General features: G+C 50.4%; 4 protein-coding genes and 1 long non-coding RNA gene across 10 annotated transcripts; 3 read left to right on the forward strand and 2 right to left on the reverse strand.

Moving 5' to 3' along the window:
- Positions 1–15,562: 15,562 nt before the first annotated feature.
- On the reverse strand, positions 15,563–92,129 carry OTOG (otogelin; the record flags this gene model as incomplete). Its single annotated transcript, XM_080816287.1, has 56 exons — positions 15,563–15,763; positions 15,847–15,926; positions 18,260–18,305; positions 19,504–19,623; positions 19,802–19,906; positions 20,653–20,831; positions 20,943–21,018; positions 22,346–22,386; positions 23,565–23,663; positions 26,995–27,096; positions 27,526–27,633; positions 27,797–27,901; positions 28,508–28,720; positions 28,933–29,127; positions 30,663–30,801; positions 31,010–31,230; positions 33,559–33,742; positions 34,927–35,016; positions 35,621–35,766; positions 36,070–36,238; positions 37,076–38,871; positions 39,388–39,467; positions 40,134–40,251; positions 41,851–42,129; positions 44,633–44,800; positions 47,325–47,351; positions 50,122–50,278; positions 50,986–51,102; positions 52,576–52,695; positions 52,989–53,135; positions 53,383–53,517; positions 55,154–55,292; positions 55,659–55,766; positions 63,602–63,755; positions 65,166–65,209; positions 65,407–65,481; positions 66,797–66,989; positions 68,560–68,772; positions 69,780–69,904; positions 71,490–71,667; positions 72,802–72,934; positions 78,468–78,613; positions 79,099–79,145; positions 79,438–79,546; positions 80,372–80,500; positions 80,881–80,990; positions 81,418–81,524; positions 81,774–81,904; positions 82,714–82,919; positions 84,207–84,325; positions 86,546–86,700; positions 86,869–86,961; positions 87,863–87,938; positions 89,069–89,135; positions 91,527–91,590; positions 92,018–92,129. 56 exons carry the CDS (start codon positions 92,127–92,129, stop codon positions 15,563–15,565), a joined length of 8,796 nt encoding a protein of 2,931 aa, XP_080672413.1.
- Positions 92,130–94,695: 2,566 nt separating this feature from the next.
- USH1C (USH1 protein network component harmonin) lies at positions 94,696–140,708 on the forward strand. 3 transcript variants are annotated; one of them, XM_080816435.1, is made up of 23 exons: positions 94,696–94,826; positions 102,143–102,210; positions 103,655–103,798; positions 103,932–104,070; positions 108,291–108,399; positions 108,534–108,558; positions 108,759–108,816; positions 109,133–109,227; positions 110,930–111,014; positions 112,122–112,181; positions 112,344–112,400; positions 112,712–112,854; positions 113,887–113,952; positions 114,311–114,435; positions 117,459–117,532; positions 128,484–128,603; positions 129,587–129,637; positions 132,260–132,301; positions 132,813–132,866; positions 133,407–133,506; positions 136,115–136,221; positions 137,574–137,629; positions 139,957–140,708. In XM_080816435.1, the coding sequence occupies exons 1-23, from the start codon at positions 94,791–94,793 to the stop codon at positions 139,967–139,969; spliced, it is 1,827 nt and encodes a 608-aa protein (XP_080672561.1). In that variant the 5' UTR covers positions 94,696–94,790; the 3' UTR covers positions 139,970–140,708. The 3 variants fall into 3 exon arrangements, with proteins under 3 accessions (XP_080672561.1, XP_080672563.1, XP_080672562.1); XM_080816436.1 differs by lacking the exons at positions 94,696–94,826; positions 129,587–129,637 and adding an exon at positions 101,532–101,757 and having other exon boundaries at positions 139,957–140,704; XM_080816437.1 differs by lacking the exons at positions 128,484–128,603; positions 129,587–129,637 and having other exon boundaries at positions 139,957–140,704.
- A 17,036-nt stretch (positions 140,709–157,744) lies between these two features.
- ABCC8 (ATP binding cassette subfamily C member 8) lies at positions 157,745–230,970 on the forward strand. 4 transcript variants are annotated; one of them, XM_080815601.1, is made up of 39 exons: positions 157,745–157,973; positions 159,196–159,337; positions 163,943–164,064; positions 168,311–168,477; positions 170,148–170,390; positions 171,276–171,464; positions 178,460–178,624; positions 181,674–181,829; positions 186,364–186,498; positions 186,869–187,031; positions 195,817–195,857; positions 197,135–197,280; positions 198,954–199,059; positions 199,235–199,351; positions 199,739–199,814; positions 200,542–200,647; positions 208,403–208,435; positions 210,214–210,249; positions 210,888–210,986; positions 212,061–212,145; positions 212,793–212,873; positions 214,498–214,635; positions 216,287–216,412; positions 217,312–217,411; positions 217,639–217,880; positions 217,975–218,141; positions 219,215–219,284; positions 219,778–219,935; positions 221,703–221,795; positions 225,565–225,667; positions 226,235–226,348; positions 226,658–226,778; positions 226,878–227,008; positions 227,852–227,930; positions 228,150–228,258; positions 228,606–228,709; positions 229,505–229,638; positions 230,131–230,193; positions 230,725–230,970. In XM_080815601.1, the coding sequence occupies exons 1-39, from the start codon at positions 157,826–157,828 to the stop codon at positions 230,860–230,862; spliced, it is 4,746 nt and encodes a 1,581-aa protein (XP_080671727.1). In that variant the 5' UTR covers positions 157,745–157,825; the 3' UTR covers positions 230,863–230,970. The 4 variants fall into 4 exon arrangements, with proteins under 4 accessions (XP_080671727.1, XP_080671729.1, XP_080671730.1 ...); XM_080815603.1 differs by lacking the exons at positions 157,745–157,973; positions 159,196–159,337; positions 163,943–164,064; ... (24 more) ...; positions 219,778–219,935; positions 221,703–221,795 and adding an exon at positions 224,736–224,896; XM_080815604.1 differs by lacking the exons at positions 157,745–157,973; positions 159,196–159,337; positions 163,943–164,064; ... (24 more) ...; positions 219,778–219,935; positions 221,703–221,795 and adding an exon at positions 224,803–224,935.
- LOC308350395 lies at positions 224,595–227,988 on the reverse strand. Its single transcript, XR_013967519.1, has 3 exons — positions 227,829–227,988; positions 226,670–226,741; positions 224,595–225,333 (listed from the first exon to the last, which is right to left on the reverse strand). It is a non-coding gene; the product is annotated as an uncharacterized lncRNA (long non-coding RNA).
- A 4,240-nt stretch (positions 230,971–235,210) lies between the features above and the next one.
- On the forward strand, positions 235,211–238,473 carry KCNJ11 (potassium inwardly rectifying channel subfamily J member 11). The gene has a single exon (XM_080815605.1). The coding sequence runs from the start codon at positions 235,671–235,673 to the stop codon at positions 236,841–236,843; it is 1,173 nt and encodes a 390-aa protein (XP_080671731.1). The 5' UTR covers positions 235,211–235,670; the 3' UTR covers positions 236,844–238,473.
- Positions 238,474–268,600: the final 30,127 nt, after the last annotated feature.

The raw sequence follows: 268,600 nt of genomic DNA on the forward strand, positions 1-268,600 counted from the left end.
TGTAGGCATTATAATTGGTTCATTTAAAAAAAAAGTCATTAAAAAGTTCATTAAAAAAAAGTCTCCTTGGGGTGCCTGGGTGGCTCAGTGGGTTAAGCCTCTGCCTTCGGCTCCAGTCATGATCTCAGGGTCCTGGGATTGAGCCCCACATCGGGCTCTCTGCTCAGCAGGGAGCCTGCTTCCCCCTCTGTCTCTGTCTGCCTACTCGTGACCCCTCTCTCTGTCAAATAAATAAATAAATAAAATCTTAAAAAAAAAAGTCTCCTCAATCTGTTATTAGATTGTTGAGATCATTTTTAATATTATGCAATAATTTGATGTAATAATATAGTAACAGAGTTTTAATCTATTATCTACTTATTTGTTTTGTATTTATTCTATTACCCTATCTCTTTTTTCTTACTTTTCTTGTTTCTTGTCCTTTTTTTGATTAATTGTATTTTTTTTAAAAGATTTTATTTATTTATTTGACAGACAGAGATCACAAGTAGGCAGAGAGGCAGGCAGAGAGAGAGGGAGAAGCAGGCTCCCTGCGGAGCAGAGAGCCTGATGCGGGGCTCGATCCCAGGACCCTGGGAATCATGACCTGAGCCGAAGGCAGAGGTTTTAACCCACTGAGCCACCCAGGTGCCCTGATTAATCGTATTTTTAATTTCAGTGTATCTCCACCATTGTTATATTAGCTATAGCTTTTGTTTTAGTTATTTTAAAATGATTTAGAATGAACATACTTAATTTATCTTTTTTTTAAAAGATTTTATTTATTTATTTGACAGGCAGAGATCCCAAGTAGGCAGAGAGGCAGGCAGAGAGAGAGAGGAGGAAGCAGGCTCCCTGCTGAGCAGAGAGCCCGATTCGGGGCTCGATCCCAGGACCCTGAGATCATGACCCGAGCAGAAGGCAGATGCTTTAACCCACTGAGCCACCTAGGTGCCCCTACTTAATTTATCTTTAGCACATGACATTCTGCCTTCATATAATGTTATACCATTTTGTGTATAATGGACAGCAGTATATTATGCAGCCTTACAAGTTAACTTCCATTCTATTGTGGTATTTATCATACATTATACTTTTATTTATGTAATTTACCATTAAAAACATAGTTATTTTTTGCTTTAGACAGTGAGTTTAAGAAGAAAATTTTTACTGAAGTATAATTTACATAATATAAAACTTACCCATTGTAAGTTTCCATGAATTTTAGTAAGTTTATATAGTTATATAATCAGTTTTAAAATAATTTCACTACCTTAAAAGTCCCCCTTGTGTATTTACAGTCAACCCCACTCCCATTCCAAGTATGGTTAACCACTGATCTGATTTCTGTCTCTATATTTTTGGCTTTTCTAGAAAGTTCATATAAATGGAATTATACAATATATAGTTTTATGGATTTGGCATTTCATACTTTGCACATTTTTTTGAGGTTCACCCATATTTTTGTATGTATCAATAGTTCATTTCCTTTTTTTATTCTTGGGCAGTCCATTATATGTGGATGCCATATTTGTTTGTTAATTCATCCATTGAACATTTGTGTTATTTCAAGTTTGGAGCCATTATGCATGATGCTGTTATGAACTTTTGCATACAGTCTTAGGGTACACAAATTTTCATTTGTCTTGTGTATCTACGTAAGGGTAGACTTTCTGGGCCCTGGAACTTTATACTCAACTTTTTAAGTAACTCACACTGATTCCTAAACTGACTGTACTGTTTTACATTCTCACCAGTAATGTATGAGGATCTCCTTTATCTACATTCTCAAAACCTGATGCATCAGTCTTTTAGTATGTAGATATTCTAGAGAGTATAATAGTGTTATCTTATTATGGTTTTAATTTAGATTTCCCTAATGACTAATGATATTGGGAATCTCTTTATATACTTATTTGCCATCATGTATCTTATTTGGTGAAGTGTCAGCTCAAATTTTGCTCAGGTTCTTATTGTTTTTATTGGGTTTTTTTGACTTCTTACTATTGTGTGAATATATTTCTGGACTCCCTATTGTAGTCTATATGTATATCCATAGACCCATATCACATTGTCTTGATTACTGTAGCTTTACAATAAGTTATGAATAAAGGCAGTATAATTCCTCCAGTTTTGTGTTTTTCCAAATTATTTTGGCTATTCTAGGTCCTTTCCATTTCCATATGCATTTTAGGACCAGTTTGTTACTTTCTACAAAATGAGCTTGCTAAGATTCTGATGAGGATTTCAATGAATATATGGATTAATAGGGGAAATTGCCATCTTAACAATTCTGAGTCTTCCAATCCATGAAGAAGGCATATCCCTTTATTAGTTCACATCTTCTTTAAATTCTTGCTGCTATATTTTGTAGTTTTCAGTACATAGGTTTGCATGTTTGTTAAGTATATTCCAAATGTATTCCATTTTATTCTTTTGAATACTATTATTATGAGCATTCTTTTCATAATTTTGTTTTCAGATTGTTACTATTATACAGAAATACAATTGATTTTTGTAATACAATTGATTTTTGTGTATTGAATCTGTATCGCATTGCCTTGGTTAGTAGTTATAGTAGCTTTCTTGTTAGTTTCCTTAGGATTTTACATATAAATATCATGAATATGTGAATGAAGACAGTTTTACTTTTGCATTTCCACTTTGTATGCTTTTGATTTCTTTTACTTACTTTATTACATGGGTAGAATCTCCAAAACATGATTTCATAGAAGAGGTAAGGCCAGAAATCCTACTAAGTTTATAATGTTAGTGGGAAAACCTTTAGTCTTTGGGCATTAAGTATGACATTTGTTGTAAATTTTTAATAAATACCATTATCTAGTTGAGGAAGCTTCTTTGTATTCCTACTTTTTAAAGAGTTGTTAAAAATCATGACTAGGTGTTGGATTTTATCAAATCCTTTTTCTGTGCCTATTGAGATGGTCATGTGGAAATTTATTAATATGGTATATTACATTACTTGATTTACTTGATTTTTGGATGTTAAACCAACCTTGCCTTCCTGGGATAAAGCCCACTTGATCAGAACGTGTACTTCTTTTTGGATATTGCTGGATTTATTTGCTAATATTTCCTTAAAGAGTTTTACACCCATGTTTGTGGCAGATATTGGAATGTTGTTTGGTGTCTTGTTGTGTCTTTGTCTGGCTTTGGTATCAGGGTGATACCTGCTTTGTAAAATAGAGAAGTGTTCCCTATTTTTCTCTTTTCTGGAGTTTGTGTAGGATTTGTGTCATTTATTCCTTAAATGTGTGGTAGAATTCACGTGTGAAGGCATATGGGTCCTAGGGCTTCCTTGTGGGATGAATCTTAATTTTCAATTCAGTGTTTTACTTGATATATGTCTTTATATATTTTCTATTCTTAAGTCAGTTTCAGTACTTTATACCTTCCTCAAAATTTTTTCACTTCATTTGTCTAAGTTGTTGACATGAGGTTATTCGTAATACTTCCTTATAATTCTGTAGGAACTTTATGATGTCCACTCTTTCATTCATTCCTGATTTTGGTAATTTGTGCCTTCTCACCTATTCTTGGTCAGTCTAGCTGGAAGTTTGTTAATTTTGTTGATATCTTCAAAGAATTATTATCTGGTTTTATTTATCTTTGCTATTGCTTTCTTTTTTTCTTTTCCACTGGTTTATGCTCTGATTTTTGCTCTTAACAGCCTTCTGCTTAATTAGAGTTGTATTCAGCCTTTATTTTATGGCCTTCTGAGGCAAAAACTTAAGATCATTGATTTTGAATTTTTGTTCTTTTTTAATATGCATTTCAAACTATATATTTTCTTTTAAGGACTTTAGCTGCATCCCATAATTTCTAATATGTTTTGTTTACATTTTCATTCAGTTCAAGGTATTTCCAATTTCACTTGAGATTTTTCTGTATTTTATGTAGAAGTATATTGTTTAATTTCCAAATATTTGGAGATTTCCTTCTTTGTTGATTTCTGACTTAATTCCATGGTGATTGGGGAACACATTTTGTATGATTACATTCCTTTTAAATTTATTTATTTTTATTTTATTTATTTATTTATTATTACATTCCTTTTAAATTTATTTATTTATTTATTATTACATTCCTTTTAAATTTACTGAGACTCATTTAATAATATAACATATAGTCTATTCTGGGGAATGGTCCATTTGAGCTTGAAAAGTGTTTATTTTGTTGTTGACTGGAGTGATATGTTGTTGAGTGGAGTGATATATATATATATATAGATATATATATATCTATATATATCTATATATCTATGATATATATAGATAGATATATATATATAGATATATATATCTATATATATAGATATATATATAGATATATATATATCTATAATAGCCATTCTAGTGGATATAAAGTGGTATCTCATTGACTATTTTATTAGCATTTTCCTGATGGCTAATGATTTTGATCATGTTTTCATGGGCTTATTGAACATTTGTACATTTTTTTGGAGAAATATCTATTCAAATCCTCTGTTTGTTTTAAAAACTGTATTGTTTGGGTTTATTTGTTGTTGTTTACTATTGATTTGTAAGAGTTCTTTATATATTATGGATACAAGTCTCTTATTAGACATTGGACTTGCAAATATTTTTTTCCAATCTGTGAGTTGTCTTTTTATTTTTTCCATGTTCCCCTTTGAGACACAAAAGTTTTCATTTTGATGAAGTTCAAAGTAACTTTTTTTTTAATCACTTGAACTCTTGATGTCATATCAGAGAATTTATTTAACTCAAGGTCATGGAATTTTACTCCTGTATTTTCTTCTGAGAGTTTTCTTGTTTTACCTCTTAAAATATTTAGAGTTATATCTTACAGTTTAGTTATTTGCATATCAACATAGTCAATTTCAAACTTGTTTCAAAACTTAATTTGAGGAGGTTTGGCATAAGATTTACTCTGGGTTAGTTTAGTCCTATGTCTAAAGCATGGCTCTTTCTGGAGGCTCAGTTAAATGCCCTGGACATTCAGTGAGGTCTCTCCACTCTGGCTAGTGAGACCTTTAATGTCTCCTATCCTTGCATAAGCTCCAGGAATTGCTCAGGTCTGTAATCCATTTGGAGTTAATTTTTGCATATGGTATAAGCACAGGTCCAGCTTCATTGTTTTGCATATAGATAAACAGTTATCCCAGCGCCATTTGTTTGAAACTATTCTATCCCCTTTGAACTGTCTTGGCACCCTTGCCAAAAATTAATTGACCATATATGTATGGGCTTATTTCTGAGATTTCAATTTTATTCTGTTGATTAATGTGTTATCCTATGTCAGTACCATGACTGCAAATTTAAGTGTACTCATCAACCTACTAGAGATTGATAGGCAGAGTAAAGAGTCTTGTAGGTTTTGACATGTTTAAGCATAACCCTTGTGCAATTCATTGACTGACCATTAGACTAAGCTATTCTAAGTATCTCATATAAGTGGAATCGTACAGTATTTTTTGTTGTTTTGTGATCAGATTATTTCACTTAGTATTATGTCTTTGAAGTTCATTCACATGGCAGCTGTACTGGAATTTTCTCCCTTTTTTAAGGCTGAATAATATTCCATTGTGTGTAAAACATTGTTTATCCATTCATCCATCAGTAGACACTTGGGTTGTTCCTGCATTTTAGTTATTGTAAATAATTCTCCTATAAACATGGGTATACAAATCTCTGTTTATGCCCCTGCTTTCAAGTCTTTGGAATATATATATATATATCTAGAAATAGAATTTCTAAATCATATGGTAATTCTATTTTTTATTTTTTTAGAAACTGTCATTTTCTTCCCCCATGGTGGTTGTGTTATTTTACATGCCCACCAGCAACGCACAAGGGTTCAAGTTCTCTACATCCTCACCAATGCTTGCCACCTTTTTTTAAAATAATAACCATCCTAATGAGTGTGAAGTATGTCTCATTGTGCTTTTGATTTTTTCCCTAATGATTAATTCATGCATTTTTTTCTTATACTTATTGGCTATTTGTGTATCTTCTTTGGAGAAATGCCTTGGTTATTTGCCCTTTTAAAAAGTGAGTTGTTTGTTTCTTTGTTGTTGAGTTGAGGAATTCTCCATATACTCTGGATTCAACCATTATTTTGCAAGATTTTTTCCTTTTCTTCTCTCCTTCTGGTCCTTAAATTACATGTATTTTACATCTCTTTATATTATTTTACAGGCCACTGAGGCTCTGTTTATTTTTTCAGCCTTTTTTTTTTCACTCTGTAATTCCTTTTGGACAGTTTTTCTTATGTCTTCAAGTTTGTTGATGTTTTCTTCTGAAGTCTCTAATCTCTTAATCCTGTTTTCATTGAAAATTTTGTGTTTTCATCTCTAGACGTTCCATTTCCTTCTTTAAAATATCCTCCACTTCTTTTCTTATTATGTTAATATTTTTCTCTACATTCTTGAGCATATTTGTAATAGTTATTTTAAAGTCCTTGTCTGCTAGTATCATCTTTGTCATTTCTATGTCTGTTTCTATTGACTGATTTTTCTCCTAGTTTTAAGTCACAGTTGCCAGGTTCCTTGCATGTCTGGTAATTTTTTTAAATTGGTTGAATGAACATTATTATCATATTGTTGAGCATCTGGATTTTGTTTCTTCGAGAGAATATCTAGAGTTATATCTTACAGTTAAGTTATTTGCATATCAACATGGTCAATTTTACACTTGTTTCAAAACATAATTAGAGCAGGTCCTCCATAGGATTTACTCTGGGCTAGTTTAGTTCTATTTCTATGGCAAGACCCTCTGGAGGCTCAATTAAATGCCCCAGACATTCAATGAGGTCTCTCCACTGTGGCTGGTAAGAACCTGAATGTCTCCTATTCTTGTATAAGCTCCAGGAATTGCTCAGTTTACAACTGGTCAATAGTTCTTTCCTCAGTCTTATAGTTTCTGCCTTGTACGTGTGTCCTTTAGTATTCATCAACAGATAATCTATGCAGATTTCTGGAACTCTTTTCCTACATAACTCCCTCTACTTTGATGCTCTGCTACACAATTTCCAGTTACCTCAGATTTCCTGCTGTGATCTCTGTCTTTTCAAGTCATTGAGACCACCACCCTCTGCTGGGGCTTCCCCATCTCTGTGTTTTTTTCCAGAAAATGCCTGTAGGCAGAAGGTTGGAGCTTTCTAGTAAGACTCATTGCACTTATTTTCTTTCCTCTTAGGGATCCTAGCCCTGCATTGCCTGTTGTCCAATGTCTGAAAACACAGATCTCATGTATTTTGTCCAATTTTCTAATTGTTTATAATTGCATGGTGGGTGTGCAATTGCAGGATACTCTGTTGTAAGGTCATGTTGTAAGGTCAAAACAAAACTCTTGTTTTCTAATTGTGTTTTTGTATATTAGCTCCCTATTTTATAGATACTTAAATATCCTCACAAATCATCCCGGGGATGTTTATTAGAATACTGTGCATGTCTTTCATGTTTCTTGAATTGATGGTATTTCACTGATGGAAATTACCCCCGCCATCTCAGCTTGGCTATCATTTTGGGGTAGTCCATCATTTTCAAGTAGCTAGTGAATTTTAATTGACTGGTAATATTTATAATAAAGGTCTACATTAATCTGAATTGATATTATGTGGGAGTTTCTCAGCATTTGTGTAGGTGGGTGATGGGGGGAGACACACCATAGCCATTCATTCACTGGCTAACGCTGGTTCCTTTGATGGTGGGATCACAAGGATGTTCCCACACATGACCTCTTCTAATCTTTACATGATTCTCACCACTATTATAATGATTATTCCAATTTCACAGTTGAGGAAATTGAAGTTCAGAGATGTTCAGTAACTTTCCCAGGTCACAGAACTGCTGAGTGAAATAATCAGGATTAGAACCCAGTCAGAAGTTCTGTCCAACCTATGTACTGTGCTATCTCCCATTTGCTTCATAGCTTCCAGAAATTTTGTGTATTTGGCCTATTAATGGAACTATTCCATGTTTTTCATTATAGGTACAGATATTTTCTAGTTTTAAATTTTCTTTGTCATATCATATAGCTTTTTTGAGTATTTTGAGAGTATCTGTGGTATTAGTCTTTTTATCTTGAAACTATAGCCCACAACATTTTTTTAAAAGATTTTATTTATTTATTTATTTGGGAAAGAGAGAGCAGAAGGAGGAGCAGGGGAAGCAGAAGAAGCAGACTGACCACTGAGCAGGGAGTCCAATGTGGGGCCCAATGCAGGGCTCAATCCTGGGACCCTAGGATCATGACCTGAGCTGAAGGCAGATGCTTAACCAACTGAGCCACCCAGGATCCCTATAGCCCACAACATTTTTTTCCATATTATCAACTATTTACATCAAATTCATCTTAAGTTCAAGTTCTCAGTGGAATGACTGAGACAAAGGAAGACATTTTTAAAAAGTAGGCTCCGTGCCTAACGTGGGCCTTGAACTCACACTCCTGAGATGAAGACATGAGACCACGACACCAATGCTCCACCAACTTAGCCACCCAGGCGCCCCAAGGAATAGACATTTTTGAGGGACTTCATACATGCTTTGTAAAGGTAAAATAAAATTCTAGTCAATTTTACCAAGAGAATCTCATCAAGTGGTGCATAAGAATACCAGCTGTTCCAGGAAGTGTAATTTTTAATTGGTGTCTTTGAAAGACCTGAAGATTCTAAGATGTCTAATGGTAGAATTTGAGGCCCAATGACATATGTGCAGAGGAGGTATTTTCGGGAGCAGTCCCTTCCCTGTACCTCCCAAATCCCTTACAGACCCCCTTTCTCATTGGGCGGCCCCTCCTGCGCATGTTGGGGGCAGGGCCTGTGCTGGGGACACCTCTGCCAGGACCCTGCTGATCTATGTTCTCGCCTGACACTCAGCAGCTGTCGTGGAGGCGTGGGCTGCAGGCGCTGTTCCCCATGGGCCGTGTGCAGGCTGCAGGCCGGGATCCTTTCCCGCCTAATCCGAGGGGCACTGGTGGTGGGGAGGGAGACAGCTGGGTGTAACTGATCTGCAAAGGAATGGAGTGGTGCAGGCCTCCCAGTGCTGGGCTGGGCTGTCTGTAGGCTGCCCTCTCCAGCTGCCTCATTTTAACCCTTCCCTCTCTTACTTCTGTCTCCCCTCTCCATCCTGGGACTCCATCCCGGAACATTCCCAGACCCCTAGGAACATCTCTGACTGGGTCTGAACACCTTGCAGAGGACCCAGCCTTCTAATAGCTACTGTTGGGGAGGCCAGGGCAGGAGCAAGAGGCACCTATCTTAGATGGAGACAGAACTCTTGGAAGGCCCAGCAGGTGACTCAGGCAGGGAAGGCTGTGAGGTTCGAGCAAGGAGACCCTGCGTGGGTTGGAAGTCGGAGGAAACTCCCTGGAGGATGGAATGGAAGGAGCACTGGGTTTGGAGTCTGGTGTTGGCTCTGCTCACTTTGCAGTGAGCCTTGGGTAAATCACTGTCTCTCTCTAGGGTCAGTTTCTGCTCCTGGAGATGTGGAGTTTGAAGGAGTTGACCTTAAATGTTCTGTCCACAGTAGCAACAATAGCTCCGTTCATTAAATTCCTATGATAAGTCACGGGCTTTACCTGTAAACATTCTTACTCACTTTGCCAGATTCTCATTTCCATTTTAGTGATGAAACTGAGATTTGGAGAGGATAAATCATGTAGCTGTTCAGAGAAAGAGCCAGACCCCATCATCTGCGCTCTTCCCCTAAGCATGCTGCTCGCTCAGCTCCAACCATGTATAACCAGTGCCTGAGCTCAGGGGGAACTGGGACAGGAAACACAACTTTCTGGGCACAGCACACTCAAAGGCTCGGTCGTGAGCCCGAGAGCTCCTGCAGGAATGGTGGGCTGGGGTCTGTCAGGCCCTGTGCTTCAGCTTTTCTCCTGCTCTGTGGTCCACTCCGGCTGGGATCGCCTGGCTCAGCCAGGCAGCTTCCCACAGGGCGGCAGACTCTGCAGTTGTCCGGCCCGTTCCCATCCATGATCTCACTTGACATTCATGCCAGCCCTAGCATGTAGAACCTGTCACCCCTCCTCACAAAGGGGGACTGAGGCCTGACGTTTGCCAACATCCTATAATTGGGAACTGGACAAAGAGAGACTAGAATATTCTTTCCACTATCCTATCCGGCTTCTGGGAGGAAGGGGCCTGAATGGTAGCTATTAGCCACCCGGCATTCTGCTTCTTGCTTTTCCCAGTGAGAAGGAAAGTCTGGGTGTGGACTCTGGAATGAGACAAGTACGGGCTCATGTCCTGAGTTCCCCCACTCTCCAGCTGTGCAGTTGCTTAACCTCTCTGAGCCTTAGCGTCCTTCTCTGTTGTAATGAAACATGGGTGAAGAATGAATGAAGGTGAAAGCAAGGTCTGTGTCCCCCTTTCTTAAGCAGAGCATCGAGCTGCACTGGCATGTGACACCGCAGGCAAGCAGAACCAAGGGCCAGGGGGGCGCCGTGACCAAAAAGAAGGAGGCTGTGGGTGGGGGTTTTGCAGCTCAAGGTTGGACTGAAGACTAGGCAGGAGCTGCCCAGAGAGAGGAAGGAAAAGGGCATCCCAGATGAGGCAAGAGCCGAAGGCAAAAACACAGACGCAGGAATGGATGTGGTGTGTGGGGGGTGGGGGGCAGGGACACACTATCTTTCGCTGGCTGGAGAGGACCCTGTCCCAGAGGGAGGTCAGTCTTCACGGCAAGTTGGGGCTGAGTAGCAAACCTCCAGAACAGCTCAACTCTGAAGAATGAGTTCTCCAAGTGTGCAGGGGCTGGACTTTCACCCACCATGTTGCCCACCTTTCTCCTCCCCTTCCCTCTGCCCCGGGCTGCCAGGACCTCTGGGCAAAGAGCCGGCTGGGTATGCAGTTCCAGCTTGGGAGAGACAGCTGTGCAGGCCTCCTGCCTGCTGCAAGGGATTAACTGGCACTGCCGCAGTATGTTGGGGGGCACCTGGCTCCCTGGATCTGCCCACCGCTATCCTCTTTAACTTCTTGCTGCCCGGCTCCTCACTTGCATGTTTAAAGGTATGTTCATACTCAGTTTCCAGTGGCCTGTGTTAGACACTGGGGACCCAGGATGAATAAAGATGGAAAGCAGGGTCCACCGAGCCAGAAGGTACTTACCTGCCACTGCTCTTCCTCATGCCAGCCAAGGGCCCTCGGAGATCCTGATCTCTCCCCCAGCGAAACCCGTCTCTCTCCACTGGCTCCTCTCAGCGTATATGGTCAATCACTGTCTTCCTCAAACCTTCAAACAAATAAATCTTCCCTTGACCTCATGCCCTCTCTTCGGTCCTACTCAGCCAAACTCCTAAGCTTTGTCCCCACTATCTCCACCTCCTCGCTAGGAAGACATATTCCAGACCCAGGTCCCTTCTTCCTGGGCACACAGCTGGACTACAAATCGCAGCCTCCCCTGCAGTTAATTGTGGCCACATGCACAGGTTCTGGCTGTTGAGATGTGAGCGGAAGAGAGCAAGCCACTTGCTTTCCTATTTCCCCAGCCTCCAGTGCGAGCTGGCTTGATGCAGGTGAGCCTGTGCTGAAGATGGTAGTCCCTCAAGACAGAGGAGCCAGGGTCTCTGAATCATTTTGGATGGAAGGTTCCTGATACTCAGAAACACCTGTGTTTTTCTTTGTTTGTTTGTCTGTTTTTTTTATAGGAGGGAGACATAAACCTCTATCATGTTTGAGCCACAGAAAAGGTCTGACTTGCTGTTCATTTAAAAAAATGAGGAACTTCGTCCCCCTTCTCCTCCACCTCCTCAGGTGGGACAGTCCAGGATAGCAGGCAAGAGGGGACCTTGAGCTCAGAAAAGAGGGTTGGAAGTGGGGAAAGCTTTGCTTCAGGGAGGGCGATTTCCTGGTGCAGAATGTGACCAATGTTCTTATACAAGTAGCATCTGACCTTTAGCTTGAAATCGTTCCTGTTTGGTCCAGGGTTGTGATTGCCATCTGCCTTCCCCAAATCACCAGGAGCCATGTGAGGCTCCAAGGCCATGTGGTCAGAGCCTTGGGGAGATATAAAAGGCAGGGCCACCGCAGGGCGAAGGGGCTGGGGGAAGAGGCTGGGCTGGGCAGGTGCTGACCCAGTGTTGGGAGTGGTGAGGAAAGGGTTAAAGGGTCTGTGAGCAGGATTGGCTCTCCACTCCATGAGGGCGGTAAAATCAGCATGTCGCCTCCAATTTGCTCTGGCCTGACCTTGAACGTGAATCATTCCATCACAATGTCCTTATTGATTTCCACAGGAAGAAGATTAAGCCCAGAAAATCAGGGCGGGAACTTGAGCCTGAAGCAGGGAAAATGGGATGGTTCTGGGGCTCAAAATCCCTCGTGTTTGCAAAGACGTCACAGGGGGCCACAGGCTGTGCAGCCGCCAACTCAGCTACCAGGTCTTGGAGGGGCTGGGTCCTGGGTTTGTTTCCTTACCTGGCCAGTGTGTGGCCTGGGGGGTTCCCTCAAGCTGTAAATTACAGGAAGAGAATGGGGATGGGGAGATGCCATAGATACTCCTTGAGCCTTGAGTCTGTCCTGGGGTGATCATTTCATCCTTCTGTACACAGTGACAGTCTTTGGGACCCTCAGAACCAAACAGGATGTTCTGGGACCAATGTTGCCATTGAACCAGCTGGCCCAAACAGCCAGGAAGGGCCCTCCTCAGTCCTGAAAACCCTTCAAGGGAATGAGCCTGGTGTGTGTGTGTGTGTGTGCATGCACGCACACATATGTTTTTCCCTGCGTAGATGCATAAAGGTGGGTCGTTCTGTGGGAACTGACACACAATTTCCTTTCTTTGTTTGAGGTATCCTTGAGAGCCTGCTGTGTCAGTATAAGAAACAGCTCTATAATCCTCACGGTGTGTCTGTACTGGGCGATCTAATCATTCCCTATCGGAAGGCATGTCAAGTTGTTACTACTTATAAAAAAATTAAGATAATGCTATAATAAACAATTGGCACTTGCCTCCTTGTATGAATTACTTCTTTAGATGGCGTATTAGTTTTCTATAGCTGCGGTAACAAATTACCACGCACTTAATGGCTTAAAGTAACACAAATGTATTCTCTTAGAGTTTCAGAGGTCAGAAATCTTAAATCGGTTTCACTGGTTAAAATCAAGGCGTGGGCAGTCCTGCGTTCTTTCTGGAGGCTCCAGGGGAGAATCCATTCCTTGTCCCTCCCAGCTTCTAGAAGTCGCCCGCATCCTCTGGCCAGTGGCCCCTTCCTCCAACCTCAAAGTGCATCATTTCAACCTCAGCATCTGTCATCCCATGTCCTCTGACTCCGACTCTCCTGCCTCCCTCTTACAAGGACTCTTGGGATTATACTGGGCCCACGTGGATAAGCCAGGATCACCTCCCCACCTCAAGGGTCTTATTCACACCTGCAGAGTCCTTTTTACTATGTCAAGTCACTTATTCCGAGGTTCCTGGCATGAATATGTCCTTTTTACTATGTCAAGTCACTTATTCCGAGGTTCCTGGCATGAATATGTGGAAGACCATCCTTCAGCCTGTCACAGCTGTCTAGAAATTCAAGAGTTTCACCAAAGGGTATAGGTATTTTTGATGTGAATCACCATCTCCAAATTGTTTTAATGAACACTGACATCAGCATTGGGCAATTGGGCAACACTGATCAAGGTTTAAGTTCCTCCTTGTCTCCTGTCTTCTCCGCAGCACAGAGCACAGTATCATGCTGGGCGATGATTTGCTTCTTCCTAATCTTTCACTGGAGTGTCTGAGCGTAAAGGAGTTGGTTTCTCAGGAGGAAGCTGAGGGAACAGGACTGGGATGTTTGGCCAGAGGGCTGGGGTGCGAGGTTGGCTTCCAGGAGGAACAGGCAGGAGGGGATGCCTGGCTGGAAGGGCAGGTGAGGAGGGAAGAAAAGGCAGGAATACTGTGATTCCAGTGATGGGTGTGATCAGCGGAAGCCAGGCACCTTGGTGGGGATGGGGCAGGTGCTGGGGCGCTGCCTCCAGCTAGAGCCCAGGAGGGCCAAGTCAGCAAAGCTGCGTCGTCGGTGACGGGTAGATGAACAGTCATCTGAAAGCCTGAGGTTGCCTTTCCAAACCGAGGTCCCCACTGGGACGCTAGCTCCCCAGCTCCCCATGTCCTCATCCTTCCTCCCATCCTTCCCTTGGGAGCCAATCTCCTGTCAGCTCAGTTCCAACAAGCTGGGAGCAGGCGCTGGGGGTCGGGGGGAAGTGCTGGGGGCAGGTGGGGAAGGAGAAGTTGGAGTGACCTTCAGGGCCATGAAATAGGGTCTTCTCTTCACAGCTGAAATTCCTTCAGAGTCAAAGCAGACCAGACACCTTCAGAGACGCTCAGAGGCCTGGTGTCTTTCCGTGGTTTATTAGATACAGAACCAGAATGTAGATACGAGAACAAAGAGGCTGCAGGAACAGCTGGGGCCCAACCTGGCACAGGCTACTAACCCCAACCCTAGGGCAGCCCCACGGCTCCAGGCACATCAGGGTAGTGCTGGGGCGTGAACCACCTCGTGTCCATGCCCTTTGCACCAACGGAACAAAGGGGCATGTGGAGGTGACTTGTAGAGTGGGGTGTGAAAGGGACCTTGGCCCTGGCTTTAAGAAGGACACTCTGGTTCAGAGACAAGGCTCTGACAAAACGCTGAAAGACCAGTTGTATGTGTGGAGCGCCTGCATTTCCCACTGACAGATGCTCTCCTGCAAAACAGTCCCACAAAGCAGAGAGCTAGGAATTGGCTGAGCCACAAAACTCACCTCGGGCCCCTCCAGAGCCCAACTCTGCTATGTCCTTGGAGAAGAGGCACATGGCAAAGCCAGGCATGCCCTTCCAGGCTGAAGGTACCCCAAAATAACCAATGGCCCTTGGGGGCTCCTGCCACCACCTCACAAGAACCAGCTCATGTGTCAGGGAGGCTGGGAGTGGGGGCTACATAGGGAGCAGGCATGGGTCTGTTCTTCTAAATCCTTTCCTGAACCCCAGGTAACAACAGGATGCCAGGGCATCCCTCTTGGGTCTACAGGGGACTCAAAGGTCACTGAGCCCATTCCCCTGTCTCTGGGCCTGACCTTGCAGACATTGGTGGGAGGACCTGGGAACCCACCCTCTTCACTTCTGGGAAATCCCCCTGTGTAGCCCCATGCAGGCCTGTGTATTGCAATTAAAGCCTCCTTGTCCTTTTACTGTGTCTATGGTTCTCCCAGGGTAGAAAGGGTCCATCACATCCCAGCCCTGCACATGGTCTTGAGTCTAGTTTGGGGCCTGGCTTCCCAGGAAATCTCTCCCCCTCCTCCCCCCTGCAGCCAGAGTCAGGCCTCAGGCCCATTCCGGACCTCAGCCAAGGACAGAGTCGAGTTCCCTGAGCCCTCAGGTATAGTGCTTTTTGGTGTATGCAAGAGAGGGAGGCCAGAGAAGAAGCCAGGATGGGCAGCTGTGGCCCTTTCTAGTCACTCTCTGAGCCTCTGCCCGTCACTCCGTGCTCAGCGCCTACCCGCTCTTCACACCAGTAGCACCCCTCAGGCCCACCCCCCCGACACCCTGGGCCCGCTGGAAGCAGAAGGTGGGGGTGGCAGAGGTGGTCCAGCCAGCCCTGGCCCCCAGGCCTCAGGACCACTGGCAGGCACAGTCGGTGGGCTCCTGCACCGTGTAGGGCACCCAGGTGGCATTGGTGGCACAGAAGAGCTGCACGGAGCGCCGCTGCAGGCCCACCTCCCGGCAGCACTTGCAAAAGCGGGCGTAGGTGTTGATGTTGTAGTTGTAGATGCTGGCGGACGGGCACCTCCCATCACAGGACACTAGGTTCACCTGGAGGTGGGTGGACTGGTGAGGCCAAGGGTGCAGCGCACCCCGCGAAGCCGCCTCTCCCACCGCCAGGGGGCGCCACTCACAGGGGTGTTGCTCCTGCATTCGTTCTTTCGGATGGTCATGCGGATGGTGACCTTCTTGCAGGAGCGCCCGTCCTCTTTACCTGGGGGGACAGGGAGGGGGCAGTTGTGGCTGAGAAGTGCTTGCAGGGGACAGTAGGATGGGCTGGACTGGGGCAGTTAGTGTCATGCTTGAGGGTCTCTCTACTGGCGTTAGTGCCCATGCATTAGAGCCCCTCCCCAGCAAAGAGAAAGCCTTTCACTCAGTGCCCTGGAGAGACAGACAGGAGGTGAAGGCAGGGGAGACAGGGAATGAGGTCTGGATGGCCTGGGGGGGGCGGTGCTCTGGGCTAGGGAAGAGGAGGATCTGGAGACAAGCCAGGCTGCCTCCCCACCCCAGCCCCAGTGCCTGTCTCTAACCCCTGTTGGTGACCCTGGCCCTGTCTCCACCCTTCTCTCAGCTTCAGCGTTCTGACTCTGAGAGGGCTTCTAGGATAAAGAATCAGCAATTTCCTGAGTGTATGGAAACCCACTACCCTGTGCCAGAAGCTGGCACACAGCAGGCTCACTGGGTTTCCGGATCCATCGGACAGGGTCAGGGGTTCGCCCGCCTCACGCAGTCCTCACAGGCATGGAAGATGACTGGCAGCAGCTTCCTCTGCCTGGGCTGCACCTCCCACAGACAAGCCATCTTAGGGCCGCTTAGGCCCTCACAGACGCAAATATCTCCGCCCCGGGCCTTTCCTGGGCCCCGCCTGAAACTACAACTCCCTCCCTCCACCCTCTGCTCCCTTCCCGACCCCTCCCTTGCCTTATTTCTAGCCTGGGCACCATCACCATCTCATCAGAGACACAAGGGTAGTTATGCTGGGGAAACGGAAGCTTCAGACCTTCTTTTGAACAGCCCCTCCCTCAACGTGCTGTGAGCTCTTTTCCATTCTAAATAAACACTCAACTTCACACCCTGATATGGGACTTGTAAGTTTGTATTCTTCTTCTTAATGAGGCTCCCCCAAATTGTGTAAGTCTCAATCCCCCTAAAACCAGATGTATCCGTCTTATATATTTTACTTATTATTCTGTCTCTCCCACTAAAACATCAGCTGTGTCTACGGTGCCTAAAACAGGGCCTGGCATGTCGATGCTCAGTAAATATTTGCCTGATGCACGGATTCCCTCTGTCACCCCAGGGAACCTGCCAGAAATGGTGGGGGGGGGGGAATTCTGGCCTCTGGGCCTCACCACAGTGGGTTTCCCACCATACCAGCTGGAGGACTCTTGGCCAGAGCTAAGTTCACTTTTTCCTCCCCCTCTGTTTGTAGCAGGCAAGAGGCCCAAGGGCTCTCCTGGCCATGGCCCTTGGGGTCCTGCACCGAGACCAGCTGACTGACCAGCGGGAGCAAAGCGGTGGCAGCATTGGGCGCTGATGGGCTCTGGGAGAGTGGGCACCGCTGAAGCATTCCCACACAAGCCCAGGGGGTGAGGCTCGCTATCCAGCATGCACTGTTGGCTGAAAGGCCCTTGCCAGAGGCAGGGAGCAGGGGCCCTGCCCTCCCCTCCCCCACCCCCAGAGCTGGGGCCATCTAGCAGAAGGGACATTGTTGGGAACAGCAACATGGCTGCACGCCTGCAATCCTTCTAAGAGGAGTACCTGGGTGGCAGTGGACACTAACCCGTGGAGGAGAGGCGGGGCTAACGGGGACCACAGGAAACAGGGTCCCCGGGGAACCTGGGAAGAGGGACATGGGTCACAGGTCACATGGGAGCACATGGAATATTCAGCGAACGTGAGTTGCGGGTCAGAGATCGGCCAAGGAGGCACTGAGCCCAGCTTTCCTGCTGTCTGTGACGTAGACACAAAAGGGTCCCAAATTCTGTCCTCCAAAGGCCAGTCTGAGGACCGTAGGGGGAGGGGAGGCACGTAGGCAAAGGTCCTACAGCTGACTGGAACGTGCCTGCATATGTGGCTGGGGCTGCGGGTTCTAGGGGCCGGATGTGAGGAGATGCCCAGAGCTCTCACTCAGACTGAGTCAGGGACCCCGCAGGCCTGAATCCCATCCGGGGGGCACTCTAAGACTGGGCTCCCGGCCACAGGGAGAATTCACCTGGGGGGTTTCTGGCTGGGGGTCGTGGCAGGTACAGGAGGAGGGAGAACAGCCAGGGAATTACTGACCTCCTGGACGTCCCCGTCTCCATCAAGAAGCCGAGGACTTTTGCTGGGATAGGGACATGAGTATGGTGTATGCCCATTTGCATATCTCTGCCAGTGCCATGAGCCCCATGGGAGGGGTGTTATTCCTTCATTTAATAACCCCTGATGAACCACCACTGGGGTGCCAGGCCAGGAACCTGGCCCTCTGAACCCTGGCATGATACCCTGTTCCCTGACCTGAAAGGTGTCCCCCTTCACCCCTGGGCCTCAGCCGTGCTCACTCACATGTCCTGCAGCATCCTTCTAAGGAAGGTACCACTGAGCCCCCAACCTAGAAGGAGAGGAGAGGAGGTGAGTGGGAGAGCCTGTCCCAGATCTGGAGCCAAGATCCCAGCAAGAGGCAGTGAGAGTGACTCCTTTTCTCCCATGATGCTCCAGGAGAGGAGCACCAGGTCTTTCCGTCCATCAGGCCCAGGCCAGTGGGAGAAGGGGCCCCTGGGCTGGCCATGGGAGAGCCACAGAGGCTAACCTGACTGGCTGGGACAGTGGTACTAAGGTGGCCTGTGGCCCCAGTGTGACTGCAGGCTGGATAAGAGGGTGTGGGCCCCCCATCCTTCCAGGGGGCAGCTTCCGCCATGCCCCAACCTGTTCTCTCAGTGCTTCCTGCACAGAGGGTCAGGGAGGGGAGGGGTGCAGGGGCTGACCCATTTGGGCCAGTGACCTGGGCTCTATCTCAGCCCTGGATAAGTCACCCCTTTCCTCTGGGCTTAGTTTTCCCACCTTGAAAATGGGGGCCCAGCCCTCCTCCTTGCTTATGAAATCAGCCAAACAATGATGTGAGAGAGCTTTGTGAATTAGGGAGTATATGCATGTAATTTTATGCGCATGTACGTGTGTGTACATGTGTGATTTTGTATTGTGAGGGTGAGTATGACTGGGAGGGTGTGTATTTGTTTTCTAGGTAAGATCAGAAATCTTTCAATGTCTGATATTAATCTCAGGAACTTCAATAATGCAACAATAACCCAGCCCTCCAGAAATCCTTTCCCTTGAGGTCTGCCCAGAGTGACAGCTGTCCCTTCTGGCGTTGGTTTGGTCAGTGGCAGTGCCATCAAGCCATCCCAGGACTGGACTGGGCATCTGCACGCTGTGTGTGGCCTGTGTGCCCTGTTGTGTGATGGTCCATGGCATGTGTTCTGGCAAGCGGAGGGGTTCACAGCCCCATGAGGTGTGCGGTGTGTGTGAGGGACTGACTGTCCGTGTTGGTGTGTGTGTAAGGATGGATATTTGCGTACACCTGGGCGCTGCCCTGTGATGCCTGGGGACGTTGGCTGTGATGTGGTCAGAGCGGGACCACATGGAGGGATGTGGAGCTGGGGTGGCAGGGTGCGTACAGACTCCAGTGGACCCCTCCTCCCTCACCTCAGCACACAGGAACCCCCCCCCCCAGCCCCCACGCCCCCTGCCAGTCAGACGGCCGGTATCCCTGGCTTCAGGCCACGCCATGCAGGGAGGAAGTTGGCACTGACCTTGGCACACTCAGTCTCGTTGAGTGGGGGACAGCTGATGGGTGAGCGGACGAGCACGGCGCCCAGGGGAGTGCTGCTGCAGTGATAGCGGGCACAGTCTGCGATCCAGGACGCCCCAGGCTGGAGGGCACAGAGGTGGCCAGATGGCCCGTGGGAACTGCTAGGGCACAACTCCGAACACAGGTGTGGCCCAGGACCCAGCACTGCCCAGGATCCCGTCTGCACCTCTCCCTGAGCCCTGGCCTACCCCTAACCCCCAGCACACCTTCCCCAGGTGGGTAGCTGGGTGGCCGCCTACCAAGAACAGGGAGGTGGTGCCGTTGGGGAAAGTGAAGAGGCAGGACACGTTCCTGCAGGAGCCGCAGCAGGCCGCCAGGTCCCGTGGGTGCTCGTACTCCTGGTTCTGCAGGATGGGGCAGGACGAGAGGGGCCTCAGCCCTGTGCCCACCTCCACGCTCCTGCTTTTCCTACTGATCCCGAAGCCCAGAGCAGGCCGTCCTCAGAAAGGGAGCTCCCAGCCTCTCATGTCAGGCAGGAAGGTCTTCCCTCCGTCCTCCTCAAGCCTCCCTCACAGCAATTCCTAGACCCCAGCCCCGTGGATGAAGAGCATTTCCACCCATTTCAGAGACAGCACTGCTGGTGATTAAGGGTGCTCCTTCTGGCTGCGCGTAGACCTCAGTTTGAGTCCTAGTCCCTGCGGGAATTTGGACAAATGACTGGACCTCCCTCAGCCTCTGTTTTCTCATTTGACAAATGGGGCTATTTCCACCCCCAACCCTCGTTAGCTTTTACAAGACCAGTCGCTATCCTAGCTACTGGGCATGCAGAAGTGCTCAACAAAGGATAGCAGCACAGACACCCACACAGAGCATCAAGGAGTGGGCCAGTCATAAGTAGGTGCCTCCATTTGTGTTCTCTCCATCAGATACCTGCCCTGGCCAGACCCGCATTCTTGCTGTTCCCCTCCTGGAGTCTCCCAACCCGGCCCGAGCTCAGCATCTTCCACAGGGATCTCTGAAGGGCCCCTCCCACCAGCACTACTCTTCAGACATGTCTAGAAAGCTTGAGGATCCTCTGATTCCTGGAGCACCCAAGATCACCCAGGCTGGTGCCTTGACCCTGCCCATCCCCCTCCCGCCCCACACCTACCGCCTCACAGTGGACGTCACACAGCACAGAGGTGGTGTTGATTTGGTAGAAGCTGGTAAGAGGGTCAAGCACGTCAGTGCAGCGTGAGGTGTGGCACACGCCGTCTGCCGAGAGCTCCACCACAGTCTGGCCTGGCAGCATCACCCCCAGCTCGCGGCTCAGGCACACAGGGGCCTTCACTGGGTAGGTGTGTGGGATGACCGCAGTCACCAAGAGCCCAGCAGGCACATCCAGTGCCCCCTGGCCAGCCCAGCCTGGCCCTACCCAATGGGCTTCCCTTCCCCGCTCACCACACTCATATTTGGCGCAGCCGCACACATTCTCCACGCTGTGCAGGAACTCCTCGTCCAGCTGGGACTTCTCCCACTGGGTGGGGCAGAGGCAGTGAGCACCCCAGGGTGCAGAAGCCCAGGCCCGCCCTCGGGAGCAGTCTGCCACCGGGGCCCTTGTCTTTGTCAGTTGGCTCCTTGCTGTGGGTGGGGAGGGGGCTGGCGGGCCTGGGGCCCTTGGCTCCCAGGGAGCTCAATCCCTCCCCAGCCAAGGGAAAAATTCCCAGTGTGGCTCCCCACTGAGGAACACTCCCCAGTGTCCTCTCCCAGGGCTAAGGGCTCTCCTTTCACCCCAAGCACCCACTGGCCACCTCAGCCAGGGACCATTGCCTGGCTGTCAGCCAAGAACCCCGCATGGCTAATACCATTTACCCTCCTCATTCACCAGTTGAAGGGAGAAGAGGAGGGATGGGGAGGGGGAGAAAATGAGAGAAAGTGTGTGTTGTGGGACATGGGGTGAGGAGAATATATATAATCAGAAAGTGGTGAAAAAACCCCTTTAAACATAACTTCACATTTCTTAAAGTATTTTCCCTTCCCTCAGGGGCCGTGCAGCCTGGAGGCGAAGGGCATGGCCTCTGGAGTCAGATTTCCTGGGTTCTAATCCTGACTATGACTTACTAGTTTCATGACCTTAACCTTAGTCTCCTTATCTGTATAACTGAGATCATCATGGAATCAAGCTCATTGGGCTGTCATGAGAATTAATCGGACAATATACATAAAAAGGCCTAGGAACGTCCCTGACATATAGTTAACTCTCAGTAAACATCAGCTGCCGTTATGAGTTTCATCACCATCATCATCATCTTCACCACCCCCCCACCATCATCACCATCACTATCATCACCATCACTGTCATCTCCATCATCACTGTCATCTCCACCATCCCCACCACCACTGTCATTGCTATCACCATCATCACCATCATAGTCACCATCATCTTCGCCATCCCCCCCACCATCATCACCATCATTATCATCACCATCACTGTCATCTCCACCATCCCCACTACCACCATCATCACCATCACCATCATCATCACCATCATCTTCACCATCCCCACTACCACCATCATCACTATCACCAATATTGTCATCTTCACCATCCCCATCCCCACCATCCCCACCACCACCGTCATTGCTGTCCCCAACAGCATTGTACTTGCTCACCATGATGCTGAAGCATGAGCATGCCCACTTTATCAATGTGGGCACTGTACTCAGAAAGCAGAGCTTAGGACAAGGAAGCTGATGAGGAAGCCAAGGCTTTCTGCACTACATTAAAGGAATAGGGTCTCCAGGGGGTGGGACAGAAAGGGGATGGCAGATCTCAGAGAGTGGGGAGAAACAGGGTCTCCATACCAGGTGGCACCGGGGCACTGGAATTGTGTCACAGTCACACTCTGAAAAACAGGAGAGGGCCGGGACCCATCTCACTGGGAGGTGTCCGGGTGGAAGTCACCCTGGGTCCCTATACTGCTCCCTCCCTTGCAGCCCCTCCTCTGGCCCAGCCTCAGCCCCAGTCAGGGTGGGGGTTGGGGGGAAGAAGCCAAAATCTTAGCCTCCCTTCAGCCTCCTGGGACACAGGGGCTGTGGCTTCTCGGGTAGGCCTGTGGGGAGGCAGGAGTGGGTCCTGGTTCTAAGCTCCACTCCAGAGGCGGGTGAGGCTAAACAGACAGACAGGCCAATCACAGGTTCCATTTGTCATCTGGGCTTCATCCTGCCCCATCCTCCTGAGAGCCCTTTCTAGAGCAGATGTGGGGCCTCTCCAGAAGTGAACATGGCAGGCGTGGAACTTCTGACCGTCTGTCTTTCCCAAATATGTATTCTAGCAAGTTCGGCTTTACTAGTCCAAGTGTCCGGCCTTGGGCAGGGACTGCTCAGGGAGAGCCTGCTGCCCGGGCAGCGCCAGCAAACCCAACAGACACGCAGGCTCTAGCTTCCCGGGAGGAGAGCGCAAGGTCAAAGCGCCTGTGAAAACACTCTCCTGGGTCCCTCACTCTTGCAGCAAATAGTTTTAAGCGCCTACTCTGTGCAGAGCTTTTCCTGTGCTCTGGGGACAAAGCTATGAATAAAACAGACCAAACTCTCTGGCCTCCTGACGTTAACATTGGAGGCCTGGAAAAAAGACGAGTGAAATAAATGCATAATAAAAAAAGACGAGTGAAATCAATGCGTAACTCTTTCTAAAATCAACTCTTTCTAAGTCACATTTTTACATAAAGCTCAATGGTGTTCGTTATTGATCATGGAGGCTCCCAAAGGGGTTTGAGGCAAATTTTAACGAAGATTTTTTTTTTTAACTAACAGCTGCAATAAAGACTTTTTTTTTTTTTTTTTAGATGGAAAAACCTTTGGGGAACAGGGAACTCGATTTTTTCCTTCTTTCATCCTGGGGAGAAAAAGGTGTAGGAATGCTAAGTGCCCAGCATTCAGATGCAGGGGGAGCAAGGCAGTGTTGGTGGTTCCGAGGGCTAGAACGTGAGCAGGTGGACCGTGGGGGCCGACCGTGGGGGCCGTTCCTCCCCTGCCTCCCTCTCTGTGGAGCTGTGGGGAGGGGCGTCTCCACGCAGGGACTCACCGCAGGACTTGTAGGGGCAGCAGCGGTCCGGGCTCCACACCTCCACCAGGGCAGTGCCCATGCCACACTGCACGTGGGGACAGCGGAAGCTCTCGCACACTGTAAAGAAAGGGAGGCAGCGGACACGTCAGATGCAGACACCTTGGAGCAGAAACCCCCAGAAATGCAACATCGGCTCCTCCTTGGTTGCCCCCACCCCCGCCCAATGTCCTTAGATACCCTCCAGGGCTAGAGCCCAGGGAAGAAGTCTGGGCTCCTGGAGTCTCCCCCTAGAACTACTTCTGGAAGCCTTAGTTCCACTCTGAGGAGGTATTAGCAATAGGACAGTGTCAAAACCTTAAAGTCACTCAACGGAGCCTTCCTTCCCCCTGGATTCTGTGTCACCCTGAGAGTAGGGTCAGATGGACGCCAGGGACCAGTGCAAGCTCCACTGCTGGGAATGAACCTTCCCTCTAGAGGAGAAAGCCATGCTATGCGCCCTGTGGGAACCATACCCACGGAGCCCACCTTGAGCCCGCTCTGCTTCAGGGATGCTACATTCCAGGGTGCACACTTCCCTTTTTCCTAGTCTTCAGGCAACCCCTCTTAGTCTGGGGTTCCTCAGCCATTCTCATTTATTGGGAAGACAAGGCAAGGATTGAGGGACTCCTGGGCACAACTTTGGGGTGGGGAGGGGAGGTGTTTGGGGCAGCACTTTGAAAACTGTAAGATTGATCTGATTTACTAAAAAAAAAAGTGTATTGGCACAGGTAAGGATTATCGATTGATGTCTCAAAAAATTATGAGGTGGAAGGGGAGAAGGACCTTTGTATAGGGTGAAAGTAACGGGTCCCTTGAAAACTATAAATGCAAGATGGCGACATGGGACAATCACCGCCCTCGGCCAGGGCCCACGTTAGCCTCAGTGACACTGTCTCGACCACGTGGTCTGTGTCGCATGATGTGACGTACAGCGAAGCTCGCGTCTGTGGAGCCCCACACTTGTGACTTGAGTCCACCGAGTCTTAGATCCGAATTCTGGTTTGCGGGAAGCGCAGAGGATGGGGGAGCAAGGTAAACAGTTCCAAGAGGGAGCAACAGATGAATCCGGAAGGTGGGACTTTTCTGCAGGACCCCAGCCCAAACTCTATAATTTTGTGTCGTGCAGAAAAAGACATCGATGCTAGGTCTAAAGATATTTAAGGGACAAAACAGGAATGTATGGTCCTGGACTGGACAAACCAGGGAAGCCCTGGATGGGGCATGATATAACTTGAAAATGTATCAACATGAGCTGAAAATAGTGGGTTAAAAAAAAGCAAGTAGGGGCGCCTGGGTGGCTCAGTCGGTTAAGCGGCTGCCTTCGGCTCGGGTCATGATCCCAGGATCCTGGGATCGAGCCCCGCATCAGGCTCTCTGCTCAGTGGAGAGCCTGCTTCTCCCTCTCCCTCTGCCTGCCGCTCTGCCTACTTACTTATGCTCTCTCTATCTCTCTGTAAAGTAAATAAATAAAATCTTAAAAAAAAGAGCAGGTATACATTTGTGATGACGTGGTTGGGCCCAGAGGGCATCATGCTAAGTCAGACAGAGAAAGACAAACACCATATGATTTCACTTATAGGAGGAGTCTGAAAAGCAGAACAAATGGGCAAACAAACAAACAAACAAAAAACAGACGTTTAAATACAGGGAACAAACTGGTGGTTGCTGGCGGGGGGAATAGGGGAAATAGGTAAAGGGGAGGGTACAAGCTTACAGTTATAAAATAAATAAGTAATGGAGAAGAAAAGTACAGCACAAGGAACAGGGTCAACAATATTATAATGACATGGTGTGGTGACAGATGGTGACGACATTCTTTAAGATGAGCCCAAAGGAATGTGCACATTTGTTGAAATGCTATGTTGTATACTTGAAACTAATTAACATTGTATATTAATTATACTCTAATAAAAACAATAAAACAAATAAGAAAATCTAAAAAATCATGTACAGTATGAGCTTATTTTGATTAAAAACACACACACGTATAAAGGCCTGGTGAGTATGTGGAAGGATGTATTCCAACCCCAACTGTGCTGGCAGTGGGGTATCTAGGAAGCCAGAAGAAAGTACTCTCACTTGCTTGCATTTACTTGGATTCTGTACCTTTTATAAAGCAGATACAGTGCTTCTATAACAAAAGTACAAGGAGGATTGGAAGAAGTAATGATACCAATATCCTCCCTTTATTGAGCACCTACTGTATGCCAAGGACCATAAGTTACTTCACATATATTATCTCCCATCTTCACGAGAGGCCCTCAAGGTACGTACTGTTAGCATCTTTGGACCCATGAGGAACCTTGGCTCAGAGAGTTAGTGACTTGCCCCAGGCCACACGGCTAGTAAATGGCAGAACCGGGACACGAAACCATGACGGACTGGCTGCACCTGTCCTTACTCCCCATGACCAGACTTCCTCCTGAGAACCCCACAGAGACACATGAACAAGAGAGGGAGGCCGAGAAGGACAGAAGAAGAGACACACAGAAAGAGAGGAAAGACAAGGGGAAGGACGGCAGCCCTCCGCTCAGATCAGCTTTGTGAACACTTGGTGACGAGAGGCCTGGAGACCCCAGTAGGGCTGATCTGTGCATTGTGGTCAGCTCATCTGGGCATGCTCCGTGGAAGTCTACACTGCTCCAAAGTTGGTTTCTGACACTGAAGCCGTCGGAGTTGCCCCTGGGGTCTCCTGGCAGACAGTCCCCACCTACACCACTCTGGGCAGGCAAGGTTCACTCACCTTTTCCCTATAATCAGTGTGTGGTTTTTGCAAATGGAGTCATCTCGAAATTCAACCAGTTTGTTAACTCTCATCCGTTAGGTTTTCTTAATGTCCCTGATGCTGCTTCTACTAGGCTTAAGGGGTACTATTAAGGTACTAGGTATACAGTACACATTATATTAAGGTACTACGTCCTGTGAAGACATCAGAAAGGGTCCACTTCTATTTACGGTCGCAACAAAAAGATCTTCCCAAGCTTCGAGATGCAGGGTCTTCTGGGATGCAGGCTGCATGTGCAATGCCAGGGTGACACAGGGCAAGAGGGGCCCTGAAGCAGGGGCCTTGGCTCAGAGAATGAGGACTGTAAATCAGTGCTGGGAGGGTTGGGGTGGTCTCACCCTAGGCCTTCTCCTGGGCCTGGGGACCCCACGGGAGGGGACAGGGAACCTCCTCCTGAAGCCTCAGAGCCATCTACATCCCTGTCTGGACCCCGCACCATCCGGCTCCCATGGCCTGGCCCAGCGTCCTCTCATAGGTTTGGCTCCTCCTCACCCTGGGGCTCCCTGTGGCTCCCTACTGAACTCCCATCGGTTCCAAGGGAGGACCCTGTGAAGGGGTCCCTGTGGCACATAAATGTCCCTGGAGCCCCTTGAGGTTGCATGCCCACCTCCAGCTGGGACTCACCACACTGGTACAGAGGACAGCAGAGCTCTGTGGTGTTCCTGTCCACGGTGAGCGCCTCTCCTTCCTGACACTCAGGGATCGGATCTGGACAGTCGCCACAGGCTGAGGGGGGGAGAGGAACCACGGCCGTCACAGGAAGTCCCCCTCACAGGGTCTTGGTACAGGGCAGGTTACTGGGTTGGTGGGGGGGGGTACCTAAAACCCAGCTGTGACAGCAGCTGGACTCAGGTAGCCTTTCGTGGCCTCATGGGGCCTGTCCTGGAGCAAGAATCTAGATCCTCCTTGTCTACCTAAAGTTTTACACCGAACAAACACCAATTTCCTCCTGCTAGTAATGGATGGGGTGAAGCCAGGCTTGGTTTCCTCTTCCTCCTTCCCTTTGTTCTGAACAGGAATCTCACCCTTGTCCTGTGCCCAGTCCATCTGGTGAGCCCCACACTTTCCTTCCCAGCCGCCCCCGGGAAATGTGTGAGGAAAAGGATGTCTGGGATCCAGCTGTGCACGCTGACATCTGCCAGCATGTCTACCCACCGCAGAAGTAGGAAGGGCAGCATGAGTCCCCCAGGCGACCCACAATCAGGATCTGGTCCTGGCGGCAGCTGGGGACCAGCTCTGCCTCACACAGGTCTGGGTCACACTCTGCAGAAAAGATAGAACTTAAATGCTGGGAGCAGACCCTGTCTGGCCATGCCTGGGCCCCCAGCCCGGCTCTGCCCCAGTCCCTAACCAGAACCCAGTCCCCAGAGCTCCCCCTCCCCAGCTGCAGGGTTCCCCCTGCGCTCCCCGCCTCAGAACCTCTCACCACAGCTGTAGCTGGGGCAGCAGGAGTCCTCCTGGAAGTGGGTGAGGAGTCGGTGGCCTGGGCGGCAGGTAGGGGCGAGGCCCTCACACAGAGTCTGGTTACACACTGGGCCAGGGGCCACAGAGCATGTCAGCTGGAGGCTAGGGACCCCCCACCCCCAACTCCTGGCCTCCAGTACTCCCCAGCACCTAGATAGCTTGTCCTCATTTCTCCCTCAATCCCCCCAGGACCTACGTTCTAGGAAGGGGCCTCTGAGGGTCACACAGAAGGTCCAGGGCTCGACAGAAGAGCATTAATTGTTAATATTCATCGAGATGGGCCAAGTGCCAGCTGCTGTCCTAGATCAGTATCAACTTCTAGAGTCTCACAACCACCCAGAATGCGGGGACTATGATCAGTCTCATGCTATAGCAGAACCAGCTAAGGCACAGAAGACATTAAATGATCGCTGAGGTCATGAGGCTGCAAAATGGCAGAAGAGTTGTCCAGGCTGCTCAGGTCCACAGCCTGTGCCTTCAAACCCTACCTCACGCTGCTTCATGAGGGGGGCTCCTCTCCCCCAGGCGGGGTTCTCCCTGCTTACAGCACACCCCCCACATGCCCCTTTCATTTTCCCAAGCCTTGTCCTATCCATCAAGGTCTGCAGGGGGAGCCAGTGCCCTTTAACCATCTTAAGCGTTGAGGTTGAGGGAAGTGAATGGCTGGACTTACCACAAACCGTCCCCAGGCAGCAGGGATCCTCAGTGGGCAGGAGCAAGGCCACCTCCCCAAAACGTGGGCAGGTCTCAGGGCGGGGCCCTGGGCAGCCCAAGTCCACTGGGACAATGGTGTTGGGAGCCTGGCACTGGTGCTGGCAGCATCCACTGAGGGAGCTGTTCCAGGTCTCCCCCAGGGCCCGAGGCACCCCCGTGCTGTCAGTGCAGGCTGCAGTGGGGGACAGGGTGGGGTACAAGGGACTGAGGCGGGTGGGAGGACCCAGACCATCCCAGGCTTGACCCTCCCTGGGACACTGACCATCCCCAAAGCAGACCTGGAACAGGGCAGGTGGGCCTCGGCCATGGGTGGCATGTGGGATGAGGAGACCCTGGGGTGAGGTCAGCTATGGAGGGCCCCACCCTGGCCGGGAAGGTACCTACCACACTTCTCCTCGGGGATGCAGAGCGCTGAGTGGCGCCGGTGCAAGAGGGTGCCCTCGGAGCAGACACAGCCCTCGCCCAGCACCTGGCACTGCTCTGGGTCCAGCGGGCCCAGCAGCCCATCTTGGCACGTCTCGGGGGGCTCGCAGGCTGCCACACATGCCTGGTAAATGGAGTCACTGGAGCACAGGAAGGCTGCAGGGGCACAGTGGGCAGCAGGCCGGGCTCAAACCCCAGGCAGAGTGAGGAGGGGCCTCAGAGTGTCATCTGGGCCTCGGGAGAGAGTACAAAGGGGCTCGGTGTCCCTGCCTCCCTTGTCTAGATCAGAAGGCAGCAAAGCACAACCCATGGCCAAACCAAGCCTCCTACGGACGTTTGCAAATAAAGTTTTATTGAAACACAGCCACGCCCAGGCACCTGCCTATTGTATCTGGCTGCTTTTGCACTCCAAGGGCAGAATTGAGTAATTGTGACAGAGACAGTAAAGCCTGACAAGCCTCAGTTATTTGCCATCTGGCCCTTCGCAGGAAACATTTGTCAAATCCTTGCTTTGGATCAGTGTTTTCAAATTTTCTCACCTTAGAAAGTACATTTTACACTGTGGTCCGATACACACGGGCATGCAGAACAGTGGTCCTTAAACCTCAAACAGTGGTCCTTACAGAGGACTCATTTGGGAGCTTTGGAAATCCCCTTACCAGGATTCCCCCAAGAGCAACTGAATTAGAATCTCTTATTGTGGGGCCCAGCATTCATACTTTTTGGAGTTCCCTAGGGATTTTAAAGGGTGGCTTGGGATTGAGAATTATTGATATATATATATTTTTTGAACCTTTTTTTAGAGCATTACTGATATATTGAAACAAACTTGTTCACAAAACAATATTTACTCAAAAATATAAAACAAAAAAACAATATTTACTCTTTCTAGGTAGAGTACACACTAGCATTTTCTATTCTGTTGCATATTTTTAACATGGTGTTGACCCCCAAAGTTGGTTTCATACCCACAGTGTGGAAAACACTACTCTAGATGACTTTGTCTTTTCATCTTTTATTTGTCATCTTATTCTAGGCGTGGTCTTCCTGTGAGCTCCTTCCAGCCTATCTGGATGTGTCCACATTTATAAATCAGAGTGCCCTAGGCTGGTCCACCCCTGTCTACACCACCAGTGCAAACCTAACAGGATGGGGAGGGGTGGCTCTCACTTCCCTTCTCAGGCAAGGAAGGGAGAGACTGAAGGAAGAGAAAGATGACCAAGAAATTAAAAGAAAGGCAATACATCCTGGATGGTAACCATGTGGTGGGCCTGCAGGAGACACTCGGCACACATTACCTCATATCACCTTCAAACCGACCCCAGGGGGAGCCGTTATTACTTTCTTCATTTTACAGAGAAGGAGAAGAGATTCAGATAAGTTAAATAATAAGCAGATAATATTCACTGGACTTATTAATTTAAATTATAATAAAAATAAATGTGTTAAATTATTCATAGATCGATTTATATTTATTATATATTATATTAAACATGTTTATATTATATCTTATATTAAATATAAATACACTTATTTATGTATTTATCATAGATGTATTGGTAAAATATTTCTTGAATTACAGAGTAATATCAATGAACGAATGAATAAATCAATGACTAACAGGGGTGGGAGCGTCAGAAGCCACAGAGGAGTCGCCCGTCCTCCCCACTCCCGCTCAGGCCCTGACTCACGGCAGTAGTCAGAACGTCGCCACTCGATGCACACGTGGAATTTGTGGCACATGGCCACGTACACCGTCAGTGCCACGCAGGGCTGCTGCACGTACTTGGTGTCCCGGATCCACAGCTCACAGAACGACTCTGGTGGCACCTGGGCACGCCAGACAGCGCTGCTCTCCCCGATTCCCCACATCCCGGGGCCCGGCTCCTTCCAGCCCCGCCCAGGCACAACAACCAGCTTCTGGAGACTGGTGATCTGGCCCCAGGTTCAAAACCTCTGGGGAGCTGCCCTCTGCAGGTAGGGACTGCCCTTCCTAGCCTGGGAGGTCCCCCGACGCCAGGCCCCAGCGGGTACCTACAAAGCGGTGGCAGGCGCTGAAGGTGCGGTTGGATACCATGCGAAGGCAGGGAGAGCAGTCCGCTGTGGCACAACTGTCTGGGCGGAAGCGGGTCTGGCCTACCGAGGTCAGGGAGCTGGGCACCTGCCAGCTGTCCAGAAAGGGAGCGGGGTCCTCAGCCTCACCCACCACAGAGCCGTCCTCCAGGGTGAGGTCGTTGGCTGCATCCCCATCACAGATGCCTGGAAAGGGAAGGACGATCCCAATAGCCATAATGATCACCACCACTCCCAGGACCCTGGATGTCATTTTGCATATTTCTTACAACAATTCTTTGAGGCTGGTATTACTATTATCCCCCTTTTACAGATGAGAGAAATGAGGCACAGAGAAGCTAAGAAACCCGCTATGTAGGAAGATATCATCATTCTTAGGAGACAGACACCAAGGTATTTAGAGATAGAGGGATACAATGTCTCCGATATATTTTCAAATCACTCAGAAAAATGCATTTATGTAAAAACGGCATAACATAGAAAAGTGCACATATAAAAATCATATATGTGTGCATGCATATATATACACATATGTATACCTATATGTGGTCTTTATACACATCTAAACACATTTTATACACCTCTGTGTACACACAGAGGCAGGAAAAGCAAATGTGGCAAAATGTGAACCCTTGGTAAAACTGAGCAAAAAGTACATGGGAGTTCTTTATAGTAGCTCTGACCTTATATGAAAATTAAAAATGACTCCAAGAAAATCTGCCTTAGTCGAGATTGCTAGCTAAGTGTAACTCCTCTTTCCTCTTCTTCCCAGACAGTTCTCTAGCCTGTTTTTCCCAGGCTCTCCTGGGGCCAGGGGAGCCCATGCTGAGTCCCAGCCAACAGGACGAGAGTGAGGAGGAGGGTGAGGGGTACCATGGCCGGGCCCAGGCCCGGTCCATAAACATTCTTTGACTCTTAGACTCTTTTTCCTGCAGTGGAGTTGGAAGCGTGTGTTGAGAATGGCAGAGTCACAAGATGGAGGGGGTCTCCACTTGGGAATTTTTCTGTGCCCGAAATAGACTTCTGTCAGGTCATAAGGCACTGAAATGGGGGTGGGGGCTGAAGTTTCTCTGTCACAGCTTCTAACGCGACCTTAACTTTCAGCTTCCTCTCTCACGCTCTAGGCTCCCCACACACACTTCCCTGCCCTTGACCTTCTTATGCTGCTCCCTCTGTTTGCAACACTTTCTCAGAAGTCCTTCTTCCAAGAGCCCTTCGGAGGCACCTGTCCACGACCTCCCAGTTCTGTAGAACGGATCTTGGTGTGGCTGGGCTGTCTCGCTCTGAAAGCAAGGGTTCATTTTCCTTTAGATAAATTTTCTCACTCTCCCAGTAGTCCCCCCTGGTCCCCCAGCAGGGTGCCCAGGACACAGAGTGTTAGTTTGGATAAAAATTGGCTGACTTCTGCTCTCACGCCTCCAGCCACCAGTTTCATGAATGTAAAGCACGATTTACTCAAAACCTTCAGATTTTATGGTCCCAGTGGTTGCATTTTTGGTCTTGACATTGAGTCACCGAAGGGTGTCCTGAGTATCCTAGGGAGGAGATTACTGCTGAGGCCAGCACTCCCTGCCAGGCATAAACGGTGGAAGCAAGACATGGTGAGAAAAAGATGATGGAGTGGTGGCAGCGCTCTGTGTGTGTGTGTGTGTGTGTGTGTGTAAAGAGATACGCTTGTATCAGTAAGTCAATAAGAACACAGGTTTCATAAAACAGTGATTTCTTCTGTTTTGCCTACTATCTCTCCTGTGACTGGCACATGGTAAGTAATGAAAGAATGAGCAGAGAGCAGACTTACACATGTTAATTCACGTGAAGAGGGCATTTTGAATACAGGGGTATGAGCATCAATGATAAAACGGTGCAGATTTAGGGACGCACATTTATGTGTTTATGGAACATGGAAGTGCTCCTCTGTCCTCTGGCAACATAATGTCCTGTCACAGAATGTCCCGTGGGGGAGCAGCTGTCCACACTCAGACTCCCCCTGTACCCCTTCTCTTTATCAAAACACATCCGGTCCCTAAGGGCACACTCCTGCAGTCATGCTGGTGTCTGAAGAGCCCCAGTGTTGTGGCAGCTCTGCTGTGTGCGTTGGGGCAAGGTGCTTAACCTCTCTGAGCCCCCTTTCTTTTTTAGTTCAATGGTCATCTCTTAGGGTTGTTAGGTCGGTGACCCGCAATAAGTGAGATCAGAGTGTGGAAGTGCTTTGTGAAGTGCCCAGGCCTATGTAGACAGGAAGGATTATCTGGTATTAGGAAGCTATCCGGGAAGCCGACAGACAATCCCAGTTAAAGTGACAACTGGCCGAGGCCAGAGCCCTGAGCCGTCTCCCTGCTGGCAGCTTCAGCCTCAGAACACCAGACAACACGTCTCTGCCCTGGCAGCCATGCTGCTTCCACCTTTGGCCTGGCCTCTGTCCCAGCTTTCCCTGGGTTCACACAGGGGAGCCTGTGTTGGGGCAGAGGTGGACCCAAGAACCATCCCCTCTCCCCCAGCTGGGTCCCACCTCACCGCATAGGCCGCGGCCCCGGGCCTCGCTGGCTTTGCTAGCCTCCAGGACCATGAGTCCTGAGCTGTGCAGCCACTGGATCTGGATGTGTGACGGGGTCCGGATCACGTACATGTGGCCTGTGTCCTCAATTCTGAATCCGTGTCTGCTCACAGGGGGCCAGACGGGCTGTGAGTCCACAGTCACCTTGTGGGGGGAGAGTGTTCAATGTGAGCACAGCTTGTCTGTCCGTCCATCCACCCATCCACCCACCCATCCATCCATCCCTCCACCCACCCACCCATCCATCCACACGTCTATCCAAAAAACAGTATCAAGCTATGTAACAGGCTCTGTTTCAGGCACATGTGGCCAAGACACTGTCCAAGTGGCATCAAAGAATTCTGAAACCGTTTTTATGAGAAAATGATAAAACAAAAAGACACAACAATGGGAGACAGGTTGCATCTCTGTGCCCAAACGAACATGCACTTTGAGGCTTTGTAATCACTCTCCTTCTTTCCTGATTCTGCTCAGGTCATTTCTTCCGGGGGATTTTCCCCAAGTTTCTAGCCTCTAGCTTGGGCACCCCTTCTCTGGGGCCTCCTCCTCTCTGTGCTGACCTCTGCTTGTTCCCTCATTGAGGCACCAGATCCACCTTTGAATCCCCAGCATCTGCCTTTGGGCCCGACATAAACTGGTGTCTCAATGTTTGTTAAGTATGCAACACACTCTAATTCTCTCCACCACTTTACAGTCACAGCTACAACCTCTGCTACATATTGACAAGGTTAAATTTGTATGTACTATGGATTAGTAGTTTTACTTTGTAGAAATGGGAGATTAAAAGATTAGAATCTTAAAATATTTATAATGACTTTATATCTCCCTCTCTTAGAGGAATCACTGTTTTATTAATCACTTTGCAAATTATCCAGGACAGGAACTTCGGTGTTGGGAAACTTTGACCTTGGGAAATCCCCGGTGCTCTCAGCCTGAGCCTTCCTAGTTGTGCAGAGAGGGGATGGGGCTCCATGGACCTGGTGGCCTCCCAGATCTGGGAATGAACACTCACATCTAAGGACTTGGGCTTTAGCTTCTGACCAAGATGGAGTAATAAGGACTAGATATACCTTCTTACCTTAAACAACCAAAAAAACCCTGACAAATTATATGAAACAATAGTTTTCAGACATTGAACAGTTGGCAGCCCAGGAGAATGATTGCTGAGAAAGGGGAAACAAATGAGGTGAGCCTTTTGCATTATTTTTCATTGAAAGGGTCCCTCTCCGCCCTTGCCCCCCAGGCATGAGAAAGACCCCTCCACCGCTGGATGCCCTGCGCCTTGCCTGATCACAGCCCTAGGAAGACTTGCTCTCTGATGCACTCACCTTCCGGCTGAAACGGTCAATGGTGACCTGATGGGTCAGGTGAGTCACATTCAGCATCACCAGGCAGAACGGGGGCCAGTTCAGGTGCCCCTGCAGAGAGAGCCCAACCCTCATCAGCTTGGAGCCCAGTCCTTGTTGCCTCCTCCTCCTCCTGCTGGGGAGCCACTGTGAGCATACTTTCCCTGCCACCCCCTCTCAGTCTGCCAGGGGCACTGGTCGGGGCTATGCAGATGGTGCACAGAATCCCAGGGAGCATTTCTGGTTCTACCTGACCTCCCGTAAACCCAGCCAAAACAAAAAGCCAAAACAAACAGAAAACCCTGCCTCCTTCCACCCGGCTCATGAGGGTACCCTTGTAGGTGATTCTCTGCGGCCAGCATCCTTGGCCACAGGCCACCTGGCTGGAGTGGCATCCCAGCTCCTCTGCACTTGGGTGCCTCCCACCTGGGTTTAGGCAGCGGGGATGAGCTGGGAATGGTGCAGGCCCCAGAAAGGGCCACGAGGTGGTACACTCCACAAACCCCTTCTCTATAGGGCCATTCCAGGAGACCCCCGACAAACAGAGCTACTGTAGGGGTTTCTGTGTCTGTCCTTGCCTCTGGCACCCCTTAAAAACCAATTCACCGCTCAATCACCCCTCCAAATCTAGTCAAATCCCGAGGCCCCAGCAGCAAATGCAGCCAGGGACAGTCACCAGGTTGGCACTTTTGCAGTCAAGGACATGGACGGTGACCATTTCTTTGGGGCTCTGGGTGAGGATGTAGATGGCCTCCTTGAACAGGGCTGCGTGGCTCCCATCAAAGGTCACAAAGCTTAGATCAGGGAAGATTGAGCATCGGCCTGGGGGAGGGGCAAGGATGAGAAGATTAACAGATGTTTCTGGGACCAAGGCCACCCAGGTATATAACGCAGGCACCTTGGCCTTTTCTCAAGTGATTCAGAGGCCCTGGGGGCTGGAGAGTCGCTCAGAGCAGGCGTCACAGAGATGAGGCTGCAAGAGTAGGGGATCTGCCAGTTCAGGGGTCATAATGAGACAAGATGTCCCACAGGAGAACGCATTCAGGTCAGAGTTACTCTAAGGCCAAGGAACACACAGGGAAGGCGCCGAGGTCACATTTCGGGAGGATGGACCCCAGAACTCACAGGCACATTCCCACAGGGGGCAGCAGCGGTCCCCGCCCACCCTCACTGCGAGGCCCAGGACCCCACAGCGAGGGCGTGTGGCACCCTGGGGACAGTGCTGAGACTGGTTCACTCGGATCAGCTGGCCCTCCAGGCAGATGTGGCGGACGCAGTCCTGCTCAGCGATTGGCTGGGGCACAGGGTGGAGAGACAGTGTGAGTGCCCAGCCTAGTACTGAGCCACTCACTACCCACCCCTCCCCCCACTCCCACCCGAGGCTAAGGGCATAAGACCCTTTCCAATGTCAATTGTAGCAGGGCAGGGGACCCAGAGGTATAACTACTAGGGAATGGTGTTGTCACCCTCTACCCACCCAACATGCCCCTCAGGGGCCTGGGGACGAGCTGAGCATGAGATTGGGGATCAGGGACTGAATCCCTGGGATTTCTGCGTATCTGTCCAGCCCTGGGAGAGAGGTCCAGGTACACAGATGTGCAGACATGCAAGCTCAGACTCAGAGAAACCTGAGCATACCCACGTATGCACAAGCATGCGCACAGGCACATGCACACGCAACCTCTCTTTCTTACAAACATAGAACTACACTGTCTCGTGACACCATAAAGCACACACACACAGAGATATGATTGCTCGCCCTGAGTCTCACACATATAAACTATGCACACACAGTCCCATGTGACTCTACGGATACAAACATACACCCCCTAGCACACTCAGGTTTCCACGCTCTGGTGTCACACTAAGTCATCCAATCAGCCCTAGGGGAATGGTGAGACTCCGCCATGACATCAGGGACCCAGGAGAGCCTGCAGAATTTGTCAGGCTCCAGAGTGTGGGCCAAGCCTGAGGGCGGTGACTGAAATGCCATCTTGCAGCCTGGTGGCTGGTGAAGGAGAAGCTGCCACAGGCCATGAGGAATGTGACGCCATGATGGTGTCCCAGCCAACTGGCCCAGGAGAGAGGTGCATGAGGGGACCACACTGGGGTGGCCTGACAGGTCACTCACGACACAGGTGGGAGATGTGCTTTCCTCAGTGGTGGTTGTTAAGGTCTCAGCCGAACTTGCTGCGATGCTCTGGGCGGGGGCTGAGCGCCCAGACTGCTTGGTGGTGGCCTCTGCCCCCGGTTCTGCTGGAAGATGTGGTCCAGCTGGGGTTCCATGGGCCTGGGCCAGCTGAGGGAGCAGAATGAGTGAGCTCTCTTGGGAGGCAGTCCTGGCCGAGACACGACTCAGGGGATAGGATGTGGGCACCAGTGGCACTGTGACGGCCCAGGGGCCGTCAGCCTCCGGCGCCAAGGTAGCCAAAGTATGGGCCACAGCAGGCGTGAGTTCTGTGGGCACCCCTTGGGCAGGGCCATATATCCAGGGGGGCAAAGACACTTGCTTGGACAGGATGGCCATCTTCTCTGTTGTGCTCTTGTGTGGGGCAGCAGAGAGCGTGGAGGATCCCCCCTCAGCCACGGCCACGAGTCCGGAGGCTGGCAACGTGGCTCCCAGAAGCAGGCCGGGCGCCGTGCCTGCTGCCTGAGGGGCTGTATGGCTGGGTAGGCCTACCTGGGCCACGACAGCAGGGGTGAGAGGCGGTGCTAAGCTGAGGGTCTGCGTAGGTGGTGTTGTGGCCATAGTGGGAGATGTGGCCTGCTGCCGGAGTGGAAGGGTGACGACAGAACCCTTGGACCTGGGCGTGGCCACTGGGGCAGATGTGCCCACCTTGGCCAAGGGCAGGCTGGTATCAAGAGGCAGGCCAGAGAGGAGCTGGGGTGGCCGAGTCAAATCCACAGACATGAAGGGAGTGACCCCCAGCCCGTGAGCGAGTGTGGACGGGCTGGCGGCAGCCGGGGGCTCGGGGGGCAGAGATGGAGGCCCGGTGGCTATGGTAGTTTGCTGGGTGGGGTGGAGTGGGGCAGTAGGGATGGGTCTTGGAAGTGAGGGTGCTGGGGTGCCTGCGGGCTGGCTGGGCCCAGGCTGCTTCTCCGTGGGTGGTGCCGTCTCCACTCTCTTGGTAGCCAGAGAACTGACAGGAACCTGCTGTGCTGTGGTCCTAGACTTGGCTGGGAGGCTGCTGGGCCTTGAAATGCTCTGGGCCTTTGTGGGCTGGGGCATCCCTGTCTTGTTCATGACCTTTGTGATTGCAGGTGTCAGCAAAGCCTTGTGGGATCCCAAGGAAGTAGGAGGCCTGGAGGTCACTGCAGGGGAAGCCACAGGCCTGGAGGAGGAACTCGTAGGCAACGCCAAGCTTGGGAAAGGCTGGAGCGGAGTGGTCCTAATAGGCAAAGAGCCGGGGCCTGGGACTGTCGCGGCTTTGGTCATGAGTGGGAAGCGAGGTGCCGGGGGTGACCGGGCGGACTCTGTGATATTGGGGCTCCCTGCAAAGGTCACAGTCACCCTTGTCGTCTTCACAGCCCCTGACCCTATGCTAGGTGTGGGTGTCTGCTGCGGAAAGGAGAGGGATGAGGATTCTGGGGTAAGGGTGGTGGCCAGGTGGCTGGCAGTCGCTCCCATGCTGGCTGGGGCCTCTGTGGCAGGGGCAGGGAGGTTAGATGAAGTGACCCCCGGCGGCAGCTGCAGAGTGGCCTGCGTGGGGCCTGGAGTCAGCTCTGGCCCCTCAGTAACTGTCATGGGTGGATTCAGAGCTGCGGTGAGTGGGGCAGCGGGAGTATGCATTGGCTTGTGGGAGGGGGCCCCGGGGGCTTCCTGTGGAAACTGCAGCTCCTTGCCACTGAGAGTGGGCAGCTCCTGACCGGGAGGCAGGGTCTGGTGGCCAGGAGACTCTGTGGGGACCAAAACCATGGGCTCCACACCTGAGAGAAGCAAAGAGAGAAGCAGCTCAGACAATGGGACGCCTGCTGCCTGCCCCAGGGGGGTCTTCACTGGGCAGGGCTGTGAGGTAGGGTTCCTGAGCCAGCGGCCTAGGTGAGCATGGGGGAGGGCAGCTTCCAGCCGCCAGTCAGGCAGCCTGATCAACCCAGGGGCCTCTGCCGTGTGGGATTGGAGGACTCTGCAGGTCTGGACTCTGCTCCATACCTCAAAGCCCGAGCTCAGAGCCAATGGACCTCTGGCCTGCCTTTGCCTGTACTGCATTCCTACCACCTGATCCCAAGCCAGTCCCCTCTCCACTCTGGGCCTCATTTTTCTCTCTGTTTAGTGGGAAGAAGGGACTGGATGGGGTCCCTGCCTACTCTAAAGGTCTCTTCCAGAGGCTCCTATGCTGACCCTGCTTCTCCAGGGACCTGGGGACTCTGGGCATGGTTGGTCAAAGCAGACGCTGGAGATTTAGAGGAAATCTGAGGGAGGGATGAGAAATCTGGGCCACTCACAGTCCTCCAAGTAGACACATCTCTGTGTGACTTCATCCAGGACCTTGGGAGTGGAACAGGCAGGCACACAGCCTTCCACCCTGAGGACAGAGCAGGGATCCAGTTAGTAGCTGGAGACATGGGGGACAATCATCTCTTTCACATAGAGCGAGCACAGCTTCATCCCTCCTTATGACATACGTCACATGAACCCCCAGAGACACGTGTACAGAAGCACATACACCTGAACAAGCATGTTGCACACTTTTGCAAACTCATACTCCTCAGACCAAGAGAGAAACATGAACAAGGTCTGCTTATGCACACACCTGTGCACACACTCACACACGCTCCCACGTGTTTGCATTTAGGCACACTGTCCCACCCGCAAGACTTGAAAACATTCACACAGACACCTGTAGAGTCATACAGACTATCAAAACCTTCATGCACACACAGCTGCACCAGCCCCCAGATGCATACAGCTCACACACGTGTACATATGCACAGCTGTGTGTGGCCCACGGACACCAGTATACCCACACGAATACACACAGGGCCCAGCTGTATGCACATCAATACTCACACATGCCCATGTAAGTCAGCTTCACTCTAGTACACACACACACATGCAATCACAAGTACCTGTGAGCACACACATACATCTCAGGACATGCTCATGCCTCTGCCCACAGACTACACACCCATTTGCACATGCGCATGCTCAAATACACTGACATACACACCTGGACCCCATGCTCCCTCACCTTGGCACATCCCGGCAGCCAGCTGCCTGTGGGTCCCGGCAGGTTTGGAAGCAGGGGCTGGCACAAGCATCATAGCGCCACTCACAGAGGGGGTAGGCAGCCCCTGAGGGCTTGGCATCTGGAAAGGTGAGCCACCCCAGAGTCCCAGCACTGAGTGAGACTGGGTACCAGCTCAGGGTCAGGAGACAGACACAGAGTAATCCTAGCTCCGCCTATCCCCACCCTGCTCCATGGAAGAGACAAATGGACACATGTAGAAAAGCAAAGAAAAGTAAAATAAAATATAAAATAAAATAAAAACCAACCTAAGGGGAAACTATTCCTGTGAGCAAAGGTTGGTGCCTGGGGGATCCTTGGGATGGGGCTGTGGGAACTTGGAGTAGGGGCTCAGAACCCTGTGGCAGGGAGGTACAGAGCAGGCAGGTACAGCTGGGCTTTGAGGGTTAGCCAAAGAGAAGGTTGGGACCCCTGATCCCCTCCATAAGGTTGCCCTGTCACCCTGCTCCTCTGGGACCTTGATGGCCAGGCTTGCCCTGCACCCTTGGTGACTAAGAATAATAATAATGACAACAAAACAATAGCCAACTCTTCAACAGCACCAAACACGACATTTAATGTCTCATAAGTTTTCCTTATTAATGCTCACAGTAATCCTATGATGTAGCACTATTATTATCCCCATTTTATAGCTAAGGAAACTGAGGTACAGAAGATGACAGGAAAATTACTCTCCCAGGAGAGATTTCCTCAAAAAAAGGTCCTGTGGCCAGTGCCTTGACAGATGAGGACTCCCCAGAGAAAGCAGGCAATGGGGGACATGGAGGCAGATGAGACCCCAGGCCATCTTAACACATGCAACCTGTCTCTGAAACCACGGCCTGACTGGAGAGACATGGGTGGGCTCTGAAGAAACCTGCTTTTCTAGGATCCTGGAGGCCAGAACTGAGATCTTACAGTTGGGGAGCACCAACTATGAACCAGGCCCAGAGCAAGGCCCATGATCAGTGGGGGGGCTGGTTGGAGATATGTTTGTGAACATATATAACGGACCCATTCATGCAGCTCAAGGCGCCTGCACAGGCACAAACATGAATGTGCTCATGCAGGACAGAGAGGCCTGCCTGCAGTGGTAGAGAAATTATGCTCACTTCCTCCAGGGTATAAGCAGAGAGCAAGCCCTTGGGGGCAGACCCACCTGCCAGGGGGATGGCAGAGCCCTCGAACCCCCCGGCCTTAGCTGGAAAGGGTATGGAGCTGCCCCATCACTGCCCAGGGTCCTGGGCCTCCCACGGGGGACAGAGGGAGGCTGCTGGCCCATCACCCTGGTGCCCAGGGGGAGGTCTTTGAGCTCACAGGGCAGGCATGTGTCCCCATCAGCAAGAAACCTGAGCCAGTGGGTTCTGCAAGCTGCAGCCAGGAACACTTCTTACCTCGTGTCCACAAAGGCTGCCCTATTTTTAGACCACGTAATTGGCCTATGGGTGTAGGCAGGACCCAGGAAGCTGGCTGGGTCCCAGGCCCCACTGCCCACGGCTCCCCAGGCCACCAACATGGAGGTCAGGCCACCTCCCATCTTAGGGGCAGCACACAAGTGTGGCATCCCCTTGCCAGGAGAGTGGGAATTCTGCCTCTTGAGGGCAGCTGGGAGGGTACGGTGGGAGAGGGCAGGAGGGGCAGTGTGAGGAGGGGCTGAGGCGATGGCCGGGCGGACACCTACCCAGAAGGCGGAAGAATGTGCCACGGCGGAACACCTCTGTGTGCTCGTACAGCCGCAGGACCAGCGTGGGGCCCGACCCATAAAGGAAGGAGCCAGGCTCTGCCAGTGACTCCAGGGCCACGAGGCCGGCCTGCCACGTCCCCCGGTGCAGGGAGAAGGAGGCACGGCGGTGGAAGGTAGCGCTGCCCTGCCACTTGGCCAGCTCCAGAGACCCGTTGGCTGTGACATGGAGGAAGAAGTTGGGTCTGTCTGCTGCCTCCAGGGACACCACATCCGGGTCTGTAAAGAGCCAGGTGCGTGAGGTGAGCGCAGGGAGGGGCCCAGATGAGGGGCCGAGCGTGGCGTGCATCTGCACTCAGTGACTCAAGACAGCCACCTGCCTGTGGAGTGGCTGGGCCCTGCTCCTCCACGCCTGCCTGCCCACTTCTGCCTGCAGGCTGGCCCTCTGCACACACCACCCCTGTCTGAGGGAAGTGGAAGGTTATAGAAGCTGCCAGCTGCCAAACCTTGGGAGGTGTCTTCCTCCCACCTCCTTTCTCTCTTCCTCCTTCTCTCCCTCCCTCCCTCCCTTTCTCCCTCCCTCCCTTCCTTGCTCTGTAAACATTTAGAGGATGCTCTGAAGATGCTGGGGAGACAGCAGCGAGCAGACCAACAGACACGGCCACCCTAGAAGAGTCACATTCAACTGGACACTCTGGACAGGCTGGCGGGTGCTGATCTGACAGGTGTCAGTGACCCCAGCTTGGTCCTGCTCCACACAGAATCCCACAGGGTCCGAGCTGGCAGACTGAGGGAATGTGGAGTCCAACCCACAGATGGGAAAACTGACTCTGAGAGGAGAAGGGGCTTGCCCTGAGCCCCACGACTGGTCTCTGCTGTCTTCTCTCCTGTGCCCACAAAGGCCCAGTTCTAGAAAGCAGAGTTTGTTGCTGGGTGGATAACCCCCAAATCCGCACAAGGAGGGGTCCAGGAGTCCCGGCCTGCCACAGCTGGCTATGACAGGGGTGAATGACTTAACATGCCTGGGCCCTGGTGAGGGGCAAAAAACATGGCACAGGTGAAAGGCCTAGTATGGGGCTCTATGTGTCTTCCCTCCCCGCCCATGTAGCCCTGTCACACCCCGTCACAGCTGTGAGGAGACAGGAAGCAACCAGAGGAAGGATTCATTATTGGTGGAAAAACACTAAGTGGTATCTGTCAAGGATTTACTATGTGCCAGGCACGATGCTAAGCAAGGCCTCTACCTGCTGGGTTATTAAATTCCAAGAGAGCCTAGTAGGTGACAAATTCATTCCTTCTGCAGCTCATGTTTTCTGAGGGCCCACTATGTGCCAGGTGCTGTTGTAGGCACAATGGAAACAAAAGGACCAAAATCCCTGCCCTGATGGAACTTACATTTAAGTGGAAGGAGGATAAACATCATAAACAAGTAAAATCTGTAACAGGTTAGCAGGGGATGCTCTTGTTATTCCCATTTTACAGATGAGGGAAGTGAGACTCAAAGTCAAAAAGTGCCGGTGGAAGAGGGAGGCAGGATTAGGAGACCAGGTAGGTTAAGGCCAGATCCCAGGATCTTCACCTCCACACAGTCGGCCGCAGGGATGGGACCCAGGAGCAGGCACGATCATATCATGCTCATATTGTGTCTGTGTCCTGGATGGGACTGTGGATTTCCGGTGGGCAGGGAAGTGTCTCTTCCATCCCTGATGCCCCAGTGCCCAGCTCTGTGCCTGGCCTGGAAATAGGGCTCAATGAACAGGAGGGAGGGGTAAAGGCAGGGAGGGAGGGACGAGGGGGTGGGGCGAGGTCATCATAACCAGGTAAGCTGCAGACCCTCAGAATCTGAGAACTGAATTTCTGAGACTGGGGTGAACCCTGTGAGAAGTGTCTTGGGTCACAGTTCCAGCGGATGCTGGGATGGGCCGCATCCCTGTGGTTGGGGGACACTGACTAGATGGGGCCAGCAGGCGTGGGGGTAGAAATGCTGATCACAGTGGTCACACACACTGGGACACACACAAATGGACAGGAAAGACGTCCCAGCACTGGCTGAACTGAGGCCTTGGCTGGCCCAGGGCCCAGCAAAAATACCATCCAGGTTTCCCTCTGTGCCAGGCAAGGTTCCTGCCACCCATTCAGCACTAATGAACTCTGAAGGGAGGACAGTGCCCACTAAAGTGAAGCCAGTCAGGTCTACGGACCATCTGTGACCCAGGAGGCCATGGCTGGTTCTAGACGTGTCCCAGAATTCAGGATAATGACCTGAGCCCGTTAAGAGCTGCTCCTCCATTCACAGAAACAAGGCCCCCAGGAGTCAGTCCATCAGCCAGTGCCCCTCTGGACTTACAGTCTATCCAGTCTCCAAAATGGAGGGGAGGGGAGGAGGCCAAAGAGAGGGAGAAGCAGGAAGAGATGGAAGACGGTGGGGAAAGGGGAGAGGCGGCGGGTGGCGGCGGAGGAGAGGGGAAAGAGGATTAAGGGCAGGAAGGAGGGAAGGGAGAGGAAGGAGCAGCTGTTGCCCCCAAGCCTGACCAGAACACAGCAATGGTATAAAGTAAGGTCTAGAGCTACATCTGGACCTTGACCTCCCTGCTTTTTCCAGGGAGAAAATGGAAGGTGTCCATGTGAAGAGACTAACAGGCTGACCCAGAGGCCTGTCTCAGCTGGGAAAGGGGTACCTGTTGGAGCCCCACATTTCTCCAGAGACTACAGACTGCTTAGGGTCTCAGCGCCCTCCCCTCCCTCCATCAAGGGCTGCAGTGGGGCTGGAGGTAGGCCTTACCATGTGCCTTGGCCTTGTATAGTGCAGCTGTCAGCAGGAAGTCCACAATGTCTCCTGGAGCCGCATCCTCCGCGCTCATGAGGACCACGGCACCGCCCACTGCCTTGCTGGTTACCAGGACACTGCCAGCGGCCAAGCTGGCCAGTTGGTACGGACCCTTACCTAGTGCTGGAGAGAAGGGGTCCAGTCGTGAGCCCTGCCTCCCTGGGCCTCGGCCCACCTCCCATCCTGCCAGAGCTGGGGAAGAGAGAGGGTACGGGAGAGCTACTTTCAGTCGCTTCCCCTACCCCAGGCCCCAGGGAGCTCAGATCCCCAAGAAGGAAAGGGCATGAGCTCTAGGCAGTCAGTCCCTAATGGGAAGTGACCCTCTGCACACCACCTGAACAATTTCACAGGGAACCTGGGAACAGGGCCACCCATGGGAGACCTCTGCCCCACCCCCATGCCTGCAGATGTCTCTCCGTGGGCTTGTCCTGCAGCCACCACTCTAGTCAGGATTGCCTCTGGGACTCAACATCAGAGCTGGTCTCAGTTCACCCAACGCCTGAGGGATGAATGTCAGTGGGTCTCAGGCTCAACATCAGTGTTTACCTACTTATCTCAAATGTGTCGTTTTTGTGGCTCTTGGGTTCCTACCATTGTTGGTATAGGTTAGAGAGGGCCAGGCGTTTCCTAGACAGTTGCCTTAAAACCAACCTCCCTGCCTCTGGTGTCGGAGGCACCCCGCCCCAGACTCCAGGGCTTCCTCCCCACAGGTGCCCCAGTCCCCTTTCTAGACACACTCCCTGCTGGGATTAATGGCTCCCCATTACCCTTAGGATGGACTCCAAGGGCCCAGCTTGAATTCAAGGACCCTTCATGCCCCACACCCCACCTACCTCCCCACACCCTTGGCCCGCCACCTTGAACTTCTCTAGCGCTTCCTTGAAAGAGCCATGCTGTGCTCTACCTCATGCCTGTCCTCATGCTGTCCACCCACTCAGAGTAGTCCTCTGTGTTTTGTGCCTGGCAAACGCCTACTCAACCTTTGGGGCCCAGCTCAAATGTCACCTCCTTGGAGAAGCTCTCCTTGCACCCTCTCCCGCCACACACAAACGTCATCCCTCCTCCTCAGCACTCCACCAGCCCCTGGAGCACAGCCTGCCCTGATCACGGCTCTTACGAGGGGGACCTTGGGGGTGGATGCACGTGTGCCTCCTGGACCACATGGGAAACAGGCAGCACTGTGCTAGTAAACGCACAACAGTAAACTCTCAAACAAACAAACAAACAAAACCCCACTTTGCAGTGACTGCTGATTTCCTGATTCCCTGCTCATGGCAGGGGTCAGTTTCAAACCACCGACCGGATGTCTGAGTGTAGGCACCCCCCATGGCTTTCTAGGGCCCATATCAGTCAGCTCCAGCTCCAGCTCCTGCACACCACCGGGACAGGCCTCTTTGACCACTGATTCCCCAGCACCCAGCAAAGGGCCTGGACTGGAGAACATGTTGGTAGAAGAGCAGAGCAAGGAATGGATGGGTAGGAGGATGAGTAGGAGGACAATGCTAGAAACAGCTTGTCCTTTGCCAGTTACTGCCACCCAAAATGCCACAGAAGGGAGAAAACTCTTCTCAGAGCTGTCTCACTGAAATGTCTTGCCTGATGTCAGACAGACCTTGCCGGTCCCAGGGACTGCAATTCTCTACAGACTCATTCCTATTCATTATTCATTCTTATAAGGAAAGCTTCCTCATAGCCAGGAGGGAGCCCTTGGCCCTCAGAAGTCCCTGGGGGCTAACATTTTGGAGGGTCTGTAGTCCCTGAATTATTCTTCACGCTGGTCCAGCTCTTATCTCGCAGGCCCCCTCACTGGTCTTCTGGTCTCTAGTCTGTCCCTCTCCATTTCGCCTGCTATGCTCTGCTGGTGGGACATGTCTTAACCCCATATCTGATAATGCATGTAACTGAGGACAAAGCTTGGGATTAGGCTCATATAGGCCTGTTCCTGGCGTGGTACCCGGAAGGGGAGGGAGCGGGGCTCAGAAGTCAAAGGTGAGTGGTACCAAGGACCTGACAAGCATCTAACTCTGCCAGGATCTGAATTTCCACCCTATTGCCCGTCACCTTGGTGACTAAACTGAATAATGAGCTCTCACACTGGACATTAGCCTCCCTTGGGTCTTTAGTTGCAACCAGTGTTTTCACCCTACCTACTACAGAAGTTGGAGCAATTCCTGGCACCCTGTGACCTTGGCTAAATTGGAAGAGGAATCTGACAGGCTGGACCAAGCAGTAGGTTTTGCCCCAGCCATCCTCAGAAAGAGCAGTTTGCAGTTGACTTCGCCTCTCAAACCTTCAGGAGACCCAAGACAATATTCCCATGAGCCTGATGAGCAAGTTTGTGATGGCCCTAGCGTGGCATACTGGTGGGAATGGGGTTTTTACTCCCTGATGAAGCTGCCCTGGGTGAGAACAGCTCCCAGGAAGGTGGCCTGGCCTGGCCTTGAGAGAGGGACCGCAGGAGCTTCTAGAGACAGAGTTCTGGGGCACCCAGCCTCTGCACTGTCTGGTTCTCTCCACTCGTTGTGGTCCCTCCTTGCACCATGTCACAGCTCTTCCAGGGTCAGCAGATGCTGTCATGGCAGCAGGGCGGGGCTGGTAGTACTCAGCACCCCCCCACCCCGGCTCCACTTGGGGCAGATGGGCTTACCTTTGTTAAAGAAGTCACAATCATATGCTGAAAGAGAGAACAAGACTTCTTGAGAAGCCTGGAACAGATGGGTAGAGTCACGGCCTCTAGCATCCCAGCTGTCTTAGATCTGGCCTGCCTCCCAAACTCCAAGATCTCTAGGCATGGTCCTTGGACTCAGATATCTTAAGGTATAAAAAATACCACAACTCCTTGTGTGCCCGGCGCAGAGCTCAAAGCCTGGCCTAGAGGAGGCACTCAGCATGTATTGAATGAAAGAATGAGCGAATGGGTGAATGAGTGAATGAGTGTTGGACAGAAGGGGGCATTTTGTGAGACCCCCAAAGGGCAAGGTTAGAAGCAAGGAGTGGGAACTCCAATCAAAAATGTTGTGGCAGGTCCTGGAGGAATGCGAGCACAAGATAGAAGTTGATATTTCAAGAACCTTCCATGGAAGGGAATCAGGGGCTTCCAGGAGCCAAGGCTTTTTCAGGCCCCCCAGTGTAGCGTCGGTCAGGCTACAAAAAGCTCCTCCAAGTGTGTGCTCGGCGCACCCTCTAGTGGCCCAGCTCAGCACCACAGCCTGTTGTCCAGGCGTCTCAGCCTTGGATTCTGTAGTCTACTGAAGCAAGCTGGGGGCCCTTGCAGGGGCACCTAAAGCCAGAAGCAAGGCCATGAGGGGCCAGTTGGGTAGACCTGGGGTAAAGGCAGAGGAGGACCCTCCCTCACTCATAGGCATGGTCTAAAGAGAGCCACCAGCTCCACCCCTTACCCCCAATGCCATGATCAACACTCTCTCTTTGGATTTGGCTCTGACCTCTAGAAAGAGCACTAGCCATGAGATTGACCCACAGTGTGGCTATGGGAAAGGACTCCCTTTCCTTCATTTGTTGACTCAGAAGTCTGAACTAGAAATTTAGATGTTGGAGTCTCTGGTCAGTGGGAGGTAGCCCGGAAGAGTCAGACCTGAGTTCAAATTCCATCTCTCTCACTCTTCAGCTGTGCATACTGGGACAAGCTACTCAACCTCTCTGAAATTTAGCCCCCTGCTCTATAATATGGGACCACCAGGGGTAGCTGCCCCACAGATTTGTGAGTTCTGGACTAGAGCAAAACCGGTGCTCACCTTGCATCCAAAAGGGAAGGGGGCATCAAACACCTCAGTAATTAAGACACATAATTTCTTAATGCACTGTTTTAAAATTTTTTAAATTAATGCAAAATACCCATGATGAACCAAATACCAAAAATTTAAAACAAGGGCAGGATCAATGATAGCGCCTAGCCAAGCCACATGAGATACGGAGGCAGAAGGGAAAATCAATACCATCGACCCTGTCATTACTTAAAACTTTGCTATTTTGTTCATCAAAGCCACAGATATTTTTACATTGAGTTTGATTTTTTTAAAAAAAATATTTCCTTAAAATGCGATTTATCTCCATTACTGAGTTTTGTGTGCCTCCTTAAATCTTGTGTCCTAGGTAAGGTGTCCCTAGTCCCGATTATCAATGAGCTAATGCGCAGAAGGCCCAGGGCCAGGCACACAGCGGATCCTGGGTAAATCTGGGCTCCCTTCTCCTTCATGAAGGATTTTTACTGAGAAATAGAGGGAGGGCCACCGAGCACAGCCACAGAGCCTCTGCAGTGGAAGGGTCTCAGAGGAAACCGGTCGGAGAAGAGGGAGGCCAGAGGCAGATTCTTCTCCATCTTTTTCCCAGAGTCATCCTTTCTGGAGCTCTCAGGGCTCAGGACAGGACAGCACCCACGTCCCCGTGAGAAATGACAGCAACCTCAGCGATAGCACAGAGCGCGTGCCCCCTGCCTCACGTGTGCCAGCTCCCTGAAATCTCACAGTGCCCTGGAAGGGAGGGCTCTTAGCCCTCAAGCAGGAGTCTGAGTGTGGAGATCGGGCCCCAGGTCACCCTGCTGGGTGGGGCTTGGGCCTGAATGCAGACAGTCTGGTCCCAGAGCCTGTGGGATAACCACTGCTCCCCAAAGTGAGGCGTCCTGGAGCCAGGAAGACCACTGGCATGCAGGAACAAATAATAAAAAAAAATAATAGGTCCATGAATAATGTAATGTTCTATATATTTTATTTCATTTTTTAAATATTTACTCTTGTATCTGTTTGATGATGCACATGTATAATACCAATAGTGTGTGTGTGTGTGTGTGTGTGTGTGTGTGTGTATCTGTGTATGTGTAGGAACGCATACTTGAAATATCTTTACTGGATGGAGTGTGCAGCCCAATGCATTTACAGACCACCATTGCTCTGAATAATCCTAGGTCCTGTGTTGCCTCTGATGGGGCCTGTGTGTCTTAGCTGACAAAGGCTTTTTAAGTCCCGTTTGATCCTCACAACAAACCTGGTGGGGCAGGTTTTCTCATCCTACTTTTCAGATGAGAAAGTTGACCCCTAGAGAGGTTGGGTGACTTGCTGGAGGCCACACAGCTTGCAAATGGCTGGTGTGGGTCTGAAACTCAGGGCTCCTGACTCCCCTGGTAAAGTGGTTAAGAGCACAGATTTGCAGCCAGACCACCTGAAGACAAGCCCTGGCTCCACCACTAACCCATGTGACCTTGAGCGTGACACTTCATCTCTCTCGCTGTCTAACCTGTTTCTCAGCTGTGAAACAGGAATGAACTCCTACTTGATAGGGATTTTACGAATTTGGTGAAAGATACGGGCACACTAGTTGGTTCCTAGCTGGTACCAAGTACTTCAGAATCCCAGCCAGAGTGATGGCGGCCTCTGGGCCTCCCCACAGAGGGCCCCCACCCCCCACATGGGGTGATCGCTCTGGATACTCACGGCAGAGGCGTGGGGTCCGCCAGTCCACAGCCACCCCATGCTGGCAGCACTGGTGGGCATAGGCGGACACGCTGGCACAGAGACACTCACAGTCACCACCCTGGCTGCACCCACAGGTGTCTGTCAGGCAGTTTGAGTAAAACCAAGTGACGTCGACCTGGAGAAGGTCAGAAGTCAGAGGTCAGAGGACAGCTCCCAAAGGGTAGCCCTTTGGCTTCTCAGCTGATACCTCCAGTGGCAGGGCGCTGTGTCCACACGAAGGGACTGCAGGCTGGGGTGAGCTACTCAGTGGGCTGAGGGCACACAGGGAGCCAGCTCAGAGGGGAAAATTCCACGGCCCAGGCAGACCCCACTTTTGAGAATTAAGCTCCCACCTTCCCCAGGCCTATGCTCTTGGATCTAGAGGCTAACAGTGAGGCTGAGAAACAGACATGGGCTATGGATACCCAGCCAAGACCAGAGAGAGCCAAGGCCGGGCCAACAGCAGCCTTCGAGGCCCTGGGAGAGGGGGGTGCTATGCTCCATCTCCACGGAGGGCAGAAGAGGCAACAGGCTGACACACCAGGGCACACAAGGGTTTGTGTCCACTGTGCAGAGAAACTTCCTCACTGGAAGGAAGAGCCAGATCGAGACAGGTTTGAAAAAGGCATGGAAGCTGTTTGTCTGGCTGTCTGTCCTGGGTCACCTGGGGAAATAGGACAGGCTCATCGGAGCAGGCTGGAGGCAGGGGACTGGCAGAGGTGGGTCTCCTTTCTAGACCTGCGGTGCCTCTCCCGAGGCATGGGATTGGGGGGTTCTGAGAGCAGAAGGGACCATGGGAAGGTGGGGAGGGGCTCGGGAGAACTGGGGCTGGGGTCCACTCACCACGGGGTGACAGATCTCAAACACCTCGCTGAGCAGGATGCTGCACTCCTTTCTGGCAAATGGTTCTCGGAGAGGATTCAGGACACATGTGTCCCAGGGGTCAAGGGTGTCTGGGCACTGCGAGGCAAAGGCAGGGCTGTTGATCTCCCTACCCCCACAACACCTGGTGCCTTGTGTGGTGGACAGACTCTTAGAGTAGCCCCTTGATCCCCTGACTCCTGAGGTTTAAGTCCTTGTATAATCCCCTCCCCTTGAGTGTGGGAAAGACCCATGACTTGCTTCAAACAGACAAAAGAAGGCAGAGGTGGTGGGATGGACGCAGTTATGTGCATGTGACTGCATTTTCATGTTACATAAGATGGTAGATCCCATCTCCCTGGAGTCTCCCCCTTAATGGCTGGGAGGAAGCAAGCAGCCATGGAGGGGACTCTCACATGGTGGGAATGGTGGGTGCTCCCTAGGAGCTGAGGATCCCCTCTGGCCATCAGCTAGCAAAAACGCTGAAGCTCTCCTCTCTGCTTCTCTAAAATGGTGGTCGGTAGAGCACACTCTCCTGAGGCTGCAAGAACAGCATTGTCCCACCTCAGGATTACACCAGGCTCCAAGCCATGACCGTTCCCTGATCCCGGTCTATATAAGCTCATCTTCATCTACTCCCCAAAAGAGAATTAGGCACCTAGGATGACTCTGTCAAAGGCACATATGTAACACTCATATCACCACTCTCTACTGACGGACCCACGGCAGACAAAACTAATCAATCACAGATCTTCTTCTAGCTGAACCTGTTGTGAGTCTTAAGTATTTCTCAACACAGCTTCCCAGGCCACCTCTTCTGACTGATCAGAGATGTCACAAGCGATTAAATCCAGTTTCCATCCCTCTCCTGGCACAGTTCCTTCAGAGGACCACGGAGAAGATGGAACCTAGTCAAGCTCACCCAGCAAGTCACTGTTTGGCCCAAGACAAGAACCTAGGTCTCTCACTCTCGGTTCAGTGCTGTTTTCCCCCATAGCTCACAACTCGGGGCCCTCAGCCATCTCCCAAACCCCAGGGATATCCTCCACATTTCCGCCTCTGCTAAACTTGTCCTCCCTCTCAGAGGCCTTCTCTCTGATACATGCATCTTTCCAAATACGGCCTTTAAGTACCAGTCTACTCCCACCTCCTTCGGGAAGCCTGCTCTGACTGCCTCAGTCCACATGGGTCTCCCGTGGACTCTCCTCTAAACCGACCTAGTGTCAGGCACTGGAGGCACAGAGATGGCTGAGATGGTCTTATTCAAACAAACCTCATCTTCCCTAGTAAGTAAGTGGCCATCTCTCCTCGGACAAAGACTTTTTCTCCTTCTTAGCCCCCCAACCTCCCAGGAGGGCTTAATCCAAGCCACAGGTGCAGCCTGATTTGTGAGACAGGTGGTACATGCCCTTGGGCCATAGAACAGAGTCGAAAGCCTCTGGGTCAGAGGCCGGGAGAGCCGTTGCATGAGCAGTCCCACTCACACCAGTGTCCCTGACCTGGGGCCAGGTCCCCTCAGTCCAGCCGGGGCCCATCTGAGAAAGGGAGGAAGCCAGCCTAGGGATGCTTTACCTCAACTGCAGCCCAACTGCTGCCAAACTCCTGGGGGCTAGTTAACTCTAAATTCTCTGGAGTCCTCATCTCATTGATGGTTTTTAAGTCGAAGTTCCCACACAGTCCCGCCAACTGGCCCTGAAAGAAGAGAGGACACTGCAGTCACCTGCAGGAACATGAGGGATGAGCAGTTGTCATGAGCCCAGGAGTCCATCACAAGCCCGAAGCAACTTCTGGGGCCACGATGTAAAGAGGGATAGGAGAAGAGTCAGAGGAGACGGGCACAGAGTGGGGTGGGGGCAGACAGGGAGGGAGGCATGATACTCCTGGCTCCTCAGTGAGTGGACAGCTCGTGCAAGGATGCCCGGTGGCCTGGGTCAGCCCCAGGTAGGAGCAGAGGGCCCTGGGGAGGTCACTGCTCATGCAAGTACCTGCCACTGTGGCCCGGCCTGGATGTGCACTGTGGTTCTCTGGTCCCATAAGAGGGTGATGTGCTCCCTTGGGAAATGCACCAGTGTGAAAAACCCTGCTTGCCATGTGTGGACCTCCTGCTTCTCATCCAGGAAGCTCTCAGGACTCTAGAGGGACAGAGAAGGTCATTCCTGAGGCTGAGTGTCCCCCAACACCTTGGTAAGGTTCCCAGCTCCAGAAACACGCCTCCCTCACACCCTGACATTGACCGCTCTGTTTGTGACTCTGACCAAGGAGTTCAGTCGGGGCTGCTGACTTACCAGCCCCAAGGAACTGGGTCCCCGGCCCTCTTCTGCCCCAGCCCCTACTAACATACAGAGTGTCTGTGCAACCTGAACCCACACTGGGCCTTACAGGACTTCCAGAGTCATCATCAAAGATAAGGAGAGAGTTCCCAACATTGATGGAAATAAATTTCCTGCAGATGAAGCCAGAGCTGTAGCAGTCTACGTTCTCAACAATCACGGAGAAACTGAGGTCCGACGTGCTCTGGGGAGAAGATAAGGGAGTTCAGTAAAGCCAGGGAGACACAAGAGCCTGCGGATAGGCCCAGAGGTAGTGGGACATGGACTCTGATGTGGTTTCCAGTCCACTTACAGCTCTTACTAACTGTGTGACTTTGGGCAATTTACTCCAGTTCTCCGAAACTCAGTTTCACTGTTGGGTGCCTAGTGATGTGCTTAGCATGTACTCATCTCCAAAAAGTATCTGACGGAGGGAGGGAGGGAGGAAGGGAGGGATGGATGGATGGACGGACGGACATACAGATGGATGGATGGCTATATAATGGGGATGGCTGGTGCTGACAGGGGTATAGGGCAGGGGTACTGTCTTATATACACGAGGATAATATTGTAAGCCTTTTTGCAGGGCAAATTGCAAGCACCAAATAACATCTTATATGTATGCAGCTTTTTATGGCAATTCCACTTCTAAGATTCTAGAGATACATGCACAAAAGTATTCATTTAAATTATCAGCAACAATCTAAATGTCTGTCAATGGGGGGATAATAAGACAAACTAGAGCGTGCCCTCTCTGTAGAATTTTACAGAAAGAAGAAAGAAAGATGTACTGGTAGTACAATGACTAAGGTATCTAGGATAAAGTGAATAAAGCAAATTGCAGAATCCTATCCATATGAACAAAGTACATGTGTGCTTGTGTGTCTGTCTGTCTCATGGAACAAAATCTTGCAGGATTCACACCTAAGCAGGGAATGGGAACAAAAGAGCTGTGAAGGGAAACATTTATTTTTAATATATGATTCTATATTATTTTAAATATTGGTGCAGAGCATGCATTATCTTTGAAATTTAAAAATTAAAATAGGTTCAATTATCTGTCTTTCGGGGTTACAGAAATTATGTAAAAGACTGCCATACTGTGCCTTCCACATAGCTAGGACTCATTCCATAAAAGGTCTGTCATTATTCTTACTCTCACTATTATATAATGAGACAGGCCCTTAGCAAAATTAGGGTCCCCTGGGTGTGTCTCTCCCATCTGCCTTGTTGGTACCCCTTTTCTAGAGGATCCTGCCTCTACTGTGCCCCCCACCCCAAATCACTGTCCCTTTTCCTTTGCCAGGAGCTGACAGATTTTGCACACCGAACCTCCCGTCAGATTTCTTGGTTCAAACCTGACACTGGCTCTGCCACCGCCTGGTGGGGTGACCTCAGGCAAGACACCCAACTCCCCTAAGCCTAAGTTGCTGCCTCTATAACATGAGGTCAGAAATTCTACTTCATAGGGTTGCTGTGAGAATTAAGTAAAGGAATCCATGAGATTGGCTCAGGAGACCACCAGGCATACAATAAAAGTTCAAAAAACATGAGATCCTATTATAGACAGGAAAAGCCTTGGAACCCAGTGGGGCAAGGCTATAATGGTGAGCAGTCAAGCAGTGGGGGATTACAGACTGGTAGGCTCTGTCTAGCCCTGAGCCTGCCCCTCAACACTTCCTTCAGTCTCTAGGTAGCCCCACCCCCAGGCTTAGATCCCTCCATCCACCCCATTAGGCATCAGACTGGAGTCTAGAACATCATCCTCCTGGACAGGTCCTCGGCTTCGGCTGCCCTGGGTCCCCACACAGCCTGCTGGGCAGACACATCCAGGAGCTCACCTTGACCAGGTGCACTTTGCATGCCCCCACGAAGTCGAACGGGAGCCCATCGAACGTGCGGTAGTGCCGGTCTCCATAGGCCGTGCAGGTGGATGCGCAGGGGTGGAGCGTACACAGGAACGAGCCCCGCTGGCACACACTGAAACACAAGGGCCCAGACCAGCTCACAGGGCCCATGCCACACATACTCGGAATATCCACACCAGAGCCCTTGTCTATATGTCCACTCTGTGCCTCTGGGCTGGGGGGTCACAAACACCATCGACCTCCAACAGAGGCGGGAGGTCACAAAATCACATTCATGTAAACATTTACAAAACACCCCCCAGATTTCTGTCTATGCATACCCTTGTATATATACACACATCCCTGTACGGCACACAAACACACAATGTGGGTATGAACATGGGGGAAGAGGGAACGCTGGATGGAGCTCACCATCATGCTCCTTGTATCCATCCTCATCCCCAGCAAAAAGCAGAGCCTAAACAGGACCCTCACTTACCAGGTATGGCAGGGGGACATGACCTGGTCCCCGGGGAAATACTCCTTCCCCTTCCAAGTGCATGGGCAATCCTCTGGCAGGAAACATGCGTCCCCGTGTCTGAGTAAGCTGTGGGGAAGCAGCAAGCAGGTGGTCAAGCCAGCATGCTTCCAATATCTGCCATTTATGAAGGACCCTGCCTCCACATGGCTACCGTAGGGCAGCTCTCGGCATTTGCTCCAGAAGAAACCGACCGTGTGCCCACCTACCATCCTGCTGCTGCCCAGAGCAGCTGAGGTACCTTGGTAACTGGAAAAACCAAAGACTGGGCCCACCTTGGAAGCCTCTGCCATCCATCAGGAAGCAAGGCTCAGATCTACCAGCCACATCCCCCTTAGTCAGGCTGGATGCCAGTTACCCCTTAGGCACTAGCTATATATTAATAAACAGATAATGAACATGGGCACTGGCCCTCCGTGAGCAACCAGCAGACCTGCAGTGAAAAGAAATGTTAGGGATGCCTGGGTAACTCAGTTAGTTAGGGGTCTGACTCTTGATTTCAGCTCAGGTTAGGATCTCAGGGTCCTAAGATCAAGCCCCGCACTGGGTCCTGCACTGGATGTGGAGCCTGCTTAAGATTCTCTCTCTCTCTCTCCCTCTGCCCTTCTCCCACCCTGCTCACATGCTCGCTCTCTCTCTCTCTCTCTCTCAGAAAAAAGAAAGATGTTAAAGAAAGCTTTTCAGGGGCGCCTGGGTGGCTCAGTGGGTTAAAGCCTCTGCCTTCAGCTCGGGTCATGATCCCGGGGTCTTGGGATCGAGCCCCACATCAGGCTCTCTACTCAGCAGGGAGCCTGCTTCCTCCTCTCTCTCTGCCTGCCTCTCTGCCTACTTGTGATCTCTGTCTGTCAAATAAATAAATAAATAAAATCTTAAAAAAAAAAAAAAGAAAGCTTTTCAGGAAGATGGAAGCTCAGATTCATATGAAGGAATGAAGAGTTCTAAGAATAGAAAATATGTTGGTAAATAATTCTGGAAATTGCTTCCTAATTTCTCTAAGAGATAATGTAGCATTTAGAGCAAGGTTAATATCAACGAATTGTGAGGTTTACAAAATACATAGAAATAAAATGTATGAGAATAATAACACAAAGGACAAGAAGTAAGTAAATGAAAGTATACTGGTATGAGTGTTCTACATTAAGTGGTAAAATATTAATTCACAGTAAACTGATAAATGAAAGATACATATTGTTATCGCTAGAAAAAAAACACGAAAAATGCCAAGATATGTAGTTAAAACAAAATAAAGGAAATAAAATGGAATGTTAAAGAATAACTTCCCAAGAGGCAGAAAAGAAAAAAAAAAAAAAAAAGAGCCCCAATACGACAGATTTTTTTTCAAAAAAAAAAAACAACAAACAGATAACAAATAACAAGATGGTATATTAAATCAAATCCAATTACATTAAATCAAAATGTATAAACTCTTCAATTAAAAAGGTAGAAACTGTAACATCAGCTGAAAAAGCAAGACCCAACTGCATTCTGTTTACAAAAGACACAACTGAAATATAAAGGCAAAGAAACATTAAAAGTAAAATTATAGGGAAAAATGCCGTGTAAACACCAGTTATAAGAAAGATGGAGTGTGGCTTTATTAACTTCAGACAAAGTAGACTTCAAGCCAAGTAGCATTAACAGAAATAGGAGGGATAGTTTGTGACAACAAAAGAGTCCATTTATCAAGAGAACATAACAATCTTGAATGGGCATGCACCAAGTAACAACGCTTAAAAACAGAAGCAAAAACTCCTAGAAACAAAAAAGAGAAAGAAACACATCCACAATAATAGTTAGAGATCTCAACACTCCACTCCCTTAATGACAGAACAAAAAAAATTTCAAAGATGCTAGAGAAATGAACAACTCTGACAAGCTCTTGACTTCCTTGACAATTTAAAAACTCTGTAGAGAACAAGATGAAGTAACTCAGGTCAAGCAGTGGACTGTGTCGAACAGTGACTCAAGCAGCTAAGGGCATTGCAGCTATGATCAGATTATCGCTGAGACCAGCACCAGCTAATGACACACTCAGAACTGATAACCAGCAGAAACAGAGGAGGTCCATCTACTAAGGCCCAAGGCTGATTATATCTGTCTTAAAGGGGAGGATTTTTGCTGCAAACTGTCAGACTCCTCAGATACGGACTCCTCTATTTCTGACCAATTCAAAAAGGCAGCTGCTGCCGAAGGTTCCACCTGATTGATCTCTGAACAGAACAGAGATCCTTCACTCACTGCTTGAACATGATAAGCAGGAAGCACTGGGAGCTGACCCGGACCAGACCAAGGCCTGATCTCTACCGTGCACCCCCAGACCAACTTCACGTTTGGATTGTTAGTGTCCTACCTCCTGTTCTATCACATTTATTGTGTGACATGTCTTGTGCTTTGCCTTGCGTGCCATGTAAGAAGCCAAGTTAATCACATGGTGAAATGTCATTGAGTTTGGAATCCTGAATCTGCTTTATAATTATGTTAACCTTGTTTTATGACTGAATAAAGCTGACACTATAGAGAGACACAACCCGTGCATGTACCTTCCTAGCGTGCTCATGACACTATCCAGTAACTGCAAAGTATTCATTATTTTCAAGCATTCCTGGGAGGTTCACCCAGACAATTATATTCTGGACCATAAAACTCAATGAATTTCAAAGGTTTGAAATCATACAAAGTATATTCTCTGATCATGGTGAATTAAATTAGAAATCAGGAATGGGGTGCCTACATGGTGCAGTTGGTTAAGCATCCAACTCTTGGTTTCTGTTCAGGTCGTGATCTCAAGGTCATGAGATCAAGCCCTGTGTTGGGCTCCACGCTCAGCACAGAGTCTGCTTAAAATTCTCTGTCCTTCTCCCTCTGGCCCTCCGGGTTGTGCACACCCCCTCCCCTCCAAATAAATAAATGAGTCTTAAAAAAGAAAGAAAGAAATCAGGAACAAACAAGTATAGGAAAAATCTCCAAATATTTCAAAATAGTAACATTTCTTTTTTAAAAGATTTTATATATTTATTTGACAGAGAGAGAGCACAAGCAGGCAGAGCAGCAGGCAGAGGGAGAGAGAGAGGCAACCTCCCTACTGAGCAGAGACCCTGATGTGGGGCTCCATCCTAGGACCCTGGGATCATGACTCAAGCCAAAGGCAGATGCTTAACCGACTGAGCCACCCAGACGCCCCTCTAGTAACATTTCTAAATAACTCATGGGTCAAAGAATAAATCACAAAGGAAATCAGAAAAGATCACAACAAAGATAATGAAAACACACAGTATAAAAATTTGTAGAGTGAGCTAAAGCAGTGCTTATGGAAAAATTTATGGCTTTAAATGCTTATATTAGAAATAACAATTTAACAAATATAAGAGCAAATTAAATCCAAAGTAAGTAGTAAGAAGAAAATAAAGATTAGAGCAGAAATCAGTGAAATAGAAAACCATAGGGAAAAAAATCAATGGAACCAGAGTAGGGTCTTTGAAAACATCAGTAAAATTGACAACCCCCTGCCTAGACTGGATAGTAAGAAAAAGAGAAAAGACTCAAATTGCCAATATCAGGAGAAAAGAGAAAACATCACTGCAGGTCCTACAGATATTAAAAGGAACATAAAGAAATACTTTAATGATGTAAAGCCAATAAATTTGACAACTTAGCTGGAAAGGACAGCAAAGATATCAAATACCTATGAATAAATTCAATAACATATGTGAAAAGCCTTTCCATGAAAAGTACGGAACACTGCTGAGAGAAATTAAAGGAGACCCAATAAATGGAATAATGCCACATTTGTGCATTGGTGGACACGCTAGAGTGAAGATGTCAGCTCTTACCAAACTGACTTCTAGATTCAACACAAAACCAATAAAAATCCCAGAGGCTTTTCTGTAGAAATTCTCTAAATTTACATGGAAATGCAAAGACCTAGGAGTGTCCAAAAATCCTGAAAAAGAACAAAGTTGGAGCACTATCACTTTCTGATTTCAAGACTTAATATAAAGCCTCAGAAATCAAGACTGTGTGATACTGGCCTAAAGACAGACAAAGAGATTAATGGTACAGAATAGAGAGTCTTAAAATAGACCCATATTTAAAGAGTCAATTGATTTTTTTTTAACAGAGGGACCGAAGCAATTCAATAAGGAGAGAAAAGTCTTTTATTAAAATGGGGCTAAAATGGCAGGATAGCCATCAGAAAAAAGTAAAATGAAATTTGACTCCATTCTACAATATAGAATCATTTCAGATAGATTATAGATCCAATGTAAAAGCCAAAATTGTAAAGCCACCAGAGGAAAACATCAGAGAATGTCTTTGCGGCCTTGGAATCGCAACTACTGAGGACATGCAGAACACTGATCCTAAAGGAGAAAAATAATAGATTAGATGTAATCAAAATTTAAAACTTCTGCTCATCAGAAGATTTTAGGCTTATTAAGATATATTAAGTAAATAGATAGACAAACCACAGGCAGGCAGAAAATATTTGCAATGTATATATTTGATGAGGAAAGAACTCTAACTCAATTTAAGATGATTTATTTATTTATTTGACAGACAGAGATCACAACTAGGCAGAGAGGCAGGCAGAGACAGAGAGGAGGAAGCAGGCTCCCCACTGAGCAGTGAGCCTGATGCAGCGCTCGATCCCAGGACCCTGGGATCATGACCTGAGCGGAAAGCAGAGGCTTTAACCCACTGAGCCACCCAGGTGCCCCTCTAACTCAATTTAAAGAAAATAGCCAACCAAATAAGATATGGGCAAAAGACTTGAAAGGACACTTCTCAAAGGAAGACATACAAATGGCCAAAAAAACATATGAAAAAAGTACTCATTTTCATTAGGGACAATTACCAGTTAAAATTGCAAATTAAAATTACAAATTAAAATAATGAGACACAACAAGCAACGAGTACCTTTCATGAGTACCTATACATGAGCATTCAAATTTGTCAAAGCTTAGCAAACTGTATGCTTAGCAACTACACATTTCACTGTTTATAAATTATGCCTCACTTTAAAGAAATTTAAAAGGGAAAAAAAGCAGTGAAGCATCACAAGTTGACTAGAAACTGTATAATTAATGGGAGCCACCATTTTGTTGGGGGAACTCCTAAAATGTCAGCTTCTATAGATTTTTTTTTTCTCTTGGCCCAGCCCAATTTCAAGGGAAGAATCCTTTTAATCTCTAACCTAGAAGGCAGAAGCTTCAATGCCACTATTGAGGGATCCAAGCTGTGGAAGAGGGCTGGGGTCCCACTAGGTTTTCATTTGGTCTCCCTGTTTTCACTCTGCATCTTATCCTTCCTGGTGCTCCTGAGATCAAAATCTCTGATGTGGTTGGTTTCTGCAGAAACTTTTACCATCTTTCTCCTGCTGGGTGGGGTTAGGGCAGTTATATGACCCCAGGGCCTGGGGGAGGAGGCCTGAGGGCTTGACAGCTCCTTACACAGACTTGATGGGATATCCTCCTGTCTCCCTCCCACCACCCCACCTTCTGAGATGCCTGGAGCCTCGTGTCCCTGAAGCTGTCAACACAACAAGTAGGTTGTTTCTCCTTGGCCTCCTCCTCTGCAAGCAGCAGCTGTCAACAGCGGCTCTGCAAGGTCAGTTTCCACACATCCACCCTTGCTTGTTCTTCAAAAACTATTGACCCATCTTGTGCCATTGTCATTCCCACGCCTGGCCTCTTTGTCCCTGGGGACTCACAGGGTTTTTTTGTTTTGTTTTGTTTTTACTCCATTACCAGCATTTTATTGTGGGAAGAAGCAGGAAAAAAACCCCAAGTGTTTAATCCACTGTTTTCCCTGAAGCCACTTAACCTTCCTAAGCCCTGTTTTTTCAAGCGTGAAACCAGGGGTAATGACGCCTTCTTCAAGGTCATTATGAGAATTTCGTTACAGACCTGGGCACACTGCCTAGCACTTAGTAGATACACAATAAATATTGGTTTCTTGTCCCTCCTCTACCCATAATTGCATCAGCCACCAACAGTGGGCTGACTCACACCTTCCACCTGGAGCCCAGGCCTTGTCTCCTGCCACCTCCTGAGGGGTCTTCCCTGCTGTCCACCATTCACTGGTCCCTCCTGGCCCTATGCAGTCCTGCTTCAGTCCCTGAGCACCTGCTGTATGCCCACCCCAGAGAAAAGCTTTGGCTTCTGTCTTCAAGGGGCTCATAGTCAGTGGAGCAGCCTCTCCTGACCTGTTAAGGGATCCTCTCACTTCGGGGTCCCTTCAGGGGTCATCTGCGAATGCATGGCATCCAAATGAGGAAGACAATGCTTGTCTGCTCACAGGTAGTGTTTACTCTGTGCTGTTTTACAAATGAGGAAACTGAGACTCAAGGAAGTTATTAACTCACGTAGTAAGTGAGTAAGTGAATCAAGATTCAAGCCTGACTCCAGAGTCTGGGCTTACAACCCCTGTACAATACTGCTTAGTGACCCCAGGGCCCTCGGCTCAGCTGCCAGCCCCTCCGGGCAGGAGTCATGGACCCTCATTGTACACATGAGGCCACGTTCAGGTAGGTCACAGGGACAACCGAGCCCAGGTCTCCCAGTTCCATCTGGCCTCTGTGGCCTTGCTGCCAGGGTTGGTAATGAGCAACCCTCAGTTCCTGACCCCACGGGCTGTGGCTCTCCCTGTCCTCAGAGAGGCAGGCTTATACATGCAAGGCCAGTACCTCAAGAGGCCTTCAATGACAGACATTCCTCACAAGCTCCTCTGGGGCCCATGTGGCAGCCAGTATTGTCTGCACCCTGCCAGCTGGGCCTAGGATGCTGCGGCTGCCCTTGCCTGGGAAGGGGAAACTCCTCACCCGCATGATGACCTCTGTTTAGGGAACAAGACCCCTGGCCTCATGGAGCTGGCGTGCTCTGGCCAAAGGGCAGGATCTTGGGTAAGCAGAGCCGGGTTCGAGTCCCGGCTCCTGGGCCGCCCACTTCCCTCCACCCTGCCCCTGGCCTCGGTTTCCTCGTCTGCAAGATGAGAGTAATGATCCTTCCTTTCTCCCAGAGAGGCTCTAAGGTGGAAGGAGGTGATAAGAACAAGTTGTTTAATGAACAGTAGCGCTCTCGTTGACTATTCCCTCCCCTTCCCACCCTGACCCCCCCTCACTTCCCTTGACTGCCAGGCCTGGGCCAGAACTCCCAGCTGACCACCAATCTCTGGCCTGGCTGAAGGACACAGCCTGGGGCCGCCAAGTCACGGGATCAGGCACCCAGCTTCTTTTCAGCCCAGACCTGAAGCAAGACTAGAGTCGGGAACGAGGCCTAGCAAATCAGGAAGCCAGGCCCCGGCAGCCCCCTCAGCGTACGGCGCACCCATGAGGCTCGGCCACAACTCTAGCTCACGTGGTGTCTCAGGCACCTGGGAGGGAGACTTTCCACTGGGTGGGCCTTGCTTTTTTGGAGTATTACAGGACCCCAGCCCTCCACCCGGGGGCCCCCATTGACCTCTGTGGGGAAAGGGGCTGAGAAGTGAAGCTGGTGTCTCTCCCATGGGCTTCACCCCTCTGGGCCTCTGCAGCAGGCTGCACACCCCATTCAGTGCTTTCACTTCTGTCGCTCGTGTGTTCCCCATGACAGCCTGGTGAGGTGGCAGGCATTATTATTATTACTTCCATTTTAAAGATGAAAAACTGAGCCTCAGAGAGGTTAGGCCTTTTGCTTGTCCCAGGTCATACAATGGGAAGAAGCAGAGTCAGGGAGAATCCACTCGGGGTTGGACCCCGCACCACCGCTCTTTCTCAGATCCTGTGCCGGCCATTCCGTGATCACTGGCCAGCCCCCGGCTGGTGCCTCCCGGCACGGCTGTGTCAGGGATTCCCTGCCCCTCCCTCTGCCTCGTGGCCCCTGGCTCTGCCCGCCTTCAGAAGAGGGGGACCCTGCAGCCTGTGTACGTACCCTGGGGGGCAGGCACAGCCTGAGAGGCAGGGGCCCAGGGCTGGCACGCTCAGGTTCAGCAGCTGCTGCTCACACGTCCTCTCTCTGCTCAGCTCGGGGTCGGTGTGCAGGTCGCTGCAGTTCACGAAGACCTGGCCCACCGGGCAGGTGGTGGCTGCAGGAGAAGAGGATGACTGTTGGCAGGAGCTTGGATGCCCAGCAGGATGTTTGGAACACCTGGTCCCAGGGGTGGGCTCCTGGGTGGCAGGGGTGGCCGGGGAGACTGGGGGACCCAACAACTGGAGGATGAGGGAGAGAGGGGCTGTGATGCTTTTAGGGGCATTCCTTGGGTTCCCTTGGGCTGCGGGTGTCACACAAGACAGTCACCCCCTCTACCAGCACCAAGAGTGCCACGTCCTCTCCACTGGGGACTGTTCCGGACACTCCACATGCACATTCTTACTGAAGCCTGCAACAGCTCTGTGAGGTATCACCATCCCCCATTTCCCACCTCATGGAAAGAAGTCACTTCCGCTTTCCAAGGCATGATAAGGTGAGAGGACGTGCCCCCAAAGAGACCAAGAGAAGAGCCAGATGAGGAGAGCGATGCAATGTGAAGGGATGGCCAGAGGACTTTCAACAACAGAGAGATCAATTCCCCATTACCTATGATTCTATGCCATAAACTCCCTCTCTCTTCCTAAGCCTTCGGTCAAGTCAGCTGTGCACACCTGCACCTTGTGCGACTGATTTTTTTTAGGGAAATCAATAAAGGGGAGGTGGGTTCCATGCCCAGCTTAGGAAGGAGCAGAGAGAAAAGAGCCACAGGAGATGAGACAGAAGTCCCAAAGGGAAACAGTCTGACCAAAAAGAAAATCTCAGAATTTTAGGTTATAAACAAAAGAGGAAGCGAAGACTCAGGGAGGTGAAGTGAGTTACCCAGGGCTGCACAGCTTGCAAACACTGGGCTTGCAAACACAGTGCAAACACTGGGTTTGAACTCAGGGCGGCCAGACTCTGGAGGTCCTGATCCAAGCCGTGTGCCGTAGGATTACTCTCTGGCCCTTCTGTGCCAATCCCTGTCCTCAGTGGCCCTCCCCACCTCCCCACTCCCGGCCCCTACTATTCCACCTCCGCGTCCCTCACAGGCCATGCCTCCCTATTGCCTGGAACGGCCTCAAAGATCCAGGCTGTCCTCCCCATCTCTGTGACCTCCAGGTCTAGCACATGACTCGGCAGACAGTCAGCCTTAGTGGAACGACCAGCAGCTCAGACCGAGGAAACCCGGGACCCAGTGGAGGTCACCTCTGCTGGCTGCCCCTGGGGGAGACAGTCTCAGCCTCTCCTTCTCGGGAAGCAGGAGGGATGGCTACTAGGGTGGGACTGAGCCTGGGCCAGAATTTCTGGACTCCACCCTCCAAACTGGAGCCTTTCCCAAGAAGTGGAGGAATATAGGAGGCTCAGTGTGGGGCAGGACATGGCTGGGTTTTCCCCTCCCGGTCTGTCCCCAAGCTCCCCACTCTCCTCGCCATAACCCCACTAGCATGGAGGAGCCCCCAGAAGCATCCCTCATCTTCCACCTTACCTGGCACTCTGCTATCACAACTCATGACTCCATCTTTGCAGTGGCTGTGGAGAAGGGGGAGAGGGGGTGCCCTGGGATTAGCCGACTCAGACAGACATCCCCACTCTGTCCCTGGCCCCCTGTGCAGAGGCGAAAGGTGAGCACTGCTTTGTGGAAAGATCTGCTGGGCTCTATTGTCTTCGGTCAGTCAGCAACTTCCGTTTAAAACAAGGACACTAACCCTGCTATCTAGGGAGCTCACCAGTGGCCCAGAGACGGGATGTCGCTGTCCCCAGGGGGATAGTCCATTCCTTGAAAGTGGCAGGAGCATTGGTTCCTGTAAAACCCAAGACCAGAGAGAAATGAGCTGACTCAGGGGCTGGGGCAGCGACTGTGGAGGACAGGGGCCCCATCCCTCAGCAGCCAGCAGCATAAGGACAGAGAGAAGTAATGGCGTCAGCCATGACAGGTGACACATCTCCGGGGAGTGGGGAAGCCAGACTGGCACCAAGGACAGAGGTCAGGGCCATCCACCTTCACAGTCTGAACACCACGCTAGGCCCTCCAAATACGTCATCTCATCTGTTCCTCACAGGGTCCCTGATGCTGTCTTTCAGCTCCTCTTTGAAGGTCCACTGAGGGCAAAGACCATTTCCTCCTCCCACACCACCCACAGCCCCTGCCAGTCCTGGCCATGCAGGTCTTGGAGCAGAGCAGGTGAGGACTAGAAGGGATGTCTGCACTCCTCTGACCCCTGTGTTTCTCAGTTACCTTCTTCCTCTCCAACTCCCCCCCCCCATAGAAACCTCAGAGGCCCCCTTGTTGCTAATACTCAACTGCAGGGCGTGGGGATCTCAAAGGAGGACCCTATAGCTTGAAAAGGCCCTGAGGGATTCCAGTACACCCCCTACAGAAGCCTCTCTCCAGCCCCCATCCCTCAGTGAATGTGATACCATTTTAGGGGAGAAACAGATCAAGAGGGGACCAAGGGCTTTGCCAGTCCACCCTGGGATCCTATGAGGTCACCACCTCCCACCTCTGCCTCCAGCCACACTGAGAACAGCCAGCCTCGGGGCTGTCCCTGTCCCCTTGGCCTGGAGCACTCTCCCCCCATCTTTGCTCGCATGTCACCTCGGCAGAAGGGCTTTCCTTCCGTGCTCACCTCATGTGACATAACAGTAACCCCTCCCTGCATGTTTATAGCTTGTTACCACCAGACTCCTTAAGTGTCGGTTTATTTATTAATCTGTCTTGACACAAGAGTGTGAGCTCCATGAGGGCAGGATTCTGTTTTATTTGTTGCTGAATTTCCAGGGCCTAGAATTGTCTAGAACATACTAGGTGATCAATAAATATTTGTGGAAGGAAAGGGGAGATGAAGGGAGAGAGGCTGCCTCTGTGAGGCTGTTATTCTGTCTCATGGGGAAGCTAGGCTGGAGTTCTAGGCCTAAGGAGCTAGAGCTGAGGAAAAAGGCCTGAGAAGGGAAGAAAGTCACCCACCCAGCCACCCATCAAGCTCTATCCTGTGACTTTGAGATGAAGTAGGGATGAGAGCTGCAGCCTCTCTGCACCTCCCCAGCCCCAGATGCCCTAGAGACCCTCAGCCCTCCCCCAGCCCTCCTCCCAGACAGAGGCCAAGTTAGCCAGCTCACCTAGGGACACAGAGGTCAGCCTGGGTATCCAGATAGGTGTCTGGTGGGCAGGTACAGCCTTCTACACACTCGTCCCCACTGAGGTCGCTGTTGCCTCCAGCCCCACAGGCCACAGGGCCGGCCAGGTCCTGGCAGGTTTGCCCACACGGGGCCACACAGGGGCTGTACTCCTTGGTGGCCCCACAGGACAGTGCTGTAGTGGGAAATGAAACTGCGTGCTTTGTCTCCCTCAGCCCCACAACTGCGTGGGGGTGGGGTCATCATCCTAATGAGGAGAACTGAGAACCAGAGAAGACATTTGTTCAAGGTCACACAGCAGATCAAGGTCAGCCTTGGGATTTGAATCCGGGTCTGACTGCCGAGTCCCACTTCCTCCTGCTACACTACAATGGCAGAGTAGCAGGAGTGAGACCCCCTTCCCAAGCCCAGTCTGGACCCTGCCATTGGTGTTTCTTTTTCTCTGCAGGGCATTCCTCTCAGGCAGTGATACTGGGGGAGGGTAGAGTTCACCCCTCACCCCCGCACCGGCCCCATCAGTCACACACCAGCACACGCACACAGTAGAGCACACGCACACACACAGGTGGGTATTACACACACCGCCCTCCTTCTCACTTTCACGTCTCTAGCACACATGGGCTGTGAAGGTCAATTGTGCTCCAGTTAGCAGCCTCTTGGGGCCCTCTGTCCTAAGACTGCAGGCTTCCCTCTCCTCATCTGGCCAGCAGCCCTCTCCCTCAGGGTCTCCTGCACCCCACAGAGTCAGACTGTCAAGCTCAGCTCTTCTCACCCAGGCTACACATCAATGTCTCCATTTAAAAATGTTGATGCCTGGCCCCATGGCGAGATATGTTGTTCTCATTGATACTGAATGTGGCGCAGATATATGCATTTATTTTAAAAGCTCCTGGGCACCTGGGTGGCTCAGTGGGTTAAGCTTCCGCCTTTGGCTCAGGTCATGATCTCAGGGCCCTGGGATCGAGTCCCGCATCGGGCTCTCTGCTTAGCGGAGAGCCTGCTTCCCCTCTCTCTCTGCCTGCCTCTCTGCCTACTTGTGATCTCTCTCTCTCTGTGTCAAATAAATAAGTAAGATCTTTAAAATAAAACAAAAGCTCCTATGGTGAGTCTAATGTGCAGTCAGGGTCACAAACAACTGGTTCTGTCCAGTCACCTGGAGAAACTGACTCAGAGAGGGGCAGGGCCTTGTCAGGGACACACAGCAAATACCTGCAGGACTGGCATAGAACACAGGTCTTCTGAGTTCCAGGACAGTTTTTTCATTTCTTCAACATTTGCTAAGAGCTTACTGTGAGTGGGGCCCTGAGTTAGGGCTGGGGGTCCAGAGACAACTGGAACCTGGGGAAGAGTGTGGCCCAGGTGTGGGGGGGTGAATAGGGTCTAGCTCGTCCCCACTGAGCCCTGTGTGCACTGAGGGTGATGGGAGCCAGTGATCTTGAGAAGGTTCACTGGGGCTGCAGGGAGGCCTACTGGGAAGCTCTTACTGGGGTGGTGACAAGTGAGTGCATTTCATCTCCAATCCACAGACCTGATAGGACCTGGAGACGGGCTGGAGGGGAGGGTCACAGAGAAGCGGTCAAGTGTCACACGTCCTGAGTGTCAGGCCTGGCTGGCCAACGGGACGGAGAGCACAGAGGAAGGGTGAGGCGGGGGTGTTAGGTGGCAGGAGGACAGGGAGATACTCAGGTCTGGAGCTGGGCTCCTCCAGGCGCCCTCACAGGGGTGCAGCTGCATGGGGCACTCACCGCAGGCTGGCAGGTGGGCCCGGAAGTCAATGGGGAGCCCATGGCGCCAGCACAGGTGGGCGTAGTGGGCCAGCGTGGCACACAGGCAGGGCTGCCCACAGCGGCAGGCATCCTGGCGACACTGCTCGAAGTAGGGCACGGGGCTCAGGTACGCGGAGCAGGGCGCGAACAGCTCCCCGGTGAGCACACTGCAGGACTGCACAGCATAGGAGGCTGGACACAGGAGGGACAGGGGCAGGGAGCAGGGATCTGGTTGGCCTGGTGCGCAGGCCCAGCCTCTTCCTACCCCGTCCCCATCACAGTGCAGGGGGCTGTTGGCGTGAGAAGGTGGGTGCAAGTGTGTGTGTATAGGAGGGACACAAGCAGGTGCCAGAGCACATGGCTGACTGGGAATATGTGGCTATGGTTTGCTAGGTCTCAGTGTGACTACATGGCTGGCCATGGGCATGGGTGTAAATGGCTAAAAGAGAGTGAGTGTGTGTGTGTGTGTGTGTAGTGTATTCTTGCAATACAGTTCACCATGCGTGGGTCGTGAATCCACATGCTGGAAAGACACATGGGCATGAACAAAACAGACAAAAATCCTGCCCTCGGGGAGCTTACACTGTTGTCCAAGGAGACCGCAAACGACAGGAAAGTGGAAGGGGAAGACCTCAGAGAGAGGGAAGGAGGAAGGAGGACAGGCATTGGAGGTGGGGTGGGAGGGCCAACCGCAATTTTAAACCAGGTGGTCCGGAAGGCCTCCATGGCAAGATGAAGTCGGAACAAAAATCTGAAAGAGGTGAGGGGGTAAGGCCTGTGTTCAGTGAGGGAAGAGCATTCCAGGTGGAGGGAATGGCAAGTCTAAAGGCCGGGAGCGGAGAGCACACCTCGCGGTGCAGGAAGAACAGCAAGGAGGCCTGCGTGGCTGCCCCGGAGTGGGGGGTGCTGGCGGTGGGCAGATAGTGTAAGGCCTGGGGGGGCCACTGTGAGGGCTTAGACTTTTGCCTTAAGACGGGGGAGCCAGTACAAATGTGTGTCTACACGGCAAGGACAGAGCCCGAGGCTTCTGTCCGCCTGACCCTTCCCAGAAGGGAATTACGGTCCCCTCTCGGCAGCTCCACCTTCTCTCATCACGCCTGCCCAACCTGCCCAGCCTCCCAGGCCCAGAGTTCCTACCTCATCCCTCTCAAACCAGTCCCACTGCACCCTGCTCCTCCCTCCCTCTCCCCCTGCCTCACCTGCTTGCAAGTGTACATCACAGGGGTCCAGCGGGGAGCCAGAGATCAGTGGGGAGCAGGCAGACAGCGTCTTCCAAGAGTTGCCAAAGAGTTGTGGGGTGCTCTCAGGCACTCCCACTGGGGACCTGCAGTCATGGTGTGGCCACACTCACACCCTTGCCCAGGTGCACTCAGACCCATGTATGTACAGCATACACCCAGAGCACAAATACATGCCCGACAGGCCAACCGCCAAGGGAGTCTACACAGTCCCATACAAACACATACAATTATGGATGTACACACGTACATGCCCACACCCACACACATATTTAACAGCTCTAAAGGGACCCAGAACTGGCTTGGGGCCCCATACTATACCATCTTCACCACCCACCCCCAGCTCTTCATGTCAGAGAGAAACAGGGACACCGTGTAAACCAAACTTCACCAGAATAAGATTTCCTCTTCCCTTCTCCATGAGCAGTTCCCAAAATTTCCTTTGCCCTCCCTTTCCCTCTAAATAGGAAATAGTCATACAAGGGGCAATAAAGGAAGAAAGGGGGAAAAGCATGTTTCCCAGATATCACCAGTCTCCAAGGGTCAACAAACACGAGAAGACGGTAGGTTGGAGAGATCATAATATGCGGGGTTGGGACAGGTTCTGCCTGGCACTCACCACGCCCACGTTACTGCTCTTGAGCCATGAGAGCACTCGTTATCCACAGCAACTTTTCTGCCCAGAGTTCACATTTAGGAGGGTGGCAAGCAGCCCACACACTAAACCGGGGTCTGTGTCCACCGCCCTGGCCTGCTGCTCTAACATCAGCCCCACCGGACAAGGCAGAGTAGAACGCTACCTTTTTGAATGTGCATGTTTTTAAAAGCTCTCAGTTTCTTCTGATTCTTATTTTTCTGAAAGAATCTGAATTCTCATTTCTGGCTGAAGGAAGCCTCTCATTTACTTCTATATCACCTAATGCATGTAACTTGAAAAACTGGCCAGAACCTCTCACTTTGACGATCAACCCTTTGCTCTCCTCTCACTTTGACAATCAACCCTTTACTCTCCTTTCTGGAAAGTCTGACTCTTGTCCCCTCCCAAGTTCCTAAACTGCATGCATGCCCGGACAGTCTTCCTCTTAGTTCTCTGTCAGTCCCTGGGAAACAGTCTTCCCCTGAAGGTGAGAGGCTCACAGGGTGTGACCAGACAGGAAAGATATGGGTTTTAGACTGGCATGGTGGGATAGAAAACAGGAGTCTGGGCATCATTGCCTTACACTCATCTAAAGGTGTTCGCGACAATTAAAACAAGGAAAACCATGAACTAAATGAAACCCAGCCTAAAGTCTACCAATTTTAAGACCTCATTATAAAGTAGTATTTCTCAAGGTATGGTCCATAGATCTCTTACACTAGAATCGTCATGGTAACTTACTAAAAACAGGATTCTTGGGCCCCAACACAAATCAGATACATGAGAAGTAGAACCCAGGAGTCAGCATTTTAACAAGCTCCCCAGATGAGTCTTCTGCACAGAGAAGACGATGAGCCATGGCCTTAAAGAAATATGCTTCAATTTAAAGGCAGAGGAAGAAATAATCAGTGGTGCATATGCAGCACAGCGAGGGACCAAGGGAGTTTGCGACAGGCGTTTTCAAGAGGAGATTCCAGGTACTCAGCCTTTAGGGACCCACCCCCAACTTCTGCTTCCGGGGCAGGGGCACGTACAGGAAGTCGTCCTGCGTGTTGCCGTTGAAGGTGCCACAGAGGCCCACGGTATCCTCCGCCCATCGCTGGTCCACCTGCAGGTAGAGCCGCAGTCCTTGGCGGTCGTAGAGAAGCCGCACGCCCACGTTGGTCCTCACCCGCAGGAACATGGAGGACAGCCTCCGGATCTCAAAGGCCTCTGGGCATAGAACCACAATAGGGGTGTGGGAAGTTCTGCCGACGTGCACCCCACCCACGGCCACCACCTGCATGGCCCTCGCCTATACCCAGCCAGCCCAGCCTTCACACCAGGTGAAGCCCTGCCAAGGGGTTGGCTTGGGAAGCCTTCAGGAAATCCTTTTCAGGGATGAAGTCAGGACCCGGGGATAACACCATGGCAGCACTGGTTAAGAACTTTTTTTTTTTTTGGGGGGGGGGGGAGCATCAAGTGCCAATTAAAGTTTTGCCTCCTTAAAGAGCTGAAAATATTTCCTTCTGTAGCAAAAGACCATTCTGTAACTACCCATTTTTTCAATGGCCACCAGGAAGTTCATTATATGATTTTAGATTTATTTGTAAAAATTTAAAATTTTTAGATTCAGTTGTACTGAATTTTTCACTTTTTGTGGCTTGCATTTCTTTGGTCTCTTTACATTCCCTGTGTCCCCACTCCTCTCAGTCTTGAACCCTTATTCTTTTTTTTTTTTTTCCTTCATCATTTTCTCTGGTGCTATCTCATTTCTTAAGAGTTTTGTCATTTTTGTTAGATGTGCTTCCTACAAGATACCACAGATCCCTTGTGGAATCAGACAGGATAATAAGTTATTAAAGAAGAAATAGGGGCACCTGGGTGGCTCAGTCGGTTAAGCGTCTGCCTTCAGCTCAGGTCATGTCTTGGCATCCTGGGATCAAGCCCTGGATTGGGCTCCCTGCTCAGTGGGGAGTCTGCTTCTCCTTCTCCCTCTGTCCCTGCCTCTCCTTCTGTCCCTCCCGCCTCCTAACATGTGTGTGCTCACTTGCTCTCTCATTCTCTCAAATAAAATCTTTAAAAAAAATAGAATGGGGATGGAAAAGAGCTCCCTTCCTATCCTCACATTAGGAGAAGCATCATGCTACTGTAAAGCCCATTGTCATGTTGGGATGGGGATAAAGACCATCTTGCAAGTCCAGAGTCCACATTCCTGGGACCTAGGTGCCCCTCTGGCTTGATTCACCCAGTATTAGAGAATGTGAGCTCTTGCCCATGTGACAGTGCCTTTAGCCAGAGGCAGTGCCTGGAAGAAGAGGCCTGGGCAGGCAGCTCCCAGCTAGTTCTCATTCATCAAAGCCGTACCATCTGTGTAGGGTGGGGTGACCTTGTACTGGTCAAACAGAAGGACATCCCCCGCTTGGGTCAAGGTCACCTGCCTCCGAGGGTCCTGATGCAAAATCACTGATACTGACTGGACACAGACTCCATCCTGGTTCTGGAGAAAGAGGAAGACAAATGAGGCAGAGTTAGTCTGTCTGTCCTGCTGGTCCCAAGAAAGCCCCCAGGAGCAGGGATTCTAGTGTACTTTGAGGTCAGGGGCAGGCTGAGACAGAGCCCTAAAGGAGATTAGGAGTCCTCTAACCACATGCCTCATCTGGGAATGGGAAGGCAGAGGCTCAGATTGGAGAAGGTTAGTGGCAGAGCTGGGATAAGGCAAATAAAAATACAGTCAACTCCTAGACTGCCTATGACACAGAGCAGAGATAGACCTAGATGGCCCAGAGACTAGCCTCAGAAACACTCAAGGACAATATAGGACTTTAATTTCATCCTTTTATAGGCATTTATATCCTTCTTTCCTTGTGTCACACCCTACAGAGTATCAAGCTCCACTTATAGGCAGGCCAGGAAATGAGCTAATACTAGCTGGGCCTCAGGTTCTCATCTCTGAAATGGGTAGTAAACATCAGGCCCATTCATACTTCCCTTCCACAAGAAAACATCCAACAACCATTCTGTGGTGAACATGTCAGATATATTCACAGAGAGTACATATTTGTGTGGGACATAGACATTAAACAAGTAATTACAAAGTTGGATTTTAAATTATTATTGGGATCAGTGCTGCAAATAGGTGTAGGGTGCTAAGAAAGCATATAGTGAAGGAACAAGACTGAGTCTGCAGAGGCAGGAAAGGCCATCCTAGGGAAAGATAAGGATAATGCAAAAATCATAAAGCTTTTAATAATCCTGTATTTATTATAATAACAGCTAACTTTAATATAGAGGTACTATGTTCAGGTACTATTCTAATCTTTTTACACATAGTCACTCACTTAATTCTCATAGCAACCCTATTTAGTATTACTAACAACCCTATTGTGCAGATCAGAAGACTGAGGCACAGGAAACCGTGACAGGTGATCTGAGATCTGAAGGATCCACAGAAGGTATCTGGGCAAAGAAAAAAGGCAAGGAGGGGAACATCCAGGAATAGTGACCAGTCCATACAAAATTCCCTGACACAGTTGGGTATTTAATGTATCCAAGCACATAAAGGAAGAGCAGGAGGCCAGAGCCCATTGAGCAAAGTGGTTTAAGATAAGGTTCAAGAGGTAGGCAGAGGCCAGCTTAGGCAGAACTTTGTAAAATTTTTGGACTTTATCCTAAGTCCAAAGATAGCCAGAGAAAGTATAACCCGAAAGTGATATAATCAAATGAGGTGAAATGAGGAAAGGATTAGAGCTTGAAACTTTTCAGAAAAACATCATACAACAAGCTACGACCTTCCAAACTCCTTCTCAAGGAGACATAAAATCCCTGAAACAGCTCAAAAACACTAAAACATGATCTAAAAGATGATCTAAAACATCATCTTTGTCAAACCCACTCATCCTTTGGTCCTCTCTGGACATCTCATTGGTGCAGGAAGAAAGCCTGCATCCTTCAGTCAAAGTCTTGGGTTCAAGTCTTGATGTCACTGAAAGCTGAGACCTTAAAGACTTCATTTAACTTCTCTACACATTAGTATAATTAAAAAAAAAATCATGTAGTATGTCAGAGGGTCCCAGGATGGAGTGCAGACTGTGACAAAAGAATTGAACTGTATTGCAAATATATAAAACAACCTACTGAAAGGAAGAGCAAGGAAGGCATTGATCTAAGTAACTTTGGAAATAAGTGGAGTTTGTTAGACTAACGGCAAAAGGAACTGTGCATAAGCACTGTACTCTAGTTGATAAAGTTCTTTCCCATTGTTAATAATTGTTAATAATCCCATGAATTAATAATTCCGGTACTTCTATACATGTATACTGGAATTGAACAATTAGATACATGGATGGTGTGTGGTGGAAACCAGATTTCTCATTGTTGGGGTGGGTATTTACGATAAGCAAGGGAAGAGGCTAGAATGACCCATGTGGTAATGGACTAGAGTTGGAACACCAATATGAACTCCTGTTTAGCACATGTAGATATAGAGAGCTATTGGTAGATTACCTGTAAGTATGTGTATATACTGGTTATACAAGGATATTCATAAGTTATACATGTTATTTCCTTTTCCTGTCAGCTGAAAGGACATTACTTCTAAAAGAAATGATACCCAGTAGCCACTGAGCACACCCAGCACCCCAGATCTTGGTTTCTAATACCATTCTCCAATAAAAAGAGCCCAGAGCATCTGATAACATTTTTTTCAGAAATGGCTGATTCTAGGAAAGGAACAGAAAATATGCAAGATGAGCCTGGTGCATCTTATAGGACCATACAGTAAGGCAGAACACACACACACACACACACATGGGGCTATGTCAAAGGGAACCAAGAGCCAATTGAAAGACCGCCCAATGGTCAAGTCAGAAAAATTTGAATCGTAAAATAAATTAGGAAGTATTAGATTCTACCCAAAGTATAAAATAAATAGCCCTGGGTCCATGCTGACATAAATAAATGACTGAAAGAAAATATGTGAAGGAAAAATGACAAATGTCCTGTGCAGAAAAATTCTAAATAATGTGTGTAGATTCTATGCCTTCAAAAGCAGAGGGAATATAACTTCCCACTCTTCAGGTGTGGGCTGAACACAGTGACTTCCTCCCAAAGAGAACAGTATGGGAAGGGGGGGAAAGAGGAGTAAATTTACAGTGGAGAACACGACAAACACTACCTCAGCCAGATGACCAAGGTCAACCTCAACAGTGATAAACAATGTTAGTATATGCATCCTTGAGAAGATGTGATGAAAATAGCAATTTACCTCTTATCTTCCTCCCCAAATCCATAACACCTCTCTAACCTTGAGAAAAACATTGCAAAAGTTCCAGTAGAGGGGCATTCTACAAGATATCTGACCAGAACTCCTCAACCTTCAAGATCATCATAGAGTCTTAGAAACTGTAACAGCAAGTGGGCACCTACGTGGCTCCATTGGTTAAGCATCTGACTCTTGATTTCAGCTCAGGTCATGATGTCAGGGTGGGGAGATCAAGCCCCACATGGGGCTCCACGCTGGCATGGAGCCTGCTTAAGATTTTTTCTCTCTCTCTCCCTCTGCCCCTGCCCCTGGCTCATGCATGTGCCCTCTCTCTCCCTCCCTCTCTCTCAAAAACAAAACAAAAACAAAAAAAACAAAAACACACCCACACACATAAAAAGGAAAGAGAGAAGAAACTATAACAACAACGAAGAGCTTAGGAGACACGATGACTAAATGTAATGTGGTAGATTGAAACAGAGAAAAATGGTATTGGGTTGAAAATATAAATATGGAAATATGAGTGAAGTGCAGACTTTAGTTAATGTCTAAACAAACATTGGTTCATTATTTGCGGTGAATGTACCATACTAATGTATGATGTTAATCATAGGAGAAATTAGATGTGGGGTATATAGGAACTCTAGGTACTACCTTTGCCTTTTTTCCATAAAATCTAAAGCTACTCTGAAAAATAAGATCTACTTGAAAAAAATACTTGAAAGGCTGTGACAGGCTGTGACAGGCTTTCTGGGCTTCCGGCTCTGCTCCCCCTCCTGCTGGCTGGGGGTTATCAGAAATAGCCCCAGGCCTCTGAGGGCCTGTCTTACCATATTTTAACTGGGAAGAATAATAATGATGACTACATGGGGGTATTTTGAGCCTTAAACTAGATGTCCTATGCAAAAGTGATTTGTCAAAGTTCAAAGTACTGTGCAAATACTTTATCAGCACCATCCTCTCTGTTAACATCCTCACTCTACCACCTCGTGTCCACCCAGGACTGAAGTCATGGCTTCATCTTTGACTCCTCCTGCTTCTCTCCCACACACCCTGCACCTTACCAGCCAGTCAGCCAATTGCCAAGTCCTTCTGCATCTGCCTTAATGTATTCTAGAACATTCCAACCTTGTTGCTTTCTTTCATATGACCTGATCCTCCTGGATTGCCCTTCTTCCCCATCCTCAAATAGACTTATCTTATTTCCATTTATCTTTCTAGGCCCACTTTTTAGGTTATGCAGCTCAAATGCCACCCCTGCCATGAGGCTTTCCTTGATCCTTTCTTCTAACCCGTAGGAATATTTCTTTCTCCACAGAACTCTCCTCTAACAGCACTTGTATGTCTTGTATGTCATAGTGAAGCACCTCACCTGAGGACATGACTGACTCCCGCATGGGGCTATGAGCTCCTGGTGGCTAGGACCAGGGTCTGACTCATCTGTGTAAACCCTCACTGTGCTCCACACAGACCTGGCAGAGGGCTGGCCTTCTACTGGTTCATCAGCATAGATGAAGTCACAAGGAGGAGACCTGGCTCATGGTAAAAGGAAAGTGCTATCAAGAGACACTGTTCAGCAATGAAGCAGGTTACCTCAGGCCAAGGCCAGCTGGCCACCATCCAAAACATGGTAGAAAGAGGGCTGGTAAGGGACCTCCAAGGTCCCATAGCTCCAGGCATTCTAAGACTCTAGAACTTTGTAAATGGGTAGGAGTCCCACTGGGCCATGTTTGTCTGCTTTGCCTTTTCTTTTGCAACTCTCAGGATGAGAGTAACCTGGCTTTTGAGGACAAGTATTCTTCTGATTCAGAGAGCAGCCAAGGGCAGATCCAGACCATTCTGTGGTGGTGGTGGGGGGGTGTCACTCAAGTCTCAAAAGGAAGAAAGCACAGCCCTCTCCCTTGTCCACAGCCCAGCCTAGATCCCCAGGGCCAGGGAGGGGCACCTCTGAGTGATGTCTGCTCACCCACCTGACATCACTGGGGGAGGAAGGCAGGCAAGGAGGTGGGGTTAGGGTGGCTGCCCTGGCAATCGGTGTGAACCCCTGCTCTGTTGCACAGGAAGGAGCTTGAGTGTAGCCCAGACCAGGGCTCAGGGAAAATGCGGCCACTGAGAGACACATAAACTCACAACTACCCCAGACCAGCAAGTTGGCCATTTTCTCAGTTACATTCACAAGTGGCTGACACAGCTCATGGGTCACCACCTCTAGGAAGTCTTTCCGGATCCACGCCTCTTCCCACCTGACATCTAGGTAAAACAACAACAAAGAAAAGCTCCTCCATGGAAACCTACCCTGTGAGGTCCACATTGTCCCAGCTCCGATAACATGGTGGATAATGGGGTCACCTACCAAAGCGCAAGGCCCAGGAGGGCGGAGCCAAATCCAATTCATAACAGTCTCCAAGACCCAAATAGCTTCCGGCACAAACAGATGTTCAGTACTTGCTGAACGAATGAATGAATCAATGAATGAATATGGAGATGTTGAAGGTACAATCCAAGGAATCAGAAAAGATTCAGTTAAATTAGACCCATTTTAGAGATTAAAAAAAAAAACAACACTCTGAGGCCCAGAAAAGGGAAGTTCCTCTCAGCTAGCAGATGTTCTAGAGACAGAATATATTCTCCTGCCCCCTGGCTCTGCCCAGAAAGACTAGACATCAGGGTGAGTTGGCTGTGGAAACCCAGCTCTAATTTGCTCAGCCTCTCTAGGAGGCAGAGAGCAGGGGTGGCTGGCTGGATTGGGCCTGAGGTCCCCAGACCTTACCGGACCACATGGGGCATTCTGCAGCGTCACTGTGAAGGTGCCCGAGGAGCGGCTCTTGGCCAGGATATACTGACACGTGGCGGGGAACGTGTACCGGCGACCGTCGAAGGTCGTGAAATGGATGTCACCAGTCACTGAACACTCAGCTGAGGGGTAGAGAAAGGTGGCTGACACATGGTTGCTGCGCCCACAGGGACGGCCTCTGCCCTGCAGGCTCTAAGCATAGGAAGAGACAGTTCCCTGTCCTCAGGAATTCGGGCCATGTTTGGAGTGCCGACCCTCTTTTTGACACTCTGGTCTCTGGGAAGAAGCAGCCCTGCCCCCCACTGGCAGATCTGAAGGGAGATACAGCCCTGCCCTGGGCATCTCCCCCTTCTAGGAGACCAAGGCCTGAGCTTGGAGAGCAGTCTCTGGTCAAGCCCCCCATAGATAGGTCCTTAGATAGACCACCCCCCTTAAAAACCCTCCCTGGCAGGAGCAGAAGCAATCCCCTAACCAGGCAAAATGGCTCTGAGGAAACAAAGTGGGTCAAGCTGGGAACTGCGGGCCTGGCCCCCCCTCAAATTTCCTGCCCCAAAAAGCTGTGAGGCTAGAAGAAGGGGTTGGAATCCGAGGTGGGGTTCAGACATACCTGGGCAGACAGCGGAGCTGCACACCCATTTGCCTGCCGTGCATGTGCTGAAACAGAGACCAAGGAGGCACGGCTCACTTCTCCAGGCCTAGGATAGATGCTGGAGGATTGCAGGGTCCACAGAGCTCCTGTGCCCAGCCCTTGGTCTTCCCGTCTCTACAATGGGTGGCGGGGATTTCCTCCACCTCCAAGGCTTAGCTCGAATGAAATCTCCCGGGACTTAGAGATGCTGAGTGAGGGCCCCCACATCCCCAGGGCTCCCAGACCCCAGATGGACAACCCTGATGGAAAACACTGGAAATCACCACTCCCCCCTACCCCTCGGCTGTGGACACAGACCAGGCATTGCAATCTTCTTTCACCACAGAGCCAGTCGGGTACAGGGTCCCATGGAACTCACAGGGACACTCAGCTGGTGCCACGCAGTCCCCGTCCTCAAGGATCAGCCCTAGGGTAACACCAAAGGCCCACCTGACTCACCTCCACTCCTGTTCACAGACCATCTGTGGTTGCCCTGGGCCTGGGACAAAGATCCCCTCATCCAAGTTTTCACCCCTGAGCCTGCTTTCAAGCTCCCTCCTGCATAAATCCTTGGCTCAGGCCAGGTTGGAATCCCCTCTGGGCAAATAATCTCACCTCACCACCCCAAGCAGCCTGCATACTGACTAGCTTGTCTTCCCTGCCTCTCAAAAGCCTGTCACTGCATCTACAACCAGCTTGGGTACCACTTCCTCCAGGAAGCCTTCCCTGACAATCTCTCCCCACACTGAATTCCTATGTCTCTGCTTGTCTGAACCCCTGAGCAGGTCCTCACTACATTATGCCTCAGATGGGAGTCATAGGGATGTGTATCTTATCACTGCAACTGGATTCTGACCCCTAAAGTCAGTGCCTTTATCTCCCATATATTTTTATCTCAACCCTACCTCGCCAAGTGAGCTGCACCTACAGACGTGCTACAAATTTATACCCCCTAAAAAACGTGGGTAAGTGTTTAAGCAAATGCCTGTGTGATAAAAGAACAAATGAACAAATGAATGACCTGTCCTGGTCTACACACCTTACAAAGCTCAGTCCGGATCAAATGAAACACGGTGATGGACAGTCACCCTCACCGTCACCTCCCTGAAGCCGGTCATTCAGTTACTCCCTAATCAGTTGTGTGTCCCTTCCTTCATTCATTCCACAAACATGCCCCCTCTGAGCCCCTGCTTCATGCTCATCTGTGCCAGCCCAGGAAGACACTGCCAGACTCCCCCCACCCCCAGCATACCATCAGGGCAGTAGCAGCCATCTACACAGGCGATCTCACTGTCCACGCAGGATGCCCGGGACTGGCAGGAGGCGGGGCAGCAGGCAATGCACTCGTTGTAGGTGAAGCCCTTCTCCTTGCAATGCACGGCTGTGGGGGTAGGGGACAGTCCGGCCCAGGCTCTGCCAGGACAGACCCAGTCCCTACTCCAGGCCTTGGGGTAGGGGGAGGAAGGGCTGTGATCTTCCTGCTCCCCTAGTCCCGGTGGGAGCCCTGGATGACCAGGAAGTTGGCCAGAGCATGGGAGGCTCTGAGAACGACCCTTAGCTGGCTCTGGGACCCTAGGCCAGTCCCTCCACTCTGAGCCTGTCCGCTCTTCAGTCACAGGAGGATGAGGCCTCAGGACTTAGCTCCAACAACTATGGTTCTAAGCAGGACAGGACATTGAGCTGAGGCCCGAGGATGCCACCCAGAGCCCCAAGACAGAGCTCACATGAACCCCTCCCTGCCCACCAGCGGGACGCCCCTACCGCACTGCCGGAGCTGGGTCCTCCAGTCCCGCAGTGGCTGCCCTGCCTGGGCACATGCTCGGGCGTACTCAGCCAGCGCCCGGCACCAGGTGGCTTCGTCGCCCACAGACCTGTGCCAGGAAACCAAGTGTCACACCAGAGCCCAATCTGCCACCTGCCCTCCAGCACCCTTTGAAGTCTTCCAGGGCTCAAGGCAGCCCTCCTTGTCACGCAGCTAGGAGAGGGAGACCGGGAAGATATCTACACATATACAGATGGAGGCAGGACACCTGGGCTCCAGTCCCAACACTGCCATTGACTTGTTTGACCCTGAGGGCGTCGGTCCCCTTTCTGGGCTTCAGAGACTAGGGAAGCTCTGTCCCACTTACACAGGTAGGAATTTCTGAGTTTTGGGAAGCCTATCTGACAAGGCCTGGGATTATCAGGCTCAGTGGCCCACATGCTGAGCCCCCTTGCCTCCCTGTCCCCGGCCCCCGAAATACCAGGACTGGTCTCCCCACAACCCAAACCCAGCCCCACTCTGGGCTGACGACTCACTGGCAGAGATCACTGGTACAGCTGGCTGTGAAGGGCAGAGGGCTGACGTAGGCATGGCAGGCATCAAAGGGGGGCCGCAGCAGTGCCTCACACCGGTCATACACACCCTAGGGAAAAGGCCAGGAGCTGGGGGCTGGCAAAGCCATGCACAGTTCTTGGACTTCACCAGCCCCACACACCGAACGCCAATTGAGCTCAGGAGAGAGAACAAGAATGGCAGAGAAAAAAGGGTGGCACCGTAGGCACAGATGAGCCTGGGCCCCTGCAATCAGAGACTTTCTAAGAGGTGGACAGGAAATGAACCTAAGCCAGACACTAGGATGGGTAGGGGGAGGCGCTCTCCCCAGGGTCCAGACCTGCATGGTTCCTGGGCTCTGCTGTAGACACGGTGGGCGAGGCAGGGAGGAAGTTGTAGGCCTCGGAGGCTGGTTGGGGGCCTGCTCCTGCCAGCTGTGCACAAACTCAGCCACGTCGTCGGTCAGCTTCCCTGGAGGTGAGAACGAGCATGACCACAGGGGGATGGCGGGGAAGGGGCCACAGAGGGTTCTGAGAAAGGGCAGGGGGAGCCAAAGAGATGCCAAAAGGTGGGCAAGGAGTTGAAGAATCCAGCCTCCTGGCTCCCATCCCAGTCTGCATTTCCCAATGGAACCATTCTCCTGAAAAAGCTAGTGATAATAGGCCATAGAACCTGTAGTAGCTCCCTACTGCTCCAGCCTCGGGGGGATACGAGCCTGGACAAGCTCCTGCACCTGCCTGAGCCTCAGCTCTCCCATATGTGAAATAGGGCAGATAGTGCCACCATGAGGTTACTGCAAAAACTGTATGTTAAGTGTTCCGTATGCTGTGGGTACTCAAAGAGATCACTTCCCTTCTTCCGGGCAGAGCTGCCATGATTTGGCCCTGTAGGCTTCACTTGACTTCTTACCACACTTCCACAGGCATCTTCAGCTCCCATGGGGCCTTTTTCATCCTGGCTCTCTCCAGCCTTTGGCTCCCTGCCCCCGGAACATACTCATCTTGTGGGGTCAATCCCCCCTAGCAAAGTGCCCTTTAGATCCTCACACAACCCTAGTAGGGGTTCTCCTTATGACTGTTCTACAGATAAGGAAACTGAGGCTGAGTGGTTAGGAACATGCCTGAGGCTACACACTGGGTAGGAAGGGGTCCCTGGACTCCTGCTGGGTCTTCAGTACCACGAGCCCAGGGTTCTGCCCCAAGGCCTCTCCTGCCCTGCCCAGGCTGGCCCATCCCCCATACCACCCAAAGTCCTCGGAGGCCACTTGCCCTGCTCCTCACCATAGCTGGTCACCAGATCGTCCTGGGGGTCAGCATTGTTGTTCCCACACAGCCCATGAGTCCAGCCCAGGAACTCCGGGCTCATCTTGATGTAGACGGCCGAGGCACCATCCCAGGCCAGCGTGAAGGCTGACTGATGCCGCACAAGGATGTAGCCGGCCAGCCGCTGCAGACGCAGGCTCCCCATCGCCTGTGGCAGTTGGACCCTGCAGGGCATGGCCCAGAGCTTCAGGCTGTTCATGCCACCTCCACTCATCCAGTCCCTTCACCAAAGGACCTGCCGTCCCCTGCCCGCAGGACCCATTGTATACCCAGCACCCGCCTTATCCACATGCCACTGGTACCATGGGATCTGCGGCCCCCACTTTCCCTCCCCCGACTTCCCCGGTATCTGAAGTCCACCATTAGATAGGGATTCTTTTGTGTTCAGAGTTTAAAGCTTGCTCTCAAAATTGCAATTTCCCTGGCAGGGATAAATCTTAAGAGTGAAGCTGCCAGCTCCTTTCTCCTAGATGGGAGAAAAGGTAGAAGCAGACACTGACTTGGTTTGGTATTTTGGGTGGGGAGCAAGAAAGGGGTAGGAAGAGAAAAAAGCTGAGGGATAAGGAAAACTGGGAGTGGAAGAAAAGCAGTCCCAACCACATTCCCAGTTGTACTGGGACAGGGTCTCCTAGCTTGTCTGGAATGTGTCAACTTTCAATCCACCTGAAAATCAGGGAAGAAAAACAAAAACAAAAAAGGGTCTAACTGGCCAAAATTGGTACCCAAAGATCCATATACCCATCTTTTCTTCACAGGAGAAACCCTTGGACTTTCAGTTTTACACTCGGCCCAGAGAGCTTGGTTACCCAGTTTCCAGATCTGAAGCAGGAAATGAGAACGGGAGAAGGGTCCTCACAGGACGACTCCTTCTCCCAACCCAGCAGCATCGTGACAGCAGACAGCAAGGGAAGGAGAGGACAGTGAAGACAAGATAACGGGAAAGATTTCGGAACCACAGTCTGGGCCATGTGGTGTGGGGGAAGAGTCCTCATTCCCCTGGTCCCAGACGTCCCTGATGTCCCAGCAAGATAAGTGACATTCAAATGACCCTCTGTCATCAGAAAAGGTGAAACTGTGCTCAGTATCTGCTCTGAGGAGGCTTCAATTTGTATGATCCATTCAGGAAGATTCCCTCGAAATTGTGAAAGAAAAAGAGTAAGCATGTTTGTAGTGGTATATTCTCAACTATCTGGAAAATTCTGCCATTGGCCCGAATACCCACTGTCTGGAAACCCACAGGGTTTCTCAGAAAATCTTGAGGGACTCATTTTTCTTTAAACCCAGATGACAAGAAACCCAGCTGGCCTGCCAGTATGTTGCTGCCTTGACAGTGGACAATCCGCTGTTTGCCCCAGAAAACATATTCCTTCAGGCTTTCGAAGGAAGGCGCTCACCCTCCCCCACCACCAGTGCCAGGGAGCAGGCGAGCTCAGGGCAGGTGTTACAGTTACCTCTCGCCTCCGTGGGTGACCTCCTTGGCCAGACGGATCTCCTGTTCCCCCGCAAAGAAGAGGCTGACTGACCTGGAGCAGGTGTAGGGGGAGGAGCCACACTGGGGGTCGTTGTGCACCTGGTTGGGGGGTTTAGAGGCCACTGTGCAGGGTTCCTGCCAAAGACCTGGCCCTGAGCTTCCGTTCTGAGCCCAGGGACACCCCACGAAGCTCCCACTTAATGCGATCGCCGGCCCTCCGTGTGCCTAGCACCCCATGGAGGACAGAGCTGTGGTGATCCGCGTTTCCCAGAGGAGGCGACTGATACTCAGAGAGGTGAAGTGATGAAGGTCACACACACACGGAACCAGGATTCCATCCCAGGACTGAAGGCTGAATTTCAGGGCTCTTTCCAAGACATTATGCTGTCTCCCTATTTCTGAGTTTTTCATTTTTGTAACCCAGATTATCCTATCAGATTCAAAGCCAAGGTAAGCACTCACACCTTCTGACACAGAACACAGACACAGACACAGACACAGACACACACACACACACACCCCTCATAGATTCACTGGGCACTCTCATGCACACACTATAAACACACACTCCTACCATGACCCTGGCAGGCTAGGGGGACGGTCTAGTCCTTCCCTGCACACCCAGCCACACATGTCACTCCCGTGCTGCCTGTCATGTGCCTGTCTCCTCCGCCCCCTCCTCAGGCAGAACCTTCACCTCAAAGCCAAAAGACCCAAGAGAAGGGGGAGAACTGAGGCTCCCAGGGCTTAGGGGAAATCCTCAATGTTTCTCTTCCCAGTGTGGAAACCCTTCCACTAGATTACCTTAAATGTGTTTGAGCAGGCTGGAGTCAGATCAGCTGAAAGTGGGGCCTGTGAAAGCCACCCCACAGTCTAATTAAATTTTTCAAACTTTAGATCATGACCCACAATAAGAAATATAAATATATACATATATAAATAAAACAAAAATGTTACAAAATAGTATTCCCCCCTGTTAATGTGTAATGCATCCACATTATATTTTCCATTCCCTTTAGTTTTTTTCTTTTTTCCTTCCTTCCTCCCTTTCTTTCTTTCTTTCTTTCAGGGAGGGGGGTGCTGGTTATAACTCATTAAGTTTATTTCATAATCCATGAATGCATGGCACCCCATTAGTCTAAGTAATTATAACATATCCATCACGAAACGACAGTGATGAGAAACCCGATGTGTGATATGCCCAGGTAGAGAGGACAGAGTTGGTCAGCCCGTCCAGGGTGTGACAGGTCTATGCCTGAGACAGAGGGTATACCTGCCGGCAGAGGGGTGACAGTGAGCACCTCCCCAAATTCCCAAGCCCCTGGCCCTAGCTCAGTCCTAACCAAGGTGCCCCTCAGCAGAGCTGGCTCCCCAAGCAGACTTTTCTCCAGATGGAGGTATACCGACCTCCACTCAGCACCCAGGGTAAGCATGGAAATCAGATCTACCTGACAGTGAGTCTCACGCATGTGTTCATAGACAGGACAAACTTTTATTGAGCACTAATCTGGGTTCTGGGAACACCAAATGGAAAGACATGGTCCTGCCTAGAAAGCTTCTATCTAGTAGAAAAGACCAACCTGGAAACAGACCTTCGTAAGAGAAAGGCATGGGCCATGCAACAATATAGAACTTTGGTTACACAGAGAGGAGCCCCTGAGCCAGGTTAGGAGGTCAGTGCATCCAGGAGGGCTTCTTAGAAGAGAGAACCCTGAACTGAGTCATCCAGGACCTCTACCATTTCCTCAGAGGCACGATGTTCTTTGTTATTTCAGGTCCTTAGCACCCAAATTCCCTTTACCTAGAATGTTCTTACCTCATCCCTGTGACCCTTCACTTGGCTGACTCCAATTCATTCTTTGGATTTCAACTTCAATGTCACTTCCTCCAGGAAGTCTTCCCTAATCATTATCCTTCCCAATAAACAAGGTTAGGTTTCCACCACATGCTCTTCTAACATTTGGCATTTCTCCTCTGAAGCTCTCAGTTACTCTTGAAATGATTCATTCAACTTGATGTCTGTTTTCCCCATTATACTGTGAGTTCCACGAGGACAGAGACCACATCTGTATTATTGTCCACAAGGCCATTACCAAGTTTTGTGCCAGGAAGAGTACAGGTAGGTGACTAACACTTAATGCTGAGTGACTAAATCAATGACTGGCCAGGGGCAACCAGGAGTAAGTGGGTAAGAGAGAACTGAGGAGCCCCAGCTCCTCCCAGGTGTAGACTCTAACTATGACGAGCAGAGCCCTGGCCAGCACAACCTACAGAGCCTCATGGAACCTTCCTAGATTGGCAGGGTAAAGAAGGCCTCACCTGGATGGAGAAGGTCTGCCCTTTAGGCTCATGGCGCCCCACCAGGGTGTAGCTGCCTTTCCCGGAGAGGTAGTAGTAGAGACCATCAAAAGTCTCCACGTGGTGCTGTCCCCACGCCCGGCAGATGCTGTCCCGCTCTGGGCCAGCATTGTACACTGTGCCAGAGAAGAGAGAACCTGTCCGTGCGGCTGCAGTGGGCCTCAGGCCAGAGGCTAGCAGGGCCAGCCCCTACCCCTCCCAGCCCAGGACCCCCAGGTCTCAGGCCCCCAAGCTTTCCCTGTACCCATGGCCCATACCAGGGCTGGGACAGAGTTCAGACCCACCCATCTGACAGCGTGGTCCTGTGGCATTGAAGCGTCTACAGTCACAGAAGGCTGGGTACACACACTCGCCCCCGTTGAAACAGGAGAACAAGTCTGCAGGGGAGACACAGAAGGCACCCCCCCCATTAAGCCAAGCTGGGCAGAACCCCGGGATACAGCACCTCCCTCATGCCAGGCACCAGACCTGGCCCTCCCAGAGCTGTGTGGCACTCAGATCCCCACCACAGGTGGGCTCAGCCTTCCTCAGTAGCTAGCCTTAGTGGTGGCACAAGTAGGGTGCCTCACATCTGGCTGCCTGGCTCCCTCCCTGACAGGCAGGCGGCGTGGGGTCTCAGAGTACCTGTCCTCAGTGTGCATCAAGTGACCCCAGGCCATCCCCACCTGGGCCTTCAGCTCCCTCTGCTTAAAGTTCCTGGCTGCCACACAAGGCAGACTGAGTATGGAGCATGCGTGGTGAGTAGGGAGACTGCCCAGAGATCTTCATGGACCATTCTTCCTCACTGTTCCTTAAGCTCAGGGGAAGACACCTAAGCATGACCCAGGGAGTGGGGAGATGCCTCACATTGAGAAGATGGTAGACAGAAAGGCCACAGAGCACAGAGCACAACAAGACAGAGGGGAGCAGAGTGTGGTCAGGGAAGGAGCCAGGATGCAAGAGAAAGGGCCATGGACACCGGAAAGGGTGAGGGGAGAGGCCACAGAAACAGGGTGAAGTGGAGAGAGGAAACAACCACTAAACAAGGAAGCCCAATCTCACTGGCATCAGACAGCATGAGAGGGAGAAGCCACAGGGCCATGGTCATACGAACAGGACACTTCCTCAGCCAGGAAGGAGAAAGCAAAATAGAGTTGGGAGGCCAGTGCTGGGAAAGGTGGAAAGGTGCTCTTGCAGGGCAAAGAGGGCATAGGAGGCCCTGAGGAGAGCCTGGTTTGGCCTCACAGCTTCTCTGTGGGCCAGGGCCCTCCCACAGGCCACAGGGAGGGCGTCACTTACAAGATGGAGCACATTTGGCCCGATGGAGCCGCCTTTCCCAGGAAGACATGGCCAAGGAGTCCAGGACTTCAGTCTCCTTTTAAAGACGAGGAAGAGAACTCAGTCAGGGAGGGATCTCCTAAAGGTCATGGCCCTTCCCGTCCATCACCTGGAGGAGGGAGGCCCCCAGCCACTCCACTTCCCCAGACCCACCTCTGAGAGGTCTGGGAGAATTCTCAGGCCTGCCCTAGGGGAGTGAAGGTGGTTTTTACCCTCCAAAATGGCATCTTGGAGGCCTGAACATATTCCCTCCCCTTCATGCTCCAATAACCCTCCAGCCTCCCCTCTCTTCTTCCCTCCCTAGTACATTTTTGAGTCCCCCACAGCCCAACACAAAACCCCCTTATCTGGAGAACAAATATGTTTCCCCCTCCCCACAGAAACCACACAAGGCAGGCCTAGGAAACAAAGGCAACCCCTTGCCCCAAGGCAGAGGAACATCTCACCCCATCTTCCCCCCCAACCTTCCTCACAGGTCACCACCCACGGTCCTCAGAACTCATCTCCAAGCCAGGACTCTCCTTGATACCATAAATCTGAGGAGGACACAGGCAAAGTTAGCTGAGAAATCCTATCTTCCAGACCAAAAATCCCAACACGTGGTCTCTCCAGATATAAACCACCTGAAATTAGAACTATCCTGAACATCAGGTGTGTCCAGTCACCACACAGCTAGCTGACTTGGATACCTGGGACCCTAGTCTGAGGTGGCTCATATCACCTGGCTCTGGGGTCTGGGGCATGACAAGCTCCTCCCCTCTCAGAGCCCCAGCCTCCCTGTTTCTATAGATTACCAATATGAAAGGGACAAAGTCCCAGCCCTCAGGGAGTTCATGTCCTTGTTCATAGGGCCAACAAGGGACCAAGCACACTGTGGGTACCTGTCTCACGTGTCTTCCTCTCTCCCTGTCATCTCTACATCCTCGGGCAGAATCCCCAGCCTCTGGCCACAGACTTAGAACATGGAGAAGATTCAGAACCCTTTGCCCCTGGAGCCCAGCCTCGGGTCTTTGCCCCTCCTTGGCGGGCCCAGTCTCTCCGCCTCATCCCTGGGTACTCACCACCTCCATTTTCACTGTCCTGCTGACCCCTGGGAGGTCACTGGCCCCTCCTGGGCCTTGTCCCACTTTGGCCTCTGGTTCCTGGGTCCTCCCCAGCTCTCCTTACCCTGCACACCCAGCCTGAGCCCCAGGAGTCAGGCTTCCCATCCTTGTCGTAATCAATCTCACAGGGCCTCAGAGAACATGGGAAAAACGATCGCCTTGCATCCCACAGGCCCCAAAGAGCTCTTAATGAAACCTAGTCTTTTTGTCTCTCCACTCCTCGCCCCCACCTCAGATGTGGCTTCTGAGATTGGTGTTAACAAGGGCAAGATAGCGCTATAGAATCAAGGCCATTTTCTGGAGAAATTTTTAAATCCTGCCCAAATGATTCATCTTCAGTATAGATCAGAAGTTTCTAGTCATTTTGATGCCAAGAACCTCTCTGATAATTGAGTAAAATCTATTGACCCAATCCTAGAAAAATGTTTATAAATACATAAAATGAGACACAAGATGACAAAAGACATCGATTATATTGCAATATAGTTATGAAAATATTTTATCAAAATGTGTGATTTGGTACTTGTCCTTGTTTATTACTACATTAAACAGCAAGATCTAACAATGGGTCTTATCATGGCCAGGGTTTTGAGGTAGTAAGTATAAAGGAGATCTGGAAATACCAACAAGTGTACGGTGATAAAACAATATCTGTGATTTCTCCTGGTGACAATCACAGACACTGCTACTGCTGTTTTGTGGTTTGTAGCCTACAGGCATAATTAAAGGGAATGCTAAATTTCAGTGAAATTGAGGTTCCTGTAAATAACAATGCATTTTTCCCCCATCCTGCTCTATATGATCAGTGCTCTGGAGAATGGCTGTGCTCTGTAGGAATGTGGCAGCACTGAAATGAAGGTTGCTTACCGATGAGGTAATTCCAGGCAGAAGCCCTTGAAGGATCCCCTGGTTAACTTTCTGGCTAATGACTTCATTCCCCCACACCCACTCCAGTGGGTTTAAAGGAAGGCCATTCCAACCCCTTATTTGCTCTAAGGAGAAACATGAGAAACCTACTGGTGTTGTCTGTTCCAGATGCTTCCCCAAGGAGAAAGGAGGGAGGCCTACCCTGGAGTCCAGCAAGGAAGGAATCCTGCCAAGGGAATGAGGTGCTTGGCTGAGGGTCATTTTCCCCACCAAAACAAAGGGATTCCTGGAGTCCAGTGGGGCATTTATGTTGTGGGGCAACAGCCTGGCTTCACTAGTAGACCTTGTTTCACCTGCTTCCTAGGGGCCCCAACAGGTCACCCACCTACCTTGATATCATCATATATAAAAAGAATAACAGGACGCTTGGGTGGCTCAGTGAGTTAAGCATCCAACTCTTGATTTTGGCTCAGGTCATGATTTCAGTGTTGTGAGATGGAACCCAGCATTGGGCTACCTGCTTATCTCCCTCTCCCTCTGCCCCTCCCAACCTTCTCTCTCAAATAGATAAATAAATAAATCTTAAAACAACAACAACAACAAAAACATTTTCTTTCAATTCAAACTGCATCCGACTATGATTCTAAAACTTGGGACCTGAAAAAATGGTCAAACGAGAAATAAAAAGCTTAGATTATCTGCCACTTACAGAATAAACAAGTTCTCTTCCTGTCTTCAGGGTCTTCCTACCTATTTCCAAAAGGGAGGTATTGGGGGCACATTGTTTTCTATTATAAATGATACTCCCCAAACTGCTGGCACAAGGAGCTGCCCAGAGCAGATCCCTAGGGCCACGGTGTGTGAGTTGAGGTTCAAGGTGCTCTGGGGGATCTGGCTGTGGGGTGGGCCGGATTTGTAACGTGTCTGCCATTGTAGAAAAGATGCGTGCAGGACAGGATTGGAAAGAGAGCCTAAGTCACCTGATCCAGAGACAAAAAAAAAAATTGTCTCTCCTCTCAAAGCAAACCTTGCTGGAGACCTGGTCAAGGTATGGAATAGGGCCTCTTATGGGGTTTTGTACCTCCCCAGACTAGGCAGGGACAAGAGAACTCCACGTTCATACTTTCACCCCGGGGCATGTGAGAGTCTGCTATGTCCTGATTGCATCAGTAGTGCCCTCCTCCCCAAATAAAACACAACGAAAACAAAAACAAACTGAACTGACCACAGGGTTCCAAGAGATTAGTGAAGTGGGAATACAAGTGTCCCATGAATTTGCATACTTCAGACGTACACTAGGAACACTGTTCCCTTTCAAGTAACTGCAGAGACAAACTTCCTGCAACCTACAGACCTCCCAGCCAGCCCCAGTCCCATACAGAAATAAGCCCCTCCCCGTGTAAGCCCCCCCTCCAGGCCTCCTCTCACCTGGCTTCCCATCACTGTTGTTGTATCCTCCGTGGCAAGGGTCACCTCCTGATGTCTGTGGCTAGATAAGAAACAAGCCTAACTTTGGGGAGGGGATAGGAATGGGACATGGCCTCCCCACCACCCCAAGGGCACCCCACCCTCAGTGCTAAAACCCTGGGGTCATCCACACCAGGAATAAAGGTGGGAGGCCTGGGTGGGGCAGCCGCAAGCTTGCGCCTACTCACCTGGGCTTCTGGGCGGGCTCCCGCCGCTGCAGCTCGCCATTACCCTGGGCTGTGAGTGCTGCACCTGGGGACGATTGCGCCCCACTCAAGCCAGGCCTCCCTTTGTTGGGTCTCCCACCACCTGTCCCCCACCTTCCAGGAAGCCTCTTCTTCATCCCCGCATTCTCTCTCCTTACAGACTTCAATGCGTTCTCCCCCTCTCTGGCCACCTCTCCAACAGGGGTCTCCCTTTTCCTCTTACTCTCTGTGCCCCAGTTCTCTCTAGCTCTCCACTTGGGGTCTCTTCCATCCTGCCTAGCTTGGGACGCGTTCTGCCCACACACCCCTCACCGGCTGTCGCTGGCCTCTTTTTCCTTCTGCGCCCCCTCCGACCCTCCCCTTGGCTGTCGCCCTGACCTCCCTCGAACCTCTTTTTCCTCCCTTTCTAGAACCTGCCCGTTCCCCTGAACATTCCCGCGACCCCCGCCTCCCCTAGTCCACACCCCTCTCACCGAGAGACTGCACCGGCAGGGACTGGCCCGCCGGCTCGCCCCCCGTCAGCCAGACGCAGGCCAGAAGCATGCAGAGCGCCGGCGCGGGGGCGCCAGGGGCCAGGGACCCCATGGGGTGCAGGGAAGCTGGGAAGCCTGAGCGCAGGGCCGGGGGGCCCCAATGCCTGTCCCTGCGAAGGCAGGGTCACATCTCCACTCCCCGACCACGGTCCCTTTCGCTCTCTCGCCCGAGGGTTCCCTCGGCCCCTCCTCCCAGGAGCTTGGCTCCTCCCCGAGCTAGAGTGACATGATGGCTCAGCTCATTACCATAACTTAGGCGCCAGCCTTTGCCCTTTTGCCCCTCTAGTCCTGTGGCTGATCCTCCCTAAAGGGGTCTGGATTCAGATCACTGGGCCCTAATACCCTGGGGGAGCAAGTGCAGACCACCAGGCGCCCCAGGCACTTGTTCGAGTGAGTCCGGTCTTCCACTCTCCTTCCACAGATGCCCTGGGACATGCCACTCAGTGGTCAGTGGCACAACCAAGGCTCAAGGCTGCAGAATTCTGGCCTGTGCTCCCACCACTCAACCACTACAGCTTCCAGGGCCCCGAGGCCCTACTCTACCCCCACCCCCATCCCCCCTTCTGAGCACCTCTAGGGAATGGATTGTGACTTAGTCCTCTGTATGCCCAGCACTAGTTCAGGCCCCAGCTCAGAAAGCATTGACTGAAACACAGAAGTGCGTCACACTCCCAGATTACTGCTCCCCTCACGACCAGACTTTAACCACAACAGCAGCAGCAACAACAAAATGGAAAACAGCGACAAAACCAACCGACCAACAAAAACCACTTTAGTTTTGTGAACAAGATACACTCCCTGTCCAGGAAGAATATTTTAATGCTGGAACTGTGGGCCTGGGAGCCTGGAGAACCTGTGAAGCATTCTCCCGGGCACTTAAGTGTGGGAACGCCAACCGGATGCAAGCCTTGCAGATAATTATGATGATGAAGATCATGATGGTAGTGGTGGCCCCAGGAGACCCCTAGGCAGGGATATAGACTTGAGAAGCATTCATTCATTCATCCATTCAACAAATTTGTTGAGCATCTATTTCTTACCACACAGTGTTCTGGGAATATAGTGGTAAATAAAGCACACTTCCCCACACACAGTATTTGAAACCATAGGCATAGATGAGAGGAAGAGGAGGGAGTCAAGGATGGAACCCTGGTTAGGGAATAGATGAAGGCAGGGGAAGCTTGAAAAGGAACAGTCATAAGAGAGGAGAGCAAGGCCTCAGTGCCATCCTCAAAACCAAGAGGGGAAGCATTTAAAGAAGGAGAGAGTCTGTGGGAGTGTTGCTCATGGAAAAAGATTGAGGTGGCTAGTGGACTGCATTTCCCTGGTGAGCCCATTTGCCACTCAGCTGGATTCTAACTATGAAATAACAGCCATATGACTTAGTTAAGAGATATAGAGAATCAACAAAGTAAACTGGAGGGGAATATATTTTGAGTATCTTTCCTGGACCTTTGAAAATCCCACAAGTTTTCTCCTTTTATCTTGGATTAACTAGTTAATACTAAGGTGAGAACATGGGTAATATTTGAAGGTTTCTGTCCAGGAAGGTTTTACATCCTAAACTAGGCAATAATTTAGTAAAAATATGTAGTTGGTAAAAATATGTCTGTTGGCAAAACTTTAGGTATTGGGGATAAGATGAAAAGGGGAGAGGGTCTGTAAATGTCCCTGAAGTTACAGTTGTAAGTGTCCCTGAAGTTACACTATTTTGGGTTGCTGACCATCTCCCTGTCCCCTGACCCCTGACCTGTTGCAAAGATCAGGCCCCCACCCTGGGTTAACTCCAGGCACTAGCTAGCTCCATGATTAAAGATCTCATTCTCTCCCATTCACATCTGTTTTTATCACCCCTCTTCCCTCTCAGTCTGTCCCAGGCTTGGTTCATCATTGTCTTTGCACTCCAGCACTAGACCTAGGAGTTGAACAAACTTTGGTTGAATTGAATCAGGTGAACCAGATGGGGTCTCGGCCCTGGGTAAAGTCAGCAGTAAACCGGGACGTCCTTGCCAGGCCCTTCCATGCCTCAGTGAGACAGAGAGTGTGTGTGTTTGGAGTGGGTTTGGGCTAGGGAGGTGGGAGGGGAAGTCGGCTCAGGAGAGGCACTGCCTGGCCCTCAGTGGGGCTTAAGACCCAGCCCCCAAGGAATTCACAGATCAAAGATTTCTTCTGACCGGGAATAAGCCCATGGAGAAGGTGATTATAGAAAGGACTCGGAGGTGAGATGCCTGGCAGGGGGTGAAAGCCTCAGGAGCGCGCAAATGGGCCTCTATTTGGGTATCCATACATTATCCCTACCTACCCTCCTGACACTCTCGGGACCTTCTCAAAAAAGTATTCTGACCGCCACAAAAAGTCTCAAACTCCAGCCCACGCCTCCCGAGATCCTCTCCCTCCGCCGCTTGTATTTGGGGATCATTCCAAGCGGAGCGCTGGCCTGGAGTCCGATCACTGCCACCACCACCACATATACACACTCCAGGCCCTTCGCTCCGCGGTTGTCGGTGGGAGGCGACAAGCTTCAGGACAGGTGTCTTCGGCTTTCCAGCCGCCGCGCCCAGGCCCCGCCCCCACCGCGCTCAGGCCCCGCCCCCACCGCTCCCAGGGCCGGCGAATCTCCCGTGAGGCTCCTGCCGGCTTGGAGCGGCCCGGCACCCGAAGGAGCGAGCTGTGTAGCGACTCGATCTGTGTCGCGGCTCGATCTGGCGCAGCCATGGATCGGAAGGTGGCTCGAGAATTCCGGCACAAGGTCAGAGCTGCTAGGGACCCCTAAAGCGTCCAGGACCCCGGCAGGGTCCTGGCAGGGTGGAGGGGGATGGACACACCCGGCCCACCCCTCCCTTTTCCAATGTGGCCTCAGGGCTGTGGAACCTGAGGGTTGTTTGGTTTCCAGCAGGGATCCCAGTAAAATAAGGGAAGGGGCACTAGGACTGTAGGTGTAGGAACCCATAAACGGATCTTCAGACAGTGTCCTTTCTCCTTCCGCCCTGCAGGGCTGGGACTTTTCTGGGGTTGGAATTCCTTCCAGCCTTGACCTGTAGTGGGCAGAACCCAGCTCCTAGTGCCCCAAGCTGAGGGCTGTTGGAGCATACAGAGAGGGTATAGGGCAGTGTCTGAGAGGTGGGGACTGGTGGAAAGGGAAACTGTTTCTCTCTGTCCTCTCAAAAAAAAAAAAAAAAAAAAAGAGTTAGAAAGCACTTTAGGGAGCCCCCTCCCCGCTTCGGGGCATTTCTTAGGGCCTAAGAAGCAGCTGAGGAACAGGTGCTGACCAGGGGGCAGAGGGAGAAAGTACGTACGGAAAGTCAGCCAGATCCTTCAGGCAATGCCACATCTCCCCTGGTGTGTCCCAAAAAGGCACCTCAAGGATGGTCCAGGATTCTCAAAGGTCCTTCCTGAAAGCTGGAGGATTTCACCCAGGGCATTTCCAGAACTGTTTCCAGAGCTGTGCAGGAGCTACTGAGGCCCTGAGGCCAGAGAGGACCATTAGAGGTGACTCAGTGGACCTCCCCACCAGGACTCAGGATGCTTCAGAGCCCAAGGATGAAGCCAGGGGTGTCCAGAGCTACCCACGGGCCCTGCCTCAGGGACAGGTGACTGTGCACCCTGACTCACATTGCTCACAGGGGCAGTGTCTTTAGACCAAACCAAACCTCTTCTGAGGCCTGAGCGGGTAGAGCTCAGGTAGGTAAGGTCAGAGTGCTTAGCCCCTCTCTGGCCACAGAGAGGCCCAGGGGAGCCAGAGTAGCCAGCCCATGTGGGGGCACCAGAGCTAAGGGCCAGGGGCCAATCATTCATTTAATAAATGTATTCTGAATGCCCACTCTGTGCCAGACCTGTCTGTGACCTCGAATTGCTGGCTGGGCAGGTGGGCGGCAGACCTCACACTAACAATGACCCATGGCTGGGTGCTGAGTGTTGGGGTCAACGTTTGGTAGGGTAGAAAGGGGGAAGCTCATACCAGCAGAGGCCTCCTAAAAAAGAGGCCTTGCGTATTCTAAGAGTAAGAGATAGCTGGAAGTTCAGCAGGAGATGGGGGGCTGGCGAATATCAAGGGAAGTATAAGACTGTCCAGCAGTGTGTCCTGTTGCACAGGGATGGGAGGAGAGAAATTTCAGCTGCTGAGGACATTTGGTGAGTGTAGATTTCAGGCAACCCACTTTGAAGGAACACTACCTCCCATACCCTCCCCCAAGACTCAGGCTTGAATTTCAGTTTCCTGCCCCGGGCAGAAAGTAACATCCGGTCCTCTTTGGCCTTTTTCCTATGGGTACCAGTCTTTGCCTCTTTTTCGAGAATTACCTCTGGGGTCCCTGGTGTCTGACTGCGCCTGGAGTTAGCCTCTGTTTCTCTTCTCCAGGCCCTGCAGGCTCCAACAGGCCTCAGGCCTCTGTGTTTCCACTGCCCTGCTCTTCCTCATCACAAGAGTCATTACCTATTAATGCCCCTGTGTGTGCAGGCGGGGCAGACACCAGACTGGGGCACCAGATTGGACTTTGTGCCCTGCTGCTTCCCAGACAGCAGCAGCCTTGCCCTCCCAGGTTGGAGATCATCTAGCAACCAGGGAGAGAGGACAAAGCTGCAGAGGATACAGATGGGGGTGAAAGCCGTACTGGGTGAAATTTACAGCTCCTGTCTGTTGCTTCCTAGCTGTCCCTTGCTTAGTGTTGCGGAGCACATTTACCCGTGGGGAATGGTTTGTAACCTAAATCTTTAGTTGTTGGAGATGGCACGACAAGTGGCATATTGTCATGGAACACGCTATGTGGCCTTGAACAAGTTATTCACCTCTCCGAGCCTCAGTTTTTTGATTTGTTAAATGAGGATAACAGTAATATTTAGCTAGTAAGGTTCTTGTGAGTGTTGGATGAAATCTACATGCGCGTGGGGAGTTTAAATAGACCTTGGCATTTAGTGAGTCCACAACAAATGTCCGTTGTTGTTGTCTATTACCTGTTAGTTATAGGTAGAACTGGGGTCAAATCTCAGCTTGGCCACTCACTGCCAGTGAGACCTTGGGCAAGTCATTGAATTTCTCTGAGCTCTCCTTTCCTCAGCTGTGAGATGAGGTTCAGAGTGCTTACCTCACTGGACCATTAGGACTAAATAGGAATTCAAGGATTGGCTGCTCTGCACCCATAGTAACCATCTGGTCCACAGCCACCTGCAGATACCTGCAGAGTATCTTGGAGGAGGAGCCAGGAGGCTCCAGGCTGGTGAGTAGAGTCTGTTCCTCTGGGCCTATGCAGTTTTTCAAGGACACTGGCAACACTGGCATGCTCTTCCCAGCAACAGCCTTGGGCCAGAATACCAAGGAGCAGGGAGGAGAGCATCAAAGACTAAGCCTCTTCCCTGAAGAACCAGATTTTCAAAAGAAGGCTCTCCCCCTTGGCTCACTGCACCTGCCCGATGCAGGAACTTGGTTACTCATTTGCTCAAAAGAGCTTTTATTGCCTGGTCAGCAATCATGCATTTATGGATATCTGTAGTGTACCCTGCCCAAGGTCAGGCACCTGGGTGGGGAAGAGGGGATAAGTAGGGAGGTCAGAAAGAGCCCCTGCCTTCCAGTGTTTTGTGATCATGCATGCATGCATATAATAGACATTGACTGGGCTGCTAATACATGCCCAACCGTACTGTAATCATTGAATAATAAAACAAAGTCCCTGGCTCCTTAGTGGAGGAGACAGACAGTTAACAAGTAAGCCAATACAAGTATCATAGAATGCCAAGTAGTGACAAATGCTATGGAAAAAAAAGGGGGGGGGGATGAGAGGATAGAGAGAAACCACATGGTAGTCAGGAAGGTCTCTCTGAGGAGGTGATATTTGAATAGACATTCAGAAAGAAGTGAGGGAAGGAGCCATGGGGATATATAGGGAAGAACATTCCAAGAAGAGGGAACAATGAGCACAAAGGCCCTGCTTTAGGAACAGCAGATAGGATGGTGTTTCTGAGAGGAAATACGGATTGAAGAGTAATGGACGTTGGACGAGAGTGGGATTGGGGCCTCGAAGGCCTTGGTCAGGACTTTGGGTTCTCAGAGTGATGGGAACCAGCAGGGGAGTGACCTGACTGCTTTACATTTAAAAGGGATTGTTCCAGGTGCTAGTAGAGCAGACTGAGGGGACCCGGAGCAGAAGGGGGACCGCAGACAGGAGGCTCCTGTAGCAGTCCAGGCCGGGGGCGGGGGGGTGACTTTGACTAGGAGTCCAGGAGCATTCAGACCAGGAACACAAGAAAAGGTAGATCCGATGGGCTCTGCTGATGGGTGGCTTTGGGTGTGGAGAGAGAGGCATCAAGAGGGAGTCTACATTTGGGGAGGAGCAGGTTGGTGAGGACAGGAGGGGAGGCCGCAGAGCTCCATTTTGAATGTTTTAAGTTTGAGATGCCTGTTCCTCCATTAAGTAGAGAGGTGACTAAGAAGCCAGTAGCTGTGGGAGCCTGAAGATGGTGGGGAGAGGTCAATGCTGGAGCCTCAGTGAGTCCTTGAGGAGTAAATGGTAGTTCAGCCCCGAAACTGATGAGGTCACTTAGGGATGCGGTGCTGATGAAGAGAAGGCCCAGGACAGAGCCAGAGCACCCCAACCTTTAGAGGAGAGAAGGAGGAGAAGGAGCTGCAAGTGAGGTAGGAGAAGCAAGGGAAGGAGGGTATGCTCAGCTGTGCTAAGCACTGGGTCAAATGCCACGAACTAGCTAGCAGGACACAAGTGTCTTGAAAAGACGAAGAATAATAAAACAAGAATCAAATATACCCAGTACTACTCGGGATCACGCTGTGAAGGCCTGGGAGGAAGTGTGGCTGGATCCATTCATCCCACCAGCATTTATGGAGGGGCCCCCGGTCTGCCAGCTGCTGAGAATACAGCACTTATTTTCACTCACTCATTTAGTTAAATAAAACTAAACAAACACTGAGAACTTAATTTGCCAGGCACTGTGCCAAGCATTTAATGATTATTAATTCAATGAATAATAAAAAAAAAGAAAGAAAAACAATGATTAATCCCTCAGAGAAGGATGAACTCCTACGAAACAGGTACTTTTAGCCCCATTTTACAGATGAGGAAAATGACGCACAGAGAAGTGCAGACCCAGGTGGGGAAGGGGCTTGTTGGCCTCCCCCTGTGCCCTCCTCCCAGGCCAGGGTCTGGGCCACACCCAGATGAGTGGGGAGACAGTAGAGTAAAGAGAGAACATGCAACACAGCTTGGCGCGTGCCATGGCAGAGGTGGGAACAAAGTGGTGTCGTGGGCACGGAGAATGACAGGACAGGCGTTGTTGGGGAGCACGAGGGAAGGCTAGACCAAGGGGAGCTGATGTTTGAGGTGTCTGGAAGGTGAAGGAAGAGCTCACAGAGTGGAAATGATGCTGCCCATCCCACCCCCCCAACACCACCACTAAGAGCCACAGGAGCCAACAGGGTGTGGAACAGCCCGGGGGCACAGCAGCAGGCCAGGTTCTCCTGAAGCAAGGGAGGGCAGAACAGGAGAGAACCGAGGCTGCGGAGAAAAGCTCAGACCTACGTGTAAGGTGATCCAGCAGAGAGCCAGCTGGGGAGTCAGAGCCCCATTTCCTTTCTCCTCAGGCCCTCTCACCACTGGCTGGGTGTCAGAGGGCAGGGGGCCCCGGTAGAGCCTCCTGGGACACAGGGCAGCACGGAGAATGCTGCAGAGTGGGTCTGGGAGCACAAAGGGAGAGATGCAGCCCACATTTCCGAGCTCTTAAAATCTTGGAGCCCTGGGCACCGTGGAGGTACTTCGTATATATTCACGTATTTAATCCCCACAACGGCCTGAGGAGGCAGGTGTTCCTTGATCGGAACATTATTTAATTTGCTCTTGCTCTCTTTCTCACTCCCCGGGTGCACACGTGGAGTTGTATTTGCAGGAGCTGAATGTGGTTTGCTCTACCCCAAACCCGTGCAGCTGTACTGAAGGGCCAGTCCATATGGTGGAGGAATGCTGGGACATGATGCTGGGTAGGGCCCAAGGCTAAACCCAGCATTTGCCTCAAGTGCCCCAGACAAGGGGCCTGAACCCCCACTCCCCCCACCATACAGACTGAGAGCAGACAGGCCCATCAAGCATCAGCCAGAGAAGGCTGCCTTGGGACGGAGGGGACCAGACACAAGGTGGGCGGGGAAGGAGGGATGGAGATGATAAAGTCTTTGTAGGTGGTGGGCTCCTTTAGGGTTTCTGTGCCCGTATCAGGAGAGATTCAAGAAAAGGAAAGACTTTTTTTTAAAAGATTTTATTTATTTATTGAGAGAGCGTGCAAGAGAGAAAAGAGAGTGCGTATGCGCACGAGCAGGGGTGATGGGGGTGGGGTGCAGAATGACTGGGGGCTCCATTCCAGGATCCCAGGATCGTAACCTGAGCCAAAGGCAGATGCTTAAACCGACTGAGCCACCCAGGGGCCCTGAAAAGGAAAAGCTTTTAAAATCTAATTAGAAAAAGAAGACATAGTGTCTTGCACGCAGTAGTTGCTCGATAAACGTGTATTAGACAAATGCATACAAAAAGTTGTATCTGGTAAGTGGATACCCTGTGGTGGTTAGAAAAAAGGCAGAGGTTTTAGAGCCTGGGGGCATGAGTTGGAGTCTCTGCTCTGCTGCTTCCTCGGGTCTTTCCTCATCGGTCCGGTGTGGTGATGATATCCATGCACATCAGAGGGTGGTTAGAAGGTTAAAGAGAATTCATGTCAAGTTCCTCAGACACAGCTGGCAGTCAGTAAGTGAGAGTATGGCCTGAACAAGCGAACAAGAAGTAGTCCAAGAACTGGCTTCAGGAACCCCCTGCTCTAGGGCACTTTGTGTCATTCTCCTGATCCCCGGCGTTTAGGGTAAAGCACACACCCGGCACACAGTGGGTCTTCGACAGCACCGTGCCGTGCAGAGGCGCACAGTGCCCACAGGTGCCTGCCCGATGAGGAACACACACCAGTTGCTCTAGTCCAGAGCCTTCCTTCTACCCTCTTGACTCAGCCCTGGCTCACCACCTTCCTGGCACTCCTCCGCACACGTCGGCCATAGCCTCCTGGTTCTGTCCCTCTTAGCTCTGTTCCAGTGGTCCCAGAAGAATGGGTCACAGACTTGGACAAGACCACCTTGTCTTGTCACAGCTGAACGCTGCCTTCATTTAAGGGGAGTCCGAGCCCCGTCTTGGAGAGTCTTTCCTGACTGTGCGCAGCTCAGGGCTTCCTCACCCACCTCCCAGCCTGAGGCCTTTCTCACCCTCTTTCTCAGACGTGGGTTAAAGAGAAAGCCAAGACTACAGCGGCGTGTAGAGATTCACACTGTACCGCCCCAGGGGGTGGAATTTGGGGCTTTGACCCACCGGTTCCCCTGGGATCGAGGCGCTAATGAAACAGCTCCTGACCCCGACCTTTGAGTCCCAGCCATTGACGTCAGCAAACTTGAAATGATGTAACTTGACTCTCCCCCTGGGGGGGAAGCGGGGGACTGAAGGGGCCTGGAGAGGTGAAGGAGTGGCCAGGAGGCTGACTAGTGGACAGAAGTCAGGGCCAAGGCAGTCTAGACCAGGCCAGGCCAGGGTGGAGTGGCCCCTAACACTGGAGGCACGGAAGACGGCCGGGGACTTCTGGTGGGTGGCATGTGCTATCTGAGTGAATGGCCCAAATCCTTTCTAAAGGCAGTTATCCGGCACTATAGCCACCATCAGGTAAGACAGTGGGCTTCTTCCGGACTGGGGAGCTGACCCTGGCATGGCCACTCTAGATCCTAGAGACATGGCCATGAGGGTGAGCAGCAACACTGCTGTCATGGGGGTGTGTCACTGTCATGGGGGGGCAGGTGTGTGCATATGAAGGTGTGTGCCCCGAGGGATGAGGGTCACACATCCGGATGTGCAGAGGCACTCTCGTGGCCCCATTGGGGTGATCCTTGTGTGGCTGATGGGGTCAGAGGACCAGCCTGGCCCCCGGCTGCCCTCCTTTTGCAGCCCAGCCCTGTCGGGATGCTGGGGAGTGGCAGTGGCCTCCCTCTCCCTGGGGTCTGCTGTGGGCGTGCTGGGCCTCGGTCTAGAACTCTGCCCTTGGGTTTTCTAGGTGGATTTTCTGATTGAAAATGATGCAGAGAAGGACTATCTTTATGACGTGCTGCGGATGTATCACCAGTAAGTGGGCAGGGTCCAACACCTGTGGGCCCCCCCAGGGACCTCTGTCTATAGGGAGCCCTTGGGTGGGTTGTTCTGAGACAGGGGAATCTCCCCTTCCCATTCTGGGGAGCTCTGGGAGGGAGGCAGATGCTCCATGCTCCTGGGAATCGAACGGACACATCCTTCACTTGCCTCAGCAAATATTCACTCCAATACTCAGCGTGTGGCTCTTTGCTAGGAGCTGAGGGTACACCAGGGAACAAGTCAGCCTGGCTGCTGCCCTCAGGTTGCTTGTAATCCAATGAGGGAGGCTGTCAAGAGAGCTTGAAAAGAATATGATTGCTGAGATGGAACCATAAATGCCAGAGGGCCCCAGACACACGTCCGTGGTCATTCACCTGCTTCTTTATTCATTCAGCCACATTCTAAGCTCCTGCCACTTGCTGGGCACCATGCGGAATCTGGAGATGAATAAGATCTACGTTCTTTCTTCCAGTAACTCGTGGCCTAGTGGGGGGAGTATACAGACTCTACAAACACAAAGAACTCTAATAGAAGTTGCAGGAAGATAACTGCTAAGGTGAAGTAAAAGCCAGATGGGAAGAAAGGAATCTTGCTTCTAATCATGGGGGGAGGGGGAGATGACCAAGAAGGCATGAGCTACGTTTTGAAGGACAAGAAGGGTGTGGACAGGAGGAAATATCAGAGGACATTCCAGGCGGAGAGATCAATTATGACTACAATTATGACTACTGGGCTTTTTTGTGCAGAGACACAGAAGCACAGGGGGCAAATGGGAAATGACAGGTGATCTGGGGGAGCAGAACTCAAGGCACACAGGACCAGCCACGGGCCTGGAGCAGCTCCACAGAGACAGGTCATGGAGGCCCTGAGCCTGCTGAGGAGAAAGGGTGGTGGCCTCCGGGCCATGGGGAGCCATTGAAGGGTTTTGAGAAGGAGAGTGACTTACACTTAGAAAATATGAGACGAACATGACCAGGTTGGTGGCAGCTGGAGAAGGGCAGGCCAGAGATGCTGAGGGTCTGAACGGGGCAAGGAGGAGTCATATGAGAAATACTATGAGGGCAGACTTGACAGAGCTTAGCTGTGGAGCAGAAGTGGGGTCATCAGCATCTCCTATGAAGTTTCCTGGCTGGAGAGATCCTGGGCTTCAGAAGTAGGCAGAGCTGAGTTTGAGTCCTGGTTGAGTTCATCTGTAGAATGGGTTAACAATCCCTACCTCACCAGTTTCCCTGCGACATTTATTGGGAAACAATGAGGCTCTTACGAAGTACCTGGCCCAGAGTTAGGGCCTCTGGGCTTTTCAGGAGCATTCTATCCATTTCCAGGGCCTGGACCCAGTGGGTGGGGACCCAGCCTGGGACTGCTGCCTCTGGGAACCCTTGGGTGTCAGAGGCCATGGCCATGGGTGGAGTTCCAGGTGTTCCCGGTGTCTCTGCAGAACCATGGATGTGGCCGTGCTCGTGGGGGACCTGAAGCTGGTCATCAATGAACCTAGCCGCCTGCCACTGTTTGACGCCATCAGGCCCCTGATCCCTCTGAAACACCAGGTGGAGTACGACCAGCTGACACCCCGGCGCTCCAGGTACAGAGGGCGCTGCCAGGCTGGAGGAAGGGGTGGGAAAGGTCACCTGGTTGAACGGGGTCACTCACTCATGAGTGGGTCAGTGGTGGCCGTCAGGCCGGCACTGGGCCCTCACTGACTTCTCCTGCGGCAGGAAGCTGAAGGAGGTGCGCCTGGACCGTCTGCACCCCGAAGGCCTCGGCCTCAGCGTTCGTGGGGGCCTCGAGTTTGGCTGCGGGCTCTTCATCTCCCACCTCATCAAAGGCGGTCAGGCAGACAGTGTCGGGCTCCAGGTGAGTGAGCAGAATCCAGTGGAATGGGGGGGTCAGGGCCTCAGGCTTCCTGTCTCCCGACAGAACGTGGTCCCCTTGCCTTTCTGGGACTCTGGGGGAGGAAGAGGCTGGCACATCCTGACAGATTTTCCTCAGGCCCATAGACATCAGGCTGCAGGCAACTGCCTATTTTCTTCAGTCACCCTGGGAGCCTGGCTGCTGCATTTAACATCCCCTCCCCTACTCCCCAAAGGAGGAGTGTAGTTACATCCTGGCACCTGGAGCTTTGGACAGGTAGCCTTTAACTGGAAGGGAAAAAGAATTCCCAGTGTAGTGTGGTGTTTAAGAGCATAGATCCTCAGAGCCAGACTCTCCTGGCTTTTCTGTTCATGAGCTATGGGACTGTGATGATCTGACTAAACCCCATGCCTCAGTTTCCTCATCTGTAAAATGGGGATAATGATAACACTCCTACCTCATCAGGTTATCATGAAAAATAAGTGAATTCATACTATAAAGTACTTATAAAAGTGCCCAGCACACGGTACTATGTGTTTGTTAAGTAAGCAGAGAGGGAAATTAACACCTATATTGTGCCGGGCGACATGCTCACTACCAGTTCTCACTGTATCGTCTCCATCTTAGGGAGTTAATAGAGCCTCAGAGACTTGATTAGAGTTGGAGCCAGTAAGTGGCAGAGTCAGGATCTGAACCCAGGTCTCCTGACTGCCAAGCCCAGGGATCTCTCTTGAGCACCCCAGGTGCCTCTCCCTTCAGGTCCCACACCTCCGTGTCTGAGCAGAGATGGGCCAACCTCCAGATCTCGCTCCTGCTGGAGCCCAGAGCTGTGTTCTTATGTGTCCAGATAGAAGAAGCCCTCCCAGCCCCTCCCAGAACTGCCAGCATGTTTGTTATCAGGCTGCCAAGAGAGGGGCTTCAGGGGGCTTGAAGCCTGGTTCAGACCCCGTGGAGGGGGAGGTGGGAAGTGGAAGCTGACAGACATCGCTTTGTTCTAAATCCCTGTCTCACGGCTCGCCAGTAGCAGCTGAAATTTCAGCCACTTCATTACCCCTCTCCTGTGGGGCACATTTTCCAGCCCAGAAACACAGCCAGAGAAAAGACATAATGAGCTCCTCTCTTGGCATCGCCTGAGGCCCTCCTTTTTTTCCAGGGCGAGCTCTCTTGCTAGGACAAGCATTTCTCAATGATGCCTCATGATTGGGGACATCGGGGCATTTTTGCCTTCCCACCTGTTTCTCAGGCTTATAAATTATCTTCTCTTTCTTGGGCTGACGGGCTCATCTGTCCTTTGTGCTCCTGTCCCTCAGATCGTCATTTCATTGTGGCCTTTGCACAAAGGGCCTTTTGCAGGGCTCCATGCTGGAGCGAGAGTGAGAGGAAAGCTGATAGTGTAGCCTGAGCCAGGGGCTGTGTGGGAATCATTCTGACTGGGGTCCCCAACAGGTTCCCTTTAGGAACAAGACAGGAAACCTCACTCAGAGGAACTTGGGGAAAATGTCCACCTCCATTCACCTGTCTGGGGTTCATGTTTCTGGGAAGATCTCGTGCCTGAGATCTGAAGACAAGAGAAAATTCTGGAAGGCAGGGGAGAGACATGTTCAGACACATCCCGGCTGGACTGAAGGTCTGCTGATTTGACCTGTTCGGTCCACCTACAGGATTATGTTGGGTTTTTTTCTCAGGTGTGTCCTGTCTGAAGGTAGGCCGTCTGCTCGGCATAATGTTCTCTATCATCCAGGGCTAGAGAACGATTCTGTGTTCCTGGGTTGTCCCAGCCATAAAATGTGCAGAGTAATCTCTGCTTTTCCTATGGGACTTGAGGTCACCTGTGACAGGTGGCAAGAATCCAGAGAGGACAGGATGCTGGGATTTGCAGCCAGGCTTGGCCAGGTGCCCTTCCCCTCTGCTTCCAGATGCCCAAGAGACACGCTTGTTGTCAGTAGGGGAGACCTGACTTCAGATCCCAGCAATTCTGATTACTAACCAGGTGACCTCGAGCAAACCACTTGCATTCTCTGAGCCTCAGTTTCCTCATCTGATTAACAGAAACCGAGTTGCTATAAAAAATAGGTGTAAGGGGCGCCTGGGTGGCTCAGTTGGTTAAGTGTCTGCCTTCAGCTCAGGTCATGATCTCAGGGTCCTGGGATGGAGTCCTAAGTTAGGCTTCCTGCTCAGCGGGGATTCTGCCTCTCCCTCTCCCCTCCCTCTGTGCTCTTTCTGTCTCAAATAAATAAATAAAATCTTAAAAAAAAAAAAAAAAGTGGATTCGAGGAGGTAGCCCAGCTGCTCTCCTCGCATGAGGTGTCCCCAGAAACCTAGAGAGTTCTTTAGCGAGCCCCCCTCCCTCTGGCACCTTTTTCGAGTTCCTTGCCACTGTCATCAGGTCCCTGAGAAGATTGGGGTCTGTGTTGAGGTGTGCAAAGGAAGCATTCAGATGGTACTGAGTAGGTCGTATTGAGAAGTACTGAGAAGGTTACACTGTGGGGATGTTGTAGACTGTGGGAGTTGGCCTAACCAGACCCCTCACAGGCTGTGTGCCCGCCCAGCACCCAGACCCCACAGAGTCAAGTTGTGTCCCCCACATGTACCAACAGGTCCCAAAGTGACAGCATATGTGGTGTGAGTGAAGCCGCCAGCTGGCTTGGGCTGACCTCAGGCTGGAGAAGAGGGACACCCAAGAGCCCATCCCTATTTTGCAGCTAATGGCCGTGTGACCTTACACAAAACATCACCTCCCTGGGCCTCAGCTTCAGCTGATGTCTGAGGGTTCTTCTAGCCCCGCAGCTATGAAGTGAGGAGCTTCAGGATTGATCCCGAGAGCCAGGATGCTTGGAGGGGCCCCCAGCAGTGTCCAGCAGGCGATGAGCTCACCACAGATCTGTGTCCAGGCTGACCCTGCAGGCCCGCGAGCCCCTGTCTCTCCCAACCTAATGAGGCCTGAAGTCCTGCGAAGAGGGCGGGAGTATTTAGGGCTCCGGCTGGACGACTGATAGCAGTAGCGACCGTTTGATGCCTGACTCTATGCCAGGGGCTGGCCGACTTAACACAGACATACTTACTTAATTCTTGCAGCAACCAGAGCCTTTCCTCAGTTTACAGATGAGAGGAATTGAGGCCCAGAAATTTCAAGGGACTTGCCCAAGGTCCTTTTTCCTCTTCTGGGCACAGCATCCTTAGGCATTCTGAATGCGCCAGCGTTGGCATATCGTTGTAGGCTTTTCTATAGTACAGCCTCGAGCAAAACGAGGTTGTCCTGAACCCCTGCTAACTGCACCATCCAGGTGCCCTAACACCCCCTGTTCTTAGGAGGTTGTCTAAAATTTAAAAACACATCAGCAGGGCCGATGGTGGTTCCACATGTGCTAAGTGTGTTTGTGACAGGATCAAGCGTGCTTTCCTTATTGAAGAGCAGAAGATCGTGGTGAAAGTGTTGAAAGCACAAGCACAGAGTCAGAAAGCTAAATAAAAAATGAAGATATTTTTGAGTAATAAAAATTTTTTTTAAAAAGAATTGCTAGAAGAGAATCAGCTAGAAGCAGGGGTTTGAATACAGGTTATCTGATGCCAAAGCCTTGTGTTTATTCAGCAGTCTTTCTTACTCCCAGCATGGGAATTCAGAGGTCAGGCCTGTGGCAGACTTACAATGTCCCCTGAGCATCCATAGAGTGGGAAGAAGTCGTGTGTTTGTCAGTGATGTGAACTTGAGTCAGGAATCATGGAAGTTCCCCACCCTGACTCAGTTATGGTGTTTCAGTGATTAACAAGGTCAGGAGAGCCTTCTCCTTGGGGTGGGGTGGGACAAAGGCCAAGGAAGAGCTGCTTGAATCTAGGTGAAGGGTTGTCCTTTTCGTGGGATCCAGAGCCTAATGGTGACCCAGTGGGGCAAAGGGGGCACTGGACTTAGGGGACAGAATCCCAAGTTCTAGTCTCAGCTCTGTTACCCACCCTCTGTGCCTCTCACCTCCCCCGTTGGATCTCCCATCTGCCAAATGGGCCAGAAAGACTGCTTGGACATGTCGCTACCATGGGACCCCCTCAGGCTGATGGAGAGTGGCTTGGTTGTAACAAGGTACTAGGGAGCATGCCAAGATTTCTTCTGAGGGAAGGCATGGTCATCGTCCCTTTTCTGGGAGAGCAGGCCTAGAGCCTCTGGGGGCAAGCCTGTCTTGCTGCCGGATGCCCCCTCAACCCGGTGCTCATTCCCTCTGTCTGTGGCCAAGGTAGGGGATGAGATTGTGCGGGTCAATGGCTACTCCATCTCCTCCTGCACCCACGAGGAGGTCATCAACCTCATCCGCACCAAGAAGACTGTGTCCATCAAAGTGAGACGTGAGTGAGGCCAGAGGGCATGGGGCGCTGATGGAGGCATGGGCTAGGGTGGGGTCGGCAACGGGGTCCCCAGCTCCTGGGAGAGGAAGGGAGGGCAGAGGAGCCGTCTTAACCCCCCTGCCTTTCTCCCACAGACATCGGCCTGATTCCTGTGAAGAGGTGAGTAGGACCCGCCTCTGTAGACAGACCCTTCCCTGCGGGCTCAGGGGCCTGGCACTGGCTGCACGGTCTGGCGTCGACCAGGCTGGCACTGCTCCCGGGCCAGCGGTAGCTGGAGGCTCCCAACGGGCAGATCTGGATTTGGAGCCTAGCTCCTCCAACATCTCTAATAACTGCTCTGCTCCTTTCCCTGTCCCCAGCTCCCCAGATGAACCCCTCAAATGGCAGTACGTGGATCAGTTTGTGTCGGAATCTGGGGTAAGGGCCAGGATACCTGCGATGCGGTCTGGATGGGGTTGTCTTCAAGGAGGAGCAGCCGGTCCCACAGGGAGGGCTTGCCCCAGAGATGTGCGTCCAGGGGCTTCCGACGGGCCCTCAGGGCATCCAGAATGTCCCTGCGGGTGGTGGGCCTTCAACCAGGCCCAGCTGGGGCAGACATACCCCCCAGGGACATAATGGTGAGCAGTCTCATGCGGGGGGAACAGCAGTGCTTGCTCTAAAGGGCTTTATGAAATCAGGAGGCCACTTACACACATGTGGACGCCCAGTGACCCTTATCCCATCCTTCCTCCAGGGTGGGCGAAGCAGCCTGGCCTTCCCCGGCAGTCGTGAAAACAAGGAGAAGAAGGTCTTCATCAGCCTAGTAGGATCCCGGGGCCTTGGCTGCAGGTGGGTGGCTGGCATGCCCTGAGGCTCACTCATGGCCAGGAGACCCCAGGAGACCCCTAACACCTCTCCCCTTTCTCACCGCTGCTTCTGAGGAGATGCTACTTCTCGGTGCCTGTTTTCTTCCCTGAGGTTCACAGCAGCCCTGTACGTCCAGAGGGACAGCTCTAACAGGCCCATTGTACAGACGACAAAACTGAGGCCCAAAGGCAGAGCCATGTTCCTTCAGTGGGCCCTCAAGTCACTGCAAAAGGAACCTGTCCAGCCTGACATCTCTGTCATAGTTCCTGTGTCATTTATTATCTTGTGGTCTTCCTTAAGTGGCATCCAGGGAATTGCAAACAGGCCTCAGGCCATGTGGGGTGTTCTTATTAAGCACACAGGTGCTACAGTTACAGATCTATGTTCCCGCCCCCGCTCCGCCACCTAGGAGCTCTAGAAACTCGGGCTAGTCACTTAGCCACTCTGAGCCTAGTTTCCCCCTCTGTAAATTGGGGTTAAGAATACCCACAAAACCAGTTGTTGTGAGGAGGGTTGAGATGGCAAAAGTAGGCTCAGTGCCTAGTAGGCGGTAAGGAGCCGCCAAACATTAGCAACCATTATGTGAGGTTTTTGTATTATTTCCATTCATTCATTTTTATTCAATACTTTTTTGCCAAGATAGGTGATTAAAAAAAAAAAGTCCCTCCTCCCTAAGAGATTACACTGTAGAATACAGTGAACATGGAGACCAGCCACTGGAGAGTTACAGCAGAGAGTGGCAAGGACTCTGATGGAGCTGTGTTCTGCGTCAGAGATAGGCACATAGGTCTCCCATCCCAGGCTCTTTCTAATCAACTGGTGGTGGCTGCCTGGAGTATGGCATTTGACCCTTGAATAACATAGGGATCAGGGGCGCTGACCCCCAGCACCATCCAAAATCCAGACATAACTTTTGACTCCCCCCAAATTTTATCTACTAATGGCCTACTGTTGTCCGGGAGGTCTTACCGATCACATAAACGGTTGCTTAACATGTACTTTGTGTTTTACATATTATATACTATATTCTTACAGTAAAGGAAACTAGGGAAAAGAGACTGTTGTTAAGAAAATCGTAAGGAAAAAAAAATGCTTTTACAGCACTGTACTGTAAGAAATCCACATATAAGTGGACCCATGTAGTTCTAACCCAGGTTGTTCAAGAGTCCACTGTGCTTTGAAAAGAACTCTAAGGCTGTATCTAAGTTTAGTGGGAAAGAGTGCTGCAATTGATTAGTGACGTCTGCCACAGATGTGGGAGGGGAAAATGACGTACAAATGCCATCCTTGGTGGAGGTATATTGGGAGTACTGAGGAGGGAGGAACTAGCTGAGGCTTGGGCTAGAGTAAGGAGTTTGGTGAGAACCTTGTAGAAGAGATAGCATTTGAGTCTTAAGGAATGACTAGGAAAGTGCTAGAAAGAGAAAAGAAACAGTGTGTGCCATATATTGGGTGAGGGATTGCGCAGCGGGGAATGACAAATAGTTTTTTGTGGCTGTTGCCTCAGGAAAATGAGGCCGGACAGGTAAACAACAGAGCACCATGGGTAACTGAGCCTCATGGGTGACCTGGGTCCTGAGGGGCCAGAGCACTGGACATGCGGGAAGAGGGGACAGGGCACTGGGAATGAACAATGCTGCAGGGATGAGCAGCACCTCATCTGCATTTCCCATCTCTTCCGCAGCATTTCCAGTGGGCCTGTCCAGAAACCTGGCATCTTTATCAGCAATGTGAAGCCTGGCTCCCTGTCTGCCGAGGTGGGGTTGGAGGTGAGCGACCCTGGCATGGCCCCAGTGGGGGGACGGGTCAGACGATGATTGCAGAGCAACAGAAACACAGGCCTTCCCACACAGCCCTCTCTTAGCAGCCACTGGCCGATGACTCCTACCCACCCCCATGGGAAGCTCACATTCAACCTTTCTACAGTCTTCTCCAGCTCTGAGAGCCTTTGGTCCTGAGCTTGGAAATGTAGTAATAATAACTGACATTCACTGAGTGTTTAATAGGTAGGACATTGTCCTAAGACCTTTTAAATTTATACAAATTTATAAGAACTCTAGGGACACCTGGGTGGTTCAGTCAGTTAAGCATCTGCTTTTGACTCAGGTCAGGATCCTGGGGTCCTGGGATCCTTGCTGCTCAGTAGGGCGTCTGTTTCTCCCTCTCCACCTGCCCCTTCCCCTGACTCATTCTCTCTCTGCCCCAAAATAAATAAATAAATAAAATCTTTTTAAAAAATATAATTTACAAGAACTCTGAGAATTAGGTACTGTCATTATCTTCATTTTACAGGTGGAGAAACAGAGACCTGCAGAAAGTGTGTGCTTTTTCCACGATCATGTACCTAGGGTGATAGGGCTGGGATTGAAACCTAGGTGGTCTGGTGCCAGAGCCAGAACCCTTTCTCTCTACTTTGGACAAGTTACTCCTTTTTCTGTGCTTCAGTTTCCTCTAGGGAAATATCCTTCCTTCTAGAGTCATTGTGTGGATTAAATGAATTAATACATATGCTTCAGGCTGTGCCTGGCATGTAGTAAGGGATTGACAAATGTTAGCTATTATACAAATTATTACTATGGCTCAGCATAGCCTCTGCTATATGAGAAACCCAAAGGCTCCTATGTCTACAAACTGAGTTTTTAAAGTGAATGTCATAAATTAAGCCAAAGGAATGAATCTCTAAGGGTATAATATTTGACAGTTAATAAAAGAGATATGAAGTGGAGGTATCCTGGGAGCTTTCTAACTGCTGTATTCATCAGGAAGAATTGAGGTGCTGCCACTTCTGACCCTGGCCACAAGGGGAAGCCCTTCCTGTGGATGAGTGGGTTTACAGGTAGTGCAAACATGCTGATCCCTCTCCATTTCTCCACCAGACAGGGGACCAGATTGTCGAAGTCAATGGCATCGACTTCTCCAACTTGGACCACAAGGAGGTGAGATGCGGGGTCTTGGGTCGCTGGCCATTATCATGTCTGCTGTTCGCTTCTCTTCTCCCTCGCCCTGCCACGGGGTCTGAGACTGTCTGTGCTCCCTGGAGGCCTCAACTGCTCTGGTCTGTCGGGCTTCAGCCAGCTGTCCTCTTGTCCCCTGACCAGGCCGTGAACGTACTGAAGAGTAGCCGCAGCCTGACCATCTCCATCGTAGCTGGAGCTGTAAGTCCAGAATGCCCTGGTAGGAGGCCCCTAACCCCTGACCTCCAGCCCCAGCCATTCAGACCCCTGATCTCGGCCACAGCCTCCTGAAAAAGGCCAGAGGGTCTCCATTCCTGAAGCTCTGACAGAGCGGAGGGAGAGATCTCTGCCCAGCCAGGAGAAGCTTGCTCAGAGACGACAAGGAGCCACAGTGCCTGACACGGGGGCCACGGTGATAAGAAAACAACCTGCATCCTGGTCCCCGGGGCTGTGGCAGTGGATGCCCAGGTTCCCCGGGAGACTGAGCCGGGGGCCTCTCTTCACTCCCCGAGGGCCGGGAGCTGTTCCTGACAGACCGGGAGCGGCTGGAGGAGGCCCGGCAGCGCGAGCTGCAGCGGCAGGAGCTTCTCATGCAGAAGCGGCTGGCGATGGAGTCCAACAAGATCCTCCAGGAGCAGCAGGAGATGGAGCGACAGTGAGTGGAGTGTGGCCAGCCAGGCCTCCCCTACCCACCCCCTACCCGATGTGTCCTGGGCCACCTTCATCCTGCCTTCATCACATGGGCTCAGGGGTGATCGGTGCATCCACCCCTTGTCTCCAGACCACCAAGCTCTTCCCTTGTAGCTGAGGAGAGCCTCTGACTTCCAAAACCCAGGGGTGCGGAAAATGAGGATACTACTAGCAGTAGCTAACATTTGTTGAGTATCAGTTGTGGGGCTGGCATTGTATCGGGGCCAGTAGTTATGTTTTACTTAATTCCCACAATAGCTCTGGAAGATATGAGGTATTAACCCATTTCACAGGTGAGGAGACTGAGTGGTCTTATAACTCAGAGAGGTTAAGCCACTTGTGAACCAAGTCACATGCAGCCAAGCTGGGTGGGATTCACAGCTGTCTGTGGTAAGAAGGCCCACTCTTCCCGGGGTTGGTTGAGATGATAAACTGAGATAATAAATGTGGTGAGCCATTCACACACACACATCAAGACCTACTGTCAAAATCCAAATCCGGATACATCCTAGGAGTATAAAAAGAATTTGGGAAAGGAAGGTGGACAAGATCGTCATCTCTTCCCCATCACAGAATTAGCCTAGAGAACCGGCTCTGGAAATACCTTTATCCGTTGGCCTGGCCTTGACCAGCAGCCCTGACTATATGGGGTCTGGGGCCCTCCTCCTGGACAACCTCGCTCCAGCCAGGCCCTGCCTATCCTCAGTCACTTTATCTAAGTGTTCGCAGGTTGACACGGAGTCTGGCCTCCTGCGATCAGCCTCCCATCCCTGGCAGCGCAGAGTCTCGGCTCAGCAGTGCCAGACAGAACCACACCAGAGCCCAGGGCCCAGATTTTCTTGGACCTGCTCCCCGGGCATCCAAATATGGTCCAGGCATCCTTGGAAGGGAGCCTGGAAGAAAAATTTTAAACCTTTCTCAAATCAGGAATTAGCTACAAGAAGAGTGAACTTCTCTCGCATGGGCTCCAACATGCCAATGTGAACTTGTGTTTCAGAAGGAAAAAGGAAATTGCCCAGAAGGCAGCAGAGGAGAATGAAAGATACCGGAAGGAGATGGAACAGTGAGTGCCCGGGTCCACGTGTCTGCACACACCTGTCTGTGTCAGGATTGTGGCTGGCCAGAGGCCACCTCCAGGCCTAGTTTTCCTGGCCCTCTTGTCCCCTGATGGATCCTCCTTTATTTGTAGCCATTCTGTAGACCTAGGAAAGCCTGTCATGTTGGGGTAACTAGAACACGGTCCTATAATCCCCAGGCTGGCGTTCCCACTCACTGTAGAATACAAGAACCAGGGCCTGTGTTTTCTTCACCACAACTGGAGCCGCATGGCCTCTCCCAGGCTGTGTAGGGTTTCCCGATAGGCAGACGGGGAGCCTGCAAAAGTCCTGACCCCAGTCACAGGCATGGGGATCTTATTTCAGGATTATAGAAGAGGAGGAGAAGTTCAAGAAGCAGTGGGAAGAAGACTGGGGTTCAAAGGAGCAGCTGCTCTCACCTAAAACCATCACCGCCGAAATGCACCCAGTACCCCTTCGCAAGCCTAAGTGTATGTATCACATGCCGGGGGAGGGGCTTCCTTCTGGGGCCGGGGGTTTGGGGAGTCTCTAGACAGAGATGCAGGTCTTCCTCCATTTACCACCACCTCCCCAGGTGAAGAGCCCATGGCTCCCTGGGCTGCATTTTCTTCATGGAGGGGCAGCCTTGTGCCAGGGCCCCGGGATGGGAGGGATCTGTCTGTCCCATTGTCCCCGGGACCGGGCTCTCCCCCACAACAGAGACTCAGACAGGTGGATGGCTCCCCATGCCCTGGGGCTGCTGACGAGGGAGCGGAGAGCTGTGGCAAAAGCAAGCAGCTCATGGGATCATCTCGGTTTGCTGGGGGACATGTCGACATCCTACCTGGTTGTGAGTCAGAGCTGGGTGCAACGGCAGCCAGAAAGAGGGGAAGTGCTCATGCTGGAGAAGACACTGGGATTCTAAGGCTGATGGGTAACTGTGGGGAGAGCTTACCTAAATTAGGCGCCCCTTCCACCTGCATCCCCGTGTGTGCACTAGGGTCACCCCCCTTCAAGGATGGAGCTGGGAAGAGGACTGAGACCCCTCTTAGACCCACACTCTGGCCATCCTGGGGCCTCAGCTCCCTCTGCCCTTCGCACCTCCTTTTTTCATTGGTCCTGGGTTCTTACCTCCAATTTCAGGGCGGGCCTCCACCACCTGCTCCCTGGTCCACCTGCCAACCCCAGCTGCCAGGATGTCTCTTCATGGGGCAGCTCACACCCCCAGGCCAAAGTGGGGGCTCACACTCCATGCTGCTCCAGTGGGCTGGTAGTTGGGGGCCATAGCATCCACGAGTCCAAGATTCCAGACTGAGCCTTACTCTCACTTTATGTGACAAAGACCCAATTCTACCGCAGCTGATTATGCTCAGCTGACCTGGGAACCTCTAGAGATGGGGTGAACTTATACCTAAGAACCAAGATTCCTCATCTCTGCTGTGTTGCAACCATTTGGGATCTTGCAATGGGGTCTGGACAACTCTGGCCCCAACTTTGGAGCCTACCTGAGCCCTAGAAGGACATCATCTTCCCAACACAGTCAACGAAAGAGGTTGGGCAGGGCATCTGGATGGTTCCATTTCACCCCTCCCCAGTTCGGGGCAGACATCTGCTAGCACATTCCTTCCTGGCTGTAGGGCAGGGTATCATCTCCCGCTCCTCTCCGAAGGACAAAGCAAGCTCTCATAAGCCTCCCCCAACGACAGTTGGTATTAGTCGAGGATGTGGCCAGAGCTAAATTCCTGGTGAATAGTCTGTTTTAGTCAGGGAGCTAATTTGCTCTTATGAGTGAAACAGGAGCTTCAGGAGGAGAGAAATCGATTTTAATTGCTTCTCATGAAAGTAATCCCAGTCAGTTTAGTACCTTTCTAGAAATTGGGTCTTGGCTTCAGAGCAAAACACACCCTCTCAGGAACTATAAAAAATAAAAACCCTTTCTCTAGCTAGCTATTCATTTAGTGCTCTTAAACCAAATCCATCTTCTTGAATAAAAGGAGCACGAATTCCCTTTGCTTGAAGGTATAAATGTCTTCTAAGGGAATGCACGAAGCATGGGATTGATGTCCCGAGCCTGCCTGCCTGAGCTGGCAGCTGCTGCTTCCGTCCAACTCTATATGCACCAGCAATTCCATCTCATTTGGGAATGTCAGGATTGCAGGAAGGCCTCCAAGCCAGCTCAGCCCCTGCCTCTCTCCCCATCCCTGGGAGGCCAGAACTGTCCCTGTTACCCTGGGCCAGCAGGGACCAGGCCTCCGCTGCCTCCTCCTGGGCCACTCTTCAGCGCTGGGGCCCAGTTAGCCAATAGGTTATACCTGACTTGGGGGTTTGTGCCTGGGAGGGGTGGACCATACATTTTTGAACAGACAGGAAAGAGTGGGGAGCATCTCTTGCCTGGAAAAGGAAGCCGCTCATCCTAATTATGTTGGTGGGACTGGCTGCTTCTCTCACCAACACCTGTCCCAGGAGCATGGCCTGCCTCCCCATGACTGACCCAGCAGAGCCCCAGCATTCTTCTGAGCTGGGACAGATTGTCAAGAGACCCCCAGAAGAGCTTTCTTTAGCCCCAGCAAAAGGGAGGGGGATTATTAAGGTTCCCAGAGTTGGAAGGACCCTTGGGAGATGAAGAGATTTAAATAAGATATTACTAGGGTTTTCTCTCCATCAAGGACCCTAACCGTTAGCCTCCACCCCCAACACGCCCCATGGTTTAGAAGTTCAGGTTTTTCCTATCACACCATTAATTAGTCATTTGTTTTCCTATTGTTTTATTAAGTAGTCATTCTTGTTTGTAAGAAAGCATCAATGTTCCACCGTTGAGTAAACATAAACTGGGTCAAAAGCAAAGGAACTTAACTTATAGCCTTTTCATAGATGAATGGGCAAGTTCTTCTAATTAAGATTTGAAATATTAATAAGCAGCTCACAGCAGACTCATATACTCCCTTCCACAGTCCTAGGGAGGCCAATGGATGATCTGCTATTCTCCACACAATGTCAAAATTCATGTCTTAATAACCACACGTCTCCCCTTTACTCATTGGCATCTCCTCACCTACTCTGGATCCCCAACCCTGCCCACATAGCTCTGACATCCTCTGGGGACACAGAGTTCCCAAGGTGGTGAGAAGCAGCCAGGAGGACCTGTTCTTCCATTGTAAGCTCTTGGCACCAAATGTGTTTAATACTCAGATATTCCCATCCTCCGTCCCTCACTTCCCAAGCGTCAGCGGAATGCTCTGCAAAAGGTTTCTCACTTGGCTGTCAGATCAGAGGCCCCTGTCGTTACTCCATTTTGAGACAGGAAAACTAAAGCTACTGAGGTTGAAAACACTCCATGCACCCTCCCAGAGCAAAGCAGTTTGGTCTGGGCCTCCGAACCCCGTTCCTGCCCCTGACCTCACTATTCCTGGAGAGGAGGGTGTCGTAGGTCATCAGGCTCCTGGGAACCACCTCCAGCCTCTTGGTCTCCCAAGCCCCTCTCGGTTCACCAGCTTCCTCCTCTCTTCCCGGGTAGCTGATCAGGGAGTGGAGCCCGAGCTTGAGCCAGCAGAAGACCCGGATGGAGGCACAGAGGAGCAGGGAGAGCAGGTTTGCCGCCCCCGCTTCGCTCCTGGCCTTGCTGCTCTGCTTGCCCTGCCCACCGCCTCCTGCTAGCTGTACAGACACCCAGCCCTAAGGAGCTGGTGGGGACCACGGGTGGGTGCAAAGCTCCTGCAAGGCCGGCTTAGTCCAAGAACGGCATGCAAGACCCGAGGACAGGACTGGTGACTGGGCTGGAACATCTGCTGGTGCACACCAGAACAACAGAAAGAGGGGTTCAGATATTTAAGCACTGCCCAAGCCCAGGTCCTTCCTTTGATGCTCTGGCCTCTCCCTCAGGACTCCCTAGATATCCCCAAGATCCAGCAGGTAAGGGGTTAGAGCTTGATCCAGCAGAAGGCTTTCCACATCCTGTTCTAGAACTCTAGCTGGTCAGGGTGGGTAATTATCTAAGGGATTGCTGCTGGCCCAGGGAGCTTGAGGTTCAAGGTGTTTCCCTGTCCTGCTGTTGCCTGGGAGAGCAAGCAGCTGGTGCCCTGGTGATCTGGCTTTTCTGGGGGCGGATCTGCCCACTGCCGCCTGAGCTGCCTTTCCCAGAGGCGACCCCGGTCTTTGCCTTCTCTCTCAGCATCGACGGTGGAGCATGTGGGCTGCACCATGAGACAAGGCAGTGTTGTTCCATGTGACAGAAGTTCTAGGCAGAGCCCCAAGCTCGCCTTTGTCTCGAGCCATTCCTTGGCGGGAGGGAGGAGCCGTCAGTAGCGGCCCCCTTTCTCTTTCAGCAAGGCTCTGTGTTCGCACACTGCAGCTGTGATTTGGGCAAGCTCGTCCCCCCACAAGGGCTGTTTCTGGTTTTCTGGCACTGACTTCTGAAGCCAGTGTCCCGGGGAGAAGCAGGTTGGCGGGGCCCTCGGGAATCGGAGCCTGTCTCGGGCCAGCGTGGGGGCCTGCTTGGTGACCCAGGTGAGGCAGGGTGAGTCAGCCCAAGGAGCGGTTCTGCTGCTGTTGGGTCTGCCTGAGATCCCGACCCTGGGCTGCTGCCCGGGGATGACCTAGCCAAGCAGAACCGTGGCTCATCTCTTTGTTCTCTGTGTTCTCGTAGCCTTTGGGTGGTTTTATCGTTACGATGGCAAATTCCCGACCATCCGCAAGGTAGGACGCGAGATTGGGTGCTGTGCCGTTTGCCATTGGGTTTGCTGTGGGGTTTGGCCTTTCCAAACCTTGTTTTTGTTTTTTGTTTTTCCTGTGAACTCTAACCCGTGTGAGCCTGACCGTTCACTTGGAGGGCTGACCCTGTCCATGCGTCCCCATCAGGCTGACATCAAATGCCAGGGAGTGTCACAGAAGCATTGTGGGGGTGAGGGGGGAGATTCGGGGCGCGAGACCCGCCCGAGTACCATCTGGCACCGCCTGGGTCAGCATCAGCCCCAGAAGGCACAGGGCCGGGGTAGGGCCACAACAGGAAGCTTCTACTTTGTTCCTCTGTCAATGAGAAACAGAGGCCAAGACCAGAAGCCCCAGGCAGACAGTGGCAGATCAGGTTGGGTATACACAGCACAGGTTACCAGAACAGCCGTGCCAGACAGAGATCGGCTGCCAGGCAGGGAGCCGCCGCGTTGTTGAGATGAGCCACACCAATCCCAACACTCTCCTGGAAGCATCCACATGTGCCAGAATAATGCATTTTTCTGGTCCCTGGGCCTTGAATTTTCTCTCTAAATCTTATTACCACATCTCCAGGCCCCATAAAAGTCTCATCCTTTTTCTCTCTAAATCACTTTGACATTTGATTATGAAACTGCTGCTGTTAATGTCTGTAGATTGGATATTTGAGATGACCTGGCATTTGGAAGTCAGGCATCAGCATAAATCTGGGTGAACTCATTTAGGCATTAGCGCTCGACGGGGTCTTTCTCAAGGCATGTCGGTTCCGCCGGAAACCAGAGCGGGGACAGCTGGGTGACCTTGATGATATGTAGCTTCTCCCTGCCTGTAAAATGGGAATACCTGATGTTCAGGAAACTTCTCCCCCCTTCCTCCAACACAATGCTGTTGAAATAATAGATGGCAATATTATTCCTGACAGAAGTTGACATCTTTACCTAGGAACACAAATCATGACCCATATGGCACTGAATCAACTCAGGACACAGTACCACGGGGCATTCCTTTCCACATTGCTGTGGTCTCAGGAAGGACCCAGTCTCAGAAGACCATCTTTTTCATCCTACAGCCTGACTCTTAGGCTTAGGATGTCTCATTGGGTTGGATTTCTAATTCTTCTCCATGCGCTCTCTCTATTAGAACTCACCTAGAGAAGACGGTGCATGCGTGCACACACATATACATGCACACAGACAGGATTTTACTGGAAAAAATAATTAAAAGGAGATGGATAGGTAAAATCCTTTCCAGGTACAAATAACCAGCCAAATGTAAGAGAATGAGCATTTCCTCCACATACACACACACCTCTCGCAGGAAATCATGTCACTTGGAAATTGCTATTGGTAGAGGAGACCCATTTTCCTCTCTTCATTAGTTCAGTATAACTGAACAGCTGGTATTTTCGTTTTCATTTCATTTCTAAAAGCGAGAAAGCTTGCTTCCAGGTAGAAGCCAGAGTACTTCCACCCCCAATCTGCCTTCCAGAAGGATTATTTGCCATGAATTTAACTGACAGCTAAAAGGACAACAGAATCACATCCCTCATGATGGCTCTGAAAATCCTTTGTCACTTTCTCAAAAGCCCATGACACACCTTGTGTCCCAGCAGCTAGAACACCGAGTCCCCAGGTAATATACGTGGCTATCTACAGCCGTGATCGTCCATGCACAAAATTGCCCTGATTTGAGGAGATAAAGATTCCATGTCTTATTCCTAACCTGGCAGTAAGTCCCTCTTGCGTTCAAGGTCCCCAGGCTAATTCTGCGTCAGTGCCTGAAGGACCCATGGTTCTAAGCTTTTCACTAGGATTCCTGAGTAAATCATGCAAACCAGCCCTACTTGCGGGAGCCCACTGTCCCACAAGGGAAGTGGATTCCCATGCCAATGAGTAACCCTCATACTGGGCGCTGGTACGAGGTCAGCAGACAATGCTATGGGACAGTTTAACCTCCTGCATCAGGAAACAGGTGCTGCTTTCTTGGAAATGGGTCAGAAACTGTCACATCTGCCTGCCCCATCCAGGAGCCCTGGCTCTAAAATCTTGGTACTGATAGCTTTTGTTGTTGTTGTTGTTGTTGGCGGGGGGGTGTTTTATTTTGTTTAATCAACAGAACGGCCATTCCTATCATGGTGGTCCCTGTGGGAAGTCAAGCCCTTATTCTAGCAGCTGCCATTAGGCAGAATGTTCTTGGCTCCTCTTGGGGGAATTATTATCCAATCTATGATATGATGGCAGCGTTCATCTATCATCTGAGCCAAGAGTCTATTGAACATGGTAGGCAAGGAACCAGGCAGGACTCTGAGGCAATGAGAATCATTTTCTCAAGCAGTTCATAGAATTCTCTGGGGGTGGACCTCTATCCCCAAGACGGAGGACCACCTCCAAAGCATATTACCTGTGCATGGAATTGGGGGTTGTCTTTAGGAGGGGAGGCAGGATGACTCAGTAAGGGGTCCATAACTACACCCCCAAGCCTCTCCAGCTGTGGACAAAGTTTTATGGCCGGGACTGAGAAACTCAGTTCCTCGTTCCAGGCCTTTGATGCTGGGATGATTCAGGAATTCTGAGAGAAGACCCCAGGAAGGCTTCTCGGGCATGGGGGTGAGCTCCGTGAACAGGCAGATTTCTTCTTCCCCACAGAAATACCCCAGAATGCTGACACTCTCTGCTGTCCCCTCTCCTGAGTGCGAACTCTGTCCTCTGTGCTGTGTGTGATGGGGCTGGTGCTCTCTCTGGCCGTGCCCCCAGGGGCTGCCAGCTTCCATGGGCACAGGGGAAACTGTAGGACCTAGAAGACTCCGGTGCAGCTTCTGGCACCACCACTGACTAGATGTTTGACACTGGTCAAGGGGCTTCACCTCTCTGGGCCCTGGCTCCCTCATCAAGAGAGTGGGGATCATCCCTACATATGAGATAATCAACATAAATCCATAAGTGAGCGTTAATTTTCTTCCTTCCTTACCCCTTGGCTTCCTTTCAACCCCATGGGAGAAGCAGCCAGGAAAGCAGGTTTTATGGGTCCAATTCCAGCAGGAAAAATAAGGAGTCTGTTTGCTTTACATCTCCTATCCCAAATCCTCTTGAACCCTACAATCAGTAGAAAGCAGTTAGGGCGTCCTCTTTCCCACCCTCCTTTCCCAGTCCTGTAGTTTCTGGCTAATCCTCAGTTCAGGGGCCTAGTTCAGAGACCTCTATAGGATTACATGGTCTGCAGCTTAAGCATCAGAGCAAAATCTGTTGTCCCTGGCTCTGGGCTCCCAGGTCTGAGGCTGGCTCCCACCTCTTACAGCTTAGGACAGAGGATCTCTGCAAATGAGTCTTGCCAGCTCTCCCAGATTTTCCATAGACTCTCCCAGGATGCATCTCTGTTGCCTAAACATGAGACACATTTCTCTCCGGATGATGGAGAAGGCATGCGCCCAGATACTAGGACATAAATACAATGTATTTTATTTATATCATGCTCTCATGTTTCTCCTTTGTAGACATTATTTTATTGGCTCTGATGGCAAGTCCGTGGGGCAGGTATTTCTTCTGTATTGGAGATGAGGTGAATCAGGCCCAGAGAGGTTAAAGAACTTAGCCAGGGTCACACAGCTAGCTAGTGAACGAGCAAGCCAGTTCTTCTGGCTGGCACAGGGCCTGGGTCTCCCACCCCACAGTGGGTCGCAGCAGTTTGCCTGCCCTAAACATGAGGTCCAGTGCCGAGGGCAGAGGGGCAGAGCTGGGGGATGGGCCCAGCACAGGGTGGTTTTGTGGTGTTGTCTGTGAACTGAGCGCCCTGTTTACCGTGCTGTGCCAGCATTGACACGACCGTGTAACCCTTGTCATGTAAACACTGCCATGTCTGCTCAGAAAGGAAAGGATAAGAAGAAAGCCAAGTACGACAGCCTGCAGGAGTTGAGAAAGAATAAGAAGGAATTAGAGTTTGAGCAAAAACTTTACAAAGAGAAAGAGGAAATGCTGGAAAAGGAAAAACAACTGAAGATCAACCGTCTGGCCCAGGAGGTATGTGTCCTACTCAGAGGCCTGGTGAGCGTCCCAGAAGTCAGTCTCGTTGTTCCCCACTAAGCTCCTAGGGAACCAGCTGGAGTTGTTTTCTTCAGGTGGAGTCCAGGGATGGAAGGGGCCCTTCCCTTCTGCTCAGTCTGGAACGTGGGTTCATCCCACCTGCACAGGATCATGGAGACTAACATCTGGCTTAGGTATATGTTTAGAACAGAGACTGGACTCCTTGCTCAGGCATGGGTCTGAGGCTAGCCTCTCTGCCCAGATGTCACACAGATGGCTAGAGACATGAGTCTGTCCCCTCCATCCCAGCCCCACCAGAGTACCAGCCCAAGGCTAGGCCTGTCCAGCCTAGGTGCGGCTATGAGATCTCTCTCCCTATGTAGGGTATGACCCCAAGGCTAACCTCTCTGCCTAGATTGTAGAACTAAAGTTAGCCTTCCATCCACCTATCATCAGGTCCAAGTCAGTTTGGAAACTCTACCCAGATTATGAGTCCAAGACCAGATTTCCCCAACTTGCCTTGGCTCTGAGAGTACGGTTCTGAGGCTAAACCCCCTTTGTGCAGTGGTGGCTAAGGCTATTCCCCAATGAGTGTGAGGCTGCTTCCATCAACATAGGATATACCCAGGGGCTCCTGGGTGGCTCAGTCGATTAAGTGTCTGCTTTGGCTCAGGTCATGATCTTGGAATCACAGGATCAAACCCCAAGTTGGGCTCCTGCTCAGTGGGGAGTCTGCTTCTCCCACTGCCCCTCCCCTCCATTTGTGCGTGCTCGTTCATGCTCTCTCACTCTTTCTTTCAAATAAATAAAAAAAAAAAATAGATTGTATCTGAGGGCAGACCTTTTCAGCCTGGAAATGTATCTAAGGCTGTCCCCTTCAAGACATGACAAAAGCAATCATCCAGCATGAATAATTCCTATTTCCTAGGTGAGTTGGGTGACCCTAACTCCCTAGCTATTGGAGATGTTATTCGTTCTGTTTCTCTTTAATACTTCCATGAATCAGAACGCCAAGCTGATTAGATTACAAACCAGAGTAATCCTGGAAAATGTGAAGTGCATTAGGTCTGGCATTAGGAATGAGTAAGCTACAAAATTAAAAATAAAATCGAACTTGTACTTATGAGGACAAGGCAGCCTAGAGGGCTGGAAAAAGAGCAAAGTAACTTTTGGAATGTGCTTGGAACTTATAAAAGGGCCATTCTTGGAGAATCAGATGAACCTCAGAGTTCATGGGGACCCTGGGAGCCTATCCCAGCTAGTTCCCCACAAGGCATGAGGCCCTCCTTTGAATTAGCCTACAAGTGCCATTAGTGCACCTGATTCCTCCACACCCTCTCCCTCGTCATTTCCGCCTTTTCTGGGGCCAGCTGAGACAAGCTGGGGTCTTTGTCTGAAAGAGTGGACACACCCAACAGTAGTTTCTAAGGAAGTGCTTCTCTGCTACTGACTTGAGCGTGCCACCCACGTGTGACTCAGTGTGCCCTTTGTCCTCTCCTTTTCACACTGTCCTTGGGTCCTAGGTATCTGAGACCGAGCGGGAAGACCTTGAGGAATCGGAAAAGATTCAGTATTGGGTGGAAAGGCTCTGTCAGACGCGCCTTGAGCAGATTTCCTCTGCTGATAATGAGATTTCGGAGGTAACAGAGTCCTAATTTCCACAGACGCCCTCCTGCTGCCTTCAGAATGACCCACTCTGGGGACAGCGGGAGGCAGGATAGCCACCGGCAAGCCTCAGTGTCCAGGGCCGCCCTTACCAGCCCACTCTGCCTTGGTCTCTTGAGGAGGGGGACAGATCTGTATTTCTGGGCTCCTCTCCAGAGTGACCACTAAGTCCTAGCTCATCTGAGATGGTCTCTGTTAGACGTGTTGTCCTGTAGTCATTGCTAAGAGTGCCCCTCTCACTATCAAGTCTGTTCCAGTTTAGATGATAAACTGTATGATTACCTCACTTATCACCCACATGTGGCATAACTTGTCCCGCATTTGGGCACTCCCTCCTAGCCTTGACGTGGGCTCACCTGAGCACCTAGGTGACAGAGAAGTCATACCCCCATGATTCTGGTTTGTGGGCGGTGGGTCTCCAGCACCGAAAGAAACAGAAAAGCATTATACTCAATGTATTGCGAAGGGGAGCCTTAGCCAGACAATTATAGATTTCCCTTGCAACCCCCCAGATGACCACGGGGCCACCGCCTCCCCCGCCTTCTGTGTCTCCCCTGGTCCCACCCCTGAGACGTTTCGCAGGCGGGCTGCACCTCCACACCACTGACCTGGATGACATCCCCTTGGACATGTTCTACTATCCCCCCAAGACTCCCTCCGCCTTACCTGTGATGCCCCACCCTCCACCCTCCACCCCATCCCCCAAGGTCCCTGCACCCCCAGTCCTTCCGTCATCAGGCCACGTGTGTGCCTCATCTTCACCCTGGGTGCAACGCACTCCACCCCCCATTCCCATCCCTCCCCCACCATCTGTTCCCACCCAAGACCTGACTCCTACCCGCCCGCTACCCTCGGCACTGGAAGAGGCACTGGGCAACCACCCCTTCCGTGCTGGGGACACAGGAAATCCCACAGAGGACTGGGAGGCAAAGAACCACAGTGGGAAGCCCACTAACTCCCCTGTTCCTGAACGGAGCTTCCCACCCACCCCAAAGGTACCGTCCCTGTTCTGCATGCAGTGCTGGGAAGCAGAAAGTGTGGGCAGGGCTGCTGTGTTTCCCCCAAACTCCGCTGCTCTCGCGAGTGGAGACTGGAAGAAACATCACTCCAGCCCATTTTCCAGGAATGAGCTCCCAATCTGCACGTTGTGGTCTCCCTGCATGTGTGTGGTTTCTACTGATTTTGAAGTACTATCCTGCATGGTGAATTGCCTGGGATTCTGGGGATGAGCCACTGCGTATCCATGTCTGTTGGTTTCTCTTTGTTCCTCTTGGCTAGTACGGGCTGGTAACATTCTGTACGGTACTTGCAAGGCTGTGTTACTGAATAGCCAGAGCTCTATGTCACAGCCAGTCACTTCTGGATATAAGCTCAGAAAACCGGGGATATGGGAAAAGGATCCCCAGGTTAACAGGGGGAAAAGAGGGGAGGCAAAGCGGTGAAGCAGTATTAAGCTGTGTAAATGAAGTGATGACTCTGTCTGGTGCAGGGTTTGGACATTACAGTGCATTTTCTATGGAGTTAGCCAATTCCGCTGGCTTGGAGTATAACACCCAGAAGTTTCTGGCCAACTTCCAGCTATAGAAAAAATGAAGACAAAGAGTTCCTAGAAATCTCCAAATTTACTATAAAAAGACTAGGGTTTTTTTTTTTTTTCCTCCCCCTTGGATGTCAGGAGGCTGAACAGTGATCTTTCTCAAAAAAGACATATTTCTTATAATTGTTCTTAATCCAAAGACAATTTTGGAAGAGGCAATCCCCAAGGAAGATATGGAGCTTTGATCCTATGAGGGGACAAATAAATTATTCCTCTGTTGCAGTAGCCGTGGGCAGTCAGGCTTGAGTCAGAGTTAAAGCAGCTCATGTCAGCTAAGGGTAGGAGGTCTGAGAGAGGGCAGTCAGTAGAACCTGATCAGTCGTTTTTATTAATCTTCTCTGCATGGATTTGAGGCCCAGCATGAAGAACAGAATAAGCATTTCAGAGCATTCGGGAGAGCTTGGGGGAAGGTGGGAATAAAGAAAGTGCCAGGTGCCCATTAGGCTGAAGCTTCTGGCAGGGGCCTCTCAGGGGGCTCCTCGACCTCTGATGGGTCCTGAGCCTTGCAGCTCTGACAGTCAGACGTCTGTATGTTCCAGGAATGTCTTGTCTCAGAACCCAGCCAGGAGTGGGTTTACAGGGGGCTGAGTTAGCCTGACATAGAGGTCAGGCCCCCCTGTCAGGATGGGCAGCAGCTTTTCCTTGACAAATGTGATTCAGAAGCACTGATTGAGCACCAGCCTTGTGTCTCTGTGTGAGGGGGGAGAGACGGGCAGTGCTGCAGGGGACAGCGAGTAAATTGGCACACCCGTGCTTTCCTAGACTTTGCCGTCTGCAGGATGAACGGCTGAGCAGACACGATTCAGCTATGAAATGGCACAGGGCCGGTGCTAGAGGGAGGATTCATTCTAACGGGAGCTGGAAGGAGCCTCTGCAGAGTAAGGGGCTGATGAGCCGAGACTTGAAGGATGACAGTACATGGAGGTTGGGAGGAAGGGCATGGAAGGTACAGGGAACATACAGATGGCAAGGAAGAATCGCCTGGGTTTGAACCCTGGCTCTACCACTGGCTGGAGGACTTTGGGCAGGCATTACTTCTCCTGTCTGAGCCTGGGGGTTCTCATCCATAAAATGGGAATGCTATTGGCACCTGCCTGTTATGAGGATCAAATGAGTGAATCCATGAACTCATTCAAAGTTAGTACTTAGGAGAATGGTAGGTATGTAGTGGGTGCTTGGTAGACATTAACCATGATCAGTGACATGGTGACACAGTGACAGGATACAAGAAAATTCGGGTGAAGCTGTGAGCATGAGATTAGAGGTAAACTCTATAGGCTTTTTTAAATTTTTTTTCTTTTTTTGATGGAGAGAGAACACACAAGTGAGGGGAAGGGGCAGAGGCAGAGGGAGAAGAAGGCTTCCCTCTGAAGGGAAGCTCTGTCCCAGGACCTGAAGATCATGACCTGAGCCGAAGGCAGATGCTTAACTGGCTGAGCCACCCAGGCACCCCGACTCTGTAGACTTTTGAGTCAGAGTCAAGATTCAAAAGAGAGTCCAGTTTTCTCAGACTCCTCCAGGAATCACCAAGTTCCCACTGTTTGTTCCCGATCAGAGTACCGGGAAGGTTGAAATTTCCTCCCACACGAGGAGCCTCTGAAGAACTGGACCTATATGTCTTAAGTGACATCACGGCCAGGGTTGTTCCTGACCTGAAGGCCAGGGAGCTGCTATTTGGTTAGCTTCAGCCTCCCGTGTCAGCACTTTGGCCTGTGTACCCCAACCCTGCCCCACCTTCTCCTAGTGGCATCCCCCCTGAGAGGTGTCACTGGCAGCAGATAGCGTGGGCAATCCCACGACTGCGTCTGAACACCGTCCCGGCCACCAGCAGACCTTGGGTGCTGGGAACAGTCCTTTCAGCTTGGCATGTATGCCTGCCACACCAGACCTGCCGGAAGAAGGTTTTCAGGGCCATATCTACCCCCAGGTACCATCCTGTGTGCCCAGCATACTATTAAGTCCTTTATTCATTCAGCATGTTCAGTGAGCATCTACTAGATGCCAGCCACTATACCTGGCACTGGAGAACCACTGCAAAACAGGCAGCCCAGTCCCTGCCCAAACTGCCTGGTGGGGACGAGAGATAAGCAAGCAGGAGTCTACCGTGCTATCTGGGGGGACATAGGGGAACACAGGTGCTGTGATGAGTTGGAGCAGAGAGAAGAAGCTCAAAGAGCTTTCCAAAAGCAGTGACCCCTGAGTTAAGACCTGAGCAGGTGCTTTGTGTGTAGTCAGGGAGAGAGGAGGCTAGATGGCACCCATGGCCACTGAGAAGGAGCCTGGGAAGTGTATCCTCTGCGTGACAGTGGCTGCTGGCACTCCCCAAATCAAGTTCCTGATTTCTCAGAGCCACTCAGTAGTTTCTGTGGCCTCAAAACACATTGTGGCCAATGGACTTGTCTCTCTGCTGAAGATCACACAACCTCCAACAGGGTGAATGACCCGGGGGGCTCAGCCAGTGCATGGTGTGTATTTGCATGTGTGTCAAAGTGCCGTGGTTGGCCTGAACCACTCCCGCCATGCCCTCATGGGGTTTCTTTTACACTAACCCTTGTAGACATTTTGCCCAAGCCCACAGCCTCCACGAGGCCCTGGCGTGTCCACTATCTCCAAGCCCGTCATGGTCCACCAGGAGCCCAACTTCATCTACAGGCCAGCTGTGAAATCCGAGGTCCTGGTAAGCCACTTGGGACCCCTCCAGGGCATCTCCAGAGGAGCAGATAAGGGCTGTCTCCTCTGGCTTCTGCTGCCTCTGGATGGAGAATGAGGTGGGGTACAAGCTCACATTATGAGTCAGCTTCTGACTTGTTGACCAAGAGATGAATCCATGCGGGTACCAAACAGGCTGGAGCTCCCTCTAGAAGTAAGAAGGGTAACAGCTCAGGCTTACTGTTTGCCCACCATGTGTCAGGATACTGAGGCTTAGAGGGTAAGTCGGTTGCCCAGGGCAGAGCCGGATCAGACTCCAGAGCTCAGGCTCTTATCTCCACTGCCATCTTGTTAAACCTTCAGTGAGTCCACTGGCCCTGGCCTCGGCCTCTGAGTCCTGGCGAGGCACAATGGGGAACACCTCAGATGAGGGACCGTCCAGAGAGGAGCCATTCACCCTCTCCATCTCGCCTCTCGTTCCTCACTGGACTGGGAGTGTGAGGTGTGGTCCTGGGGGAGCAGTAAGGTCTGCCCACCCCCAGTCGCCTACGGCTGAGCGACTCATGAGGAACCCCATGTCCCTGGAGAGGGGTGCCAGGCTTAGACTGGCCTCGCACCCCCGGTGGGAAGAGAGTCATGCCAGAATTTTTCTTCCCCTTTCAAGGAAACCCTATCCAAATGTCAGGGCAGGACAGCTCAGATACTTATTTTGAGCCTTTGCTGTCCCGTCAGCTCCCCAAAGAGCAAAGTTCATGCCCCTGTGATAAGCCCTGCAGAGGCCTGCGCGCCCGTCCTCTGCCTGGGGACAAAGGGCGTGTCTGCTGACTAGAACCAGGGAGCTGCTGTACCTGGGGGTGTCGGGCCGGCCCCCGACATGAATCAGGCCGCCTCTACTTGGAGCAGGAAGTTGGCAGGGCAGCCCCAGGCTGGCAGGCCCGGGGTCTGGCACCAGAGGGCAGACGAGGCCTATTGGTAACATCCAGAGTGGAACTTTTTTTTTTCTTCTGGCAGCCACAGGAGATGTTGAAGAGGATGGTGGTTTACCAGACAGCGTTCAGACAAGTAAAGCGATCCCTGCCGTGTGTGTGTAGGCCTCCCTGCCACCCCTGTTCCTCCCGCTCCGACTTCTCTCTCTCTGGGAGTGCCAGCTGGCTCTGAGGTGATCTGCCAGAGCCTCAGGCCCGAGCCATGTCCCTGTTGCCTGCAGCCAGGAGTGGGGAAGGGTCTCGTATCAGGAGGGGACCCCAGCATTATTAGACCCTGTGCCCCGGCTGAGAAAGCAGCAGGAACCCTGGGGGCTCTGCTCTTTGGCTACTGTTTGTTCAAAGAGGAGTAGGACAGAGGGAACCCGCAGAGGGTCGCAGAGGCCACGCTGGGCCCTTGCTCCAGCCCTGGAAGAGAAGGTGTCTCCCTGCCCCTTCCCTGGTCTTGTCCCCTCAAGGCGGCTCTGCCTGGCACTGAACCGGTCAGGGAGGAAGTGGCAGTCCAGGTCCTCTACCTGCCCGGGGTGCTTCTGGGTTCAACAAGGCTGTGGATGTCCTTCCTGGTCTGTACGTGGTATCAGGCAAGCAGCCACTCACTTTCCCACCTCCTGGGGGCTTGTGTTCACAGTGCCAACCATCTGATTGGCTGTCTCACCACCACCTGTGGAAGAGATCCCCAGATAGAGAAAGATCTTGCAGCCAACCTCACCTCTAACCCACCACCAGACTACAGCTGAGCGACAGGGAGGTGTCAGCCTCAAAGAACACGTGGGAGTTTGCAAAGGAGGCTGCTCCCAACCCAGGACTGGGGAGTGACACTGGGCCAAGTGCTGTGTCTGGATATTTAAGGCATAGAAACTTATTTAATCTTTACAGCAATCCTAGGAGGTAAGTGGATGAGAAACTGAAGCAGAGTGGTTAGGAAACGTGCCCATGAAGTCACAGCTGTTGTCAGGCCCTAGATTTGCATCCAAGAGGTCAGGCTCCTACCTACTCCACCATCCCCACTGGCAAAGCACTGTGATCAAGAGGTAGACATTTCAGGCCTTGTCTAGGGCACAGACAGTCCTCCAAGGGGGAGAGGCTGAAAGGGAGGAGCCCAAAGACCCAGACTGGAAGTTGAACTCTCGCTCCACTACCCACTGGCTGGCTGACCTTGGGTGCATGAATGTCACCTTTCTGGGCCACAGTTTCTCCATCTGTTGGTTGAAGGGTTGGGCTCCCACTTCAAGGGCTGACCAGCTGCAGTGGCTTATATGTGTATGATTTAAATTCGCACAAGACACAAACCCTTGCAGTCATGCCCATTCTAAGAGCAGATTCTCACAGGGAGGGAGAAGGGGAAACGCACAGCCAGCACTGTCCAGTTTTCTAGAAATAGCCAGAAGTTGTCAGGACCCTCTGTGAGAGAGCATTGACTCCATATCCTGATTCCTGACCTCTTCTGCACATGGATTTGCTGCCTCCCTTCCTCTGTCTGCTGCCCTGATGCCCAGAGACTCACCTGGGCATGGCCTCTGAGTGGGGCCAGCCTCCAAACTCCCAGGCCTTGTGGGGCTGAGCCTGGGTAACAAAGCCTGGATGAAGAGGGAGGGCAGACTGATGCCCAGGAAGCATCAGTCTGATGTTTGGTCCTCGTCTTGTGCCCAGAGCTTTGTTGCTGCCTGCTGGGCAAAGAGAAGACAGCGGCCTCCCCTTGATGGTGACAACAGGCCTCATGGGACACCTGGTGTGACCCAGGGAACTGTGCACTGGGGATGGCTCCATTTGGTCCAGAAGGACCTCCCTGGGCCTCTTCCACAGGTCCCCTCCTCTGTTCCTGCCTGCCCATGGGGATTAACTGAGGCTTTGCTACCTAGGACTTGGCATGCCTGGCCCCCAAGTCTGGGGACCCCCTGCTCCTTCTCTCTGGGGGGGGATTCCTAAGGAAGGAAGTGTGTGCTGACTCTGCCCCCATCTTCCTTCTTACCAACTTGTTTCTACATCTTGGGCACATTGTTTCCACAGCCCTCACTAAGCCAGGTTTCCTGAGACAAGTCTTCTCCTTCATCCTCTCCTGGCTGACGTTCTGGGAGGCCTCTTACATTCTAGATAAGCATTACTTTAAGAACAGTGCTGGGCACTGGGAGAGCACAGACACCCCTGTTCCTCTTGGAGCCTGACATCCCCTTGCATGGCCTACCACCCTGCACCAGTGTCCTCTTGTGGCTGGAGTCCCCAGGGAGACCTGCCTCTTCAGCAGTGTTGTCCTTTGGGGTCAGAGCACTGGGTAAAGAACGGGCCTTCACCCCCAGAGCCTGAACCTGGCCTCGCAGGAGCACTTGGAGGAAATCAGGAGGGCTTAAAGGACCTGAGGCTGTGGGCAGCCTTCAGCAAGGCCGACGGGGGCTGCTCAGACCACCTGGACATCAGCAGGAGGGCCTGCCAGCCACACTTGGCCACCCCGTTGCAGCAATGCCGGGTCCAGGGCTGGACTCTTCCAAATGCTTGCGTAGCTTCTGGCTTCCCCCGGGCAGGGGTGCTCTGCCTACTGGGACTTCCAGCTTCCTCCCTGCATCTTCATCTAGGCCCCATCTGGCCCCCCACTCTCTCCCCTATATCTGACCCATTCACATCTTCTTCCTCTGCCCTAAGCTTGTTTCCTGCAGTGACCCTCAGGAAAACCTCTTCTGTGACCCTAACACCCACCCTTTGCTTCCAGGACTTCCGGAAATATGAGGAAGGCTTTGACCCCTACTCCATGGTGAGCGAGAATGCTCCTCCTCCTGGAGGGTCATCCCAGGAATGTGGGTGGGGGTTACAGTGTGCTCCCTCGGGCCCTGGGGGTCCCAGGGATGAGGTGGGGGCACATGAGGAGCCCCCAAGGAGCCCCATCTGCTCTTTTCTGTGAGGGTTCCTTGCAGACAGCATTCTAGAATGACCCACAGGACTGGTGTGTGTGTTGGGGGGCAGTGGGGTTGTAAGAACCGTTACACTTGCTGAGCAATGACTGTGTATCAGGGGCTGTGTGGTTTGCTGGGTTTTTACAGGGCATGGCCTCACCCAGCCCTCCCAATATTCTCAGGAAGAATGGATCTGGGATTTCAGGGGTTACCACTTTTGTGGGTCTGTGCAGCCCCCATGAGGTCTGGGACCCCCAGGCAAAGACCGATGGGTGTGGGGCTGGGAAGGGTCCCCTTGGCCATACAGTCTGTGGGACCCCCACCTTCATCCTCCAGGTAGACTCAAGGATCCCCACTGTCTGTTCCCTCTAGTTCACTCCAGAGCAGATCCTAGGGAAGGATGTCCGACTCCTGCGCATTAAGAAGGTACGTGGGGAGAAGGGGGGTGCCCTGGGTGGCTCAGTGGGTTAAAGCCTCTGCCTTCGGCTCAGGTCATGATCTCAGGGTCCTGGGATTGAACCCCGCATCGGGCTCTCTGCTCAGCAGGGAGCTTGCTTCCCCCCTCTGCCTGCCTCTCTGCCTACTTGTGATCTCTCGGTCAAATAAATAAAATCTTTAAAAAAAAAAAAAAGAAGAAGAAGAAGGTATGTGGGGACGTGGAGGTCAGGCGGGCCACCACCCTTCTCTGCCCCAGCCCCCTCCCATCTTGGTGCCCTGCTTCTCCTATTCTGGAGATGACTCTTGGGTGACTCCTCAGATCCCCACACTTTTCCTTTCTGCCTGTGGTGGGGTCGCACACCCAGGCCCCACTCAGGGTCCGTGCCCCCTTTCCTCCCTGATGGCACTGTCATTGGCCCCATGGCTTCTGTGGCCCTCTTTATAGCCCTGTCAAGAGGCTCCTGAGCACCCAGCTGTCCACAGGCTGCTGTCTGCTTGGCTCTCAAGGGCCTGTTTTTCTCCATTCAGGAGGGATCCTTAGATCTGGCCCTGGAAGGCGGTGTGGACTCCCCGATCGGGAAGGTGGTCGTCTCGGCTGTGTATGAGGGGGGAGCTGCTGAGCGACATGGTAAGTGGGGACCAGCCACGGTCCAGTGTTGTACGGGGACCCAGGAAAGCACACGGCTGCCCATTTTGAAGTGGGCTGACTGTTGCTCAAGAATTCCCCCATCTGGATCCACCCGTCCGTCTACCAAGTCCCACATGTTGCCCATGGGCATAAGATGGTGCCAGAACTATGGGCATACAGCCCACCAGACCCCCCCCCCCAGCCCTTCAGGGCTCCCCATCTAGTGGTGAAAACATGCTCAGAATTGTCAGATTCCAGCCATAACAGTGCAGGGTGCTAAGAGCTGACAGAGGACTGGGGGAACAGAGGAAAGTTGTGGGACCCTGAGGGACCCCTGACCCACTAAGGGAAAGGGGACCAACGGGAAAGCTCCCTACAAGCACTATACCTGAGCTGAGCCTTAGAAGATAAGTCAATATTAGCCTCATGATGGTGGGAAAGAACTTTACAGGAAGAGGGGGCAGCACAAGTAAAACAAGAGAGAAAGCATCCAAACCTTCCCCGTCCTCATAATAATAAGGGTCGACATCTGTCAAGAGCTCTCCATGGGCCGGATGTGATTCTAAGTTCCTGCACCTACTCTGTGTCTAAAGCGTTCACATGTATTATTAATTCATTTAATCCTCACGACAGCACCAAAAGTAGGTACTATTATTACTCTCATCTTAGCTTAGGAAACCGAGGCACAGAAAGGTAAAATGCTTGTTCAAGGACCCACAGCTGGAAAGTGGTGGAGGCCAGACTGGAACCCAAGCCATTTATTTGGTCATTTCGCTTTACTCTTGTCTAAAACCCGCTCACCTGTCCGAGGGTGTCTGCGACTCACCATTAGCGATTTCTTCTTCCAAAACCAGGAGTCTACTCGTGGGTCTTTTGTGAAGGAATCGGTGGCCTCAAAGGAGGAGCCTCGGGCCCCTCACCTTTCCAGGCCCAAGCAGGAATCCTGCAGTCAGGTCCCTTCTGGGAAGTTCTAGGCTCCAGTTGGTGGGACGGAGGGTGTGTAAGCACCTGCAGCAGGAGAGGTGATGGGAAAGTCACCTGGTTCAGTGGGTTACAAAGGCGAGTCCAGTTCGGCCACCTATGGCCTTGGTGAGCTCCAGCCTGGGTCTCACAGTCACACTCGGAGCTGTCATTTCAGCTGTGGAGGGGGGCCCACTTCGAGGCAAGTGCCATGGCCCGGGGCTGCCCTTCCAGCCCACACGCTCCTCCTCTTCTGTCCTCACTTCTGGGCCAGTTGAGGGAAAGACACATGTTTGCTGTGTCTGGCAAGGGAAGAGGACCAGAATAAATGGGTGACCTTTCCGGGGTCCTCTCCTCCTTATAAACCCACAGCCCAACCACTTGCTCCTGAGGCTCCATCTGGAATTTGTACAAAAAGAAAAAGTGACCTCTCCCCAGGCCCACTGGCCAGAGAAGGCTGCTGTCTACAGTCTGGTCCCACACTGCTTTGGGCATACCAGTAGCTGTTGACATTTTCTCCAGGACCACGTGTGTTTTAAGCCACTGCCACATCATCTTCAGTATCAATCACTACATTCCTATGGCCTTCATGCCTGCAGGAATTCTGGGCGATTATTTCACCATAATCTGGAGAATTTGCTGTGGACACCAGAACTAAGGAAAAGTCCTTAAAAACATTTTTTTAAAGGTCCTTAAGTTGAAGATGTATGAGAAACTGCACAATCTATCCATTTCTTGGAGAGCCACAATGCATATTAGCATATTCAAGGCTCTGACAAGTTCTGCAGTGAGTAACTGTGCTCAGCTTATAACTCAGCTCTTCCCAAATTTATCAGACTACAGGTCATCTTATCCAGGAGGACCTTTAACATCATTTATTTATTTGAGAAATATATTGAGTTCCCATTTTTGTGCTAGGTATTACAGCAATTGCTGTGGATATAGTGGTCAACCAAAGAGACGTTCCCTGCTCTTGTGGAGCTGACAGTCTGGTGGGAGGGACTGTTAGTCGGCAAATAGATTTATGACTACAAACTGTGAGAATGGTCTGCAGGAAGAGACTGGGACTCTTTGAGAGAACAGAAGAGACCTGCTCGAGATTGCATCCATGTCAGAGCAGTCTTCTCTGAGGAAGAGACATTTCACCTCAGCCCTAGAAGAAGAGAGAAAAAAGAGGGGGCAAGTGTCCCAGGTGAAACAACTTATGAAGACTCCGGGGTAGGAGAGAGCTTGGCCTGATCAGGGGCCTGACGCAGAACAGCAGCCCTGGAGCACAGACAGGGACAGCTCACAGAATTAGCTCATGTTTCTGATGAATTAGCTCATGTTTCTGTTACCTGGGTGGTAACAGAGGTCTGCCTCCCTCTGGAATAGCAGAGGCCTGTACAAGGCTAGGGTGGCAATGGTTCATCATTTCCTCTGAGCTCAGGTGAGGGAGTGTGGGCAGGGTGGGTAGGAAGTGCTCTGAGTAACCTGGTGGATTGTTTCCCCTTGTGCCTTCCGAGCCCATCAGAAGCCAGGAATCAGGCTCCTTCCGCAGCCCTCCAGAGACCTCCTGCCCACCCACCTCCCACCACCTTTGCCAAGTCCGGGGCCAGGCACATGTCACATATAGCCCAGGTGACCAGTCAGCTTCATCTTCTTGCAGGTGGCATTGTGAAAGGGGATGAGGTCATGGCGATCAATGGCAAGATCGTGACAGACTACACCTTGGCTGAGGCTGAGGCCACCCTGCAGAAGGCCTGGAGTCAGGGGGTAAGAGCAAACCCGCTCCCTGCCTCCCTCCCCTGCCTGCCTGCCTTAAACCCTGGCCTCTGCAGCCAGAGCTTACAGTTGGGGTGCCCCATCCCGGGGCGGGTCTCCAGGGGCCAGGAAATTCTTGGGTGACATCTACATAACCCATCCAGCCAGTGGTCTCAATATGACATGATGGGATTCAGAAAAATAAATGTCAGTTCCTGAGCTTGAGTTCAAAGAGCAAGTGGCACAAGTACAGACTCCAGAAGACCAGGTATGACAACCGTTGCAAGAAAAAACTTAAGTTCTTCTCTAAGTGCACACTGATCAGGAATCAAAAATGCTTGGGGCTACTGGAAAGTATGAATAGAAGTAGAGTGCCCAAAATGGAGGAGGGTCTGGTGGTGGTCTGATCTGTGCTCATTAGCCACTTGGGTCAAGGCCACCACATAAGGTCTCCCAGGTTGTGCACTGCACAATCCGAGGGGATGCCCTCCTACAGATTACAGTGTGGATGGTGCCCACTAATGTTGTGCAGTGCACAACCTGTGCAACTGTATGCAGGCAGCCGAGCCTGAGGTATTAAATTCAGAGCCGAGGAAGCTGACCAGATGGGCCTGGGACCCACATGAAGGGATGTGGAGAAGAGAAGACTCACGGGTAACATGATGACTGTCTTGATTATCTGAAGGGCTGCATTAGGGTAGAGGGAGCAGAAGTGTTCTCTATGTTTCTTGAGGGATGGAGGGAGTCCTGGGGAGAGTTTTCAGTGCAATGTTAGGAGCTATTGCATGGAAGAGGGGCCAAGTAATACTTCACATACTTTTTATTGGATACACCCAAGCCAAGGGTGAAAATGATGGATAAGCCAAGGATGGCAATGATGCCATTGAGGGGACTCAAGTGTTAGGGTCAGAAAGCTAAGCCTAAAGTTCCCTGATTGGGTATGCATCAGAGTGACCTAAGGAGCTTGTTAAAAATACTGTTTCCCAGGACCTACCCCAAATCTCCAGGGGCCAAGTCTATGAGTCTAGAGCTTTAAGAAGTCCCCCAGGTGATTCTGAGGTTGCAGCCTGGCCCTAGTCCACAGATCAACAATTGGGAGCTTAGTGTCCTTCGAGGGTCTGTAAATCTTGGCCTATATGATTGTGAAGCCCCAGAGACTGGAAGCTTCCCCAGACCTTGGGTCTGCACAGTGAGGCCCATCCCCGCTGGAAGGACCTCCAGCCCCACCGGGGCCCACCCTCCTATGGGAAGAAGGCCCAGCCAGCTGTCATGAGCCACGGTGTCCAGGAATGAGAATGGAATGTCCAGGGAAGACATACCATCCATCCCTGAGCATGCCCGAGTCACAGGGCTTCTTCCCACAGGACTGGATCGACCTCGTTGTTGCTGTCTGCCCTCCAAAGGAGTACGACGATGAGCTGTAAGTGTATGCAGCCCCTGGCCCTCTGCTTCTTTCTCCTGCTCCAGAATCTTGGCCACCTTCTCCTGGTCCATGCTCAGCTTTCATCCAGCCTGAACGGTCGGTCCATGCACACAGCTTCTAATAGTCCTTGATCCTGAAAAGCTCCCAGGCTAGAGAGAGCCCAGAACTAAGTCACTCTGTCACAATGTCAGCATTGTCTGGGCTGCCTCCAAGACTGTCTTGTCCAAATTCTACTTTACATCTGGAAAACTGAGGCCCGGACACAGTCAAGGTCACAGACCAAGAGAACGATGAAGTTGGGACAGACTCAGGATTTCTGATTCTCCACTCAGGACTTATCTCCTGCACCGTCATCAGCTAGTTTAAAGACTTCCATGTCTTTTACTGTCTGGTAGTTCTTCCCGATATGTAACTGCATTCCTTCACACTGTGTCTCTAAGCAGCTAGGACCACAGGGTTTGGCCCCATCCAGCAGGACCTCCAGGGAGCTTGGGACAGTCTCCATCTTGCTCTAGGACCCCCTGTATCTCTGTCTCTCCATGTAATCTCTTTTATTCCTGTCTGTGTATCTGTATGGGTCTCTCTATCTCATTGTCTCTCTCTTCTCTCTATCCCTGTCTCTCCTTTCCCTGTCTCCCTCTCCTGTATCTTTTCCATCAATCTCTCTCTCACATCTGCTCCTCTCTCCTTCATCCTTCTCCGCCTTCTCTCTTAACCTGTCCTTTTCTTGCTTCCTCGATTCCTGGCCTGAGTTGGTGCTAATCTTTGTTAGTGTGTATCCATTTCTCTCCTCTCTCTCTGTTTCTCTGGTGTCTAGTCTCCATCCTCATCACCTTCCTACCACCCACACATGTATTCCCCAGCCCCCTGCTTGCCTTTGCTTCCTCTGCCCAGCACAGTCTGAGTTCTGTGCACATCTAGAAGAAATCGAGGTCATGTAGCAACTAATTCTGGACCCAGGGCCTAGGCAGGACCCGAGGCAGGAGACAAGTGTAGGGAAAGTCTGGATGGAGCTCTGCCTGGAAATAACCAAGCCCTGTTTTGTGTTTCCTGCTCTGCTCTGCGAATGTAGCTCTGCTCTTCCCTCCTCTGCAGCCGAAAGCCCCCAGCCAGTCCGAAAGGTCCTTGAAGACCGTGCTCCCATGCCCAGACGTGGGCTCCTCCTGCAGCTGGAGCCCGGCAGCCCCCCCACGGTGAATAGGCAGGCGGGCTGCAGGGCCCTGCCTGTCCATGCTGCGTGCCGTGACCGTCTGCTGTCCGTGCTGGCGGGTTCTTTGGACTGGGGTCTGGAGGGCTGCACAGGGCACCATCCCTGGAGTGCCATCCAGGCCTGCCGTCAGCCACCCTGGAATTTTGTCCAACTCAAAGACCCTCCTATGCTCACTTCAGCAACACATATACTAAAATTCAAAGACCCTCCTGCTCAGGGAAGGGAAGCAGAGCCCAGTCTATAGCATGCTCGGGACCTGGGTATCCTGACTCACCACAGGCCCTGTGGGGCACCCACAGGAGTGGGATGGAGCAGTGAGCACCATTCTCTGCTGGGCACAGACAGTGCTTCAAACAAGACATGATGGGCTGGGTGAGCCCACGGGAGTACAGCCTGGATTTCCCCTTAGAGGGATCCCCTCCCTGGGAACACCATCCTCTGGGAGTCCCTGCTCCACCGGGCCCCCAAGCTTGGGCAATTCAGGCTTGTCCAAAGAACCAGGGTTGGCCTCTCAGAGCTGTTCATGTCCTGTTGTGACTTGTCATGGCCTGAGCCCAGCTTGGACCAAACTGTCCTCTGTGCCTTCTCTCTCCCTTGGCTCCAGCTCCCTTGACAGTGTCCTCTGGGGGACACTGTGGAGCCCAGTTTGGCGCTGTGTTTCCCACTCTGTGACAGAGCTGTGCTCATGGACAGAGCTGGCAGGTGGCCATGAGCTGGTGTTTGGTGTGGCCTGAGGCCCACAACTGGCAGTATCTGGGGCAGACCCAAGCCTGGACTTGTTGACTTTTCTCTTACAAGTTTCTCAAAACATTAGGGTCTCATACTCCCAGGACAGTTGGCCTGTTCTGCCATGGCTCCTGGGATGGCCTCCATGGCCCTCTGTTTTCTGCCACTTGTCCTGTGCTCTTCGTGAGGGGCCCCAGCCCCTCTGCCTTCTGGTCCCCTCCTAGCTTATCCCACATATCCCTCTGCCATCCCTGGCCTCCCGTGTGCTGTGGCTATGGCTGCCGTGTGGGGTTTGGGGCCCGCCTTGGGCCGGCAGGGAGGGTGTCCTTGGGCTGAGTGTGTACCCACAAGGCCTGCACCCACCTGCTCCGTTTCCTCTTCCCCACAGGACCTTCTTCTAAAGCCCAGAAGGAAAAACCAAACTCACCCCGAGAATCCAGTGAGCTCTGGATTCACACTCCTGAACACAAAGCCTGGAACCAGCCTTGAGAGATGCCAGCGTGCAGGCCCCCTGGAAACCTACAGCCAGCACCCAAGGATTTCCAACTCCCATTGGCCCTGAAGTAGGGCTGCGTAAGGAGCGCCATGGGCCGCTCCTCTGAAGGTCACCACGGAGGGAGGAAGTAGCAGTTCTGAAGAGGGCCCATGGGATTCAGATTCTCATTTCTTTCTTCCAGTCCTGTGAATTTAGTCTCTTCCAGCCCTGAGATATCAAGAATTCAAGGGAATTCTCAAGAAGTCAAGGGAATTCTCAAGAAATCAAGAGTTTGGGCGCATGGGTGGCTTAGTCATTTAAGTGGCTGCCTTTAGGCTCGGATCATGATCCCAGGGTCCTGGGATCAAGCCCCATGTCAGACTCCCTGCTCAGCGGAGAGCCTGGTTCTCCCTATCCCACTGCCTGCCTCTCTGCCTGTTTGTGCTCTCTATCTGTCAAATAAATAGATAAAATCTTTAAAAAAAAGAAAGAAAGAAAGACAGAAAGACAGAAAGACAGAAAGAAAGAAAGAAAGAAAGAAAGAGTTCTTCCTTGAATTCTAACAGGACCTGACTCCTGACTCCCTCTCCTCTCTCTCCTGTTAATTGCTGCCACAAACCATCCTCTGAACTCATTAACAAAATAAACTGCTTTCATTTCCAGCTTCTGGGAGTGAGTGTGGATTGGGGCAGCAGATTCAAGACCCTCAAATAAAAAAACATATGGTCTTAGCCCTTACCAAGAGTGGGAAACAGGACCCAGTGCTAGGATCTGGGTCTGACATGAAGGACAAGATGAAATGGCCATGGCTGGCTTGGGGCAGGGGTGCTGGGGCCATAGGAGATGGGCTGGGCTGCGCTTTGGGTCTTCTCAGAGAAAGATGGTGGAAATGAAGCCATGCGATAGTGACTTTGCTCAGTTCCAGAAAGCACAGTTGAAGGCAGAAGCCCCAGAGGATTACCTCTAAGCACGGGATGCCCCAGATTCACTCGGGACAGCATGACCACAGCTGCTTCTCCTGCAGTCACCAAGACGGGATGTGAGGGAGAGAGGGAGAGAGGGAAAAGGGGAGAGAGGGAGGTGCATGGAATCCCATCCAGTGGGGCCTCATGGAAAGAAGCCAGGGCCTGAGGCAGGAGGGTGTGACTCCAAAGGGCTGGCAGGAGGTAAGTCGAGGCCCTCCTGGTTACAGGCCCCAGAGGTGCTCTCAGCCTAGCTCTGGGGAAGAAGGGTCATCAGGGCGGGTGTCTCATGGAACTCCCAGGCTAGGAGACATGGCATCCTGGGTCTCCTAAGACTTGGAAGTGGAAGGTAGTTCTGATTCAAGGTGTCTTAGAGGAGTGGGTCTCTCGGCTGAGGCCTCCTGTCTCTGCCACCCCTTCCTCTGTGTCCTCAGAGCTCAGCGTGAGCTTGGCCATCATAATCCTCCACCTTTCAGCTGTAGCTCCACCACCACCCTGACTCAGTTCCATTTCCCAGCTCCAAATTCCCCAGGCAAAGCCTGAGCGGGTGGCCCTGGGCCAGGGACCAATCCTAGGTCCAGTCAGCTGAGGTTGGGCAGGAAGCAGGTCATGTCCTCCCCAATATGGCAGCTGAGGCAGCTGGGACTGTGGGCAGCGAGTGGTGCTCAATGGGAGGGGCAGAGCGAGACAGAGAAACTGCTGGACTCTTTGATCTCAGTGGAGACAAAGCCACAAGGACCTTCTAGTAGCTGGCTCCCAGAAACAGCAACCACGCAGAGGAATTCCCTCTGTTTTTTTATTAGCTCCTAACCTGGCTCTGGAGATGATTCCACAATGAAGGTAAAAGGAAGGAGCTCATATTCGCTGACACCTGTTACATACTGGGACTGGGCTGGACCCTGGTGTATGCATCCTCCAACCACAATGACTGGCATTGGTTCATGACCCCCTAGGAGCCTGGTGGGAATGGCCAACGCTGAGGTGGCTCTGACTGCAAACCAGCTACTGCTCTAAGCACTAAGCTCATCTACTCCCCTCAACTCGATGAGGAAGGTACCACTGCTACCACCAACTCCATTTTATTATGAGAAGACCGAGGCACAAAGAGGTTAAGTGACTTCTGCTAGGTCACCTGTGAGGAAGTAGTGGAACCAGCATTCAGAACCCAGGCAGTCTGGCTCCAGGGACCACCCCCTTCTCCACGGTCTGGTGTGCGGGGCCGGGTCCCCCTCGCTGGAATGTCGCAAGTTCTAGGCCGTTGGCGGACCAGCTCTCCTCACCACTGAGGCACAAATAGTGTTCTGCTCAGGGACGGTTCCCTCCTCTCGCAACCCGCAAACACTGCTGTGGAAGCCTTCGGCCTGGAGTCTCGCCAGTTCAAGTTCATCTCTAGCTATTCTTAGGCATTGGCACCCAGAATGAATGCGCTTATCAGTGCTTATCAAGACGTGATGAGTGACACAATAAAGCGGGCTTTGAGCCCCTGGCTAGAGGAGAAGGGCAGGAAGGTGCACCACTGGGCAGGGCAGGAAGAGGGAACGAAGGGAGGCTGGGGACTTGGGTGATAGGATTCCCAAGCCATCAGTCTGTCTGGAGCGGCAGGGTGTACAGACTACGATGGGCTCCAGCCTCCTTTTCTATGAGGCCTGATTCCCTCTCATCAGTCGGCAAGGAAATCAGGTCTCATGTATTGGAAAGTTGTTCCATGTTGAATCCGAAGTACACACAGCTTTAAACGCTGGCATTAACCAGGTGAGAATTGGGAAGGTCCAGAGAATGTGTACAGAGGTGGGGGCCTCAAACAGCTCTTGACCTTCTGTGGGGGCCACGAGGAGCACTGCTGAAGCCAGAGTCCACTGAGGGCACTGGGTCAAGCATGAGAATCCACATCAGGGCTGACACTAAAACCCACCTAGGCCAAGGAGGGCCCATGCGCCACCAACTCCTTCCACTCTAATGGACTTCATTGCTACTTCAATCCCAGGGCTCTAGTCAGCCAGCCAGGCAGCTACTAACAACTGATCTGGTCCGGTCCACAAGGTGAACCATTTGCCACTTTGAATTTAACCTACATCTTTGGGTGCTTGGGAAAATCAAGGCCAAGGGAGCAGTGACTTACTCAGGGACCCCCTAAGTTGGTGGCAAAACTCCATTTCTACTGCACTGTACAGCGGGGGGGAGGGCGGGGACTAAAAAGGCTGGGAATTCAAGAATGCCTTTTGACTCTGAACTTTTAGCATTTTATCCATCTTATTGAAGTTGCTTCCCACAGCAAGTCCCTGGGGATGCTGAGTCGGCTTTGAGCCTCTCACCTCCACATCTGGAAGTCAGAGTAAAAGGGCCAAGTTTACAGTCTCTGTGCTTCCGAGACACCCCCTTTGGGCCTGTGAAGGGCTGGGAAGCTGGTTTTCACCCATTCCAGCCTAATTCCCCAGGCTGAGATTTGGATAAGAATCTGTTTCCAGAGCTAAAAGCCCTTTTCTCCTCCTGTCCCTGGTATGACCCTTCCCAGCTCCCTGGGGCCCCGGCTGGCCATGCCTCTGTGAGAACTGGAGGGAGCAGGAGGGACCCCTGGGAAAGGCAGGTGGGGCTGGCAGAGGGAGAGGGCCGAGGGCCAGAAAGCCGGCCACAACTGTCCTCCTAGGACCTCGGGTTTGTAGCCCAGGGGCCTACCCACTAGTTAGTAGTTTGCTACTAACTTCTAGGTGTTTGCTATGTGTCAAGCACTGTGCTGAGCCCTAAGCCTTAATCATCATAAGACATTTTTGGGGTGCTTGGGTGGCTCAGTCACTTAAGCGTCTGACTCTTGATTTTGGCTCAGGTCATGCAGTCATGATCTCAGGGTCATGAGATCGAGTCCTGTGTCAGGCTCTGGGCTTAGCACAGAGTTTGCTTAAAATTCTCTTTCTCTCTGTCCCTCCCCCTGCGTATGCTCGCTCACTCTCTCTCTCACTCAAAAAAATAATTTTTTTTAAAGATTTTATTTATTTGTTTGACAGAGGAGAGCATGCACAAGCAAGGGGAGCAAGGCAGAAGTAGAGGGAGAAGCAGGCTCTCCGCAAGCAGGGAGCCCGACATGGGGCTCAATCCTAGGACCCCAGGATCATGACCCGAGCTGAAAGCAGACACTCAACCAACTGAGCCACCCAGGCGCCCAATAAAATCTTCTTAAAAAAAAGATTCCTAAGAGACAGATAATCCTCACTGAGGACCCTGAGACAGCAAGACTTAGATGGCAAGTGGCAGAGGTCATGGACTTGGCTGCAGAAGCCCATATAACTAGCCACCGTGCTGCCCTACCTGGTGAGAAAGAAAGGACATACAGAAGATGATTTCAGGAGCATTAGGCAAAACCCCAGCCAGAAAATCATTCCTCTCTGGCTCTATCTTCTCTCTGCTTCACTGTGTCCCTCACACTGCAGAATGACCCAGCCCAAACCCGGCTATCCTTCAGACTCTGCATTGCTGTCCACGCTGTCCTCAAGACAAAGTTCAGACTCAAAATTCAGTATTACCTGACAATTTTTCCACTGCGGTCTTTTCCCCATCACTTCTTTCACTGCAGCCACACTGAACTCTGGATTCCCAGGCTTCCACGCCCTATCACTTCTCCGTGTCTTTGCACATGTTCACTCAACCCCATCCTCCTCATGTCTGCAAGAACTTCTATGCATCCTGCAAGGCCCAGGTTGACTGTAAAAGGGGAATTTGGGGTCTGCCATGGAAGGAGAGATCAATCAGTGTGAGCTCTTTTCTCCTCCTGAGATGGACCCTTTGGGTTGTAAGTGATGGAAATCCAATTCAGGATGACCACTTAAATGAAAAATCCAGGAGTACTTGCTGTCATGCCTGGCTGGACCAAATGTTAAAAGCATCAGGAATCTGTTGGGCTATCTATAATTGTCAGGGGTCATTAGAGAAGGGCGGGGGGATAGAGAGAAAGGGAAGGAGATTTTTTGAAGGAATTGGTGCACACAATTGTGAGGCTTAAAAAATCCAAAAATCTGCAGGGTAGACCAGCAGGCTGGAGATCCAGCGGAGAGTTGATGGTGCAGCTCAAGCCCCAAGGCAGTCTGGAGGCAGAGTTTCCTCTTCCTCACAGGATATCAGTCTTTTTCTATTAAGGTCTTCCACTGATTAGACGAGGCCCACCCACATTATGGAAGATCATCTTCTTCACACAAAATCTACTAATTTAAATGTTAATTTCATCTAAAAAATTCCCTTATAGCAACATCCAGACATATCTGACCAAATACCTGGGTGCTGTGGTCTAGCCAGATTGACTCATAAAGTTACCCATCACACCATCTCTTGTCTCTCCTCTCCTCTAGTTGGTTACATTCTCAGATGAGCTCTTCCCCTGTGATGTCAAGATGGCCTCCAGCATTGAAAACATATTTTACAGCTAGGACAACATCAGTAAAAAAAAAGCATATGTGTATCCTAATAGTCTAATAGTCTCAGCTAAATCCTGAGGCTTCACTCTGGTTAGCTTGACTTGGTGATAAGGTCTTCCCTGATTGGCCAGGCATGGTCCCATGTCCACCCATGGAGCCGGACCAGCGCCCCAGGGACTGAGTGAAGAGAAAGAGGCTTTCCAAAAGGAATGTCAGGCGGCCGTTACAGAGTAAGGAGAAATAGGTCCAGGCAGGTACAAAGCAGCATCCACTAAGGTCCCCGCAAGCTCCCTGTCTCCCTGTGATCAACTCCAGGGCCAACATGTGTAGTTCAAGAGGCCAGGACATTAAGGTGGTATGTGGAACCCTCACTAGCTTTCGGCTGTCGGGGCTGGCTCCTTGGCCACCACATGGGGACAAGAAATGGGGTGTGACCACAGAACTCCAGAGTGCCAAGAAACAGGGGTTCCAACTCTTGCTTTCCAAAAGTCCTGAGAAGTGAGAACTGTGTATTTTCAGTCTTACCTCCCTTTCTCAGCTGTAAAAGGGATATAAATAGTACCTACTCCATAGAGTGACAAGAATCAAAAGGAATATAGATAAGATGCTTAGAAACAGTTTTTGGATCCTGAATTAACATTAACTTTTTAAGAATCTGGCATAGATGCTGTAGAAGAACAGCTTGGAGCCCATTGCTCCCCAAAGGATGGGGCTTCCCAAAGGAGGGTTCTTTGTTCCTTACTCTGCTTCTGTGCCCCCCACATTTACAACCATAGCAGCTGGGGAGAACTGCCTCCCCTCTAGGCATGTTAAGACCCGAAAGCCTGCCATGCACCTTCCCTTTCTAGAGAAACAGCACTTACTCCCCCGGCAGGCCACCAGCTGAGTATGGGTATGTGTGTATGTGTGTGTGTGTGTTTGTGTGTTGTGTGCACAGATTGGGTTTTCAATAAACATCTTTATTAATTCTATCCTGAGTGTGCACATAAGATATTCTATAACAGAAACAGATTTCCTCTCAATTACCTTTCATTTCAGTAAATGAAAAATGTGTTTGTGTGCCCCCCCCCCCTTTCCCTTGGCTCGAGACCTTCCCCCAGGGTCACGTGATGAAAACCAGATGGAAAAATCTCCTGCATGAGTGGTGGGCCACTCCACAGGCAAGGGATGGAGTGCAAGGGATTTTTTCCACTTAGACACAGGAGAGAGGCAGCCATCCCCCTTGCCCTCCAGAAAAGGGAGGAGAGAAAAACTTAATTTCTTGAGACGTGTTGGAAAGGATCATAGATTCTCATCCTAGAGTTTTGGAATATACACATCTAGGGAGATAGAGCTCTAGTCTTCTGGCATCTTAGGGGTTTAACCTAGGAACCCTGTCCTGACTATAACCTTTTGGCCCTATTGGGGAGATAAGAGAGGTATATTATCCCTTTTAAAAATTGTGGTAAAATACCCTTAACATACAATTTGCCATCTTAGTCATTCTAAGTGCACGGTTCAGTGACAGCACATCCACATTATGGTGCAACGATTACCACTGTCCACTTCCAGAACTCTTTATCTGGGAGGCCTGAACCTCTGTGCCCATTAAACAATGTCTCGCTCTCTCCTCCCCTCAGCCCTTGGCAACCACATTCTACTTTCTGTCTCTGTGAATTTGACTACTCTAGGTGCCTCATGTAAGTGGCCTCGTATTTGCCTTTTATTTCACTTAGCATAATTTTCTCAAGGTTTACTCACACAGTAGCATATGTCAGAATGCCCTTCACTTTTAAGGCTACGTAATGTTCCATTATGTGGATAGACCACATTTTGCTTATCGTTCATCTGTCAATGGAAGCTTGAGTTACTTCCATGTTTGGCTCTTGCAAATAATGTTGCTATGAACACGGGTGTACAGATATCTCGAGACTCTGTTTTCAATTCTTTTGGACATATGTCCACAAGTGGAATTGCTGGATACATCTTATTATCCTTTTGGATGAGAGCAATTATCTGGACAAATGGCTACAGATCTGATGCTCAGAGTGTATGAAGGGCAAAGCATTTCCAGGGAAAGTGAAAACAAAAGTTCCCTGTCTTTAGCTCTTATTCTCTTATACATTAGCAAGGATTGGGAGGGTAGGGCATTTCATAAGAGCCCTGAGAAATTCAAGGAACTGCCCTTCCCCCCGGTCTACATGCTGGTCACAGGTGGGCACACCACAGAGGTTCTCAGCGAGCATCATGGGCAAGCAATGAAGGCAGTCCCCTCAGAGGAAGCAGAGATGCACCTCTCTGTCTGTGTGCTGAGAGCTGGTCACTCTGCCCACAGACTCTTGTTCTGTTGAGGACGATCCTGAGACCAGAGTGTCAGCCTAGACTCCACTGTTCAGGCCCCATCATTCACTGGACAGATACCATGGAGCAAAATTCTACCTGACGTGGCCCCAAACCCTCAGCGCAATCTGACAGACACCCAGCCAGCGGCCACCTCCGGCCCGCGATTGCTGACTCGGGAGGCACAGATGGATTTAGGGAGAGGTTATAAACCCCAGCATTTGAATCTCCTCTTGAAACAGTGCTCCAAAGATTTTACCGAATTTTCAAAAGTATCTCTGACTCAAAAGAGGTTAAATCCACTCTCATAAAAGGGTGACTGACAGTGAAAACAAAGAACTTGGTAGCAAGTTGTTAGGAACTGCCGAAAGACTGAACAGTGAGCTCCTTTGGTGTCAGCCCTGTTTTCACTACTGTATCTCCAGCAGTCAGTAGGGTGCCTAGCACCCGGTATGTGCTCAATAAAGATATGCCAACCAATTAATGAAGAATCTGGCAAAAACAAAGAAAATGCACCTTAACAATGTAATGTTAGTCAATGAGAAAGTTCGATCCCATTTATAGACATCAGTTTTTCAGCGAGGTGAGCCAGCATACAGCGATTATGCCCATGGGTAAAATTACCACTGATTGATTCGTTTGCTCATTCATCCACCCATTCATTCAATTATCAGATATTTATTGAGACTGAGCACCTGCTCTGTGCCAGAATCAAAGCTCCGTAAGACTCGGTCTCAGATCTTAAGCAGCTCCCAGCCCTCTGGGACAGACAGACCGCAAATGAACCCTCAAGACACTGGGTGACAAGGGCAGTGACAGCGAAAGTACAAAAGACCCAGGGGAGGGACCTTTAAGTGACCCAGCTTGGAGGAGGCTCAGGGAAGTCTTCAGCAAGGAAGTAACATTTGAGCCCCGTGCTGAAAGCTGAGAAGCAGGTAGTGAGTGAGGGAGCCTGGTTTTAGCTTCCATTGCCCAGTGCTGGGCACACACAACAGGTGCACCCTAAAGGTGGGTTGTCAAATGAAGAGTGGTCATCTGTAGGGCAGAATATAAGTGGGGACCTCCTTAGGTGAAAATTCCAGAGCACTAGCAATCCAGACCCCATTATTTTCCATGAATCTTCTCAATGTTTCCTACCCCAGAAAGACTCACTTGTTTGTTCCTGGCATCTGGAACGTCATATTCCAGCCTCCCCACCTTTAAACACTGATATCCCTCCTTCTTCACCTGTACAGGCTGGGCCATCGCTCAAGACCACCTTTTACCCCCAAAGCTTCCAGCAGTCTACCTCTCCATGGTCAGTCACCTTTCTTTAAAAAAAAAAAAAAAAGTATTTATCTTATTTCCCAGTCAGATTGTAGGCCCCTGAAGACAGAGACAATCTGTTATTTCTTTATCAGGAAACAATGTGGTAGAGAGCAATGGTTCTCAAACGCTGCATGCATCAGAATCACACAGAAGACTTGCTAAAATAGATTTCTAAACTTTACTTTCAGAATTTCAAGATTTAGTAGATTTCTAACAAATTCCCAGGTGATGCTACTGGTCCAGAGACCACACTTGGAGAACCTCTGGTATGGGAAGCACATGGGTTCCAGACCCAGCTGAACCCAGATTTCGATCTAGGCTATGCATCTCACTGGCTGTGAGCTAAGGCAGGTCCCTTAGCCTCCCTGGGCCTCAGTTTCCCAAGGACACAATAACACTCACTTTGCAGTGTTACAAGGGAACCCAGCTGTCACAGACGGATATTTAGTAAATGTCTGTTAGTTTATTGACTAATTGCCTCAGTTATAGGCCTAAACATCCATTTTTCAACCAGGTTATTTCTCCCAATTAAGGGAGCAACAACACTTCAACATTCTGCTCCCCAACACTTCAACATTCTGCTCCCCAACCTTCTCCCACCAGGGAGATGACCAGCAGAATTTGATTTGAATTCTCCAGCTCCAAAGGAAAAGGTGATGTTTCTCTCTAAACCACTGGGCTCACTTTTTTTTTTTTTAAAGATTTTTATTTACTTATTTGACAGAAAGAGAGATCACAAGTAAGCAGAGAGGCAGGCAGAGAGAGAGGGGGAAGCAGGCTCCCGGCTGAGCAGAGAACCCGATGAGGGGCTCGATGCGGGGCTTGATGCGGGGCTCGGTCCCAGGACCCTGAGATCGTGACCTGAGCTGAAGGCAGAGGCTCAACCCACTGAGCCACCCAGGTGCCCCTGGGCTCACTTTTTTAAAACAAAATTTCTCCAGGCTCTATCCTTTGCCCAAGCCCCAGATCACCCACATCATTAAATGATTGTCTTCTCAAGGGCACACTTGGCTATCCAAAAGTTTAAAATGAAACATATTTACAATTTGAATTTTGGATGTACTCATTTTAGCTAAAAATAGATTTTTACTATGTGGGGCATGAAGGGAGTACTTTGACAGGTAAATGTTAGGTAGTGGCTGTGAGTCTCTTTCTCGTCCCCAATTCTCTGTCCCTCCTACCCTGCCTCCTTTCCAGGTCTCTGCTTGCCTGAATGGAGAGCTTTTTCCCTGCCCAAGCGGCGGAGAGAAAGGTCTTCTTCCTTTCTCCCCAGCAGAATCACAGTCGCCGACATGCCCCACACTTACTTCCATTGACGTGCTAAGTTTCACCTGTGTACAAGGACGTCAGCCATATACATGAAATGCAGGCACAGGCTCAAGCAGTGAGTCCTAATAAGGACCCTGGACTGGCTCTGCAGACACCACTGCCCGACAGGTCCCCATGCGCCGCCTCATACCCTCATTCAACTAGATCACTTCCAACACCCTTTTTTGCCTTCCTTGTTTACCCCACCCCTACCCCCAACTCACCCATTTCTCAGTAGGATGCTCCAAGTGGTAACTGGGTTCTGCTACCTAATTTGCTGGAAGTCCATGGGCAAGTGGATTTTCCTCTTTGCCTTTTTCTCACCTGTGTAATGACAAATATACCACCTGCCTTAAGGGGAAAGGACAATCAAGACAGATAATGCAATAAAGGGCTTGGCACTTTGTTCTGGGCCACTTAAGTTTCAGGTAGGAACTCAATCAATTGTTAAAAATCAGTAAGTGTTGCAGAATTATTTATAATAGCCAAGACACAGAAACAACTTAGATGTCCATCAGTGTGTGAATAGGTAGAGAGAATGTGGTATATATACACAATGGAACATCATTGGGCCATGAAAAGAAGGAAATCCTGCCCTTTGTGACAACTTGGATGAAACTTGAGGAATCATCCTAAATTAAATAAGTCAGAGAAAAGACAAGTACTGTGTGATCTCACTCACATGTGGTATCTAAAAAAGCTGAACTCATAGAAACAGAGAACACACTGGGGGTCACCAGAGGTAGGGGGTAGGAGTCAGGGATGGAGGAAGGGGGTAAATGTGGTCAAAAGGTACAAGCTGCTGGGGCACCTGGGTGGCTCAGTTGTTAAGTGTCTAACTTCGGCTCAGGTCATGATTCCAGGGTCCTGGGATCGAGCCCCACATCGGGCTCCCTGCTCAGTGGGAAGCCTGCTTCTCTCTTTCCCACTCCCCCACTTGTGTTCCCTCTCTTGCTGTGTCTCTGTCAAATAAATAAATAAAATCTTTAAAAAAAAAAAAAAAGGTACAAGCTGGGCGCCTGGGTGGCTCAGTGGGTTGAAGCCTCTGCCTTCGGCTCAGGTCATGATCCCAGGGTCCTGGGATTGAGTCCCACGTGGGGCTCTCTGCTCCGCGGGGAGCCTGCTTCCTCCTCTCTCTCTCTGCCTGCCTCTGCCTGCTTGCGATCTCTGTCTGTCAAATAAATTGAAAAAAAAAAAAAAAGGTACAAGCTGCCAGTTATAAGAAAAATTACTTTGGGTGATGTAATGTGTAGCATAATGACTATAGTTAACAACACTGTATTATGTATTTGAAAGTTGCTAAGAGAATAGGTTCTAAAAATTCCCATCACAAGGAAAAGAATTATAAGTATGTGAGGTAATGGATGTTAACTGAACTTATATGGTGTGTGTGTGTGTGTGTGTGTATACACACACACACACACACACACACACATATATATAATCATTATGTTGTACCTTAAGTGCATAAAATAATATATATCAATTTTACCTCAATAAAACCAGGATGGGAGGGAAGGGGGAAGAAGTCAGTGTCTTGGGATTTGGGGCAAGAAGACCTCATGATCCATGAGGGGGGAATTATTCTTCCTCTTCTACAGTTTAGGGTCAAGGAAGGAAGGCTGATTGGGGGTAGAGCTGGGACCTGAACTTCCCCAGCACAGAGCTGGGTCCAGGAGCCTCTGCTCAGGGGACAGGAGCTGAGATCCCTCTGCGGGGTGGGGAGGAAGCTGCGACAATTTATCCTACAGAACCTGCCTCACCTGGCCTCAGCCCTGGCTCTGGCAGGGCCTCCAGGCCCAGGCAGCGGAGGCCTGTGGTGCCTGCCAGAGGCACCTGTCAGGGGCCAGGCTGTGCCAGAAAGAGGCATCCTTTTTGGCTGAGCCCAGAGGGAGGTTCTGCCGCAGTGTGGCCTCAGGTGGGGACAGGGGCAGGCCAGCAAACCTTATGAAATCACTGGGTCGCTCACATGCAGTCATTCCCGTTTGTCACTAATGGCGGTTGTCTCCAAAGCAAATCACCGCAGGGTTATTGGTGTGCCCGCTTCTCCCACACAAAGAGGTCCCAGTCCACAGGGCCTCCTGGCACTCAAGTCCTCCCATTCAGTGTCCGTGACTGATGCTATGACTGGGTAGTTCCTTTGGTCTCCAACACAGAGGCAAAATGTGCGGATGGACAGGGAGGGTTCCCCAAAGGTCTGTCCTTTGGGGTCTGCACTCCCTCCTCAGGAGATAAAGTCTCAGGGACAGAAGAATCCTCAGTAGCCCCAGCATCCCTTTGAGAACCGGTTAACAGCACAGTCTTTGAAGCCAAGAACAACGGGATTTGGATCCTTTCCTCTACCAATTCCCAGCTGTGTGTTCTTGGGAAAAGATCCACTGAGCCCCGGTTTTCTCGGCTAATAGTAACTACTAGGCAGTTAGTCTGTGACATAAAATAAGTAAAGTGTGTGGCACACACTTTAAACACTCAGCAAATGTTGGTGAAACGAAAGGGAGACCATCTTATTCTCTTGCCCTCCCCCCCCACCCCAACTCCATCTGTACAGAAAGACGCAGGTTTGGGGAGGGAAATGAGGCATGCTTGAGAAACCCCAACTGGGTATGCAAGCAGAAGGCAAATGCTGAATCGCTCTGGAAAAAAATGAGGAGCATGTTTTTTCGGAAAGGCTGTGTGAAAGAAAGGAAGAGGAGACATAAGGTATACACAAGGGACAAGACCTTTGGCGGTAAAGAAATGATGGAATTTTACCAAGTTCCTTCTGTGAGGTGTGTGAATCATGTCTTTCCACCTCCCCATGGAGAGTCCAGTAAAGCCTCCATTTCTAATCCATGCAGTGGGGAGCTGGGCCTTTTGGGAGATGCCATGAGAGAATGAGTTTGACCACATGTGGCCTCAAGGATGTAGAGCAATCAGGCCACCCATGGAGTCACCCTTCTGGGCTAAGTTGCTATGGTGTGATCCTGGACCAAACTTTCAGTGGGCAAGAACAAGAACTTGATTAAATTTCTATTTCAAGCCCCCACTCCACCAGGCAGGCCGTAAACATGAACATGGGGCTTTCTAGAAGTTTCTCCCACACTTCCCCAGTTATGTGGTGCCAAGAGACTTGGGGAGGCTCCATCCTGTGTCTGCAGCAAACACCCATGCAAGAATGGCTGAGGACACCAGTCTCTGTCAGTCTGATGGCCCTGCCCTGGGGCAAGGGAAACTTTCTTCAGAATAGGCCTGGTATGGATTTCTGGCACAACCTACACATAGCCGTCCCCTTGCTGGGTAGCTTCCCCACTCCCTGCCTTGCCCAATATACACACATGCACAGCAGGCAGGCAGGGAGGCTGGGCACAGGTTTGTTCTCGAGAACTCCCTCCCCTTCTCTCCTCCTGACAATAGGGCAGTATGGAGATAAAAGAGGACATGACTTTTTCCTCCCAGGTTCCAGGCATGGCAGTTTGTCTATAATTCAATTCTCTCTTTTAGTGATTTTGCAGTCTTCTATGCTCCCCTGTGGACACTGGCTTTGACATAGCAATTGTCTGCTTTCCACTTGGCCCCCATTTCACAGTCACCTGTCTGAAGGGGGGAGGGTAGGGATTGGTGGAGAAGACATCTTTTCCAGTCTGTACAAATATGCCTACTTTATTCTGCATACTTGTTGCATAGTGTGGATGTTACCATAATTTTTGGTTTTGTTTTTAATGAGCTCACTGTTGATTGGGGCTATTGAAAGGGTTAATTTCTCGAAATACCACCCCACTCTATTATGTCACCATTATCATCCTAATGTCCCCCTCTGCCATGGTCAGGGACACACCTGGTTGGCCAGATAAAGACAGGACACTGGAGCACCTGTGTGTCTCAGTCAATTAAGCCCCGACTTTTAATTTCATGTCATGTCATGATTTCAAGGTTCTGCCATCAAGCCCCACCACAGACTCCATTCTAAGCCTGGAATCTGCTTGTCACCCTTTCCTTCTGCCGCTCCCCCTGCTCTCTCTCTCTCTCAAATAAACAAACAAACAAACAAACAAACAAATAGTTTGGAGGAAAAAGAAAAAAGACAGGGCTCTAAAGCCTGAAAAACCTCAAGGCTGGAAGGGAGTTTTTCTCAAGATTTGCTCCAACCCTTCCCTGCACAAAGGAAGGGAGGACCCCTGCCTACAGCCACACCCATCCAGTAGACACGTGGGTGGAAGAATCCAGGTCTCTGAAAGCCATCTCAGGTTTTCCATTTTGCCGGGAGGAAGGCGGAGCATTCTCATAGGGGAATACTTTTGCTCCAGCTAGGTTTTTGGTGCCTGCGGTTCTTCTGATCCCCTGCATCAGAAGCGTGCAGGCTTGTTGGAAGTGGGAAAGCATGAGGCCAGCGCCTCCCCACAGACATGTGTAGCTCCGTGCCTCCTGCTGTAAAAATAAATGGTTTCATGCTACGGAGGCTCCTCCACGTCCATGCCCTGGACATCTTTCCATGTCAAGATATATAACCCTAGTTTATTCTCTGTACTATCTCAGTATTTCACAGTATGGATATTACCATGTTTTTTGTTTGGTTTCTTTTAACCAGCCCTTTACCGATGAATATTTGAATTGTTGCCAAGATTATAATACATGCTATAGCAGAAGTCTTTCCATGCCCGCTTGTGCACCTGACTCCACACTTTCCAAAATAACTCTAGCACCCACATGGTGGGCAATGTGATGAGTATCCTCTCTATAAACCTAGGTATAGGAAGGTTGGAATTTGGTCACAGTCACACAGCAGGTTTGTGCTGGAGATAGCAAACGTGGTGCCCCCTCCAGTCTCCAGAACTAACACTCCTAGTTAGTCCCAGCTGATGATCCCTTAAGTCCTTTACACATGGATCCAGCTTGGGTTGAACTTGGCCTTTTGTTTATGTCAAATGGCCCTGAAGAGCAAGGTGTGTGGGCCGTGCCAAGCTTAATGTCAAGGAAAGGAGAGACCACTACATAACCTTCAGTGACTAAGGGTGTCCCAGACGTGGGATACATCATTTGATGAAGAAGGCTGGGATATCTTCCTGGTTTACAAAGCATATTTATACCTGTGATTTCATTTTACTCCTCTGGGGTGTGTATTATTATCTTCCTCATTTAGAAAGAAGGAAATTGATGCACAGAATAAGAACTTGTCCCACATCACACAGACTCGTAGTGTGGACCAGGAATTTGTTCTTTAAAAATACATGTATCATCACCACTAAAAGGAAAAATAGCATTCCTGAACGTGTGAAAAACTGAAATTGCAGCTACAAAAATAAAATGGCAGCCTCACAGAAAGTTTGAAGAAAAAACGTGGAACGACAACAAAAAACTTAAAAAAAAAAATCTTATTAGGTGACCACAGGCACATTATCTCATGTCTCTGAACCGTGGTCATCTCGTTCTTACAGAAAGAGAATGGTAATAACAGTAGTAATAACACAGCAATGGTAGCTAGTATATACCACGCTCTTTTCTAACGCAACAGCCATTTCCATTTCTGAGCGTCCCCTGAAGACTTGCATTCAAACATACATATTTAATGCGGCTATAATCACAGGAAACACACAATTTTGTTTCCTGGGTTTTCACCTGACATTATCTCGTAACTTTTCCCGACCTGTCTACACGGATTCAGCAATCACCTTTTCAGAGGCTGTATCCCCCAGATTGATTAACTCCTGCTGCTGGTGCTGGACAATTTGCTGTCACCAAGTTTTCATTATTCTGACGGATACTGGGGGAAGCATCTTGTGACTTCAGAGACATTCCAGAGTCAGAGACTAACAGAGGCCCTTGGACCCTGAGCTCTGCTCTCCCTAGGCTGTTCACCAAACCCCACCTGCCCCTTGCCAGGGTGCTGAGTTCTGCTCTCCCCTCTCCCAGAGCCTGAGGCAGAGCTGAGACCTTGCCTGAGAGCGTCCTGTAAAGGCTAGGAGCCTCAAAGCAGCCTCAGAACTAAAAGCTCCTAAGGAAAAAGGCTGAAAAGAGCTTCCCTTGGTGTCCCCCTACCCCTGAGAACATGTGTATTTATTCTCCATATCCCTAACTCAGGGAATTCTTCTAAAATCCAACCTAAAATCCCATTTATCCCTTCTTTCTTCATAGGATGTAAACTTTTTTTTTTTTTTTTTGGCCAGGGACCTGTGAGAATCTCTCGGAAGGTGTAGGAATTCATTACATTGTCTTTATAATTCCACCAGGTCCTGCCTCTCCTCAAGCCTATTGGTATCAGATTAAGAATACAGCTGAGGGTGACATTCTCTTTTTCCAGCCCTCCTGGCTGCCTCCCATTGCTTTTCCTGGGTTTAATTCCATAAGTGCCTCTTTTTCAGCCTTGGGCAGGGACCCATTCTACCCATTCACCTGACAGTAGTTGGAATGTTCTTAGGTGGGGGTGGGAGAGGGGATCTGAGGAGTTGAGTTCAGTTATGCTTCCCCACTTGTTGGCGGTGAGACCTTGGGTCAGTACAGGTAACCTCCCTGAGCCTCACTGCCTCATCAGAAATGTGGGAGAGGGTGCCTGGGTGGCTCAGTGGGTTAAGCCTCTGCCCTGGGCTCAGGTCATGATCCCAGGGTCCTGGGATGGAGCCCCGCATCAGGCTCTCTGCTCAGCAGGGAGCCTGCTTCCCCCCTCTCTCTGCCTGCCTTTCTGCCTACTTGTGATCTCTGTCTATCAAATAAATAAATAAAAATCTTAAAAAAAAAAAAAAAAAGAAATGTGGGAGAAATTGTAACCTGTACTTAGCAGGAGTGTTGAGAGATCCCCTTTGAGAAAGCGCTGGATACACCCTAAAGCACCTATGAGCGCCCCGCAGGTGGGACCACTTTTGAAAAATACGCCAAGTGTTCCCCAAGGCAATGATCTTCACTGCTTTTCTTATCCATGTGGGGTGAGGGCTTGCCCCACCCCTGCCCCCACTTGGACCCTCTGATCTAACTACGTCCACCCTCGCCAAGTCCAAGTGAGCCCACCTCTCAGCCCGAGGTGGTTAGCAGCTCGCACTCCCAATCCGAACGCCCCCACTCAGGAGCCCAGTCGGACCCCTCCTCTCTTCTGTCCACCCCCTCCCACCCAGACTCGAGCGTGCCCACCCACCCAGCCTGCCTTCCCTCTTTCCTCCAGCACACGCGCGCAAAGGGGCACTCAGAGCGTTCTCAAGCACATCTGGGCGCGCGGGCCGCCACAGCTGGAACGCGGCGCGGGGGGCGCGGACGGGGCGCTCGGGCTCCTGGCTGCCGCCCCCCACCCCCCATCTTCCACCCCACCCCCACCCCTGGGCCCGGCAGGTAGCAGAGCGAGGGCGGGGTGGGGGGGGCGCAGCCCGAGCGCCGGCGGGGCGGGGCGGGGCTGCGGGGGGGGGGGGGGCGGCGGCCTGACTGCCGGGCCCAGCGCCGAGCGGCGAGGGACAGAGGCGCGGGAGGCGCGCGGAGCCAGCCGCAGCCGCAGCCGGAGCCTGAGCCCGTGCCCGCGCCCGCGCCGCCATGCCCTTGGCCTTCTGCGGCAGCGAGAACCACTCGGCCGCCTACCGGGTGGACAAGGGCGTCCTCAACAACGGTTGCTTCGTGGACGCTCTCAACGTGGTGCCGCATGTCTTCTTGCTCTTCATCACTTTCCCCATCCTCTTCATCGGTGAGCGCGCGGGGAGCGGCGGAGGAGGGGAGGGCACAGGAGCGGAGGGAGGAGGAGGAGGAGGCGCCGCGCGCGGCACTGCTCTCTGCCCCCCTCCGAGCCGGCGACCGCCGCTCGCCTCCCTCCCGGGGTCCCCTCACTCGCACACCCGCCCATCCCCTCCACCCCGAAGGGCCCCTGAAACCAACAAACACAGCGGACGCTCCGGACCCAGGGAACCCCCAAGTTTGCTACCACAGAGCCAGAGCTGAAATGGAGAACCGAAAAAGCAGAGGTTTCTGTAGGCGCTGGAAATGTGGGGAGGGTCTCGGGCTGTACCCACAGTAGTGCTGGGTAGGGAGCCAGGACACCCTTCCCCCAAGGCACCCTCGCTGTCAGCCGCAGCTGGGCCCAAGGAGGAGAGCAGCCTGACCTCAGAAGCCAGGATGGAGGCCCCGCGAACGCTTGTGTTTCCCGGGGCTGAGCCAGACAGTGGTCAGCAGCTTCTGAGGCCCCCCCGGGGGGGGGTCCCACGGGCCCTGGGAGAGGAGAGGTGGCAGCGAGGGACTTGGTCCCCTTCCTCTGCTACCCTACCTGGGTCAGCATCCCTGCCTGGAAGCCCTCTGCAAAGTTGGGCGCCACTGTCAGGACCGTCCTGCATGCCTCTTCACTCTCACCTCTCTTTCAGACCTTGAATTTCCCAAGCTGGCTAGAGCTCTGTCAACAATTATGGGTTCCCCGCCTCTGCAAAACTTGTTAATTCATTCTAATTAAGAAAAAAAGAAAGAAAACAAATTTTAAAAGTCATATACAACTTTTGGGAAGAAAGGAAAGATTGTCACAAAATTAAAAAGGAAAGGGTGCTGCACAGGCAGAGAGACTAGTAGTTATTGACAAAGACAAAGAACTTGGGAGGAAGCAAATGTAACTTATGCTTATATGTGTATCAAAAATTGTACCAGCATTTACACTTCTGTTCTCAAACAAATGGTTCAGTTACATGACGATTTGTCATACGCGAGGTCAGCACAGACAATGAGTACGTGGGAAGGTGGGCCTGCATGGATCCGGGCTTTGTGCTGGGACATTTAGGTCATGTGTACCAGACCCGGGCATTCTCATGCACAGGTGTACAAATGGATACCCTCCCCACTGAGGGCCCTGTACCTGAGCACCCTCCCGGGGTGCAGGCACCCCCTCCTGCTGAGCCAGGCTTCCCACCTCTTCCTGCCTCTGCTTGCAGGATGGGGCAGTCAGAGCTCCAAAGTACACATCCACCATAGCACGTGGCTCCACTTCCCTGGGCACAACCTGCGTTGGATCCTGACCTTCATGCTGCTCTTTGTCCTGGTGTGTGAAATCGCGGAGGGCATCCTGTCTGATGGGTGAGTGTCCCAGGAGAGGGCATCTATCCCTGAGTGCTTCCTGGAAGGCCAGGGGAGACCCCAGCTCACCAGCTTTCCATGAGGCAGTGACATTTGCTCCTAAATCCAGCCACTGTTGATCTGATATCTCCGGTGTGCCAGGCTCTCCGTGTCAGGTGCTGGACACAGGTGAGACCCAGGCCCTGGCCTCAGTGTAGCAGGGGAGACAGAATAGGGATCTCATGCTAAGACCCAGTGAAGCAGTCCTGTAGCCTATTAGAATGCCCCAACTCCTAGAGCTCCCTTCTTGGAAAGAATAAAGATCACTCTTGCCGAAGACATTTCCTTGGTTCCCAGTTGTTTTCAGGGTCCCAGATCCTCAAGCCTGGGACGTGGGGTCCTCAAAGTCAGCATCCCCCACTGTCTCTAGCCTCATCCCCAAGGTCTCCCCTTACCTACCTTTCCTCTGGGCCTCACAGCACACTCTTCACACCCCTGCCACGACACAGATCATACTGTATTTAAAGTTTATGTCCGTTTACCAAACTGTCTCCCCCTGAGTGAGCAAGCCCTCAGAGTTGGGTTTAATTCATCTTTGTCGTCACGGCCCAAAGCACACAGCAAAGCTCCATAGACATTCACTGGCTCCGTAAGAGCCCAAGTGAAATCACGGTACAAGCAAGAATTCTGAGGGGAGGCAGGAAGGCAGAGCTGGTCATGTTCATGGTTGAGGGGGCGTCTGAGCTGAGTCTGAAGGGCTGACAAGGGTTCTGACAGCAGGGGAGTCCAGAGAGGGAGGGCAAGGAGGCAGGAGGGAGGAGGAATAAAGGCACGGGGAGGAAAGCAGGTTGGGGTGGGAGCGGTGTGTGGGGGCTGGAGCATGAAATACAGGCAGGGGAGTGATGGGGGCTGGCACTTGGAGATAGGGTTGGGGCATCTCTAGGAGGGTTTCGAATGCTGGGCTGTGTCTGGGTTGGATTTTGTCAGTGGTTTGGAACAGAAGGGACACGTGGTCAGCACAGCACGGTGGGGTGGGGGTGGGGGAGTTGTCCAGGGCAGACTGGAGGCAGGGAAAGGCCGGAGGTAGAAGCGACACTTAGGAGGTGATTGCCGTCGTCTAGGTGAGAGATAACTGCAGCGGAAATGGTTTGTCAGCAGTCGGGGTGTGGAGGAGGAGACGAAGCCACCCTCTCACAGAGGAAGGCTCAGTGACTGCCCTGGTGAGAGGGTAGTGGAGGGTGGCATGCGTTTGGCTCAAATATCAGAGGTCCCACTGCTCTGAACTGGAATCAGACTATGCCCAGATTCCCCTCCTGCCAGCTGGACAGCAGGGGGATGGGATCTCCCAGCCCAGACATGGTACCTCCCCCTCCCACTCCTCAGTGTCCCTGCACGCTGGCTCCAGCAGTAATCTCTGTGACAATGGCTTGCCTTGGGGCTCCTCCTGCTTATCAGAGTCCCCCAGAACAGCAAGACCAGAATGCACGCTTGCCATATAACTAGCAGGTGACAAGTCCACTTCCCACCCCTCCTCCCATCCAGACACCCCTTCCAAAGCAGTACAAATGCTCAAAAGGAGAAGGATGCTTATGAGTTCTTAGACCAGAAATTCTCACTGGGTTATAATTAGCAGGGTGGCAGAGAGGAAAACACCCCCATCTGTGGAGAAGGTAGACCTGGGTCATCTGCTGGGCTTCTAGGACCTTGGACCAGACACTCAGCCTTTCTGGGCCTTACTCTCTCTACCAGTGAAATGATCATCATCATCCCTGCCTTGCCCACAACACAGGGCCATGGAGGATGAAATTAGAGCACAGACGGGGTGCAGAAATGGAATGGCAGAGCCCTGGGCAGAGAGTACTTTTCCAGAATGTGGGAGACTGGAATCAATCAGGTCAGGGACTCCCTTCTGCCTGCAGTCAGCAGCCCCTCCTGTGGGGGGCTGCCTCTGTATCCCATACCTCCCCCAGCTCAGTGCAAACTGGCATTCCCTCCCCAGCAGGCAGGTTGGCCCTTGAACTGGACACTTGTCACCTGGTCTTTGTTGGTCTTCATCTGTTGGGACACACCCCTGGGCAGGCAAGCATAAGGAAAGGACATAGGAAGGGAGCAGACAGGAAAAGAAACCACAGATCCTGCCCTTTGGCCCTCCCAGTCCACCCTGGCCTTGGTTTGCAGACCTACTTGGAAGTATAGGGGCAGGAGGCAGTGGGGACTTGTTAAAGCGGTGGTCTTCAAACTCTAGTTTAGTTTAGGGTAAGCTTCATTTACTGGTTAATTAAGGCCTCTTAAAATTTGTAGGTTTTCCTCTCTTCCTTTGGGTATTATTTTTGTGTGATGCTCTGATTTTAGAACAACCAAAGCAGTACAAGTTAGAGAAGAAACACTTTTTTTTTTTTAGCAATGTAACTAGAATGTTTTCCTAGATCACCATACACTGGAAAAAGTCCATACCTAAGACTTTTACCTAACTTCTAACCTAATTTAGTGTATGTTATTCAGTAAAGCAGCCAAAGGCTATTTTGTTAAGTCATGTCATGAAATATTTATTTCAACTCTGGTTATTCTTTATCTTATTTAATTATATAAAGTGTTTATCACTTCTACCTCCTATTGCAAAAAATGAATTTATTCAAACTTATGATATAACATTTAAGATGTCACTTAAAAATGTGTGAGGGAGTATAGAGCTTTTCAAAAACTTACTTCCAGGAGTACAAAGGCAGGAGTTTTGAAGATCTCTACACAGGGTATTGGCTGCTCTCGGTGACCCCATTAGGGACTGATTGCCTTGTACCTCCTGTAGAAGTCTTTTGCTGAGAATATCCACCAATTAAGGTTTAAAGAATATCAACGTTTATGGACTCATCTAACAAGAATTTAGAGGTCGCCTCTCTAGTTGGTTTGGCGACTTAGTGATGTCAGCAGGGACCCAGCCTCTTCCCATCTTTATGTGTGTCTGCCATATCTTTCCCCATGGTTGCAAGATGGCTGCCTAGTTCTAGGTATCACTTAGGGAGGAAGGCAAGGGCAAAAGAGACATGCTCCCACATGCCTCTTCTTTATGCTGGATATCATCCTCTGCAGACTTTCCTTTGCATCTCAGTGGCCAGAATTGAATTATATGGGCACCCTTGGACCAATCACCGGCAAAGGGGTGTGGCATTGCATGGCTGCTTGAACCAATCACCATCATTCTCTAGGGCTGGGCACATTGCTGTTAGAAAAAAACCTGTGGTTCTTTTAGCAAAGCAGAAGGGGGACATGTTATTTGATAAAGAACCCATAGTACCTCTACATCTATACGCTAGTCCTACCAGACTACTTAGGGCCCCCACATGGCTCTCCTCATATCCTCCCTCCTTCTCTGTTGAACTCTTGTTCATCCTTCTAAGGTCAGCCTCCTCTCTGAAGTTTTCCTTAGTTGTCTACCTGCTCCTTGTGCTCTCAACCTTCAGTCCATCTGCAGTATCACTCCCCCGGACAGCAGTTAGCTCTGAGCATGGTTGCCCCTCCCTAACGTCAGCTTCTTGAGGGATGCTCAAGGGCAAGGAGGCTAGGCATCCTGGATAGAAGGAGCAGTGCAAGCAGGGGCATCACTGAGGCAGGAGATTGGAGGGAGCCTTCTGGTAGTGGAGGGGGTCCCAAAATGGCTTCAGCAGGAAGGGCAGGCTATGCGATGCTGAAAAAGTGGCTTGAGGCCATATCACTGGATTCCTCTGGTCCCAGACTGAGCAATGTGAGTTTTGCTTTCTGTAGGAGGGAGCCATGGAAGGGCACAGTCAGGCCACTTATGGGGAGATTTCTCACCAGGCGTGGGGAAGCCTGATGTCTGAGAACTCGTCCCTACAGATCTTGTCACCAGACCAGAGCCCACCCACCACAGAGGCCTATGGGAGCTACACTGGGGAGGGGATAAGCTGGTATTGGCCTCCATCACCATCCCCAGGGAGGAAACAAAAGCGATGACCTTGGGCTTGTTACTTAGCATCTCCATGGCTCCGTTTCCTCAACTGTAAAATGAGGAGACTGAGAGTACCAACTTCATGGGATTTCATGAAGATTAAGTGAGTTCATATACATCACGTGCTTAGAACAGTGCCCGGCACGGGGTAAATGCTCAATAAATATTGACTACCAGTGTCGTTGTTACAGCGTGCAGGGCAGGGTGCCAGCGCTGACTTATGCTGTGCATGGGAAGTGGGGCTGTCCCTGAGAGAGTTGTGGTGGGCAGGCCTCTGTACTGCCCAGGGTACCCCAGGGACAGGAACCCAGCTTTGTTCACTCCCAGAGAGGGATTTCCAGGTTGGAGACTCTGCAGCTGTGCCCGCCAAGGCCAGTTTCCCCATGTTGGGTTCTGCAAGCATGAACCCAAGGAGAGAAGGCCATGAGTTCCAGAGTCTGGACACTGAGCCCCCATAGCATCATCGTGTGGACTCCTGGACCCCTAACTAGTGGGCAGTTTTGGGGTATGTTTGGGCTGGGCAGAGCTGTCAATATAAGGAGGAGAGCTGTGCATATGAGCCTACTGTGTGCTGAGCCCTAAGCACAGGGCTGGGCTGCTCTACTGGGGCACTTGGCACATTTACCTCCAATCTCTCTCTCTCTCTCTCCCCACCATCTCAGGGTGACCGAATCCCGCCATCTCCACCTATACATGCCAGCTGGGATGGCGTTCATGGCCGCTGTCACCTCCGTGGTCTACTATCACAACATCGAGACCTCCAACTTCCCCAAGCTGCTGATAGGTAGGGGAGCAGGAGGGGTGGGAGAGGGATAGTTACCTCATTCCTTCCTCCAGATATTGTTTACTGAGCACTTACTATGTGTCAGGCATTAGGTAGCTAGAGGTTCAGAAATAGAGAAGAAAAATTCCCTGCCTCCTGGTGGGAGGAGACCGGCAAGCTGAGATAGTGAATAAACAAATAGATAGGAAAGATGCCATGAAGAAAATTAAGCTGGGCAAGGGTTTGAGAGTAATGGCAATGTTGCGGTCTATCGAGGGTGGTCAGGAAAGATCTCTGGTAAGAGTAAGCATGCATATATTTCAGGGAAGAATTTTCCATGCTTTGGAACAGCAAGTGCAAAGGCCTTCTGGTAGGGACAAATTTGGCAAATAGGCCAGTGTGGCCAAAGCCAAGGAAGGGGAGGGATGGTAGGAGATGAAGTCAGGGACCAGGAGAGGAACAGGGAAGACTCTTAGGCTTTGGGTCTGAGTACCTGGGTAGTTGATGGTATTAATAATGGACATGACAAGGGAGAATGGGTCGGGGTTTGGGGAACTGGCGGGGGTGGGGATGGGATGGGACACGTTGAGTTTGAGACAACCAACTCAAGCATCAAGTGGGCAGTTAGAGAAATGAGTCAGGCATTCGGGGGAGGTCAGGACTGGAGATATACATTCAGGGGTCAGGGGTTTATAGGCGGCATCTAAAGCTTGAGCCTGGCTGAGGTCACCTGGAGAGACAAGAGAAAGACCCCAGGACTGGAGCCTGCAGTTTGTGAACATTTAGGAAGATTCAAGAAGGAGTGCCTGATTAGACCTGGCACCATGTAGCTGGGGTCCTGGGCAGAAACAATAGCAATGAATGTTGATGTTTACTGAGCAGGTACTGTGTGCCAGGCTTGGTGCTAAGCTCCTCAAAGGCCTTATCTCACTTGATCTCCACAATCTCCATATTGGTATCGTTTCTATCCCCATTCTACAGATGTGGACACTGAGCTCAGAGAGGTGACAAATAACAACAGCCAACACTCATCTAACACTTGCTATGTGCCAGGCATGCTCCTAAGCATTTTATGAATATTAACTCATTTAATCCTTACAACAACACTATGAGGTCAACACCACTATTACGTCCCCTTTACACAACAGGAAGTTGAGACCCAGAGGTTAAGTGATTTACACTAGTCTGCCCAACCAGTCAAGGGGCAGAGCCAGATTTCAATCCCAGGGGTCTGGCACCAAGGCAGATTCTTAAGCGCTTCTGAGACTGTGTGTCTAAGGGTCTTCAGACTGCTTGGGCCAAAGGTATAAATCTGGAGGTCTGCCTCTATGTTTGGCTCCGTCTGCATGTCTAAGGTCAGGGCTGTACATCTGGCTGTGGGCTGTGGTCAGACTGTGTATCATTAAGTCAGGCTATGATTTTTAGGAGTCACAACATCTAATTGACATCTGGAGTCTGGAACACTCTGTGCTCGGCCAGACACAGCACGGTGTCATGGGCAGGTGGAGGGTATTTCCCCAACTAATCGCAGCTCTGCCTTCCCTGGTAAGATGGGAGCTGGGCTCCGCCAGGATCATCTGGGGATCCCCCTACTTGGGTGACACTATGAAAGTGTGGCTGGGGAACTAGGGAGCAGCAAGTTGAGAGAGAGAAATGGTAGGTACAGACATCAGAGAGCCTCCCTCTCCTGAAGCTTGTGAGGCAGCTCCTCCTCTGTAGAGAACCTCTTATTCACCCCAGGGCCTGACTGACCAGTGCCCCTAGAAACATCCTGTCTAGGCATCTGGCAAGTTCATTTTCTCATTCTCCGGAAAGTACGTAATGTTCTTTCTTTACAGCACAAATTACCCCCATAGATAGACCATTCTTTTTCCAAAGAATAAGGACTAACTCCCTCCATTCCCCTTTGTCAGAGCTGTGCTCTGCAGAGCCAGAAATTCTAGAACAGGTCAAAGCAGAGATGATGAACTCTATGAGCTGCAGGGATTAAGGCACTGAGAAGACTTCTGTCTGTCACAGTTCCGGAGTCCCGCAGAAAGGTGAACCCTGATGGCTTACATTGTCCCACAAAATAACCTTGGTCCTGGGGCTTCAGATGAGATCAAGGAAATGTTCTGTGAAAAAGTCACATTTGAACTGGGAACTGAAGGATAGGGAGGAACAAACTGGGAGAAGGGAGAGGAGAATGTTGCAGGCAGAAGGAATAGCATGAGCAAAGGCCCTGAGGCAGGAGAAACCTGTTAGAAAATCTGGAAGAAAACTTGGGTCTCTTCCACCTTTTGGCTGTTGTGAATAATGCTGTTAGGAACATGAGTGCATGCATGAGTTCATATTTGATCAGATTTATTTCTCCAGAAGCTAGACTGGAGGCGGACAAGAGGGAAAGTGGGGAATCCAAGGAGAGATAAGATGGCGGTCCCCGGGTGATAGGATGGTGACCCAGCTGGCCCAGGTGTTTAGGAAGTAAAGGAGACAGAACTTGGTAATAGGTGGGATGTGGAGAAGGGGAGGGAAGACACAGGGGTAAGGGGAATTCAGAGCCTGAACCTCGCCAGCAACCCCTATGTCATACCACTGTCCTTTTCTGCTTTTCTCTCAGTCTCTTGGTGCTCTCAGTCAAGCACCAAGCTTTGGCTGAGGGCTGCTATGTCTGACACTGAGGAAATAAACCTGGGGTTTAGTCCATCCACCACTAACTTCCTGTGTGACCTTGGACATGACACCTAGCCTCTGTGCAGCTCATTTTCTGTACCTGGATAGGAATAATAACTCCCTGTCTATGTCACAGGGTTGTTATGAAGAGCAAATCAAACCACATCTGTTAGGACCCATGTGGGGCATATTTTCAAGTCTGGGGCCCCGTAGGTGACCCTCATGAAGACCAAAAATGTTCTGACGCTTGGATTCTGACACTTTGAGTGTAGGTGTGAAGGTAGCGTGATGGCCTCCAGCTGTGGGATCCTTGTGACCTGGGGACCACACCAAGCTGAGGGGAATATTGTCCCAGTCCTGGGCCAGAGGTGGGCAGCACACAGAAAACAGATGCTTCTGCCCTCTCTCCTAATGCCCTCACCCAGGGACTCGAGACAGAGGGCATTTGTCCCTCCCTGGGCAAGTGCACACCTTGGCGTAGTCCTTAACCCAGACCTAGGCTGGGGCAGACCTCAGCTTTGGTCTCCAAGAGATGCCCTGCATTCATGTGACCAGGCCCACCTACGGATGAAGGGCAGGGTGAAAGTGTCTCTTCTGTGGTCCCACTAGAGAGGAGCTCTAGGGCATTCAGGCTGACCTCGTCTGCATATAGCTCTAGGGAGCGAGGGGGAAAGAGCTGCCCACACTAACGCATCTCCTAAAGGGGGGCTAGTTATCACTGCTTTCTCCTGTTGCCAACGAGCGGTGGTTTAGCAGGTGGTGGTGGTGAGAATTTAGAAATTAGCTTCCGACGTTTATGGTCCCAGGTGTGAAATCTGGAGACAATGACAGTATTAACAGCTGATGTCCAAAGAGCACCCATTGTGTGCCAAATGCTTTCCATACATTGCTCATAACAACCTTTGAGGGAGTACTATTATTATCCCCATTTTATGGGTGAAGAGACTGAGGCTCAGTTAGGTTAAAGGACGTATGCGCAGTCACACAGCTGTTGAAGTACAGGATCTGAGCCCGGCTATATCTGGCTGCAGGGCCCAGCTCTAACCACTATACACACTATGCACACAGAACTGTGACTGACTTGTTTCTACCCCCAGCCCCTCAGGCTCCATGAGGAGTTTTGTCCTGCTGTTGTGGGCTCTGGCCTGGGCACACTCAAGCTTGCAGGGAGCTTGGGCAGGTCACCCCCTCTTTGGGGTCCCAGTTGTCTCATCTGTAAAATGAAAGAGCAGATTGAAGAACCTTTAAAATCGTTCCACCTTGGAAATCCCACAAGCAAACCATTACAGGATGGAGCCACCGGCCATGGGCTCCAGGGCAGCCCAGCCTGGATCTACCACTTGTCTGGTCAGGTCCCTGAGCCTGGCTTCCTTCATCTGTCCAGTCAGGGAGCTGGCAGCTCTCCCCTCACAAGGTGATTGTAAGGAATAAGTGAGATAGTACTTTAAGTGCTCACGTGGCACAGCACCCACAACTTAGTAAACCAAGAAAATAATTTATTAATTACTGTAAAAGAGAAATTTGGCAGACTTACAAGACGGCTTGATCTACCAGATTATTAACGTTTTGAGCGTACCCATCTTGAATGGTTTAATGCACATGCTCTTGCCCACAGCCCTGCTAGTCTACTGGACCTTGGCCTTCATCACCAAGACCATCAAGTTCGTCAAGTTCTATGACCACTCCATCAGCTTCTCACAGCTGCGGTTCTGCCTCACTGGGCTGCTGGTGGTCCTCTATGGGATGCTGCTCCTGGTGGAGGTCAATGTCATCAGGGTGAGGGTAAGTGGGCCACTACGGGGCCACCCCAACACCCACCTCAGCACACACCGGGGCCAGGGGGCCACCTCCGATCAGTGTCCTGTCCCTGGGTGTGGGGCCCCCACCCTGCTTCTTAGCTGAGCCCTAGAAGGAGCCAGCCTCTTTTAGCAGGCCCCAAAGGGGATTTGAGACCTGTGGGAGAGGTTCAAGAGGAATATTCCTTCTGGTCTACCTGCCCTCTACCCCAAGCTCCCAGAGCTAATGGAAATGACAGGAAGTGTTAGCCAAGGTTGAAAGACTCTAGGTTTAATCCCATAGAGAGGGAAAAGAGCTTTGAGTGCTGGCTTTTCTGAGCTCTGCTCTTGTTGTTGTTATTGTCTTGGGGGAGGGGAGTTATTTTAATGTGTTCATACAGTTATTCATATACCTGAATGTGGCTGCATGCGTGTGTTTGGTCTTGTTTCATTATCATTTTTGTTTACCCCCTTTCTGTCTCTCCCCTACCCCTATTCTACACTCCCCAGACATTTCCCTCCCCAGGCAACCCCGATTAGCAACCTCATATGTACCCTTCCACTCTTGGTTTTATTAATAGAATACCATATGTTTGTATCTATTTAAGGTTCTTTTTTCTCAACACATGTAAGAGTAAAGGGTTTTTCCTCTCAGTATTAATTTTTTAACAGTAGGATCGTATTATACACAGTTTCTACATCTTGTTTTTCCTCACCCAGCAGATCTCTCTTAGGACTCCCTCCAAGTCTGGTACGGCTAATTTAGTTTTCTTAATGGCTGCATAATATTCCGTCATGTAGATGAGCAATAATTTCTTCAGCCATTACCCAATTGATGGGCCTTCAGTTCACTGCCAAGTTTCTGCCTTCACAAATTATGGTGTATTAAACAGATTTATATCTTTATGTATCAGTGCTTTTATTTTTGTGGGAGAGATTCCAAGGAGTGGAGCTGCTAGTTCAAATGGACTGTGTGTTTTAAATTTCAATCAGTGTTGCAGATTGCCTTCCAGAAAGACTATAATCTACCAGCAATGAATAAGAAAACCCTCTCCCTGCCTCCAGTGAGCAATGGGCCAGCCCCATTTGAGTGATGAGTATGAAGTACTACTTGAATTTGCATTTCTCTGACACCCCTGTTTTAGTTGGTGATGTACAGGGCACAGAGGCCAACTAACTACATTCCCTGCCTCATCTGACCCTCACAGCACCCCAGGGATGCAACTACCACCTACTTTTTAGACAAGGAGACATTTTAGATGAGAATTTGTCCAAAGATACCTGGCTAGTAAGTGGAGGAGGCAGGATTTGAGCCAAGGTTTGCATGACTGCATGTTCTGCAAACCCAGCATGAAACATGTTCATGTCCTCAGATCTGGGATCCATGGGATGGTATCTGGAGATTTCTGCTCTTCCCCAATCCAACTTCAACTCAACCCAACCCAAGTCAAGAGGATTCAGAGTAGACCTCAAGGAAGAGGTTCAAGTCAGGAGGCCCCTGGCCCTGGTAGCCAACAGGTGTGGAGTGATCCTTCTGAGAATAGGCAAGAGATGGCCCCATATGTTAGAGGTCAGGGTCAAGGGTGGGATGTCACAACCCCAAGTCTTTTCTGGGGCAAAGCGGAGAGGGGTGAGAAGTTGCATTTACCTGTCCCCGGTGACCCATGTGCCCCACAGAGATATATCTTCTTCAAGTCACCAAGGGAGGTGAAGCCTCCTGAGGACCTACAGGACTTGGGGGTACGCTTCCTGCAGCCCTTTGTGAACCTGCTGTCCAAAGGCACCTACTGGTGGATGAATGCTTTTATCAAGACTGCCCACAAGAAGCCCATTGATCTCCGAGCCATTGGGAAGCTGCCCATTGCCATGAGGGCCCTCACCAACTACCGGCGGCTCTGTGAGGCCTTCGACACCCAAGCGGTCAGTGGGGACCCTGCTACACCATCCATTCCCCTCCCTCCAGGTTAGAATTGGGGACATACTGATGGGGACCTCAGAAGGCATCAGGTCAAACCCCCAGTAGGGCCCACTGAGGGGAAGAGGCTTGCCCTAAGTCACACAGTGAACCAGGACAAGTCTAGAAGATTCATAGGACAGTCACAGCTGAAATAGCCCTTACAGTTTAGGTCATCTGAAAAAATACCTTTATTGTCCAGATGGGGAAACTGAGGCCTCAAGAAGGGAAGTGATCCCACTGAATTCCCTCATGTCCTATGTAGTTCCTTCTAGAGCTCAGTGACTAGAAAGGTGGGAATTTTCAACCATTTTATAAGGTGGGATTAAGTGGCCTGATACTTCCAAGAGCTCTAGAAGCTGAACAAGGCCGGGGTCTCCTTAACTCACTGCCATGGAAATGGAGGCCCCAAGAAAGCCGTGACCTGCCCAGAGCTGGGCAACAGCTGATAGGTGGAGCCAGTCTCCCAATGCCCAGGTCCGTGTTCCTTCACTGCCTCTGCACTAATGGGGAGACACTGAGACAGACGCAGTCACAGGTGGTGATGAATGAGCGGGCCACATGCCACTTCTTCATTGCAGTGCTGTGCTCATCATATCGTCCCTGACAGCTGTGTGACCTTGATGGCACACCTGGCCTCAGTTTCCCCATCTGGACCATGCTCGTGTTGATAGGGCCTACCTAACTGTGCACTTGGCAACTCAGTGATTTCCTGGGGTTCACCTGTTTGCAACAAGTGTGGTCACTGGGTTTCCCCAGGGAGCAGGAGCCAGGGGCTTCCTGGGAGGCTGGGCCCTGCCCTGAACGGGCCCTTGGCCCCTCTAACCTGGCCGTGGGTTCTCTCTGGGCAGCAGAAGGACTCGCAGAGCACGCAAGGGGCCCGGGCCATCTGGCAGGCGCTCTGCCACGCCTTTGGGAGACGCCTGGTCCTGAGCAGCACTTTTCGCATCTTGGCTGACCTTCTGGGCTTCGCCGGGCCACTGTGCATCTTCGGGATCGTGGACCACCTTGGGAAGGAGAACAGCGTCTCCCAGCCCAAGGTAGGCCACCCCAAGGGGAGAACAGAGCACCCTTTGGGAGATTTTCCCTTGTACACGAGAATGGGCAAGAGGCCAACGGGCTGCCCTGAGTCAGCTCCCCACACTCGCACAAATCCCTTGGCGATATCTCCTTCTAGGAGATGCTCTGCATCCGGTTAACAGAAATGCCAGGAGGCAAGCTGGTGCCCCAGGAAGATTTATGGCGCCCCGCTCTCCTCACCATGCCATCACTGCCATGACACCTCTCCTGAGTATTAGTTGTTCAGAAAGTTGTAGAATGTGCATTCGTTTACCAGCGCCTAGGCTCCTCGGATTTGTTGGATATGTTGTCTTTCATTTACATCATCCTTGTGCACTCAGATAACTGTCCCACAGGTGCTTCTTGGAGGCTGCTGTCAGGGGTGAGGGGCGAGGGGACCCTCCCTGGGTTTCTCCCCCCAGTTTCAGATTTCACTCAAAGCTGCCCCAGTTTTATGAATATATTGGACTCTTCCATTAAAAATTCTTTGACAAAAGGATTCCATGGCTTAAAATCACTTGACTCATTGGACTAAATGATCTCTAATGGCCTTTTCAGCTTTAAAGATGCTCCAGACTGAAATCTGTTGGACCAAAGAGGCAGTGACCTTTCTGGGGGTTTCTTTTCCCTGCTTGGGGCCATAGCCTCCACTCTGGGGTTGGGGGCGGGGGACTTAATTCCTTCATCTGTTTCTTTGCCGCCACTTAGATTTAGCTGGTCACAAAATGGAAAACTTCTCTCCTCTAACAAGACTCAGAGTTTTATTTTCCCAGCGGGAATATCATTACCAACTTTTAACCACAAACGGTCCAAAAATGTTGCCGAGAATTGCTGATTGGGGATCATGATGATTCATGGCACTCCCTCGCGCCCTGCTATTCATCTTACTGGCTCTAGGACCGTGGAGAGCATTTAACCCTCAGGAGGTTCATATTAATTTTTCCCAGGGGTATAATTAACTGGGCACTTCTGGTCAGGAATATGAGGCACACCAAGTCTGTTTCTCTGATTTATTCAGCAAACATTCATTGAACCCTACTGTGTGCCAGGCCCGGGTTGGGCTGTGGCAATCCAGAGGCCGTGGTTATGATGGGGCCTATTAATTACAATAACAGCCACGTGCTGACCATTAACGCATGCCTGGCTGCTTGTGGGAGTTACTGAGATGCTGTCTCCTTTCATGCCTAGCACAAACTTTTAGGGTCAGTCCTTTTATTTTATTTATTTATTTATTTATTTATTTATTTATTTTGGTAATAGTTATTGGGATATCATTCACATACCATACAACTCATGAGGTAGGTATTTTATACCCATTTTACAGATGAGGGACTTGAGGCGTGGAGAGGTTCAGTAACTTTCCCTAGGGTTTTTCAGCTGTTGTGTGACAGACTCGGGATCTGAATCCAAGTCTCTTCCACTCCAGAGTGTGGGCGCTTAGAACTGTCAAGCTAAATTGACTTACTATTATCAAGCCTTCACTTCTGGCTCCAAGGATTGTGAAATCCAATGGAGGAGAGAAATCTAAATAAAAGATTTTTCTACTTTGGGTTCAGCACTGCTGTTAGGGGGTATATATAGGGAACTGTGGGAAGAGGGAGTGACTAACTCTGCCAATGGTCATGGACAGCTTCATAAAGGGCCAAGTATTGTCATGGGGCCTTGACATAGGAGTAAGAGTTAGCCAGGCTCAGAGGGGCAGATTTCTAGTTCAACAGGAACATGAGGACTCTTCTTGCTTATTTAGACCTTGATGGCTTTTGAGGCCTTCTCTGGCTTTCGAGCCTCTGAACTGTACTTGGACCAAAAAGAGAGGGGAAAGGACGAGTTCTCTTGTCTACAAGAGTGTCACCTTCAGTTCTAGTCTGACTGTAAAGGACTCCAGAATATTCTACATGGACAATCCCACAGCAGCAAGAGCCCACTGTTGGTCTGAGGAAGGAAGCGACACTAGTCAGAGCCCTTCTCAGCTTGTTCACGTCATTGTCTTCTTCCTACATTTCCCAAAATGCTGGTGGGGTTCTCCTAGAGAGAACTCTGAGGCAAGATATGCCACAGAGGTGGGGAGAACAACCCTTCGAATTGTGGTTCATCTGAACACCTCTTTTTTTTCTCTCTCTTTATTTATATACCAACCCTGGGATTTATTGCCCTCTCAGTGGAATGCTCTTGTCCAGGTTCTTTGTCAGTCCATAAATCCCGGAGATAGATGGCCCTTACCTCGGAGGCAGCAGGCCTTATCAGATCTAATATTTGTTTCCTGCAGCCCAAATGCAATCAGCAAATTACAGACATCGAAATGAGAGGTGAAAATAAATATAAGTTTCCAGTGTCAGCAACAAAGAATCCTCAATCGTGTGGTTGCCTGCCATATGGCTTAATTCTCATTTAGGCTTCTGGCTCCAGAAAATGGGGAAAGGAGTCATTTACTGAGGTCATCTAGTTCATCCCCCTGCCTCCCAGCAGCTCCCACCCAAAGAGACAGGTGCCGTTCTGGTGTTTATGAGCCTACGAGGAAACTCTCCATGCACAACCCTCTCTGCGGAGAAGGCCCTTCTTTCAGCTCAGCCTCCATCCGTGCTGTGGCAGGCTGCACAGCGGGGCGCCATTGTTTACTTCATTGTCAGTGGCCGCCCTGTCCTCTCTTCCCTTTCCAGGACACTCACAGTTGGCAAGAATCACACTGCCCTTGGCATCCTCGAGGACAAACATTATTTCTTCTTTAATTCCACGCTCCTGTCCCCTCTGCCACTCTCCAGGGAAAGCTGGGACCCAGGCTGGGAGCAGCCCATGACCTCTGTCTCTCCAGCCCCCTCTCCCGCCTAACCCATACCCACAATCTGTCACCTGCCAGGGCTGTCAGTGATCTGGCTGCAGGGCCAGGGAGCTGGGTTCATAAAGACCGGCCAAACCCTGCTCAAGGCTGTCAGCTGAGCAGAGAAAGAACAGTATGGGTTTGGTCTGAGTGCCAAAGCTTCCAAAAGCCTAACTGCAGAGGGGAAACGTGTGTGGGTTCGTGAGTGTATATGTGTTCGTTCTGAATGAGTTCTCCCGGGAACTGTTTGTAATTCGGTGTATATGTCCTTCTATTTGTCCTGTGTCTCTCGGTATCTTTTTCCGTGTGTGTCTGTGTCTTCATTTGGATACACGTATTTGTAGCTATCACTGTGGGTGACTGTGTGAATTAATATGCCTTTCTGTGACTTCCTGATGTCAGTGTGTGGGTTGGTCTCTTCATGACAGTGCCCACACAGCTGCTCTGGCCCGGCATGCCTCCCTTCATCTCACTAGCCCATCTCAGCCCCCAGGACTCATTTAAGACATCACCTTCTCCAAGGAAGACTCCCTCTGGTTGGATTAGATGCCCCTCCTTTGTGCTCCCATAACACCCTGGGCTTGCACCATCGAACACCCCTTGTCTCTTTCCCAACTCGACCTGAATCCCCTAAGACAGGAACCGCATTACCGGACCTCCTCGTGCCCAGAACCCAGTTCCATGCCTGACACGCAGGGGGCACAAGAGCCATGATTCTTCAGGGAATCATACAGAAGTTATCACCTACTGTGTGTGTATGCTTACTAGATATTTTTATCTCCATTGTTACACCGAATTCTCACAATAATTCTCTGGGTAGAAACCTTTCATGGCCTCATTTTACAGTGAGGAAACTGAGGCTCAGGGAGATTGAGGTACTTACATAAGGACACCGTGGCTAATATAGAGTGAGTCAGGATTCAAACTCAGATATGGTTAACCTCTAAGTCCAGGCTCGAAACCACCTTGTTAAATGGTTGTGAATGGAAGGGTGGGTATGTTGGTGCATGAATGGTCAAAGATGGTTGTCACTGTTTTTTTACCCAGGGCCTTCCAGGGCTGGGACCTATGTGTAATTAATCTTCTGGCTCCTGCCCAAGTAAGAAGCAAAAGCCCACATGATCCCTGTCCACTAAGCTCTAGAGAACAAGGAAAGGGGCCCTTTCCAGTCATACCTCTGGCCAGGCAAGGACAGCGGGAGTCAGAACAGTAGAGTCACGAGTGCTAGGTTCTAGTCCTACCTGTGCAATGAACCGGCTTAACTACGAAATGGGGAATTGTATAACTTATAGAGAAAGTAGATGAGAGAGGAAGATCATATGCATTGATTAATTTAACGTATGTATTGAGCACTACTTGGGAAACCCCCGGAAACAAACACAGTTTCTTCCCTGAGAAGCTTATGAGAGTGTGACGCTAGGGCACCTGATCTTCTGAAGCATTTAACTCCCACCAGACGTCTAAGTTGTAAGTCCTCGGCCTTTTCTCTCCAGCCTTCAAGGTGTTGGGCAATGTCCGTGCCTTCACACCCATTTAAAGCTTCCCAGGGCCTGCCTTCCTTGGGCAAGAACCTGGGTCTCTTTGGCTAGTCTAGTACCCACTTTTTTTTTTTTTAAGATTTTATTTTTTTATTTGACAGAGAGACAGCGAGATCAGGAACACAAGCAGGCGGAGTGGGAGAGGGAAAGCAGGCTTCCCATCATGCAGGGAGCCTCATGTGGGGCTCGATTCCAGGACCCAGGGATCATGACCTGAGCCAAAGGCAGAGGTTTAACCATCGGAGCCACCAGGCACCCCTGGTACCCACTTCTTAATAAAAACTTAGCTATTCTGGGCTCCATCTCCTTTAAGCTGTCTCTTTGAAGAGAGGTCCAATAACATCCTACTGACTTAGACCTGCAGGGAGATTTTCATCTTAAGAGGCCACAAGAAGTTGATCCAAAGAAATACAGTTTCTGACCCAATGGTATGTGTGTTGTCGGGGGAAGGGGTCAAGGTTTTTCCTTTAAAGCTGCAAAAAATGAATTAGTTGCTTTGCTAAAAATATACAAATAATGAGTGTATTTAACAAATACCGCCATACTCTAATCAACGTCTGTCTTCAGGTGACTTTTCGAGTCCTCATTCTCCAGCCCGTGTGTTTTCTGATAATTGTGAGACAGCACATGGCTGTGGCATTCCATGCTGCTTTGTGGCGGTCACTGATCCCATGAGCATCAGAAAATACCCAGCCATGCCGTGTGGGTGCATGTGGCATTGACTTCTCACCTCTCCCCCTGCTGTACCCCAGATATAGACACACCTTCATTTCCTGACACTAAATGATTTCCCTTGGGGCAAGCTCCCAGGAGGGGCTTTGTTGCTTTAACATGATGGACTCTATTCTCCAGAGCTGGGTGTCTGTGGAAGATGGTAGAACCGAAGACTGCCAAAGTGTGTTAAATAGGACCAGGTCTTCCCAAGCCCATGTGCCTTCCTCTTTGACCCGGAACCAGCCACGTGGCCATGGGTCTGTCCCCTACGATCTTAGAGCTGACAACAGGAGGCTTCAGGTCAAGAGGCCAGGTGAGGCTTAGGTAGTGAATCTAGGGATGTTTTTGGCATCACATAGGTTTGTGTTCACGTTCATGTGTTCTGCCTTATCAGCATGTGACCTCGAGCCAGCCACGTCATCATGCTGAAACTCCATTTCCTTGTACATAAAATTAGGCCCATAATGGTATCCTCATTGGTGCATTGTAAGGATGGAGTTCTGCATCTGAGAAATACTGTGTCCTGTCCCTTGCTTCCCTGTAAGGTCAGGTCTCAACCCCCGCAGCCCAATTTTAAGGTCCATTTGGCTGCTTCCAATCCACCCCTCCCCCACCACACACACACACACACACACACACACACACACACACCCCACCTCCTTCTCCCTTCTCCCTTCTCCCTCTGCCTTTCCTCTGGTACTTTGGCAAATGAGCCAGAGTCGGGGACTTCAGGCCTTGGTGGGCCTTCCTCTAGGAGGCTTTAATGGTCTCTCTGTGCCTGCTTCCTGCTGTCCCCAAAAGGAAAAGTCTCCTGTCTCACAGAGCTAGGGAGAAGTATTTGTAAGTTCCAGGAAGCAGTGAGTGCTGGTTGAGCAGGCCCAGTTGAACCGAGAAGCAAGGTCTTTACTACCATCCAAAAGCCCTGTGTCCACGATCCAGTAATTTCTGACTCTACGAAAGACTCCTCTTGGCCTTCTGACCCCTTGGGCCTGATCCTGGCCAGAGACGTGCCCTCAGACTCCTTCTCATCACTTTGTTCCCACCACCCTTCACCCTGCAGCAGCTCCCACACCCCGCAAATAGCTTTCAGAGTTCAGGGCAGAGTCTCAGGAAGGGGAGAGTGCTGTCTTCATGGAAACATTCATGTGGTTCTGCTGGGGAGCAAAGGACTTAATCAGGATCAAAGTTTTCCTGGGAGCTGTTGATGCTGAATTTGGAAACAGACATGCTGTTGTTTTCTGGTATCTTTAGCAACAGAGTCAAAACGTTTGGGTTTCTTCCCAGTGCTTATCATCTGAGATCTTGTTGGAGGTGTAGCAAGAGGACAATTTAAAAGGAGGTCCTGGGAGCCCAGAAGGCTCAGGGGGCTTCTGAAATCTCAATCCATCATAGGTGATGAGTTTCCACCTCACCTGGGAGCACTAAACTTTCCCCACTGGCCTTTTCTCTCCAGAAATTTCTACAGAGCTGGCTGTTGGTGAGTGTAGGACAAGAGCTCAGCTCATTCTGGATTTTTCTGTAACAGAGAGCACACATTGTGGGATTTGTTCGAGCAGTCCTGGTTTTGGCTGCTCTGTGAGTCACTCTGTTTATTCTTGTTCCATTCAGAGTGAGCTCCTCTGGGCCTGGTAGCCACACAGCTGAAAGTCATATTTATGGGCACGAGGATAGAACTGGGCCACACTCCGTTCCCCTGGGTAGGATGATGAAGACGGTGTAGGCAACCGTCCCTGTGGCTAGAAGGATGTTTAGCTGGATTGATCAGTCTGATTTTGCCCTTATACACAGCTGCACAGGCTTTGCAAGCATGGAGGGTCCTACAGTAACGGCCACTGAGGCACAGTAGCGGGTATTAACGGCGACCGTTTTTCTGACGGTGACAGCCATCTCCGAATTCTCTTTCCAACAGATACAATTTCTCGGGGTTTACTTTGTCTCATCCCAAGAGTTCCTTGCTAATGCCTACGTCCTAGCCGTGCTTCTGTTCCTCGCCCTCCTACTCCAAAGGACGTTTCTGCAAGCATCCTACTATGTCGCCATTGAAACTGGAATTAACTTGAGAGGAGCAATACAGGTACTTGGCTAATGATGCTTTCACTTCGCAGTAAAAGCCACATTATTCCTCCTCTCAGGCACTCGAGAATGATTCTGCGGTGAGTTTATTTTTTGTTGTTGCCCTTCAGCAGTGCTTCGAAACAATAACTGTTGACAAAGCTGCATAGAAGAGTGGAAAGTGCCTTGGGCTGGACTCGGCAAGTGTAGGAGGTCCAGAGCTGGTTCTGCCTGGCACTGGGTCTGCGATGTCAGTGGCTTGGCCTTGAGTGAGACAGACATCCCTGAGGGGTCATCTTACTCTTCCCTGCTGAAGGCACATGCAGACTCAGAGTCCTCCAGATTCTGTTCCAGGGGTCTGTCACCCGTCTTCTTTGGTTGCAAAAAAAATAAAATAAAATAAAATAAGAAACGAGTTTGACATACTAGAACTAGATAGCCTCGAATATTGATTTGAGCTCTTAAATCTTGGGTCCTAACCAGAGAGATTTTTCTGGCCCGGTAAGTCCCTTGGGTCTAGGTCCTTGCTCCTGCTCCCTGTGGCTTCCTTCTCAGACTGGGTTGAGAGGATGATCAAAATCAGGAGGAACTCAGGGCACTTTTAAGCAAGGCAGTGATAAGAGTTGTCTAAGCCCTAGTGTTTTCTTTAGAATTTTGGTTCCATGGTTGGAATGAGGAGACCCAGTGTGACAGTGGTTTAAATAGCATAAAAGGGTTTTTACACTGAGGGCTGGTGTGGCAGCAACATGCTCATTAGAGACATTGGCTCGTTCTGGAATGTTTTTCTCACGTGACTTTTGTCTTATGGCTGAAGGTGACTATTGACGTTGTCACTATTGGGCCTATACTTAAACTAGCAAGAGAAGAAAGGTGGGGCAACAGGAGGGAACGCTGCCTTCTTTTAAAATCATAACAGAGACATTGTGTATATTCTCTCCCAACCCACTGATGAGAAATTGGCCACAAGACTACAGCTAGAGAGGCTAGAAAGTGTGGTCTCTATTCTTGACAGCCACGTACGTCCTGCTAGAAAATCTTCTTGGGAAAAGGAGAGAATGGATCCTGGGGGACAACTAGTTGATTCTGCCATACCCAGAAAATCTCATGAAGTCAATAGAACACTCAGAAGTTGTGACTAAACCCAAAGACACCTCATACTTCAGGAAAGAAATGTTCCTCAGAATTATTAACACCAGCCGATCCTTTGGGAGGCAGGATCAGAGGCTTTACAGAAAAGGGACTGAGAGGAGAAGGGGATGGGCTGGGCTGGGTCCAAACTCTGGTTATCTTACTATAGTCCTTGTGAATGGCAAGTTGTGTAGTGCACAGCCTATGCAGCTGTACATGGCCACACTGCCCATCTCCAGTGGTTTTTCTCTGAGAAAACAGAGTCATTTCTTCAGGGATGTCATCTTGTGAGAATGGGGGCAAGAGCCCAGGAAATCTAAGACCCTCTGAGATTCACAGGGGCTCAGAGCTAGGAGGAACCAAGTTATTCCTCAGTTCAGAAAACCTTTCTGAAAGGTTTTCTGTTCAGCTTCTGCACAGACCCTTCCATTGACTGGCAGGCACATACCACCATAGACGACAGTGAGTTTTATAGTCAAACAGTTTGTAATTAAGTCTTTCTCTTTGTATGTCATAAATTTTACTCTGCCCCAGTATTTTCCAATTATATTAAAAGAGCCAAAAATGGGTTTTAAATGTATTAGCATGTAATTGTTTTTATCAAACTGTCTAAATCCAGGGGAGTTAAATTCATATGCTGCGAAAGGAAAATGCTGGCATTGATTATGGAAACAAATTAGAAAAACAAACCTTTTTTTTCAGAGATTTACATAAAATTATAAATGAGAGTCCATATCTTCATGAGTTTGAGAATAACCACAGTTCTTACATGAATGTTATTAAGCAAAATTCTTGTAATAGATATATAATTTTTTACATACACCAGATATTAGTAAGATGCATATTTCTGTATATCCTGGTCTTTACTGAATAATGCTTTCTTTGATAGAATACTCTATGTTCCTACTTCACTAAAACTAGGTTTACTATTATTCTTTCAAGACTGACTTCACATAACCCGGGCTGTACATAGATCTGTCAAAAAATGTCACTACCAGTATCTTAAATTTTACCCATGGTGTATATAAACTCCCAAAAAGACATAGAAGAGATTCATGCTTTAAGCAAACCTGATCCTCAAAAAAGCCTGGGTTTCACAAAAGATGAGTTAAAAGAGCTGGGAATCCACCCTATCACGAATGCACAATAGAATTTCATTTAAGAGCAGGCATCCCCAGGGCACTGAAGATAGGAATGCATTTTTCCTTGTTTAAGAGCACACAACCTGCAAATTGCCATCTTTCTAGGAGGCATGATCACTGTGCACAAAGAGCTTTTAGGTTCAGAGCTCCCCCACTACCATGGCTGCTCCCATCCTCCCTGGAGATACAGAAAAAGGTGCTCAGGGTAGCTGGACTCCCAATGGTGGGGGGGTTGATCGACACTTGTATGTCTTGTCTCACTTAAGACCTTCCCAGGCTGACCGCCTGTTTTGTTTCAAGGCTCAATTAAGACAGGACTTGGCCTTGGAGCATACCCCGCCCCCGATTGAAGACAGCCACATTAATACAGACAACTGCCCCACTCTATCATTTTTATGGCTCTGAAGTATGTTCTCCACTGGCCTCTGGCAAATCAAGAATACAGCTGGACGTGAAGATCTGCTTTTAAGATTTAAGAGCTAATTAAGTCTTGTCCCCAAGGGCGAGGTCTTGCTTTGCTGGGGAAGTAGCTGGCCATGCTGGCGTGGATTCCTCATTTGAATGCTGCCCTTCTGACTTGCTTGATCTATAATCAAAGCCCTTTACCTCTCTGAGCCTTAGTTACCTCATGTGTGAAATTGTAACACTAATTTTCCAATTGGTGCCCACTTACAGAGCTGCTCTGGGGCTCCATGGGGAAATGTGCGAGAAGGTACTGGTACATTGTAGACACATGGCATCTGGGAGAGGGATTAGGGTGACGATGATGACAGATGTGGAACACTCCACTCTCGTTTCCAGACCAAGATTTACAACAAAATTATGCACCTGTCCACCTCCAACCTGTCCATGGGGGAAATGACAGCCGCGCAGATCTGCAATCTGGTTGCCATCGACACCAACCAGCTCATGTGGTTTTTCTTCTTGTGCCCAAACCTCTGGGCTATGCCAGTACAGGTAAGGGATGTGTGTCTGCAGTGTGGGTGAAGGGCACAAAGTTGGAATCTTCTGGTACATGCCCAGTGGCTAGGAGCTCATCATCTCCCATTCCATGTTGGCCTGCACCTTCCACCCCCCTGGAGTCTCCATGCGCTGTACCCCTGGCTCCCTATACTGTCTCACACTCGGCAAATGATCTAGCCATCTCTCTTGTCATTAAGGCTTTTAAAAAATTATAGAATAATCCCATGCGGAGCACTTTTGCAGACCTTAAAAGTTATGTTGCAGCAAAGTACTTATAATTACATCGAAAAACGTTCCTGATGTATATTTAAGCCAAAAAAGTAACAGAATAGTATATGCAGTGAGCTTCACACTGGATTGGAATGTGTGTATATATACATATTTGCACAGACCCACACAGAAGAGAGAACTAGAAGGCCACATGGTGGGATTATGGTAATTTTTATTTTCTTTGTGCATTTCTAAATTATCCAATAAGCATGTATTATTTTTGAAAATCAAAACCATGATTATTTCTAAAGCTGGACAACCTTTGGGGCTGGCTCTGAAGGAGGTGTGTTCTCCCTCAATGATCGTAGGCGAATCCTCAGCATGGCTTACCTGACCCCTGGCCTGGTCTCTCATCTGGAGCTTCTACCATAGAACCCATGCTTCCCTCTGGTGCTCAGACCAGAAGTGCAAATCCCAGAGCGCCTGCAGGCTCCATTGAGACTGCCTCATGGAGAGGATGGTGTCTGGACTTTGGTGAAACAGGTTGATTCACATACTTACCCTGCCTGAGCCTCAGTTTCCTCATCTATGAAATGGACATGATTCCTACCCTTTAGAGTTGCTATGAGGATTCAGTTAGGTGATCTAAGTAAAGCGCCAAGCAGAGCATCTGGCACAGAGTGGTCACTAAGTAAATATCAGATCCCTCAAAATTGCACACTTTGGTGTGAGTGAGGACTTTATTGATCCAGAATCTATTGTTCCTTGGGGTGCAAATTCCATAAGCCTTCATCTCAACTGATATTTATTGGGCTTTCTTATCTATAAAGCTTATATTTGAAAGACATTATAGGAAAATAGAAGGAGAGGCTTGCACAGGGTGTCGGGTAGGCATCTTGATGGGGAGATAGGGTAGGGAATCTGATGGTCCTTTTTATGGGGACAGCCCTTTATGCCATCCCCATTACCACTTACCCATGCCTTCACCCTTGCCCACCCCCCTTCTCTGCTGGATGGATCAGTGACTACAGAAGCTACAGAAGGGCCTAGAGAGCCTCATCTAATACAGTTACCGGCCTTTTGTCCACAAGAACACTTTCTGTTGTGTCCCCTTAAACCAACTCCTTTGAAGGAGCTTGTCCACCAAACCCACTGTATTGTCATCATTACTATTACTTACAATGTTTATAGCACACACACCATTGCTAGCAATACTAACTAATACTAATAAACCTTGCCCCATCCTCTCTCTCTTGCGCAGTTAACCCTCCCAACACCGGGGCATGGTAGTTTTGTCTCCACAAATCACTTACCTTTCCTTATTTATCATGAAGTAGCACTTGGTTTTCCATTTTTAATTCCTTTTTTTTTCTTTTAAAGATTTTATTTATTTATTTGACAGAGAGAGATCACAAGTAGGCAGAAAGGCAGGCAGAGAGGGAGGGGGAAGCAGGCTTCCCGCTGAGCAGAGAGCCCGATGCGGGGCTCGATCCCAGCACCCTGAGATCACGATCTGAGCTGAAGGCAGAGGCTTAACCCACTGAGCCACCCAGGCGCCCCCATTTTTAATTCCTTAAAGGCTGTACCTTTGCCACTGAGCAGAGCTTTCAGCAGCCCTCAAGACCAGTGTTTCCACCCAGAATTGACTCAGTGCCTTCGACTTGGTCAGGATGCTCTGTGCAGCCTGGCTGCCCACAGGTCACGTGGTTTTTGAGACTACTAAAACCAGCTCAGGAGCCCCACTGCTTTACCCCCAAGGCATTCCTTGATTTCTAAATTTTTTTTTTTTTTGGTCACATATGCTTTTTTAAATTAAGATATAATTCACCCATTTAGAGTGTGTAATTCAATGGGTTTTAGCGCATTTGGACCTATATAACCATCATCACAATTTTTGAACATTTCCATCACCACAGAAGGAAACTGTGCCCCTGGCACTCACTCTTCATCCCCTCCCACAGACCTAGGCAATCTCTGATCTGCACATACTTCTGAAAAATCTAATGAAACCTTCTCAGAAAAACCAATGTGCATTCACACACTTTGCCTACAATTTCAGGGGCTTTGCTGGCCACCTGAAGCTTATGAACACGATGTTAAGGAATTCGGCAAGAGTGGGGACTTCTTTGAGTCCTCATCCCGCGTGTGCTGGAGGCCTGGGGAGGTTGGGCCGCACAGTGAGCTGGTAGAACACTAGTCCCAGGTATCTCCTTTCTGTGGTTCCCTAGTGACAGAGTTCCCACAAGGCCTATTTATTTGTTTGTAAGAAGAGGCTTGCCACCTGGTCTTGATCTCTAACCACGTGCCGATATCATTCTGGGTATATATATTCATTTAATTTTCATTGCAGTCCTGCTAAGTGGAATTAAAATCCCCATTTTAGAGGCACCTGGGTCACATAGTCATTTGAGCCTCTGCCTTCGGTTCAGGTCATGATCCCAGGGTCCTGGAGTTGAGTCTCATTTCGGGCAACCCACTCGGTGAGGAGTCTGCTTCTCCCACTGCCCCTCACCTCCCAACTCATATCCACTCTCTCTTAAAAAAAAAAAAAACAAAAAAAAAAACCACCATTTTAAGGTTGAAGAAGCTGAAACTCAGAAAGGTTAAGTAACTTGCCTAAGGTTGCACAGCTAAGTGCCAGGACTGCATTCAAACTCAGTCCTACAGACTCCAGGGCCTATGATCTCCCCACTACTAGATCACTTTCTTAACTTGCAAACAGGGGCTACAATAGTCCTTGTTTCCCCGCTCTTGCTTTGCATACTCAGAATCCCTGATTTCTGGTCTATTCTTCCAGAGGGGGGTCCCTGCAGAACCCTGCAAAATAAAGGAGTGGACAGAAGAATTTGGGGAGCGTGACAAGGGGCGGGTGGAGGGTGAGAAGGAGCCTGGAAGAAGCAGCAGCTGTATCTCCAGGTCCTGTTCCAGCAGCGGCCGGCACTTGGAGGTGTGGGGGTTCGGGCACCAACCCCCAGCAGGTGCCGCAGTGGTGACTCTGGGAGTCCCCTTGGTGTCTGGCCCTATAAGCTGCTGAGTGATGCCCCGATTGCCTCCGTATGAGGACAGCTGATGAAGAGACTGGATGCCAGGGATAATTTGGGGGTAGGATGATGCGAGCAGAGCTGGGCAGGAGTGGGGGTTCTTTATTTCCTAACGTGCTCCTCTGCACCCCTGTGCCAGCATTTAACCTCAGTGAAATCCCAGGAGGCAGGGGGTGACGGGGTCACTCACCAGGCCCTAAGATCCCGCTAACACAAGAGGCGTTCTGTGATTCACAGGAATTACAGAGCCGCCCACCCGCTCCTCTGTCCTTGAGGCAGTGCGAGGAGCTCACTGCCAATTTCGTGTAAGGTTCGGGGAGTGCAGGGCCAACCCAGGCAGACTTTTTTTCCCCCCAATTAAGGAAGACAGCACATCTGTTCCTTTAGAATAAGCCTGAATTTAGAGCTGTCTGCCTTTGAAGGCAACCTGAGAAATTGTCATCTCAATGCTTCAGGGGCTGGCAAGGGTAATTTACACTTCTCATCAATATTCAAAAGCAGGCGGTCATTTGCATAAAGCTAGAAACAGAAGAATTTTCTTCTCAGAGAATACTTGCCAGATTCACTAAAAATGTGGAGACACCAGCTTTCTTGTACATATGTGGATCTATATTACAGATTATGGAGTGAATCTGCCTCTAAGAATTATAAAAACCTCTATTTAAATCCAAAGACCACTCACTCTATAGCATGTCACAAATTTAAGAGATCATTTTCATTTTCTTATATACGTAATAACTAGCTTAATAGAAGACAGTGCGTCTCTTATTTTTAAAAGATGCCAGGAGCCTCAGAGTGAAAGTTGAACGGCCGGCCCCCGGACCGGTTTTGTCCGGCACAGACGGATGCAGCAGCACCCCTGTGCTCATATGTCACTTTCCTCCCCACCGGAGGGAACTGTCAGCTTCGCCAGCGAGCAAACAGAACAAAAGGTGCTGTTACAGCCATTGTGCAAGCTCAGCTCTGAGACTCCCATCTGGAAGGTAGATTTGGAGAGAGTTACTGCCTTAGCCGGCTGGCAGATCAACACAGTTGGCGATCAGCGCCCCCTCCCCCTCCTGAAAGCACAGCTTGCATGAGACCCCATTGTGCTAGTACCTTTTTCTGAAATTGCTTTGTCACACCTCCTCCTCTGGCCCTCTGGGGACAGCTGGGAAACTTGGGCACCAAGGCATGCCCCTCCCTAGGGGACTGGGGAAGGGGGGATTTTGACAACACCCCCTCCCCCAGGGTAGCCATTGGGTCAAAGGAAACTTACCCCCATGACCCTTCCTCAGATCATCGTGGGTGTGATTCTCCTCTACTACATCCTCGGTGTCAGTGCCTTAATTGGGGCGGCTGTCATCATCCTCCTGGCCCCCGTGCAGTACTTTGTGGCCACCAAGCTCTCCCAGGCCCAGCGGAGCACACTGGTGAGTATCCCGGGTGTGCTCATGCCCCCTTTCCCCATCCTCTCCCCATGCGGCTGTTTGCTCCCTCTCCCTGTAGGTCAGTGAGGCTCCTCTCTCTTACCCCAGATGCCACCAAACAGGCACACGCAGGTGCACACACATGCCCACGCACGCACGCGTGCACCCACACTCTCGTGGACCCAAAGCAGATTACTTCACGGGCCAGGCCTCAGTATCTTTGTCTGTGGAATGGGATGAATGGAGAAGGCAGGGGGTGTGCCTGTGGGCACAGGAGCTGGGCACTGTCTGTGAAGCGGTGAGGGCATTCGCTCGGCTCCTTCCTCTTGGGTGGGATGGGGGCACTCCTTTCTGACTTGGTGGCCCCTGGCAGGAGTATTCTAATGAGAGGCTGAAGCAGACCAACGAGATGCTCCGTGGCATCAAGCTGCTCAAGCTGTACGCCTGGGAGAACATCTTCCGTGCCCGCGTGGAGATGACCCGCAAGAAGGAGATGACGAGCCTCAGAGCCTTCGCTGTGTACACCTCCATTTCCAGTGAGTGCCCGCGACTGGCCAGCCCCATGCGCTGCTGCTTATGTGCTGGGAGAGGGGGTCAGGGCTTGAGGTGGGAGGAGAGGCGGCAGAGGCAAGGGACCTGGGCATCACCCAACCCAGGGGAGCCTCAAACTGTCTCTTGGAGCCGAGCCCCGAGAAGTCACAGTGTGCTCAGTCACTTACCCAGCAAATGTATATCAACAGGCTCCTGAGCCCAGGGCACTGTCCTGGCCCTCAAGACACAGCGATGACAAAGACAAGGGAGGTCTTTTATACTCCATTGAACTGGTATCTTATTGGGAGGCAGCAGTAAATGAATAAACAGCAACAGCTTTGAATGCTCTGGGATGTGAGGACTTGCTGCCCTGGGGCAGCTACAAGGAAGCTTCTATCTACCCGGGGTATGTTCTTAAGGAACAGAAGTTCAAACTTGAGGCACTCACAGATGTAGGGGCTGAATCTAAGTAGTTTGGAAACCCCAAGCCCAGAAAGTGTGTGTGTGTGTGTGTGTGTGTGTGTGTATACAGGAAAAAAAGACCAAAACTGGGAAAACTCCTACCGTCCCGGCAGACACACATATTACAACTACTTTCCAAAGAACATGGGGCTCTGCCAGGGAAAAATGTACCACCCAAGTAAGAGCCATTGCATGCAAAACGATAGGAGAATTATTTCTTCAACACCTGGAAATGATAGGACAGCCTGAAAGAGATCATAAAATAAGCATGTTCAAAATAATTGAAAAGCCAAAGGAAGGTGTGAAACCCACAGGGTAAAACAGAAAAGTATCAGGGGGAAGAGAGTCAAAAGGACTTCTGGAAATTACAAGTTTAGTTATCAAAATTAATTTGGTGGGCGGGTCAGACCTGGACTCATGGCGGTCAGGTGACCCATGGGATCCTGGCCCGAGTTGATCTTATGGTTGGTCTAGTGGCTTCCCACGACCCCACCTTGTTCTGCTTGCTGCCCAAGTGCATGGTTGGGATGGAGATAGTTAGTGGCTGGCCGACATCACGCTGGTTCCCTGGCCTGTCCAGTTTCAAAGCCAGTGTGGCAGGAAGGGCCAAGGAGAGGCCCCCAGAGAGGAAAAACAAAAACAAAAAGGAAACAAAAATGACTCAAGTGTAAAGCTTAAATTAATTAACATACCTGAAGAGAACGTTTGTGAGTTAAAAGCTAGATCTGTGGAAGTTCCATAGAATGTGACAAGGAGACGTAAGGAAAGTGCTTTCTGCCAGTTGAGAGAACCAGTTTACAGATGTGAAACGGGGGGCGGGGGGCAGTGGGTGTCTTCCTGAGGCCACTCCTGAGGTTAACGGCATGGCTCAGGCTAGATCCTCTGGAGCCTCGTGCTATTTTCCACTAATGGCTGGGCACCCATGTGGCGTGAGGAAAACTTTGACACTCTGGGGCGCCGTTTTCAGATGATTTTCTCTGAGTAGGAAGGAAACAACCAAGAATGGGTTCTGACGGGAATGGAAATGAGGGAGGAAGTTAGGAGGGATGCACTCGGCTGACCACCACCCCCAGCTGAAGTGGGTTCTTTTAGTGTGCCATGGAAGAGACACCGCTGTGGGGTTCACTGGGAGGGTGCACTGGGCGTGCCTCCCAGATAGGGTCATGGAGAATGAGATGGCCGCTCAGGTCGTCTGTGTGTTCCTGGTGTTCATATTGGCTAAAGAGAGGGTCTGGTGGGGCCAGGGGGCCAGCATCTGAGCTGACATGTCTCCCAGGGCAGGGCTTACACTGAGCACCCCAAGCATCCCACCTCCCAGTGTCCATCCAGATCATGGTGTCCTGTGGCCAGACCAGCTACCATCCATGGCACCAGTCATGGAGCCTTTCTGCAGAGAGTCCTGCTAGGGCCTGCTTTTCTCAGAATGGAGTGGTGAATGTGGCAGGCGGCCGCGGCTTCCTGGATTCCGCACCAAGACACTCGAGGTTCCTGGTGTCTCCCCTTGACCCTCAGCCCTGCCCATGCGGCGTTCGGGGCCTCTGAGCACCCTCATCCTCAATCCTGTGGAGAACTCCACAGGACTGATAGGAGAAATTGGAAAGGAACGTGTGGGGAGCTCAGAGAAACCAGTGCCTGCAGCCCCAGGCCCTTTCACTCTCCTCTCTGCCAGCTCTGCCTGCCTCTGGGCCTGGTTGTGGTAACAGTAACCCCACACCGTGTATAACCCAGTGAGGACACCTGGCTTCCAGACATCTCGTCAGTGGGAACAGCTGCTGAGATGAAGGAGGGTTCCCCCTCACAGCCAGGTGACCTCCTCTCCCAGCAACAGCATAACAGGGTGGGGTAGGCAAGCTTCCCACTGCTGCAATGGGAGATAAGGAAGGGAAGCAGCAAGGAAACTGGGGGCACTAGGCACCCCATATTCTTTGCAGCTAAGTAGGGGCAGCCACAGGTCATATAGATGGGGGCAGCTCACAGCTACTTTGCTCCTGGGAGAGATATGCTCGCTTTCTGCATCCCAAACCACAACCTGGGATGTACTGTGTATAAACAACATCGTGTGATGCCTAGGTTCCCAGGCTAGCCCACTGAGGCCTATCTGGTAGGTGTTCTTTGTCTCCTGGAGCTCCCAGAAGACAGGCCAGGGCTTTGTAAAGGTCCTGGGGCCGGGAGGATGTGGGGAAAGGAGATGCCTGGTTGTCAGGGGGCTGAGATGACTGTGTTAGGAGTGAGGGGCTCTGGAGCCAAGCAGCGGTCTGTCCAGGGCTCAGCGAACTAGAAGGATAAACAGAGCATTCCAGGCTGGTTCTTGGAAGAGGGCAGTGGGAGGGAAAGGGAAGTGCCCTCTGGGAGGCCTTTGAAAGCTAAGTACTGTTTACTCGTGTTTGCCCTTTCTGGGATGAATCTGTTCCTCAGCCTCAGCCGTGGGAGGGGGGAGGCCGGGGAGGGGCATCTCCTGGCTGCAGGTATAAACTGTGAGTGTGTTTTCGCTTCTTTCCTCCTGCACTTCCTGCCTTCTGCTCCCTGTCACCAGGGATCAGGACACAGGTCATTAAGCTTGAGGTAATGGGGCATCTTCCATTCTCTTTTTCCTGGCGCCAGTCATGGGGTCCTGGCGCCACAGAAGAGCCCCAGAGTCCCTCTTCCTGACGGGGTCTGTCCTAGTGCTGCTGCTGGGCTTTCAGCTGGTCCTCGTGTGCCGGGCAGACAGACGGCTGGGCAGACTAGGGCACTTCGGACACTCTGTTGGGTGCCCTCACCATCAGAGCCCTGAGCTGGTGCAGGGCAGGGCAGGGCGGGGCAGGGGGCTGAGAAGGAAATGGGTACAGTTTCCCTACCATCTAAATCCAGAATTGAAGAAAAAGAGATGCAGGTCACTCAGCAGGGGTCGAGTGAGCCCTGCCCCAGGTGCCCAACCCTGTGCTAAGCCCTGGGAAGGGTACAAGAGACAATAAGTGGTGCTCCCCATTTTCCAGGAGCTTCTGCTCTGCTGAGAAGTCAGAGCTGCCGTGTGTGAGATAGTGTGGTATGGAGCACGGCGCGGCGTGGGCCAGCCCTGGGCTGGCCACCTAGCAAGCCTAATGGCACTCAGTCCTCACCACAGCCTCATGAGCTATGTGGCTCTACCGTCCCCGTGTGCTGAGGCTCAGGGAGGTGAAATGACTGGCCCGGGTCCACAGCCAGTAAATGGCAGAGAACAGAGAAGAAGGAAGTCCCTGTGGGCTGGGAGCTCACCAGGGCTTCATGTAAGAAGTGGCTTGAGCTGTACCTCGTTGGGTGGGCAGGATTTCAATGAGCAGAAAATAAAGTGAGGAGAAGCTGGAGGTAGTGCTGGGGCCACTGCCCTGAGAAATTGGTCCCTTATTTCCCTGCAGAAGCAGGTGACTCTAGGTGTCCAGCCCCACCATGTATTGGAAGACAGGCTTTGCAGGAGTGATAAAGGGGTCCTAGGTCCCACCTGTGGACCCACAGACATGCTGCTGGTTCATGGTGTCCTTCATTCAGCATCCATCCCAGAGCCTTCTCTCTGTGCCAGACTCTACCAGGGCCTTGTGCATTAACGAGGGGCCAAGCACGATCCTCTGCCTCACAGTTGAGAGAGACTGTGTGGTGAACAGTGACCGTGAATGAGGACAGAGCCAGGGGCCCAGTTCCAGATGCCCTGCTTTCTCTTTTGTGGTACTTACCTGACCCTGGCCTCATTTGTTTCTCTCATCACTTATCTGATAAATATTTACTGAGCGCCCATGACAGGCCAGGACCTGTGCCAGGCACAGAGGATGTGGTGCTGAGAAGAAACTGTGGTCCTGCCTGTGGGTTCCTCAGAGTCTCATAGGGAAGCCAGACGTGCAACTGTGTTGTGAGTGAGAGGAATAGTGGGCGTATTCTAGGTCTCCATAGTGTTCTACCCAACCTAGTCTCTATGGGTCGTGGATGTCAAGGAAACCTTGTCAGAGGTGCCCAAAGGTTGACTCGAGTTTAGCCAGATGAGGGGAAGAATGTTCCAGACACAAGGGCCTAGAAGTGAGATCAATGATGGTGTGCTCAAGACTGGAACATAATTCGGTGAAGAGAGGGTACCAAGACCAGATCGTGCAGGAGAGCCACGGAAAGAGCGTAGTAAAGGACAGGTGTGTTTGCCATCACTTCAAGTGTTCTGTGGTCAAGGGTCTTTGGTCTTCCCAGCTGGTCTGAACCATACCCAGGGGGGTCCTCCTTGTCCTAAAAACCAAAAGACAAACCTCCAAGCCCAACTGTGCCACAATGAGGGCATGGGGATGGGCAGCGTGGTGCTGGCGAACCCCGTTCTCAGGCCGCCAGCACCTACCGGGCCCTGGTTATTCTTGGCGAGTCTTACCCCTGTCGTTCTCCGTGGAGGCCCTGCCTCAGAGCAGGCAGTGTGGCAGGACAAGGTGACCTCTAGACCAGGTCCTGCTTTCTCCTCCAGCTTCTGCGAATTCCTTCTGCAAAGTCTGCTTTTCCTCCCAGGGGCCAGAGCAGCTACAGTGTGCGGCTGCTGCCGATCCTGGCCTGCAGAGAGGAGAGGGGGCTGAGGGAGAGTCAGGCAGGTGCATCTGGGAAGGGACAGAATCAGAGTACCTGCTGGCCCTGCTGCCGCACAGACTCCACTGCCAGCAGTGCACCCCCACCCCCACCCCCAGGCTGCTGACTGACCATCCAGTTGGATGGGAAAGAGCCATGTGCTTTCAAAATACCTATCCCCCTCCAGCAGGTGCGCCTGCTGTTAGGCCCAGCCCGCAGCCCACAGCCCCTCCCCTGTCCTCCCCCAGACAACCATGAAACCAGCCAGAGGCACGGATGGCTGGCTGTGCCTCCTGGACACATGGCCTCTGAAATATTTATCAGTGCGATGGAAATGAAAAGCTCCTGGTCCTGCGGTGCCCGCTGGGGCGCCCACAAGGCCAGGCAGCCTTCCTGGAGCAAAGCTGGAGGGGGCGGGGGGTGGGGGAGCTGTCGATCGGAGAGCCCTGCTTTGGTTTGGGTTGATTTGTTGTTTGCTTTGTTTTTGGAGGAGGGGGGTATGCAAAGAGGACACAACTGTTCGTTACTATGCCCCCAGGACCCAGGACCCAGGACCCAACATAACACCTAGGGCAGGGAAGATCCTCAATGAGTCCTTTTTGAAAGAATACTTCTTAAAGGGCATTTGGAGAGGAGGTTGTTAAAACAGCACGGACCCAGATGTCTACACCATTAGAGAAAGGCTTTCACTTCCAAAGGTGGCATGGCAGGCCTGCCTACGTGGGGTTACACTTTACCAAAATGGTACCCCACTCACACAGGATTTTCTAATCTGCTTTCACGTAGAACTTTTTTCACATTACTTCTTGCTCCTTAGCATTTTGGATCTGAGCACTATCATGTTCTCCCCCCACCCCCCGTACTTACCCCCCCAGGTCAAATCAAAATGAGTCAGCCCACCCCATGCCAAAGTTGGAGAGAATTCAATTCTTGGTCATAGTTCCCACCACCCTCAATGTCTTACGGGGCGTTATGGGGTTCAGGAAAACAGAGGCTCAGCCTCAGGTCTTCAACTCGTGACAACTGGGACACCCTGCTCCCTTCCCCCATCCTCACCAGGATACTAGAATGTCTGCTGAGCTCAGAGACCTGCCAGAGCCTGCAGTGCCCCCTCATTCCAGCCATGTCCACCCCAGGGCCCAGTGGGGTGGTCTTCAGAGAGGCCTTGATAACACCAGCAGCTGGTGATTCTCTTCCCCCAACTCCCATCCTGAACGGGACCAGAGTTTGCAGCACAAAGGCTGTCCTTCCAGAAGAGGGTGAGGGACGTGGAAAATTACATTGTCATTCGCTAACGTCTCCATACAACAACAGAACCAGGCAGAAATTAATTATATCATATACATTCTCCACACTGCTGCATCAGCATTGGAAAACTCATTTTCAAATTTATTTATAGCTTGTCTCATTCCTCAAAGGGGTTCAGAATAAGGAACAAAATCGGAAAAAAATAAATTAAAAAAAATTTCACGACCAGAGAAAACATGCAGCAGAACAAAATATCAATTATCACACATTTCTGACTGCAAAATCTCCCCTAGAGTTGATGTGCCACATTTACTAAAACAGCCACTTGGCATTGAATGTTGTCAGTTTCCTTTGTCTCGGGTGGTTTACTGCTGTGCTTGTGGTTTTGTTCTGCTGTGACAGATAGCGCTGCTGCTAACGCCATCTTGCTGCGGGCTTTGCGCTTCGCCTGAGTGAGGATTCAAGAGAAACTCCCACGAGAGAGATTACAGGATCAGAAGGTCTCAAGTTCTGTGTGGCTCTAGCTAACAGAGCACCAGATTGCTTTCTCAGCAGAGTTGTACCAATTTGCCACCTAACTTCTGGTCTGTTCTTGAGCGGGGAGTTGAGCCCCAGATGTGTGGGAGGGAGTCTCGGGGTGGCACTCACCGATGGGGACGGGCAGGAGAGAAACAGACGGAGGCCCCTGCCTGGAAGGAGCTTTCTGGAATAACTGGCCCTGGAGGGGATGAGCATGGCTACCCCAATATTTAGAACCATACGGTCGGTGACGGTCAAGGGCCCAGGCCTGCTGGGGTCCTCCTGTCCCTCCCTCTCTCTAGCCCGTGATGGCTCTGCTATGTCCTGTGTTCCCAATCTGAGTCCCTTATGCCGTAGGAAAACCGATAATGTTTGTACTGCCTCCTGCCAGAGACCCTGAGGGAGGTCTATAGCACTGTGGAGGGTACCCTGAGACCATAGTGCCTCCTTCAGGAAGGGCAGTTAAAGGTCAGGTATGATATCAGTGTCGATAAAAAGCCTTGTGCTCAGAGAGATTAGCAGCACCCCCAAGGGCACCGGCTGGATCTCTTCCATGAGACTGGGAACTCTCTGATAGTTGGGACTGCTTCCCTCATCAGATTAGGAAGTCCCCCAAACGTGGGCCCAATGTCTTTCCTGTCTGCTGGGGAGCCCCCTAGAGGCATGTTCCCTGTCTCCCCATCATAACGGGGACTTCCTGAGAGCATAGTTCTGTCCCCTTCCTCAGACTAGGACCCCCACCATGGGCAGAGGCCATGTTCTTGTCCTCACTTGGGCTCCCACATCTCCAGAATACACTGTGTATGGACTAGCTGGTATGGGATTCTTGGAATAAGTAGACAGTCAGCTTCTCGGAATGGTGTTGGCCATCTGTAATTCGTGAGTGTCCCCGGAGACTTCACCATTCATTACACAGGGGCCATGTGCCCAGGCTGATCCCCTGGCTCCTGGCTTCTTCTGCGTTAATTTGGCTAATTATACAAACAGACTCGTTTCTAGGCTGGTCTGGAAGAGGCTCCTGGAAGCAAGGAGAGGAGATGGGAAGATGGCAGGTAGAACAGGCATTTCTTCCTCCAGGGGGTCTACTTTCTGGAAGTTTAGGCCTGGGGTCAGGGCTCTCTCCAGCCTCTCACGCCTTGGGCCAGAGGAGCACGCCCCGTGAGGCAGAGCTAAGCTAAGCTGAGGCAGCACCCGGGCTCGCAGAGCCTGTACCCTGCACTATCCCCTCTTACCTTGGAGGAAGCCGGAGTGTGTGAACAAGGACATACAAGTTAACAAAAATCAGGTGAAGAAACTGAGGCACAGGAAAGGTAAATGACCTGCCCGAGGTCAAGGACTGCACCCTTCTCTGACTTAAGTCCAGCTCTCTTTGCTCTCTGGGCTCCCTATGAAGGGTCCAAGGGCCACACTCGAAACAGAATAAGGAGGGGACCCCTGTTGCAGCAAACCAGCTGCCCCCTACCTGGGCCTGGCCGCTAAGCCTTAGAGCCAAGAGAGACCCCTTTTAAGCTGTCCTCGGTTACTCATACCTCAGTGTGGGGGAGGTTGAAATCCTTCCCAAGAGCCTTGAGAAGTTAGGAATCCTCTAAGCCTCAGAGAGAACCTGGTTTGGAGGGATACAGGGACCCAAAGCAGAGGAAGGGGTAACAACTTAGCACCCCCAGAAACATGCCCTGCTGACCTCACAGAAGCCCAGAAACGGTCAGCTCTCCAGTCCCTTCTCACCACTGCGCACAGGGCATCCTTCACACTGGTCAACCGGGGAACAGGATAGAAGCATTTAAGCTTTTGTCTAGAGGCGGGGTCTCAGACACAGGGGATAGGAGTCGGAGGGAAGCAGGGTAAGGGGCCAGAGGGGCCGCACGGTTAGCGTTCTGCCCCTCCCCTGCCCGGCTCCGGCCTACCGGCTGGAGAAAAGACCCCCTGCGCCAACCCTGCCTCCCTCCGGGCCACCCTGGGCAGCTTTATTTTTAGTGATCTCATCCCTCCCACTAATCTTCCCTTGTGCTTCCTCCACAGTCTTCATGAACACGGCCATCCCCATCGCAGCTGTCCTCATCGTAAGTGGATCCCGGCTCCGTCTCTGGCTGGGGTGGGTGGCAGAGCGTGTCTGTAGCGAGAGGCCGCCCAGGGTTTGGCCTTTCTGCCCAAGGACTTTGGATGATGCTCTCAGCAGTGGGACTGAAAATAGGGCAAGAGGTTGAACGTCTGTATATGGAGCAGATCCCTTCCCGACTCCAGGCCCTCCAGGCCCAGACGACCAACGGCTTAGGCTTTAAGAAATCTCACTGTCTTTTAAAAAGAGCTATCAAACTCTTAAATTATGAAAGTAAGACATGTTTATTGCAGAAAAGCTGGGAAATTCAGAAAGGAAAGGATGAAAAGAATTTAAAGCACCCATAATCCCACTGGCAACATCTTTAATGTGTTCCTTTCCAGTCTCTTTTTAAGGCACATAATATGACATTTTTACAAAAATAGGATTGTGCCATACATGTAGTTTTGTAACCTGCTTTTTGAAATTTAAGAACATGGCATGAACCATTCTCCGTGTCATTAATATTACAGTGGAGTGATTTGATCCCAAGCCTTGTGGGAGCCCAGCAGTGGGGGCCCGAAGTGTGCCCCTCCAGAAAGGCCCAGGCCCCCACTGCCCAGGGCTCCCGTCCGGCTTCTGTGACGGCCAGAGTTCTTTAAAAAGATGGATTTGTTTCCCCCCCGGGGCTGGTGTCCCTGAGCTGTGGTGAGTTCACAGCCTGTCAGGGACACTTGGGAATTCACTTTTGACATGATTTATTGGGCTGGTCCTGGCCTGGCTCCTTGGGGAACTCTGGGTAAGCTTAAATGCTTCTATCCTGTTCCCCGGTTGACCAGTGTGAAGGATGCCCTGTGCGCAGTGGTGAGAAGGGACTGGAGAGCTGACCGTTTCTGGGCTTCTGTGAGGTCAGCAGCGCATGTTTCTGGGGGTGCTAAGTTGTTACCCCTTCCTCTGCTTTGGGTCCCTGTATCCCTCCAAACCAGGTTCTGGGAATGATCGTGAGGACATTTTCCCTGACTGAGGACCGCTGTCCGAGGGGGCAGAGCTGACCTGACCTGAGGGCTCCTCTTCGGTCATCCTGACAAGGACGGGGCAGGACAGGGGGCAGTAGACTTGACCCCCCAGCTCACAGTCCTAAACTTGCTGGAGACGTTTCCGGGAGCTGAGTAAAGATGATGAAGGGGTCTCGAACTGAAACTTCTCCCTGGGCCCCTTGTTCCAGCCCAAGGGCTGAGGGTTGCCTGCATGGGAGAGGCCCAGGCTCTGAGTCACGCATCTCACATGTGCCTCTGTCCACAGACCTTCGTGGGCCATGTCAGCTTTTTCAAAGGGGCCGACTTCTCACCCTCGGTGGCCTTCGCCTCCCTTTCGCTGTTCCACATCCTGGTCACCCCACTCTTCCTGTTGTCCAGCGTGGTCCGGTCCACAGTCAAAGCTCTCGTCAGGTGAGAGGAGGGTGCAGCAAGGACACTGGACAGGCAGCTCGTGAGGTGGCCCCAGGGCTTGCACCTGTGACCACGACAACTACAGCTGTTTGGTCCAAGACATGTTTCCCCGTTGACCTGGGCCTCACAGAAGGCGGTCATAGTTGGCCAGAGGGACTTAGCCTTGTGTGGCTCCCCTCCACGCCATCCCTGAGAAGGAATCAGGCAGCTGGTTTATATACCTCCAAGGAGAGGGAACTCAATGGCCCTGGCAAGATAACTCCATAAAAAAAAAGAAGAGAAAAAATGCAATGTTGAGGCAAAACTTGTATCTCCTCATAAATTCTACCTATCAGTAGGTGGGTCCACCCTCCAGAGCCCCCCAGAATGAGCACTGTGCCTCCCTGCATGGTATCCACTGAATCTTTGTCTTCCTCAGGCTGAACATCCCCTTCTCTTTCCACGGGTCCCAGAGCCTTCCTGACCCTGGTCAGTAAAGCAGCTTTCCCCTAAGTGCCTGCATGTCCCATCCTTCGTTAGCCTGCAGCTCTGGGAGGCGCCTACTGCTGGGCTCTAGAGCCCCGTGGCTGCTCTCCCAGTGGCGTCACCCTCTTGGGGATGAAAGCCGGAGGGTGAGGGGCTGAGGTTTTGGCTGGGGAGTTCCATACCTGGAGTGTGAAGAACTCCCAGAACCTCTGAAATAGCTCTGGGGAGAGTCGGCTGTGCCATCACCCATTGCCGGTGGGACCAGACAGTAACAAATGTGCTCTGTACCTGAGCCCCTTCAGCCTTGAGGAAAGTGACCTCCCCTGATGCATGAGACCCTAGCAGGTCCTATGCAAGCTGGCAGAGAGATGGCTGTTGGAACCAAGTCGCTGATGGAAGGAGCAACTCACACGAGGAGCCTCTGGCCAGGGTTCAAGGATAGAAGGGGGCATAACACTGCAGAACTGTGGTCAAAGGAGTATATAACTAGGGAAGGCCAAAGATTAGCTCCCATTTCCAGGCTTGGCTGGGCTGATTCAGGTTAATTAGCCTTGGCATTGTGCCATCTAATGACCACCCCCTCCTCTCCAGCCCAGCCCAGCTCTGTGATTCTGTATAGAAACCATGGTTTTGAGGACGCTGCCCATGTCGGAAGTCCCTTGTGCTGACACAGAAGCATTTCCATAGGCAGACAGTCCTAATCTCGCTGACCCCAGGCTATCTGAGGCCTTCTCCTTGAGTTGGGCATAATGACACCTTTCCCAGTGGTATTTAATTATATGCTATAAAGCATTTAACTCAGTATCTGGCATATAGCACGTGCTCAGTAAACACTGGCTATTGTTGATAACCAATCCCAATCCTAACCAACCCTAACAATGACCAACCTTAACTCCAAAAGTAACTGATAAAGCCCAACACCAATGAACCAGCTTTAACATTTAACTAACGTTGAAACCAACCAAGCTCACCCTAACCCAGACCCTAACCCAGTCCCACATACTGGTCAACACTAACAAATCCAGGTAATACCGACTGCCCACCACAGATGTCCACTCGTCTGGCCCCCTCCAGTATGGGCTTTGCAGGGACAGGGCCGCAGGACCTGGAACTTTCTCAGAGCTCCTCTCTCAGGCCGTGCCCTCCTCCCTCTCCCCTCCCCTCTGCCCCTGGCAAGGGTGAGGGGTGTCTATGTGCTTCCTCTGCAGTGTGCAAAAGCTGAGTGAATTCCTGTCCAGTGCAGAGATCCGTGAGGAGCAGTGTGCTCCCCGCGAGCCTGCACCCCAGGGCCAAGCCAGCAAGTACCAGGCAGTGGTGAGTGCCTGCCTTCCCCCACCCCCTGCCCCAGTCACTCTCAATGTTTTTCTCTAGTGCCTGTACCTTGTGCCCTGCCATGTCCTATTTCTGCCTTTCCTCATTGGAACAGGGACTCCCTTCCCTGCACATCTCCCAGACGTATAGGCTCTTACCTCCTCCTGACCATTCCCAGCCCCTTAAGGTTGTGAACCGTAAGCATCCGGCCCGGGAGGACTGTCAGAACTTCACAGCCCCACTGCAGAGGCTGACCCCCAGTGCAGATGGCGATGCTGACAACTGGTGTGTCCAGGTGAGTCCTGGACCCTGCACCCCCATGCCTGGCCCCCCAGCACCATCTCCAGGAGGGAACTCAGCATCAGAGACCTATGTGATGAGTCCTCTGCCCTGGAGGTCACCCTGCCTGCTGGGAGGGTTCACAGAGGTCCCAAAACCAGGGACAACTCTTCCTTCTCTGTTGAATGGGGGAACGCGTAACTCTCCTCTTGGAGACGGTGCCTCGGGCAGGGGTCAGCATGAGGAGGCCATTCTCTCTCTCTCCCCTGCCCTAGAAGTGATCCAGGGCCTGAAATCAGTGTTTTTTGGCTTTCGTTGGGAGGGGGGAGGCAAGAGACCATTCACACTGAGAGCCCAGCTGCCCTTCTGTTTTCTTTCGGGCGGTGGGGTACCACCAATAAAGATCATCGGAGGCTTCTTCACGTGGACCCCTGATGGAATCCCCACGCTGTCCAACATCACCATCCGCATCCCCCGAGGTATGGCCCAGCTCGCCTCTCCAACATGGTCTGAGGGTGTCCCCTCAGAGGCATAGTGGAAGGGTCCCCTCCCCGTGTCTACTGAATGACGTGGGGAGAAAAAGAAACACCGGCATGTATTGAGTACCTGCTCAGTGCTCACTCTTGGTGGGTACTCTGGGGTATGAACACCAGAGAGCGGTGGGCCGAGTCCTCCAGAAGTCCACGTGCTGGTGGGAGTGCAGCAGCAAGGACAGGACTAGACAGCAGGGCCTTGATGTCCAACCACCTGGGGCAGACATCCGGGTGTTTCACAAAAAGAAGAGCAGCCCCGAGGAGCCAGGGAAGGCGCTATGGAAGGGCTGGGCTTTCTGGGAATGAGCAGGATCCCTGGCATCCCTGGTGGGTCATGAGGCATGGTGGGCATCCTGGCAGAGGCAGTAGCATGAGCAAAGCATGGAGGTGGGATGGAGATGGGAGCCAGAGTGGCCTCTGTTGGGACCAGGAGGAGCTGGGCTTGCTCTGGGGAGCACCAGAAAGAAGAAGCAGGTGCTTAGGAAGGAGCAGGGGATCACTGGTAGAGGAAGGACCTGGGAGGTCTCCAGAAAGAAGGGCTCAAAGGGGGATTTTAGGTAGGAGGAGAGCAAACGGGGGTCCCAGGATTGGGTGTATCTGCTTGTCTGTCTGGGTGGTAATTGTTCGGACTCCCTCCTGCTCCAGTCCCATCTGCTGCCTGCCCTTCCTGCAGGCCAGCTGACCATGATCGTGGGGCAGGTGGGCTGCGGCAAGTCCTCGCTCCTCCTAGCCACCCTAGGGGAGATGCAGAAGATCTCAGGGGCTGTCTTCTGGAACAGGTACTAAATGCATCCTCTGGGCTCAGTTAGTGGGGAGAGCAGACAATGAGCAAGAGGGCAGCCTTTCTTTCAACTGTCCTCGGGGGAAGGCACATCATGCACTTATCGGGTACTCCACCAGTGCTGTTCGTTGTTATTCTCATCATCATCATTAGTACTTACTAAACCCTTACTGTGTGCCAAGTGCTTTGCTAAGTCCTCTGCATGCATTATTTCACTTAATCCTTATGACATCCAGCAAGGTAAGGACTGTCAGCAGTTCTCGTTTTATCCATGAGGGTTAAACTCTTTGCCCGAATTCACTCAGCTAATAAGTGGCTGAGCTGGAACTTGAACTGCCTCCCCGTGGGGGGGGGGGGACTGCGGCACAAACACTGGTTTCCAGCTTGGTTATCCACAAAACCAACGCCAACCGCCCCGTGGGTGTTTCGGCGAGCCAAAGATAACACAGACAAGACGTGGGTTTCCGCACAAAGATCCCTATCTTAATGAAAGAGCCAGAACCTCAGGTTGAGTCAATCATGAATCTATTATTTATACCCACGTACTTCCAAAAAAACCACTTGAAACTAGTTGATCAAAGATACATGTAACATAGAAGGTTTTTAAAAAGCAAAGAAAGGCAGAGAAATGAGGAGGGTGGAAAAGGTGTACAGAAGCCTGGGTGGGGCCTAGCTCGGGCCCCCCTGCCCCCACACCCACAGCCCAAGGCAGGGGGGACCTGACAGGTTCGTAGAGCGCATTCGGGAATAAAGTTTGCAGCCAATCCAGCAGAGGACAATCTTTCCCTACAGTCATTTCTAGGGGGGAGATTATCATTCAAGAGGTCAGGTTTTTCATAAGCCTGAGTACAAAATGGAGCACAGAGAAAGATCTTGGGTCCAGTGTCTGAGGACCTGTAGGCACCTCCATTCCCTGCTTTTCCAAAATGTCCCTGAATGGTGCATCCAACAGAGGGCAAGTTTTCCTCCTCAGTGGGGCTGTGGGCTGGAGGACAAACCCTTTGGGTTTCCTGTGACTTCAGTGTCTGGAGTCTGAATTCCATCAGGGACAGAAGGGTCTCTGCCTCCACTCCCCATCTTATTTGGGGGATTTCTCAACACGGCCTGACTGGGGAGACCCTTTGTACCAACTGTCCCTCAGGGCTCTGAAGGGAGGAGCCTTTCCCTGTTGATTGAAGGTGTGTGTCTGCTAAGGGAAGATGGGATTAAGGAGCCCGGAGATTGGGGCTGTCCCTGGATTCTTGGGATTGTGACCCACTCAGCATGAGACAACCCCCCCCCCCACTGCCCCTGGCCTGATCCCTTGGCTCCAGTTTCTTCATCTCTTCTCCCAGCCTCCAACCCCGGGTGTCCTCACAGCATCATCAGCCCTCTCTGTCCTCTGCAGAAGCAGCAGGCATGCTTGGCTGGGGTTCAGCCCTGCCCCCCCCACCTCTTCTCCAAGCATTGCCAACCCTCAGGGTCTGACTACTGCCACCTCTGTCTCTGGAAGCCTCTGCCCCAGCCCAGGAGATACAAGGGACCTCTCTAGGGCAGCCAACATTGAGCAGCCGTTATGTGCCAGGCACGGGACAAGGCCCTTTATTTACTTCATTGTCTCAGTCAGTCTGCCTGCACCAAACTCTGTGAGGTAGACATCATTAACCCCACTTAACAGATAAGGAAACTGAGGCAAAGCAAGCGACCCAAGGCCACCCAGCTCTTAAATGGCAGAAGTGGGATTTGTCCCTAGGTGCTCAAGTACATGGGCTTTCTACTGAGTGCTGAGAGAGCAGGAGCTCAAGGGCAGTGTGAAGAAATCGTTAGGCAGACAGTCCCAAGACCAGCCGCCCACTGTGGCCAGGATACCTCCCTACCTCGTTCTCAGAGCCAAAGCACCGCCCAGGTGCTCACAGCTCTGTCCTCGTGACCCTTGCTCTCAGCAGGCAGCGGGGCCCCAGCTCCTGGCTAGGTTTGAGTCTGGGGGAGGGGGTGGTACTGAAATGTTCTCGCTTCTCCAGGATCCATTTTGCCCTCCTCCACGGTGCAGCGTCCCTCCCAAGCAAAGCAAGCCACTTCTGGGGAGCCTGCAGCCCACCCTAGGAAGTTGTGAGACTTTGTTTGCCACGCAACTCAGACTCCAGTCTCTACACTGATGTGTTCACTCACCCCCTGTTTATTGAGCATCTACTGTGTGCCAGACCCTTGGCACAGCAACAACAAGGCAAAGATGGTTAAGACATGGCCCCTGCTTTTATGGGAATGGAAAGGAGATCGGGGCCCTAATTGAGCATAGAGCAACAACAATGACCTCTGTGGCCAAGGAGAGAAGGCTCATGTGGATTGGTGTTGGAGCCTTGAAGGAGGAGCGGGTTTCATCTGATGAAAGAGGCAAGGAAGTGTAGAAGAGGAAGGTGTTCCAGGCAGGGGTATCAGGATGGCAAAGGTGTGCTGATAGGGAAGAACGTGATTCTGGAACCTGGAGCCCCGGAGGTATGGGATGCAGTGGCAAACAGCAGGAAGGGGGCTGGACTTGGCTCTGACACCCCTATAGACTAGGCCCGGGGAAGTAAGATTTAGCCTGAAGGCTGTAGAGGAATCATACTGGTGATGAAGGAAGCATGGTGGGGTGGGGGTGGGGGGCGAGGGAGGAGCTGCAGAAAGGGAGAGCAGTTAGGAGCCCATTACAATGTACAGCAGCTGGGGGAAGGAGTCTGGACAGACATGACTCAGTTGCCTTCATCTGCTGTTTGCCTCTCAAAATCCGGGACATGCACAAGCTCTCTCCAGCCCACCTGTCGTGGACAATGAGTGAGTGAAGTGTGGGGGCTGTGTGTCGAGGGCCCCTTGCAGGCAAGCTCCGCACCTCAGACACTGTGCCCAGGTCCTCGGGGGAGGCTGCACTTGGAAAGCAAGCCAAGAGCAAAATAGCATTTAACCTGGCAGCCTCTCCTGCAGGCCTGCCTGTCTGCAGCCAGAGGCTGGGGCAATGGCAGGCTGCCCCTATGTTTTTGTCCACCCCGCCGCCAAGGCCTGCTGACCAGGCAGCCAGGAAGAGCTCCAGGGGGCAGAGGGCAGGGAGCTGGGGGATTAGGAGGCACAGAACAGCAAATACTCTGGAGAGGGGTTGGTTTGTACGGCCGCTCATGTATTCTTTCAAAGAACAAATGACGAGTGTGGCTGAGCAGACAGGAGCAAAAACTCTGGAGGCAGACTGCCTGGGTTCAGGTCTGAGGTCTGTGCTTTGGGAAATTCCGTGACCTTTCTGGCCCCGTCTTCTCTTATTCCCATGGGGCTGATGTGAGGCTTAACCTAGCGTGTAGCAGGTGCCCTATAAATATTATCATAAATATTATTCTTTGACAATGGATTTCTATGGCAGGTACAGAATTCCCCTGTGGCTCTTGAATGCATTCCGGCTTGTCTCTCAGGAGAGATGGTAGTCAGCTCCCTGGGCAAGGAGACCATATCTTATTTGTCTCTGTATCCTAGAGCCTTTGCTAAATGAATTCCTTTGCTAAGGAACAAACCAGGAACAATATATGACCTTCCAGAGACCACCATCATAAATGTGTCTTGACCTATCTCTCCTCCGGCGTGCCTTTGTCTGTGCTGTTCTCCTAACTCGGAGTTCCACCACGCAATTCCCCACCAACGTTTGGAAAGTGGGAATCCTGTCTGTGCATGCCTGGCACTGTGGTGTGATTACCTGCTAATGTGTCTTTCCCATGACACGGAGCCCCTTGAGGACAGGACTGAAGGGTTGTCCCCCAAGTCCCCAGCACAGGTGTATTTTGTGAACTTCTCTGTGCAGACTGCAAAGAAGACCTACCCCAGGGAACTTATGGGTCCTGGGTGGACAGAGGCATGCAGACGGAGCCCCAGGGTGGCACAGAGGGGCCATCTGGTGAGGGCAGCGGCCCTGAGCAGAGCCGGCACATGGGCCACCGGCTCCAGGTCTCAGGGAGAACCACATGCCTCCCCAACATGCCATTTACTAGCAGGTGCCCTCCAGCGCGCAGCTCTCTGCTTCAGCTCACTATCAACCTGGGAATCTGTGAACTCTCTCCTTAATACCTAAGAAGAAAACGCTTTGAAGAAAAGTTAATATTAGCAGATATACTCCTGTGAAATTCTTTCCCTAGAAATGAGGAATAGGGCTATTAATGACCACAGCAGAATGATTTTAAACGTCCCCAGGGAGCCAGCAGGAAGCAGGGCCCTGAGGAAAGCACTGGGTGGGGGGAACGTTCCATTTCCTGAGGAGGAACTGTAAATCAGCCTCCCCGGAGCTCCCTGATGCCCCTGTTCCCACCACCTGCTGTGGCATCCACATAGGAACCGTTTGTTATTCTGTCTGTGCCCACTCAGGCAGCCTGTTTGCCCTGGGCTGCCCTCAGAATGCTGTTGCCTTGTGGGGGGTTGGTGGGAAGGCTGCCTCCCAAGACCCTTGATGCCCCAGGAGGTGAGAAACAGCCTCCTTTTGTGACTATGGTCCAATCTGCCCTGTGGTCCAATCTGTCCTTGCAGTTTCTGGAGGCTGTGGGGAGTAAGGGTAAAGGGCTCAGGTGACCCCAGGTTTCCTGGAGGAGGCAGATGTGGTGAGGTGGTAAGCAGACAAAACAGGGGGCCCTGCATGGAGGTGATGAACCAGGCTTAGAACCCAGTGGTTTTTGGCCGTAGTCCTGAGTCTGCCCCTCGCTTGCTGTGTGACCTTGGGCAGGTTATTTCACCTCTCTGAGTTTTGGTGTCCTCATTGGGACAATGAGAAAAATGTTTTCCTCTCTTGGAGACTTGGTGTTAGGACCCAATGACATTAATTGGAATGTGCTCTGTGGGTAAAAAGTAACATTTCAAGGCAGCTACAGACCTGTTAAGGGCAGGATAAAGGGACCATGGGGACCCAAAGGTTCTAACTTCCTCTCTAACCTGTTCTGCCTCTTCCCTGTTTATTGATTGCTGGGGTCTTAAGCAAGTGGCAGGCCCATTTGATTCCCCCTCCGCATGCATCTTTGGGACCAAGCATGGAGCCGAAAGGGTGATCCCCCAGTTCTGCAACCCCACACCTTGCCTCCGACCAGCTTGGAGCTGTGTTTATAACATATTCTCCCAGTGTCACTGAGGTTTGTGCCATTATCCCAATTTTATACCGAAGGAAAGAGAGGCTCCCCTAAGGGAAGGGACTTGCCAAAGATTTCATACCAGTGAGTCAAGAAACTCCTCAGAGATGTGCTTCAGATCCCATATTTTTTCCAGTTCTCTGTGCTGCCTGCCGTCCTGTGCTGCCTCTTCCTCCAACCTAGAATTCCCTCCCTGTCTGCCCTCGGTCCTCCCCCACTTTCAGAGTTCATCTCAGCTCTGACTTCTTGGAGTCTTTCCACACTCTCTCTTATTTCTTCTCCCCCAAACTATTTTTTAAATTTACATTGTTCTCTGATTCTAGAAGAATGTCCATTAAATTAGAAAACTTACACAAGTATAAAGAAGGTAAAAACCACCCATTTCCAGTCTTCTCTCTATGCATTTGCTAAGTGTTTGTGGGTCCTTTTCCCCGAAATTTCTAGAATACTTTCTTATTCCTACTTGGTTTTTGACTCATAACTCATAACTTTTTGACTTCTGTACCTGTCTGATTTGCTCTACCAGACAGGGAGCCCTGTGAGGGCGGGCTCTGGGCCTCGATGCCACTTGGTACACACACACATGCCCAGCTCCTAGCTAATTGGAGGGAAGGCCATGGGGTTGGAGAACTGGGGGGGAATTGTCCTTCGGCTCAGTGCTTGGTTCCAAAGGTACAGAGAGAGGAGGGATGAAATGGTCCCATCACATTTAAGACCCCAGTAATCAATGAGAGAAAGGACGTGCCGCCTATACCATCTTGTACTTTTCAGATGGAAACATCTACACACAAAGGCTTGGGGAGGCTTATTCTAGGGAGGCTGGGACTACACTGGAAATAGGCGAAGATGTACCTGGAATCATACCCCAGCTTCCCTTCATCCTAACTGTAACATTGGGCTTGTCATGCAAACTCTAAGCCTCAGTTTCCCTATCTATAAAATGGGGATACTAACACTTCTTTAGAGTGTTGTCCTGTGGATGACAGCTTCACACTGTGCCTGGCATGAGGACAGCCCTCAGTGAGTGCTCGTCTCCATGCCTCCCTTCTTCCCAAATGACGAAGATGTCAGTTAATAACCTCCCTATATTACGGGTCACTCATGCGTTAAGTAAGGTGGTGGCTGGAAAAGATGCTCTTCCTGCCTTAAAATCCCACTGGGGATGAAAGACTCACCCAGGAGCTGATTAGAGAGTTAGGTAGTCCATTACAAAGGCTAATTGAGCAGCCCAGACAATGATGCGAACTGAGTTAGGGCTGAGAATGCTCACTGTGTGCTGGGGTCCTCAGGGAGGCCGCAGATGTGCTTTCCTCCAGGTAAAAGACAACTCTGGAAGCAGCTCTTTGCGACTCTGAAAGCAGGCAAGACAGGAAGTTTCCAGAGACAAGCTCATCTGGGCCATGGCCATAGTTGGAATTTGTAAGCTTTGGTTTTTCATCTGTCTCACGTTATCAGCTGCCCAGAAATTAAAGCAATCTGGTGGTTGGAGAATACAAGCTTAGCTGAGGTTGAGAGAATGAAAGGAGACCCCAAAGATCGGAGAACAGAATCTGAGGTGTCGTGAGACTACACATTCATCAAGATCTCCTCTCAGCTCTGCTCCTCAGCAAGGGACAGAAAGGAATTCATCAGTCTCTTTTCTGTCCCTGGTTTTGTCCATCCCAGTGTTCCTGGCCAATCACAGTGAAGTAATGTAGCATGGTCATTAAGAGCATGAAGCTCTAGAGTCAGAGAGATAGATCTATTTCCTCTGCTACTTGCTGGCTGTGTGGCTTTGGGCAAGTTACTTAACCTCTCTGACCCTCTCTTTCTTTGTAAAGTGGAGACAGTCAAAGTCAACTTCCTTCATGTGATTATTTAAAGCTTACAAAAGATGATACTATTACAGTGTTTATTACAGTGCTTCTAAAAGCTCAATATAAATGTTAGCTGGTTTTAGTGTGATTAAAGTAAGATCTGTATGAAAACAGAGCCAATTGTCTTTCCCCAAATGTGCATGTCAGAAACACCTATTTTCTTGATAGAGGGCTACTTCTGGGGGGGTTGAGAGGTGGTCTGGGGGAGGAGAGAGAACACTGGCAAAGTCAACATCAAAATTCAGGTCATCTCACTCAGACTTTTCAAATTTTTTTTACTATAATCCACAGTATGAAACTCATTTTACATCACAGTCTATTACATTCATGCATTGATAGATACGAGAAAAAATTGTCACCAAAAAATATACATCTTAACCACATGCTATGCACTTTTTTTTTTTTTTTTAAGAGCAGCTCCAGTTCACTTCCTTCACACCCAATTACTGGGTCCCAATCTACAGCTTGAAAGCACTACATAAATTGATTCTGAGCTTGACAGTCACTTTGCCTCTCTGAGCTTTTGTTTTCCCAACTGGAAAACCATCTTGATGCCCAGCCCGCCTCGCTGTGCTCTGAGCCCGGGCCAGGAGCATGGATTTAGCCCTTGCTATTTGGAGGGTGCTCATCTAGGTGCTGTGGGAAGGACAGAGACTGAGAAGAGGAAGCCACTTGGGGACACTGGGGAAGGGTGGGAGGGGCGGGGGTGGCGGGGATAGGCTGCTCTCCAAAGACCTTTGTGATGGAGAGAAATGCAGTGCAGTGAGAGTAACTTGGTTTTTCCCTTTTGTGCCCCAGCAGCTTTCCTGATGAGACGGGAGAGGACCCCAGGTACAGCCTCAGAACTGGGTTAGAAGTGGGTCCCAACAAAGGGAAGAAGCTGGGGGGCTGGGAGGGCTTGTGGGGGTGGGGTACTAAGTCTGGACTGCAGGGTCTGCAGCCCACATCATGTCAGAGGCCCCAGTCCTCACAATAAGGCATACTTTCACAACAAGGGCAAAGTCTGGTTCTTGGAGAGAAAAAACAAACTTAGACATTCCAGTCTGTGGCCTTCAAAGGTCATATAATATAGAAACACATATACAATATATCTGCGGTTTAAAAATTTCAAGGTGAATGAAATGGCTGGCTCATTCGGCAGAGCATAAGACTCTAGACCTCAGGTCGTGAGTTCAAGCTCCATGGTGGGTGTGGAGCCTAGTTAAAAAAATAAAAATTTTTAAATTAACTAATTAATTAAAATGTCATGGTGGATAGTCAGAAAGCAGCTACCTGCTTGCCATGGGCTGGTGGGAAGGGAGAAAGGGAGTAACTGCTAATGGGTGCAATTTATTTTGGGGAGGTGATAAAAATGTTGTGGAATTGGCAGTGATGCTTGCACGACCTTGTGACTCAACTAAAAACCATTGAGTTGGAAAACAAATGGCAGGGAAAAGAAAATTGGGGGGGGGGGGGAAGGCTTTGTCTAAAGGGTCCTAGGGAGTGCTCCTGAAAAAAAAAAGTTGAGAAACATTGCTGTGAGAGAGGAGGTGGATATCCCCCAGGCCAGGCAGAAAATGAGGCCTTACCGCTTTATGTTTAGTGTATGGACCTGAAAAAGTCCAAGTAAAATCGATTAATGAGGCTCCGAGACCCTCACAACCCTCCCCAACTGCACAGCTCCCAAGAACATCCCAGACACCCGGCGGCAGCATGAAGGCAGGACTGGGAACGTTGACTCAACTTTGTACATACACTCAAGCTCCCGGCCTTTGCTCTGACCCTGGAGTGTTTCACTTCTCCGTGGTTCCTCTGCCCTTTCTCCCACCTTGTCCCCAAGTGCCTGGGTGTGATGACAGGCCCAGCCTCTGTAGCCACAGTGACCATGCTTCTTGAGCCAAAAAGCCCAGCTGACAGTATGTGACAGGTCTGACCTGTGGATGAGAACAGCGGGGTAGAAGGGCGACACCAGAGCGGTTGCCGGCCGCCCAGGGCGCGTGGATGCTGCAGCTGACTGTGCCCCTCCCAGCAGATTCCCCCACATTCCACCGCCGGCTGCTGACAGGGCCACACAAGGCTTCCCATCACGCCCGAGCCCTTCTCGGCCCTCTGGCTGCCACCGCGAGAGCTCTGTGGGCCAAACGTTCCCACACACAAGCTGCAGGCCTGGCCCGGCTCCTTCCAGACAGCCCTCCCTGCCCCAGCTGTTTCGGCAGCCACGTCTGTCTGAGATGAGTCTGTGCATTTGAGCCCTGATGCAGAGGCCAGAGTCTGGAGAAGCCACATGTTGGCCTTCATATTCCTGACACAGGATTACCCACGCCCCTCAAAACACACACACACACACATGCTTACACCCCTGGTGCCTTTCCCCCACTCTCCTTCTTGGCTGGGGCCCTCCTCACACACCTCACACATACTGGGGTGACTACACAGGGTCGGGCAACAGAGGCTCCCCCAGGACGGCCAAGCCCCACCCTGCACCCCTCCAGGCAACATGGGTGGCTGCATCCTTGGTCCCAGGGGCTATAAAGGCACCCTCACGCTGGGTTTGAAGGAGCCTGGGTGTCTGTGGAGAAGTTGGTGCGTGCATGGGAGCCCTGAAGTTACGTCTTTTCTTCCTGCTGCAGCCCAGAGCGGGAACCAGTGGCCGACTCGGACGTCAGGTACTGTGACGGGGGGCAGCCGCCCTCTGGGCAGGCTTCCTCAGAGGGATTCTTCCAAGGGAGCCACAAAACTCTTGAAGGCAGCCCCCAGGGCCCAGCCCAGCTGCGGGGTAGAGGCCCAGGGGGGCTCCATGCTCCACCAGATGGTTCAGAGGCCTCAAGCTGCTCCCTTCACACCAGATCATTTTTATCCCCCCCACCCCACCCCTTGTTTTTGGTCTTCAAAAACCTGATCACACTAACTGTGGTTTCCTTGGCTCTGCTTATTTTTAAAAAGTTCCACTTGGACAATTATCTGTTAGTGTCAAAATCAAGTGGTTTGAGGGCCTCTCAGGGAAGAAGGAAATTAGGGGTTGAGGGATTACTTGGTTTGGTCACACTTTGGGCTTCTCCCAGTTCTGGGTGAAGACTCAGGAAAAATAGGTGACAGGGGTGGGACAGGTTGGTGGCAGAGCAGGGCAGGGCTGAGAGCCTGTTCCCCCTAGTCTGCCAAGCACCAAGCCCAGCCCAGGCTGCTGGAAGCCACACAGATTTCTGCCAGGTGCACCACCTTCCCGGTCTAAGCCATCTGCCTGACAACTGCCTCTGAGTACAAGCCCCTGAGAAGGCCTCCCCTGCTCCCACCTGCTTTATTCCAGGAAGAGAGGCCCCGTGGCCTATGCTTCTCAGAAACCATGGCTGCTAAATGCCACTGTGGAAGAGAACATCACCTTTGAGAGTCCCTTCAACAAACAACGGTAAAAGCCTCTCTGAGGAGGACAGGCGGGGGGAGGGGAGAAACTGGTCAGGGGCAGCCCCGGACAGCTCTCCCCGGCGCCCGAGCCCCAGCCGGCTGCTTGTGCTTCCATCGATCTCCCATACACAGCCATCCTGCTCTCCGGGATGCTTATCTGGATTCTAGCCTGTTCCATATGGCACACCTGGAAATGATTCAGATATGCCTGGGCATCGGGGCGGTCTAGCTCCTGGGGGTGTGAGGGCGTTGTGTGGAAGCCCCAGTGCCTTCCCTTGGGGCGAAGGGGAGGGCTGATCCAGCTTCCCATTGTTCCCGACACCCGCTCTGCAGCTCATGCGCTATTTTCCCTCCCATGATAATAATGGTTACCATCCACTGAGCTCCTGAGTGTCAAGAGCAGTGTGCCACTCTTTCTATGCGTGGTTTCCTCTAATGCTCACAACCGCCCCAGCAGGCAGCTACTATGATTACCCTCTTTTTACAAAGGAGGAAACCAAGGCTCAGAAAGGTTAGGTAACTTGCCCAGGGCCACCCAGCCAATAAGTGAGAAAAATGGGTCTCAAATCCAAGGCTGCCTGACACCCAATTACTTGTCACCCAGACACTCTGATGCCTCCATGCACCCTGGCTGGCACCTGCCCAAGCTAAAAGCTGCCCAGGGAAGTAGGAGAGGAGCAGGCTGGCCAAATATTTGATCAGCCATCATCATTACTGCCAAAACCTACCAGCAGTGATTTTCCCTGGCCGTGCCCCAAGTGTGGGCTCTGGCCGCAGCTTCTCCCACTGCCCAGGGGCCCGGGGCCCCCTCTTATCACTTACATGGCATATTTGCTACTATCCAATTTCATCCTTCAAATATTTAACTGGCCCCAAGACTCTGTGAGGTGCTGCCCTCAGCTCTTTTCACACTCACGTGGTGTTTGCTTGCACCCAAGCAGAAGGCCATTAAGGCCATGGCTCTCCCTGAGCCCAGCTGCCCCAAAGCTAATGGCCCAGTGCATGTGGTCAGGCCCCACTCTGGCCAGGCTGACCAGCTGTGTCCACCCCCCTACCCCACCCCCCCCAACCACTCCAGGTACAAAATGGTCATCGAAGCCTGCTCCCTGCAGCCGGACATCGACATCCTGCCCCATGGAGACCAGACTCAGATTGGGGAACGGGTTAGTAGCAGCCTCTATGGGGTTTTGTGCAAGGCAAGGCCAAGCTCCCCTGACCCCCAACATGTCTGGAGATGATTCTCAGGGAAAGCAGGTGACTGGAAAATAAGAGAGGGGAAAGGTGGAAGAGCTGCCTGCAGTGAGGTCAGAATGGTCTCAAGCCCTGGGCCGCTGGCCATCCTCGACAGGTTTGCAACTCGTGCTTTCGTGGGCTGGAGATGACTTGGTATCGCCTTCATTCATGCCTCACATGTATTCTAAGGGCCCACAGGATACTACAACAGGCCCAGGGTCATCTCTTTCATGTACCCTGGCCAAGTGGGGCCCCTCCTCCGTAAGCTCAGGCGTATGGGATTCTCCCACAACTGTCCTTCTGTATAATTTAAATCCCTACTTCCTGTGTCTGAGTTGTCACCGGTCAGATGGTCCCTACATGATGAATCTCCAAAGATGTGGGGATCCCGCTTTCCACTTCGGAATGAATTTAGTAAACTTGTATAAGTCCCTCCTCTCTTCACAGTGAGGAGGGGTCAAAGAGGTGGAGAGAGCCAGACCTCCCTCTCAAAGAGCTCACAGTCAAGAAGTGAGGGCCAGGACAGTTTTTCCTGAGGGCCTCTGAGAGTGTGACCTTTCCTCTCCTCCGATCACAGGGCATCAACCTGTCTGGTGGTCAACGCCAGCGAATCAGTGTGGCCCGAGCCCTGTACCAGCACACCAACGTTGTCTTCTTGGTGAGTGTCTTAGCTGGTGTCCTCCTTGGGGCCCTCCCTGACTCACTGCCTGGACACACACACACACACACACACACACACCACCACCACCACCACCCAGCAACTCCCTCTTCTGCCAGAGATATCAGCTAATCACTGATGGGGAAACTAAGGCAAGGATAGTGCAAATGACCCTCTGTGGACTTTGCACTGAACTCTGCAGCAGCCGTGAAGGGAGATGTGTGGTAATTACAGGCTGCCTCCTTGTAGGACAGCCCCAGACTGTCAACACTTAGTTAGCCCCGCTAGAACACGTGGAATGTATGTGCCGCTTCCCATCCCATGCCCAGAGCAGACATTGCTAATTGATCACAGCAGTAGTAATAGAAAATTCAGCATTATCAATGAAAGCAATTCTGTGAAACCCCACATTAAGTTTCTTTGAGAAACTTAACTTGGCCTCAGAATCCTTTTCAACACAGCACTCCAGAGTCAAATATGAGAACCCCTTATTAGCTATATCTGCCCTATTTCATGCCAAGTTCTGTGTTAGGTGCTTTGGTTGACACTGAGGAATTCAGAGAGCCAGCTCTTGTCCTCAAAGTGGTAGAGTCTAACTCGGGAGATAGATCTCACCCACACTTGAGAGCCACAGCCCAGTTGAAAGCCAAACTGTGGCACAGTCTATGAGGAGACTTGTCTAAGGAGACAACGGTGAGGGCTAGAATAATCAGGGAGAGCTTCCTGGAGGAAGAACTTGAAGAGGGAGTCAGTGAGACAGAAGGGAAGAGGAAGGCCATTTGGGTAGGGAGTCAGAAGAAGGAACATCGGGTCTCTGAACCTGGTTTTATTGTTTCCCCCGCCTGCCCTCAATATACATAAATGCTCCCCATGAAATACACTTCAAAATGTTAAGGTTTGTAATCTTTGTTACCCTCTGACATAGCCCTTTACAAAGTCCCAACCTATTCATGGTCTCATGTGAGCTTTTGTTAGAAGAAGTAAAGTGGATATTGCCGTTTATTTCAGCAAAGTTGTATTAAGCTCTTATTCTACCTGGCACAGGCATAAGGAGTGTCGGTTCTTGGGGTCCTCACAGGAGTGGACAGATAACTATCACAACTGGAATTGAGAGGAAGGAAGGCTAGGCATTGAAGTCAAGAAAGGACACAGGAAGAGCTAGGATTGAGCACTGAGGGATGAGTCACCAAGCAGACAAAAGGTAAAATGGCACTTTGGGCAGAGGAAAAAGCGTAAGTTAAAAACCTTGGAGTGGCAAGTTCTCTGGAAACCTGGAGTACAGGGAGCTTGGACAGGACAGATAAGTGAGACCAGACCAACAGAGCAGGTAGCAGAGGGCCTAGATCATCATGTTAAGGAAATTGGACTTCAAAGACAATGGGGAGCTATTGAAGGTTCAGGAGTCAGGAAGTGCCTATGATTAAATCTGTTTGAGAGCAGTAACTGACAACAGCCACATTTTAAGATGAGACATCTAAAACCCAGAGAGGTTAAGTACATTGTCCAAGGCCATACAGCTAACCAGTGTCAGTCCCTGAACCAGAGCTGGTATAACTCTGAGGGGTTTTATTCTCACTGTTTCCCCTCCCCCTCCCCTTGCCCTCACCTTCTCCCCTCTGCCCAGGATGACCCCTTCTCAGCTCTGGATGTCCATCTGAGTGACCACCTGATGCAGGCCGGGATCCTTGAGCTACTCCAAGATGACAAGAGGACAGTGGTCCTAGTGACCCACAAGCTCCAGTACCTGCCACATGCAGATTGGGTGAGGGGCCACAGGAGGTCAAGCTATGGAGGACTGAGGTGGGAGAGGCAGTGGGACATCTTCAAAGGAGTCAATGTCTCCGTAGCTCTTCCTGAGGGCCACAAAGCAGAAGAGATCCATGCTGAATGGCTCCAAGCAGGCAGGGTAGCTCAGGCAGGTCCTATACAGGCCAAGGATTTGGTATCGCTTAGAGCTGCAGATGTTCCCATCCTCACCTGGGGCCCCTGTGGGTACATGCAAGTCTGGCACCAAGAAGTCTCAGAAAGAAGCAGACACTCAATTCCTACCTTCTACTTATGGCCTAGTTTGATGATTCATCTCCCCTGGCCTCGGGAATGCTTATTTGGATGGGAGAGCCATCTTCCTGCCCTCTGACCCACTGAGGGCTGGATGCATTTAAGTCAAGATCAGCTGGAAAATATGGAAACAAATAATGCAAGCCGTAGTGGAAACTTCAGTGTTATCAATAGAATGCAATTTTGTGAAACCCCACGTTAACCAAATTTCTGTACTCCTCAATATGTAGACAATAGTTACTGCTCAATTAATTGGAAAGCATTTAAAGATTTTTTTATTTATTTATTTGACAGAGAGAGAGAGAGGTGTCACAAGTAGGTCTAGCAGCAGGCAGAGAGAGAAGGGGAAGCAGGCTCCCTGCTGAGCAGAGAGTCCGATGCGGGGCTCGATCCCAGGACCCTACGATCATGACCTGAGCCAAAGGCAGAGGCTTAACCCACTGAGCCACCCAGGTGCCCCTAATTGGAAAGCATTTAAACTTTAAGATTGAAATCATGTGAATTTAAAATCTGGGCCTTGCAAGACTCCTGTATAAATTTGTCCCTGAAAATTGATCTTCACGCTTGTGCTAAATGGGCCTACATCTTCCTTCTACATGTGATATAAAATTCTCCCTCTAATGTGAAAAAGGAAGGAAAGACATCCATTTTTTTAAAACTATTATAACAGGTGCAGAAGGTGTGTGACTGAGTTTCCATGGTGACCTTGGCAAGGCAGTTCAGGACAATCTTTAGTCCAAAGAAGGCAGACAAAGGCATGACTGGTTCCTTGACATGTCAGAGGGCAAGACTCCCAGCATCCCACCTCACACCCCAGAAGCAGCTGGGTTGGAGGCGGGGGATAAAGGAGCTGGGGAGGGTCTCTGAATTAATGACGAATGTCTATGAATGGGAAACATTGAGTGTTTCAAATAAAATCACTTTTATGATTTCAAAGAGGTATGGCCACACACCCTTAGACCAATAGGTACTTTGTCAACCACTAGTGGAACCTACCAGACGTGCAGTCAGGAGGTGCTAGAGGTAGCATGTAATAAGCTATTGAGTATGTAAAAACAGCTGCCCCTGGTGGGATCCTAGCAAGGAATCAGACAGCTTGACCAAGAATCACCAATTTGCTCTGCAAACCCTCTTAGCAATCCTGGGACAGCCACTGAGAATTATCTCCCAGAAGCACCAACCTCTAGACCCTGGGAGTGTGTCGGTGAGGACCACAATGGGAAAGCCAGCAGCCAGTCATGGTGGGGGAGAGGATGAGTGCGGGTCCCTCTCAGACTCCCTGGTGAGGTGGGGATGTGACCGCCACTCCCCCTTCCCGTTCAGCCCCAGGGCTGGATCTCTTTCTGCCTTTCCAGATCATTGCCATGAAGGACGGCACCATCCAGAGGGAGGGCACACTCAAGGATTTCCAGAGGTCTGAGTGCCAGCTCTTTGAGCACTGGAAGACCCTCATGAATCGGCAGGACCAAGAGCTGGAGAAGGTGAGTATGTCCTAAGGGTGGGGCACCCTCCCTCTGAGGAGAAGTTTCTGTTAGAACCTGAACACATAAAGGCCTTCCTGCCCTCCTTGCCCGAGGGAACCCCCCCAAAGGACAGATGTGAGAGCTGAGCGTGAACTCTCTCCTACCAGAGGAGGGCCAGTACCTATTCTAGCTACTCAGGGCAGACTCAGGTAGATGCTTTCCCCTTATCCTGAAATAGTCAGAAACCGTTCAGTTATAAAATTCCAGGGAATCAACTCAAACTGGCAAAGCAGAAAAGGAGAGAGGTAAAGACATTCTGGCTCATGAAAGTAAAAAGGATCAGCTTCAGGTACAGCTGGATCCAGGTAGTTATCAGGAACCTGTTTCTCTCCTTCCTTGGCTCTGCTCCCCTCAGACCATCCTCGTTCTCGTGGTGGCGAGAGAGCTGTCAGCAGCCTCGGGCTTACATTCTCCCAGCTCAACACCTCCCTTGGCAAGAGAGTACCTCTGTCACAACAGTACAGCAGAAATCCTCAGACTAACTCTCCTTTGTCCACTTTGGTCCTGTGCCCACCTTGACTAAATCACTGTGTCCAGGGATGAGGAATGTGAGACTGGCCAGCCCTGGGTCTCGTCCCCAGCCCCAGAGCCAGGGAGAATGATCAGTCCACCTGAGTCACAGGGACTAAAGAATAGGGGAGAGATGGCCTCCCACAAGAACATTTGGGATATTGTTAGCAGATAAATGGGGAGGAGTAAATTCTGGTAAGAAAAACTTGTGTCTATCTGGACCTTCCCACAGGTGGGGGCACCCTGGAAGCATGACACTGGTCATTGCCAGGGGTGGCTGCCCTCCACTTTCCCTTTTTCCCTCTGCACATTCTGAGGACATTGACCAGGTTCCCTCTGTCTTTCAGGAGACTGTCATGGAGAGAAAAGCCACAGAGCCACCTCAGGGCCTGCCCCGGGCCATGTCCTCAAGGGATGGCCTCCTGCAGGATGAGGAAGAGGAGGAAGGTACAGACAGTGGGACTAGCAGTGAGATGATGGCCTGAGGTTTGATGGACCACGGGGAGACAAAGGTTCAGTGTTCTGGGGGTGGTGAGATAGCGTGACTTCCACTAAATCCTTTCCCTTCTGTGTGCCTCGGTTTTCCCATCTGTAAGTGGGGATAACATGCCCCAGTTTCGCCCTCAGAGGGACACGAAATGGGAAGCCACAGGGTGGGTTCTTGTGGCCTGCAGAGGAGGGAGCTGAGAGCGAGGAGGAGGACAACCTGTCTTCGGTGCTGCACCAGCGGGCCAAGATCCCGTGGCGAGCCTGTGCCAAGTATTTGTCATCTGCCGGCGTCCTACTCCTGTCTCTGCTCGTCTTCTCCCAGCTGCTCAAGCACATGGTCTTGGTGGCCATTGACTACTGGCTGGCCAAGTGGACCGACAGCGCCCTGACCCTGAGCCCTGTGGCTGGGAACTGCTCGCTCAGCCAGGTGCGGCCAGCCGCCCTAGGGCCAGGGCCAGCGGGGGGAGAGGGCTGAGCCTCGGACACCCCCAGGACCCTGCCTCGTTCTCTGCCCGGCCCAGGAGTGCACCCTTGACCAGACGGTCTACGCCATGGTGTTCACCGTCCTCTGCAGCTTGGGCATCGTGTTGTGCCTTGTCACGTCTGTCACAGTAGAGTGGACGGGGCTAAAGGTGGCCAAAAGTTTGCACCGCAGCCTGCTGAACCGGATCATTCTGGCTCCTATGAGGTACCCCTCTCCCGAGCCATACTGGGCTGTGGGCAAGTCACTGGTCTCTGGGCCTCTGTTTTCCTGTCTGTAAAGTGGACATATGCAACCTTGGTCACAGGCTGGAGGGGGTGGGGTTCAAGGAGACAGTGTGTGTGAAAGTGCCCTCCTTGGGGCAGAAGGCAAGGAAAACCAGCATTCACTAAGCCACACATGCTCATCTAACTGTCACGACAGCCCTTCAGCAGAGTGAGCGTCTGCAGGCTCCATGTCGATGTAAGTTTCCCTTCCCCGGGCAGGTACCATCTGCCCGTCGCCACCCACAGATTTAGCTCTCCCCCTCCTCCCTCAGCCAGCCTGCAGGTTCCTACACTGGGGACATGGGGACATGTTTTCCTCTCCTGCAATGGGATGGATAAAAATCCCAAAGGCCGCTTGATGTGAAACAGTTCTAAGGTGGTCCCTGCCCAATGGACCGGCTGACTCGGTTTTAAAGCACGGCAGGCAAACAGGTTATTTGGCCCCTTGTCAATGCAGGCCTCATCATCTGACGACACTTTTGACTTTTCAGTCTCATGTGCTTTCTGTGGCCCACACACATGACCCCAACATTTAGTCACCCTCTACTTGTCCCAGATCAGAGCTTCTGAAATCCTCTGGTTAGGGGTGGGGCTGTTCTGGGTCATGGCCAGAGTGATGACAACCAGAGTAGCCTCGCAGGGTCAGCCAGCTGACAGGCTGTCCCCAGGGCCTGGCTCACCCTGGCAGATCGTCCCTCTGGAGAAGACTCGATGTCCCCAGCATAGCTGCTGAGCGAGGCAGGCTGAGCAAGCAGCTGAGGAAGGGGGCCGTGGTCATACATGGGCTTGAGAGCCAGAGAAGTTCGTGAGGGGAGGCACCCCTTGGGCAGCTGTAGGAATTCTCAGGGACACAGGCCAGACAGGTATTGACAGACTTCCAAAGGCAGCCGCCCCAGGAAGCCAGACCCAGAAATGACCCCAGAGACACTAAAATGAAAGAAATAACTACCCTCATTCAATAAACAGGAAGGCAATCAATAAACGGATGACTAACTTCTTCTGGTTGCCTCTTAGGTTTTTTGAGACCACGCCCCTTGGAAGCATCCTGAATAGATTTTCAGCTGACTGTAACACCATCGACCAGGTACACAAGACTGTGACCCATTTCCCCAGTTCAGAGAGAGGCCAGCCCCCACACGTCTCCTCTCTGGGGCTGTCTTCCCCAGATCTGGTGCTCAGAGCCCTGTGAGACCAACCCAGTGGGTTCCAATCTGATTACAAGGCTGCCTGAGGATCTGGGGCTGCCCCTGTGAAGCTGTCGTGATAAGACTGAGGGAAACCACAGCCCTTTGGCTTCCATCCAGTACCCCCTGGCTCACATCAGTAAGGTTCCAGTGTAGTCTGAACCAAGGTGACTGCTTTTGTGGGGAATATTCCTTTTGATTCAGCTTGTGTTTTTGGTTTATCATCATACTAGATGATGAGGAAACAAAGTCCTGATTCCCGCTCTCAGGGAGCCTACAGTGTAGCTGGAAAGATGAGACGTGTGCCTGTGAGAGAGCAAAACATGGCGGCTGGTAACACCCTGAAGAAAAACACCACAACTCACCTCCCTCTCTCACCTTCCCCTCCGACAGCACATCCCATCCACGCTGGAGTGCCTGAGCCGCTCCACCCTGCTCTGCGTCTCAGCCCTGGCTGTCATCTCCTACGTCACGCCTGTGTTCCTCGTGGCCCTCTTGCCCCTGGCCGTGGTGTGCTACTTCATCCAGAAGTACTTCCGGGTGGCGTCCAGGTGATGGCAGCCTTTGCCAGCCTCAGGGGAGGGGGGATGGGAGGTGCTCTGCGATGGGCAGTTGGGTACTCTTACTAGAGTAATCATCAGACAGTAGTAGAGTTGTGTTCCCCCTGAAAAGAAACATAGAAATGAAGGAAAGAGAGAGATTCATCTTCCACCAGCCTGATATAATCATCTGTCACGGCGCGTGAGCACGCACACACACACACACACACACACACACACACACTGCTGTTAATATCACAACTATTTCCTTAGGAGGTACGGTCAGGAGTGGAATTGCTAGGTCAGGATTTATACACATCTTTATGCCCTTCATTTTTCATTCATTTTTGCCAAAATGCTTCTCAGGAGGGTTGTAGGAGTCTAGTGACCAGGCTGGTTACTGATACATGAAATCGAGGGCACCTGATGGCGGGGGTGTTATGGCAACAGTACCTGCTGGGCCGAGGTACCTCCCAGCCCGAGGTGGCCAGAGCGTGCCTGGGAGCCTTGACTCAAGGGAGCCTTTCACAGTGATCACATTTGCCCTCAAGAGACTTCGACTCACACAGGCTCCTTTCCTACTCAAAATTTTCTAAGAACAGTCTCCAGAAGTTCTTTCTGGGAGGGATTCTGTTAAACTCATAGGTCCAAATGATTGTCAGGAGAATCTGAAAGAATTTCTAGACCAGCGCTTATCAAACTGCCAGGTGCAACCTATCAGGGGGTCATGAAATCAGTATCATAGATCACAGCCAGCATTGTAACAAATGAAATTGGACAGAGTGTGTCGGGCTGTATGCACAAAATATCAGTAAGTTTTGCTTCATGAAACCTTTGTTTGGGTCGTGTAGGAGAGTGTGTGTGTGTGTGTGTGTGTGTTTGTATGTGTGTGTGTGCACGTGCACTGATTTGGAGTATGAAATGCATTTCTTACCGCAGGTTATAATCAAAAGCTTAAGTACCTTTTCCAAGTGTATATAGTTGATTAGTAACTGGAGCCAAAATGCTGATTATCAATACAAACAATTAAATTTAAATACATTTTGACCACGATTACATTGCTCATATGGATCACAATTCGTATGCTGGATAGTGTAGCACCCAGAAGGAGCCCATCAGTGTTCACAGATCACTGTGGCTTTGTAAGCACTGTACAAGCTGTTTTACAAAGTTCATTCCTTCTGCCAGAGAAACCACCCTGTGCCCCAGGCATCCACTCTGCCCTGGGGACAGTCTGTTCAGGAACGCTTACTCCCGCATCCCAGCCTGATCTCCCTGGCACTGATGTGCTTGTCAACAAGCAGCTGTGGGGAGCAGGGGGCAACCTCGTTGCCGTGGAAACCTCTGGCATTTCCCCTTGTAGATACGGGCCGTGATGTGCCTGAACTGATTGTGGTTAGCCGGAAGGGACTGGAAGCTTTGCGTTAGGTCTTTCTGCTCCTTTCGCTAGCGTCTCAAGGTTCAGGTTGCTCCCTGCCACCCCACCCCACCCCCCGTGAAAGAGAACCCACCATGCCTGCCCTGCCTTATTGCAGAGTGAGAGACAGACACACATGGGAGGCAAACGGTGCCCACAGTCACAGCGCCTGCCCTGGCATGCTGTTTGAGCATTTTGCTGGGGTGGCACCGCTGGCTTCCCTCTCTCTATAGGGGAGAAGCTGAGACCTAGACAGGTGAAGCCATTTGCTCACACAGTGGTTGGGCAGGGGGAGCTGGGATTCAGATCCGGGCTGAGCCCTGCATCCCCCTCCTGACCATTTTGCTCTGCTCCCTGCACAGGGACCTGCAGCAGCTGGACGACACTACGCAGCTCCCCCTGCTCTCCCACTTTGCTGAAACCGTGGAAGGTCTCACCACCATCCGGGCCTTCAGGTACCAGATTTACCCCAAGGTAGGGGTGGGTGGGGTGGGGTGGGGCTGGGGCCATGGGTCATGTGATTTGGGTGTCAGGCCTTGGCTTAGGAAGGCCTGGGACATGCATTTCCCAAACCCTCTTCAGGCCCCGCAGCCTTGACAATATCCCCCAGTTGGTCAGGTCTGGTGGGCTCCACTGTTTGACCCAGAGAGGAAAATCTCAGCCCTGCAGCCAAGTCCAGAGCCTCTGTGAACTAAGGCAGGACATGAAAAGAAACAAAGCTGGAAAGTATATGCTCACATATCCACGCTTGAAAGGGTTTTCCATCATGCGAGCCAGCCCTGAGGCCATCTGGTACTGAGAATCGCCAGTGACTTGGACACTGCAATTAACATACCAGTCTCATTCATTCTGCACTGCAGTCCAAGGCAGTCAATGTGGTTATTCCCATTTCCCAAGTAAAGAAGCTGAGGCTCAGAGGGACTGCACAGCCCCTCCTGTGTAAGGTTCTCTAAAGCCTGGACTTGAATCTGTCTATTCATTCTGTAAACAGGTACTGAGCTAACACCCAACCAGGCACTAAAAAGACAAAGATGAGTCAGATGAGCCCTTGTCCTGGAGGCATTCATAATCCCAGCTCTGAGCAGGTCAGGAGAAACCCACATGACAGGTAGTCAGAGAGAAAGGGGAATGCAGACTATGGGATCATAGAAGGGAGGCACTTACCCAAGGCTTCATGGAGCAGATGTTGTTGGAGCCAGCATCAAAGGGTAAAGAAAAGCTCACCGAGCTGGGGGAATTCCTCCCCAAAACTTCAGTGCCCCTGCTCCCTACCCTTGATCATGACATTGGGCTGGACAGGAGCATCTGAGGTCACCTGGGGAGTAGACGGGCCATTGCTCCCTGCCCCAGCCTCCGCCTGATGTATTTGAGCATCTCAAAAAACAGGCCAGAGGCCCCTGCCCCAGATAGTTGGACTCTGGTCTTTAAGCCTCACTCAGAGAGTGATTCCAGATTATTTTTAGGATGACACAGCTGTGTAGGGTGTGACAGTAAGCATGAGACACCAAGTCCCATGTCCAGGAGTAACCCTAGGGCTCAAGGACTGGCCAAGAGAATTCCGGGAGGCTTGTGTCTCCTCCCTCCAAGCCCCAAAGCTCTAGGAGAGGTGCCCAGGCCCTCAGTGCAGCACTTGTGGCCCCATTCACTCCCTGGGCCATCTGTGCCAGTGAAACGTCCTCTTAGGGGTCTTGTCTGAGTAAAGCAAAGTGACACGGAGCTCTGCCCTGGCCTTGGCTCTGCTCCCTGGACGGGCCTATGCCGTCTTCTGCACAGAAGCCCCTTGGAACTTGGCATGAGGCTCAGGTCTCCTTCGAGTCCCCTTCCTGTCTCAAGCCTGCACTTCCCAGGTCCTTTGACTCTCAGGGCCACTCCCAGGCCTGGCCTCTACTCAGCCTTAGTACTTTTGCTCTTACACAGGCTGTCCCGGCAGCCTTCGGGCTGGGCCTGGGGCAGAGGGATTGTGCCTCTCCTCCAGAGGGCCAGACCCTCTCAGTAGGATCTGAGTGGATGCCACCTCCTGCCGCCTGTGGTCAGTCAGGGGAACTGCTGCCCGGTGAGGCCTCCCATGCCCTCTACACTGACACATTGGGAGATCTTTACATGTGGATGAAGGATGTTTTGGTCCTCCCTGTGTGTATTTAATTCATTGGATTTTGCCCAGCAGCCTGCCCTGTTGAGAGCTGACTAGCATTTACTGATTGTGCGCCTAAGACATGCCAGGCACTGTGCTAAGGGCTATATGTGTATTATCGCACTGAATAGTCACAGAAGCCCCCTGACATGGCTTTGAGTGGCCACGCTCAACAGACAAGCCTGAGTCACCAACCTGCGGTCACACACATGGTCAGAGCCAGTGCTAGGCCTGGAACCCAGGCCTCTGGGACCTTCTGGCTTCTCTAGCAAGCCCTGTCTTTTCCCAGAAAAGTTTCCAGAGTACTCAGCCCCCAACTCAGTGTTGGGCTCAGAGGCTGTTTCAGCCCAGATGGGAACAATTACTGTCCCCATTTTACTAATAAGGAAACTGAGTCTTGGTCCTGACACACAGCCTTTAAGTAAGAAGGCTAAGAATTCGAAGTCTGCACGCCCCATGCTGGGACTCTCCACATTCCTCACACTGTCACACACCTATCCCCAGAGCCACACCTCCTACACACCCTCACACACACCCCTCAGGTTTGCCCATCACACACATGTGCACAAGCAGGCAGACAGCTTCGGCACGGGCTCATTCACACCCTTCAGATGGGGCCGCACACTCGCCTCAGCCACATCACACCACCGTGGCTGTGCGATCTCGTACTCTCTCTCACACCTCAGAGACTCACTGTGCTGTCCTCAAACACGTGGGTCAGGCACAGCCCCTCCACCCAGAAGTAATCAAAGCAGAGCAAACACCTTCCAAGAGTGAAAAGCAAATGCACAGTTAGACTTGTCTTGAGCCCTCCGCGCCCCCAGTTGTTTCCCTGAGGCCAGTGCTAAGACAGCTTTGGCTTCGATTTGTTCCTTCACTCATCATGAAACAAGCGCTCTCTGCCACCTCCTCTGGGCGCGGCTAAGCTAGCCTGGGGTGAGGGGGTGGCCAGGGAGAGTGAGGCCAGGAGCCCAGGCTACAGAAAGAGAAAAACCAAGTCCATTCAAAGTAATGCAAGCAGAACGTGATAAGGGCACAAGCGAAGGAAAGAAGACTCCAAAGTTCCTTCCTTGTACAGAGAGATCCCATCTACCTTACAGGGTCAAGGAAGGTTCCATTTGTTCATTCAGCAAGTATTTATTGACAGTGCCAGGTGCTAGGGATGCCCTGGTGAACAAAACAGCCATGGGTTCCATTCCCATAAGTTTACAGTCTCGTGAGGGAGATAAGCAGCTAGAGAAATGAGCACGTGAACAGAGGTTATGAAACAAACAGGTTGCAGGAAGGGAGAACAACAGTCCGGGAAAGGCCACCCTGAGGAGATGTCATCTGAGGTAAAGCCTGAAGGCTGAAAGGAGTCAGCCTTGTGAAGAGCAGAGGAGAAAGCATTCCAGGCCGAGGGCCCAGCATGTGAAAGGCCCTGGGGTGAGAAAAACCTTGGTATTGTGACGAAACTGAGAAAGGGCAAGTAATAAATTATTGTAATTTCTGTGGCTGCAAAGCAGCGAACCAGGGGATTGGTGGCGTGGAAGGAGCTCCCACAGGCTCCCGGCGAGGAGGTGGCTCTTTGGCCTCGGAGCCATTGATATTCTAAGCGGGAGAGAGATGGGATGTAATTTATGATTTACAAAGATCATGCCGGCTGCTGTCAGCAGAGCAGGGGAGACCACAGGTAAAACTACGGGGAAGCTGACGCCGTGGGCCAGGTGGGTTTGTGGAGAGCAGCGAGCAGGAGAGAGGCAGGCAGGAGCAAGGCCTGCTTTGGAGGCGGAAGTGAGAGGTCGTGTAGAGGGATTGGCTGTGAATCCAGATGAGTCCTCGGTTTCTGGCCTGGGCGTGTAGGTGGTCAGAAGTGTGCTTTACTGTAATAGCAAGACCCGAGGGAAAAGAATGGGTCTTGGGGTGAAAGCAGGAGTTTAAAGTAGGTGGGAGTCTTGACAAGTCTGAATTAAGCAGCAAGTTGCTGGGAGGGCCGACCAGAGGGGAACGGCCTACATATCGTCAGACACGGCCTGTTTCCTGGCCGCTTCTCTGTAAGTAAAGAGAGGCCTGGGGGTCATGTGACCTTCAGACCCTCCCCATCATCCCTCCAGGTATGAGGCTAAGTTCCAGCAGAAGCTCTTGGAATACACAGACTCCAATAACATCGCCTCCCTCTTCCTCACGGCTGCTAACAGATGGCTAGAAGTCCGCATGGCAAGTCCACCCACCCCCACCCCGGGCCCAGAGACTAGGGCTTCTGATAGGGGTGTGGAGCCAGAGCAAGGGCCAAACACGGACCAGAGGGCAGGAAGAGACGATGGGATAGCAGCACATGTGTGCATACAGGGTGGGCGCCAACCCCTCCTGCTTCTCCCAGCCCCGGCTTCCCTCCCTGTGTCTGACCAGAGCCTCCTCTTCCCCATCCCCGCCCAGGGGCTTGTGCACCTGAGGTGTGCGCCAGTAGCCGGAAGAGCTGTGTGTTTCACTGTGACGAGTGTGTGTCTGAAGTGGGCCATAAGACCTGTGTGGGCCAGCTGGTGAGGCTGCCGGTTCAGGCCTGTGCAGATGGCTGGGGGTGGGCACCAGAAACGTGTGCACATGTTGTCTCCTGGGGCCCCGGCCTTCAAGGCCTCCTGCATGTCTGATGACGTGTAGGTGTGTTGCTGGGCTGGGGTAGAATCTCAGCTGAGTTTCTCCCCTCCCTGAAGGGAGTGAGGTGCATTGGGGGGCCCCTGTGGCTTCGACCCCTGAGGGCCCACACTGGCTCACTTCCCTCCACAGGAGTACATCGGTGCCTGTGTGGTCCTCATCGCTGCCGTGACCTCCATCTCCAACTCTCTGCACAGGGAGCTCTCGGCTGGCCTGGTGGGCCTAGGCCTTACCTATGCCCTAATGGTGAGTATCAGCAGACCGGGGCAGCAGAGGGCTCAGATATCAGCACTCGGGGAATCTCAGAGACGCCCTCCAGGCCCTACCCCAAGCTCCTGTGAGTCTGATGCAGGCAGGACCCTGTGGGTAGGAGGGCTAACCCAGGGCCAGGGCCCCAGACAGGTAGTGGGTAAGGATCCATGTTCGTTGTAACCCCCTGGGCCTCCAAGGGAGACCCCCTGAAGAGCCAGCAGAAGACACTGAGGGCCCCTGGCCCACACAGAAGAGCCATCCTGGTGGCCAGGGTTGGGCCAAGCACTCGCTGGTTCCCCGCAGGTCTCCAATTACCTCAACTGGATGGTGAGGAACCTGGCGGACATGGAGATCCAGCTGGGGGCCGTGAAGCGCATCCACGGGCTCCTGAAAACAGAAGCAGAGAGCTACGAGGGGCTGCTGGGTGAGAGGCCCAGACGAGGGGCGCGTCAGGGGGAGGGGGGCCCTCCTGGATACCGGCTGCCGCCTGAGTCTGCTGGCTGAGCCCCGGTCTGGCCCCCAGCGCCCTCGCTCATCCCAAAGAACTGGCCGGACCAAGGGAAGATCCAGATCCAGAACCTCAGTGTGCGCTACGACAGCTCCCTGAAGCCGGTGCTGAAGCACGTCAATGCCCTCATCTCCCCGGGACAGAAGGTCAGTGGGCGGCAGGGCGGAGGGCCGGGCGGCCGCCCACAGTCAGCCCGTGGGCCCCTCACACTGACAAGGCTCAGGCCACCTCTCCCTCATTCCCTCTTCCGTGCTCCTTCTGCTGCCCTCACTCACCCACCCAGGAGACGGACACCCCAGACTCTCCCCTGGCTGAGAGGGTTCTCCCAGGGCACTGTCCCTGAGCTTCAGAGCAGGTCCTCGGGACAGCCAGTGAGGCCCCTCGCTTGTCCTGGGGAGGGAGCTGCGGCCTGGCACTCTGACCCAACTCTCTGATGGATTGCCTCCTCACGCCCCACCCCTGCTCTGACAGGGCCCCTCTCCTTCAGTCTCTTTGTCTCTGTCCCTCTGTCTTTGTCTATGGCTGTCGATTTCACTCTCCCTGACCTTTAGATCTACCTCTCTCCCTGCCTCTGGCTCTTCCCATCTGTCCCCTACCTCTCTCATCTTTCTGGGTCACCATTTCTGTCTTTGTACTGGTCCCTTATTGTCTTTTCCCTTGGTACCCGTGGGCCGGGAAGCCATGGGGTCAGAGATGACCTCAGTTTAAGGCATGGCACACAGATATACCCCTGTAAACCCCACTGAGCCACCCCTGGGCCCCCCTCCCTTACCCACACACATAGACTGTGCACCAGTGTTCCCTGCAGCCCCATACCAGGCACAGCAAGACTGACACCCAGGCCCGAGAAATGGACATCTCACCCTACACTTGCTTGTGGGTCCCCATGGGAGGTCCCTCTGGACCCAGAAAGCAAGCCCAAAGCCGGGACCCAGCCCTCGCCAAAAAGCTTCCCCAGGTACTCACCGTGTCCCTGCTCCTCTTTCCAGATTGGGATCTGCGGCCGCACAGGCAGTGGGAAGTCCTCCTTCTCTCTCGCCTTCTTCCGCATGGTGGACATGTTCGAAGGTGAGTGGTGTGACAGGCACCCCACGTGTGCCCGCAGCCACCAGGTAGGACCCCAGTCCTGGTGTATGGTCAGATGTCACAGGAAGCCCAGCAATCACTGCCCTCTCCACCTCCCACCACATCCTCGATGGGACCCACGCTCCCAGGCTGAACCTGGCCCTGGCACCACCCACTCCCCCCACTCCTTCATGTCCCACCTGTGTTACTGTCTCCGCACAGGGCGCATCATCATCGACGGCATTGACATCGCCAAACTGCCACTGCACACCCTGCGCTCCCGCCTCTCCATCATCCTGCAGGACCCCGTCCTCTTCAGCGGCACCATCCGGTGAGCCCCAACACTCCCGCGGTCCACCACCCCGTCCCAGGCCAGGCACAGGGAGCTCAGCTGGGTACCCGTCTCAGGGCAGGGAGCCCTGCTCGGGCTCTGGGCACTGTGGGCTGGCCTGGTCCCTCACACTTCCACCCTTGGGCCTTTCTCTCTCCTGTGAGTCCCGGGCGGGCGCTGGTAGAGGCAGCTCCCCAGCTTGCTGCCCCCCTACCTTTAGCCAGGCCCTCCGAAGCCATCAGTTCTCACTCACTGCTCCCTTTCCCAGCCTTGACCTCTGCCGGGCCCCGGGGATGAGCCAGCAGCCTGCTTCCCTCTCTAAGGGGGCTTTCTGTGACCCCCTCCAGATTTAACCTGGACCCGGAGAAGAAGTGCTCTGACAGCACACTGTGGGAGGCGCTGGAGATCGCCCAGCTGAAGCAGGTGGTGAAGGCGCTGCCCGGAGGCCTGGGTAACTACTCGGGGAGCAACAGGACGGCACTCGAGGACATCCGGAGGGCTAGGAGGGAAAACTCACTCCCATGTCTGAGGTTTGCCCAGGGTTTAGTCTAAGGGTCTGGCAGGACCCCAGACACTATCCTGTGTGCCCTTTTACCTTACGGGAGCACAGAGAAGTCACATGAGTTGTCCCAGGCCACACGACTGGTCAGTTCAGGGGCTAGCTTCTCCTGAGAGGCCCGGGGCGAGGGGGCGGGGGTGACAGCAGGTGTCACTGTGAGACACGGCTTGCAAGTCCAGTGTATTCGGCCCTACCCATGGCCGCCACCAGCCTGCCCAGCTCTGTCCCGAGGAAGAAGAGGACAGAGGGGGACATCCCAGGCAGGGGTCACTCCTCCAGGGTGCAGGGAAGACTCTGCCCCACCCCCAGAGGACAGCAGAGCCTTGACGTATTTGCCACAGCCCCGCGGCAGTGAGGGCTGGCCAAGCCTTGGCTTCAGAGACTCACCCCACCACTGCCCTCACACAGCTCCAGCACCCACACACTCAGTGCACACGCCCCCTCCCGGAACGACCGGGGGCCATAGCTGCGCACCCCTGCAGAGAGCACTCTTCTCTGTAATTCTTGCAGATGGCACCTGTGTCATTAGGTCAAGTGCAGCCGCCCTGCACACCCCTGGCCTCATGACACACCCCTGCATATTTGCCCTGTACATACATTTCCTAATGCCCTTAAGCCATGCTGTCTACTAAACTCCCAGCACCAGACTAACTCAGCCCCACTCTGCCTCCCTGGGGCTGTTTTCAGATGCCATCATCACGGAAGGCGGGGAGAATTTCAGCCAGGGCCAGAGGCAACTGTTCTGCCTGGCTCGGGCCTTTGTGAGGAAGACCAGCATCTTCATCATGGACGAAGCCACGGCCTCCATCGACATGGCCACGGTCAGTCAGGAGCACAGCCATGGGGTGGGGTCTTGAAGGGGGTTATCATGGGGTCTTAGGGTGAAATTTGCACAAAGTGGTCCCGAAGCTCAAGTCATCTTTAACATCAAGGGCCACTTGAAAGGCAGAGGGCTGGGGCACATTTCTAGCTCACAAACACACAAGCTGTACAGAGACCCACAGGGACATCGCACTCACCTTCCACACAGCCCAGCCAGACACACACAGAGCACACGCACCTGCCACACAGCCCAGCCAGACACACACACAGCACACACACAGACCTGAGCCCCCAACAGCCTGAGCCCAGCCCCTGAATGCTATAACTTGGTTGGTCCTATGGGGACAAGGACCAGACAGATGGAGGGAGGAGTGGGCTAGGATTGGGATCCCACGGGAGCTGGACTGCAGCCGTAGGCCCCCATCCCCAAAGCCAGGCCAAACCCCATTCCCAAGGCAGATGAGCCAACCAGCGTTACTCCCACCTGGCAGGAAAACATTCTCCAGAAAGTGGTGATGACGGCCTTCGCAGACCGCACCGTGGTCACCATTGCGGTAAGGGGCCCCTTGCTGGGGTGCGGGGCCACACCCAGACAGAGGGCTGGCCTCTAGAGGCTGCCATCAGAGGGCAGCCGCGGCACTCACCTGGGCCTGGTAATCAGGAGAGGCCCCTGAAATGATGGTGCAGAATCTGGAGGGCTTGCAGGGAACCTGGACCGCAGAACGTGGGGTGGGTGAGGATTTCCCTCAGATCCCCCTCTCTTTCCCCAGTTTCCAAGGCCCTCCCCTATCCCAAAGTCCTGGGAGCTAGGCTAGGCTACCTTCTCTATAGGTAGTGGGGGTTTGAGGTGATCTCTGAGTCTTGAAGCCCAGAGGTGAGAGCAGAGCTGAGACTTGGTAAGGGGAGAGGGTGTCATGAGTGGACAGAGTGCTTGGGGTCACAGTCACCCCAGGGAAGGGCAGTGGCCACAGAGGTGGGACATTCCATCCACATGCCTCCTCCCCTGAACTACAGAAGGGAGACCCTCAGCTGCCCCTCCCTTTATCCCCCCGCCACCCTGACCAGCACACCCCTGCCCCACCCAGCACCGCGTGCACACCATCCTGACTGCAGACCTGGTGATTGTCCTGAAACGTGGCGCCATCCTTGAGTTCGACAAGCCAGAGAAGCTGCTCAGCCGGAAGGACAGCGTCTTTGCCTCCTTTGTCCGTGCAGACAAGTGAGCCCCTGGAGCCCAAGTGCCACCCCGTGCCCCAGCCTCCCCCCAACCGCCTCCCGCTGGGGCTTTCTAACTGTAAATCACTTGTAAATAAAGAGATTGATTGTTTCCTACTGGAGGCCTCAGGTCTGGTGGGCAGGGACTAGGTGGCCTGTGGGTCCGGTGGACATGAGGCTGTATGAGTGTGGCCAGAAGTGCATTTTCTTATCTGTGAAATGAGGTTTGCAGTAGTCTGCTCAGGCATAACAAAATTGCAGCCGAAGAAACTTAAACAGAAATGTCCTCTGACAGATCTGGAGGCTGGAAGTCCAAGACCAAGGTGTCATAGGTTTGGTTTCTCCTAAGGACCTAATTACCTCCTTACAGGCCCTGTCTCCAAATACTGTCATGCTGGGGGACATCAACAGGAATTTAGGGCTCTAACAAATAGATGGGGAGGCAGACACAATTCAGTCTGTAACAAGGGTTATCGCATTTTTGTGATTATCTCATTAGACAAAATGAGTCCCCTTCCTTCTCACTTTATTTCTTGGATTAAAATTGTGGGGTACCCTGGGTTAGTACCACTTCCATGACAAATGACAGGAACCCAACTCAAAGGGGCTTAACTAAAAACTGGAATTGATTACCCTATGTGATAGAGAAGGCCAGGAGGTATACTGCTTCAGGCATGGCTGGATCCAGCCCTCTGACCACAAGCATGTGTTTCCATTTCTGGGTTCTGTCTTCCCCTCCCTCCGTGATGACAAATGGCCACTAGCCCCTTCAGCTTATACCCTACCACTCTGAAAAAGAGTCCCAGCAAAAGTCTTGGGAGCAAATTTCAATGGACCAAGTTAGGTCATACCCCTACCTCTACCCAAGCACTGTGGTCAGAGGGGTGGACTACACTGACTGGCTAGGCCCGGATCACATGTCCCCATCTGTGGCGCCCATGGAGAGGCATTCAGAATGGAAGAAGGGTGGTCCTTCAGAGGGAAGCACGATGCATATACCACAAGTCACCCAGGTAGTGTCTGGAGATGCTGAGACCCAGACACTGGGGAGATCAAAACAACAGATATCCTTAGATTCCATCAGCATCGTGAAGCAGGAATGCACACCTCCCCAAGCCCAGAAATGGCAGGTGCTCATTTACATATCACGTTTTAATCATTTTCACATTGACTCCAGTACTGGCTATCCCAGCTCTGGGGTGCAGACCCAGGAGTCTTGGGTCTGTGTCCCTCTCGGTTGGTATGGGATCAGAGCAATATAAGGACAACCCTCCAGTCACTGGAGAGAGGCCCAACACAGACCTTTTGGATATTCCAAGAGCCAGAGGGGATCAGGAAGTGAGAGTTCTGTAAGACCTGGTAGGCTGCCTGGGGGAGGCAAGATGTGAGTTGGGCATGAGTGGGGTGGGAATGAGACAGGCAGAGTTAGAGAAAATGGCCCATGGGGCAGGGGGTGGGGGCATAAGATCATGGGGCATAAGATCATAGGGCCTTAAATGCCAGGATAAGGAGTCTGGGATAAGCCTATGAACAAAAGGGAAGTGGAGAAGATTTCTGAGTGAGAAAGGAGCTGACAAATTCAGTATTGGGAAGAGTTGAATATAAAAAGGTAAGGATGGAGGAGGGCAGGAGGCTGAGCTCCTTAGGTAAGGGGCCCACCCTCCTAGAAAGGACAGAGCAGGTAATAGCTGAGGTCTCAGGGCCACGCTGTGAGGCAGGGCCTTGCCTTTCCAGCTCTAAGATGTCTCTAGGGGCTGCCCTCTCTACTGAAGGGACTCCTAAGAGCAGAGCCTGGGAAAGGAGAAGATTCCTAACCCCACCCCCACGTTGTGCCCACTACACCCCACGGGATTGAAGGGAAGTAGCAGGGGCAGGGCAATGTCCATACTGAAGTCTTGCAGAGATGCCCAAGGCCATTCTGGCCCAAACCTCTCTATAGTATCCCTGATGGCCTGCCAACTTTGACTTGGATACTCCAAAGATATGGGTCATCTCTGGTTATTAGAACTGACTCTTCCAGATGTGAAATCACAACCTGCCTCCATTCCACTCAGTGTCTGTACTGGTTCTATACTTTGGGCCACATAAAACTATTAGTCCACCCTCCTTGGACCACTAGGGTTTCTGCAATAGTGCCCAAACTCCCTAGGGGGCTCTCTAAGGCTCCTTTTCTGGTGTAGTTGCCTCAGAGTTTTCCTGTGTAACCCTGTCTCCTTGAACTCTCCCACTCTGATCATCCTATTCTCCCCTCCCCACTCTAGGGACTGCATCTCTGTTAATACAGCCCAAGCTCACACTTATCCTGAGTAGCAGTGTTGACTCTGCCTACAGATGAGTATGAGACAGAAAGGAAAACTCAATATGAAAATCACATTTGCCCCACTGTGGCCCATATCCCCACTGTCCCCATCTTGGGGCCCTGCCTCATGCTCCCACTCCAACAAATGAACACACATGGGTCAGGGCTACATAAAGATCTGAGCCTCAGAGAGGGGATGGGGCCATTACTGTCCTAACGACAGAGACCTAGCAGGCTTTCTCTCCCAGCTGAGAACTGGGGCCCAAGCCACAGGGCAACTCTAGACTGATGCCTGCAGTAGAAGCACCACTCACGTTCAGGTCAAGAGCTCGAGTCCCCCAGTTCCCAAGCCAACCCTAATACAGCCCCTCAGACCCACATTCCTCTCATTACCTAAGGTTTAAGAGACCAGGTGGCAGGTGTAAGGAGGTGTAAAGCAAGTGTCTGTAGCTCAAACTCTCTTTAAAATACAGGGGCAAGGGGGCGCCTGGGTGGCTCAGTGGGTTAAAGCCTCTGCCTTCGGCTCGGGTCATGATCTCAGGGTCCTGGGATCGAGCCCCGCGTTGGGCTCTCTGCTCGGCCGGGAGCCTGTTTCCTCCTCTCTCTGCCTGCCTTTCTGCCTACTTGTGATCTCTGTCTGTCAAATAAATGAATAAAATCTTAAAAAAAAATACAGGGGCATAGCTGTGGAATGATTAAGAAGATGCAACCAGGGATGCCTGGGTGGCTCAGTGGGTTAAGCCTCTGCCTTTGGCTCAGGTCATGATCTTGGGGTCCTGGCATGGAGCCCTGAGTCAGGCTCTCTGCTCAGCAGGGAGCCTGCTCTCTCTCTGCCTGCCTCTCTGCCTACTTGTGATCTCTCTGTCAAATAAATAAATAAATAAAAATCTTAAAAAAGAAGAAGGAGGAGGAGGAGAAGAAGAAGAAGAAGTAGTAGAAGAAGAAGAAGAAGCAGCAGCAGCAGCAACCACCCAGACTTCTGGGCTTTTTCGAATCTGTGTTCCTACACTGCCTAGTTAGGATCCATTATTTTCTGGGGAGGGAGTCCGTGGCTTTCATCAAATTCTCAAAGGATCTACGACTCAGAAAAGATTAAGAGCATCCCCAAAGAGAAGAAGCAGTCAGTTGAGGAATCCTCGGGCCACCTAACCTCTTGCTGTCACCGGTTTGGTGACGCAGCTCCTCAGAGCCTCCTCTCGCTGGGAACCTGGAAAGCCCAATGCTGCACGAGAGGTGCATACCGGCCCCCCTGAGAATGGGAAATTGGAGGAGGAAAGGCAAGCCAACAGGGGCTGCAGTCCTCAGACTGAAAGGGTGGGTCGCGGCGACCCTCCCTGTCCCCGCGTGGGCAGGAGGAACCTCTTTTTGTCTCTCTGATTGGGCAAACCCTCCAGGCTAGACAAAATCTGGAACGGGAAGGCGGGGCGTGGGGGTGGGTGTGAATGACAAGGGGCGGGGCTTGAGCCCGTGCCCGCTCCTCCTCCAGCTCAGGAATAGGTCGGGCTCCCCCTGGCGGCTCCGGTCCCCCACTCCATTCCTCCGGCGCCCCCGCCCTCAATCTTCTGCCCCCATCTAGTACAGGTCGGTCTCAGCGGACCAACGGACAGACAGGCGGACGGACGCACGAACGAAAGGACGACCCACTGGGAAGCCCGGGCAGCAGTGGGGGCGGGGAGGCCACGGCTGCGGCTTGAGGAGCAGGAGCAGGTGCCGCGGCGACGAGCGGGCGGGGCAGGACGGAGCGGAGCGCCGGGCGGGGGCGCGGCGCCGGCTTGCGTGGGCCGGCGAGGAGCCGAGAGGCCGCGACCGTGAGTGAGCCCGGCCAGGTTGCGCTGTGGGCGAGGGGATCTGGAGTGGAGTCGGGTGGAGTGGTGACTCTGGAGGGCGCAGGATCCCAAGGAGACAGAAAGGACAGAGCTGGAGGGGGATGCGACCGGCCGCGGGGGCGCTGCGGAGGGTGGGGTAGAAAAGGGGCATACCTGGAGGCGAGACAGGGGGTCGTCAGAATATGAAGCTGGAGCCTGGAAGGGGGCCCGGGAGCAGAAGTGAGTGAGGCGAGAGAAACAGTGGGGGTTGTGTGAGGTCTGGCGAGTTGGGAAGATCCAGAGGTGCTAAGTTCCAAGGTAGAGGAGGTGGGTTGAGAAGGAAACCCAGGTGGGGAGAAGGAAACCCAGGTGGGGAGAAGGAGCCTTAGCGGGAGGCCCAAGGAAAGTCCGCGGTGGGAGAGAGTTGAGCTGAGATTCAGGCAAGGTGGGGAGCAGGCCCAGGCCGGGTAGGAGGCTCACTAGGCAATGGGCAGGCGGGTTGAGGTGTGAGACTGGTTTAAAGAGGCAGAGGCCAGTCGGAGGTGAGGAGGAGTCTGGTTGAGGAGGCGTCTGAGAAGTGAGGCCAGCACAGACTGAGGGTGGTCCCGCAGTGGAAGGGCTCCCCGGGGAGGAAACCCCACCGTGAGGCCCAAGGCTTGGTCAGGGGAGCGTCCCCCATGGGGGAAGCCTCTCCCCGGTGGTTGCTGGAGCCATGCTGTCCCGAAAAGGCATCATCCCTGAGGAGTATGTGCTGACACGGCTAGCAGAGGACCCCGCGGAGCCCCGGTACCGAGCCCGAGAGCGGAGGGCCCGCTTCGTGTCTAAGAACGGCAATTGCAATGTAGCCCACAAGAACATCCGAGAGCAGGGCCGATTCCTGCAGGACGTATTCACCACGCTGGTGGACCTCAAGTGGCCACACACGCTGCTTATCTTTACCATGTCCTTCCTGTGCAGCTGGCTGCTTTTTGCCATGGTCTGGTGGCTCATTGCCTTCGCTCACGGTGACCTGGCCCCTGACGAGGGCACCGTTGTGCCCTGTGTCACCAGCATCCACTCTTTTTCCTCTGCCTTCCTTTTCTCCATTGAGGTCCAGGTGACCATTGGTTTTGGCGGGCGCATGGTGACCGAGGAGTGCCCGCTGGCCATCTTGATCCTCATTGTGCAGAACATCGTGGGGCTCATGATCAATGCCATCATGCTGGGCTGCATCTTCATGAAGACGGCCCAGGCCCATCGGCGGGCCGAGACCCTCATCTTCAGCAAGCACGCTGTCATCGCGGTGCGCCACGGCCGCCTCTGCTTCATGCTGCGTGTGGGTGACCTCCGCAAGAGCATGATCATCAGTGCCACCATCCACATGCAGGTGGTGCGCAAGACCACCAGCCCTGAGGGCGAAGTGGTGCCCCTCCACCAGGTGGACATCCCCATGGAGAATGGTGTGGGCGGCAACAGCATCTTCCTCGTGGCTCCTCTCATCATCTACCACGTCATTGACGCCAACAGCCCACTCTACGACCTGGCGCCCACTGACCTGCACCACCACCAAGACCTCGAGATCATTGTCATTCTGGAAGGTGTGGTGGAGACCACAGGCATCACCACCCAGGCCCGCACCTCCTACTTGGCCGATGAGATCCTCTGGGGCCAGCGCTTTGTACCCATCGTGGCCGAGGAGGATGGCCGCTACTCCGTGGACTATTCCAAATTTGGCAACACCATCAAAGTGCCCACACCACTCTGCACGGCCCGCCAGCTTGATGAGGACCGCAGTCTGCTGGACGCCCTGACCCTCGCCTCAGCCCGTGGCCCCCTCCGCAAGCGCAGCGTGGCTGTGGCCAAGACCAAACCCAAGTTCAGTATCTCTCCGGATTCCCTGTCCTGAGCCCTGGTTGCTCGGGTCCCCACACTGCTTGTGTGCACAGAGGCCGTGTGTATGGTATGTAGGGTGGGCGTGGTGTGGGCCCCTTGCCAGGCCAGGTCCTGGTGTGAGGCTGGGCCCTCTTTAGCTCAGCCTTCCCCCTGCCGTTAGCCCATGGTGTTACAAGGCACTTGTCACTACTCTATTTCTGGCCTCAGAGGAAGCCTGTGCTGGGTTATTTTTGTCTCTGCTCCTCCCAGCACCAGCTCGGGACTGGCTCACCACCCCCCACCCCTCTCCTCAGGTTGGGGAAGCTGTGGGAAGTGTTGGACCCTAAAGTTGGGTCTCCCGCCAGTTCTGCCTTCCCATGATCAACTGACCGCAGGCTGGGCAGGTGGCTGGGGAGGAACAGTCCCCAGATTGGCAACCTGCTGCTCTGTTTCGGTGGCTCCAAGAGATGACCAGCCACTCTTGGTCCCTGAAGAAGTGATGGCCTAATGGGTGGGCCCTGCCAGCTGGGGAGGGCAATCAATGAAGGATTGTATTCCAGCTGGAGGAATAGAGGTGTGGAACCGACACAGACGGGGAAGGCTGAGACTGATCAGACTCCCCTCCCTGGGGCCGACTCAGATGAGGAGGAAGTGGTGTGAGGACACGCAGCTCTGCTGAGCCTTGGTCAGGCACAGGAAAGAGGAGACGGGCCCCTGTGCCCCTGCCCTGTGCTCTGACAGCAAGGCTTCTCTGGGGAGGGGCTGCTGAGCCTGCCTGCTCCCATTCTGTCTCTGCCCCAGGAGGCTGGGATGGATTGGTGCAGACACTGGCATGTCAAGCAGAAAAAGGCTGAGGAGAGGGGTCCAGGGCCCACATACAGATTGAACTCTGGCTTCCCACCAGAGTGGTGGCTGTCACTCACTATCTGTCCAGAGGGGGCTGTGAAGGGTCTTTGGGTCACTAGAAAAGGAGATGTTGGAAAGCTCAGGCTGCTGGGGGTGAGTGAGGCTTTTGATGCAAAGAGGCCTTTGGTCCTCATGGGCTTGACCCCAGACAGGGCTCCTGGAGCAGGGCTACATACACCTGCCGGGGATTCTGCCTTCTGTGCTGTCAATAAAACCTCCCTAAACGCTGGGCAGTTCTTGCTGGGGAGGGAGGGGGCACACTGGTGGACAGGGAAGGCAAGGGCTGACAGCTGCTGGCCCACTTTCCAAAAGTGCCACAGATCCTAGCCAGGCAGCCAGAAAAAGGACCTGAGGCTGACCCTTAGCACCCAGTTCAGAGAGACTTTAAGCTTTCTGCCTCAGCCCGCCCAGCCCTGCCAGTCTGTCTGGCCATCTCAGTTCTGGAACACCTACCAGGCTTAGAGCCCTCGGCTTGACCTCCACTCCTGGGATTTGCTGGAAGGTGGGGTGCTCAGGGAAGAGGTGAGCCCATCATATGCATTACTGTACAGGGATATTGCAGGTTTGGTTCCAGACCACCACAACAGAACAGATACCGCGGTAAAGAGAGTCAAATGAATGTTTTGGGGTTTCCCGCCGCATATAAAAGTTATGTTTACACTATACTGTAGTCTGTTAAGTGTGCAATGGCATTATGTCTAAAAAAACAATGTATGTACCTTAATTAAAAAACACTTTATTGCTAATAAGTGTTACCGATCATCTGAGCCTTCAGTGAGTCGTAATCTTTTTGCTGGAGGGTCTTGTCTCAATGTGGATGACTGCTGACCGGTCAGGGTGGTGGCTGCTGAAGGCTGGGGGGGGGCTGTGGCAATTTATTTTTAAATTAGACAGTAATGAAGTTTACCACATCAATCAACTCTTCCTTTCACAAGTGAAAGAGATTGTGACATCCCCAAGTCTGTGGCTACTTGAGGTCAGGGACTATATCTGATTCAGCACTGTGCCTGGCACTGAGTAAGTGTTAAGTGAATGAGTGAATGAACGAATGAATGATGATAGGACAATAAGCCAGCATCACCGTTGCTGTTTGAGGTCTGCAGTGGGCTTTAGCAGGATCAGTGAGAGCTTGGCCCGGGCTACTCCAGAGGCAGGGCTGAAGAGCCAGGAAGTTGCTGCTGCTGGTCCAAGCTCTAAGCTGCCCCATCCTGCACCCACACAGTTCCCCCACGTTAACCAGTTTGTGGTTTAGAAGAAGAGGAATGAGAAGCTACTGAGTCAGCCTAGAGTTCTGGAGACAGTGCCCGGTTCCTGGGACTCAGCTTGGCTGTCCATAAGACCAGGAGAGGGGCCAGACTCCTTAATGAGAAGCTGCTCAGCAGCAGCTTTCTTGGGACCCCGTTCAAAGTAACCTTCCTCCACCCCCCTCCACGCTAAATGGCTGGTGACGGTGAACCCAGAGAATTGAGGGCTCAGCGCCACCTGCTGGCCACAGTAGCCACCTGCTGGCTACTGGATCAGAAAATCAGAGCTACTGATCCCAGTCTTTCCAGCCCTAAGAGAGACGTCCAAGCCTTAAGGCTTAGCTCAGGGAGGAGCTGGAAAGTTCCAGGCATGGAGGGAGCTGCTGAGCTCAAAAGGGAAGGGAAGCCAAAGCTACCATTTTCCTATAGTGAAACTGAAATCCTGGTCTGGAAAAAAAGCTACCATTTTCCTATAGTGAAATTGAAATCCTGGTCTGGAAAAACTAGCCCACTAGCCATGCTGGAAACCTGCCCAGGACTGACACCAGGGCCTGACAGCCTTTCTGCTGGAGAGGACACACCCAGCTTCTATAAGACCCACTTTCTCTCTCCAGGTGGCATCCTTTCAGCTCCATCCTAAACTTGAGATCCTCCCCAACATCCTTCCCTAGGGGTGGTGAGGAGTAGAGTAGCCCCTGGCTACCCACAACTCTCTGAGCTCACCTCTGAGGTCTCCCCAGTTTCAGGTATCAAACACCGTATGTTGTGTGAAGACACAAATTCTGCATGTCAAAGTTATGTTCACCCCAGATAAGGGCAGGTCTAAAGCACAACAGATCTGTTCCAGCTTGAAAGGAGCTGGGGAAAGGCAGAGTGATGGGTTAAAGTCAGAATTGGGTTCCAGAGAGTGGATTTGTTGCACTTATTGGCATCCTCTTTGCCATGTCCACCTGCCTGGGGCATCATATATACCTTCATGGAAAGGGAAGAAGGTGTTACCTCCACACTCCCCTGTTTCCACTCTGGGAAAGCCCCACTCTGGATTGGTATGAAAGGCAGGGTGCCTAGACTGGCCAGCTTTGGTGCAAGGAGTGAGAACTTCTGCTTTTTCCTTGACCTTGTGTCCTTCCGGGCACTGATACCAATGAGTGGAATAGGTGATAAAAGTACTAGGCATCTGTGTAACTTATGTCCTTCATTGGGAGAAGCAATAATGTACAGGAGTACGGATGAACAGCACGCAAAGCCTTCCTTAGCTTTCATGAGTCACGTGCCTCTACTTCATGAAAGTACCGTTCTTTGCAGCACAAGGTCCCAAACTCCTCATCCCCAGACCGTCGGCACTCAAGGTGAAGCAAAACAGACCAGGTAGCCCTGCCTCTGTGTATTCTTCTTTACTTCATTTGATCAAGTCCAGTTTTTCTCATGACACCATCATTGTTGGGGAAGGGAAGTTACTCCCGAGAGAAATAAATGCAACACAGTTCTGATTGAGATTTTCATTTGTTGTCAAATTCCTACTATGTCCTTGATCTCCCATACACCTTGGAAGTAGAATGAAAATCATGCCATAGTTCTGCCTCTTTTGTGCCTCTTCAGGTCTCGAAAGGTCTGACCAGCACACTCATTTCTGTGCCTAATAACTCCTTAATGCACTTTTTTTTTCTACATCATAGATTCCCTTTCAAACAATAATGTCCATTCTACAATCCTCTACATTTTACATCTGTTTTATCTCCCTATACAAAGATCCCATTTGTCATTTTCCCATATAATTTTATTTTTCCCTTATATTACTTTATTACTCTATTATAATCTCTGTAAGACTATTATACTTTCTTCTAAAATCTCAACTGCCTTGCTACTTTTTCCAAAGAGTGTCATTATTTTTGGTCCCTCTATTTCAATGACTGTGGACGGCTTTGGGCTGCCTCTTTTGTTCCACAGTCCTGTTACCCTGTTCTTCCTTCCAGATCTCTACTTCCTGAGTTTCAGGGGCTCCTCTAATGATATAGACCTGAAATAGGCACCAACTAAACCGATGCCGCAATCCCCAGTACCGCCACTAGAGGCCACTCTAAATCACCCTCAGGCAGGAGCTCAGCGATGGGGATTTCTACCTCTAGTCAGTCAGCCCTGGAAGCCGAGTCTTCAATGTCAGTTAAGCCCATGAATAAGCTCACTGTGGCCCCCACACCCTCCTGAGTGACCTAAAAGCTGCGTTTAGGGTCATTACTTTGACTTTCAGTAAAGATGTGAACAGGGCTTCTCTGCCCCACAAAGATCCTGAAACACAACTGCAGATTCCCTGATAACTACATTCAGAACCACACTGTACCTTACCCATGACTAACACCTGGCCTGAGACTCCCCACAGCCTTCTCAACCTCTGTCCTGAATGAGGTGCCCGTGCACAGATCCAATTAGGAATGCATCACCCACCTTGGTTCAGTTACAGAAAATGAGGCAATGATCAAACACGCCAACCAACAGAACTGTCCCCTAAGAACAGACAAGAACAGTATAGAGTGAGCCTGTCCTCTAGACGGAAGGATCCAGCTTATCCTTCACACCCCAACCCCACCCTGGATCTTCCTTGGCAGTATGGATCAAAAATCCAAGCTCTACTCTTCACTAGCCATGAGAATGAATAACTCAAAGAATAACTCAGAGATACTAGGTTAAAAGTGCAGCTGCATACATTTATTCTTCTATTAGCATGTATAGGTGGATCTCATTAAATTAAGAAGTAGAATGTGAAAGGAAACAGTTCACAGTCTAGAAATAGTAAGTGTAACTTTGGAGGGCGGGGTAAAATTGACATACAGTAGATCAGTTTCAGGTGTATAACATGATCCAGTAGTTGTATATATTGCAAAATATCACCACGATATGTCTAGTTAACATATGTCACTATACATAGTTATAAAAATATTTTCTTCTCAAAAATTTTTCCAAACTTTTTAAAGATTTACTCTTAGTAACTTTCAAATATGCATTACAGTACTATTAACTATAGGCACCATGGTGTACGTTACATCCCCACAATTTATGACCAGAAGTTTGCACCTTTTGACCACCTTCACCCATTTCATCCACCCCACTCCATCCCTGGCACCCACCATTGTGCTCTCTGTTATCTGTGAGCTTGGGTTTTTGTTGTTTTTGTTTTTGTTTTTAGATCCCATATGTGAGATCATATGGTATTTGTCTTTCTCTGTCTGACTTATTTAATTTAGTATTATACCTTCAAGTTCCATCTGTATTGGTCCAAATGACAAGGTTTCATTCTTTTTTTATGGATGAATAAAACTTCATTTTTATATATATATATGTATATATATGTTTATATATACATTTATATATCCCATTATATATATTTCATTTTATATACATATATCTTATTATATATATATTTTATATATATATATCTCTCTCTCTCTCACATTTTCTTTATCCATTCATCCATTAGTAACACTTGTTTCCATATCTTGGTTATTGTAAATAATGCTTCAATGAACATAGGGGTGTATATATCTTTTAGAGTTAGTGTTTTCATTTTTTTCAGGTAAATACCCAAAAGTCGAATTACTGGATCACATGGTAGTTCTATTTTTAACTTCTTGAGGCACTTCCATTCTGTTTTCCATAGTAGCTACCAGCAATTTACATTCCAATCAATATAGTGCACTAGGCCTCCTTTTTCTCCACATTCTTGCCAACACCTGTTGTTTCCTGTCTTTTCGATACAAGCCATTCTAACAGGTGTGAGGTAGTAGCTCACTGTGGTTTTGATTTCCCTGATGAGTGGTGATATCAAGCACCTTTTCATGTGTCTGTTGGCCATCTGTATGTCTTCTTTGGAAAGCACTGCTTTCTTTTTCTTGGATAAGCTGATTGGCAGGAGGCCACAAAGAAGGCAGCTTGAACAGTCTGTTCTTGAGCAAGTTATCTAAGGCATTGGGAAAAGTAATTTCGGTTACAGATGCATTCACTGAGAAACCTTGTTGTTCTTGCTGTTTCTGTATAAGAATTTCTAATGCTCTTCCAGTGGTTCTCCCATTGGAATAAGCCACAAATACATCATAATGAAAGCACCTCATTATAGTTCTTCAGTCCTTCTTGTGTCAATTTGAGTGTTCTGAGAACAAGCTTTCAAGACAGAGAATAAGGGATACCTTCGGCGTAGCACCTGTAAAAGATAAAGGAGAGAGGGCACCTGAGTATGCAGGCAAAGCCTTTAGACCACGATACAGGTGTAATATCTGTAAAGGGAGGAAGAAGGAAGGACTGGGTAGCAAGAGCCCCAGACTCCAGTGTAAGTCTGAGAAAGTCTCAGAGGAGCTACAAAGACACCTGCATTTCTCAGCTCTTTTCTGGGGCTGCCCAGGGAAAGCCTGGCCTCGGCTCTAATACCGCGGCAGGTCCCTGACAGGCCACAGATGGAGCATGCTGGCTGGGTATGCTCCAGAGGAGGCTCTCTCTCTAAGGGGTCTCAGCAGCACATTTCCAGAGCAACCACACTTTCTAGTCAAAGCTCAACTGCCTGAGGAGCTGTATCAGTTAGATTTTGCTGTGTAAAACCCAGCCTAAAACACAGTAGCTTTGAAAAAGAAAAAAATGTATTTCTCATGCACTGTGAGTTGACTCTGCTGAGTGGGTGTTGTGGGCCATCATGTGATCTAGACTGGCCTCTCCAGCACAACTAGTGCTGGTGTCACTCGGCCCCCAACAGACAGAACTTGGATGCATTCTCCTCTTATTAATATCAGAAGCACCAAAAAAAGCAAGTGGAAACACACAAGTTCTCTTGAGACCTAGATTTAGAACTGGCACTCTTTCACCTTGGCCTCATTCTGCGGACCAAAGCAAGCCACAGAGTTGAGCCCCAAGTTCAGGGGCAGCCCATCACTGGAGGACACTATAAAACTACCTGGCAAAGGACATGGATGTGAGTAAGGGTGAAGGCTTAGAGCCAAGACTGCAAAACACCACGGAATCCAGGCTAATCACAAAGGCTTGAGTCTCTTTTTCAAAAAATATCACTGCCAAATGTGAGGTGATCATGATAGCCACTGGATTATCGGAAGGCAAGAAATAGAACATTCACAAGTATCGCAAGAAACATTTGAAAACCACTGTTATCTAGTTGTCTCATTGGTCTAGGTGCCATCAGAAGAATAAATCCCATGAATCAGTTGGTGAACTTTTAAATAAACAAATAGCCTTTTTTCTTAATTAACGATTATTGTCCTTTTCCTAAGGCATTTATAATGAGATGTATTAGCTACTGCACAGGTTCTGCCTTGGCAGGTCCATAAATAACTGAGGGCAGTTTTGTTAGGTAGAACAATTTTTTTTCTTTTTTTTTCTTTTTTTTTTTAAGATTTTATTTATTTATTTGACAGACAGATCACAAATAGGCAGAGAGGCAGGTGGAGAGAGAAGGGAGGAAGCAGGCTCCCCGCTGAGCAGAGAGCCCAATGCGGGGCTCGATCCCAGGACGCCGGGATCATGACCCGAGCCGAAGGCAGCGGCTTTAACCCACTGAGCCACCCAGGCGCCCCTAGGTAGGACAATTTTAACCAACATGCTTACACTCGTCTCTCAGGCCTCTACAGTTTGAGTTGTTTTGTTTGCTATTTGGGGAATAGTGAGGGATAAGCATGTTTGAAAACATGTTTTAGTTTGGAAACACTTAGGGAGGGTTAGAAATCCCTGGTTAAACCAATGAAATCTGGTGATAAGTTATCCCATTGAGCTATTGACAAAATATGAGTGCCTGGCAGAAGGATTTCATACATCTGAGCCACAGTATCTGTGTGTGGGAACAGCAGAGCAGCCCATATATGGTTCAAAAACCTGGTCTGAACCAATAAGGTCAAGTCTGAGACATAGTAAAACGGGTATATGAGGAAGACACAGAGGGGATTTATGCTGCATCTCCCCAGAGTCATAAACCACCACATGGAGATGAGAAAAGGAAAAGCCACACACCAGGCGCTTGGGTGGCTTAGTCTGTTAAACATCTGCCTTTGGCTTGAGTCAGGATCTCGGGGTCCCGGGATTGAGCCCCGCATCGGGCTCTCTGCTCAGCAGGGAATCTGCTTCTCCCCCTGCTTGTGTTCTCTCTCCAATAAATAAAATCTTTAAAAAACAAAAAGAAAGAAAGAGAAAGCCACCCACCACAAACACTCACCACACTTAGAATAACCCCATATCAATCCTAAGAACTCCTCGACAGCGTCCCCTGCCAATAATCTCTGAACTCCCAAAGCCAACTCCAAAACACAGGGCTAAACTTTACTTTGGAGCCACTCACCTGTTTCCAAAAAATAAATAAAATCAGTACAATTACAAAGGTTATTCCAACATAGAGTAAAACGTACTTCGGAGTACAAGCTGTCTTCTCAGATTCTGCAGAGAGAAAGAGGAAAATAATATTAAGGAAAAAACCTCCTGGCCAGAGCCAGAGGCCATACAACCACTGCTAGGATTTGTGGTTGTATGTCATTTTCCTGGTTCCTGTGACCCTCTGCCACATGTCACCCTCCTTGGCACCCTCCATTCCTATCACACATACCTCACCCATCAAACAGCGTGTTTAGCACTTGCCAGAAGATGCTGGAATATCAAACATCACATACCACTCATACATGCCATGCGAAGTGTAAAGCTTCCAAACTACTACACCATCTTGCTGCAATAAAGTGAATATGCGTGTCCCTCAAAATTCATACACTGAAATCCTAGTGCCCAATATGATGGTATTAGGAGACAGGGTTGGGGGAGGTGCTTAGGTCAGGAGCGTGGAGCCCTTGTGAATGTATTTAGTGCCCTTATACTAGAGGCCCCAGAGAGATCCCTCATTCCTTCCACCATGTGAGCATACAATAAGAAGTCTGCAGCCCAGAAGAGGGTCCTCACCCAACCATGCTGGCACAATGATCACAAACTTTCAGCTTCTGGAACTGTGAAAGATAAAGTTCTGTTGTTTTTAAGCCACCCAATCTATGGCAAATTGTTACAGCAGTCTGAATGGAGTAAAACATATATATAACCCAGACAAACCCCCTCACACCATACACTCAAAGCATATCTCAATTTCATACTCCCCATGCCCCACACATACTCTGCACACATCTCTTCACACACACACAACCACCCACACACATTCTTAGCCCTTACTTCTAAGAACAATTCTTCTCTCCCTCTAGAACCATCCTGGATACCCAGACTACATCCCCCAGAAGCCTGGTCAGACCCTGCCTTCTTCACCCCTCTTAGCTCCAGGCAGATGAAGTAGACCAGCAGGGTCATACCCACCCACGACCATACCCATAACCTTGGAAGCCAAGATATGAGCTCCATGGACCTCATCCCACCAGCAGGAGGGATTCTGTAGTGACCTGTAGATCTTGAGCTAAGGATCCCATGTCCCTGGGGAAAGTCCTGGGCCTCTGCAGGACCATCCCACTATGGCCTCCCCATCTTGGGCACAACCCATAACACAGAACTACGGGTTTAGCCTCTACCAGCCACCAGTTTGCAGTGATCTGGGGCCTGAGCAGAAGACTTGCTGGCAGGGCGGAGTCCCTGGCCCCTGATAGACTGTTATCTTCAGACAGGGATAGGATCCTGTCCCCTCCCTCCTTGTCGCTAGCAAGTTTCACACTCCAAGCCATATAGACCACCCAGATCACTTAAATTGCCATGAACTGAAAGTAGGCCTGTTTCCATCCGAGGACTATTGTCACCACTCTCCATCAACCAGACCATCTGCCCTGCCTTAAAGACCTAGTCTGGACTGCTGACTTTGGGGCTAAGTTATGCCAGGCCAAACTTTCTATCTTTCCCACTATCCCCTGTCTTCCCCAAGACTGCCTGGGAACAAAAATTTATGTTATCCGACCTCAAGGTAAAGAGCAGGAGAAATGTTCAGGAGTCTTCTTACCTATCACAGTCAAGGTGAAGTTGAGCCTCTGGGAGGTAGGCAAGGATTTATGCCATACCACACACTGGTAGATGGTCATATTGTCTTCCAGAGAGGGCTTCAGCCTCAAGAAGCTAGTGACATTCTTATTGTCAGTGGTATAATTAGTAAAGACGCCCTCAGAAACCTCCACATACTGGGGATCCTTCTGGGTCCACTTTTTCCATGTAACGGTAATGTTCAAGGGGTAGAACCCACTTGCCATACACGAAATAAGTTGTTCTTCATTTTCTTTCACCATGGCTTGCTCTGGAAACAAGCTGAGGACTGGGTAAGCTGCCAAGAGAGAGAAGTCATGTTTCAAGGGCAAGTAGGGACTAGTTTATTATCAGCCTAATGCCTGACCCACAGCAAGCAAGCCTTCAGGAAAGGTGAGCATACTGAATGGGATTCTGCTTAGGCTAAATATTCTGGATATGTTGGTTTCACTGTCAGCTGATATGCTGTGGTCCCTTACTCTCACAGCAATTTTATAGAGCAGATTTTCTTAAACTACTTTTTATCATACATAGACACCTTTGAGAATATGAGGAAAGCTTTGGAACACCACTGTGGTAGAGACTACTAACAACCAATTTCCATTCTTCCATGACATATCCCAGTTGAAGTTACATCTCTGAACCTCCGCATAGCCATGTGAACTTAGGGCCTTGTCATTTAGAGGTAATCAGAAATGATGATAGCAACTCCCAGGAAGTAACCTTAAATAACAAGGATGCCTTAAAGAAAAGGACTGTGCCCTACTCTCCTCTCCCCCTTCTTCTTTCCTGCAGAATGGCTGGAATAGCGCTTGACAACTAGAGAAGGAAAAGCCACTTCCAAACGTAAGGTGGCAGCTACATGTGGAGAATGGCAAAGTAATACGATAAAAGGATCCTAGGTCCCCTATAGTCACAGAACTGCCATAGCCACCTTGGGTTAGCTACAGTTGTGTAATACAAAGACAATTAACTACCTTTTTGAAAGCCATTGTTGACTTCTGGTTTCCCTTCTGACATGTAAAGACCCTGGAAGTCATAACAAGAAAAGAGCTGAGCTGAACAAATGATAAACCAACAAGTTTTCTTAGATCTATGAGAGAATGAAGGTGACAGGGCACCCCAAAAGCTAGAGGCAGGGAGACTAAGAGAATCACAACCAAGATCGTGTCACCTTGAGCAGATGCCAGAGCCATATACCAGTAGAGGCACTTAAGGAGCGACTCTCACCAACTGCTAAAGGATGAGGATGGACTGATTGCTGTGGGCCCAGTCTCACGGGGATCACCACACTTTCATGCATTTTACTGCCAGGAAACCCACACTGGTTCTCACAGTGAAGATTCAAGAAAAATCCCCTCCTATTTTCAGGGGAGAGGAAAAGTAACTAAAAATATACTCAGTGCCTTAACCACAAAAAGGATGCTCAAGAGAAAAGACTGCCAGAGCCTTCTAAGACTTGGGTAAAGGATGATCAGCCAACTGGAGCCTGCTCTAGCCTTCTGGTCTCACCTACAAAAGCTTCTGAAGGTCACAGCCTAGGGGCTCGGAGCTCAAATTCAAGAATGAGACTTAATGGTAAGAATGACTGCTTCCCCTCTGCAACCCTTTGTCACCACAGCAACAGGGCTCCAGGTGATAATATTAGATGAAAACTGAGAGGGCTGCAAGGCACACACTCTGTTTAAGAAAGAGGAAAACTCTTAAGAAAACAGGTTGCCAGTAATGAGGACCTGCCAGTTCTGATGGGAAATCCTTACAAGGAGCCTCTTAAAAATGTATCTTGTGGGGGCGCCTGGGTGGCTCAGTGGGTTAAAGCCTCTGCCTTCGGCTCAGGTCATGATCCCAGGGTCCAGGGATTGAGCCCTGCATCGGGCTCTCTGCTCGGCGGGGAGCCTGCTTCCCCCTCTCTCTCTGCCTGCCTCTCTGCCTACTTGTAATCTCTGTCTGACTTGTGATCTCTGTCTGTGAAATAAATAAATAAAATCTTTTAAAAAAAATTTTAAAAAAATGTATCTTGTGTGGAAAATGTGTAGATGATAAGAATGTACAGTTTTTGTCCCAGTTTATTTCTGCATTTACTGTATGGATTTATGGAAGGCACATAAGTCTGTGAGAGAAAGCAGAAAGAAATCACAAAAGCAATTAAAAGAGCTCAGATAACGGGGTTTATGCCAGGTACAGACAAGGATCCTGCGTATCTCAAAGACCCTAAAGTTTGTAACATCAAGTATCAGCAGTAAATTATGTTTTATCATCAATAAACATATTTTTAATAAAAAAATGGAGGGGGAGACAAAAAGAAAAGAAGCAAAGAACAAGTACACTGAGTAGAAAATAAAGAAAAAATAGATGATTTGAAAAGGTCTGCATCTATTAAAGAAACTGAACCAATAATTAATAACCTTCAAAAAAAGAAAGCACCAGGCCCAGATGGTTCCAATGGTGAATTCTATCATTTAATTATGATACCAATTTTTTACAATTTCATCTAGCAACTAGAAGCAGAGGGAACACATCCCAACTCATTCTATGACCCCAGTAATACACTAATACCAAAATCAGATATAAAGGCATTACAAAAAAGGAAAACTACAGACCAACATTTCTCATTACACTGAATGCAAAAATCCTCAACAAAATATTAGCAAATTGAATCCAACAATGTATAAAAATAATTATACACTACAACTGAATGGGACTTAATCCAGGTATTCAAGACTGGTTCATCATTCAGAAGTCAATTAATATAATCTGTGACATCAACGGACTACAGAAGAAAAGTTATATAAGCATATCAATTATGTGGAAAAAGCAACTGGCAAAATCCAACACCCACTCATGTTAAAAACTCTCAGCAAAATAGGAATAAGGGGAATTTTCTCAACTTGAAAAAGAGCATCTACAGAAAACCTACAGCTAACATCATACTTACTGGTGAGAAACTAAAGACAGGACCAAAGCAAGGATATCTCCTCTAACCAAGCCTATTTAGTATCATGTGGAAATCCTAGCTAGTAAAATAGGACAAGAAAAGGAAATAAAATATACACAGGTTAAGAAGGAAAAATGAAACTGTCTTTGTTCTTGGACACATGATTTATATAGAAAACTCCCAAAGACTTGACCAAAAAAAAAAAAAAAAATTAAACGCTATAACTAATATGTGATTACAACAGGCTACAGGACACAAGGATAATATATAAAAGTCAATTGCTTTCTAATATACCAGCAATAAATAATTAGAACTTCAAATTAAAAACCCAATAACATTTACATTAGTGCCCCCACTCCCCCACAAAAAAAAGAAATACTTACATTTAAATCTAACAAAATAGGCACAGAATCTATACGAAGAAAGTTACAAAACTCCAATTAATGAAATCAAAGATCTAAATAAATGAAGAGATCATCTCTGTTCATGGATAAGAAGAATCAATATTGTTAAGATGTTAATTCTTCCCACCTTGACCTATAGATTCAACGAAATCATAAGCCCAGAAAGTGTTTTGTGGATATTGATGAACTAACTCAAGTGTATGTACACAGGCAAAAGGCCTAGAACAGCTAACGCAATAGTTAAGAACAACAAAATTGGAGGACTGACACAACCTGACTTAAGGACTTGCTATAAAGCTACTATAATCAAGACAATGTGGTAAAAGACAAATAGACCAATGGAACAGAATAGAGAGCCCAGAAACTGACCCACACAAATGTATTCAACTGATCTTTGACAAAGGAGCAAAGGCAATTCATTGCAGATAAGGAAATGTTCAACAAATATGCTGGAACAATTGGACATCCATATACATAAAGTTTGAACACAGAATCTAGACATACAACTTATACTTTTCACAAAAACTGACTCAAAATAGATCATAGACCTACGCATGATGAATATTTATTTATTTATTTATTATTTATTTATTTATGTTTTTATTTTAAATAGGTTCCATGTCCAGCATGGAACCCAACATGGGGCTTGAACTCTGAGATCAAGACCTGTGAGGAGATGGAAATTAAGAATCAGATGCTAAACTGACTGAGACACCCAGCTGCCCCTCATGATGAGCTTTTAGATACAATGCCAAAATCAGGCTCCATGACAGAAAAAATTGGTGAGTTGGACTTTATTGAAATTTAGAACTTCTGCTCTGCAAAATGTACTGTTAAGAAAATGAAAACACAGGCCACAGACTGGGAAGAAATATTTGCAAAACTCATATCTGATAAAGAACTCGTATCTAAAACATACAGAGGACTCAAAAAAATAAGATAAAATGTACATTAGGCTCTTAAAACTCAACAATAGGAAAACAAAGAACCCAGCTGAAAAATGGACAAATGATCTAAACAAATTATCTTTCAAAAGAAGACATACAGATAACAAAAAAAAAAGCAAATGGAAAGATCCTCAACAGCCTATGTCACTAGGGAATTGCAAATCAAAACAACAGTTGAGATATCACTACACACCTATTAGAATGGTTAAAATACAGGGGCACCTGGGTGGCTCAGTGGGTTAAGCCTCTGCCTTCACTCAGGTCATGATCTCAGGGTCCTGGGATCGAGCCCTGCATCAGACTCTCTGCTCGGTGGGGAACCTGCTTCCCCCTCTCTCTCTGCTTGCCTCTCTGCCTACTTGTGATCTCTCTCTCTCTGTCAAATAAATAAATAAAAATCAAAAAAAAAAAAAAAAAAGAGAATGGCTAAAATATAAAAGTTAACAATACCAAATGTTGACAAGGATACAGAACTACAGAACTAACTTTCATCGCTGGTAGGAATGCAAAATGATATAGTCACTCTGGAAGAACTGGCAGCTTCTTACAAGTTATACACAGTCTTAACATATGATCCAGCAATTACACTCCTAGGTATTTACCCAATTAAGAGGAAAAATAATGTCAACACAAAACCTACACCTGAATGTTTATGGCAGCTTTATTCCATACTGCCAAAAACTGGAAGCAATCAAGATGTTTCTCCATAGGTGAGTGGATAAACGAACTAGGTATTCTATACCAATGGAATGTTACTCAGTGATGTAGTAACATTGATGTTACAACAGTGATGTAGATTTTTTTTGGTGGCTGTCAAGCCACCAAAAAAAAGAGACACAGAGGAATCTTTTTGTTTAAGCTTTATTTATTTATTTTGAGAAAGAGAGAGAGAGAGAACATTCGAGTGCAGGGTAGGGCCAGAGGGAGAGAGAGAATCTCAAGCAGAATGCTTGGTGAATGTGGGGCCTGATGCAGGGCTCAATCTCAGGACCCTGAGACTATGACCTGAGCTGAAATCAAGAGTCAGACACTTAACTAACTGAGCTACCCAGTTACTCAGGGACACAAAGGGACCTTAAATGTCTATTACTAAGTGAAGGAAGCCAGTCTGAAAAGGCTACATATTGGATGATTCCAATTCCAATTATATCACATTCTAGAAAAAGCATCTTGTAGTGCCAGAAAGTAAAGAAGTGCCTAAAGCAAAACAAAACCTCACAATGATGAGGGTGTGTCAAAAAGACAGAGTCAACTGAAAATACTCCCGATGGCCAAAGCTGGAAGAATTTGAGCAACAAGATAAATAGTGTTAAATTATAACCCAACGAATAAAATTATTATCCTGAGTCCATCCTGATATAAATAAATGATCAAATAGATTAGTAAGTGGGGGAGAGAAGACAAATCTCTTGTGCAGAAGAATTCCAAATAATTATGTAGCTACTCTACCCTAAAGGGCTAGAGTAGAGTGGGCTGCACAGAGTGATTTCCTTTCAAAGAGTATAGCAGGACAAGGAAGGGGAGAAGAGTACCTTTATGGTGGAGAAACCAGGCAAATACTACTTAAGCTAAATGATTTAAGGTCAACACCAAGAATCATAAATCGTTCAAGTAGATGGGATGGCATGAAAATGGCACTTTACCTCTATGATCTTCCTCTTCCAAAACCATAATTCCTGTGAATTATGAGAATAACAGCAGAGAAATGCCCGTAGAGTGACATCCGATGATATACCTGACCACTACTCCTCAGAAGGTCGACGTTGTCAAAAACAAAAAAAGGCTGAGAAATTGTCAGTCAAGAGGAGCCTAAGGACACATGAAAACTAAATGCAATGTAGTATTCTGGATGGGATTTTGGAATAGAAAAAGGACATTAGATTAAAAACTAAGGAAATCTGAATAAATTATGAACTGTTATTAATAATAATTATCAATACTGGTTCATTATTTATAACAAATATACCATACTAATGCAAGACGTTAATAATAAGGGAAGTTAGGGCAGAAATGGGAGTAATATGAAAACTCTGTACTGTCTTAATAATTTTTCTGTAAATCTAAAACTATTCTGGGATGCCTGGGTGGTTCAGTCAGTTAACCGTCTGCCTTTGGATCAGGTCATGATCCCAGTGTTCTAGAATTGAGTCCCGCATTGGGCTCCATGCTCAGTGGGGAGCCTGCTTCTCCCTCTGCCTGCCATTCCCCTTGCCTGTGCTCCCTCTCTCTCTCTGACAAATAAATAAATAAAATCTTAAAAAGAAAAAATAAATAAAACTAATCTTAAAATCTAAAGTCTGTTAATTTTTTTTTTAAGATTTAATTTATTTATTTGACAGACAGAGATTACAAGAAGGCAGAAAGGCCAGCGGGGATGGGGGTGGGGGAAGCCGGCTCCCTGCTGAGCAGTGAGCCTGATGCAGGGCTCGATCCCAGGACCCTGGGATCGCGACCTGAGCCGAAGGCAGAGGCTTAACCCACTGAGCCACCCAGGCACCCCTAAAGTCTGTTAATTTTTAAAAAATACTTTTATTTTGGGGTGTCTGGGTGGCTCAGTGGGTTAAGCTTCCCACTCCTGATTTCAGCTCAGGTCATGATCTCAAGAGTCTTGGGTTCGAGCCCCAGGTCAGGCTCCACACTAAGCAGGGAGTCTGCCTGAGATTCTCTCTCTCCCTCTTCCTCTGCCCCTCCTCCCACCCCATGCACACATGTGTTCTCTCTCAAATAAATAAATAAATCTAACAAAATAAAATACTTTTATCTTAAGCTTTCTGTCAGCTGCAGAGGAAATTAATCCTAACTTAACACCCCCTTCACCCACATTAATATGTATAAAATATTAAAAGTCCGAAGTATAATATTGGGGGGCTCATAGACACTGTCCCTTTTTTATAGGCTGAATGTGGCTTCTTAAAATTCATATGCTGAACTCCTAACCGCTGTCCCTCAGAATGTGACTACATTTGGAAATAGAGTCTTTTTTAAGGTAATTAAGGTTAAAATGGGGACATTAGCTTGGGCCTTAATCTAATAGGACTGGTCTCCTTATAAGAAGAAAAGAGTAGGACACACGTGCACAGAGGAAAGAATATGTGAAGACATGGGGAGAAGATGGCTATCTACAAGCCAAGCAAAAAGGCCTCAGGGGAAAAAACAACCCTACTGATACCCTGATCTCAGACCGCTAGACTGCAGAATTGTGAGAAAATAAATTTCTGTTATTTAAGCCACCCAGTGGTTAAATTTTGTTACGGCAACTCTAGCACATGAATATGCCCCTCAAAGCTCATCTACGTATTATCAGACCCATCATAATAAAGAAAAGTAAAGCTCAAAGGGGTGTTCGAAGGATAGTGTTGCTGTTGCTGCAAGTCTTCAATGGGCACGGACCTCACAACAGTACCCAGCTGGGCACTGTATTTGCAATGTATTTATTCATACATTACTTAATGGAATCCTAAGTTCCGAGACAGGTATGATTTATCAACCCATTTTGTATAGGAGAAAATTCAGACCCCAAAATGTTAAATGGCTGGCCCAATCATCCAGTTTGGAAATACCAAAGCTAAAACAGGATTCAGATCTATGGAACCAAACTCCAGCATCTCTCTCCTTTCCCAGCTACCTTTCAGAGACACCTCTTCAGTGAACACACACTGTCCACATACTAAGTGAATTATATCATAATTAATATAGCTATCTTTCACTGGGCACTCACAATGGGCCAAGCACTATACTGTGCTACTTGCATTTTTCATAGACTCTTCCCCACAATAAATCTCCTAGGTAGGTATTATTACATTTGTTCAGAAGGAGGTTCTATGTGATTAAGAACTTGTCCAAAGTTGTCCAGCTGTCCATGGAAGCCCAGGACTCAAACCCATGTCTGTCTGACTCACTGGTCCATGCTCCAAGCCTCTGCTCCGTTTGGCCCACAGCTCCACCTCAAGCCTCAGCACCATGGCAACTTCAGGACCCTGCCTCCAGGCACTCACCCACAATCTCCAGCTGGATGGTTCTTACTACTTTGTTAGGGGTCATCACCACCTCACATCGGTACTCTCCTGCTTCCTCCAGCTGGATGACTGGCAGCCACAGGGACGCATCCCCGCTTTCCAGCTTCGATAAAGACACAGAGGCTCCAGGTCGGGTTATCATTTGGTTGCCTCCAAAATACTGAAACACTGTAACTTCTGTTGTTGACATATGATGCTTCCTAAACCAGGTGACACCCATAAGTGTGATGTTCAGGGGGCAGTCACTCTGGACTTTGCAGACAAGAGTGACATTGTCATTCAGGAACACCGTCTGAGTCTTCCTTGCCATTTCCATTTGCAGAAAACCTGTGACAATAAGAGAACTTGGTTATGGGGGACCTTTGAAAAAAACATAGGTGTGGTACTCTCAAACGGGTGCCACGTAATTAGAAAAAAATTCCTTCTTTTGTGGGAGAGAGGGTGTCTTGGAGAGGCTCCTTAGTTCATAGCCCCACATTAATCTACGTAAGATCCTTCAACTTTATTCTTTTTTCAAGTTTGTTTTCATTATTCTGTATCCCTTACAATTTCATAGGAATTTTAGAATTAGTTTATCAATTTCTACAAAGAAGTCTACTGAGATTCTAATAGGAATCACACTGAATCTTTAAATCAATTTGGGGAGTACTGTCATCTTAACAATGTTGTCTTCTAATCCATGAATCTGTTTTTAGGATACTGTATGGACTGAACGTTTGTGTCCTTCCAAAATTCCTATGTTGAGGCCTAATGTCCAGTGCAACGGTATTTGGAGATAGGGCCTTTGGGAGGTAATTAGATCATGAGGGTCGAGCCCTCATGAATGGGATTAGTGTCCTTATTAGAGACACGATAGATCTCTTTCTCAGCACCAGAGGACACAGTAAGAAGGTATTCCTCCAGGAGCCAGAAAAGAGGCCCCTCTTCAAGAACCAATCAGTCAGCACCTAGATCTTGAACTTCCCAGCCTCCAGAACTGTGAAAAATAAATCTCTGTTGTTTAAGCCACTCAGTCTAAGGTTTTTGTTAGGGTCACCTAAAAAGATTTCAGACAGGATGTTTTTCCATTTCATTTATTTAGATCCTCTTAAATTATTTTCAACCTCGAATATTCTCACTGTTCTGATTTTGTAATAATCAGAGCAAGCTAAGCATTTGCTATATTAAGATCATGCATGTGTCCCCAGACTTAGTTCTTTCCCTAGGCCTGCTTTAATCAAAGCTGGTGACAGACTGAGTCTGATTTATGATGCATCTTGTGGGGAATGTCTGTGAATCTAGGTATCTGATCATCTTTGAGAAATGACAGCAAAGTTAGTGTAATAATTTTAAAGATAGCCATTGCTAATTTGATGATTACCAGTTGCCATTAAATGAACTATAAAACTAAAAAAAAAAAAAAAGCTTTATAGTTTTCAGAGCAAAAATGTTATGATTCTTTTGTTTAACTTATACCTAAGTATTTTATTCTTTCTGATGTCCTCATAAATAGAATTGTTTTCTAATTTTATTTCTGGATTGCTCATTACAAGTGTATAGAAATACTATTTATTCTTTTTTATTTCCATATCCTCCCTCCTCCCCCAACAGGCAACCATTCCAAGATGTTTAATCCTTCACGTTTTTGTTCTCTTTACAACTACCTTGTTTTGTGGGACATCTGGATGGCTCAGGTCATGACCCCAGCCAGGATCCTGGGATGAGTCCCAGACCAGACTCCTTGCTCAATGGGGAGCCTGCTTCTCCCTCTGCCTCCCACTCACCCTGCTTGTGCTCTCTCTCTTGACAAATAAATAAAATCTTTTTTTAAAAAAATTATTTATTTGACAGAGAGAGAGAGGGAGAGAGAGTGTGTGAGCACAAGCAGGGGGAACAGCAGGCAGAGGGAGAAGCAGGCTCCCCGTGGAGCAAGGAGCCCACCACAGAGCTCGATCCCAGGACCCCGGGATCATGACCTGAGTGGAAGGCAGGCCCTTACCCGACTGAGCCACCCAGGTGCCCCTAAAATCTTAAAAAAAAAAAAAAAAAAAAAAAAAAGACTCCTTCAATAGGGTCTTTCTTTAAAAAAACAAAAACAACAAAAAACCTGCCTTGTTTTGTTTCTCAAACTTATGAAAATAGTATGAAGTTAGATGTTAATGCTTCTGGCACTGTTTCAAACCCTCTCTCATTGATATGTGAGCTAGTCCATTGGTTGAGGTTAGTGACCAGCTCTTCATATGCGAATCCACCTTTGGCTCACCCATAGCCCTAGTGATGGACACCCCAGGGTCTCCTAAATGCCCACATCCCCACCCATCCAGCCACCACCACTTGGCACAGCCCCCACCCATTGATAAGATATCCTGTGATATCTTACGGTTTTAACTTCTATTCTAAGACTAGTAGTGAGTTTAAACATCTCTTCATATACCTTTCTGCCTTTGGTTTCCTGTTCGATAATTAAACCTCCATCATTGCCCCCCCCACACCCCTACCAAAAAGTACAAGAGGACGTTTGAATGTCACCACGGAGTGAAACACTCCCTCACACTCTCGGCGAAGGCTCCATTCAGTAAAGTGAAATACTCCCTTCAGGAGCACCGGGGAAGTACTTCCCTCACTTCCACTCTTCCCCACCCACTCACCCTTACCTAGTTTTTCTTCTCCTTGCCAGCCCCCAAAGTGACAAAAGAGCGGCTGTGAAAAGTACAGAGCATTCTGGGCTCCGAATCAGAGGAGGCACCCAGTCTCAGGCTCCTACAGGTGCCCCCTCGGTGCCCAGCAGCCATCACGAAAAATTGAATGAGTAAAGGGCGGCCGCGGCCTTCAGGTGGGACTCCCGCGGCAGCGGCCCGGGAGAAAAGCGCAGCCAGCACCCCTCCCGCCTCCCCAGCCTCGCTCCCCCGCCACCACCCGCTCCTCCGGCGCCGTGGGCTTACCTGCTTTGGGTGGCCAGCGCGAAAGGACCAGAAGGAGGGGCAGGAGCAGGAGCAGCCGCAAGGGCGCCATGTCCACTGCCCGCGGGCCCGGGCGAGCGACAGTCGGTGGGGAGACCCAGGGAGTTCACCTGATGGGTAAAGCGGACTTCCGGGCCTGCGTGTCCCCGGTGGTAGTCGGAGAAGTGAGTCGGGATGCGTCCGGTTCACACCCGGAGGACACTCGGCCGCACCCAAGCGCCTTAAGGGCCGGGAGCGCCGGCAGAGGCTGGAGGGGCGGGGCGACGCGGCGGTGGGGCGGTGGGACCGGTGGGGGGGTGGGTGTTGGGGGCTGGCAAAAGCGGAACCCCGCGCGGGCCTTGGGGCCTTGGGCCCAGGTCACTTTGTAAACTGAGGCTGGGAACTGTCAGCGGTTTACGCCTAGGCGGCGCTCCAAGCGCGGCGGAGGATGGTGGTCCTTGCTAGTGAACGGAATGCCGTAGGGCGCCGCGGAGGGGGTCTCTGCTCTCGGGATACAGCACGTGGCTCAGTCAGCTGAACTTCCCATTCTTGATTTTGGCTTAGGTCACGATCTCAGGGTGGTGAGATTAGCCCCCCAAGGTTCCCTGCTGAGCGGGGAGTCTGAGATTCTCAGACTCCCTCTGCCCCTCCCCTCATCCTGAGCGGACGCCATGCTCTCTGGAAAAAAACAAAACAAAACATATACGCATATGCATATATGCATATGCATATATGCATATGCATATCCATATATGCATATGTGCATATATAGGCAGATAGATAGACGGACAGACCCCTGGGTGGCCCAGTTGGTTAAATGCCTGCCTTCGGCTCAGGTCTTAATCTTGGGGTCAAGGATAGAGTCCCATATCGGGCTCCCTGCTCTGTCGGGAGCCTGCTTCTCCCTCTTCCTGCTTCTCCCCCTGCCTGCCCCTCCCCTGCTTGTGCTTTCTCTCTGACAGATACATAAAATCTTTAAAAAACAAGACAAAAACACACAAAAAAGTCTCTCTGTGTGTGTGTGTGTGTGTATGTGTGCATATATATATGTATGTGTGTGTGTGTGTGTGTGTGTGTGTATATATATATATATATCTTTAAGGATATATGGAGACACACACATATATATATCTTTAAAATAAATTTACATGTGGAACGTTAAAATAAAATTACATTCTGTACCCCCAGAACACTTTAGTCAAACATCAAAAAGCAGCCCTTAAGAACCAAAATGTGGCTTCTGACCTCCTCCAGCAAAACCTAAAATGTCACTCAGTAATCATTATGTTTTACCATCTCCAGAACAGCTTTTAAATCAGTTTTAACTACAAAGTTCAGAACACAAGTGGCAGTGCATACTATTATAATAAATGCACACACCTCTTGCCCCAGCATCTTGCATTCCAGGAGTCTCACTGATCCTACTTAATTTTTCCTTGCCTCATTAAAAACAATGTATGTAATCTATAGAAAATCACAGACAGACCTGGACTCAAGACCCAAGTTCCAGCTATGCCATCAATGACTGTGGTACAGTGGGCGAGTTACCTCAGTTTCCACTTCTCTAAAACGGAGATGGTAGTCTTCCCTGCAGGGCTGTTGTAAGAATTACAGGATCCGGCAGGGTGTGAAGACTTCGTGGTACTGTCAGTAACTAAGCAAACGTTTACACTCTCACATACCTGCAGAAGAGCGTGCAGGGGGGAAAGAGCATAGGGCGGGGAGGTGGGCAGGGCACCCGCACGGATACCAGCTAGCTGAGGGATCTTCAGAAGGTCACAGTTTCTGAGCCACAGTTTTAACAAGGGATCTACAAGTTTAGGTCCAGCTATAGAATTCTGTAATCCAACTACTACCTCTTGGAGGGAGTCAACCTGAGGAGAAGTCCTCTCCTGGTATTACTGACATCATTAAATAACTTCCCCCAAAGGAAGTTATTTGGTGAATCTCCATATTTGCCCAGTAAACCACTCTGCAAGCCACTAGGATTTCCACTTCTACGCTACAACTGGAAGCAGGGGTTGGGTACTCAGAAATGCTGGAAAAGGAATTCCTTCCAAAGGGTACATGATCTCTAAGGCCCTCAGATTGTACGACTCTATGTGTTTTGCAAAGAACCCATTCTTTCAACATTGTCAAGTTTGTCTTTTTCCCCCAGAAAATTACACCAAGTATTACATATGTTTTTTGATTTTACTTTTAGTATAATTAAAAACAAAGCTATACATACAAATGATGACTAGAATAATGTTTTCTGACAAATATTGCACTGGGAGAATTTTTACAATATAACATCAAAAAACAAATATAAATACAACAGACTTGTATAAAGTCTCTGTGTCTTCCTGATTATCAAATTAAAATCCAGTTATTTATTTGTAGTTTTTTTTTTTGAGTGACCCAATTTTCTGAAGAGACCAAAAAGAATTAAGTCTAAATACACTTCAGATTAATAAAATTTCTGTCCAAACTTTAAAATTAACGGAACATTTTGGCCACATATTTAGAAAAGGTTGCATTTTTAATTCAACGTTTAAGCTGAAAAAAATTCCACAATCCCCCAAATTTAGCAATAACAAAATAAGTAGTCTTTAAAATAGGATGTATACACCATCATTATTCAACCTTTTTTAAAACATAATAAATACTGATAAAATACGGATTTTGCAGCACTGGTTTCCTTCATGAAAACAAAAGGCAAAATTCTTTTCACTTTTAAATTCCAGGACACAGTTTTTTTCAGAAGAGACAGAATAACTAATGGTTCCTTCCACACCTATTTTAGGCATAAGCTTTCATAGAAATGTACACATATTGCTCCTAAAATATGATCTCTCAATTAGAGGCATAAAAATTGGCACACAGACATTTTGAAAATTGCAAGGGCTTATTATAACCTTCATGTGTGCTAACAGATCCTGGACTAACAGCTTCAAAGAAAGAAACACCTTCACTGAAAAGGGGCTCCTTCTTCCATCTCTGCTAAAGTACTGGGCCCTCCAGAGCTCTATTCTCAAGCCCTGAAACTAGATGGAAAGGTGTAAACAGAGCTATCTGGAAGTCACCAGAGCCATCCCAAAAGAATGAAACGGTTGCTCTGGGCATTAACTGGCTGAAAATTACCCTTAAAATATAATTCCTAGCCTCTACTGTATTTCACATAAATCTTTCATAAATTAATCCTGTTTCAATAAAGTCACCTCTACATCTTCATTAGTGGTAATACAACAGACTCCCTTGGAGAAAAGATGAATAGTTTGGGATTGTGAGAGGGCAGAATTCATTAGAAAGGCCTGATAATACACCCCAAAAGCTGACGGCAGTGGTGCTAATAACTTTCTATATCACTCAAAGCTTTCTCCACTGACTCAGGAGGTCCATTAGAAACACAGCTGTGGGAAAGTCAAATAAGAGTAGAAAATTGGAGAGTTCATAGAGAGAAAAGAACTTAATCAAAGTTCAGATCAGGGCAGCTGGGTGACTCAGTCTGTTGAGCATCCAACTCTGGCTTTCCGGATCTGGTCTAGTGGGTTGTGGTCTCAAGATTGCAGGATGGAGCCACCTCAGCTCCGTGCTCAGCAGGGAGTCTGCCTGGGGATTCTCTCCCTATGCCCTTCTCCCCCTAAAATAAATTAATAAATCTTAAAAACAAAAATCAAACAAACAAAAAATCCTCAGATCATCTGGGCAAAAAATTATGCTACTTCTCTTCTAATCAGAGACTGCAAAATTCATGTCATGGTCTTTCTATTACAAAAAAAGAATACTTTTCTCCCCCTTTATTAACAACTGCAAGACAGAAAATGTCTGCTGGAATGCACAAAATACTTTAAAAAACTATTATTACTTAAGGAGGGTACAAAAAAGCAAAAGAATTGGACAGGGACATTCGTCAGAGTCTGAATGCTATGCATTTGCTCCATAGCTGGTTCACTCTGTGGAAGAGGAGTCAGGAACTCTACTCATTAGTTAGAAATACTGTTTAGGGTTAGAATTACTCTCTCCAGTACTCAGGAACCCCTCCAGGAATGACTGCAGCTTGCCCAAATAGCTCTAGAAAACCCCTCTAGAAATGACTGCCTGCTTGCCTAAACAGTTCTGCCTTTCTGGAAGTATGGTTTTGGTTTTTCTTTTCCACAGTATCAATCCTGAATCTCAATGAAACATGCTGTAATATCAAAAAGAGTGAAAATACATACATACCAAAGGAAACAATAAATGTATGTAGGATTAGAACTGAGAGTTAATGAGAAAAAAAATTAAGATACAAACATCCATTGCTCAATACTATAGAATAAGATGATGAGGGGCACCTGGGTGGCTCAGTTATGAAGCATCTGCCTTTGGTTCAGGTCATGACCCCAGTCCTGGGATCAAGTCCCGCAAAGGGCTCCTTGCTCAGCAGGAAGCCTGCTTCTCCCTCTCCCACTCCCCCTGCTTGTGTTCCTTCTCTGGCTGTCTCTCTGTCAAAAAAATAAATAAAATTAAAAAAAAAGATGATGATGACAGGAGTTTTAAATTGTTGTGTTTGACAAAAATGCTTCGATACTACCACAAAAATGTTTAAACACTAAGAGGCATGGCAAATGTTTTAGAAAAGGAAAAAAATCTGTAAGATCACTACACTAATAAGGAAATATTTACCTTTAAATATTTACCTTTAAATATCTATCTTGGTATTGCTATACCAAGAGCAGAAAGGGTAAAATTCAAAAGGAAAGCAAACTCAAATCACTTTAACCACTGAAGGGTAATAGTGAACAGTAAAATAGGTAAAATAACATCGTATAAGACAAATACAGAATATGGCACAGACTGTACATGGGTTTCATACTCTACTCAAAGGGACTCTAAAATGAGGGTAGGGATTTAGTTAAATGGCACATATTTTCATGTCACTAAAAATCTACATTTAAGGTGGACTAAAATTGAACAAAAATAACATTTTAATACAATGATTCATGGGAGAAAGCAAAGAGAACTAGATGGAATCTTATTTCTTCTCTCTCACTTTTAAAGCACTCAGACAAGTCATAGCTCTAAAACCATGTGGATAGAAATCATTACCCTTTTTAAATTTCATGGAGCAGCAAAATACAAGAATAGTAAAATAAAATATTTTAACATTTTAATTACAAGATCTATATTCATAGTCCCGGAAATCTTGGAAAATATACTTATTACTAAGAACAAAGCAAAAAGAGATAAGGAAATTTGCACAGCAAAGGTCAAATCTATTGCTTGCAATAAATTATAAACGCAACCAAATTTGTTTACAGGCATGCACAGCTCTGAAGTTAAATAGAAGGGTAAGCTTTTAGGGAAAAATACACTTTTCAAGGGCTGGCTAACAACCAAGCTGGTACGTGGCATTCATTAGAATAGGACTAATGCCAATTAAAATGTAAACTAAAAGTTCTGCATGGAAAACTGTAGACATCTATAAACATGAAATGTAGGGGTTTCTTCCCTACATAATTCTACAAGTAATGTTGGGGGGAAATCTAAATACCTAAAATTAAATGAAAAGATTTATTGGTTTTGCTTCACTTTTGTCTTAATAAGGAGGCTGGCAATACTAGCCAGTAACCATAAATTCAAATTTTTCAATTTGGTGTCTTTACCACTTGCTGCTGCTGCTTGTTCTAGCTTACTTCTTGGATTGTCTAAGAAAAGGGTATTAATCCATAGCAAACTACTCCTTCAAAAAATAAACTAAACGCAAGTAAGGAAAAATTGGAATCCTGATAATGACATTGGGGGGGGGAAAAAAGGGAAGGACAAGACCAGATTTCCCTCAAACCTTGTAAGCAAGTTGTCATTACAGTCTTTCATTCTTTCACCTGCAAGGAGCAAAAAACTACACTTTGCACTTTACTCAATTCCTCTTAGTCTCCCAATTAAAAAAAAAAGAACTAAAGTACTAAGTTGAGGCACCAGTGGTTAAGGGTGAAAGCAGACTTCTTCAGCAGGTTCTTCAAGGGATAATAAAAATCTCACATGAAAACGATGAAGCTCATCATCTAACTCTGGCTCTATTTCAACTTTCTTCTTCGTTGTACCACACAGCTATAAAACAAAGATTACATTTTAGGCACTAACCAGAATTAGGCTTGTCAAAATTTCTGCCTCAAGAAAATAGATTTCTCCACCCCCTCTTTTATTAGGCTATCTTAAAAACCACATTCTCACGAAACTGTACAATTTCCTTTATATATTTCTTTCTGTGAAAAACATGTGGATTTAGGTTTTGGTAATACAAATCTGTTCAATTAGCATAGAAAATTATGCTGTTGGGGCGCCTGGGTGGCTCAGTGGGTTAAAGCCTCTGCCTTCAGCTCGGGTCTTGATCTCAGGGTCCTGGGATTGAGCCCTGCATCAGGCTCCCTGCTCAGCAGGGAGCCTGCTCCCCCCCCCCCCAACCTCTCTCTGCCTGCCTCTCTGCCTACTTGTGATCTCTGTCAAATAAATAAAATCTTAAAAAAAAAAGAAAGAAAATTATGCTGTTATAAACATATTTTGGTTTAAAAAAAATGTAGAGCCACATATCAAAGTATTTTTTTTACCACTATTCCTAAACTGCAGTTTCTTTAAGCAAGAGTCAAATATTCTAGAGGACTATCATCTTTTAAAATCTAATTTTAATTGTATTTACTAAGCATACCTAATTATATATACCTAATTTTATATATAATATATATTATATATACATATATAATAATATATACCTAATTATATATACCTAAGTATAAAAGGTATATGCTTCATGAAAACTCACATGTGAAACGAAACCTGAAATTACTAATACATACCAGTAGGTCAGCTAAATCAAAGAATACTGAATACCTAAAAAGTATCGGGAAGAATGGTATAGGGGCACCTGAGTGGTCAGTTAGGTAAGCATAGGACTCTTGATTTGGGCTCAGGTAATGATCTCAGGGTCCTGAAATGGAGCCACATGATGGACTCCACACTCAGTGGTAAGTCTGCTTGAGATACTCTCCCTCTCCTTCTACCCCTCCCCACACTCATGTGCGTGCTCTCTCTCTCTCTAAAATAAATAAATATTTTAAAAATAAAAAGAAGAACGGTATAAATGAAACACAGTACCAATACTTTCTAACAGAGCTGTAAAGAATACCATTAGCAACTCTGTAAGAAATAATATTCACTCATAAATGCCCAATACTCATAAGAACTGGAATTCCTTAAGTCCATAGATAAACTTGGGCTAACAATTTTTTTTTCCATTTTAAATATTTTTATTTATTCATTTGAGAGAGAGAGCACAAGCAGGCAGGAGGGGAAGAGTGAGCAGGGGAAGCAGACGCCCAGCTGAACAGGGAAGTTGACATGCAGGGCTCAATCCCAGGACTTGGAGACCCATGACCTGAGCCCAAGGCAGACACTTAATCATTTGAGCCACCCAGGTGCACTTATTTTTTTTTTATAATATAAATTATAAAAATTTGCTGAAAACTGTGAGGTATGTCTACAGTAATAACCACCCATTATTACTCATTCCAAAAGGTCATTTTAAGAAAACGTCTCTAAATCATTCTCCAATTATATTTTTAATTGAATATATTTGACATATAACATCATGTAAATGTAAGATGTACATGTTACTTTGATACATTTATATATTCTCATATGATTACCCTGTATCCATATTTATCATATTATGTAATCATAGTACAATACTGTTGTCTCCAATGCCTTTTTTTTTTTTTAAGATTTTATTTATTTATGACAAAGAGAGATAGCAAGAGAGGGAACACAAGCGCAGGGGAGCTGGAGAGGGAGAAGCATGCTCCCCACTGAGCAGGAAACCCGATATGGGGCTCAATCCCAGGATCCTGGGATCATGACCTGAGCCAAAGGCAGACACTTAACAACTGATCCACCCAGGCACCCCTCCACTGCCTTTCTGATTGTACCCCAGTCCACCATTTAAAGAAGTTTACCTTGGTTGAATCCCTGTCTTATCACAGTTTCTTGTCATAGTAAGAGTCATCAACAAAAGGATTTGCCAGATCATTTTTAAATGTTTCCTACAATTTAAACAATAGAGATAGGAATCCTTCTCCATCTCTAAAGAAACAGAGCATTACTCTGTTGAGTGATTTTTTTGTGTTTTTTTAAAGCTATATATAAGTAGAACTTTCCCAGATTGCTACATTTAATTTTGGGATCTGTGATTTAAGAAAAAAAAAAAAAGAAATCTGAGGTATCTTTGGAGTATGCAGTCATTATTTAAAAATTTTGTAAAAATGAGGACTAAGAGTTTTAAAAATTATTAATGTGAAGAGACACAATGTAAAATTATGAGATGTTGGGCATCTGAGTGGCTCAGTCAGCTGAGCATCTGCCTTCAGCACAGGTCATCATCCCAGAGTCCTGGGACTGGGTCCTGCATCAGGCTCCCTGCTCAGTGGGGAGCCTGCTTCTCCCTCTGCCCCTTCCCTTCCCCCTGCTAGTTCTCACAAAAATAAAGAAATAAAATCTTTAAAATTATGGGATCTTACAACAGATTAGCTCACTCAATAGCTTTAAACATGCCTTCTTGTAGTACAGAGGTAGTAAAGTTAAATACTAGGATTTCCCAACCACCCTTGCAGCTAGGTTCCAGATATGATTAGCCCAGTCGAGCAGATGCACTCACTTGAGACTTTTGCTCAGAACCAAGTTAGATGGGAGAGAGGCAGCCCATGAGGTGTCTGTCCACTTTTGCCACCACAAAGCTCGGCAGAGGTGATTCAGTTCTGGAGCTGGCAACTGTTCTCGGCTGCCTTAATCCAGCAGGACGAGGCATCTTGAGCTGGCAGGCAGCTTCTCGAATTGTTCCAGAAGCAGCAGCTTCTCTGGCAGCCCACTCTTGTGATGTAGTTCTGAGAAGCTCAGCCCAGGTTCTGTTTTATCCGCCTTCCCAAAGATTCTGTGAGCTCTGCACCCCTTAATCAAGCCCCTTATGTTTAATAGCTAAAGAAGATTCCATTATCTACAACCAGGAATCCTGACCTAGACAGAATTTGGTAGCTAGAAGGTACGGCTAGTAAAAGGATCTTAAATACGGAGTTAGCTTAGTTGAGGAGGCAGGGCTTTGGGCAGTGAGACCTCATGCCACTAAGGTAAAGGTATTAGAGGAAGTAGTGGTAGAACATCTGAGTACTAGCATGTAGGCTGCTTCTAGCCCTCAGCACAGTCTTACAGGAGAGATGTGACTCAGGCTAAGGCTAACAAGACAGATGGAAAGGAATATAGCTTTGCCGAGGGAACAGCTCTCTACAAAATAAATTGACAAGTCCCAAATCTGGAGCCCTGAAAAATTGGAAAAGTCAGCTACTACCATACTTTAAACTGAAACAGTTATCAGTCAGGGTTCTAAGGAAGGTGCAAAAGCATCCTCAACCTTTTTCTGCCTTTTCTTTTTCTGCCTCAACCTTTTCTCAAGAATTTTCTGCCAAGTAATGGCAGCTATCCTAAGGAAAGAGATCAGACTCAGACAGTTGTCAGCCCATCCAAGCCTACCGTTTAAAATGGTCCCAAGTGGGTACCATTCATTTAAGACCCAAGGGGAGAGAGAGAGCACAGAAGCCAGCAAGTAAAATATGATGTTCTTGTTAAAAACTGTGTCTTGGCAAGATCTTTGTGGTTACTCATTGTCATAATTGAGAAAGACAGACCAGAAACATACTTAGTTTTTAGGGAATCTTTTTGCCAAAAACCAAAACCAAACAAACACAAACCCCAAACCTGGCCTGCAACAGCCTATAACTATTTAAAACAATCCCAAGCCCCTAAACCCAGTATAACAGGAAGTGGACTGCTAATACTGCCCAGCCCCCAAGATCAGCACCCTTTCCCTTGCCCACTCAGATGTATCCCTGAAAATTAATGGACAAGAAAAGCTTCCAAGAAGGCAGCGCCAAGGGCCCCTGAGGACATTCGACAGAGGAGTTCCTCCCACAAAAGTGAATCAGGGGTTGCCTGATGTAAAAATCAAGGAATATATTCACAGACTGAGCAGAGAGACCTTGTTATTTTTGCCAGGCAGTACCTTTTAAGTGTTATGGGCCAGGGGTTGCTATTTTCCCCTCTTCTGAAAGGTCGATTTTATTGCCGTTATCCTGTACCTATCCCACCATTATGCATTTGGTACTCATGAGGCAGACACCTTGTGTAGTCTGTAGATGTGCAGAAGAGTAGATCCATAGCCTAACCTGATAGAGGGGACTATACACAGATATTATGGTCTTTGAGCTATATGCAATAATGGATTGTATGTGGCAGATTTCCTTTTGGGGCAGGGCAAGTGAGTGTTTTCTATGTTTCCGAAGAGTGTACACAGATATATAGGTAGCCAATAAAGCTGTCTGGGTTAAAACTGAAAGTTGTGTACCAAACATAAACTCCTTCTTCTTTAGTTAAAGATCCTAACTTTTAGCTG

The sequence above is a fragment of the Martes martes genome (genome assembly GCF_963455335.1).
Source record: "Martes martes genome assembly, chromosome: 10".
Classification (NCBI taxonomy): domain Eukaryota; kingdom Metazoa; phylum Chordata; class Mammalia; order Carnivora; family Mustelidae; genus Martes; species Martes martes.

Bases quoted from the DNA above. Each gene is read 5' to 3' on its own strand.
- ABCC8 (XM_080815601.1), top strand. From the start codon at position 157,826: ATGCCCTTGGCCTTCTGCGGCAGCGAGAACCACTCGGCCGCCTACCGG. The intron at 159,338-163,942 runs GTGAGTGTCCCA...CCACCATCTCAG, and splicing joins GAGGGCATCCTGTCTGATGG to GGTGACCGAATCCCGCCATC. The intron at 227,009-227,851 runs GTCAGTGGGCGG...TCCTCTTTCCAG, and splicing joins TCATCTCCCCGGGACAGAAG to ATTGGGATCTGCGGCCGCAC.
- KCNJ11 (XM_080815605.1), top strand. From the start codon at position 235,671: ATGCTGTCCCGAAAAGGCATCATCCCTGAGGAGTATGTGCTGACACGG.
- USH1C (XM_080816435.1), top strand. From the start codon at position 94,791: ATGGATCGGAAGGTGGCTCGAGAATTCCGGCACAAG. The intron at 117,533-128,483 runs GTTTGCCGCCCC...TAACCCTTGTAG, and splicing joins CAGAGGAGCAGGGAGAGCAG to ACATTTTGCCCAAGCCCACA. The intron at 132,302-132,812 runs GTGAGCGAGAAT...TGTTCCCTCTAG, and splicing joins GCTTTGACCCCTACTCCATG to TTCACTCCAGAGCAGATCCT.